A 215,269-nucleotide genomic window follows, 5' to 3' on the forward strand; every position below is an offset into this window, starting at 1 on the left:
GATGGTAGGGCATGAAATACCGCCTCGACCTTATGACCAGTCGACCTTCCTCATGTCGACATTTATGCAAATTCGACCTTAAGTCATGTCGACCTTGGCCCATGTCGACCTTAAGTCAGGTCGACCTTCCTGCCAGTCGACCTAGTGGGGTCGACCTAATGACTGCAGACCTAAGTTCATTCTAATAGATGACCGCTTCCCCTAGAAAGCGCTCCTTCCCATTTTTCTCCTGTTCTAGCCATATATATATTTATTTATATATATATATATATATATATATATATTTATTATATTGGTGCATTTAATGAATACATTGGTGGCAGTGGGCTGAATAATATAAATAATATAAACATTGGTGGCCAGCAGGGTGTTTGTAGGGAGCAGTGTTGTCTGCTCCGTGCTTAGCAAGGCTGGGGGCGGGGCGAGCTGGGTGTTTAGCCTGGCCGGGGAGCAGCGCTCTACAGCAGCAGCCAGACGGAGCACAGGGTGAGTATGACAGGCGAGGGGGCGGTCCGTCGGGCTGAAAGTGGTTAATCTTTCAGCCCGGTAGGCGTACACACATGGCGATGATGTCCATCCATCATCGCCACATCTGCTGGTAAAACCAGCAGATGAACCACTTTCCTAGCGATGATGCAGGAGCGTGCATCATCGCTAGTCGGCAATCTCCGGGGAATACACACTGGGCGATTTTCAGCCAAAAATCGCTCAAAACGGCTGTTTTGACCGATTTTCAGCTGAAAATCGTCAAGTGTGTATGGGCCTTAAGTCAGATAATGTTGTTGTCGTATTTGTGTGCAAACTATAGAAAAACATTGAATAAAACAAATTGCTTTCCCTAACAACCTTCCCAGCTTAACAAAATCCCTACAGTCACTGGGCCAGATGCACTAAGCTTCAAAAGTGATAAAATGGAGAGTGGTAAACAGCCAGCCAATCAGCTCCTGCCTGACATTTTTCAAACACAGTCTGTGACATGGCAGGTAGGAGCTGTTTGGCTGGTGGTTTATCACTCTCTATTTTATCACTTTTGAAGCTTAATGTATCTGACCCGCTGTATGTTACACTCACGTGTTTCACACGAGGATCTATTGTAAGCCTGCAAGCAGGGCCTTCCTGCCTCTCAGGGCGACATTCAATCTCCCGCTGTCATTCCCGACGGGAAAAATGGCAGCAGGGTCCTATTCAATGCTGTCTTCCCCAACAGCATTGAACAGGGATCTCTGCAAAATGTGCTCGACCTTACACGCAGGCCGGGAATTGACAAGCTCTTAGCCGCAGCTTGCCGATTTCCGTCGGCTTCTTGCGGCCACGCCCCTTATCGGTGCTCGGCAGGCAGAACCTTAAATCCTGCCTGCAAAATCACAGTCGAGCCGGACGACAATGGGACAGGGTCACGGCTGTCGGGCCAGCACGACAGTCGTGACCCTACATTGAATGCCTCACTAAGGGCCTTATTTTGGTTTATTCTTTCTGACAAAATCCTTCTTAGATGGACAAAACCATGGGCCTTATTTTGGTTTATTCTTTCTGACAAAATCCTTCTTAGATGGACAAAACCATGGGCCTTATTTTGGTTCATTCTTTCTGACAAAATCCTTCTTAGATGGGCAAAACCATGTGCACTGCAGGTGGGGCAGATGTAACATGTGCAGAGAGAATTAGATTTGGGTGAGTAATTTTGTTTCTGTGCAGGGAAAATACTGACTGCTTTATTTTTACACTGCAATATAGATCTCACTTTGAAGTAAAACCCCACCCAAATCTAATTCTCTCTGCACATGTTACATCTGCCCCACCTACAGTGCACATGGTTTTGCCCATCTAAGAAGAATTTTGTCAGAAAGAATGAACCAAAATAAGGCCCTAATCTGTCTGTTATTACCTGGTTCTGTTTTGTCACTGTTGTTTCCAATTGTAAAGCACAAGAGAATTTGCTGCTCTATAGAAGAAACTTAATAATAATCACGCACAACATATTTGTTCTCTGAAATAACTTGAAAGTAATCAGCATTGTTTATTCCATAACAGAAATTCAAAGCAAAAAGAGACTAACTATGTGCTGAAAATCGGTTGGCTCTCCTAGATGGGTAGACAAGTCTCCGGGCCGAGAGGGTGAACACCGCAAACAATAGAATAGACATTTATATTTTGAAAAACTCACAAACCTTAATGTTTGATGGCTAGGTTGCCAACATTTAACAATAAAAATATTAAATTGGAATTTCAATAATAAAAAACTAAAACTTTAACGTCAAATCTAAACTCAATTTTTTTTTTTTTTATATAGGTCGACACACACTAGGTCAAAATGGCACTTGGCACGCTGCACTAATGGGTGGTGGGGGGGGGGATGGAGCTCAGGTGTAGACATTGACAAATAAAGTGTAAAAACTGATGTGAAAATTTCTTGATGTCTTTGGAGGGTACGTGCTAAGGATGATTCCAACAGGGAAGCAGACACGGAACGGGTGAAGAAAAAAAACCTACGCACAATCTTCTTAAAAGAACGCTAGAAATGTAGGAAAGCCAAGAGATCTGTTGCAGAAGCAGATGAATATTATGGTAGTGTAACTTGCTCAATTCCACCCTGAATGAAGGTGAACAGAACTTTAAACTCCAATGACCTAGTGGACAGGGATGATGAAGCCGAGCGGTAGGAAGTAGCGGTATGGAGATACAGTAGGCCATTACGCAAATACAAAAGAAACAGATTTTTTTAGAAAAGAATAATCTTAGATTATTTGATTAAGTCCTCCTGCCATAGCACTTCCCCCTCACCACTGAAATAAGCCATGTACTCCTCTCGGGTCTGCTCAGCATCTGCATTGAGCGTTTGCACATCACTTTCAGCAAGCGGTGTCCACCAAACTCTCTCCTCCGCATGCCGCACTTCATCTGGCCTAATTGTGCCAATAGGCTTTTTATCCTGGGTTTTGGAGAGCAGAAAGTTGTGCAAAGAACAGCAAGCCATCACCACTGATAAAATCGACTCCACAGGCAGATTGATTGCTGTATGAAAGATGCGTAATCTATTACTCAACATTCCCAGAGCACTCTCCACAACCCGATAAGCTCTTGAGAGTCTATGATTGAAGATCCTCCTCCCTTTGTTAGATGCCCTTTCCGGGTATGGCGTCAGAATTTGTTCATGCAAAGCAAAAGACTCACCAGCCACAAATACAAACGGTAGCCCATGCTCATTTTCTTCATCAGATGGTAAATGCAGAGTGTTGGCTAGGAGTCGTTTGTAGAATATGGTATCTTCAAAGGAGCCATCGTCTGAGGCTCTGCCATTCTTCCCGACGTCCAGATAAACAAATTCATATTTAGCGTTGACTACAACGAACAGTACAATGCTAAAGAAGCCTTTGTCGTTATAGTAGAAGGAATCGCTGCCGATAGGAGGGGTTATGCGCACGTGCTTCCCAGCGATGGCGCCTCCACAATTTGGGAAATGCCAACGGTATTCAAATGTATAGCCAATACGTTTCCACTCCTCCGCGGTTGTAGGAACCTAGACAAAAAGAGGAATAAAATTCACTTATCTCATTATACATCATATTAACATATCATTATACTTAATATATCCATGTAATATTTTTCATTTGTTATTTCCGCTATATACTTTTGCCCCCGAGCTTTCACAAGAAAGCAGCTTATAGTCAGCCCCTGGAAAGTCGGCCGGGTCGGTAGCGCCGATCCCACCGTGATGACAAAGGAAGCCACCACCACTACCCTGCACCCCCCTTCCCCACACACTACCACCGCTACCCTGTACCCCCTTCCCCACACACTACCACCGCTACCCTGCACCCCCTTCCCCACACACTACTACCGCTACCCTGCACCCCCTTCCCCACACACTACTACCGCTACCCTGCACCCCCTTCCCCACACACTACCACCACCACACTGCACCCCCTTCCCCAAACACTACCACCACTACACTGCACCCCCCTTCCCCACACACTACCACCGCTACCCTGTACCCCCTTCCCGACACACTACCACCGCTACCCTGCACCCCCTTCCCCACACACTACCACCGCTACCCTGTACCCCCTTCCCCACACACTACCACCACCACACTGCACCCCCTTCCCCAAACACTACCAACACTGCCCTGCACTCCCTTTCCTCTCACACTACCATCAGTGCCCTGCAACCCTTTCCCCTCACACTACCACCGATACCCTGCAACCCCTTCCCCTCACACTACCACCCATACCCTGCAACTCCTTCCCCGCACACTACCACCCATACCCTGCAACTCCTTCCCCGCACACTACCACTGCACTGCTCAGATGCTGCCCGGCATCAGACTGTGCACCCAGGGCTGGGAACTCCATTCCCAGGATTGAAATCCTGGCAATTTTGGGGCCAAATCCCTCTATCTCGATCCTAGGATGCCACCCTAGATGCTCTAATCCGTTTTCCCCTCTCATTTACTAGTACATTCTGTAAAATTATAGGTAGAAGGCGATTGGTTGCTATGGGAAACGTCTCCAATTCTCTGATCTTTGCACTGCTTGATACATCAACCCAATTTTTGAACCATCTCTTTGCATTACATCCCGCCCTATATGCAGTATCAACATACATGAAATGTAATATATGCGCTGAATCGTTCCCCCACAGATCGTCATGCGGCACACAGGAATCAGCATGCTTCACCTACTGCTAAGCCCACTGCTGACTCCCAATGGCTAGTTTTACATGAGTCCAGGGACGTGCTTGATAAGAGAAAAGGGGTTTTAGATAACATGCGCTCACTTCTTTCTAGTGTTTGAGGGGCTGCTGTGCCTGAGCTGTCCAAGCTCACAAAGATAGCGGGTCCAGGAGTAATTGGCTTAGCGCTCACCTTGGAAATGATGGATATGAGACTGTAATGCGTGCAACACTACTTTATTGTGTTAAAGTGCTGTACATCAATATGCAAAAGTCTGCAGGTTGGTGGTGGTGTAGGGGGGTAAGTGGTAATGGGGCGGGGGAAAAAGAATAAACAGTCTCGGATTCAGAGGGTTGCGGGGAGCTGGCGTCCCAGTCACCCGCAGGATACCTTTGTGATCTGAGGATCAGATGGTGTAAGTTCGGTCCCACGGCGTAATAAAGTCTCTGTAGGTGTTCAATGGCTGTAATCCACGATGACTCACGGAGCTGCAGCCCGCGTACAAATACTACCGAGTACCGTCCTCACGTGAGGACGCTGCCCGGAGCAGTGCACACAGACCGGCTCTCGTGCGCTCTCTCAGGAGGGAGGCTTCAGGAATGACGGGGGTTCGAACGGGATAAAGCAGGTAACGGTGTGACACGAAGCCGCAGCAGTGACGACGAGACTTCCGGGTCCGCGTTCTCGCGAGAGGATGTGGCCCGTGAAGCAGTGAGACCGGCGGCGTACGTTCTGTCGCTGGGGGATGCAGGAGTAGAAATGCTGAAGCAGAATGCTGGCTTCAGTGTCTGTATTGGACGACACTGAAGCCAGCATTCTGCTTCAGCATTTCTACTCCTGCATCCCCCAGCGACAGAACGTACGCCGCCGGTCTCACTGCTTCACGGGCCACATCCTCTCGCGAGAACGCGGACCCGGAAGTCTCGTCGTCACTGCTGCGGCTTCGTGTCACACCGTTACCTGCTTTATCCCGTTCGAACCCCCGTCATTCCTGAAGCCTCCCTCCTGAGAGAGCGCACGAGAGCCGGTCTGTGTGCACTGCTCCGGGCAGCGTCCTCACGTGAGGACGGTACTCGGTAGTATTTGTACGCGGGCTGCAGCTCCGTGAGGCATCGTGGATTACAGCCATTGAACACCTACAGAGACTTTATTACGCTGTGGGACCGAACTTACACCATCTGATCCTCAGATCACAAAGGTATCCTGCGGGTGACTGGGACGCCAGCTCCCCGCAACCCTCTGAATCCGAGACTGTTTATTCTTTTTCCCCCGCCCCATTACCACTTACCCCCCTACACCACCACCAACCTGCAGACTTTTGCATATTGATGTACAGCACTTTAACACAATAAAGTAGTGTTGCACGCATTACAGTCTCATATCCATCATTTCCAAGGTGAGCGCTAAGCCAATTACTCCTGGACCCACGTGCTTGATAAGCACAATATTGATATCTTTAACTAAACATGGCGAACACTGGTCAGTGGGCCTTATTCTACTTCACTCTTTCTGACAAAATCCTTCTTAGATGGACAAAACCATGTGCACTGCAGGGGGGCAGATGTAAAATGTGCAGAGAGAATTAGATTTGGGTGAGTTATTTTGTTTCTGTGCAGGGTAAATACTGGCTGCTTTATTTTTACACTGCAATATAGTTATCCCTGAAGTAAAACCCCTCCCAAATCTAACTCTCTGCATAAGTAACATCTGCCCCACCTGCAGTGCACATGATTTTGTCCATCTAAAAAGGAATTTTTCAGAAAGCGTGAACGAGAATAACCCCCAGTGTGTGTATGATCCTTCGACGAAGTGTGTACCCAGCTTTAAAGTACACTGGCATTATGGGAATGCAGGGGGAGGAGCTTAGGTTTAGAGCTACAATTTCATTTTTAAGTGCAAGTGAGTGCATGCAACTCCAGCGGCAGGATTGCATGCGATATATCGCATGGGTCCTTTTGCATATTAGTGTTCCCGCTAGGTTGTTTTAGCGGGGCGCTGCGCCCTGCCCGATTTCAAAAGGGCAAAATGCGCCCTGCCCCTCCAGCAGTGCCCCGCTAAAAGAGCCTGCTGCCTGACTTGCTGCTGTGCCTGGGGAAGCTCCAGGCACCACAATCTCGGCGGTGCTAGGCTTCCCCGGCAGCTCAGGGACTTCGGCGAGACTAGGTCCGCCCCCTTGCATGACGGAGGAAACCCAGGCACGCCCCCTTTAGTGATGCAGCGGCCTGGGCACGCCTCCTTTAGTGACATCGCGGCCCGGGACCGCCTGCAACGATGACGTCAGCGGGCCCGGTCCGCCCCCATTGCGCTGCCCCCGTGCAGCGGCGTTCTTCCTCCAAAAATTCATAGAGGGAACACCACATATGATATATCGCATTCAATCCCATTCCCTGCACACAGGACCGCGGATCAGGTCAGATGTCAAACACATGTGATTTGGCCACTTTTCACCCAATTTGTGGCCCAATCCTTTGGAAACGAGTTTAAAGTGGCCAAACCGGACTAGTGTATGGCCAGCTTTACAGAACTTTGCTCATTTGTCCTAACCTTGAGGTACTGCGGATTCAGCACAAGGCTGATGGCTTTACAGGTCTCAGGGATGAAGCGTCCCAACGCTCGCACAGACATGATGGAGTCGGCCAGATCAGCCAGGGACTTGCCGGTGCCTAGATAGCGCAGGGTGGCCGCCAGCCTGGTTTCGGCGGGTATGGTCCTCCAGAAAGTGCCATCTTTCCTCGTTATGTGCGGGGTCACCATGTGCAGCAGCTCCCGGAAAGTGGCATCATCCATGAGCAACGCGTTCCTGTAGTCATTGGGATTGTTCTCTCGGATCTCCGGGAGCAGGGACACTGGGGGGAGGGAGCATCTCAGCTGCAGCGGACGCTCCTGGGCCCGGCGGGCCCTAACTCGGGCTCTCCTGTCTGAAGCTTTCCGGATAGCAAAGATAGAGGCCACGCTCACTGTGTAGGGGTCCATCACTACCAGAGCAAAGAGGCACTGTGCAGATCACAGCAAGAGGCACTATACAGAGCAGATCAATGAGGCACTGTTCAGAGCAGTGCAGAGCAATGAGGCACTGCACAGAACAGATCAGTGAGGCACTGTACAGAGCAGTGCAGAGCAATGAGGCACTGCACAGAACAGATCAATGAGGCATTGTACAGAGCAGTGCAGAGCAATGAGGCACTGTGCAGAGCAAGGAGGCACTGTGCAGAACAGGGAAAACTGTGGAGAGCAGATCATGTACTCCAGAACGTTCCGCAAGAACACCACAACGTGCCTGCACTCTTGCACTGGGAGAAAATGGCGCCGTCCTCAGGCTCTCCCTCTTGTAGCACTGCACAATGTGAGGACCGCCCTGAGATCGTTCCAAAACAGTGTGTACCTGACCAACGATATCGCTCACGAACGCGCGTCACCACAGTGGAGAGCAGGAGAGCGCCGAGCGATCGATCCGCTCGGCTCGGCGCTCGATGGCTCCGGCCTGCCCCGGTTACATAGCGCATGCGCGCAGCTCCTTCTTCCTTTCTGCCATCTGAAGTCGCCATGGCGCCCGTGGTCAGTATCGGGCTCCTCACATTGCGCCTTACAGGGGCCCCGCACCCGCCCCACCGCCCAACTCCACGCTTATCACCTGCCTTACTGGGTGACGCTGCTGTCTCCGGTCGGCCAGAGCCGGCCTGGCCTGGGGAGCGTGCGGCACGCTGAGCGTGGAGAGCCGCGGCCTAAACAGGCGCTGGGGTGGAGTGTGGTGCTGCCGGGGCGCACGGCGCGGCTGCCGCGGGAGGGGGTGGTGTTGGTGGCCGGGCAGGGTGTTGCCGTGTGTGGGTGAGAGGGCGCTTGGGTGTCCCAGGCCTCGCCCGCTGTACCTAGGAGGCAGCTAGGGCCTAGAGTCAGTTCTGCCCGGAGTGGCAGTACGTTACCAGGGACCGTTCCGGCTGTTCGGAAAAGGGGTCGGCGAGGATCCATGTATAGCAATGTTAGGGGGTTCTTGCGATGAGTGTGGGGCCCTCAATAATAGCTTACATTATGATCCCTTAAGCAGACACCATGTATAGCAATGTTGGGATGGGAATAACCCCAATCAGCTGCAGCTCAAACACCATGTATAGCAATGTTGGGGTTCATTGAGATGAGGGGGGATAATCTATTACGTTATAACACGCCCCCCCCCCCCCCCTTTTACCCCCACCTCAGCTGTAGATCTTCAGGCACCATGGATAGTAATGTTGGGGGGCACTGGGATTAGTAGGGGGCTTGGAAGAAGGGTGGAATACAATTGTAAAGTGCAACGACTCTGCTGCGCTATATAAGAAACTGTAAATAAATAATGATATATTACATTATGCCCCCTCCATCATCTGCAGATCAGACACATGTATAGTAATGTGATGGTCCCTGTGATGAGAGGGGGGTGAATATATCTGATCTGACACCCTGTATAGAGATACAAGGGGATCTGGGGGGGGTAAAATATATCACATTAATCCCTCTCCCATGTTTAAGATGCATTTCAGGCTCTATGTATAGTAATGTTGTGAGTCCCTGGGATGAGGAGGGGATGCAGTAAAATATTAGTCCCCCCTCACCTGCAGCTCACTCAATGTATAGAGATGTTGGGGGTCCCTGCGATGAGCAGGGGGTTTAGACTTTGCCCAGTCAGGTCTCATTGTTATTGTGGGTAACATGGCAGTGGTTTTATGATTGGCGTGTACCCCAGCATAGACGTGTATTTATAGTTATCTGTCTGTGTTGGGGAGAACGGGGGGGGGGGGGGAGCAGGGAAAGTGGGATCCTCTGTACAATTTACAGCAGCTTTCATGGGAAGAACATCATGGTTCCTGTCATTTAAGCCTTGGGTGCTGCAGTGGTTTTACCAAGGCTGCTTCTGTCTCTGTAAAGTAGCATCAGCAAATAATTGTAGTTCTATATTTTAAAGTTGCCCCAGGGATGGGTGCAAGTGGCAGGATTAATAAAAAGCTGAAATCTTCATGCTTGCAGCAACTGTAGTTTTATTATTTTTATGGGTTATCCATTACTCCTTTCACAACGTATTTCAGACCCGGGTAGTTGCTGTGTTGAATCGGGTTGATGTGCCGTGTGAAGCTCCAAAGCTTATAACCCAGGTCGACCAACCCGGCAACTTGACCTGTGTTGCCCTCTGTATAATTGGCTACCTAGGTTTAATCTGAAAGGGTTGGACCCAGGACCGAGATCCCAGGTCTGACCCAGCATAGCAGTAGGTAAGGGTTGGACTGTAGTGTCTTTTTTTGCAATCTTACTCAGTGTACTGTATGTAATTCAAGAAAAGTGAATTGGCAAATAGGTTGCAAGGGTATGGGTTTACTTACCATTAACTCTTTGACACAACTGTGGTATACAAAAATAAGCGTGATTAGTGATTGCTCCCACCTCTTTGGTGTGACAGCACATGTAGGTCAGTTACCACAAATTCTGCCATCAGGATATACATCAGCCAGGAGTTGTTTAAGTGAATGCAGAATATTGACACTTGGAAGGGGCCACTGAGCCATAGCACCACCTATTCCATGCAAACGCCGCAAATAGTGTAGTCTAAGTCAAAGACTGGCAAGGGGGCTGGAAATGTACATCATCTCTACAGAAAATTGATGTACTGATATTCTGGCTTTTATATATAGTATTGCTGCTCCAGATGTATTGACATGTCTGATATACTCTGTGTATAGACTCGATCCCTGCTTTTAACCTCAGTAGACCTGCAGATGGCTATACAGCTAGACTTGTCTGCAGCGTTTATAGATGTGCAAAATCTCATTGGTACTTATGGCCAAACCGGTCTTCGAGATCTACCAACATGTCATGTTTTCCAGGCCACCTGTGGATCTGTAGAATGTCAGTTAGGAATGAATGTAGCACATGTTTGACAGTGTGACAGTAATGACTGCATCTGTGCACCAGCTATGTGGTCTAAGCAATGTGACAATTGGTAATGACTGCAGCTAGGTGGTCTTAGAAGTTTGGATTGTTGGTAGATCTTGAGGACTGGCTTGGCCACCCCTGGTGTAGAGGGAATGTGAAAGCTGGGTACACACAAGGCTTTTTTAAAATAAATATATAACTATTTGTGTGTGCACTATGTGCGCTCCCGCCAGTTTTTGGTCATTCTTCTGTTTGTACAAACGGGAATATCTAATTATATCATTAAGGACTGCATACTCCTGAACTCAAGATTGCACTGTGTATGCACTATATAGTTTGACTGGGAGTTCAAGGGAAATCCATTAGATAGCTAGTATTGTAAAAAATCTAGGAGCCAGAATGAAAGTGTAGGAGCCAGCAAAAAAAATAGTGACAGTGTGTGCCAAAAAGTAACACCATAATGCCTATTACATGTTACACACCCATTACATATTACACCACATGCCACAATGCCCATTATGCCACACACCATAAAACCTATTGCATACTATGCCACAAACAATAATGCCCATTACATATACCACACTGTAATGCCCAGTACAGGGCAAACCAAACACAGTAATGCCCATTACACATTATCCCACACACAACAATGCCCATTACATATACCACACACCGTAATGCCCAGTACAGAGTAAACCAAACACTGTAATGCCCATTACACATTATGCCACACACTGTAATGCCCATTACATATAATACCACACGCCATAATGCCCATGACATATTATGCCACATATGGGTTTCTGACATGATGCCAGGCAGGGGAAGATCGAGAAAAAAAATGACAAAGGGGGTGGGCACCATTGCAGGATCATGGATGAGGACCCAGGAGGTAGAGATTGGCAGGGAGAGCTGGCAGCAGCCTCTGCGTAAGCAGCCGGTTCCGTGGCTGGTTATCCTTTCAGGAGCACTTACAGCAGCCTCGGGTGCCCCATTTAGCAGGCACGTAAGCAGATGGCCCACGGTGGGTTATACGGTTCAATGTAACAGCCAGCAGACTGGTGCATAACTCTCCCGGCTGCCGCTGTATCAGAAGGTCCGCAGCGCGATAAGATGCCCCCGGTAGTGCCCTGCACAAGATGCCCCCAGTGGTTCCCTGATGCCAGCAGTACAACACATACAGTATAATACCCCCCAGCAGCACTAATACTCACCACCACTGCCTGGCCTCTTCTTTTGCTGCCTCCTTACTTATTGAGGGGAGAAGTCAAGGTCGCTCTTCTCCCGCCACACTGGGTGACCCCAGCAGGCGTTTGAAATCTGGCGCCAGCTCTTGAGCCAGGCAGCCAATCACTGACCCCGGCTTCAGGCACCGCGCTCCAATTGGCGCCACATTAAAAATATAGAATATACCTCCCGAGTCCCTACAGCCAGGCTGTGATGCCCTGCAAACATTTTGGCCAGGTCTCCCTGCGGCTAGTTAAAGCACATACTAGTGCGTCCCTGCTGAGCTGATCACAGCAGCAGAGGGGATCGCACAGCGCTGACACGCCGCTGCGCTGAGAGAGAGGAGGCGGGGTGAGCAGGTACATGGGAGAGCTGCGGCGTGGCAGGGGGGGGGACAGATGCATTTTACAGCTGACATCCGCTCACACCAGAGAAGGTGAGTAGCCTGTCAGCATGGCATGGGTAGCTGGAAGCGCTTACACGCTGCTCTGAGTTTAGCAGCGTGTCAGCTCTTCCAGCCACATCCCGCCCCCTGCTACGCTGAGACGCGTCCTGACCTATTGATGAGCGCGGCTGTCAGCCTATCGGCGGCCGGGCACAAGGCAGAGTAAGTAGCAGGAGAAAAAAAAAAAACGGGCAGGACGCAGCGCCCCGCAAAAGGAAGCTAGCGGGAACGCTAATTATAACCTACTGCGGGGCCTGCTGCTGTCCATAAGTCAAGCCAGCACTCTGCCCGGGGTTCTGCTTCCTGGCAAATCTGGTCGCCAGGAAGCAGAATCTGGTTGCCATGGTGACCTGGCCCCCGGGTTTTGTCGAGCCCTGTTTTAAATGAATACTTTTTGCCTTTTACCATCTTTTTTAGATTTTTTCTATGTAATTGTTTCACTATTTGTATCATTAAGCTCTTACGTTGTGCTAATGTGCACACCTTTTTAAAATAAATATATATTTCATACACTTCTTTCAGTATTAGTCGCTGAACCCCTATTCTGTGTTTTTAAAATATATATATATCTATCTTTCACTCACGTTACTTACTCTTGGTTCCCTCGCAGAAAAAGACTGCGACGAAGGGCAGCAAAAAAAAGAAGCAGCTCCTGAAGTTCACCTTGGACTGCACACACCCTGTGGAAGATGGCATCATGGATGCTGCTAACTTTGTAAGTAAAATTGTGCTCTGCCTCTTGTGTGACCCATAGGAGAATGATCTGCCTGGTTTCCATGGTTATATTTAGTCTACTGTGCTGGGGTTCGTGTTGCTGCAGCTGCCAACAGGAGAATTCTTGCTCAGGTCTAATACAAACAAGCCTTAATACTAACAAAGTAATCTTAAAGGTTCTGTATGCCCATTACTACTGTGGTGCAGGTTATTGGACATTAAGGCCCATACACACTGGGCGACTGAGCTGAAAGCCGCTCAAAACAGCAAGTTTGAGTGGCTTTCAGCTCAAAGCCGGCCAGTGTGTATGGCCCAGTGGTGAGCACTGCTGCGCGCTCCTGCATCATTGCCGCGACAGCCGAGCGGCTTTGAGGACGACTTTGCATAGCGCAGCGCTATGCTAAGCTCCCCCCCAGTGTGCATGCACTGAGCGGCTCCCCCCCCCCCCCCCAGCGGTGATAGCGATCATCGCTGTCCATACACGCTGTGTGTATGGACCTTTTAGAGACAGTGATTGAATAGAGCTGCAGTTGTGTAACAACTCTGTTGCTCCTTTTTGCTCTCTTATGCCCCTCTACCTGATTTGTTATTTTCCACTATTCTTTGCTGTATTGTTTTTTTGTTTGTTTGTTTCCTTGCTGCTATTTATGCTGGAGGCTGCATGCCACACAAAGTAAACACTCAACCCAAAATGTGAAAAACCCACCAATTGCCCTTCAAGAAGTAGGGGGCCACATGCTATAGATAATGCAGATCACTCTCCAGTTGGTTATGGTGTAGAGATGCCGAGGTTAGTATGACAGCCTGTGTAGGCAATTACAGCAAGCCCTGTCATTCCTGCAGTAAATTGAACATGTAGCTGTCTATTAACAACTAAAGGGAACAGTTCTGTATTTAACAGGGTAATGAGGGTGTCACACGGGGCGCCCAAACATAGCTACACTAGGGTACTAGAGTGTTTTTAAACATTTTATTGTGGAACTGCAAATATAGATACAGGGCCAGAATAAAAATTAAATACAACCTAAATAGACATGCGGATAACAGATAAATGTCAAAAATATATAGGCAACAGTTTTTCTAAATCTAAATATTTTGTTAAATATAAACACCGTTACTACAGCAAGTATTCTTTAAACCACAAACCTATAAATCAACCACATTGACCGAGAATATGATCAGGAGGGGCGAGAACCTCGATATTACACCAGGTGGTTAATGTTACTGCAGCTCTTAATGACGTTTCTATGGATGGAGAGAAATGTAACATTAGGCAACCATACATTAAATAATTTTTTTTTCCGTGTGTGTCCTTATCAAGAGACGTTTCTAGCCAATCAGGAATAGATGGGAGGGAAACTTGGCAAAAATAAAGACACTGTTAATGTGTCAGATGAAATCCATTGCAATAAGATTGTTTTCTCCTTCATACTTCATGGCAGCCATTACATTGGGTTCATCCCTCTCTCCTCTCCAATTAGACAGGTAGTTTTTCCCCTTAGGATCCAGCCCCTCCTCTATATAATCTGGCACCTCCCCATAGACCATAGTCTTTTTCCTGTCTCCTTCTGTCTGTGACAGGTAGTCAGTTAGTTTATCTTTATTTATTTTTTTCTTTATATATACCCGGTAGGCTGGTTATGCTATCGGAGACCTGGGCGGTCAGGCTGGCGGTGCCTCAAGCCTAAGTATGTCCGGGGCCGGTGGCAAGGACATTAACCGGTAACCCTCAGCGTCCCTCCCCGCTGGTGCGTGTAAGTATCACCTGAGTCAGGTATCCGGCGTCTCCTACGTCTCCCGGTGTCCGTATGCAGGCCCGACTCGCATGGTGAGTGCGCTGGGCTCCCTCGGCAGTCCGGTCTCAGGCTGCGCCTGGAGACGCGCGTCACTTCCGGCGGATGCACGCGGCGTGCGGGTCACGGCCACGTGCGTTCCAGCTACGCGGAAGTACGCGCCAGGCTGACTGGCGCCGGCGGGAAGGAGGGGGACGCTGGCTGCTCGGGCAGCATGTATTTAAAAGGCGCCTGGTCGGTGTTACAGGCGCGGGGCTGTGTTTTGTGGACACAGGACGTTTTGGTCTGGTAGAAGCCAGGAACTGTTACCATGGAGGATGCCTCTCAGAAAAATGTTACACCGCCGCCCAGGTAAGTCCTCTCATAGAGGACACGCTATTCATGCCAGTTGTCAGTCAGATAGTTAGTATCTTTCTCTTGTTTTGTAGTGTGCCTTCAGTGCCCAGAAAGAAAGTGGCTAAGACTAAATACTAAAGTCTGTCCAGGATGTGATAGAGCTTTTGTCGGAGAGACAGTGCTGTGTTTAGAGTGCCTGACAAAGAGATGTTGGAATGAATATATCGGCCCAATTAGCTGAGATGAGAGACTGGATGAAGAAAAATTTTATTTCCAAGGAGGAATATGCAGGGAATAAAAGGTCCAGGTCCCAGACTAGCCTTGATAAGGATGACGGGGATGTGTCTGTGCATGATGATGTGGACAAGGAGGAGTCTGGTGGCTCATCAGCTGAATCAGGCGAAGTGTTGGAGGATGAGCGTCTGTTTAATGTGGAGTTGGTAGAAGCAGTGCTAAAAAATCTTTATAGGACACTTAACTATAAACAGCCTGCAAAGTCTGAGTTTGATGCATTGTTTGAGGATCGATCCAAAAAAGGGAGATCTTTTCCAGTACATAAAGTTGTGAAGGATATCCTAGCTAAAGAGTGGCAGGGTGTCGACAAGAGAGTGGGGTCGACTAAGAGAATTCAAAAAATGTTTCCCATTGAGGATGAAGAATTCATTAAATGGTGTAATATACCCAAAGTCGACGCAGCAGTGTCAGAAGTGACGACTCGTACTACCATTCCCCTTGAGGATGGGGCGTCACTCAAGGACGCAATGGATAAGAAAATGGAGAGTGCTCTGAAAAGATTACACATCTCCGCCTCAGTCTCGCTAAAATCAGGAGTGGCCTTGGCCTCCCTCTCTCGGGCTCTCAGGATCTGGTGTTCTGCCTTACAGGAGGACATACGGGAAAAGGTTTCCCGTGATCAGATCTGCAAGAGTCTTACCCAGATTCAGCTAGCGGTGGACTATATGTGTGAGGCCTCTCTAGATGGTCTTGATTTTGCAGCAAAATCCCTGACATCAGGGTTGGTGGCCCGCAGGGCTTTATGGCTTAAGTCATGGGCGGCAGATTCCCATTCAAAGAACAAGCTAGCGACATTGCCTTACGAGGGTACTTTCCTTTTTGGCAGTCATTTGGATCAGATGATTCAAAGAATGTCAGGTGGTAAATCAGTCAGATTACCACAGGATAGAAGAGGGAGGTTTTCCTCATATTCTTCCAGACAAGCGTATAGACAGGCCAAATCCTACAGGCCAGGCAGGTCTGTCCGGGACAGATACGCGCAGGGGACGTCTAGAGCCTTTTTTCGGCAGTACGTCAAGAAAAGAGGCGAAAGTTCTGGAGCCACACAGAAGCAGTGACGGTGGTCCCATGGTGGAGCAGGCCCAGGTAGCTGGAAGGCTGTTGGGTTTCACTCGCATCTGGGAACAAACCGTCCGAGACAGATGGGTTCTGGAGGTAGTCAAGACGGGCTATCGGCTGGAATTCATGTCAAGGCCAAGAATGGCAAAATTTTGTGTTTCAGAGATCCCAGTTTCGAAGATAGAAAGGGAAGCTTTAAGTTTAAAGGGACTCATCGCGTCAGGAGCAGTGGTGGAAGTCCCGGAGGAAGAGAAAGGGGCCGGTTTTTATTCTCGTCTTTTCATAGTCAGCAAGAGTTCTGGAGGTTACAGAACTATATTAGATTTAAGAAAATTAAACTTGCGCATAAAGAAGAGAAGTTTCCACATGGAGACCACAAAGTCTATCCTGATGGGGTTGAGAAGAAACGATTATATGGTCTCTATCGACCTAAAAGACGCCTACTTCCATATTCCCATTTTCCCAGGCGACAGAAAATATCTGCGATTCTGCATAGGTCACGATCATTACCAGTTCACCTGTCTACCCTTCGGCCTCACCTCTTCACCGAGGGTCTTTACCAAGGTTCTAGTGGTGTTGATAGAAGAACTGAGAAAAAAGAAAGTCATGATATGGGCATATCTAGACGATCTGTTGATTGTGGCACCGTCAGAAGGAGAGGTGATCACAGCAAGGGACTACACCATTCAGTTTCTTCAAGAACACGGGTGGCTATTGAATTGGGAGAAGAGTTGTCTGAGGCCAACACAGAGTCTTCAGTTTCTGGGGGTGTTGGTGGATACCGTAAGGTTCCAAATGTCCTTATCCACAAAGAGATGCGAGAAAATCCAACAACTAATCTCGACGATCTACGAGGAGGATCGCATACCACTCAGATCAGCAATGAGCCTTTTAGGGATGATGGCGTCTATGGTGGACATAATCCCATGGGCCAGATGGAGGATGAGGCCTCTCCAGTGGTCCCTCCTAGGTTACTCGAGAAGACTGGTGCCGCTGGAAAGCAAGATAAAAATCTCAGAGGCAGTCAAAGAATCCCTAATATGGTGGGAGGCCGATCAGCTAGTACCAAGAAAGTCTTCACTGGCAAGCCCCCGTTACAGGGTGATCACCACAGACGCCAGTGCCATGGGTTGGGGGGCTCATGGTCTGGGCAGGACATGCCAAGGTCTGTGGTCCCTTCGAGAGTCAAGAGTTTTCCTCCAATCACAGGGAACTAAGAGCCGTCTGGAAGGCAATAGAATTCTTCAGCGACGATATCAGAGGTGCGCACCTGCGCATTTTTTCGGACAACGCCACTACCGTCTCCTATGTCAACAGACAAGGAGGTACACGGAGTCACGTGCTCTTAGAAGAGGTTCGAAACATCATGTGTTGGGCCGAGGAGAATCTGCTGTCAATATCAGCGCTCCATGTGCTGGGGGAAGACAATCAGCTCGCAGACTATTTGAGCCGCACAAGCGTGGTTCCGGGCGAATGGGAACTGAAGGATTCAGTTTTTCAGAGAATAGTGGAGCAGTTCGGTCAACCGGAGGTGGATCTCATGGCTTCAGCGGCCAACAAGAAGCTGCCACAATTCTACTCCAGATACCCAACTTGGGGGTCAAGCGGAGTGGACGCCCTATCTCAGAGTTGGGAGTTTCACCTGGGGTATGTGTTTCCTCCAATTTCCCTCATTCACAGGACATTGTGGAAGGTCAGAACAGAAGGGATCCAAGTCATAGCCATTCTACCCTACTGGCCCAGGAGGGCTTGGTTCCCCATGTTAGAGAGCATGGCGATTGCGGGTCCAGTGTTTCTTCCAGTGACTCAAGATTTGCTCAAGCAGGGCCCAGTCAATTGTCAAGAGCCTCACAAATTGAATTTAGCGGCCTGGAAATTGAAAGGCGGCAGCTGAGAGACAAAAATTTATCCCCGGAAGTCATTGAGGTACTTCTCCAAGCAAGGAAGAAGATATCGTCAGAAATCTATTATAGAATATGGCGGGTGTTCGCAGCATGGTCCAAGGACAAGTTCAGTTTTCCTAAAGCAAACATTCCCCAAGTGTTACAGTTCCTTTGTGATGGGCTTAACAAAGGGCTTTCGGCTTCGACACTCAAGGTCCAGATATCGGCACTGAGTGTGCTGCTGGACAGGAAACTAGCGGAGCATAGTTTAATTAAAAGATTTTGCCAAGCTATCAAGAAAATCCGGCCTAGGATTAGGTCAATAATCCCCCAGTGGGATCTTAATTTAGTCTTGAATGGACTAATGGAGGCTCCGTTTGAGCCGTTGGACAGAGCGAAGTTAAAGTTTCTAACATGGAAGATGTTATTTTTAGTTGCAATAACCTCAGCAAAAAGAGTGGGAGAGATTCGTGCTCTGTGCATTAAAGAACAGTATTTGAAGATTTTCCCGGATCGGGTAGTATTGAGGACTAGACCGGCCTTTCTACCCAAGGTGGTTTCCTCATTTAATTTAAATCAAGAGATTGTTTTGCCTTGTTTTTTCCAAAATCCTCTGACGAAGAAAGAGGAAAAGTTGCATACATTAGATGTCTTGAGAGCTATCAAGATATATCTACACAGGACAATGGGGTTCAGGAAGTCAGAAGCACTATTCGTGATTCCCCAGGGGGCAAAGAAAGGGTTGGCTCCGTCAAAACAATCAATGTCAAGGTGGCTAAAAGAGGTAATTGCCTTCACTTACAGAAAAGTTGGTCGTGAAGTTCCTGAGGGTATTAAGGCTCACTCAACAAGGGCAATGGCGGTTACTTGGGCGAGAGAGGCCAAAGTTTCGGCTAAGGAAATCTGTCAAGCAGCCACCTGGTCTTCCTTGCATACCTTCTCTAAGCATTATGCATTGGATGTCGCGAGCCCTAGTTTTGGAAGTGAAGTTCTTAAGCAAGTCTTGGCTTGAGGTATAGTATAACCCACCCTACTGCTTTGGTACATCCCAATGTAATGGCTGCCATGAAGTATGAAGGAGAAAGCAAGGATTATACTCACGATAATACCTTTTCTTCGGAATACTTCATGGCAGCCCAAAAATTTGTTGGCCCTCCCTATTTGTGTTTTTCCCTAGGATCAGGACGGAGACAGTCAAAGACTATGGTCTATGGGGAGGTGCCAGATTATATAGAGGAGGGGCTGGATCCTAAGGGAAAAAACTACCTGTCTAATTGGAGAGGAGAGAGGGATGAACCCAATGTAATGGCTGCCATGAAGTATTCCGAAGAAAAGGTATTATCGTGAGTATAATCCTTGCTTTCTCTGCTGCTGTTTTTAATTTAGGAAAGAACAATATCTGCCCCAATGGAAGTCTCTTAACACCCATTTCAATGAAAAGCGCTTGCAAGCTGGGTACAAAATCTTGGGTGCGACCTGGCTTGTAAGCGCTTTCACACTAGCCGCCCAACCCGGCTTAAAGTTGGGTGGGTGACCTAACCGGGAGGCGAGCCGGGGCGGTGCTGGAAGATGTCGGCATCTCTCAGCAACGTCTTTACAGTGCAGTGAATGGGACTTTGTTGCGCATTCATGTGCAGTAACCCGGGAAATATTTGTCAATGTGAAAGGGGTATAAGTTAGATGCTGTATGGATTGGGACGTCCCCATTCAGGTGTGGGGCAGATAGTGATGTTATGTGTGTTTATTATATTGGCCTATTTACTAGCCAGAAATGATGTAACTCAGGGCAGCTCCACATGCAGTGCTGTAAGTCCGCATCTGGTGCTGCACATTCAAAACAATTTGAATCTGGAGTTACCGGTGAACAGGCTTTGTACTGGCATATAATACGCTCTGTGCCACAATTTACATTGTTTCCCTATATGAAGCAGCAACTAAGTTTTTGTTAATGTGATTAAATAATGAGAGAAGATTTAGGTACTAGTGTTAAACGCAGGGTTGCCTACCTGACCCTCTCCCTCAGGGAGAAAATGCTCTGTTCCTGGACTTCCCTGGTAATGTAGGATTGCCAGCACCTGTGGGGAGCTAGGTAATTGATAACAAAGGTGTTTCACCACAGGTGATGCCAATCCTACATTACCAGGGAAGTCCAGGAACAGAGCTTTTTCTCCCTCATGGAGAGGGTCAGGTAGACAACCCTGGTTTAACGCCTTTAGTGCTGGGTGGCTTTTGTGGGCCCTAGGACCATATAATTGTGATCTATATGTATAGGTTTTTATTTATCAGTCTTAATGGCTTTCTACATTAAGTTAATACGTGTGAATATTGATGATCCATTACAGGAGCAGTTCTTGCACGACCGAATCAAGGTCAATGGAAAAGTTGGCAACCTCGGTGGTGGAGCTGTCACTATCGAGAGGAGCAAGAGTAAAATCACTGTATCGTCAGAAGTGCCGTTTTCCAAGAGGTGAGTGAGCTCCCATCTATGGTCAGTTTATCACAGATATCGGATTTAATGCAGAGTTTGGCTCATGGCACACATTGAATAGCAGTATGTCTGCCAATTAATTTGTCCCCCCCTTCCTCTGCCAGCCCCCTGCAGCTTCCTGGGAGTTTCATATGATTTCATGCAATTTATTATATGCAAGACTTGGCGCATCAAGTTTTACATATCGTGACAGAGCTCTTCTTGGGAGCTGCCGGAGAAATCGGGTCCAAGTTGTCCTTGGGGCAAGTTGGACTAATGTATGGGGGTCTTTAGTCCTCAGTATCTTGGCACATGGCAACTGGTGCATTATCTCCTTCCACTTTATCTTCAATTTATCTTTTTGCCATGCGTGATACATATGCCCCATTATCTTGTATTCACCTACCCAAGTAGGGTAAGATCTGTCTGATTAAATATCTATATTGCAATCTTAATTTGGTTTGAAGCCAAGTGCTACATACCGTATATTTACCCAGTGAAATGAGTGCTAAGTTGGCTATATGATCCAAGCAGACAGTGTTGGTCTGGAGTTTGGTTTTGAACAGAAACACCTGTATGTTTTGTGTCTACTGTGTAGAAGGGTGGTAATCGGCTACACTGTTTTAGGGAGTTAAGGAGCATGCTTTGGGAATTTGCTATTTCAGGGCGCAATTGACAGAGGTAGCAGTGAAGTCTTGTGGGGTGTAGCCTGATGAGGAAATTGAAGTAAAGGTTCTCTGTATCACTTATCAGAAATGCTCGGGACAGGAACATTTTGGGTAAGGGATAATTTACAGCTACAGGGGTGTTTAAACAAAAAATACTTTGGTTTTCGGCTATACGGACGAGAGAGACTGGACCTTTAATGTAAATACAGGATATTATGAGTGGGTCTGTGTAACACAAATGTTACCAAACTTATTTTTGAATAGCAGGGCCCTAAATCAGATTACTTTTTCACGGCACGCTCAGGCCAAATGTTTCTTAAAGTAAAATTTTTTTATTTTTTTTTTACTGTTATTTCAATTCAAAATTTGAGACTTGAAATGACCTCTATATATTGTGTATATAGTTGTACAAAAACAAAATGGGGGAAAACATAACCTGTGTGGTTTGTGGATAACGAAATATGACACTTTCCTGTTAAGAACTAAATGGAGCCCATGCACTTAGCATTTCCATGTTATACTATTTTGGAGAATGAAAACTTTTTCATAAGGCTTCTTTGACCAATGTTGATAGTCATATATCAGAAGCCATATATCAAAATGATTTTCTTTTCGTAACGTAGTGTTCGTCCAATCCATACAAAAAAGTGAGATTCTAGGGTGGTGTAGCGAAATTGGGACACGGTCTGGGGATATCCATTGGGAATATAATATATAATATGATTCCCTCTAGTTAAGTTACTGGAGGGGAGTTTTGGGTAAATGCCCACGTTTTATCTATTTCAAACGTAATGGAATCGTTAAGACGGCAAGTGGTTTTGGTTTTATCCTGTGGGGCCGGGGCCAGTGTGTTTTTACCCATGTGAGACTGATGGTGCGCTTTGGAAATGTTTAAATATTGTTCAGTGTGCCGCAAGTTGAAGTGCAGACCATATACTTGCCAATTGTTGGCTGGAAACTGGGGCATTCTGTGTTGGCAGCACTGCCACCTATGTCAAACACGCGGACCCTGACTGTGGATGCAGGCAGTCTGCTCTGTCACTATTTCTGCCGAGAACTGTGCCCATCTTTTTATACTAGAAGAAGGGATCTCCTCTGCCCTCTATTCTGATGCTGCTCAGCACTGTGAGCCATTAAGTCGTGTTGACTCTTATATATGGAACATCAGTGCAGTGTGACATCCGGAGTTGTCACATGGCAGGGGAATATTTCCGGGCGAAGTGCATAAGCCAAAGAGGACATGTTAGGGAGTATTTAATAGTGTTTGAGTTTGCTGAAGGTGTGAGAAGGCCAATGTCTGTTTTTTTTTTTTAAAAGCACCAATATCCCTGTCTTGTAAATGATTGGTGCTTTAAATAAACTACGTTTGGCTGGCAAATACACTTACATATGCCCCGTTTGCTGTTCTTGATGAAGTAATGTTGTGGCTGCTTCTATGTTAGTCAGCGTATGACCTTTGTAATCAGGTTGTTGTGTAATCAAAATTGTCAAATCTAAAGTATACACCTAGTGCGTTACAGGTGTACTATTCCTCAGGTGAAGGGATATGGACGTAGTTAGCTCCTCCCATTATGGAGGACCAGTAAACGTTTGATGCACCAAGGAGTTCGGATGTAATGTTTGGCATCTGTCTGTCTTGCAGGTACTTGAAATATCTGACTAAAAAATATCTGAAGAAGAATAATCTGCGTGATTGGCTGCGTGTGGTTGCTAACAGTAAGGAGAGCTATGAATTACGATACTTCCAGATCAACCAAGATGAAGAGGAGGAGGAAGATGAGGATTAAATGGTCGGTCTGGATCGCTTTTGTATTTCCAAAAATAAAGATATAAACACTCTGGTTTGTTTTCAGTACTTTCTCCTGCACATTTTAATATATACTTTGTCTTAATACAATATTAGGCTACAGTAGTCCGCTCAAAGTACCGTAGTCTAAAGCTACATTCTGGAATGGTGACCACCAACTTACTGGGGACCAGTAATATTACTACAGATGGAGTGCCTTCATTAGAGCGGGTCCTGTCGTTCCGTTGGTGCCAGCACACACCCCCTAACCCTGCCTGTCTCCCTGAAGCAGAGACTGGCAGGGATTCCGCTACCCGCCACTGAGAAACGGGATGTGTGAGACGCTCGCACGTCCCCGTCGGATGTATCGCCTCTCTGCCAGCGGAGGGGATTTGGCGAGAGCTGGTTCTGAACAAGAGGATCTATAGCTCCTTATATACTGGTCAGAATGGCACAATAGTTATCCACTGTGTGGATCCAACTGATCCTTAAATTAATTCATACTTGCTCCCACATACAGAAATAACCCCCCCAAAATGTTGCGTTCATGGATTAACCCAGGGGTTCCCAATCTTTTTCTAATCACAGCACCCTAGAGTATCAGAATTTTTCCATAGCACCCCTAGGCCCCAAAAAATATATATATTAAGTAGATTGTGTTTATATGTGATTCTTAGGTTCAGTTATGTGGTAAAGGGCAGGATTTGGTTCTGATTGTACACATTTTAGGATTGGCAGCCACCAGCACTGGTTTTGTCCAGAAATAATTGATCATAAATAATTTTAATTGGTCCTGGATCACTAACCTGTGGCACCCCTGCAAGTGTCCCGAGGCACCCCAGGGAGCCTAGTCGCACAGTTTGGGAACCACTGGATTAACCCCTTGGGTGGTATGCTCAGAAATTTTCCAGGCTCAGGTGCACGGCAGTGTTGTCCAGATGTGCAATGTGCACCACCTCTAGAGCCCCCATCACCTTTGCTCCAGCGATTTGTACGCCGTGACTCCCTCTTCCCCAGCCGGCATGCAGTTTCAAGCAATGACGTAGGCGGCAGGCTCGGATGTTTGGGGGGAATCGGGAGAGTTCAGGCGCCCGAGTCCTGCCGAGCCGCTGTGAAACATCCCTCAGCCTGCTGCCCGTGTGATGACTGACAGGTGGCTGGGGCAGGGGAGCTCTGGCGTACTAACGCCGGAGCCAAGGTGAGGGGGCCGGCGGCTTCCTATGATCTGTGGTTGGTTTTGCTGGGGCAGGACAAACCTGCTCTGGTAGGTTTGTCCTGCCCCAGCAAAACCCACCACTCAAGGGTTTAAAGAACCGCTTTTCACACGGAGTAATATCAAAGATTTATGTCAAGAAAGAACGTGACGGCATCTTGTACCGTGGGTTCATAAAGGCATTTCCAATTTTGAGATAACACCCTTAATAATCTGACTTGCATTATCTAAATATATAAAAGGCTAACTACTCCTCTGAGGTGAAGTACTGCTGGTGACCACTAGAGGCCAATCAACAGACCGAATGACTCCTTTTGTGTTAAGATATAACAAAGTGAACGCAATTTTTGGAGGAACACTGATCAGTTTCAAACTTGCGAGAGCTGTGAAGACAGATGGGGACCAGGGGAGGGGTGGAAAGATTTTAATGCTTACCATGCCTGTTCATCTCCATGGCCTGATGCCAATAATCTCAAAACTTCACCAGAGAGGAAATAGTCCGATTTTGGGTTTTAAACCCAAAATATGACCCCCTTTAGTAAAGTCCCTCATTAGCAATCTGAAATTCACAATTTGATGATTTTGTAGTTTGTTCCATGATTGTATGAATTCCCAATCTTGCAATATGCTCTCATACACTACAGCAGGGGTGGCCAAACTGGTCCTTGAGATCTACCAACGGTCCATGTTTCCCAGATCACCTAGCTGGTGCACAGCTGTAGTCATTACTGTCACATTTTCAAACCTGCTGCATTCATTCCTACTATAGATATACAGGTGGCCTGAAATACGTCAGCTGTTGGTTCTTCTTGAGGAGCAGTTTGGCCACCTCTGCCCATCAGATATTTACCAGTGATTTGCTGTCAACTCCCATTGCAGTGTGTCCCAACATTTTGGACATTGTGATCACTCTGATTGTAATCATCAATTGAAGAAGCCCGTACATCAGCAATGATTTATTGCAGTGGTGCTCAAACTCTGTCCACAGGACCCCACACAGTTCATGGTTTCCAAGTCACCCACTGTCACATCTTAAAAGATCCACAAATGGCGCTAATTATTTTGCTTGTGATTCTGTGAGGAGACCTGCAAAACATCCACTGTGTGGTGTCCTGAGGACTGAGTTTGAGATCCTGTGTGTTAGCACAATCATCCTAAAAATTGTCAAAATACCTCGATCCATCTCTGATGGATGGGCTTCCGCAATTGATTGGGATCAAAAAATGATCACCATGCCATTGCAGATTGTCCTGCATATTGGACTAGCTGGGGTATGGGCATTTTCAGATTTGACGGGCAAATATATTTGCAAATCGCTGGTAAACATCTGTAGAAATGACAAAAACTTGGATTGTTGTTGTATGACCAGCTTATGCCCTATATACACACAGGGCGATGTGGCGGCATGTGCTAAGGCTAAGCGATGTAGTTATCACATCGGTTACAAGTGGAGAAAGTATCCATTGATCCAAATCCTTATATGCCCTGGAGGTGAGCTGGTGTTACGTATAATATACAGGGATAATCAGGAACATGGAGTATATCCAAGAAGCATAAATGCAATACAATAAAACCGGCATAATGTTACATGCTATAAGCAAGTTACAAAACAAACATGTTATGGGTCCTCATCCTATCCTTTGTGCTGCATAGTGCAAGTTGTGTGGTGTGACTAAAGCTGGCCATACACACACAGATTTATCTGTCCAATCTATCTGGTGGGACAAAAGACCTGGAAATATATGGGAGAAAATGATAATCAAAAATTTGCTCCCAAATGCTGGAAAACAGACAAAAACAATTGCTTGGATAATTTTTTTTGTGTCATATTGATTTAATAGCATTGTCTGTTTTCCAGCAAATCTTTGATTGTCGTTTTCTCATAAATTTAAAGGTTTTGTTGTTCCAGATTGGACAGATCAATCTGTGTGTGTGGCCAGTTTTAGATTGCCATCCAATCCGACAAAGCTCTAGGTGGAGTTCTACGCACAATTTGTGTTTGTGTCTCAGTCTACATGAGCTATAAGATGCTGGGGGGTGCCCTGCTCTCTGTGTCTTCCTTTCCTGCTGGATCTGGGACTCTACCTAAGGCTGGAAATCTGGATGGCTGACTGACGATGTCTAGGTTGGCAATCAATAGGTCGACATGCATAGTGTCAACCTTGACAAAAGTCAACGTGGACAAGATCTGTGAGCTGCACCACACCCAGGCGGGACTGCACTCGCTGTCACAGCTCGACATCCAGCCAAGTGTGACCGCTGTCTATGGCCCGTTTGCTTGTCTCCTCCCTCCGTCTTCCGTTTTTTTAGATGGGATGTGCCCTGTGCATCTTACTGCCTTATACAGTGGCGGTACCAGTGCTACTGCATCACCACCCAACAGCCACCACTCAATGCATAATACAAGTGTTTACTACACTAATGCTTCCATTAACCCTTATAAATCTCTGGCTAAATCTGTGTACTTGTTATGCACCTGTATACCTGTATTAACTCAGCGTTACTCTGCATCATGTTATCTGCCGGGTAACCCTTTCAGTGACAAGTACATTTGTCAAAATAGATGTGAAAATTGACAAGCAAACAATGTTACCATAATGATCTGTAATGTTTACCATATATAGGAAATCTAGTATATATATATATATAATTTTTTTTTTTTACACAGCATTTTTTATTTGAATTTATACGGGCAAATATATTAGTGACATTGGGGCAGATGTACTAATCTGCCTATAACGTTTTGAGAATAACGAGTCCCGCTTCTCCAGCATAACGTGGAGAAGCGGGCAAACGTTATAGGCAGATGTATTAACCCCCCCAAAGCCGATAAGGAGAGCCGTTATCCCCAGCATTAACGGCTCTCCTTATCGGCTCCCTCGCCGCCCCGCACATGCGCAGTCGCAGTCGCCCCCCCCTGCCCGGCTTACTGGGCATGTGCGAGATCTCCAGCGCAGCTCAAGCCAGACGCAGGGCTAGCGTTGTCCCCATAGTGGGGGATAGGACAACGCTAGCCCTGAGCTGGCGAAGCGGCCAGGGTGAATTAACGCCTTGAAGGCTGTTAATACATCACCCCGGCCGTTAATCCCTGGGGGGGATTGCAGGGACAGCCCCGCCGAGTTACGAGGTGCGCTAGTAATACATTAGGACAGACGTAATCCCCCCCAGTTAACCAGCGTTAAGTGCATTTTTGCACTTAACGCTGGTTAATACATCTGCCCCATTTTTAGCAGATTTTTTTACACTTCTCTTGTTGGCAGTCAAAGGGCTAATAAACCAATACTCCTGGTTCATGTGTATGGAGTGACATCCATTGCACACTGCTAACACCTATTAACACCATAATAATAATAATAATAATAACCCCCCCCCCTTACTAACACCTATTAACACCATAATAATTGACAAAAGGTTGACCTGAGGTTTTTTTTTTTTCTTTCATACTTTAAAATCCATCCAATCTCCAATTGGAAATGGTACTAATGCACTAATACAGTAATTGAGGATCCATGTTGACAGGTGTCACCCAAATCTTACAAACCTCATGATGACCTTCTGCTTGTGTTGATCTTTTGTCAATGTCAGCCTTTTTCAGGTCAACCTTTTGTCAAAGTGGACGTTTGCATGTCCACCTTACAGTATTGACCTATTAGCTGTGGACTTTTCCATCCATACCCGGTCTCCCAAGTGTGTCTTATGGGTACATTTAATAAAGTTTCTAAAAAAAAATAATAATAATAATTTGCTATAGAAACCAATACGAGTCGTTTCTATTTTGCATTCTAGAAAATTATAGACAGAATCTGATTGGTTGCTATGGGCAATATCACCTCTTCTTTTTATTTTATTTTTTTTAACCTTTAGTACATTTACCCCCTGAGTTTTTATGATGTGTATGAATAGGTTATATTGTTGTCTTATTCATTTTTTTTTGCACCCGTCTCTAAAATTGGCTTTCGACGATGCTACATTTTGAATCCCAAAATGAACAGTAAGACGCTGCAGGAGCCTGAGACACCGGCTAAGATGCCATTAAGGTGCACAGCATGGCTGGTATTAATCTGCCACTAGGAAATCGAATATCATTTATATAAATGTGTTTGTTCCATTTCTATTTAAATGGGGAAAAAATGACCTTAATTTAGGCAACTGACTTAAGTGCAGTCTGATAGGTTCCCGAGTGCTGGACAGCGCTGACTCCATGTTATTACACATGCATTGCATTAGAACACCCGCTTCAGGCGTTTTCCAGGACGTCGCTGAGGTTAAAAACATGTCACTGCATAGATAAACACAATGAGAAATGTCGGAGAACTATTCCGGAAGCAATTTAATGAAAGCTCTGGATTGGAAGAAAATGTTTCAATTTTCTTCTGCGAACGTTTTTATATCCCTTTGATTTAGAATTATTCAATATCCCCCGTCCTTTGCAGAGCTAATGAGATTTAAGCTTGGAAGTGGTTTGAATTTGAAGTTATTTCTCAGCAAACAGTGATCTCGTGGTGCAACCGCCGAGGGCCCATTTCCTTACTGACATTCACAGCAATCAATTTATAGGCAAAGATAAACAAATTGTTGCAGAGGTGCTAAAATCTAATTTATTTCCTTTTTACCAATAACATAGGAGTGGGCTGGTGGGAGCATTGTTACATAGTGTGCTCTACCTAATGTACAGTATCTGAGGGATGAGCATGAATCCCATTTATTCAAGGTCACTAAGCTGATACAACGTTAATAGAACTGTAATAAGGACACCTCGTAGCTGAATGTGATATTGTGAGGGGATACTGTACAATGGGATCTGGAAAATGTTTTATTTATTCAAAGGGGAAGTCACCTGCTATTCTAAAGCTAGAATATGAGGTGACTTATATAAAGGATATAGAAATGGAATAAGGGGCGCTGGTCTACTTCCAAAAAAAACCACTGCACATAGATCTTAACCCCTTTGCTCTCCTCTCTTTAAATTCTCTTTAATGAATTTCATTATCTAAATAATAGAATTATTTTAATTAAAAACTCCATTTGCTCCAAAGTGTGTGTATGTATGTATATATATATATATATATATATATATATATATACTGGTAAACCTGCTCGAAGATAATGTTTCAAAAGCTAGAAGATGTAGTTTCACTTGCTGCCAACAGATGGCAGTGTTTCAGAATCGCATGGACACTAGACATATATAGAGAGAGAGCTGTATCAGCGGCACTCAGGTCTTTTAAAGAATGACTCGGTCAACTGTGAAGTGGTCAACGTTTCAGTGCCTGAAAGTTACGCCTTACCCTATCCCATTAACGTTGTTCCGTGGCTCTTCCACCTCCCTAGTTTCTGCTGGAAAGCTGCTCGGAAACTTCCCTCTCTCTCCTCCCTCTCTCTCCTCGCTATCATCCCCTTATATGGCCTTCCTTTACGACAAACTTTTTTCCCCAGGTTCCGAGGCCAGTACTTTTCGATCATGGTACAACCAGGGTCTCTTTCGCATAGGGCAGCTGGTAAACGAGAAAGGAGTAATCCCTTCGGAGGGAATGGAATTTGCCCGCAAGTGATTTTTGGTGCTACTTACAAGCTCAACCCTTCATGCTATGTCTAGGCCCTCGGTCTTCCACTCTAACTCCTTTCAAACTTCTTTGTGCGGCAACAGACCCCCCTTCACGTCCTGTGTCCACGATTTATAATTTTTTGTTAGAGGATACTAGTCGGAATCTCCCATTTTACTAAAAAGCGGAATAAAGACTTGAGGGTGGATTTAACATCTGCTAAATGGGAAAAAAATTCCAGCTTGCGCATGCTTGCTCCCCCAGCACACTAGTGGGGGAGACGCAATATAAACTAATGACGCGGTCGTACAGATGTCCTGATGTTATATCTAAAATGGGGCTAGGTTTACCTAATGTGTGTTGGCACTGCTCCTCGGGCCCGGGGAACCCTTTCCATATTTGGTGGGATTGTTCCTCCTTACAACCATACTGGAATAGTATCATCTCTGGAATCGGTACATCTATTAGACCACACTTAGGTCGACATGGACCAAGGTTGACAGGGTTATAGGTCAACTTGGGTCAAGGTCGACAGTCATTAGGTCGACATGAGTTTTTCACTGTTTTGTTCATTATGTCCTAAAAAAATTTCAATAAACACATTTTGCTCTAAAAGGGACTCTCTTGTTAGTGCTTTATATTTCATACTGTTCAGCAGTTTGACATTGTAGCCCCTCATCACAAACTTATTGTACATGGACTCCAGTTGTGTTACTGCCTCATCACGTGGCCGATTATATGTAAACTGCGCATGCATACAGTTTGTAGTATGCACACGTACGTTTCGCAGTATGCATGCGCAAGGCCATGCAGTGATGAAGTCCGCAAGGTGATTGACAGGAAATAGGCGGCTGGGGCTGGTATAGACAAAATTTTATTAAAAAAAGAATACGGGACTCTTTACCTAGAACGGCGCCCATCGTGACCATCGTATGCACTAAAAAACGGGTGCGATGCGATGCCCGCGATGGCTGCGATTTCCCATAGGGATCAATGTTAAAAGTGAGATTGGACGCGATTTTAGTGTTCAATGCCTCAATGCCCGCGATTTTTCCATAGGAAACAATGTTAAATGGGCCACAGAGCCCAAATAGTCACCCTAAAGTCTGAAATGGCCCCCACAATTGTTAACGCCACCCCACGATCAACGTCAACCCGAAGCGTGGCGAGCGCAGCGAGCCCGCGAGGGGCGGCGGTATGCGTCCTCCGACCTTTTCATACCCCCACTATCCACGTCGGCGTGGAGTTGAGAATAGAATAGTGTGGCGAGCGCAGCGAGCCACTGAGCCCGAAGCGTGGCGAGCGCAGCGAGCGGACGCGGATACCTTCACAGGTAAACGCGTCCCTTCGCGGGCTTCACAGGTATCCGCGTCCCCTCGCGGGGCTCGCTGCGCTCGCCACGCTTCGGGCTCGGTGGCTCGCTGCGCTCGCCACACTATTCTATTCTCAACTCCACGCCGACGTGGATAGTGGGGGTATGAAAAGGTCGGAGGACGCGTACCGCCGCCCCTCGCGGGCTTGCTGCGCTCGCCACGCTTCGGGTTCACGTTGATCGTGGGGTGGCGTTAAAAATTGTGGGGGCCATTTAAGACTTCAGGGGGACTATTAGGGCTCTGTGGCCCATTTAACATTGTTTCCTATGTAAAAATCGCGGGCATTGAGGCATTTAACACTAAAATCGCGTCCAATCTCACTTTTAACATTGATCCCTATGGGAAAATCGCGGGCATCGCGTCGCACCCGTTTTTTATGTGCATGCGATGCCCGCGATTTTTTACCCCTGACGCCCGCGATGCCAATCGCGGGCGCAGTTCTAGGTAAAGAGTACCAAGAATACATTCAGGCGCCTGTGATATCGACTGGTTCCCAATGAGCAGCTGCTAGGGGTTAGGGGTAGTCAATCGCTACAAGGAAATGTTAACAAGGAAAAAAATAGAATTTTAGCAGCGCTACTACCACAATAAAGAACACTTACTTAATTAATTTAATTAATTTACTTAATAGACAAAAAAATGCCACTTAAAATTGTTAGATAAACAATTATAAATAAAACGTTTCTTTATTGTAGTAGTAGCGCCTGGGGTTGGTAACCAGTGTTAAGAAAAACTCAGGCGTGCCTAGAAAATGCTAGGAGTGTCTGGGAAAACGATAGTAGTGCCTGAGCATTTTAGAGGAGGGTGTGTGATGTCAGCTCCAGGCCAGATATGCCTTTTTCCATCGCACCGCTGAGTAAGTCCAGGGCTACTCTGAGCCTGCAATGAGTTGTGGCCAGTGTAAAAATCATTAGATGGTGAGTCTGTTCCGATGGGTTCTGGACATATTCCTACGGCTGCAAATGGATGTGTAGCCGTATACATCCATCTGCACAGCGAGTACATTTATTTGCAAGGTGGGATTTTATTATTATTATTATAAAAACTTTATTTATAAGGCGCCACAAGTGTTTTGCAGCACCGTACAAAGGAACAATACAGGGAGAGAGGGGTGGTGGCTTAACTGCAATCAGATCTGAATTACCCCTATAGGACAATCAGGGGGAAATTTACTAAGATGTGAATTCTACTTCACATGTGATGTTGCTATGGGCAACCAATCTGAATCTACTTTTTATTTATTTATTTAGCACCCTCTAGTAAACAGGATCTGATTGGTTGCCCATAGCAACATCACATGTGAAGAAGAATTCACATCTTAGTAAATTTCATACTCAGTGCATACCCTCCAACATCTGGAGGGCAGAAATCGGTGCACATTCGGAATGGGGGCGTGGCCAAATGGGCGCGGTCAGTGGAAAAGTGGGTGTGGACAAGTCCCCTTTCCGAATGTGTATTGGCCTCAATTCACATCATGTACCCGGGGCCCCAGGATGACCCGGGTATCATGTTAGCAGCACTCCCCGGCTTCCTGTGCCCTCCTCAGCTGCCCATCAGCTCTAATCCCTTTGCTCTGTGGTGTGTGCTCATTTTGCCCTCCCCTGGGAACGGAGAAGTGGTGCAGGGGTCCCGGTGAGAAATCACTAAGCAAGGGGAGGACGGCCATCCCGCTGAGTCCCCCTGCAGTGCAACCCGGGAAATGTAGTCTTGGCAGGCCACTTACACCCAAAGAGCAGCCAGCAGTGTAATTAGGGTTGCCACCTCAGGCATCTTTGATTCCTGGAGATCCCCCCCCCACCACCACCACCACCACCACCTTCATGTGCGCACGCGCTCATGGAAAAGAGGGCATGGCCTCTCATACAGACATGTATTGAAGTCCCTATTGTTACATTTAATAACACATTTCCCATACTGACAACTCCTACACAGAGATACCTCATACATCCTCCTCTCATCCTGACTCTAGTGACAACAACATCACAGCAAAAACCCCCCCCACACTTCTCTAACATGCATATCTGCCCCAAACACTGACCGCCCACACACATAAATCCCCCCCTCCACACTGGCCTCACCATTTCCTCAGCTGACAGCACAGACGGCTCTGCCCTGGGATTGATACACAGTAGCAGCCGTCTTATCTCTCCTCGGAGGCTCAGTTTGGGAGGAAGCACTGCTGCAGCATTCTCAGCTGTTGGCTGCACAGTGCTCCTCTCTCCTCTCCTGCGGGCCAGTTTAAATATTTCTGGAGGTAGAGGGAGTTGTGGGGCGGGCAGCAACTCGCAAGTGCTGGAGAAACACTGTGCATGCCCTGTGGCCTTTCTGGCACCCGGAGCTCGCGCTCCACTTGAACCACCCTCCCTATGCCCCTGACAGTGTGCACACTCAGTTGGGTGGCTGTAGAGGCTTTCAAAGTCACCCGGATTCCAGGAGAATCCCAGAATCCGGGGGACTGCAAAAACATCCTGGAGGGTTGCCACCAAATCAGGTGGAATCCAGGAAATCCAGGAGAGGTGGCAACCCTAAGTGTAATAGAAGAAAACTACAATTCCCAGAGACAGAGGAGCTGCCTATCAAAAATCGGTACAATCGGTACAGTCTGATTTCGCCGGTACAGACCATTAAAAAACAGTACTGTACCGGCTAAATCGGTACAGTTGGAGGGTATGCCAGTGTTTCCACAGGGCCTGTTCTATAGCGGGAATAAGCTAAGCTTTCCATCCCCAAACAGTGGGCACCACAAAAACCATCTACACCCTAGTTATTTAAACTCAAACTTATGCAATAGGGCATCATCATTAACAATCAGAGATAGGCATAACCTAATATGACAGGCAGATGGACAAGCTTAAAGGACTGAAACAGCAATCCTGCCAATACATTTTCTACACTTACTACAGCGATGTAACAATGGCACTGCAGCACAAGCTGGGGTGCGGTGTCAGATTTTATGCGGTTTGACTGACCGCATAGAATCTGCATAAAATGGCCCTCCAAAAATGGCCACTGCCTTGGAGGGGACAGATGCTACTAGCGTCTGTCAGGGGAGTGCGTACAATGCTATCTGCAAGTTCCAGATTCCAGGAGCGCTGGTGCACTGTAAACATCTTCTTCCTAGCATGTAAATCCCTGGCACTGACTATGTAATCCCTGGCAACGAGCCTGAAACACCTGGCAACGAGCATGTGACCAATGGCAATGAGCAAGAAACCCCTGACGACCTGCATGTATTCGCATGGCAATGAGCATGTAACTCCCTGCCATTCCCTATGTAACCCCTGGCAATGAGCATGTAACCAATGGCAATGAGATAGAAACCTCTTGCAACGTGCATGTATCCCCTGGTAACGAGCATGTGACCCCTGGCAATGAGCATTAAAGCACCTGGCAGTGAGCAAGAAAACACTGTATGCAAGCAGGAAACCCTTGGAAAGAAAACAGTGTCAATCAGCATGTAGTTAAAAATAAATAAAAAATAACTAATGTATCGTGGGGGGAGGCAGAATGTTTTTGGCATGGGGGGGGGGGCAACATTTCTAGTCGAACCACTGTTATACCAAACATATGTATAGCAGGGAAATGCCATAGGGGTATGGATTGGTTGGTTGACCTAAAGATGGTCAACAGTTTTTAGGTCGACACAGGTTGACACAGTCAACATAGACACAGTGTTAAGTGTACCGCGTCCCCTCGCATGGCTCGCTGCGCTTGGCACTTTTTTTTATTTTATTTTTTTATATTTTTATTATGCTTTCACCGTACAATACATTTGTCAATAACAGCGTGATTTGTACAATATGAATGTGACATGACGAAGGGCACAAATATGCTGACATGTATAACATTAGCTTGAATCATAATAAAAAGAAAATCATTATTTCCAATAAACTTATGCCCACATCAGTCATTACTCGACAATTGTTATCTGTGTCGTTCGTTTGTCTCAGATCAGGTAGAGTTAATATAGTCTATCAGCGTAGAGACCAAGGCCCCCAGGATCTTCCCGTGTTCCCCATCCCAGACCCCCTTTCCCCTAGCTGCCCAGTAAAATTGGTGGATCTCCCTGTACCATACATGTTTCAAAATATTCTGTGTTCTGGAGTGTTTGTTTGATCCTGCCTTGGAAGTCTCTGGGTAATATGTTAATATAACAATCCCAGGTACTTAAATAATTTTTTGTGAGTTTTTTTTTGTGTAGTGTGGTCTCCAACCAATCCATCAAAAACAAGTGGTGAAGTTTTTCTTTAAATAACTCCAGGGGGGGGGGGGGGGGTTTCGTTTAGTTTAGTATTGTAGTTCAATAGGTGTTCTTGGGCATAGGATTTTACCTGTAGCCAGAAATTGAGAATAAAAGGGCATGTCCACAGGCATGGAATTGGTCGCGCTTGGCACATTATTTTATTCTCCCACCACGCCCTAGTGGATGGAAGGGCATGAAATACCTCCTGTCGGAAACATGTTGGCTCGAAAAACAGTGAAAAACCCCATGTCAACCTTTTGACTGTTGAGCTAGACCTTGTCGACCTAATGCTTGTGTCGACCTAATGATTTGTCAACCTTGTCCCATGTTGACCTAGACTTAAGGTGGCCATACATCAGAAAGATATTGTACCCAATCATACAATCTCAATTGATTGTAAGATGGATTGTATGCAGATTGTGCGCACATCTTGTATACACAATCATACAGCAGATGGATTGTATGACTGATTGTAAGATGGATTGTGTGTAGATTGTGTGTCCAAAAACCACCAAGGACTGCCGGGGATTTCAAGGGAAATTGTACACAATCATGAGCGCAATCGATCTTAAGATCGATCTTTCTGATGTATGGCCAGCTATAGAAACATAGAATTTGACGGCAGATAAGAACCATCTAGACACCTTGCAGTATGTCGACCTAGTGGTGTCGACCTAATGAATGTCAATCATCTTCAGGTCGACCGACCAACCGTATCCCGTGCCATAGAAGGAGCCAAAAGTTACATTGGTAAGTGCATGATTTCTACAGAATAAGAATATTGTATTTGCTGTAATCTCACAGACATCTGGGTACATTTACTAAAACTTCTACAAATGAAAAGATTCTGTCTATCATTATTCTATAAAATCCTAGGAAGTGATGGACAGAATCTGATTGGTTGCTATGGGCAACATCACCTCTTTATTTTGTATAAGCTTTAGGAATTGTCCTATAAATCTCTGCAGGGTGCAACCATTATAGATTCCGAAGCTTTCGTGTATAATGTGGCCATGTCCAGCTCGCGCTGGGCTTGTAATTGCAGGAAATCTCCGCCCTGCAGACTATACAAGAGATGAGTTATGTCCCCTGTTGGTACTCCTACGCAGCACACACCAAGGGCCTGAAAAGGGGGTATGGCCTTGCAGGAATATGCGTGTCCGTGAAGCCACGCCCCCATTTTCGCCACTGTCTCTTTGCCTCCCATGCAGGGCCGGCGCCACCACTAGGCAAACCTAGGCATTTGCCTAGGGCGCCGGCCACTGGAGGGCGGAAAATGCCGCCCGGGTACCTGTCCTACCGGCGCTGTCTATTTCAATCTGGCGGCGGAGGCAGCGGGGGTCCCTGCAGTCTATTAAAAATCACGAGCGCTATCCGCCGGGCTATGCGGAAGCGCTTCTAGTGTGAAAACTCTGGCAGCACGGCGCACGCTGATCTCAGCCAATCAGCGTGCTGCCAGAGTTTTCACACTAGAAGCGCTTCCGCATAGCCCGGCGGATAGCGCTCGTGATTTTTAATAGACTGCAGGGACCCCCGCTGCCTCCGCCGCCAGATTGAAATAGACAGCGCCGGTAGGACAGGTCAGAGCCGGATTAACAATGGGGCTGATGGAGCTACAGCTCCAGGCCCACTCTCTAAATAGGCCCATTTTATAGCTGAGGGTCAGGGCTTTCCAACAAGCCTGGCCCCGCGTTGCTAGCCCCCCGGGAACCGGAGATACCGCCAGGCAAAGCTGGGACGTTTTCCCCATAGGATAACATGAGACCTGCTAATTCCGACCCCCACCTGGTTCCAACGGCATCACAGAAGCTCGAGGTTGATCTCAGTCTAACTCAATCTGATACCAGGTTGGTCCATATGGGTTCATTGGTTCTAGAGATATTGCGGGTAAACCGATTTTTTCATGTTTGAAATGTCATTTCATGGCTGTTCATGTTGTTTGAGGACAGATTTCTCTGGAACCAAATGGCCCAGTTTCACAGGACCAAAATCATTTGAAAATCATTTGAAGCCCACATGTAAATGGGTCAGTTGGTTCCGAAGATAATGCTGGTTAACTACCCCTAAAGTTTAAGGGGGGGGGGTGGGTAGTTTTCTCTCCTCACACCAGAAAATGCAGGAACTAGGCTGGTGTAATAGGGGCCAGCCCGGGTAAATCCCTGCATTTTCTGGTGTGAAAGGGGTATTATTTCAAATAGCCGGGACCTGCATTGCTCTGAATACAGCGGGGCAGCCCCCTGCTCTCTGCCTGGCTGTCAATGGCTGTCATTTCTGCCCTGCGGCGGCTGTCCCCCAGTTACCGCAAGCGTGTGTTCCCCCTTGGCAATGAGCATGCAATCCCACATGGCAATGAGCATGTAACCCCTGGCAATGAGCATATAGGTAAGCAGCACTTATGTAGCATAATTTTTAATAGGCATTAAGGTGTTTGGCATAATACTTAATGGACATTATGGTGTGTGGCTTAACATGTTATGGGCATTATGGTGTAATTTTTAATGCGCACCTTTGGCGCGCAATGCCCGTTTATGAAGCATATTGTGCATTATTGCTTAATCTGTTTGGTATAGTGTGTATTTTGGCTCAATCCATGTGGCAAAATTTTGCCTTAATCTGTGTGGCATAACGTGAATTTTGGCTCAGTCGGTGTGAATTTTTGCTCATTCCATGTGGCATAATGTCTAAGAGGCAAGTACAATATAAAGGGGTTAGTCTTTTGTTGCATGATTTGTATAAGGGGTATATGGGGTCCGGTATGATATGCTGGTGGTCGGAATCCCGGCGGTCAAAATACTGACGCCGGAATCCCGACCTCCGCAATGCCGACAAGGGGGGCTGTGGATCGCTCCCCCTTGCGGGGGACACCCATAAAGGGACAAAGTGCATTGCAGTGGTCGGGATTCTGGCATCGGTATTTTGAGCGCTGGGATTCCGACCACCGGCATATTGACCGCATCCTGGTATATGGTGTGCTAAACTTAGATGACCACATAAAAGGTGCTAAAATGTTGTCTATCAAGTTTTGTCTTTCAGTATTCTTTTTATGACTGGAGTGCCGCCTCACCCCGCAAGTATCTTAGGATTTTAGGACATCGGCATCCTGCGGGTGCACCTTTTGGAGGGCACCCGCCAATATATCTCCCTGCATTTTTCTTATGCCAGCCTCCTGCTTTTTCCAGGCATATATAATTAGTTGAAAGTATTTACACAAATAGAGACCCACCCATGAGCAGACCACCCAACCAGAACACTGGTCACGCCCCCCACATTATTAGGTGCTGGCCACAAACCCTATCATTGCGCATAATAGGCCCTTGATGATTTTCAGCTCCAGGCCCATTTAGACCTTAATCTGGCTCTGGGACAGGTACCACCCCACACCTCACACACACACACCACCCACCCCCCCCCCGGCACCGGGGCGCCCCCAGCCCGACTCGCCTGGGGCGCTCCGGTGCCTTGCACCGGCCCTGCTCCCATGAATAGACAATGGGCGGTATTCAATGAGCCTGATTCGCCATGTTTTTATGGCGAATTTGTGCTGTTTGGCGAATTTTTTACTAAAACGGTGAATCACCCTATTCAATGACCAGATGGCGAATACATTTGAAGGTTTTTTTCACCATGATTCACCGAGTAGCAATCGCTATCTTTTTATGGTGAAGTGTAAGGTGAACTTTTAAAATAAAGTGTTTTGTTTTTTACAATTGGTGTAAAAAAATCTGGAATTTTATTCTGAGGAGGGGCATGCTATTTTTATTCATGTGCTGTAAGCACATGAATATATATTTAATTTAAAAAAAAATATATATATATTTTTTTTTTACACAGACCAGCCAGCAGGGGGCCGGAGCCGAGCCGCTCATTAGATATTCATATATTCACTTCACCCGATCATTACATATTCATGATCGGGTGTAGTGAATATGCCCGGTCCCCTGCTGGCACCCCCGGGGGCCAGCCTGTGCTGCCTGGCACCCGGGGAGCCCACCTCATCCCCACAAACGTTGTGGGGCAGGCAGGGAGACTTCCATCTCCCTGCCTGCCACCGTCCTCAGGCACCCTGCGGCGTTCGCCGCAGGAGCTCATATTCGCCGGTCAGGGGCAGCGAGCCCCTGACTCGTTGGGCGGTATTCAATGAGGCTGATTCGCCAGGTTTTTATGGCGATTTTGTGCTGTAAGGCGAATTTCTGACTAAAACGGTGAATCACCCTAATTCGTGCTGTAAGGCGAATTTCTGACTAAAACGGTGAATCACCGTATTTAATGACCAGATAGCGAATACATTTCAAGGTTTTTTTCGCCATGATTCATCGAGTAGCAATCGCTATCTTTTTATGGTGAAGTGGAAGGTGTAACTTTTTACAATTGGTGTAAAACAATCTGGAATTTTATTCTGAGGAGGGGCATGCTATTTTTATTCTGTAAGCACATGAATATATATTTAATAAAAAAATAATTTATTTTTTATTTTATTTTTATTTTTACACAGAGCAGCCAGCAGGGGGCCGGAGTCGAGCCGCTCATTAGATATTAATTATTTATTTAATTATTTACAGTTTTTTTATATAGCGCAGCAGATTCCGTTGCGCTTTATATATTCACTTCACCCGATCATTACATATTCATGATCGGGTGTAGTGAATATACCCGGTCCCCTGCTGGCACCCCCGGGGGGCAGCCTGTGCTGCCTGGCTCCCGGGGAGCCCACCTCCCCCCCACAAACGTTCTGGGGCAGGCAGGGAGACTTCCATCTCCCTGCCTGCCACCGTCCTCAGGCTCCCTGCGGCGTTCGCCGCAGGAGCTCATACTCGCCAGTCAGGGGCAGCGAGCCCCTGACTCGTTGAATACCGGAGCCGGCGAGGCTCCGGAACGCGGCGACCAGTGGCTAATGTGCAGCGAATCCTTAACAGGATTCGCTGCACGTCGCCGGTATTCACATTGAATACCGCCCGTTGAATACCGAACGAGGCGACCCATGGCGAATGTGCAGCGAATCCTAAACAGGATTCGCTGCACGTCGCCGGTATTCACATTGAATACCGCCCAATGTCTATTCTAGCAGAGAAGCAAGCGTGTGGCAGGGTGGAGTCCCAACTCCCCCCACTGCGGGACACTGCCAGCCGTGGGAGGGACAAAGGACCATCCCCCAAAAAATGGGATAGTTGAGAAGTATGGTTAAGAGTAGCACAGAGGGACCATGCTGCCTGAGCCTGGGGATTTTATTTTTATTTTTAAAGGGGGAACTGTGGGCTCTGGAATCAGCTTGGCCGTATAGCAGCTACACCCCCTGCACTCATGGAAGTGGGTATGACTATCTCCTGTAGCCCTCAAGTACTCTGTCTTGGAGTTATCCTTGGTTCTTCCCTCTCCTTTAAAACATTAACCACCTCTCGTAGTCCTGCCATTTCCATCTCAATCAGGATCAGACCCAGGATGCTACTAAGACCCTCATCCTCATCCACTCACTGGTCATCTCCAGGCTGGACTACTGGTATCTCCTCCTATCTGGCCTGCCTGACAAATGCCTGTCTCCACAGTGTTTTCACAATGCAGGTATTTATTGAACACACACCGAAGGTGCCGTACATAAGTAAAACTGGCAAACATGCAAAACGCACCGACAACAGATATCTGACAGAAGAAACAAAAGGGAGGGTTCAAAAGACCCTGCAGGTACAATATGGATTCCCTGTGATAATAGAAAATTAACAAAGTGCATGAATGGACTGTAGAATGGACCCAGCCTTCTCCCCTTGGTTACGTCGCATAGTGTATGAGGACCTATAGGGTTAGGCTGTAGGAGGGTTAAGTTCAGGGCCATCTTAATGCATGGGCAACTGCCCAAGAGCCTCTCAAGAGCGGGGGCCATGCTGCAGAATATACATTCACAGACGTCAGAGGCGGTTAGTGACCCGCGGGAGCATACATCGGCCGTTAGGCAGGGTATACACTCTGGGTGATATACTGGGGCAGATGTATTAAGCCTGGAGAAGAGATAAACTGGAGATAAAGTGGAAGGAGATAACGCACCAGCCAATCAGCTGTGTTTGAAATATGACAGTTGGGAGTTGATTGGCTGCTGCGTTATCTCCTTTCACTTTATCTCCACTTTATCTCTTCTCCATTCTTAATACATCTGCCCCAATGAGCCACATCGTTCAAAAGGACTAAAATTAGTGACATCGCAAAATGATATCGGCCCGTGTGTGCGGGACTTGAGCGATATTACAAGCAATATCAGTCAGAAGGGCCAACATGAGCGACATCGGATAAAATATCGCTTAGTCACAGTGTGTATACAGTAGGTCTTAAGAGGTCAGAATCTACCACTACATACAAGTACTAATAGCAAGTTTACCCACAGACTATGGCCCTTATTCAGATCTGATGGCAGTACAAATTTGTTCTCAAAATGGGCAAAACCATGTGCACTGCAGGTGGGGCAGATGTAACCTGTATATAGAGAGAGTATGTATACAATTTAGACTATCTGCATTCAATTTAGACTATATAGTGCAGATCTGCACTATATAGTCTATGCAGCCAAGACTTTCGGGATCGCAAGGGTTAAAACCCATACAATCTGCATGAGATCCAGATGAGATTTTGACTATATAGTCAAAATCTCATTCACATTGTACAAGTGTGTACACATCATTAGATTTGTGTGAGTTATTTTGTTTCTGTGCAGGGTAAATACTGGCTGCATTATTTGTACACTGCAATTTAGATTTCAGTTTCAACACACCCCACCCAAATGTAACTCTCTCTGCACATGTTACATCTGCCCCACCTGCAGTGCATATGGTTTTGCCCATTTTGAGAACAAATTTGTACTGCGATCAGATCTGAATAAGGGCCAATGCCCAGTGTATTTATACTGTATATAGTATACATACGCATGCATTATGAGGATAGCAGGGACAAGTCTGCAGGTGGGGATGATCGGAGTTGTAGTGCTGATGTTGTTAGGACATGTATTGATTACATTCAGCATGCTGTTCCCCCCATACAGCGCAGGACAGGAGCAGGAAGGGTACCAGGTGTCAGTCTGCTGTCAGTGTAGCTCTGCACAAGTTGCCTCTAGCCATGCACCTACATATATTATTATTATGATCACTGTGCATTGCACAGGGTTCTGGGTGCAGATAATCTACCTATATGCCTGCATGCAGAATGCAGAATAAATAATAATACATCTATTGTCCCCATCAGAGGGGCTGGGTGGATGGATCAGCCTCCTGCTCCTTCTCTTGCTAACTAGTCCTGCTGAACTTGGTCATCCCTGGCATCACTAGTACTAACTAGTCCTGCCAGGATGATGGGATGTGGTTGCCACGGCAACCAGACTGGACGTCACAATCTGGGCATGTGTTCCATTTCTGTCTCTTTTCTCTCTCCCTCTCTTATTTCCAGGCTGAGGGATCTGGGCAGAGGGAGAGAGAGGGAGAGAGTGAGGGAGAGAGGGGGGATAGTTTTCCCTTAAATATATAACCCCCCCACCCCCCCAGAAGGCTAGAGAGCAATAGGCAGCCATCTTCCCTGCTAACCTCACCCTGCTCACAGCCAGCCCACCCCACTGGCACCTTATGGGTTAATACTTGGAGCGCTTTGGGGGGCACAGAAAGGATCCAGGTTGCAAAAATAAAGCTGCAGAATCCGGGGGAGTGAGAGGCAGCAATGAGAGGGCCACTGGGGAATGAAGAGGACCCGATGGAGGAGATGGACAATGAAGACATGTCAGGTAAGGGGAGGTTTCCTTTTTCCTTGGGCACTGCGTGCAAACAAATGGGGGTTAATGGAGAGGGCAGCGGGCAAGGTGGGTGGTGGTGGTGAGGGCAGCCGCTTGCAAAGAACGAGAAGGGAGGGCGCGGAAAGCACACTCTCTCAGGATTGTTCTCCAGTTTTAAAGTTTTGCGCGGCGAAAAAAAATCCCCGTGCAGGAGGGCGCCTGGGAGAAAAGCTGAGACTCACAGCATTTTTATAAATCATTTGTTAGTATTCATAGCCCTGGGGGGACAAGTCAGCAGGGTGCATGTGCACATGCATGCAGATTGCAGAGTGGGGAGCATTGCATGCATATTCCTGCACACTTTTCCTCCTTGCTGGGATTTCTTTTGTGTCTGTGATGGACTTTATTATTTATTGTTGGCAGGGTTGCACCCTTTGCATAGATCAACAGATAGACAGAGGAGGGTGGGGGTGTAATGGCTATGATCTGCTTTGTATTATACTGTATGCACCTAATTTATGCACATGGTGGAGAGCTAGGGCTGTCAGTGGGCTATTACTGTGTGTGTGTTGGTCTCAGCATCCTGCTAATTAGCACTGGTGCAGCCTGTCAGACCAGCTTCCCTTCTGCCTCTAACCCAAGTGTCATTACTGGGGCTGGAAATTACATTATTGGATTAAAATGCTCTGATACCAAGTACAGAACCAGCTGTGGTTGGCACTGATCTGGCTGGGCAAGCGTGCAATGGGAGGAATCATCGGTGCATTGTTATGCCATGTTGATTTTTTTTTTTTTTGCATAAACTGCGACATCTTTGCTCTTGAATAAACACGGTTATTTATCTATTTGCAACCGGTTATTTCTAGAGCGCACGCCTATTCCGCAGCACTTTACATTTTTTTTTAAATATAAATTAATTTTATATTATTATTATTGTTATAATATATTATTTTTATAATATATATTTATTATAATTATTATTATTTTTATAATAATATATGTATTATTTTTATTTGTATAATATATTATATATTTATTATTTTTTATATTATTATTTTTTTATTATTGCAATAATATATATATTTAATATTATTATGCATTTATTATTCCATGTAAATAATAGAAGCAAGGCCTTGACTTGACCCTTTATTGCCAATGGGCAATTTTTTTTATTTATTTACAATATTTGTGATAAAAGCTGACCCTCCTGGACACCCCTATGTTTCCTTCCCTCTCCAATACAATAATGCCGGATTCCCTGACATAACCACGCCTGAGTTACTCCATGTGCGTAGAATTGTTAAAAAAAGACAAGGAACAACGCAATCAGTGTGCAATCACACAAGAGCAGGACCTAGCGTCTTCCTTCGCTCTCAGGAAATACAGAGTACATTGATTTTTTTTTTTTTTAATGATCCTTAGAGAAAATAAAAAAAAGATTTGTAACTTGAGAAACCTCTCCTGCAATGTGATAAAAGTAATAAAAATGTTCGGGGTTCATGGAGGTGAGCAGTATAAGTTTTACAGATAAACTGTTCACATTTACAAATGAGGCAATTTAACCATTTATTACAACTGTGTTTTATACAACTTTATTTTTTTAAATATTATAGAATTATGTCCAAATTAAAGTAGGGGATCACAGTTGCTGCATCATGGGCCTCTCCCAATTCATGTTTGTGTTACAGCTATGGCATAGCAATTCCATTGTGACGTAACAATGCCAGGAGGTGGGATCCTGTTTGTGGTCACGTAATGTCTGTCTGATTTGGTTTTCTGTTTTTTTCTGCTTTAAAAAAAAAAAAGGATTTCTTGTATTGAAATAATGGGTCTTTTGGCTGAAAAAAAAAATGAGTTTGTTCAGTGTACAAATCTAGTTCCTGCCGTTATACAATTTTTTTACCTGGCAGAAAAAACAAAAACATATTTTAGTGATTTTATTTTTGTTGTGTATGTAACTTTGTAAGTTATATAGTTGTATAGTTTTGAAACTTTCATGTGCTACTGCTGTATCGGTGAGTTATACTCGTGTCAACGTTGGATTATGTAGCTTGTCCTCGAAAAGTGAAAGGGAGGCCTTAATAACGTCATTAAACCCTTCGGTGGCACTCCCGAGAATTTTCCGGGTTATGCTCCGGTGCCCAGACTGGCAAACCCATGCCAGTGCCACTGCCTGCACTCCCTCCCACCAGGCAGAGCAGCTGAACTGAGCGCTGAGATCAGCGCTGCGCTCAGTTTCAGCGGCTACCCAGACTGGCAAACCCGTGCCAGTGCCACTGCCTGCACTCCCTCCCACCAGGCAGCGCAGCTGAACTGAGCGCTGAGATCAGCGCTGCGCTCAGTTTCAGCGGCTACCCAGCTCCTGCTGCCCAGCCCTGCCTCCTGCCCCCGGCTGGGTGCTGGGTTGCCGGGGACAGGGCCAGGCAGCGGCTGATGGACTTTTCGTTGCCCGGACCCGGGGGTTACAGTTGTGGGCTTTTTTTTTTGAGGGAGCGCTCCCCAGAAAAAAACTCGCCCAGTGGGGAGCGCTCCATAAAAAAACCCCACCACTGAAGGGGTTAAAAATTGTGCCCCTGTACCACTATTAAATCATTGGGCCCACACAGCCGTGAATTTGCAGCAGCCAGCGTTCAGTTAATCCACCGCCCGCGAGCGCGAAATCTTGCATTGCTATTTAATGCGATCGCTGTGTGAATGTATGTGTACGGATACAGATCCATTCACAGCTATGCAAATATGTCCAAAACCCATTGTAGCAGGCTCACCATCGAATGATTCTTACACTTGGCACAAGTCATCGCTGCCCTGGACTTACTCGGCGGTGCGATGGAAAAAGGTTTATCCGGCCAGGTGCCGACGGGACACACCCTCCCCTAAAACGCTCAGGCACGCCTGCATCTTCCCGGACACTCCCAGCATTTTCCTAGACACACCTGCGTTTTTCTTAGCGCTCCCACTAAACGGCCGGTTACCACCCCCGACGCCTGCTTCCTGTCAATCGCTTTGCGATCGTCATGCGTATAGAAAAACTTGCAGAACTTCGTCACAGGACGGCCTCGCGCATGCGTACAGCTGCCCATATACATGCGCAGTGGATCAATAATCGCCCGCTGTGCAGATTCAGAGCTGTGCAATCAGGTCTGAATCGGTGGAGCGCTTTATTGCACCGCGAGTACGGGTACGCTACCCACATTTAAAGATACCGTTACATGTGTCATTGTACTTTATACCGTGTAAGTTAGGTACACATTTGTTTGCTACGTACCTTAACTTAACAGGAGGAGAGAAAATGAGCAGATATACACATTGTCATTCTTTTGCCTTTGTTTTATCCACATATATCGGGAACCGAGAATCTACCAGCGGAAATTAAAAAGAGTGCAGCATTACACCTTCTTCAAAGGAAGTATTATACCACTAATTAAATTACACTTGGTGTCCACACAAGGGAGGCGCTAAGCCTGGTTTACCACTCCCCTAGGTCTGAATCGGGCCCATTCAATTTTTTTTTTTTACAAAACTAAGTGCCTGATTCAGACCTGTTTGCCCTCCTCAACCCGTGTGATACTCGCGGAAGGCGTTTGGGTCTGAATTCGGCCCTGCCCTATGGGTATGAATTAGGTCCTTAGGACTTTTTCCTGATTACTTAGTATTTTTAGTTGCAGTAGAATTGCGGGAAAGTAGCATATTTTAAGAAAAAGTCCCACAATGCGGCTAAGTAATGCCACCGCCAGTACCCAGGGTCCTGTGCGCTGTACTTGTGCCCCAATAGCAATGTGCAAAAGATGCATGGGTTGGGAAATAATGGGAATGACTCAGTCCTGATCGCCGCTCTGTGAAATTGAGCTCTGCGATCAGATAGTCGCCGCCTCCCCGCCTACTGAAATCTCTCCCTTCGCAAGTCTATGAATGGCCCGCTACAATTATTTATTTATATAGCGCACACATATAATCCGCAGCGCTTTACAGAGAATATTTGTACATTCACATCCGCCCCAGTGGAGTTTACAATATATAGTTCTTACCACATGTAGACACACACACAGACATTCTAGGGATAATATTTGTTGGGAGCCATCTAACCTACCAGTATATTTCTGAAGTTTGGGAGGGAACCGGACTACCTGAAATAACCCACCCAAGCACGGGGAGAACGTACAAACTCTGCACAGTTAGGGCCATGGTAGGAATTGAAACCATGACGCTGTGAGGCAGTAATGCTAACCATTACACCATCCGTCCTGCCCAATTAACAGATATCAGGGCACATAGATAAAATAAATATACTGGAAAGTCAAAGATAGTAAGAATACATCCCTTGAGTTGGATATGGGTATTCCAGATGATCTTGAGTGGAGTAGGGTAGACAACTTTCGGGTGTCGGAGTTCTTGTGTGGGATGACTCAGACAAAACCAGTTTTTACTGCGTGATGACTGATGTAATTACAATAATGTGAAAAGAAAGAGCTTACAACACTCACAACAGATGGTGGGGTAAAATGCTCATCAAGGTATCTTTACTTTTCCCGGGGGATTGGTGACAAGTGTAGAGGTGAGGTGTGTATATGTGCTGCGTAACAGACTTACAACTTCTGCCATCAGTAATGTACCCGTAAAGGTTTCTTTGGTGTACTTTAGTGGTTTCTTTGATCTGGATGGTCATGCTATGTTGACACACTCTAGAATCGTGGACCAAAGAAAGCAAAAGAAACAAAAATACAAACAAAAAGTAATCACTTATAGTAGTGTAAAATAAAAAAGGGTTATAGCACCGTGCTGGGAAAGTGAACATTTGTGACACAGGGGCGTACCCTGGCTCACAGCTCTGAATACCCCTCAATGTGCTGTGGGTTGTGAAGTGCGGTCCATGGCTTTCCAAGGGAGGCTTTTTGGTGCAGGGTTAGGGTTAGGCAATAGATGTAGGGTTTAGATCTGGAGCAGGGAGGGTTAAGGTGGGGGCTTTAGGGGGAGAAGGTTAGGTTACTGACGGAGCCCCATTCCGGATTTTGTGGTCTATCTTTTCACCGCTGTGATCCCGATTTCCAGGATATCGGATGTATCCCAGGACAATGCTGTAATGATATAAATTTACAGCAGATATCTGCTGCTTCTCGATTAGGGGCGGATGTGCTAAGTCTTGGAGAGAGATAAAGCAAGCGGAGATAAACTACCAACCAAACAGCTCCTAACTGTCACTTTTCAAACAAGTCCTGCAACACATTGGGGGAAATTTAATAAAATGGGAGTTCTATTTCAGGTGGGATGTTGCTATGGGCAACCAATCAGATACTATCTATTATCTTCTAGAAGGTGTTAAGTAAATAAGGAGTAGATTCTGATTTAGAGATCTCGCTGTGGGATGTTAAGGCCCCCATACATTAGGCCGACTTGTCCTTAGGACAAGTCGGACCCAATTCTCCTGTGAGCCGCCCGGCAGCTCCCCGGGAGGCTCACATAAAATTTGGCACTTGATGAGCCAGATTTTACATGTGATAAATCGCTTGCGATTTATCACATGTAAATCAAATGGGGAGCTGCAGGGCGGTGAGGAGCAGTGGGGCGGGCAGCGGCAGTAGTTGGGGCCGGCGGCGGCAGTAGTGGGGACGGGCGGCGGCAGTAGTGGGGACGGGCAGCGGCAGTAGTGGGGATGGGCAGCGGCAGTAGTGCCTGGCCGGCATGCTGTGGTCACAAATAGTAGCGCTGCCGCTGCGGGACGGGACGCACAGTGGCGGCTATTAGATTTTCAAAATAGCTGCCAAATGACCGGCCGTTCTGTGATTGGCTGAGAGAGCTCTCAGCCAATCACAGAACGGCCGGTCATTTGACAGCTATTTTGAAAATCTAATAGCCGCCACTGTGCGTCCCGCAGCGGCAGCGCTGCTATTTGTGACCACAGCATGCCGGCCAGGTCAGCATCACCCGCCGGGAACTTATTTGTGAGCTGCCGCCCGCCCCCACTACTGCCGCCGCCCGCCCCCACTACTGCCGCTGCTATTTGTGATCACAGCCGGCCAGGTCAGTGTGTCTGCCCGCCGTGCACCCCCGCCCCCCGGTGTCTGCATGCATATGCCTGACAGGTGGGCAGGCATATGCATAGCATACAGGGAGGTCGGATGATCTTATGTGCTGACCGTCCGACCTCCCTGATCCGGTCCGATGCGCACGGGACCGCGCATCGGATCGGATCATATATCACACACCTGCGATTTTGGGGCGATTTCATCCGGTTATCGTCCCAAAGTGCCGAAATCGGATGAAATCGTCCCAAAATCGTATAGTGTATGGGGGCCTTTAGACTGCTATGTATATGTCAGGCATTGTATCTGCAAGTGTGTGCCCAGATTTATGTGTATCTGCTACTGTAATTCCCCATCCCACCACCAGGGCTGAGAACGATGGGGAGTGATTGTTGGAAGCGCGACACTCATTTGTGTGTAATGACAAAGCTTTATATCTCCACTGAATGGCTCGGTGCTCCTCAGCTGGAGAAGAAGAGGCAATGTGCTGATTTCTCTGTGAGGAGAGTGTAGTAGATTAATACCCAGACTTGATTGTGAAGAGCCGTCATTACATGTAACTGGTGAGAGTTCTATTCTAACATGGTTAGTTCCTGATTGGACTAATTCCTGAAATCATGGCCAACACGTCTCCAAATTGAACTTCCCAACTATTACTATATATGTTATATGCGCTGAGAGCCGGCCATTCACTCTGTGCCTGTCACGTGGCATAGACTTTAATGTTGTAGCAGGGTGCCAAGCCCTGTCCTATATATAACGTGGTAAAATGTGCCCTGTCCTAACCGGGGTGTCTAAAACAGCCTGGTTGGTGCCATCCTCACCCGCAGGTCGCTATTTAAGATGGCCGCCGGGTGAATACATTCCGTGTGCATGTAAGCGCTTGCCATCTTTTCAGATTGGGATGACTTTGGGGAAGCCAGGGGAAATGTGGGTACACATTACATGACTTGCAAACAATGGGATGTTTCCCAATTTCCCAGGAGCTCCCAGACACACAATAGTGTGCATACACACTGAGCAATATTACAAACATATATGTGTTCCGTTGACGATTGCCAAATCATTAGATCGATAGTGATGATATATATGGTTTGCTTTACCAAAACACTGGCTTACAACCATCTTAAAGATTTCTGCAAAATGTAAATAATGGGCTGTACTATGTAGAAGGTATATAAAGCAGGAGCTGTTTTAGCTTTATAATAACATTAGTGGTCAGTGGAATAATATTAGTGGTCAGTGGAATAACATTAGTGGTCAGTGGAATAACATTAGTGGTCAGTAGCATATAATAAAATTAGTGGTCAGTGGAATAACATTAGTGGTCAGTGGCATATAATAACATTAGTGGTCAGTGGAATAACATTAGTGGTCATTGGCATATAATAACATGGTACTTATGTATTAGCAGGGCGCCCATTACGTAGTTTGCGTAGTGGTGTATTGAGAATACCAATACACCACTATGCTGGCTTATTAAACTACGTAAGTTACGTAGTTGGAGCTGTGCTAATACAGAATGGTTCATATCCTCACTATCGCCGTCATACCCCCATTATCCAAGTGGGCGTGGAGTTAATTTTCTAAAATGCGGCGAGTGCAGCGAGCCACCGAGCCCAAAGCGTGGCGAGTGCAGGGAGCCCCGCGAGGGGACGCGGATACGTGTCCCCTCGCAGGGCTCGCTACGCTTCAGGCTCAGTGGCTCGCTACGCTCGCCACACTTTATAAAATTAACTCCACGCCCACATGGATAATGGGGGGTATGACGTGGATAGTGGGGATATGATTGTGTTAGTGGGTGTTGTGTGTGCGTGTGTAGTGCAATATACTTACCTCAATGATGTCCCCGGCGCCAGCGTTCCCCTCCTCTGGCACTCGGCTCCCTGCACTGGCATCCGACATGACAGTCCCCTCCGGCAGCAATGTGATGCTCCCCCAGCAGCAGTAAGTGACATATTAGCAGGGCGCCCGGCAATGTCTACGCTGACATAATTCAGGGCGCCCTTCTAATACATAAGTACCATTAACATTAGTGGTCAGTGGAATAACATTAGGTGTCATTGGAATGACATTGGGGGGAGGGGGGGGGTGTCAGTGGAATATTATAACATTAGTGGTGAGTGGAATGTAATAAGATTAGTGCTCAGTGGAATAACATTGGGGGTCAATGGCATATGATAACATTAGTGGTCAGTGGAATAACATTAGTGGGCATTGGAATAACATTGGGGGTTAGTGGAATAACATTAGTGGTGAGTGGAATATAATAACATTAGTGGTCAGTGGTCGACACGGAAATGATTGACACATGAATAGGTAAAAAAAAAAGGACAATCTCATGTGGAACTTTTTATGTGTTCACCATTACCATGACAACCTTTTTTTTATGTCAACCTATTGTCTAATGTTATATGCTGACTCAGTCTGGGTCTAGATATGAGAAGTCAAAATGATGAACATATTGTCAGAGGTGGGAAGGTCGTCACTGAGCGATGCTTTCAGGATGGTGCAGACATCTATATGGGAAATCACAGTCCACTGAGACTAGGAACAGTACCTACATGATGTTCACATCTTCCTCCAGCCACCTGGAGTGATGATGCATGCGGAAGGAGCAGCAGCTTCTGGCACAGATCGTGTCGTTAGTTACATGTCTAAAGGGGCATACACACGGAACGATTTTGTGCTATTTTCTAATCTGACTAGATTGCTTAGAAAGTAAGCACAGATCTCTCCATGTGTATGCTCCGAGAGATTAAATATCTTTTGCTAACTAAGTCAGTGCGTGCAGTCAAAATCTAGTCAAATTGCTTAGCAAGTGACTGCAAATCTCTGTGTGTACAGAATCAGAGATAGTGATCACAATCTCTCATTCTGAACCACTACCCGGCTTTTTTTTTTTTTTTTTTGCTTAAGCAAAATTGCTTAGCAAAATGGCTTAGCACAAATCTCTGCATGTGTATGTGCTCCGCATGCGAGATCTTAACACCAGGGAAATTGCCTACCCTAAATAGCTTAGCAAAATTGCTTAGCACACATCTCTACATGTGTATGCCCCTTTACAATACACAGCGATTGCTGGAGAGGAACATTGCATTGTAAATTGTTCTATACTCCCAATAAGTAGAACCTAGAATTATACATTGACACAGATGGCTTATTAGCCTGATGGAAGTCCCTCAGTGAATTGGGTTTTGTGAGAGTAAATGAGCGCTCTCACCTAGAACCGTGTGATGTGACTGATATGTGTACCTAAAGAAACACTTATCCTGAATTAGTACTAATGAGGTTTTGCAGGTTGTTGTGGTTGGCAGTGAGTGAGAAAGTGGTGTGTGGGCAGTGGGTCTGGGATTGTGTTCAGTCATTCACACCCTCCTGAGCTGGTCTACAGTCTACAGCACTAATGGAGAACCTTGGCACTCTAGCAGCATGCCCTACAACACTGTTGCTAGTTGACCATGCTAAAACTGTTGCAGGGCATGCTGGGATGTGTAGTTCAACAACAGCTGGAGTGGCAAGGTTCTCCATCTCACGTTTTTTAAAGGAGGAGACCCGTGTGCAGCCCCCTCCAGCCAGGCCCCTCCTCTCTGCCCGCCACAGCACTGCATCACCCAGCATAGCAGAGGGTGAGCACTAGAGTGCATGGCGGCCATTTTTCTGGCAAATCTGGCAGTGCTACTGCCTTCACTGCGGGACTCCGGAGGGTAAGTATTAAGAAAATGGGTGCGATATGGGCCCCCCGAGACTCTGGCCTGTGTGCACAATGCACCCATTATAAATACGCCACTGCACCATTACTTGAATACAGTATCTATATAGGCAGTCGGTAGGCTGACACCAAAAGCTCTACACGCAGAAGGTCAACAGTGGCAAATGGTCGGCATACAAAGGTTGACATGTAAAAAGGTCAACATGTGTTTTCCAGGGTTTTTTAAGGTAAATGTCGACATGAGCACGAGGAACTTTAATCATGTTGATGTTAAAGTATGAAAAAGTAGCCACCAATGAAAAACGGTACTTGTGAGTTATCTGGACGCCCGATTTTTTGATTGTATGCCTTAAGTTAAGGCATACAATCAGATGCGATGCGATGCGATATCGCATCGCATCGCATCGCATGCGACCATCGGATGCGATGACCCGATTTTTCCATAGGAATCAATGTTAAAATGATTCCTATGGAAAAAGGGGTCCTTTTCATACCCCTACTATCCAAGTGGGCATGGAGTTGGATATAAACCTGTGGCGAGCGTAGCGAGCCACCGAGCCCGAAGCGTGGCGAGCGAAGCGAGCCCCGCGAGGGGACGGTATTCCGTGTCCCCTCGCGGGGCTCGCTACGCTCGCCACGCTTCGGGCTCGGTGGCTCGCTACGCTCGCCACAGGTTTATATCCAACTCCATGCCCACTTGGATAGTAGGGGTATGAAAAGGACCCCTTTTTCCCATTGAATTCCATGTTAAAATGGACTCAGTCCATTTTAACATTGATTCCTATGGAAAAATCGGGTCATCGCATCGCATCGCATCCGATGGTCGCATGCGATGCGATGCGATGTGCCCGATCCGACCCGATTTTGAAATCGGGCGTCCGGATAACTCACATGTACCTGAAAAACAAATCATGTTGAATGTTTCATGCGTCAACTATTGTCATGTCAACCTTTTGTTTGTGTCCATCTTTTGTCAATGTTGACCTAGTGTACATCAACCTTTTGCTGAGATTGACATTGTACATGTCGATCTGTTGGTGTCGACCTATTGACACTGTCAACCTGCCATCCGGGTACCACAGAGCTTACTATCCTTTCCAAAGGCATGCAGAAGGCAGAAGTCATAACGGACCGGTATGTCTTTGGGTAGCACCAGAGCATGTTCACAGCATCAGTGCCATTGCTGGGAAAGCTTTGGAGAAACAATGGGAATAAAAGATCTGTAACCTTTTGTGTAGAAATAAGTTCTGCCCATTGCCCACCGCACCAACCACCTCTCCTAATGGTCATGTCTTCCCTCAAGCGCTTCTGCGGATTGGTTGCAGTTTGTGAGAATGTGTCACTGAGAAAGAATTTGGGAGTTCAGAACTGAAGTGAATATTGCACTGTGGTATGATCCCTGAAATAACCAGTTAGTGAATTGGGAAATTTAATTTGGGATATGCAGAAATTAGTTTTTTTCTTTGTAAATAGAACAGATCACTTACTATGATATGATTGTGTTAATGTCAGGGGTCAGGGAACTTTTTTACCTTTTACCCCAAAATATATTGAATTGACTGTAGCGCCATAACCCCTGAAATTAATTGTAATACAAACTGTACCCCCAAAAATTGATGATATATCCAGCTGATACGGTACACAGCCTGGCAACCAGTGATGATGATGATTACCATGTATGGCTGTGAGTGGTATAGCCATTTATAATGTGAGGTCCAGGTAACTATCAGTGTCAGTATTTTAAGATGATATAATGACAGTCTGCAGAAACTCAGCACCGCAGCTGCATTACAGACTGAGACGGAGCAGCAACTAGTTGACGCTACTGTTGCAGCGGGCGGACTTAAAGCAGAGAAGTGTGTTATATACAAGGACTGCACTGTATCAGGTCCTTGTACAGGATTCGGTATGATTTACCTACAATCAAAATCCAGACGGTCAAAATACCGACAACCATTAACCGACGGTCAAAATACAGACAAGGTCAAAATACCGACATTTAAGATGTAGACAGGTCAAAAAGTAGACACAAGTTTTTCATATTTTTTGGTCTGTATGTTGTGTACCACGTCCCCTCGCTGCATTCGCCATGCTTTGGGCATGGTGCCTCGCTACGCTTGGCAAACTCTTTTATTCCCCCTCCATGTCCACTGGTATGGTAAAGTATGAACAAGTTGGTATCAATGATAAAAAATCATGTTGACTTTTTGACCTGTCTACATCCTAAATGTCGGTATTTTGACCGTGTCCATATTTTGACCTTGTCGGTATTTTGACCGTCGGTTAATGGTTGTCGGTATTTTGACCGCCGGGATTTTGATTGTAGATATATTGACTGCAGCCCCTTGTACATTACCCCCAGGAATTTCATTTTTACTCCATTCAGGGTAATTTACCACCTATTCCCTAACCACTGGTTTATATGAACCGTTATTTGTATGAGTATGTACAAAATTTTTTTGCATCAGTAAAATCGGACCACATGATATGTTGGGTCTGCTTCCGAACCCGCTGTAATGACCCTCTGCCAGCACTGCTGTGTACTTTCCAGGGTCTTTCCTGGGGGGGGGGGAAATTCAGTAGAATGCAATGTTTTGGGATGGGTGCCGGGAGCAATAGAACTGTCAGCATTTCTCCCATCACCTGTGTCAGGATGTAGTGTAACGTGCCTAACTTGTGTCAATGTTTTGACGGTTGACCTTGACACACACCCATACACCCATTTACCTATACCATACTGCAGGTGTTACCGTGGCAATATACGATGTCTCGCAGCAGTGTACGGCCAGCTGTCGTTGTTGTGATGGACCACATGCGACCCTGCACCCGGACCGCCAGCGGGAGGGAGGTCCGAGGTCGGGTAGTCATACGGCCAGCAGGTCCGACCACCGGCTCAGGTCTGATGCGCATCGGACCTGAGGGGACAACAAACTCACCCAATTTGGGCCAATTACCATTATTATTTACAGCCTGATTCAGGCTTGATCAGACGGGGCCAAATTTTGATGGTCGAGGTATTCACACTGGTGCCCCATGAAAACGCAGGGCGTTCCTCTGGAAATGCAGATGTGGCATGCCTGCTCTGGGCAGGCTGCTGATGTCACATGACACATTATACAGTACCAACCAATCAGTTTTTGTAATTTTCAAACACAGCCTGCAAAAATAACAGAAGCTCATTGGCTGGTACTTCATCTCTCTCCACCTATCTCCTCAAGGTTTGTTACATCTCTCCCTAGCACATTCTCCACATCCTATAGATGATAGCACTTCAGTTCCTGGGACACGTTAAGGTACAACACGAACAAATAACAACTTTATTAAGAAGCCACATACAAACGTTCTATTATATTTACTATTTTCATCACGGAGCCGCATAACTTTATTAGTAAGTGACGTGCTTTCCAGTGTTTAATACTGGGATGTATGGTAAGCAGAGATTTGTTAGTATTTTGCGTATTTTTAATCCTGATAACGTTTAAAATGTTAAATACAAAGATCCTCAAACTCAGGGGTATTCAATGTATGCTGCTGTAGAACTACATGTACCAGCATGTCCAGCCACAGTTTTAATATGCTCTAATAGCAAACCTGTGAGAATGCATGCTGTGGTCTGTAGTTCCACAGCAGCTGGAGGGCCACATGTTGAATACCCCTGTGGGACTACTTATTTACATTGCCTCCACTTATATCTCTTGTAGTAGCAGATTGCCTGTCACATGCCATCTCTACCAAGCCCCGCTTCCGCCCTGCAAATCAGCTTAACGTTTTCCAGATTCCTATTGCTATAAGATGCAGCGACCGGGTATTACTGTCACCAGGAGTGACAATAGGAGGTAGATTTACTTCAGCTTCTAAAAATGGCGGTGTTGCCCATAGCAACCAATCATTTTAGGCTGCAATAGAGAAATAAGTCGGATGGGTTGCTTTGGAGATCACCATGACTTAGTTTGTAGGAGCTATACCCTAGGTTTCTTTTGTGCTTTGAGGGGGAGATTCTGTTGCCACTAGAGGACACCCACCGGCAGCTGTCCAACTGTTCAGCCACTCAGGTGCAAGTGCAGATGACGCTGACATTTCTAATGGCAGTCTCTCAAGGTGGTGAGCAGTAACGTATTATAGTGTACTATAATGGGCTCCAAATTCCCCCCTGAATGGCTACTGCCTTACCCTACTGTGACAAGGATCACAAACACGGGGACTCAGATGAAGACTTTGATGTTTATTTTCAACAGCAGGTCACAGCATGACAGGTTGTTCCATATGCAAACATAATTACAGGCAATCTCAGCATAACAGACTCTTGACAGGCTCCAATGGTCCCTACAATAGCCCATGCCCGGCCTATTGCTTGGATGGCTAATCCACCATCAAGAGACGGCCGACTCTGCTCTGGAAATCCTTATATCAGGAAATCCCAGGTGCTACTGATTACATACCTGGGATTCTGCTACTGCTCCCATAACCTGGTCTGGATCCTCCGCAGTAATCTCAAGTGGTGAGATGCTGTCTGCAACACTACATAATAAAAGCGTTATACTCTTCCTTAGCACTTTGGGTGGAATTCAAGTGTTTTGCACACCAGTAGCCACTAAATGGTGCCCAAGGAAGCAGTTCAAGTGTTGCGTCATTCAGACTCACACAGCTGCTGCCACTGACAGAGCCTTATAGAGAACTAGCACAATGGCAATAATATTTTTTTAAATATTGGACAAAAAGTTTATTATAGACCCAGTCAATGGAGATAAAAACGCACATTTATCTCAATGTGAGCGTATTGTAAATGCATTAAAATGTGGTTTAAAGACATTTACAAATGAAACAAGATAGCTTTTTGTTTGTCACAGGTGCATGTTTTTAAAAAATAGATTAAACGCACATGCAAATGCATCTGAATGCATGTACTGTACATAGGTCGAAACTGACAAATACAATTGAATATTTTATAATGACATTTGTGCTTTGCATTCCTACAGCTGCAGTGTTACGCCACATGCAGCATTTGTAATCTCGACTCGTAACCTTGAGCCCATGCAAGGACTGCCGCAGCCATTTCCATGTAGATATTGAGTGATTTTCCATCTCCCGTGCATGTCACTTATTTTCCTGTTTTTGGAAAGAGTCATGTTCATAACGTCAAGAGAGTCAATAACTGTTCAAATAAATCTTTAAAGCGAGAGATTGTTATACGTTGCAATAAAGGATTTCTGACACCTAAACACTGGAGGCGGCCATATTGTTGGCTGCATCAATCAAAATGAATGCAGCCAATCAGCTAATGAGATACTGCCTCAGTGATGTCACTGATTTATCATTCATTGTGAGGCTCAAGCATTGGGCTCACATGGTCCAATTCTAGGTAACCACACATGGCCCAATACTAAGTAACCACTCATGGCCTAATACTAGGTAACCACACATGTCCCAATGTTAGGTAACCACACATGGCCTAATGCTAGGTAACCACACATGGCCTAATGCTAGGTCCCCACACATGGCCTAATGCTAGTTAACCACATATGACCAAATACTAGTTAACCACACATGGCCTAATGCTAGGTAACCACACATGGCCTAATGCTAGGTAACCACACATTGTCTAATGCTAGGTAACCACACATGGCCTAATGCTAGGTTACCACACATGGCCTAATGCTAGGTAAACACACATGGTCTAATGCTAGGTAACCACACATGGCCTAATGTTAGATAACCACACATGGCCTAATGCTAGGAAACCACACATGGCGTATATACTAGGTAACCACACATGGCCTAATGCTAGGTAACCACACATGACCTTATGCTAGGTAACCACACATGGTCCAATGCTAGGGAACCACACATGGCGTAATGCTAGGTAACCACACATGGCCTCATACTAGGAAACCACACATGGCCTCATACTAGGTAACCACACATGGCCTAATACTAGATAACCACACATGGCCTAATACTAAGTAACCACACATGGCCTAATACTAGGTAACCACGCATGGATTATAGTACTAAGTAACCACACATGGCCCAATGTTAGGTAACCACACATGGCCTAATGCTAGGTAACCACATGTGGCATAATGCTAGGTAACCACACATGGCGTATTGCTAGATAACCACACATGGCCTAATGCTAGATAACCACACATGGCCTAATGCTAGGTTACCACACATGGCCTAATACTAGGTAACCACACATGGCCTAATGCTAAGTTAGCACACATGGCCTAACTTTAAGTTACCACACATGGCCTAATACTATGTAAGCACACATGGCCTAATATTAGGTAACCACGCATGGCCTCATACTAGGTAACCGCGCATGGCCTAGTACTAGGTAACCACACATGGCCTAATACTAAGTTACCACACATGGCCTAATGCTAGGTAAGCACACATGGCCTAATATTAGATAACCACGCATGGCCTAGTACTAGGTAACCACACATGGCCTAATACTAAGTTACCACACATGGCCTAGTACTAGGTAACCACACATGGCCTAATGCTAGGTAACCACAAATGGCCTAATGCTAGTTAACCACACATGGCCTAATGCTAGTTAACCACACATGGCCTAATACTAGTTAACCACACATGGCCTAATACTAGGTAACCACACATTTCTTAATGCTAGGTAACCACACATGGCCTAATACTAGGTAACCACACATGGCCTAATACTAGGTAAGCACACATGGCCTAATATTAGGTAACCACGCATGGCCTAGTACTAGGTAACCACACATGGCCTAATATACCACACATGGCCTAATACTGAGTTACCACACATGGCCTAGTACTAGGTAACCACATATGGCCTAATGCTAGTTAACCACACATGGTCTAATTCTAGGTAACCACACATGGCCTAACACTAAGTTACCACACATGGCCTAATACTAGGTAACCATACATGGCCTAACACTAAGTTACCACACATGGCCTAATACTAGGTAACCACACATGGCCTAACACTAAGTTACCACACATGGCCTAATAATAGGTAACCACACATGGCCTAACACTAAGTTACCACACATGGCCTAATACTAGGTAACCACACATGGCCTAACACTAAGTTACCACACATGGCCTAATACTAGGTAACCACACATGGCCTAACACTAAGGGCGAAATGTAATAGAGTGCGATTTTTTAGACATGTGCGATTTTTGGTCAAAAACGGCCGAAATCGCACATTTTCCGAAAATCGCACATTTAATAGGTTGAAAATCGCGGTAAAAAACTTTTAGAAGTGCGATTTTTAGTCACATTTCAATTCGCATCCAGATGTTTTCCCATTATAAAGTATACAACTCGCAAATGTAATAGGGTGCGATTTTTGGTCAATGTTACCAAAAATCGCAAAAAAAATAGACCAGGTTCTGACAGGCGAATTTGACAGAACCATGCACAGATCATTGAGATCTGTGCATGGTTCTGTTAATAAAAATGTGTAAAAGTGTTTTTATAAAAAAAAAAACGGCGTGGGGTCCCCCCTCCTAAGCATAACCAGCCCCGGGCTCATTGAGCCGGACCTGGTTCCAAAAATACGGGGGGACAAAAAGCATAGGGGTCCCCCAAATTTCTGAAACCAGCCCCGGACTCTTGGACCGGTCCTGGTTCCAAAAATACGGGGGACAAAAAATCTGGGGGTCCCCCGTATTTTGAAACCAGCACCGGGCTCCAACAGCCCGCGGTGTCATGCCACAGCCGGGGGACACTTTTTATACAAGGTCCCCCGGCCAAAACATGAGCACCGTGGCTGGTCAGCCTTGGACGGGGTACCTGGAGGAGTGGGGACCCCCCCAATAAAGGGGTCCCCCCCCCCAGGCTTCACCCGTCCAGGGCTGAAGCCCGGGGCTGTCACCGGCGTCCGTGGCCAGTGGACGCCGGCCTGATAGGGTTAAATCCATCATACATATCATTACATTGCTTTTTACCGGCGAACTACAAGTGCCAGCAGACCTCCCCCGCATGCTGGGACTTGGAGAACCACAAGTCCCAGCATGCAGGGCATTAATGGGCCCGCTGGGACTTGTAGTCCACCTGTAAAAAGAATGTTTATAAAAAACACACACACAGAGAAGTACAAGTTTATTACACACACACACCTCAATTTTACACCAGCGTTACTTACCATTCCTGGATCCAGCGCTGGTCTGGCTGCTTTACAGCCGGCTCCCCCCGCACTGACAGGCAGCGGGGAGAACCGCTTTCTCCGTTGCCTGTCACCGGCTTTCTCCGTAGCTTCTGTAGCTCTGTCCCAGTGCTACAGAGGCTGAGAGCGTGATTGGCTGAGCTACAGTATGCGTCTCCATGGAGACGCATAGCTCAGTCCTGATTGGCTGAGCTATGCGTCTCCATGGAGACGCATACTGTAGCTCAGCCAATCACGCTCTCAGCCTCTGTAGCACTGGGACAGAGCTACAGAAGCTACGGAGAAAGCCGGTGACAGGCAACGGAAAAAGCGGTTCTCCCCGCTGCCTGTCAGTGCGGGGGGAGCCGGCTGTAAAGCAGCCAGACCAGCGCTGGATCCAGGAATGGTAAGTAACGCTGGTGTAAAATTGAGGTGTGTGTGTGTAATAAACTTGTACTTCTCTGTGTGTGTGTTTTTTATAAACATTCTTTTTACAGGTGGATTACAAGTCCCAGCGGGCCCATTAATGCCCTGCATGCTGGGACTTGTGGTTCTCCAAGTCCCAGCATGCGGGGGAGGTCTGCTGGCACTTGTAGTTCGCCGGTAAAAAGCAATGTAATGATATGTATGATGGATTTAACCCTATCAGGCCGGCGTCCACTGGCCACGGACGCCGGTGACAGCCCCGGGCTTCAGCCCTGGACGGGTGAAGCCTGGGGGGGGGGGACCCCTTTATTGGGGGGGTCCCCACTCCTCCAGGTACCCCGTCCAAGGCTGACCAGCCACGGTGCTCATGTTTTGGCCGGGGGACCTTGTATAAAAAGTGTCCCCCGGCTGTGGCATGACACCGCGGGCTGTTGGAGCCCGGTGCTGGTTTCAAAATACGGGGGACCCCCAGATTTTTTGTCCCCCGTATTTTTGGAACCAGGACCGGTCCAAGAGTCCGGGGCTGGTTTCAGAAATACGGGGGACCCCTATGCTTTTTGTCCCCCCGTATTTTTGGAACCAGGTCCGGCTCAATGAGCCCGGGGCTGGTTATGCTTAGGAGGGGGGACCCCACGCCATTTTTTTTTTTACTTTTTTTTTTTAGCACAAAATCGCATTTATGAAAATGCGCACATTTTCATGACTGAAAATGCGCACATTTTCATGACTAAAAATCGCGGCAAATCGCGGCAAATCGCATTTTTTGCCGCTAATTCGCATCTCATTACATATGCGAATTCGCGGCAAAAAACTCGATTTTTAAAGGTGCGATTTGGTGCGATTTTTTTTTAGTCTAAAAAAACGCACCCTATTACATTTCGCCCTAAGTTACTACAAGTGGCCTAATACTAGGTAACCACACATGGCCTAACACTAAGTTACCACACATGGCCTAACACTAAGTTACCACACATGGCATAATACTAGGTAACCACACATGGCCTAACACTAAGTTACTACAAGTGGCCTAATACTAGGTAACCACACATGGCCTAACACTAAGTTACTACAAGTGGCCTAATACTAGGTAACCACACATGGCCTAATAATAGGTAACCACACATGGCCTAACACTAAGTTACCACACATGGCCTAATACTAGGTAACCACACATGGCCTAACACTAAGTTACCACACATGGCCTAATACTAGGTAACCACACATGGCCTAACACTAAGTTACTACAAGTGGCCTAATACTAGGTAACCACACATGGCCTAACACTAAGTTACTACAAGTGGCCTAATACTAGGTAACCACACATGGCCTAATACTAAGTTACCACAAGTGGCCTAATACTAGGTAACCACACATGGCCTAACACTAAGGCCCTTATTCTGATCGGTGCGGCCGGAGCCGATTATGCGGCCAGGACCGTTCGTGCGAAACCCCGCCTTCCATACGGATCGCCAACTCCGTCCGTACGCGGTAAGAAGCTGTCCGAACGGACCGCACGTGTATTTTTCAAGGAATACGCCTCCTCCATCTAAGGGAACCTCCCCCATCATTCGATGGTCGCAGACCATCGAATGCAGGACCGTGTGCTCCACCAGCACCCGCAACCTCAGACCACACGGACATTTTTCCGTGCAAAAGCAGGGGTCTGGGCGGGCAGCTGACATCCGGCGATGTCATATGTCCGCCCCCTACACGTGCATCACGGCCGCATTACCATACGTACGCACAGCGTTTGCATGGGAACGCCCATGAAACGCGGGGCGTATGCATATGGTAATGAGCCCAAATAGCCCTTCACGCCCCTCTCCACCCCCTGTTCGGAGTGTTCACATATCATGCGGGATTTGGCCGTACGCCCCGCTCGCACATGCGCAGAGACGCCTCTGCACATGCGCAGACACAAAACATCGGCGGCCCGAACGCATGCGGATATATCCGCACCGATCAGAATAAGGGCCTAAGTTACCACACATGGCCTAATACTAGGTAACCACACATGGCCTGACACTAAGTTACCACACATGGCCTAATACTAGGTAACCACACATGGCCTAACACTAAGTTACCACAAGTGGCCTAATACTAGGTAACCACACATGGCCTAACACTAAGTTACTACAAGTGGCCTAATACTAGGTAACCACACATGGCCTAACACTAAGTTACTACAAGTGGCCTATGTTATGTTGAGAATTGCACCCAGTATTATGGTTATACGGTTATTAGGTTGACACTATTAAGGTAGACATGCATTGGGTCAACCACTGAAGGTTGACAGGGCTTAGGTTGACACATGAAAAAGTTCAGCATGAGTTTTTCACTTTTATTTTGAGCCGGCATGTGCTGAAGGCAGTATTCATGCCCTACAATCTACTAGGGCCAAAAAAATTAAATTAAAAACTCATGTCAACCCTTTAACTGTCGACCTTCGCATTGTTGACCTAATGATTGTGTTGATCTTTTGACCCTGTCGACCTTAGCCATGTCTTTTCATGTCGACCTTCAGCGGTTGACCCAATGCATGTCGACCTTAATTTGGACGATCCAATGACCCATACATGTATTATGACTTGGAGTCTAGTTGTATAAATTACATTCACTAATCCAAACATGCATTATCTGTCTGTCTGCCTGCCTGTCTGTCTATCTGTCTGCCTGCCTGTCTGTCTATCTATCTAGCCTACATATATACATACATGCATATGATAATAAGAGCGTGTGGTGTTGCGATGACAATGGCATGTATTCAATGCTTTGGCGAATCCGGCTCACTGTTCGCTGTTGTGGTCTCGCCGTGATCTCGCCATAGCGCTCGTCATTTTTCTTCTTCTTGTCATTTGTTGTCATCGCCTTATTCAATGCATGACCAGCTTGCCGCCCCCCTCTGAGCGAAGTTTGTGTAATTGGGTGAGCGTAATTGAGCGTGCGTGCAGCCGGAGAGATCTCTTTCGCATAGCGAACACAGTGACCTTCGCTAGATATTTATGGCGAACCCGTGGAGTTGAATAGAGCGAGGACCATATTAAGCGAGATAAGTTCACTTCTCGCAGAAAAAACAGCATACTTGTCATTAAAAATGCGAACTAGGAGCATTCAATACCTGCCAATGAATGCGGATGAATACAGAAGGTCTTGTCGTCATCAGTCCTGGATGGTGAGGTGTACACTCCTGTGTAGCTGCTAGGGTAATACGGCTTTGTATTCAGTCTAGTCTGTGTCCCGGTAGATCATTTTAGTGCCATAAAATCAAAATGTGGGGTATATATATATATATATATATATATATAACAACAAAATCCCCAAAGATTGCGCTATTTAAAATGTACTCCTAGGCGGTCGCTGCTGACACTCTATCCCCTACTAGTTGGGATAGACAACACCTCACTACACCAACAATAGTGTCCTCAGCGCCCTTACTTAATGATGTCCCTTAAACATTCCAATATATGAAAAAATAAATATTTTTAAAATAATAACAATACAGTTGTAATAGTTCTTTTTGTGAGAAGTTTTTTCTCTTTTTATTTTCAGTACAAGTGACCAATACCCAACGCGTTTCGTCTCGTTAGAGACTTCTTCAGGGGTTCATGATCTTAAAAATAAATATACAGGGTGTATTAGGCCCTTCTGGGTCCACAAGCATAAATACCGAGAATTGAATAAGGACCGTGGTTGGGGTCCAAAAAACGACACCTCACAAGATGATTGGTGTGATAGGAGCCTTCTTATAATATTAAAATGATAAGTTGCTTTATCTATTCCGATGTCATTGACATTCACAGTATATAGATATGCTTGAACCTATTAGGGCAAAATTCTTCTCTTATCCCAATGTATTATTTCCAATAGTACAGGATTCAATTCCATGTGCCTGTGGGAGATGTGTGCTCATTGGGATCCAAACTGCAATATATATAGTAAGAGAAGTACATGATGAGAGAGTGCGCTTGCAATCTAAAGGCTATAGATTGCCATCGATGATCCAGTGTGAAGCAGAACAGTTATTGATAAATAGCCAATAATGCATTTTGTGTATGAAGACAAACTTATTTTAACTAGACTTTTAAGAGTTAATGGTCATATGTATCTTGGACGAAGTCGCGGACCTCTGACTTCTTGCACGCAATTGCATTTACCCCACTGGCATGAAAACAGTAAGCTTTAATTAAGGCTGATAACAGCCACAGTGATTTCTCTACTGCACAGGTTGTCAAACTCAGTCCTCAGGACCCCACACAGTGCATGTTTTCTATGTCTCCTCACAGAATCACAAGTGAAATAATTAGCTCCACCTGTAGTTTTTTTTTAAACCCTTTAAGGTCCAACGTCTTGTCAGACTCAACAGCCCTAGTGCTAGTAGCAGATCCAAGGGTGAGCCACTTTAAAATAAGAACATTAACATTGTTCAACATTCAATGTAGACCATTTTTTGAATAAAAAAATAAAATTATTTAAACATTTAAAAAGGACTGTAAAGGGTTAAAAATGTGTCAGTAATGAATGCACCTTTGCACCTGCCGGTTGAACTAGAAAAATGTGATCTATCTGGTTTGAGAACCACCGCTCTATGAAAAACTAGAGTCAAATTGTGCCGGAACTACCACATTTGATTTTTCTTTACTTCTGATACTTCCCGTGGCGTATAAATGGCCATCGCAAGGTGTGGTGGGGTAGCTGGCACCGCAAGGTTGACAGGTCTCTGAAGATGCGATGCAGACGTCAAAAATGGCCTTCCAAAAATGGGCGCCACCTTCTACTAGACAGATGCTTGATGTCCTTCTACACCTCTAGCGTCTGTCAGTGGAAAGCAGCGCATACAGCTCAACCTGGAAGTGTGAATTATGGGAGCGCTAGTTCGCTCTGATCAATAACCCCCTGGCAACAATTATATGTTATTGCTGGCAAAGAGCATGTCACCCCCTGGCAACAAGCAAGAATATCCTGGCAACGAGCAGTAACCCTTTGGCAATGAGCATATAGGTATGAAAAATATAATTAATGGGAGGGGCGCCAAAAACTTTTTTGATAGGTTTGCTAACAATGCTAAATCAGGCTGATAATTTTTATTTTTTAATATATGCATGATTTCTTCTATGCTTCATGCTGAAGCTAAATCGAATAGAAAATTGAATGGGCATAGAATGGTTTTTCTACATCCGATGCAGATTCGATCCCAATGCGCTCTCCCGTGTAGTGTAAATTGAATAGAAAAATAGTCTTGTCAGGCAAGAATATATAATACAAATCTGTACTATATAGTCAAATCGAATGCATTTTGCATACCATTCGATTCGATCCCTATCGAATCGCAAGCAAAATCGCATGGTGTGTACCCACTATATGACTGCCCCCTTGGTTATACCACATGCTTCGATAATGGTTATAGTATTTAGTGAATTTATCAATTGCATTCTAATTATTGGGGTTCGGCTTGCAGACGTCTGTCCCCACTATGGACTTTATTCAGGTTGACTCGCAAGGCCTTACGAGTCCCCCAGACGATGCCCCCCCCTCTCGCACGCTACGATCCCCCGCACATCTGCGAATGGATGATTTGCGTAATCATCAATTCGCAGCCGTGGGTGCGGGGGGATTCATTTGATGGTTGGCGACCATCAAATGATGTCTCCAGCGCTCGCAGATCTGAGACACCTCTGTGGTGTCTCAGATCTCCGAGCGCCCTGTATGCTGTATGCTGGCGTCAGCTGCCTGCCCCCTGCACAGCGTCACCAGGCCATTACCATGGGAGTCCCAGCGTTTTCATGGGCTGTGCCGTTCCCATGGGCTGTGCCCCATGCCGCCACCCCCTGCACTGCTAGGCGCAAGCGGGACAGCTAACATGCAGTTCACTGTGCCCGCTCGCACCAAGTGTCTGCACATGCGCAGATGCGAACGTGTGGGGGAACAATTAAATCAGAATAGCCCCCTCTGTGTAGGTGACAGGTGCTATGAATAGTAGATGTAGGACTGTTCCTAACCTGTTTGTTCCTGATGTGATATTGCTCTGACTGTAGCATAAAATCTCATAATGATAAGAGGTGAGCACTGGCATACAGAATATAACAAGGCAGCGTCTACCCTTCCTTCTGCATTATGTGACTGTCTGATGGCATTGACCTTTATTTGGACTATAGCATGTGTGAAGTCATTTATGTTATAATTCAAAGAGGAAAGAGTGGAGGTGGGGGGGTGGGGGTGGAGAGAATCATTAAAATACACCGGCACCAACCTACTCTACCCACAGCTGCAATTCCAATAAGTGGCTGTAACGCAGGGTTACAGTACAGGACAGATGCACTGATATTCTGACCGCTTCTATTTGTTTAGAGGAAGAAGACCGGACGATGGAAGCATTAGATGAATTCTTCTCTGAAGAACAACTCATTACACAGAAGAAGAAGAAATCCAAAAAATCGAAAGAGAACAAGGCGACCAAGACAAAGAGGAGGAAAAATGAGGTAAGAGTCACCTTATTGTGTCTGTGGAATTTCAGCATTGATGTGTTGGTTGCAGGTTTGTAGCCATGAATAATACTTGATGTCCGTCATATATATATATGCTTGAGATCTGGCCCTCAGCCGAGTGTAGACCAGGCATATCCAACCTGCGGCCCTCCAGCTGTTGTGAAACTACACATCCCAGAATGCCTTGTCATCATTTTGCTATTAGAGAATGCTAAAACTATGGCAAGACATGCTGGGATGTGTAGTTTCACAACAGCTGGAGGGCCGCAGGTTGGATATGTCTGGTGTAGACTGTGTGCTGGGTCCACATCTGTTAGCTCTGACCTTCCCGCATTAATTTATGCAGTTACTTTCGGTGCATGTTCTGCATCTACCAAGCGCCTGATTATCCTGCGGGGCCAGAGGAGTGTTATTCTGTCCAATTTATGTGGTTTGCAGATCATTTAGGGACCCATTTATCATATAATATTTGAGGTTAATTTCCTGAAAACACCCATTTTCGGGGGTTTGCTTCAAATATTAAGTATCCCCCATAATGTATGTAGGAGGGACCGCAGCAGGATACTGCTTCGATTCCTCCTGCCCCAACTGCAGCTGCATTCCCCATAAGTGTCTATGGGGGATGCGATGCTGCCTGATGTATCAACATCGGGCAGCATCACATTAGGTCCCGGGGCTACCGCCATTCTGAGATGGGGTAGCCCATTTCAGCCTGAACTACAGACCACACTCTGGCGGGGCAATGCGGTCAGCACAGGTCAGTGCTAACCGCGCATGTGCAGCCCCGCCCGACACCCGGCGAAGCAGATAACAGGGACGGACTATATCGGAGCCTCATACAATTGGCTGAAAGGATCACATATTGCAATGTGATCCTGGGTGGTAGATTCCGCCCAGTTTGCATTACATATGCGATCCTATAGTAAATAGACCCTTTAGTGAATTTGTGGACCCTATATTGCAGCATGTAACAGGTCAACGGTGCTTAAGGTGCAACAGGTCAACAGGTCAAACGGTCGACATGATAATGGTCAACGCAAGTTTTTTTTTCACATCCATTGATTTCCCCCTTCCTGTTGGTAAAGAATGACATTGCAAGGAACATTTCTGAATTATACATAATGCATTTTCATATTGATCAGCTTTGCATAACACTTGGATTAATTCATTAATTTGGATACATTAACGCTAATTGCTGCATTCATTAAAAGTTCCCTGGATGCCGGTATTGAGGGCCAGCGATCGCATGTTGCCTGTATGGGTGCTCAGTGCTTGGGAACCTCATTGGAAAGCAGCATCAGGATGCCGTACACTCTGCAACGCATAGTTATACTCTGGGCCTGATTCGGGGCTGTACACTAACGCATACGCAGCTACGATCGCATACACTGCGTTTGTGTGTAAAAATATGCTTATGCCATAGCTACCTGAAATTGTCACATGTCCCTGCAGATCCAAGTATGGGACGGTGGTCGCTGATCCTTTGTTACATAGTTACATAGTAGGTAAGGCTGAAAAAAGACTTGCATCCATCTAGTTCAACCTGGTATAGATATCCATTGCTGATTTGGTAGGTTCTGGTATTTTACAGACAAATTACATTTCTTATTTGTACCCATGGATGTTTTTCTACAGTAAATGTTTGTCCAACTTTGCATTGAACGCATTTAATGAGCCAGCCGTTACCACCTCTCTGGGAAGAGAGTTCCAGAGTTTGACTGTTCTGACCGTAAAGAAATTCTTTCTACTAGCTGAATGAAATCTTTTTTCTTCTAATCTATACTCATGCCCTCGTGTCCTAGATTCCTTTCTAGTAGAAAAGAGGGTGTGTGACAGTTCCTTATATTGGCCCTTGATATACTTGTACATGTTGAGCATGTCCCCCCTTAAACGTCTCTTTTCTAATGTAAATAGTCCCAAATTGCTTAATCTCTCCCCGTAGCTTAAATTCTCCATTCCCCTAATAAGCTTTGTTGCTCGCCTTTGGACTTTTTCTAATTCTATGATGTCCTTTTTATAGTGTGGGGCCCAGAACTGTACTCCGTACTCGAGGTGAGGTCTCACCAATGCTTTATATAGTGGCATAATTACCCTTGAGTCCCTAGTTTCCATTCACCTCTTAATACATGCCAGAATTTTGTTGGCCTTTTTTGTAGCTACATTACAATGGGCACTACATCCCAGTTTGCTGTCTATTTGGACTCCTAGATCCTTTTCAAGTATGGAATTACCCAGTTCCTCTCCGCTAAGGTTGTAACTTGCACACTGGTTGTGTCTCCCAAGGTGCATAACCTTACATTTATCTACATTGAACCTCATCTTCCAATTTTTTGCCCACTCATCTAGAATTGCAAGATCATTTTGAAGCATGGTGACATCTTCTGATGATTTGATGACTTTGCTAAGTTTTGTATCGTCCGCAAAGATGGATACATTGCTGAGTAACCCTATCCCAATATCGTTAATAAAAATGTTAAACAAAATGGGCCCCAAAACCGAACCCTGGGGCACTCCACTTAGTACCGGTATCATATCTGATACGGCACCATTCACAACCACTCTTTGTTCTCTATTACATAGCCAATTCCCTACCCATCTGCAGATATTTTCACCCAATCCTAGGTTCTCCATTTTATTAATCAATCTCTTGTGTGGGACAGTATCAAATGCTTTAGCGAAATCTAGGAAAATCACATCTACAGCATTTCCATTATCGAGGTTTTTGCTAACCTCTTCATAGAACCCTAGTAGATTAGTTTGGCATGAACGATTTTTCACGAACCCATGTTGGTTAGTACTGAGTAGACGGTGATGATCTAAATATTCCTGGATACCATCCCTTAAAAATCCTTCAAATAGTTTACCCACAATTGATGTTAAACTAACGGGTCTGTAATTAGCGGGATCTTCCTTTTTTCCTTTTTTGAATATTGGCACTACCTCTGCTATTCTCCAATCTTTTGGTACTATACCTGACGATAGTGACTTGCTAAAGATATAAGGTAGGGGGGTAGCTAGTTCATCCCTTAATTCCATTAATACCCTCGGATGAATCCCATCTGGCCCTGGTGATTTATTTGTTTTGAGTTTGCTTAGCCTCAGTATTATTTCCTTCGGCGTGAAATCCACAATGAGATCTGGCTTATTTGTCCCGTTTGTGGTAAATGTTCGTTCCACAGTCTGCTCTCCCTTAGTAAATACTGATGAGAAGAACTCATTTAACAGTTTTGCTTTTCCCTTGTCCTCAGTAACACTTTTTCCACTAGTATCAGTTAGTGGGCCTATGTTTTCCTTAATTAAACGTTTACTATTTATGTATTTAAAAAACTTCTTTGGGTTGGTTTTGCTTTCAGTGGCTATGCACTCTTCATATAATATTTTAGCTGCTTTGATTACCCATTTACAAGTTCTAGATTCCCTGATTAACCCATTGCAAATAAATCCTGACTATGGCCCTTATTCTGATTGACGCGTACTTTACCGCATACTTTCGGATCGCGTCTTTACGGCGTCTGCGCATGCGTGGAGAACGCTACGCGCATGTGCCACGCCTTGACTCCGTACCTGTTCGGGCAAATCCCGTACAAAACTGGTCACCGCAATCATTCGGGAAATATGGGCGTATTATGGGCGTCATGCGGAATGACACATGGGCGTAGTTTCAAAGTGGGCAAAACGGGGCGGAAACATGGGCGGACACGGGGGAGTACACTTATGTTGGGGGGCGTGCATTCGGATACCACTCCGAATGCACGCGAACAAAAAGGGAAGAAATGTGCGGTGTCCAAAAGGCCACTATTGCTTTGCGGACACCACTCGTTCCTGCGGGAGGCGAACGGACCGCCTAATGACTACAAGCATTAACACCTGAACCCAATAAAATCGACTCCTTTACTCATTACTCACTAATAGGACGCTTGTCAGTGCTTTAATTGAAACCATTGCACTTCAATTGCTGTAAGGGTTAATGTGTGCAATGCATGTGTTAGGCATGCTTGTAAGGATATATTGGAATCTAATTGATTCCAATTCCAAATAAGCATTTTTTTTATGAGGATAGGTAATTGAATAAGTGGGTCATGTGATGTATTGCAGAATTGACATAATAGTGGGTTGTTTGGCGTAAATACACCGCTTACGGGCGGTAGCACCGCTTGGCTCCCGTTCGGATGCGGTATTCCCGAGCATACTCTGTAATACTCTGTAATACCGTGCAGAATCGGAGTGTTTCTCCCGCACACGCATGGTTTGTATGTCGTCCGTAAACACGCCCTGTTCTTAAAGAGTGAGTCCGTCCGAATGCGGAGGACACGTGGGCGTTTCTACGGACGATGGCCGCACGCGGCAGAACACCGTGGCGTGCGGACCGCTCCGCAAGAATGCGGGAATATCCGCACCGATCAGAATAAGGGCCCATGAGTGGAGTCGTAAGGTACTGTACCTTAGTGTGTGCAGTGTGACCAGGGCCGGTGTAAGGCTTCTTAGCACCCTAGGTAAAACTTCAGCCTACTGCCCCCCCATACTAGCACCAATAACCACTTTCCAACCGCTTAAGGCATACTTGCCTAACATTCCAGAATGGCAGGGAGGCTCCCAAAAATCGGGTGGTCTTCCCAGCCCCCCGGGAAGTTGGCAAGTCCCCTGCTTTCCCTGGAGACCCCTAGCACCCTCCCCTTTACCACCAACAACAGAGTACAAGGAAGAGGGGGCACCAAAGTAGGGATATATGCCTCAAGGGTATGGCGGTGAGGTCTTAGACGTTCCACAGCCGCCACCTGCATTAAGTACAACAGGGATCCTTATAGACATCCTTGATTTTTTGATAGGCAGACTTGGTGGTGCCCCCCCAGATCCCGGCGCCCTAGGCAGCTGCCTAATGGTAGAGCCGGCCCTGAATGTGACCAGGGTGTGTGTTGTCAGGTGGAAATCATTCAACTCCACAAATGGTTTTGCTGTGTGTGTATTTAGATAACACACAGATCTAAATTGCTGAAATGACAAAGAATTAATTTGAGAATTTCCCATCATTTTAGTACATGAAGCATAGAATTACTAAGCATGGTCTGGGGGATTGGTAGCATGGTGGGGTGTCTGTACTGTCACAGCTTGTAACAACGTAATGGGGTTTATTAGTGAGCATTGCTTATATTATCCAGAAAGATGACAAACAATCTGATTTTTCTCTAGAAAGGGGATGCACACACACCATATAAGAATGGTTTCCCCACAGTGGGTGGGAGGATGGAATAACACAGATGGAGTAATAATCAGTGTTGCTGTGTGAAATACCGACAGTGGTTTCGGTCATTTTGTCCAACACAGTATTAATATATAATTAGGAAGGAACTGCTATGTTGCACAGAGCCAGTGGAGGATTCAGGGAGTGAGGGACAAGGTATATGTTCCCCCCTGTCATTTAATTTTTTTTTTTTTTTGACAGCTATTTTATTCTGCAATTAGAGCACTAGATTGCTGACCCACAGTATGCCTCTCGCGGGAGCCCGGGGTCTGCTCATTCTCACGGGAGCCGGGGACAGTAGTGCGGCTGTACCTTAGTTTATTGCACAAGCTCCAGACATCTTTTGTGCTGTAAAAATGTCTTGTAATTCATAAATTTCTAACACCTTCAAATATACATATCGTATAAAGCTCGAACCATAAAAGGAATTCAGTGAGTCATCAAACAAATGATGGTAATTTCTTCTCTCTCTCTCTCTCTCTCTCTCTCTCTCTGCATCTTCTCTCTCTCTCAGGGTGCTAAAAATAAATACAAGTAAATAAAATAAAATCTTAAGAGATAAATAAAGTATCAGGTTCTAAGCTGGCACGGCGGACCAATGTTTTGCGTCTGTGCATGGGCAGGCGCATTTCTGCACATGTGCAGATGCAGGGCACAAGCGGGCACGGCAACCTACATGTTCGCTGGCGCGGCGGGGGGGCACAGCCCATGGGATCGCCCAGCGTTTCATGGGCGTTCCCATGAAAACGCTGGGCGTTCCCATGGTAAACGGCCGGTGACCCGTTTGCCGGGGGGGGCGGGCAGCTGACTTCAGCGGATGTCAGCAGCCCGCCTGCTTCCTGCAGGGTGCTCACAGATCAGAGACACCATAGAGATGTCTCTGATCTGCATGCACTGGAGAACATTCAATGGTCGCCGACTTTCAAAAAATTTCTCCCCAGCTGCGAATGGCTGATTATGCAAATCATCCATTCACAGCCGTGCGGGATCGGCCCATGCGAGGGGAAGGGCCGACCTTCCGACCCTGTTGACCTTAACCATGTCACCTTATTTTAGGTGTCACACTAAGCCCTGTCGACCTTCAATGGTGACCATTTCGCCATGTTTGCATGTTCCCAGGTAGCACTGGCTTACACACTTCCCTGACACTCCCATGACATTATCACCAGACACTCTGCATGATAACACCCATTTGCCACCCAGAAACACCCATTTTACACAGCAAGAGATCAGTCACTGGACAGATCAATGTTTCCACCCTTTAAACCCGTGTGTTCAGTTGCCTTATGTAGCACGTGCAATGTTTGCAGATGTCGGCAGGATCCATCCGTATTTGAACTTGCGAACTATGGATGTATTTAATTACAGGAGGCGACAACCACGCTGTAACTTAAAGCAGCAACCAGATTGTATTTCTTCTACTGGAATATTTAAAAAGTAATCGGTGCCGCCTGATTGGCCGCCGTACGTTGCCGAATGGTTATCCTGGGCACCAATACCAGTAAATGCCCACTTGGTGCTTAGGAAATGTGTAACCTGTTTATGATGGCTTCCTACACTTCTCTCATCTCCCCGGTAGTAATAATTATGTGTATTACTACAGTATTATTCATTGTGCAACACAAATATTATAAGTGAGAGATTTGGAATTCTGGCTCTTGAGCTAAAAAGAGTAAATAAAGATACTTTTTGAAACGATTCATTTATCCTTTATCACTAATTTGTCTATGACTACAGTTTGGGTTATCTCATATAGTATGTGATTATGTGATGGGAGGAAGAATGCACTGACTGCAATGCAGTATCTCATCTACAATGACTCCCTTGTGGTGAGACACAGCATCCCAACACTGACTACAGATGCTTCACCTGTGCTAATGTCTTCTGGTATAAAGTACAACTTAGAGGGTGATTCACATCTGCTCGCTAGGCTGCGTATATTCACGTATATTCTAGTCTGGGTATAATAGGATGAGCCCGTTGTTATGGTATTCTGAGCAGCGCTGAGTATAATATAGTCTGGGTATAATAGGATGAGCCCGTTGTTATGGTATGCTGGGCAGTGCTGAGTATAATATAGTCTGGGTATAATAGGATGAGCCTGTTGTTATGGTATGCTGGGCAGCGCTGAGTATCATATAGTCTGGGTATAATAGGATGAGCCCGTTGGTATGGTATGCTGAGCAGCGCTGAGTATAATAGTCTGGGTATAATAGGATGAGCCCGTTGTTATGGTATGCTGGGCAGCGCTGAGTATAATATAGTCTGGGTGTAATAGGATGAGCCCGTTGCTATGGTATGCTGGGCAGCGCTGAGTATAATATAGTCTGGGTATAATAGGATGAGCCCGTTGCTATGGTATGCTGGGCAGCGCTGAGTATAATATAGTCTGGGTATAATAGGATGAGCCCCATGTTATGATATGCTGGGCAGCGCTGAGTATAATATAGTCTGGGTGTAATAGGATGAGCCCCATGTTATGGTATGCTGAGCAGCGCTGAGTATAATATAGTCTGGGTATAATAGGATGAGCCCGTTGCTATGGTATGCTGGGCAGCGCTGAGTATAATATAGTCTGGGTATAATAGGATGAGCCCGTTGCTATGGTATGCTGGGCAGTGCTGAGTATAATATAGTCTGGGTATAATAGGATGAGCCCCATGTAATGGTATGCTGGGCAGCGCTGAGTATAATATAGTCTGGGTGTAATAGGATGAGCCCGTTGTTATGGTATGCTGGGCAGCGCTGAGTATAATATAGTCTGGGTATAATAGGATGAGCCTGTTGTTATGGTATGCTGGGCAGCGCTGAGTATAATATAGTCTGGGTGTAATAGGATGAGCCCGTTGCTATGGTATGCTGGGCAGCGCTGAGTATAATATAGTCTGGGTATAATAGGATGAGCCCGTTGGTATGGTATGCTGAGCAGCGCTGAGTATAATATAGTCTGGGTATAATAGGATGAGCCCGTTGCTATGGTATGCTGGGCAGCGCTGAGTATAATATAGTCTGGGTGTAATAGGATGAGCCCCATGTTATGGTATGCTGAGCAGCGCTGAGTATAATATAGTCTGGGTATAATAGGATGAGCCCGTTGCTATGGTATGCTGGGCAGCGCTGAGTATAATATAGTCTGGGTATAATAGGATGAGCCCGTTGTTATGATATGCTGGGCAGTGCTGAGTATAATATAGTCTGGGTATAATAGGATGAGCCCCATGTAATGGTATGCTGGGCAGCGCTGAGTATAATATAGTCTGGGTGTAATAGGATGAGCCCGTTGTTATGGTATGCTGGGCAGCGCTGAGTATAATATAGTCTGGGTGTAATAGGATGAGCCCGTTGTTATGGTATGCTGGACAGCGCTGAGTATAATATAGTCTGGGTACAATAGGATGAGCCCCATGTTATAGTATGCTGGGCAGCGCTGAGTATAATATAGTCGCATACCCTCCAACATGACCCATTCCATTAGGTAAAAATGGATTACAGAGGTTACAGAGCGCTGAGAATATTCGAGTCTGGGTATAATAGGATGAGCCCCATGTTATGATATGCTGGGCAGCGCTGAGTATAATATAGTCTGGGTGTAATAGGATGAGCCCGTTGTTATGGTATGCTGGGCAGCGCTGAGTATAATATAGTCTGGGTATAATAGGATGAGCCCCATGTTATGATATGCTGGGCAGCGCTGAGTATAATATAGTCTGGGTGTAATAGGATGAGCCCCATGTTATGGTATGCTGGGCAGCGCTGAGTATAATATAGTCTGGGTGTAATAGGATGAGCCCCATGTTATGGTATGCTGGGCAGCGCTGAGTATAATATAGTCTGGGTGTAATAGGATGAGCCCCATGTTATGGTATGCTGGGCAGCGCTGAGTATAATATAGTCTGGGTATAATAGGATGAGCCCGTTGTTATGATATGCTGGGCAGCGCTGAGTATAATATAGTCTGGGTATAATACCAGTTTTGCCCTCACAGTTTGCTTAAACTGTTTTCCTGACAAGGCCACACCCACTTATTTGCATAACCACACCTCTATTTAACTGCACATCTCCCCCTGTTAATAGTATAGTCCATAGATTCTCAAACGTGGTCCTCAGAATCCCACACAGTGCATGTTTGGCTGGGCTCCTAACAGAATCAAGAGAAAAATGTGTCAGTGAGAAATAAATGCACCTGTGCATCCACACATACAGTAAGGCCGGGATGTATCAATATTCGCGAGTTAAAAATTCCCCTTTTTTTTTTTGTTTCGGGGCTGTTTCGCAGACATTTCCCGAAACTTTCTGCGACATGTATCATTATTATCTTGTTTTGTTCCTGTTGCGTACAGTGTGCTATCCAGCGGTATTTTATTGGCTTCTTTTGTTCAGTGTTGTGCATGCGCAGTTATGGTCTCATCTTTCCTGACATGCACAATCATTATTCCCAGCTGCTTATTCCTCCACCAAAACTGCCTCCCCCATCCCACTATCATAAGTGCCTCCCACCTTGCCCTCTGGTGCTTTCCACCTCCACCAAAACTGCCTCTCCCATCCCACCATTATAAGTGCCTCCCATCCCACCATCTTGCGCCTCCCACCTAGGGTTGCCACCTCACCCATCATCGATTCCTGGAGATCTTCCCTCCTTGCTGTAATGCGCGCTCCCGGAAAAGTAGGCGTGGTCTATTCAAAATGGGCGTTGGGGCATGGGGGGTCCACCTGCGCTGCTCCTCTCTGCGGCTGGGGGGCATGGGGGGTCCACCTGCGCTGCTCCTCTCTACGGCTGCCGGGTAGGGGGGGGGGGCCTGCCTGCGGTGCTCCTCTGTGGCTGCCGGGCAGGAGGGTCCATCCGCGCTGCTCCTCTCTGCGGCTTACGGGCAGGAGGGTCGCGGTTCCCCGCTGGGTCAGTCCGAGCCAGGGGGCGGCGGGGACAGGCCTGCAGGCTGCTCGCGAGATGATGATGACATCATCATCTCGCGTGAGCATGGAGCTCTGCAGCCAGATAGTTCTGCAGCTGCATGATAACCTCCTCGCATCCACCAATGACCCCCCCACCGCGAGTCTGCTTGCCCGTCGCAGTAGCACGCAGGCCAGGCAGCGGTTTCATTGCAGTGACTGAGGCTTTTCCAGTCACCCGGATTCCGGGAGAATCCCAGAATCCGGGTGACTGGAAAAGTCTCCTGGAGGGTTGCCACTGAATCAGGGAGAATCCCGGAAATCCGGGAGAGGTGGCAACCCTACTCCCACCTCACCCTCTGGTGCCTCCCAACTCCTCCGACCCAACAATATATTATATGGGACAAAACAATACAATGACCTTACATATTTAATTTTAATATGCCACAAGAGTGTATAACGCCACAAAGACTTGGCGAACAAAACCAGGGCTGATCAACGCGCTACGAATGTTAATACATTCCACAGAGCATCACCTTGCATTGAACACAATGCTAATGTTAGCCGCACCGGAAACTGCGATACTTGAAACCGGCGGAGTTTTTTTTTCTTCAAAACTGCGAAACTTTATTAATACATTAAGCGAGGGCACTCACAATGCGGAAACGGGATGTCAGTGCAACGGTAAGCATTGATACATCCCGGCCTCTATATGGTAGAAGAAGCTGGTACACTAGGCATGCGCAGCAGCTCTGCTCTGTCCCTTACACTGCATGATGTGGTGGCAGCTCTAGTGATCATATTATATACCAGTGCTATTGTTGTCATCTTTTAAGGCACTTGCCAAGAGGAGGGGGGTTTCTGGCCAACCCAACTGGGTTTGCCTATGGGTTTTCAAATGTAATCCAAAATCTCCCACACTGCAGCGCATTGGAGTAAGTACAGGAGTCTGGGGGAGCGGTAACAGCTTCGAAAAAAAATTTTTTATACACTGGATACTGTATGGAATACAATATTAATAATTAACAGTACAGATGGGCTATAGTATAGGCTGTTTCAAACAATGAAATAAGATAAGTGGTCAGGAAAAGGTTAAACATATAATAAATAAATACACAAACATAATAGAACCAGTACTGCACTTTCTAAGCTCCCAATCTCCCACTTCATGGTAAGGCTCCTGTCTCTTCCTCCTGGCAGCTACTCTCTGGTCCAGTGCGATGTTTGAGGGCTCAGACACACACATACAGTAAATATGGTATAAGAAGCTGGTACACTGGGCATGTGCTGCAGCTCTGCTCTGTCCCATACGCTGCATGATGTGGTGGCTGCTCTATTGATCATATTATATACCAGTGCTGTTGTTGCCATAATATAAGGCACTTGCCAAGAGGCGGGGTTTCCATGCACCACCAGACACCCCCCCTCCTGTTGTTTGCCTTTGACTTGTGAAACTTTCTTATCACCTGTTCAAAGTAGGTGATGGCAATCATAAATCAAGAGGGAAGTCCAGGAGCAGAGCATTGTGTCCCTCCTGGGAGGTATGGTATTAGCCCCAGCAATGTTTATATCATACTTGCCTACCTGACCCCTCGCCATGTGGGAGAAAATGCTCTGTTTCTGGACTTCCCTGGTAATGTATGATTGCCATCACCTGTGGGGAGCTAGGCAAAGGTGTTGGCAATCATATATTACCAGGGAAGTCCAGGAACAGAGCATTTTCTCCCGCATGGAGAGGGTCAGGTAGGCAAGTATGGTTTATATACGTCCAGAAGCACTGTTTCAGGAGCAGACACACGTGCTCTTCCTTTATCTGTAACGTCTCACCTTTGCTTTATTTAAATATTAATTGTTTTCCACAGCTCATTATGGCGTGTTAGCAGATGGAAAGCCTCGCAGAGCGTTTGGAAGCATGCTCTGCTGCAAGCAACCAGTCATTACTTAATGAGTCCTTTGCTGATCTCTCTGCAGTTGATTTATTTTTAGTCTGTTCCTTTCCTATGGCCCAGACAATGGGAGTTTGTAAGGCTGGAATGTGAGGAGCTGAGCTGCAGTTTGTTACTGGAGTCTGGTGCCAGGTGTGTGAGGAATTCTTACATAACATGACAGAGCTGCAGAGAACAATGTTCAATGGTTTATAGAACCAAGAATGGCACCAGATATAAGTTAACATTACTGCCGGCTCATAGGTCCCTTACCCTTCCCTTTAAAGGAACCAATTAAAAAATTAGAACGTGCCCCGTGCCATCTAGCCACACGTTTCCATACAGTGAATCTGTATTACAGAGTTCTCTCCAGGCTTTTTTGTGTTCTAGTGTGCAATACTGGGATACCATACAGTGTGGTTATATTGTGCAGTACTGGGGCATACAATGTGGTTATAATGTGCAATACTGGGCCATACAGCGTTGTTGTAATGTGCAATACTGGGGCATACAGTGTGGTTATAATGTGCAATACTGGGCCATACAGCGTGGTTATAATGTGCAGTACTGGGCCATACAGCGTTGTTATAATGTGCAGTACTGGAGCATACAGTGTGGTTATAATGTGCAATACTGAGGCATACAGTGTGGTTATAATGTGCAATACTGGAGCATATAGCGTGGTTATAATCATGCGATACTGGACCATACAGTGTAGTTATAATGTGCGATCCTGAGTCATACAGTGTGGTTATAATGTGCGATACTGGGGCATATAGTGTGGTTATAATGTGCGATACTGGGGCATACAGTGTGGTTATAATGTGCGATACTGGTGCATACAGTGTGGTTATAATGTGCGATACTGAGGCATATAGTGTGGTTATAATGTGCGATACTGGGGCATATAGTGTGGTTATAATGTGGATACTGGACCATACAGTGTAGTTATAATGTGCGATATTGGGGCATACAGTGTGGTTATAATGTGCGATACTGGGACATATAGTGTGGTTATAATATGCGATACTGGGGCATATAGTGTGGTTATAATGTGCGATACTGGACCATACAGTGTGGTTATAATGTGCGATACTGGACCATACAGCGTGGTTATAATGTAAGATACAGTGTGGTTATAATGTGCGATACTGGGCCATACAGTGTGGTTATAATGTGCGATACTGGGCCATACAGTGTGGTTATAATGTGCGATACTGGGCCATACAGTGGTGTAGTTATAATGTGCGATACTGGGGCATACAGTGTGGTTATAATGTGCGATACTGGCCCATACAGCGTGGTTATAATGTGCGATACAGGGGCATATAGTGTGGTTATAATGTGCGATACAGGGGCATATAGTGTGGTTATAATGTGCGATACTGGGCCATACAGTGTGGTTATAATGTGCGATACTGGGCCATACAGTGTGGTTATAATGTGCAATACTGGGCTATACAGTGTGGTTATAATGTGCGATACTGGACCATACAGTGTGGTTATAATGTGTGATACTGAGCCATACAGTGTGGATATAATGTGCGATACTGGGGCATACAGTGTGGTTATAATGTGCGATACTGGGGCATACAGTGTGGTTATAATGTGCGATACTGGACCATACAGCGTGGTTATAATGTGCGATACAGGGGCATATAGTGTGGTTATAATGTGTGATACTGAGCCATACAGTGTGGTTATAATGTGCAATACTGGGCTATACAGTGTGGTTATAATGTGCGATACTGGGCCATACAGTGTGGTTATAATGTGCAATACTGGGGCATACAGTGTGGTTATAATGTGTGATACTGAGCCATACAGTGTGGTTATAATGTGCAATACTGGGCTATACAGTGTGGTTATAATGTGCGATACTGGGCCATACAGTGTGGTTATAATGTGCGATACTGGGGCATACAGTGTGGTTATAATGTGCGATACTGGCCCATACAGCGTGGTTATAATGTGCGATACAGGGGCATATAGTGTGGTTATAATGTGCGATACTGGACCATACAGTGTGGTTATAATGTGCGATACTGGGGCATATAGTGTGGTTATAATGTGCGATACTGGGCCATACAGTGTGGTTATAATGTGCGATACTGGGCCATACAGTGTGGTTATAATGTGCAATACTGGGTTATACAGTGTGGTTATAATGTGCGATACTGGACCATACAGTGTGGTTATAATGTGTGATACTGAGCCATACAGTGTGGATATAATGTGCGATACTGGGGCATACAGTGTGGTTATAATGTGCGATACTGGGGCATACAGTGTGGTTATAATGTGCGATACTGGCCCATACAGCGTGGTTATAATGTGCGATACAGGGGCATATAGTGTGGTTATAATGTGCGATACTGGACCATACAGTGTGGTTATAATGTGCGATACTGGACCATACAGTGTGGTTATAATGTGCGATACTGGACCATACAGCGTGGTTATAATGTGCGATACAGGGGCATATAGTGTGGTTATAATGTGTGATACTGAGCCATACAGTGTGGTTATAATGTGCAATACTGGGCTATACAGTGTGGTTATAATGTGCGATACTGGGCCATACAGTGTGGTTATAATGTGCAATACTGGGCTATACAGTGTGGTTATAATGTGCGATACTGGACCATACAGTGTGGTTATAATGTGTGATACTGAGCCATACAGTGTGGATATAATGTGCGATACTGGGGCATACAGTGTGGTTATAATGTGCGATACTGGGGCATACAGTGTGGTTATAATGTGCGATACTGGCCCATACAGCGTGGTTATAATGTGCAATACTGGACCATACAGCGTGGTTATAATGTGCGATACAGGGGCATATAGTGTGGTTATAATGTGTGATACTGAGCCATACAGTGTGGTAATAATGTGCAATACTGGGCTTTGAGGTCTACAAGTCCCCTAAGTGTGGGACCTAATTAAAGGTGTGTACACATGGGGGCGATTATAGCAAATATCGCTGGAAATATGGTTGCTGAGCGACCATATTGCCAGTGATGGGAGTGTGCACCGGCGATACATCGCCAGGTGCGCGCTCCCATTTTCTGCCCGTATTGATCGCTGGTCGCTCCTGCGACTAGCTGATTACCACTGCCGGGCTTCCCCGGCAGTTTCTTTTTCATCAGCAACCATCTCTGGTCACTGATGCAAACAGGACACCAAGCGATATATCGCTCACTGTGAGCGATATATCGCTCGGCATTATATTGCCCCGTGTGTACAGGGCTTTAGACAGATGTGCGCCTTTTCAAGTCATTCCCAATCACCTGAATTTACCACAGGTGGACCCCAATTAAGCTGTAGGAACATCTCAAGAATGATCAATGGAAGCAGCATGTACCTGAGCTCAATTTTCAGCTGCCTATGAAAACTTATGTACATGTGATTTCTTAGTATTTCTTTTAAAATTGCAATAATCTCCAAAAAACTTTTTTTACGTCATCATTATGGGGTATAAGGAATAAATATGTGTACACATGCGGACTTCCGGTGGGCGGGGCATCAAGTATGGCCGCTTTTTAACAGGGCTCCAGGGACGGCAGGCTAAAATCATCATCCATCCTCTCCTACGGGCTGAATTAGGAAGGTGAGCCTACACCATCGCAGAGATCTCATTTTGCTGCGCAGACTGATGCCTCCCTTGCCCGAAAATTCTTATTTTACACCGAAGTCCGGCCACCTTTGCAGATGGCAAGCATGAACGCCTGATTTTGGGCGCGAAAACAGCGTGGGTCTAAGATCCTTCTGGCTATACCTCTACACCTGCCTTGGATCACCCCACAAACATATCTCCACCTTGCCAAGGCCCCCCCTTCCCTTTTTGAGACCCGGGGACTCGGACTCGGCCACCTCGGCGGGAGCATCCAAAGATCAGAGCCCGGACGGTGCTGCTGGGGCTCCTGGCTTCGCCCAGCGGCTGTACTCAGGCTTACCTTGACAGACTGCTGGTACTGCGCCTGGGGCCGCGGCGGCTGTCCTTGCGCGGCTGCTTACCCTGTCGGTGGTCGGAGCAGTTGACGCGGCGCTGCCGCTGGTACTGGTCCAGACAGAGGAGTGCACCGTGTGCCTTTGCGCCGCCCGAGGAGAGACAGCGGCGTTCCGCATCCCTTCGCCCCTGCCGCTGCTGAGCGCTCCGGTCATCTGGCGGCCGGAGGAGGTGGACACAATCAACTGCCCTGGGACATCTGACAGGCTGCTGGTGCTGCGCCCGGGCCGCGGCGGCTGTCCCTGGCCGGCTGCTAACTGTCGGTGGTCGGAGTGGGTGGTGAGGCGCTGCCGTCGGTGCCGATCCTGACGGAGGAGTGCCCCGTGTATCAGCGCATCGCCAAGAGGAAGACAGCGGCGGTCTGCATCCCTTTGCACCTGCCGCGGCTGAGCACTCTGGTCGTCAGGCGGCCGGAGGGAGAGAGCACGATCGACTGCTTTGTGACATCTGCTGGGACGCGCTGCTGGCGGGGACGGGAGCCTCTTTACCACCCGGAGAGCGCTCGGCTGACAGCGCGGTGCCCTAAAGACCTGCCTTTGACGCCCGACCCGGCGACCCCCCTCCTGGACCCAGCGAGGTGGAATCCCCGCGGAGACGCCTGGCTCCACAGAAAAATCTGCTGCCTGGAAGCGGTAACGTGCACTACTTGCACAGCTCACACATTTTACATAAAGAAGTAAGGGCACACGGGTCACTTAGTATTTAATTGACTGACTTTGCCCCTACTTGCCCCTTACAATGCGGGGTGTGTGACAGAGTGAAAGGGGACTCCCCTGATCGCTCTTATAAATCATAAGCCCCTGGGTCACCCGTTGCACCTATAGTTGCACTGCCTGCAGCACTTCTATCCCACCAAGTCCTAGCCTCTCCTATAGAAGGGCTCCCCTAAGAGCTCATTTACAACTTTGTGGGTGATTCAAACAGGACTCTCCCTTTTTTTTTTTTTTTTTTTTTTTGCTGTAAGACCCACTGGACTGTCAGAAGATCCTACAGGATATACGAGAGGGAAACCACCTGGTACAATCATTGATGATCTGTGCGCCCCCCTTTCCCCTGAAGTCTCTCATATATTCTTCTACAAGCGCTGCCCCCACATTGATGAACGGTATATGGTATCCTCCTGTTAAACATGTACTCTGATATACCCAGCCAATTGTATGCCACAGCTTCCATTGCTAACATTTGATCTCTCTGGGCTTTGCTGCCATCTACTGGTGTACTAAACAATTACACATTGCCAGTTGTAGACAGCAAATCCATTATTGTGTATTTCATTCTTTTTTTACCCTAGGGCACTGCTTAAAATCTTGCGACACCCAACTACCTGTACTGTCGCGCCCTACACGTGTACACGGGAGGGGGAAGGGGGTTAAGGTGGGGAAGAAATTTAGCATGGTCAAAACTGTCCTTATAGCGGACAATATGTAACCTTACAATGTTGAACTAGGGGTATTGTCCTGTACTTTATCTAGTAACCCTTCTAGAACTTAATTGTTCCGCACTCATCGTAGTTGGCAAAGAGAGGTGAGAGAGAAAAAAATATATATATATAAAAAAAAAATAAAAAAAGCAAGAAAATAGAAAAAGAGCATACACTTAAACTACCCGACTTAGAGGTGGCTTCAGGCCCTCGGGGCATGGACAGATATCTGGCTAAGGCCTCTACGTCTGACTCCTCTGATAGCTCTTCTACCGACACAATGGTTAAAAATAAACACCCATCTGGCAAACCTGCCCCCCTCTCCTCCCAGGGGCCCGCAAATAACCAGACACCCCCAACATCAGAGACTCCAAATACGATTCCCATTTCCTCCCTACCCATACATGAAATGGCGGAAGCTATCTCTAAGGTGCTTATGCCACAATTCGATAAAAGGTTAGAAAGCACCGAAATGAAGATAGATGCGGCCCTAACCAGAATAGACGCACATGCTGCGCGTCTAACCACATTAGAGTCGAGAGTTAGTGACGCAGAGGATAGGGTTCAGTCCATCCACGATGACACATCTTCCCACTCTGCTACTATCCAGTCCCTCTTGGAAAAGGTCGACGACCTGGAAAATCGTCATAGAAGGAATAACCTTCGATTTATAGGTATTCCCGAATCCTTCAAGGGACAGCAACTCCTTGACTTCCTAGCCAAGGACCTACCCCTAGCCTTAGACATCGCGGATGTGCTCGGTACTCCTCAAATAGAAAGGGCTCATCGGTTAGGACCTGAACGTCAGGAAAACAATACCAGACCTCGCCCGGTCATAGCCAAGTTTCTAGATTATAGGGCCAAAGAACAGATTCTAGCTGCCTTTCGTAAGTCACCCTCAGTTGTGGTCCAATCCCACAAAGTTATGATCTTTCAAGATTTCTCGACACTAGTTGCCAAAAAACGTAAAGCCTTCTCCGAGGTCTGCAATTATCTTCACTCTCACAACCGCAGGTTTGCTCTCCTCTATCCGGCGAAGCTAAGAATCTTCGAGGATGGTCGCCCACTATTCTTCGATGACCCTGAACAGGCAAAACATCATATTTTGCCTACTGAATCGCCGCCTCGCTCACCCAACCCCCCATAGAATGGAAGAGAGAGAGATATAAAATGACCTTACATAAGGGGAACAACTATCTTTAATTTCTTTTTCTCTGCTGTTAAGTTCATAATAGATAGTTATAATCTATTACAAGTTTGAAATAATATAGCTTTATAGACTATGACGATTCTAAAAGCCAAACTGGGTTACTTAGTGTTGCTTTGTTCCCTTGTCCTCACGGTCAATACCCCTGGTAAATGGCAATACCCTGTCTAATGTTCTATTTGTTTTATTGGTTAAATATTTGGATACGTGTCGCCTACTTTAGACGGCACCTGTCCTCTTTTCCTGTTAGGAGGAAAATTGAAAATAGGTGTTATTTGAAGCAGAATATTGTATACCTTTTCGTACTTATATGTAACATACTTTTGAGATTCTCTGTATTGTTTGTCTGGCGCTCACCTGTGGAGATACTCTCCACCCCCTTTTTAGTATTCATGATGGCCATCAAAATCCTTTACCCTAATAAATGTCACAGGCAACGAGTACCTCCCCAACTGGTGTAGATCCTATGCCTACTAACAGCCCTGTCCAACTACGCCTTGCCTCTTGGAACGTCGGGGGTCTAAATTCACCTATTAAACGGAAAAAAGTCCTAACTCACTTGAAGAAATTGCGACCCGATATAATGTTTCTACAGGAGACCCACTGGCGCACGGGTGATACTGCCACCATTCACGCGCCATGGATTGATACATGCATTGCAGCAACATTTCATAACAAGTCCAGAGGTGTTGCCATTCTATTCAGACGAGGTCTACCATACACGATATTAAACCAACAGACAGACCGTCAGGGCAGATATCTTATACTTGATGTGGAAATCTTACAATCTCGCTTCACATTAGTCAACGTCTATGCACCTAATGCAGACTCCCTGATTTTTTTTCAGCTATCTCACTAAGATATTACAGCAAAGAGAGAACTATCCACTGATTTTGGGTGGAGACCTTAATACGGTGCTAGATCCCCATCTCGATAAGACTCCCTTACCTTCTAGGATATCCCCCACTCTATGGCGCTCTCTACCGTCATTGCTAACCTCCCTACAATTGTCAGACCCGTGGCGCCTCCTTAACCCCACTGAACGTTCATACACACACCTTTCGGCAGCACACGGCTCTTTATCGCGCATTGATTATTTGCTACTATCTGATTCTCTAATGTCACGCCTACACAATGCACGCCTACATGATATTCTGATATCAGACCATGCCCCATTAACTGTAACCCTCACATTTCCCCCAAACATTTATCGGGACAACCTATGGCGTTTCCCCACTCAATTAGCCACCTCAGCAGACTTTCAACTGTTTCTTAAATCACAATGGTCCAACTTCGTAGATGACAACTTAGAGCATTGGGATAACCCTGGGCTTCTATGGGAAACCTCCAAAGCTGTCATGCGTGGGCACATTATCAGCTACATGAGCAAGAAAAAGCGCGAAGCAGAAGCCACTTGCTTGTCATTACGTAATAGTGTCACTGAAACATTCACCAATTACACATCTGACCCAACCCCTGAGAACTTAAACACATATAAACAAGCACGCCATACACTGGAAGACTTTCTTCTTACCAGAGCTAAACATAGCCTGGAGATCTCTAAACATAAATATTACCGTTGGGGCAACAAAGCCGGACGCCTATTAGCCTCTATAGCCAAGTCACGGAAACATAAAAGCCATATCACGACAATCCTTAACCCAACCACGAAATCCCCAGCCTCAGACCCACAAATTATTCTATCCTTATTCGACACTTATTACTCTACACTTTATTCCTCCCAATCTGTTGACACTGACAAACAGAAATCATTGCTGGACGAGGCGCGTTTACCCAAACTTACCCAGGAACAACGTGACTTTTTAGACTCCGAAATTACAGAACAAGAACTTCTCGACACTATTAAGAACCTCCCCTCCCATAAGGCCCCTGGCCCTGATGGGTTTTCGGGAGAGTATTACAAAATTCTCCAAAGAGACCATTCTTCACTTCTGTTAGACTTATTTAGGCATATTCACCGTACCTCCCCCTCACTCCCATTTTTCAACTCTTCACATACAATCCTCCTACCCAAACCAGGTAAAGACCCCCTACTCTTAGGTTCATACCGCCCTATCACTCTGTTAAACACAGATTTTAAAATCTTAGCAAAGATTATGGCTACTCGCTTGCAACAGATCTTACCCACGCTCTTGACAGAGCACCAGCTAGGATTTGTTGCAGGGAGACACTCCGTGAAAGGCATACGCACGGCCTTAGCCGCCATAATTGCCTCCTCCAAAGATCCCCAGGCCCATAACATGCTACTTAGCTTGGATACGCACAAGGCATTTGATACCATCCTATGGTCCCATTTGTTTGAGGTCCTTTCCCGCAGAGAATTTGCCCCGGACTTTACTAGATTATTACATTTCTTTTACCACTCCCCCACTACATCCCTATTGATTAATGGTATGCGCGGCCAACCTATAAATCTGAAGAGAGGCACACGGCAGGGATGCCCCCTTTCTCCCCTCCTTTTCAACCTCGCCATAGACCCACTTCTTCGCATACTACACCAGTGGCCTTCCTTTCAGGGAGTTAAGGTAGGAACACGTCACATTAAACTCACTGTATATGCAGATGACATTCTTTTATACATAAGCGACCCTCAAAACACATTACCCCTGATACTGGAGAAATTTGAGAGCTTTGGCAGTATCTCCGGACTACACATAAATGCAGACAAATCAAGGGCAATGTATCTCCACCCTACAATTAATACCCCCTACTGGAGTTCATCCTTTCCATTTACCTGGGCTCCCTCACATTTAGAATATCTGGGCATTCTTCTGCCTAGAAACCCAGCTCTCTTATATGATATAAATGTCTCACGGATCATTAAATCAATCGGAGAGGAGCTCAGGGGATGGAAACATATGACTCTCTCATACTTAGGCAGAGCTGCTCTTATTAAAATGATGACCTTTCCACGTCTCCTATATATTTTGCAGGCACTACCCATCCTTCTTACTAAGAAAGACGTACAACAGATAAACAAGTTGTTCCGGTCATTCCTCTGGAAGGGTGGCAGAGCCCGTATTAGCCTTAGAAAATTGTGTCAACTCAGATCTAATGGGGGTGTAAACTTTCCTAATATTACTGACTATAACCACGCTTCTCTAATGAGATTTTTATCTGACTGGTTGCAGAACCAAGGAGTTTACGCCAACATTCCCATTGAATCACAATTTTTACCCTCAATGGCTCTTACGTCCTTCCTCCACATTCATGACCAAGAGGTCCCAGAGGAGGTCCGGGACAATCCTTTGCTTATGACAACTAGGCGTCTCTGGCACATCTTGCGGCATAAAAACTGTCTTAATGCACATAAATCGATTCACCTTCCATTCATACGGAACCCGGAATTCCAAAATGGATTGGCAACTTACCCCTTTGATGTGTGGAGGGTGGGAGGTATACACGACATACGTCACCTGATTGACTTCGTCGCAAGACGGCCCCTGACGTTCCTTGAGGCAACTGCTAAATTTGAGACTATACAGGCATACCCTTTGGCTTTCTTACAGGCCCAACATTACATTTCCTCAGTAATAAGAACCTTTTCTGAAAAGGACTGGGATAATCCTCTTGACCGTTGTCTCTCTAAACCAACCCCCCAAAGTAAAGCTATGTCCGTGTACCATAACTTTTTACATGAGAACATAGACCATGACCTTATTAGTCAGGGAATGCGCCAATGGTTGACTCAATTTCCATCCCTCACTACACCTGATTTGTTAAAAGGTTTATTAAGATCTCGTACTTTACTAACGGCTAGTACATATAACGAACTCTTCTTAAATATTTACCACAGGACCTACCTATCCCCCCATAGGCGATTCAGAATGGGCCTATCTGATAGCCACATATGCCCCAGATGTGCCGGGGAAGAGGCGGATCTCTTCCATTGCCTCTGGGAATGCCCGGTGGTCCAAGGGTTCTGGAGACTGGTTAAGAGAGACGCTGAAGCCCACCTGACCAATTTTGTGCCATTAACTCCCGAATGGGCAATACTGGGCATCCTCCCGAGGGGACAGAGAGTCACCCCTGGCTGCAGAAAACTGCTGCTAGCAATTAGCGCTGCAGCTAAAAAAACCATCCTGCAAGACTGGATCCAACCAACCCCTGTAAACTTCCGTCTATATAAAGAAAAACTCAACTTTATCTTCCGCATGGATTGGGTGGAAACCATGTTTGATAAGGAAAAGAAGGCTGCCTCCTTTTTTAATACATGGGAAAGTTTCATTGCAACTTTACCTACTCCAATCCAGTCTCAGATTCATAATTCTATGCGATTAACACAATGGTACGAGCACCGTGTCCTAATCGGCGACCCGCCAATCGAATTGCCCAATAGGTGAGCGCCAGACACTTTTCTTTCCTTTTAATTACTACGTTATTGTTATTATATTTCCTGAGCATAGCTTCTTATGGTACTTTCTGTATGCCAAATATACAACCCGTATCTATGTAATTGATGTAAATTTAAAGAACAGACATTATTTTGTATCACAACTTTATTCTGTCAAAATTGTGCGGAAACCTTATGGTTATTTGTGCTGTGCTCAATTCACTTGTGCATTCTGTATGTCTATACCTCTGCTTCAATAAATAAAATATATAAAAAAAAAAAAAAAAATATGTGTACACATGCTTTGATTTGCTGTGGATTCGATGTGGCATTAGATCTGTACTTTTGCATTCGATTCGATACTGATTTCACAGTGTACACATTTGATTTACTAGATTGTATTTGATGTAGTCTTGCCTGCACACACTACCATTTTCTTCAGCGACCAGCGATTTTGGCTGAAACTTGCAAGCTATTCTGTCTCATTCTATCTCTAGCTTATTTTGACTAGAAATCTCTGCATTGTGCACCAGCGACCAGCGATGTTTAGCCATAATCTCAGCGACCATAATGCCAGTGATATGTGCGGAAATCGCCCCCGTGTGTACACAGCTTTACCTTGCTTTCTTTTTTTCTGTGGCTATCATTGATGAATATTATTACTAGGGTTTCATTCATGTTTTAAAGCAGTGGTTCTCAAACTCGGTCCTCAGGACCCCACAAAGTACACATTGTCCAGGTCACCAGACAGGTGCAATCATTACTGACTGACACATTTAGTAAAGATCCACAGGTGGAGCTAATTATCTCACTTGATTAAGGGCGGGATGTATTAATATACATCGCTGCCCTTCGCCTGCCAGCCGCCGCGATGCTACCGCATATGTACTAACATATGCGGCTAGCATCGGGTTGCGGTGACGGAGACCCCCACGATACCTGTAATGTGATACCCGATGGCTGTCAGTGTCCCCCTGCGTCTCCTCCTCCCCCCTGCAGCCGGATGTCCTCCCAGCTGTGACACCTGGTGGGGGAGGAGGAGATCGATGAAGGACGGGAGGGGGGGTCGCGCGGATGGCGGGTGGTGATAGAAGCCTATAGGCTTCTATAGGGTATTGCCACCCAGAGGGTGGCGATACCCTGCCAGGCGGAGATGGGGCGGACGGCTAACGGTACATAGGAAAATGCGGTAAAACCCCCGTTTTACCGCATTTTCCCTTTAGTACATCCCGCCCTCTGTGAGGATATCTGCAAACATGCACTGTGTGGGGGTCGTGAGGACCGACTTTGAGAACTAAGGACTGACATGCCCGGCGTCCATAGTGGGGCAACACCACTCCACTTTGTGGAACAGTCCTGTTCATGGCTCCCCAAGCAATGCAGCATGTAATAATTCTGCGGTGATGGGGGGTCGGAGCAGTGAGCCATCACACAGGACCCGTTCTGTTCATGCACAGACCCCAACCATCACATTTGTACAAAAACCAATGGATTAGCGCACCGTTCCAAATCAGGCCCGTTTTAAGTGAGACAGCTTAAGGGGTAATTCAGACCTACTTGCTATGCTGCGTATATTCACTGCCCAGTGAGCAGGTAAATGGCTAACGCGTGCTCCACCACCACCCAAATTCTTCTGTGCGAGAGGATGTGTACACTTACACATCTGCTCGCATGTGGCCCCACTTGTCCTTGCTTGTTCTGAAAAGTAAAGGTGCGTACACACGGGCAAGAATCACCGGCAATATGGTCGCTGAGCGACCATATTGCCAGCGATTGGAGTGTGCACCGGCGATAAATTGCTGGGCGCGCGCTCCTGTTTTCAGCCCCCTAATGGTTACTGGTCAGAGGAGCTTGCTCTTCCGACCAGAGACTTCCCCTGCCTCTTCTCCCGGCAGTGTGATATTTTCATCAGCGACCATCTCTGGTCGCTGATGAAAACGGAACACTGAGCAATATATTTCCAGCGATCACATTGCTCCGTGTGTACACAGCTTTAGCCAGGACTTACTTTTCAGATGAACGCTTTCAGAGAAATTTGGGGGTGGGCGCTGATGTCATGTGATGGGCCCGCCCAGCGTTTTTGTGGGCAGGCCCATGAAACACTGGGCGGGCCCATCGGAACGCCCCCTCCCTTTCACTCAGGCAATGATTGCGCCGGTGAATGAAAAATTTGCAGAAGGTGCTCGCTGTGGGGGTCTGCTCATAATCGCGCAAACCCCCACCATCGAGGACGGGGACAAATTCGGACCTGTGTGAACAAGGTGGTGCGTAGTAAAACTAATAACAGTATTTGTACAGACAAATTTAATTTCCATTGATTATGACTGCAACGTGATTGCTATCTCACAGCTAGTAAAGATTAACGTCAAATCCGTCTGTGTCTCTGATAGGGACAAAAAGGGATCTGCCCCTTAGCGGCTGGGTTTTCTCCCCTCTCTTCAGTCCATTGTCTAGTTGGTCTTCGGTTCCTACCAGACTCATTAGTAAGATGATGGTTTTCTACTTTCCTAGAAAAAAAAAAAATGACGGCTTCAGCAATCCAGAATTGAAAAAAAAAAAGTAATAGCATCAGATCTAATTATTCCTCAGTATAATAAAATGGAAAATATCTAAGAATACAGTGCGGATAATTAGTGTATGCTGCACAGCAGCGACAATTACTGCTGCGGTATCCTGGTATAAGTGGAATCGTTTCTTTCCATATCATTTTTTGGATGCTGTATTTATTCACATAAATGTATTGTCATCTTACCTTGCATGAAGTGAATAATTACATTCTGACAGAGCCCTGGAGTAGGATGCAAGTGGAAATAAAAGATTGCACAGAACTATGCGCGGGCTAGGCTCCCACGTGCGGTCACATGCACAGCCTTGTACCCACATGAAAACTCCACACAGTGATACTGAGCGCTGATTGTGTATTCAGTGCTGCTGCTGAGCCAATAGGGGGATTACCACAAACCCCTAATTATAGTATAGAACCAAAAAGAAAGATAGGAACAGCGCTGTACTGAATATATGAAATATTTAATACAATTTTACACAATAAAATACAATATTAAGGTCAATTAGACATACAAGACACACAAACATTAAACAAGAACTCCCCCCTAGGTATTAGAACTGGTTAGTATTGTTAAGCCTGCAATTGCATATATTCATTACTCCATTTCAGAGCCAGTTAGTAGGTTTAGATAGGTCAGAGTTCAAGTCCCCACAAAAAATGTGCACATTGAATTTGTGGCAATACTTATTGTAATCCAGGGGTATTGGTGGCTTGTAGCTTCAGCAACGAATTTCTCCGACCACCCACACTGCAGTCATATCCGAGATGAATCCGATTTGCTGGATATAATAACAGCCTGGTAGTCCCCTCAACGCGTTTCTCCGCCTATGTCCTTCAGCGGCTTTCCCTTTCACACAGCCGGGAACACATGTAAGACACAGGAAAAACCCAGGTAAATACCTGAGTCGAAGTTCTGGGAATTTAGACACGTGTTGACCCTATCAGACAGAAAAAAAACCCAGATCGACACAGCAAGAGCTGGGAAATTAGCGGGTCTTTTTTCGTCTTAAAGGGGTATTACTGAGTTTCAAAGCCCTACAAGGCCCAAGGTACCTGAAGCAGCTTCTGATTCCATACTGTCCCAGCCGATTACTGTGATCTGTAGATGAAGGACTTTTAACAGTAACTAGGATCTCCCGTAATTCATCTGGGGGTTGAGTTTATAGCCAGCCGGCTCTGAACCTATGGATATCACTTCTCCCATACATTTTGAGAGACCCCCACTCTAGAATCCTGCAAAAACAGACTCAAGACTTTCCTGCTCACTCATGCATTCCTTTCAGTATTGTTTTTGAAAATCTTTTCTGTACTTCATTGTTCCTTTACTGTTTTACATTCATTCTATCTGTTCAGCACCTTGAGTCCTATTTTAGAATAAGCACTATATAAATAAAATTATTATTATTACATGACATTCTGGGCCTGATTCAGGGATGTATGCATCTTTTACTGCAGCAATGTCTGTGTAACCAGCGGGGCACATGTGCAGCGTGACTCAGATGCGTGTCCAGTACTGCAAGCCCAGTCCACTGGCGCACACCTTTACCTCTGAGTCAGGCGTGTACCATGAATTAGGTTTAGGTGGGTTCAGCTCCTCTCAGCATTTTTGAAAATCCTGTTACAAGAGGGGGGGGGGGGGGGGGGGCTGGAGTGGAAAATGAATAATGTGAAACATATGTGATGTTAGGTTGAATAGTAAATACAGATCCTGTCGAAACAATGAATTCTGCGCGCCGGCGGGAACATGTAAGGGGCGTCCTCTTTCTTGCAGCGTTCTATGTTAATTGGTTTAGCGGAATGTGACATGTTACTTTCATTATCTGGGGCTGATTGTTACAGAATAATAGCACACAATTCCTGATCCAATAGAAATGCTCCCTCTAAGTTCAACAGTTTTTAAGACCTTTGAATTGTCGGTAATAAGAGTTGCCTCCTAGCGCTCACTCAAATGTGTTTTACGGTAATAATGTTATTTAATCTACGGTAACCGAAGAGATTATTATTGTTAGAAGTGTCTCATTCATATATTGGTGGCAGCAAGTGGAGAAATGGGAACGGTGTCTGGGATGAATGTCAGTATAGCAGTTATTAACCCTTTGAGTGCAACATCATTGTGATCGATGTGCAAAATATCCGCTAAAAGTGCCAGCATCGCTCACATTTGTTATATAAATTCAAATAAAAAAATGTTGTGAAAAAAAAAGATATTTCCTTTATAAGGGAAACATTACAGGTCACTATGATGAATAAAAATGTAGAAATGTTTGCTTGCCAATTTTCACACCTATTTTGACAAAGTCACTTGGCACTCAAAGGGTTAAGGTGACGCTAAGGGGTACATTTACTAATAGTGTTCATTCTAGCAATCGCTATCTTTGAAAACCCATGCAGTTCCTCTTTCCTGCCTGGGGTGTCACTGTCTGCTGTAGTGCTTCAAACATAGTGTGGTCTGTATATCTGCGCTGATATGCAAACTAGACCTGTGCTAGAAACACCACAGCAGACAGCGACACCCCAGGCAGGGAAGAGGAACTGCATGGGTTTTCAAAGATAGCGGGTGCTAGAATGAACACTAACACTAACTAAAGATGGGAGTTCTATTGAAGATGGGATGTTCCCCATAGCAACTAATTAGTACATTTAACCTGATGTGTGTTGCAGTATGTGCCCATGGCTGTATCCTGTACCCTCCCTGCCAGTCTGACCTTCCGCAAAGCACTGCAGCAGTCGCTGGGTGCCCGGCGTTGGAGGGATGGAGCTGGAGTTGGCATTACAATGTCGTCATGTGGAGGGGTGAAAATTGCTCCCTTGGCTGCACAGTCACAGTTTCTGCTATCCGGATTTGCCGACAGACAATGTCCAGGTGGACAGTTAAAAGGTCATTATTGACAAAATGTCGACACAAGCAGTAGGTCGACAGATAAAAAAAGGTTGACATGAGTTTTTAACAATTTTTTGGACTTTTCATTCAGAGAAAGTCACCTGACCTGAGGTACACTAATCATGAGTCCGTGTGCTAGGGTGGCGGCACAGTAAAATAACGTGAAAAACTCATGTCAACCTTGTATGTGTCAACCTTTTCAATGATGACCTTTTGTCAGTGTCGACCCAACCTAATGACTGTCGACTTAGACCACACAGTATGCCTGCTATGGTATGTATGTAATACCCCTTTTCACATTGCACCTTGTACCCGTTGGTGATATATAGACCCTGATCAAGATGCGACGTGAAAGCGCCACAGCTTATAAACCGGGTCAAACAACCCAGCACTTCGACACGGGTTATAAGAAGGGTTAAACCCGGAATCCCGGGTCCGACCCAGCTTAGCGGTGTGAATATTTTATGATGATGTACTCAGTTTAAGCACAGAGGAGGAAACGTATAGTGCTGGTGAATGTGTACACTGACTTTGTGAGTGATTGGTTACATAAATGTCAGTAGGTATTAAATGGTAATTAACATATTTGAGTCGCTGTTGTCTCTTTAAGGTTAGCAAATAAGTATTTGATGTTTCAGTACTTTTTTTCCAAAATGTGTCCTAGGGGACGGCTCTCAATGGCAGCACCTAATATTTATAACTCCTGCATCACAGAAGCTGAACCCTATCGTTCCAGTGGAGATATAGCGTCAGGCTCTCCCTTGGAGATGAACAAAATTGAATTTCACTGTGTAAAAGGGCGTGTTGCAGGATCCTGATGATAGGATCTTCCACTTACTCCATTGCTTCACCTTTCTGCCATATGTAGGACAGAGCTCTGTTTGTAAATGCGCAGTCTATGAATAGGACTGGGCTGACATATGTCAGTGTGTTCAGCTGTGTGTGTGTGTGAGTGTTTGGCTAGGGCAGGACTGGGAGCACTTAAGGCCATTTCAGTTCATTTTTCAAACAAGCTCGTTCAGGGCTCCTCTTTGAAAGGTGTGAGCAGTGCTGAATTCTTACTGGAGACCACCAGGCTAACTGCTCATACTTACTGGAGACAACCTGGCTGACTGCCCATAGTTACTGGAGACTACCTTGGTGATTGCCTATACTTACCAGAGACCACTTGGCCGACTGCCTATATTTATCGGAGACCACCTGGCTGACTACCCATACTTACCGGAGACCACCTGGCTGACTGCCCATAGTTACCGGAGACCACCTGGCTGACTGCTCATAGTTACCAGAGACCACCTGGCTGACTACACATACTTACCAGAGACCACCTGGCCGACTGCCTATATTTACCTGAGACCACCTGGCCAACTGCCCATACTTACTGGAGACCACCTGGCTGACTGCCTATACTTGCTGGAGACCACCTGGCTGACTACCCATACTTACTGAAGACCACCTGGCCGACTGCCCATACTTACTGGAGACCACCTGGCCGACTGCCCATACTTACTGGAGACCACCTGGTTGACTACACATACTTACTGGAAACCACCTGGTTGACTACCCATACTTACTGGAAACCACCTGGCCAACTGCCTATACTTACTGGAGACCACCAGGCCGGCTGCCTATACTTACTGGAGACCACCTGGCTGACTACCCATACTAACTGGAGACCACCAGGCCAACTGCCTATATTTACTGGAGACCACCAGACCTACTGCCTATACTTACCGGAGACAACCTGGCTAACTGCCTATACTTACCGGAGATCTATTTTTTCAATCCCAGACCTCTGGTTCTTCCAAAGAACCTTCAAAAAAAGTTGTGTTTTCGGAATTCTCTGAATACTAGGTTGCCGTGGGGACCCTAATATTGAATGGGCCTTTTACATAGAACATGTGGAAGCTGGCATTTCCGCATGCATAAAGGACTCTTTAACCCTTTTCAGTGCCAACCTCTCTGTGAAATATTTGCTAAAAATGCCAGCGTCGCTCACATTTGTTGTATAAATTCAGGGGCGTGACGGGGAATTGGTTGTGGAGCGTCTCATGCACGTGCGCGCCTTCTTCTGTCTGATGGGGTCTGATGCAATAATGCCAGACACTCCATCTGTACCTCTTGCTTTACTAAAGTCACAGTTCCAGTTTCAGGCTCAGATCCGGGATTCACTGCATTTACACTGCAGTTCTGACCCAGAATATTCCCGGGTCAGCACTGATCACATTGCACACGGGTGCAGTGTCTTGAATGCCGACGCTTGGAGATGACGTCCAAGCACCAGGAAATCTGCTGGCCATGACCCCAGCGCACCTATACAACATTTACTGTGTTGGATTGCCAGGTCTTTGGATCCGAGTTATGCTGATTCTGATTGGTTCCTATGTGCAAATATATTTTTTGAAGCTTTAGTAATTTTGTCCCCTAGTCTCCACTTTCAGAAATTGCCCCCATGGTGTAGAATGTCCCATAACACCTGCAAATTAAAGTGAAAATACAATGTTTCCTTTTATACCTATTCAATCATCAGAAATGCATTCCTTACTAATGCTAAGTTATACCCCATTCACATCGCAGCTGTAAGCCCCTCTAGCATGCCGTGAGATGTGAGTCCCGATGCGATCTGATCGCGCCGGGACTCGCATCTCATGGCAGGATCTTCCGTGTGTACACACCATTAGAAACCAACCAAGTGAAACAAACAAAAAAAAAAAAAAAAAAAAAGAAGGTACTTGTGTAGTTTCACGGTGCCAGCATGGCGCCGTGCTACTTCCGGGTTGTACGCTCGCCACAACTATCTAAAATAAACTAACCTAACTTAACTCCATGCCAACATGGATAGTTCATACTCCCACTATCCATATTGGCATGGAGTTGATTTTAGATAGCGTAGCGAGCCAGCAAGCCCGCAGCGTGGGCGAGCGAAGCGAGCCCCGCAAGGGGACTCAGACGAGCTGGCGCCGTGAAACTACACAAGTACCAAAAAGAATAACAAGTTTTAATGCATCAATTTCCTTACAAAATACCTGTCATCAAACCTTAACATATAAAAAAATTCTAAAAATAGGCTAAAAATTGCTATTAATATAGTTAGAACAAATACTCTCGCTTAGTATTTAACCCTTTAACCCTTTGGGTGCCAACGTTACTGTGAACGAGCCTTAAAATATCCGCTAAAAATGCCAACGTCGCTCAAAGCGATTGTTCTTTTAGTATAAATTGATTCGAATACAGCCAAGTCAATGAACTGAAGTCTAGTTACATACTGCACCCAAAAAAAGAACAGTCGCTGTGAGTGGCGCTGGCATCTTTACCGGATATTTTGAGGAACTCTCACAGCAACGTCGGCACTCAAAGGGTTCATATAAAAAAAAGTTTGCTTGGCATTTTTCACACCTATTTTTAACCAATTCCCTTGGCACTCAAAGGGTTAATGTATATATTGTGTCTTTTATTATCGTTTACAATTTTTCTTTTTATATTGTAAAATAACCACACACAAAAAAAAAAACATGCAGGAAAAAAAAAAGCAATTGCAGATTTGAAATACAATTTCTACTGCGACGTAGACCTGCAAGCATTTTATAGCCTGGACCAGCAATAAATAATGATGGTTTATTAGCAGTAATCACACTCACGCGCAGTATCATGCAATGTCCTATAATTGAAGAATTTTCTAAAAAAATAATAATAATAAATTGCAACATTTTTACCACTAGTGGTAAAAATGTTGTAATTTTTTTTTTTTTTTTAAATACATAATATAATTTAAAAAAATTCACTGTGGTCTGCGGCAGAAGTAGTTATGTTGTTTCAAGCTAATCAACTGGGGGAAAAATAGACATTACCCATATTTCCTACAGCAGTGAAAGGAATGGCCTTAATGCTCTCTCCTCCTTTTCCATTTTCTTAATGACTTCCTCTTTTCATTTTAATCTTAGATTCATGTAACTGAAAGCTCTTGTTATTCAGCAGTATAATGCTCACTGGTAGGTGGGGGTTGGGGAGCAGAGTGGAATGATTTCAACCTGTACTGAATCTGTTACTATAGAAACCAATTATTCAATGGCCAAATTATATACAGTTTATTACAATAATCGCAGGGAGAGCCATGCTCCGGCATCACAATGACCTCCAAAATAGAATTATTTTTTTTCCTGGATAATATTTTAATATATTTTGGATAAAAAAAAAAAAGTGTACAGACAAAAATAAATATAAATAGAAATCACTGTTTGGAGCAGAAACAGAATTTCCGTTGGGGATATTGGGTTATTGTGCAGTTTTGCTGGTCAGCATCTAAAACGCACAAGAAATATAGGAATCTGTGAGTGTGAGCTGGGAATTATTTTATATATATATATAGTTCAATGGCATCAAAAAGAATGACCTATTTGTTCAAAATAATGATCATGATCAATTAGATTATGGCCGTTAGATCATGGGGACGTATTGGAAGTGCGCTTTCAAAATGTTTTCTGAATACACCACCCAGCTCCAAACCTATCTAGCTTTTGCTATTGGCTGTAAATATAGGCGCTCTGGTTCCTTATCCACACTTGCCTTGTGCGATTCTTGATTTGCCCATTTTCCTACCATTTTGAGCCCAGCAGATGTAGGTAATGTTACTCAGAAATATATGCACTTTATCATAGAAACAAGGGTACTCTTTACCTAGATGGGCGCCCGTCGTGGTGATCGCGGGTACATTTATGTCTGGCCGCGACCGACGCGATGCCCGCGATTTCCCATTGAAACCCATGTTAAACATGGAAATCGTGTCGGTCGCGTCGCGGCCGGCCATAAATGTACCCGCGATGCCCGCGACGCGATGCTCCCGATTTGCCATAGGAATCAATGTTAAAAGGCCCGATGGACACGATTTTACTGTTCAATGCCTCAATGGACCCGATTTGGCCATAGGAATCAATGTTAAATGGGCCACAGAGCCCAAATAAGCACAATTAACCCTTAAATGTCCCCCCAAATTTTTAACGCCACACCACGATCCACGCCAACCCGAAGCGTGGCGAGCGGCGGCGGTACGCGTCCTCCGACCTTTTCATGCCCTACTATCCACTAGGGCGTGGAGTGAGAATAGAATAGTGTGGCGAGCGCAGCGAGCCACCGAGCCCGAAGCGTGGCGAGCGGACGCGGATACCTTCACAGTTATACGCGTCCCCTCGCGGGCTTCACAGGTGTCGGTGGCGACGCGGACACCTGTGAAGCCCGCGAGGGGACGCGTTTACCTGTGAAGGTATCCGCGTCCCCTCACGGGGCTCGCTGCGCTCGCCACGCTTCGGGCTCGGTGGCTCGCTGCGCTCGCCACACTATTCTATTCTCACTCCACGCCCTAGTGGATAGTAGGGCATGAAAAGGTCGGAGGACGCGTACCGCCGCCCCTCGCGGGCTCGCTGCGCTCGCCACGCTTCGGGTTGGCGTGGATCGTGGGGTGGCGTAAAAAATTTGGGGGGACATTTTAAGGGTTAATTGTGCCTATTTGGGCTCTGTGGCCCATTTAACATTGATTCCTATGGCCAAATCGCGGGCATTGAGGCATTTTCCATGAAAATCGCGCTCAATCAGCCTTTTTAACATTGTTCCCTATGGGAATATCGCGGTCATCGCGGGTAGCAGATTTTTATGTACCCGCGATTTACCCGCGATGGCCGCAATGCCCGCGATGACCGCGATTTTTACCCCCGACGCCCGCGATTTCAATCGCGGGCGCCCATCTAGGTAAAGAGTACCGAAACAAGTATACAGTGTATACAAAAGTATATGTGTCATACGTGCCAACTCTCCCTGATTGTAGGGGAGGCTCCCTGAATAGTAACAATCTCCCTAACTCCCTAAATAATATTAATGATCTCCCTTATTGCATCTTACACCCATTATGTAGCTCTTATATTCTTGGGAAACAAAAGGCAATCTTCTTGAAATACTCTTTGAAAGGTAGACCAGTATGGTAGGTGTATATGCACAACATTGTGATGTAGGATCTCACTTTTTTGGAATCTAACCTTGTTGCCAATGCACAGGGCACATCAGTAATGAGAGAAGAATTAGTATGGACTCTGCCTGGAGTAGCAGAGTTTATAAGAAACAAATAAGCCATGCGAATGTCTCCTTGGGATTTATGTAAGTTATACACTCCCAGACTGTTCTGCTCCCTCTGACACGACCAGACTCCCCATTAGTCTTGCAAGCCTTCTCTTAAAGCCCTCCTCCTCCTCACTCTAACCCGTGCTTTTGTTCAATGAAAAAAGTTGCCGCTCCTCGCCTCTGGCTTGCTGGAGGGCCTGTGGAGAGGTAATTGTCTCCCTAGTGTCTGAAGGAGTCTGTTGTTACAAGATGCAGGAAGGAGCGTAATAAGGCAGAATAGCGTACTGCTCCCAGAAAATATAAGTGCAGACACTGAATTTTACTTACAATACCCCCCACCTGATACAACTCCTTTTGTACTAACAGCAGCCCCAGGGTTGGATGTACAGTATCAGGCATTGCATTCTGAATGCAATTAACGCCGTATGCTTGGAGATTAGCAATTAGCAGAAGGGCAGCCCTTACGATAAGTGCTGTACTTTGTGGTGTGAGTGAGGACTTTGGGTTTATAACCCGGGAGTCCTCCTGCGCATGAGCGGCCCTCGGCCAGCGCATGTGTGAGCTGCTGGGGACACTGGAAGGATCCTATTGGTTCCCTCTTGAGGATTTATGCAAATGAAGGTTCATAGGTTTGTTGCATCTTGGGTTGCATCTGAAGCTTAATACAAATGGGGAGAGCAGTAAAATGGTTTTACTGCATTTTGCCATTTTTAAATCCCACACCCAGTCTTCAGTATAAGACCACCAGCTCTAATTGTCTCTGCAGTGTGCGCTCCTATAAAATCCCTTTTAACCCTTTGAGTGCCAACGTTGATGTGAGCGATCCTCAAAATATCCACTAGAAATGCCCGCATCATTCACAGCGACTGTGCTTTTAGTATAAATATCTACAAATACAGCCAAGCCAATTAATGGAAGTCTAGTTAAATAATGTACCCAATACAAAAAGAACAGTCTCTAAAGGTAAATCGATAAATCGGGCCAAATCGGTTCTTCATGACATGGGGTCGGGTCCGATGCGCGGTCCCGTGCGTATCGGACCCGGCCCCAGGGGTCGGACCGGCGGAACATGCGATGTAGGTCAGTCGGGGCGGTGAGGAGCAGTGGGGGCGGGCGGCTGGGGAGGAAGAAGCAGTGGGGCAGCAGCGCGTTACCAGATTGGGGCGGGCGGCGGTGACCATCAGTGACAGTGTCACTTTCCACTGTCCAGCGCTAGCGGGCAGGCAGCCGCTGCTATTACATCTTTAAAATAACGTGTCAAATGACTGCCCGGCTAATGATTGGCTGAGATAGAGCACTCTCAGCCAATCAGTGGCCTCCCTTCGCGGCCGCTGATTGGCTGAGAGTGGTCTATCTCAGCCAATCAAAAGCCGGAGAGTCATTTGACACGTTATTTTAAAGATGTAATAGCCGTGGCTGCCCGCCCGCTAGCGCTGGACAGTGGAGAGTGACACTGTCACTGATGGTCACCGCCGCCCGCCCCAATCTGGTAATGCGCTGCTGCCCCACTGCTTCTTCCTCCCCAGCCGCCCGCCCCCACTGCTCCTCACCGCCCTGCAGCTCCCTGATATTTTTTTTACACGTGATAAATCGCATGCGATTTATCACATGTAAAAAATGGCACATCAAAGTCCTCATCGTAGGTGAGCCTCCCGGGGAGCTGCCGGGCGGCTCGGAGGAGAATAGGGTCCAACTTGTCCTTAGGACAAGTCGGCTCTATGTATGGGGGCCTTAAGAGCACCGCAGGCATTTTTAATGGATATTTTGAGGATCTCTCACAGCAACGTTGGCTGGCAAAGGATTAATCTCATGAGCAGGGTCCTCTGTACACCGGCTACTCCTCACCTGCGCAGTCTATATGTCTTATGGCTGCTTGTACAGGCTGTTAGGCCTTATATATTAGTAAGGAATGATGATAATGATGATGAATACATAGGTTAACTTGCAAGTTTAATGCAAATATGTGCTTTATTCAGTCCAATGTTATGGTTGACCACGCTCAGTCAAACGCGTCTAGTTAGACACCCAAGGAATGTCAATAGTAACGGAAGTTAGAAGCAAGCGCTAGGTCGCCGGGAGCATGGTCGACTGCCACATGGACGAGATGAGTTTTTCACGGTTTTTTTTTGCTGCATGTCGACTTGCTTCATACTTTACTATCCAAGTGGACATAGAGTTAGATTATAATAGTGAAGCATGGCGAGCGGACACTGTGCACTTATACATTGTCCACGTTGACTTATGTCGACATAGCCACGAAAAAATAATAATTGAAAAACTCATGTCCACCATGTGACCGTCGATCTAACACTTGGGTCTAACTTTGGTTACTGACGATCTAGACACGGTCGACTATCTTCAGGCTTCTAACTAGATGGTTCGACTAAGGGTGTCTGACCAAACCATGGTCGATTTTAGACTATGTTGATCCACTATACCATAACCATTCTGTCTGCCTGATCTATATGGCTGCGGCTCCTTCATACAGCCACTTGTACCAGCCCTACCCTGGGTGTATGAGATCCATCTGGAGTGGGTAAATCTTCGCTCACTCTTATCTCCGAATAGGGGGCAATTTCGTCTACACGTCTCTTTCACTCCCATGTTAACCTTAAGCTAAGTGCGGAGGACCTCTGCCGCTCGGGTGACCCCATTTAGCTGTATATGGAAACCTGGCTGACGTGCAGCTCTGAATCACCCACAGATCCACTGTAGTGGCACGCGCATCGCTAAATAGCGCCGATCCGGCCATGTTGCCGCAACTGCGTATGAGCCCCTGTATATTTAAAGACAAGTGATGGGTTTTTGTGCATTTGGACATCTAATATTGTTTATTTGATACTATAATTTATATCATTATTAGGTGCCAATCCGATTCTTTGTGATGGGTGTGATGAGTCATAGCCGCAGCGTTTTAATGCTGGCAACGGCACTCAAGTTTTCACCATTTGTGGGCTGAAATTGGTATACGGTCGTTGGGAAGACCCAGTGAGGGTCAACATGCATTGGGTTGACCACTAAAGGTCGACATGGCTTAGGTCGACACATTAAATAGGTCAACATGCCTAAGGTCCATATGGTTGGAACGTCAACACAAGCATTAGGTTGACAATGGCTATGTCGACAGTCAAAAGGTCAACATGGGTTTTTCATTTTTTTATCTGAGCCAACATGTATCGACTGGCGTTATTTCATGCCCTACCATCCATAAGCGAGCGCAGCAAGCCATTCGAGGGGAACGGGTGGCACCGATATGGTGTCCATGTTGACATTTGTGACAAAAAAAACCCATGTCGACCTTTTGACTGTCAACGTAGCCATTGCCGACCTAATGCTTGTGTTGACCTTCCATGTTGACCTTAGGCATGTTGACCTAGTCCATGTTTCTACCTAAGCCATGTTGACCTTCAGTGGTCTATTCAATAATGACCCATACCCCTGAAGTGAGCCCAACTTTGCACAAATGGGGCAGTGAGCACTTTTGTGCACGCGCAAGATCATCACGGGCAATAGGATTGACCCCTTAGAATGTTTTCTACAGATTATTACTGGCATACTTCCGCTGGTACTGTTATCAGCCAGTATCGGGTTGTTTATTGTTGTATTGTGTTCTGTAGTCACAAACCCCCCACTTACAGTAGATTAAGCTGACGCTCATGGCAAAATATTAGGATTTCAGAATTATGTCTAGTAACAAAAGAAGTAAGTGGCAGGTGTAACGAAGTATCATTTATTTCCCTACTTCTATAAGGTTTCAGGTTACAGTTTTGTATCCATTAGAAATATATACAATGTGTTTCATTTTAAGGTTTAACAATAGTCTCTTATACTGAAACATTAATAATATCATTATTATAATAATAATGGTAAAAATCTAATAAAAAAAAAATGTTGCAAAATAGAACTATGTAAAACGAAAAAGACAATTTTCCAACATAATACATTCTAACAGCTAATTAAAAAGGATAGAAAATGCTATTCATTACATAATACATAATCTAAAATGGAATACAGTTTATTTTCAGTTGGTTTTTAGAGGACTCCCGCAACTCGTAAGAGATGAGACGACTGCATAGCGGACACCGCAGGGCGCTAGAGGTGGGGCTGCAGCACAGTTTAAAATTTAAATATTGGAGCCACACCGCTGCCACCAACTGCCGTTTCAAACTGACTCACTGGCAGTGGGGGTGCCTCCCCTTTTTGAATTTTGAACTGTGCTGCTTCCACTCCTCTGGAGCCAACCCTGGTTATATCTATGAAACCCTATGCGTTATTCTGAATGGGAGTGGTGCTTTCAATTTTCAGCTACATCCTAATACAGTTCTAGGGGAGCACATTTCCCAAAAATGACCTTGACACCCGCACATCAGTCCCCCCCTCACTTGCTCCAAGGTTCTGCTATATTCCACTTACACCTTGTGGTACTTGTTTAGTTTCACGGCGGCAGATATATCGCATGCGATTTATCTGCCGCCATGAAACTTAACAAGTACCCACCTTGTATATGCACCCACATTCCATTCTATGCCAGTCACACTTATTTGCATACCACTTCCATACCAGAACCTCAAATGCCACCTCCGCGTCTCCACCCCACATGCCAGCCAGACCTCCCCACGTGCCACTGAAACTTCCCCACATGGCCCCATTCACTGGCTACTCTAGTAAAATTGACTGAAGCTATGGTGCAGACAGCACTTCCTCCTGCACTGATTGGCCGTGCTGTATGACCTCTCTGCGGATGGCTGCTCCTTTTTTAGTCTTATGTGTTTCATAAGACAGCAAAGAGTAATGCTGGGTACACACCAGGACGACTAGGGCCCGATCCCCACAATCTAGATCCAATTCCGATCAATTGGATGTAGATTGTGTGCTGATTGGGCCCTTTTCTGACCTGGTGTGGACCGATCCGATGCGTGGTCCCGCGGGTCGGTCGTTATTGAGATCCTACCTGCTGCAGGTAGGATCTCAATGACGACCATACAGCCGGGTGCGGGTCACCATCGGATCGGACCCACTCACGGTGCACATCGTGAGCGGGTCGTGCCCCCCGCGTCACCGTGAGCGGGTCGGACGAGACACTGACGACCCGCTCACGATGTGCATCGTGAGCGGGTCGTCCTGGTGTATACCCTACATAAGAAGCAGACCGCTTTCACACCACTGGCCAATCCCCACCTCTGTTCTAAGATCTAATTTCTTTTTGTAATGCTTTACATAAATCCAAAAACCAAATCACTTTGTTTATTTTTAACATTTGCAATATTGAACCTGAGAATGTAATGCAAAAAATATTATCTTGTTCTAGTTTTGTGCACACATTTGTGCCAGTTCTAGGTTTTACAAACTACATTGAACATCGTGTGAGTGGCTCATTAAATAGGGATCCTTAAATCCCTTTGCAGAACCTCTTGCTAGTCGTCACTAGAGTTGTGTGCAGTTTCGGGTACTGATAAATATGGCGCACCCAACCTACACACCTAGCGATATACAGGCATTTTCAGAGTGTTCTTACTTCATTTAACTAGATCGCTCAGCACATATTGCTCTCACCAGTGGTGCCCTGACTGATCACTCAGCACATATTGCTGTGCATTCTACAGTATGTGCTGAGCATTCTGAGCGATCTTGCATTGATCAGAACTCTCATCTACACGCATTGCTACAGGTGTAGGACCCATTAGAGTAGAGTACCAACTCTAAACCTGGCCCACCGTGTTCCTGCCTTCAGCATCCATCCTAGGTAATGACTTATACCACAGGCAGGCAGAAATCACCCAGATGTATGCAGCCTAAACCACCGTGCCATGCCCCAACAGCTTCTGCTGTCAGGGAATGCTGGGACTTATAGTGCCACCACAGCTGGAGAGCATCAGTTGGCCTAGTTTTGATTTAGCCAGTAAATAGCCGGTTCCTCAGTCTAGATTATTTGGCGCTAGCAGGTTACCATATGCAGGGACACGAAATGATGAGCGTGCATAGCAAGATGGAGTTGTGGGCAGCTTGACGTGTTGGAATCTCTAGTACAAGGGCGATAGACATCTATGAGGCTGTAGTCTGCGTCTTAAGTTTAAAGAGCAATTCCAGACTTAATAATGACATTACTTCATTGTGCACGCTGACATTTCCCCTGTATGCTTTGCTGTGGAGTGGTTTGTGGCAGAGCTGTTTGTTCTTGACATTAAATGACTCTTAATACCTGTAATTGTGGCTGTGATGGACTCTGTATCTCACAGTACAGGAACATAGCAATTTGCTAGAGAGAGGAATATTGTGCAGTTCTATATTTCATGCATCCAGCTCTGGATGTAACACCCTCCACCGCCCTTCTCATCCTTACTTCCATCCAATACTCATGTAGGAAGGTGCAGACAGAGCTGGGAATTGTGTATGTCCTACCGATATCCGGACTGATCATAGGCTGACTCATGATAGACAGTCATATGGTCGAGCACTAATGGTCGACAGTCAAAAGGTCGACCCACAATAGGCCTAAAGTACGACAGGGTTTAAAGGTCGACGGGCAATATGTCTACATGGACAAAAGGTTGACATAGAAAAAGGTCGACATGAAAAAGGTCTTTACTAAATTTTCAGCCGACATGTGCCGACAGGCGGTATTTTATGCCCTGCCATCCACTAGGGCGTGGAGGGAGTATAAAATAGTGTGCCGAGCCTAGCGAGGCACCAAGCCTGAAGCATGGCGAGTGCAGCGAGGGGACGGGGTACACTTAGACAGTGTCCATGTCGACCTATGCCGACATAGACACCCTAAAAACATTTAAAATTCAAGTCAACCTTTTTCCATGTTGAGCTTTTGGATTTCGACCTTTTGACCATGTCGACCCTTTTCCATGTTGACGTTTTACCGGTCGACCTTTAGACCCTGTCAACCTTTTGACCCTGTTGACCTTGTGACTGTCGACCATTAATAGTCGACCATATGTCAGTCTATGATTTATACCATAAGCCTCCTACCTAACTCAACTATAAATCATGGTGAGAGTAAAGCTGACTGGCATTTGTGGGCTATGTGTCCAGATTTTCCTGCAGAAAGGAAATAACAGGCATTTATAGACTGTGTATCCCATGTGCTCCCATACGGGTGTGTGATCATATACTAATGATGCAGCCAACACAAACTGTATTGCTCCTGTACAGAATATCAGTGTCCGCCTGGAGACACACCCTGAAAATGCTCATAATGCGCCTCCCATTTTGCCGCAACTCCCAGTAACTGCCACCAAAACAGTCACTTCCTGTCAATCACTTGAGAATGAATCCTCAATGTGAGCGACTACGTTAAAACTCGCGATTGAAATGCATGCACATGTCAAACGATAATCGCCTTGAAAAGTGTTCAAATGGACTGATAAACCACCAACCAATCAGCCCCTAACTTTCATTTTTAAAGCACAGCCTGTAGCATGGCAGTTAGGCGCTGATTGGCTGATGGTTTATCCCTCTCCATTATATCACTTTTCAAGCTTAGTACATCTGGCCTTAAATGAGGCGAACCTGTCTTAGGCCTAGTTTGCCTATATCATACCGTGCTGCTATAAATCCTGGTGCCATCATAATAACTGGAATAACTTATTGAGCAGGTGGTAGCACAGTGACAGATTAGGAGAAGCCTTTCACATATTGATAAAGGAGGTTGATAGGCAGATGTCAATATAGGTATAGCCATCAGAAACCCACGGTTGTCATGATGTTCCTTAACTGATGGAAATCCAGGGTGAGATTTAATAGGATGAGAGATTCAGAAAGTGAGCGATTTGGTGAGAAATCTCCAGTTTTTTTTTTTTTTTAAAGCGGTAATCATTTGCACTTCAAAATCAAACTGGTTTTGCCGTATAAATGATTGCCGCTTTAAAAAAACTGGAGATTTCTCACCAAATCTCTCACTTTCTCATTCTCTCATCCTATTAAATCTCACCCCCATTCTCCATTTGGTTTCAGGATTGTGATGGCTGCCACCATATCATGATATTTTTCAATGGCTGTGCGCATTAGCATTCCATTGTGCATATGTGCCACTATACCATCAATGGTAAAACCACCAACTGGTTGCCATGCCGTGGGTGTCTGCCATAGCAAGACATGTTTTGATTGCATTGGTGAAGATGCTATTTTATGGGCCCCTCCCGATGGCCGCCCTTAGTACAGTGCGACAGTTAGCATGCATTTGTATGTATGCCGGGCCTTGATGATGTGATTCTACCCACATGGTGTTGTCTCCTGGGCACCCACCAGGTTAGTGGGCAGGTCCCTGCAGGCTTTTCCGCTCTCCTGGGGCCATAGTCTTGGAGAGAGGCAAGGATCTAGCATCTGTTTATCATTGATGTTTCTTTATCCCATGAGATTTGTTTCTTATTCATTGAAGTGCCTGTTATTCCTGCCAGCATTATTGCTTTCCGCTCCTTGCTTTTGTTAGCTGTAAAGAAGGGAACTTGTGTTGCTATTTACATTGTGCATGGTAAAAGAACCCAGATTATCCATGCGTGTTCCTAAAAGTGGCCCCATAGTTAAGAGACATGTTGCTTTACTTTATAACCCGGCATCTAGAGACATGTTTGTAAATCGTCCTATATCATACAACTTGAATTATCTGACATTCTGTACCCATATTCAGGCCTGACTAAACTGTGGCTTATGTAGATACGTTTTTCCATCGACGAGGGAAAACCAGCTGGTTTCCCTACATCGATGGGACAGCATAGCCGAATACTTATTTATTTGTTTTCCCCCAAAGGTGCTGGGACACAGACCTGACAACTGTGCAACCCTGCCCCCAGGTTCTGATTGGCCCATGGGTCAGTCAGTCAAAGAAAATGGATGACCATCGAAAGATAAAACCATCAATGGTCACCGATCACATAGTATGCTACCATTGATGGACAGTTACACTATTGTCATCGATGACGACCGCACTGATGGCCATCCCTAGCCTGTGGCTCTCCAGCTGTTGTGAAACTACAAGTCCCAGCATGCCTTGCCACAGTTTTGGTATTAGAGAATGCTAAAACTGTGGCAAGGCATGCTGGGATGTGTAGTTCCAAAACAGCTGTAGAGTCACAGGTTGGCATGGCCTGTCCATATTGCTGAGAATCTGAGTAAAAGCTATTGTTCTCTGCAATCAATCATTTTCTGAAAAGGTGGGTGGGAATCTATTCCTTGGCCCAATCACAATCTGCATCTAAAATACATGATAAACTCATGAAACGATTACATTTAAGTTTGTACATGTTATTCCTGTCTCCTGTATGCAAACGTGGATATGTTCAGCTTACTGGTCCGTCCGCTGCTTGAGCATTAGATTCTTATGCCGGCCAGGTTATGGTAGGTTCCCCATGACCTTAACACCTGCCTTACCTAACCTTTGTGTCCTAGGGAAGTGATGAGGATATGTCCGATAATGAGGAGGAGATGGAAGCAGAAAAGTCGGAAAGTGAAGGAAGTGACTACGCTCCCAATAAGAAGAAGAAGAAAAAACTTAAGGAGAAAAAAGAGAAAAAAACTAAACGGAAAAAGAAAGATGGTGACGAGGAAGACAATGATGAAGGATGTGTGAAGGTAACGCAGAGTGCATGAGACATTGCCAATGAAGGGGGAATATAGGTATTTGGTTGGATGAGGACGTGTGGAACATTTAGAAAGATAGTGACATCAGATTATGGAATCACGTGAGTGAATTCCAGTGTTGTGAACGGACTTCTGTGCAGGCATTTTATTTACTACCAAAGTTGACCTCTCGGAGGCGCCTGTACTCCATTACACCTTGCAGGCTTAAGACTTGCCGGTATGGGCAGAGCAAGCATCCCAAAGCTCCATACTGTGACCATTTTAACAATCTGCACACGCCATAGACATGACAGGTTTAGACAGGTCATCTCGCGCCAAGTTGCTGAGGTTAGTTGCTCTTCCTTGCCATATTTGGGGAAAATTTATTTTTCGAAGAAAGACCATTTCTGGTTAGATCCCCATCTGACCGTTTATTCAGCCAATCACAGGATGCTTGAAATTCGGAATTTAAAAGGCAGCTGAGTGTCAAAACAGGAATCCTCAGCTATTAGGGGGTTATTCTGGTTCACTTGGAAAGGCACAATTACTCTCTAATGGACCAAACCATGTGCACTGCAGGTGGGGCTGATGTAACATGTGCAGAGAGAGTTAGATTTGGGTGTTTTATTGTTTCTGTGCAGGGTAAATACTGTAGTGGCTGCTTTATTTTTACACTGCAATATAGGTATCAGTTTGAAGTACAAACTCCACCCAAATCTAACTCACTCTGCACACACGTTACATCAGACCCACCTGCAGTGCATATGGTTTTGTCCATTAGAGAGTGATTGTGCCTTTGCGAGTGAACCAGAATAACCCCCTTAGTCCTGAAGGTATAACTAGTTTTACCCTGAGTCTGTATTGCAGCAGCATAGGAAGGTATTCCACATCTTCTGCATTATAGACAGCCAGTGCGCCTCACATATTAAGGAAAGTACGCAGTATATGGACAGGATCTGAAGCAGGTAGGGATACGCTCATTAGGTCAACAAGCACTGGATCAACATGCAGAAAGGTCGACATGTCTTTAGGTTGACACATGCATTAGATCGATATGGGCAAGGTCGACAGTCAAAAGGTGTTTCACTGTTTTTGGAGCCACATGTGCCGACAGGCGGGATTTCATGCCCTACCATCCACAAGGGTGTGGTGGGAGAATAAAATATTGCTGAGCGTAGCGAGGCACCATGCTCGAAGCATGGCAAGCGCAGCGACCCATGGGAGGGGTTGGAGTGGGGGGAGGGGGGGTGGGCGCGGTGCTATGTTTCAGTGTCCATGTTGACTGTGTCGACATTTGGATCAAAAACAGTGAAAAACCCCATGTCGACCTTTTGACTGTCGACCTAATGGTGTCGACCCAACTGCTGGAGACCTGATGATCCATACCCAAAGCAGTTAAAAGGAGATGTACAGTTATTTCAGCTGCTGTGACATCACTACCATGCCATTGTCTAAACCAGCCAATCAGAGCAATTCAGCAACAGCTGCCAGGCTGTTAGTCTAATCCAGAGGCTGACTCTGAGCCAACTGTGCATTTCTGTGTGTCTGCTGCTGCCTGCTTACTAGCTTATGCCAATGTGAGAATCTGCCCGTATGTGCGGAATGCCACTTCGCCTGATGTTTTTCTGCCCACCATCACAATCATCACCAGTGGTGTCTAAACATGCCTCTACCCCATGCTGACTGCAAAACAGGTGGCCCATCTCCATCTGCATGCTTCTGGGTTTGGCTTATATGCCAACAATGCTCCCACTAGACATGATCGGTGCCCTGTTACCACCCCAAAAATGGCAATTTCACATAAAGAAGCTTGCGATCTCCACCCGTGTGCGTTCCCCTGATCTGGCGATTGGACTATCACCCATTTCTTTCTGCGCTTTGCGGTCAGCTCAATGACAGTGTTCTCAACCTCTGGGGTTGGTGCAAAAACTCAACAGCGTTCCACCGAGTTACTTGTGAAGTTAGCATGGTTTGTACCTATCTGTTATGGAAATCCATATAAGATGTTCTTCAGTTCACACCCAGTTATTGGCAGTTTACTGGCAAGCAGTTGGCTCCCTGTATGTATTTGTAATGCAATGTAATTCTTTCCACAGGAACCCAAGAGTTCAGCGCAGTTGATGGAGGAGTGGGGTCTGGACAATGTGGATTACACTTTCTCAGAAGAAGATTATCACACGCTGACTAATTACAAGGCCTTCAGTCAGTTTCTCAGGTAACTCTCCGAGGATTGATCCACTAATCCGCTCTGTTCTTAGGAAATGAAAATTCTGTTGTTTGTGCATGGTAATCGAACACACACACACACACATACACACAGCAACAACACACACACACCACACTGTACAGTTACACAAATACCACACAGCCCAGTATGCAGCACAAAACATCATTCCACGCCACACACATTAACCCATACACAACCATGAAAAATGTTAATGCCACTGGCATTAGTATGCAAATGAGAGGGAGATAAATGATTTTGGAAGATACAATGAAAGATGGCTGCTGTGTATTTTACACCCATTTCCTACCATCGTCACATACTGAAATTGACTATTCCTATGTTAAGTTAAGCAATCAGTGTTTTATTACGAGGCAAGCCAGGGTTGCTTATTGGCGTCCTGCTTGGCCACTGCTTGCTGAGGTAAAAATGGCGACCTCCATCATGTTTTTTACAGGGAGCGTGCAAACATAGGAATTCGTACTCCATATTGTACTACGCACACATAAATGTATGTGCTGTAGCATCTTTATTCTTCTTGCAAAAGGAAATAGGTAATGTACAGTATGGCTATACTTATGCCCAATGTCCCTACATAATGGATATTCCATTAGTACACTGAAAATCGCTCGTTATCCACAACAGTTTCTGGTTTGCAAACCAGCTGTCTCCCCAATTATACCAGAAATACCTAGTTTAATGGGTTATTCTCTTTTCCTGTAGGGTAGATAAGTGGAAGGTGATTATACTGAAAGATGACTTTATGTGGCTTAAAGGGGACTTGCATCCTATTTTTCTATAGATCTTTAATAATAGAAGTTATTCTGCATACAGTGGGCCGGATAGAGTGCATTTACACAACATAAACCTGCCCTTAGTGCTAAACTACAGTTCTACCTAATAGCTGCACTTTGTGCTTGGGGGGATGTTATGGTCCATTTGATTTGAGAGCGTGTCATTTTGCATTATATAACTCTTAAGATATGTTAGTAACTGAGGGGTTGATGTACTAAGATTTGGATAGTGATAAAGTGGAGAGAAGTAAAGTACCAACCAATCAGCTACTAACTGCCATTTTACAGGCTGTGCTTGACAAATGACAATTAAGACCTCATTGGTTGGTTGTTTGGGGTCTATGGCAGAGTGATGCAATGGAAAAAATAAAGTAGCAGCTGCTAACTGCCATGTTACAGGCTTTGTTTGAAAAATAACTGTTGAGAAGCTGATTGGCTGGGTGAAAAAGGACAGTTGAGAAGCTGGCTGTGTGAAAAATGACAGTTGAGAAGCTGGCTGGGTGAAAAATAACAGTTGAGAAGCTGATTGGCTGGGTGAAAAATAACAGTTGAGAAGCTGATTGGCTGGGTGAAAAATAACAGTTGAGAAGCTGATTGGCTGGGTGAAAAATAACAGTTGAGAAGCTGATTGCCTGGGTGAAAAATAACAGTTGAGAAGCTGATTGCCTGGGTTAAAAATGGTAGTTGAGAAGCTGATTGACTGAGTGAAAAATGACAGTTGAGAAGCTGATTGGCTGAGTGAAAGATGACAGTTGTGTCCATAGACCCAGCATTTGCCCGTCTGCATAAGGTGAAATAAGTCAGTCTTGGTCACTGCCCCAGCTCTGCCCCCAAATGCATTAGCATGTGGATTATGCTGTGTCTAATTGGGGGACTGTGAGCAATCCCATAGGGCCCGATTGCACATGCTTAGACCCCCAAATATCGGATTTGTAACTCAATGATAAGTTGTACCTACAAAACGCAAATTAGGCGCAGTGATGGTCAGCATAATACTGTGGATTTATCAGCAGGTCAGGTTTACGGTTGCATTATATTTCATTATAAATTACAAATATGTTCACGTGTCCCCTTTCATACTCGATTTATAGGGTAATATATATATTCACATTGCCCTCCTTATAGGCCTTTAATTGCCAAGAAGAATCCTAAGATCCCAATGTCCAAAATGATGACCGTGCTTGGTGCCAAATGGCGAGAGTTCAGTGCCAACAACCCACTGAAGGGCAGCTCGGCGGCGGCAGCTGCTGCCGCGGTGGCCGCCGCTGTGGAAACTGTGGCAGTCGCTCCACCGCTCTTGGTTGCCCCCTTGCCAACTCTTCAACCTGCTCCTATAAGAAAGGCCAAAACCAAGGAAGGGAAAGGTATGTGGTAGACGTCATGACAGTGAAGACTAAGCTCTAGTGCTCTCCTTTATCAGTTTGTGTTTGCAATTACTATTATTATTTTTAGGAGTTTCTTTTTTTTTTGAGTAAGTTTATGTCGGATCATATGTTGAGCATTCAGGAAAGATGGTGATTGGGCAATCCTCAGTTTCTCTCCTGTGTAACCAGCGCTATGTTGTGCGACGCGACCCGGCGGGGTGCTGGCGTCGCATACACACTTGCCAATGCCGACCATGACGAGAGACTTCGGAAGGGGGAGGCGGGGTTGTCGAGGTCCATGGTGCATCCCGCAGGATAGCTCTTGCCAATGATACCCTCTTTTGACCTGCATGTACAGACAATGGAGGTCATTGCTAATGACCCCCGGAGGCACGCATCCTTAGCAATATTGGGCCTGATTCAGACACAAATTTCCAAAAATCAGTGATCGCGATTTCCAGATCTGCACGGGTGCACCAGTTTAAGTAGTGACTGGTGGTGATGCCGCAGGGACGGCGATGGGTTGGCGTTGCTGGGGTGGGTCTCAGCAGTATGTGGCTTGGACAACGCAGGTATGTCCGGACTGCTCGGGGGAAGGGGGGACGGCCATGGCATTTGTGTGATGTCACAAGCAGCCGCTGCGACACAGAACATGACCGGCCTGCTCCTGCCTTTGCTGCTAGGCTGTGCACTCAGGGAGCAACTGGTGATGTCCGCGTGTTTCTCGTGGCAAGTCCAGGTGACCAGGGCGGCTTTGCAATGTGCTGGACACCCCCCGCAGTAAGGCAACCGGGAGTTTCAGCTTTGAGAAATTTTGCAACTATACAGTAGGTCTGAATCAGGCCTTTAGGACCAGATATATCAAGCTTTAAAAAGTGATAAAATGGAGAGCGATAAACAGCCAGCCAATCAGCTCCTACCTGTCATGTTATATGCAGGGTTCGAAAAATGACAGGTAGGAGCGGATTGGCTGGCTGTTTATCCATTTTATCACTTTTTAAAGCTTTATACATCAGGCCTTTAGTGTGTACACAATAATGGTATGATATGTTGTTATCGAGCATATTGTTTAAAGTATTGTCTAGTGCAGGGGTTCTCAAACTCAGGACCCCACACAGTTCACGTTTTCCAGGTCACCCGGCAGCTGCACAGGTGCACTCATTACTCACTGACACATTTAAAAGATCCACAGGTGGAGCTAATTATTTCACTTGTGATTCTGTGAGCAGATCTGGAAAACATGCACTGTGTGGGGTCCTGAGGACCGAGTTTGAGAACCTGTGGTGTAGTGTATACTTTGTATGTCTTTAATTGTAAAGCTGTGAAGGGTCCATTAGGATTTCTCTTGTGATCATCGTAGTGAAATATTATCATGCTGTACTTGGCTGAGGCACAGCTGGATTGTGTAAATACAGACATCTTATAGCAGGTCGCCTTATTAGCAATAGTCTGGGAGGATCTTTCTTTATATGTTATGTTGTCTCAGCTGCCAAATGGGTAGATCCTATTAGCGGTGATAACTCAGCCCAAGATTGTGGTTATCGCACTTATTGCCCGAAAAAGCCGTTTATCACCGGTATTTGCTCTCATCTTTGATAATAGCAAAAACGGGTGATATGTGATGTGTAGTTGCTAAGCAGCGAATCTATGCAGACTAGTGAGCAGGTGTGAATCGGCCCCCAAGTCGCGACATTTCTTACCCAAACATAGGGATACTCTCCAGCTCAGGGAAATTCCCAATAAACCCTATGGAGCATTATAGAGTGTGAATAATAGAATCTCTAATAGGATATCCCCAATGTATTGTTACTGTAACATGATGATGTTTTCATACCCAGGGCCGGGCGTAAGGAAAAAATCTAAGTCATCCAAGGATGCAAAGAAGAAAGGTAAAGGGAAGAAAGTGGCGAGTCTGAAGTTTAAATTTGGAGGAATGGCAAGCAAAAGGAAAAAACGATCTTCGGTAAGCGAAGTTATTCCCCTTACACATAGCAAATGTTGGGTCGCTGATGGGGGGGAGGCCTCGCCTGGAGCGGATGCTTCCTCCTTCCTATAGTGTAAACTGGACCTGGTTCGCTCAACCCGGGTTACCCGTTCACACTGCCCAGCAACTCGGTTCTGGAATGGGATCATTGGATAGACAAGCATTGGGTCGACATGACTGAAGATCAACATGGGTTAGGTCGACAGGGTCATTAGGTCGACACAAGCATTGGGTCAACATGGGGAAGGTCGACAGTCAAAAGTTTCGACATGGGGTTTTTCAAGTTTTTTGTCCCGAATGTCGACGAAGTCAACATGGACACTGAAACATAGCACCGCGTCCCCTCACATGGCTTGCTATGCGCAACACACTTTTATTCTCCCACCACACCCTAGTGGATGGTGGGGTATGAAATACTGCCTGTCGGCTCAAAAAAATGTGAAAAACCACATGTCGACCTTTTGACTGTCGACCTAACCCATGTTGACCTGATGACCCTGTTGACCTAACACATGTCGACCTAATGACTGTCGACCAACATGTGACCAAATGACCGTATCCTGGATTGTAAGGGGTGGATTCTCCCAAACAGTTGTTATGAAAGAGGGAACCAAAGAGAAGATACAAAAATTGGGCGAGCCAAATCAGACCCATCCGTTATGGGACAATTTTGTCCCCGTCCCCGATCCATGATGTTGGTGTTTTGCGTATGTGCAAGCTCTGGGAGCAAACGGCTTCAGCAAGTTTCACACTCACTGAGCCGTCAGGGCCGTATTTAAGTGCCATACTGCCCCTAGGCACCACATTTTTTGCCCCCCCCCCCCCACCTTATATAGGGAGAGATGAGAGAAGAGGGGGGTACCTTCAGCCCCTTTTTCTCGCATTGCAGGGCAGCATCTCCCCCACGCCAGCTTCACTCAATCCCACTCGACATTACAGGACTGGCTTTCCCCTGGCGGCGGGTGTTCAGCAGCAGCACTCGATCCCCAGCGCTGGAAGCGCTACGCTCCTGCCACTGACATGACAGGGCTGCATCTTTCCAGCACTTTTTTTTAAAGTGTCAAAAGAAAATCACACCACTGCTTGCCGCCCCCAGCACACCCATAGGCCCGTGCCTCGTGGGCCTGGTGGGAAATCTGGCCCTGTGAGCCGTTAGCTCCGGGTAAGCAGGGTGATTGAACAGTGGCCCAGTGTTTTATAGGCGTTCCCCTGAGAACCCAGGCGTAGCGGTGCCTGCTCAGGACGGGTGGCTAAGGTCACATGATGTCAGTGCCCGCTCCGAATTCAGTGCATGGTCAGCGACCATTGAATGATTTCTCTCCCGTTCCGCCGCATGCGAAGGAACATGTTCAGGTACACATTCCCTTGCATGCTAGTGAGGGGATTCGGGTGCCGGGGGGGGGAGGGTGGGCGGGGCTACGATTACACGCATCCTATCGAACAGGCCTGAATCATACCCTCTGTTCTTAGAGCATATGGCTGTGGGTTACACTATGTGTCCCGGGTTCAGGTGGATTATAACTGCTGTTAGTGGGAGTTGGTGCTGTATAAGGAATACCTGTGATCATCGACCACACAGCCGGCACTGATTTCAGGTCACTGCTTCATTGTGAATCAATAAGATGTGTTCTCAGTGCATGCGTATATGATGAGCCCACAAGTGATCTGGCCACACTGTACATGGGCCTGATTCAGGCATGCTGGCTGGGCTGCGAGTGTTCACAGCCCAGCGAGCAGGTAAAAGCTGAGATGAGCACCCCTGCCCCCCCCCCCATGCACACAGGGGGGAAATCATTCACCATCAAATGATTTCTCCCTGTTTGCAGCGCTAAGCAAGTCTAGACCCTCTCTGCGCAGCGAAGTTCCTGGGAAGGAGTACGCTGCTGGTGTCGCAGCCCAGCGAATGGGTCTGAATCGGACCCATAGTCAGCACGTGCACTTATATAATTGTCTGCTTTGTGCTGTAGTAAATCCTGATAGGAAATGAGAATTATTAGCAGATACTTGGTACTGATTTGTAATAATCTCAGAGATTCCTTTTTTTCCGGCCATAGAGTGAGGAGGACGAGAGAGAGGAATCCGACTTTGACAGCGCCAGTATAAACAGCTCCTCCGTCCGGTCGGATATCTCCAGTAGTCTGGGGAAGAGAATAAAACGTGGGAGAAAAAAGAAGCGAGGTAACAATTGCCTTTGACATGCTTCTGATGGCAGCATGCTTGTGTTCCTGTCCTGCGCTGAGTAAAGCTGTGTACACACAGGGGGGGATAGGGGCTGAAATCGCTGGAAATATAGTCGCAGGCGACCATATTGCAAGTGATGGGAGTGTGCCCCTGCGATAAATCACCGGGTGCGCGCTCCCATTTCCAGCCCCGTTCTAATCGCTTGCTCCTGCGACCAGCTGATTACCTCTGCGGCACCACCCGGCAGAGGTTCCCTTTCATCAGCGACCATCTCTGGTCGCTGATGAAAAGGAGAAAATGAGCAATATATAGCTCAGCCATATATTGCTAGCAATATATGGCTGAGCAATATATCTCCCCCGTGTGTGCGGGGCTTTATGCTGTGTACACACGGGGCCGATAGGGGCTATAATCGCTGGGAATATGGTCGCTGGCGACCATATTGCCAGTGATTGGGAGTGTGCCCCAGCGATAAATCGCCGGGTGCGCGCTCCCGTTTTCAGCCCCTTTCTAATCGCTGGTCGCAGGAGCTTGCTAATTACCTCTGCGGCACCGCCAGCAGAGGTTCCTTTTCATCAGCGACCATCTCTGGTCGCTGATGCAAAGGAGACACTGGGCAATATATTGCTCAGGAATATATTGCTGAGCAATATATCTCCCCCCGTGTGTACGGGGCTTAAGCCTTGCGAAGTGAAAGGTGAGAATGCAGCAGCCAATTAGCTCATAATTTGAAACCCAGCTTGTAACAGTTAAGAGCTGATTGGCTGCTGCATTTCACCTTCCACCACTTTATCACTGCACCAGACTAAGGGCCTTATTCTGGTTGGTGCGGCCGGGCCGTACGCGAACGTTCCGGGGTTTTTCATGATCTGCGCATGCGTACAATCGCCAATGCGCAGGCGCGAACACCCCACAACGCTTACGGACGGGTCTCTCCGTGCGAAAAAACCTGTACTCGAGACTACGGGCATTGGGGGCGGCATAGGGGCGTGTTGAGGGGAGCGGCCGAAATAATGAGGGAAAATGGGCGTAAATATGGGTGTACACGGGGGTGTGCACCAAAAATGAACGGTGCTACTACCGCACGATCGCCTAAAGCACCGTTCATTTCGGACACAAAACAGGCGGCCGCCAACCGCCAGCTCAGACCACCCCTACAGATACCGCATGCCAGCGTGCGCCTGGGTTTGCTAATATACGCTGATTACTACTCAAACACATACACCTGAATGTAATAAGCAATGCTTCATTCTATTAAGTCAAAACCATGATTTCACTACCTGCAAGCCACACACAGCACTCAAACACATTGGAAGCTTATCTTTCTATACTTCTCTACATTTAAAGGTTTGTTTAATTTAAGGTACGAATCTTTTTAGGACCTGCTTATATATGCTAAGGTAGGTATTTGTTAAACAGTTATACACATTCACTACGTGCTTTCATAGACTTTACACAGTAGCACACTCAATCTACACAAGTCGACATGTGTCAACGTGTTCACTCTAATACAAACATAGGTTTTGTATTTATGATACAATAACATAAACCACATCTAACACCTACAAAGGATGTTTCAGCAATGTTTTAAGCCCATGCCCACTATTTTGCACACAATCCTCAATTGAGATAATAGAAAACAATAATTGAATAACAATTAGAATAATTAATTAATTTTCAGAATTGTAGTTGAAAGGCAAGATTTGCAGGTCCATATATGTGAAGGGTATGTCAGCGTACACGGACGTACGCTCACTCTCACGAGCGGGGACATAAGCTGAGTTTTCTATTGAAAACAATAGGGACCCGTCCGTGCAAGCTGGCGTACGCTCAGATAGCCGCAAGAAGTCGGTGGGAAGACGGACGAGAGACGTCCGTAAACGGTGGCGTACGCTCTGTTGTACGCTAGTTGTCGGAGTTTAAGGGCTGGTCCGTCCGTGTACGTTGGCGTACGCTCAATTGTACGCCACTCCCCTTCGACGTTGTTTCTGGCCGTACGTATGCGGCTGATTTGTGGGTGGACTTAACCCCAACGGCCGCGTACGGAGAGCGTACGCTAATATGGAACGTACGCACGTTTGGCCGCACCGATCAGAATAACCTCCTTAGGCTGGTTTCACACACTCCGGCTCCTGCCAGAAGGTGAAATCCTGCACGGCCAGGGAGCCGTGCCGCACACACTAGTTTATCATGGAAGGGATGGCCACAGCCCGGCAGCCGTCCCTTCCAGTGGCGGGATCCGGCTGCAACCGTGCGGCCGGGTCGTGGCCGTCCCGTGTGAATGGACACAATAGTGTCCATTCACAACTAATGTGTGCGGCACGGCTCCCTGGTCGTGCGGGATTTCACCGTCCGGCAGGAGCCGGAGTGTGTGAAACCAGCCTTACTCTGCCCCCCCCCCCATCTCCCCTGTTACTAATGATATTGAAGCTGCTGTTGGTGGTGGTGGTGGTGTATGGAGTAACTGGTAGAAGGTGCAGGTGGTGTATGGAGTAACTGATAGAAGGTGCAGCCAAACATAAAGATTATATATTATACTAGTATTGATCACACCTGTCCCTGTCCAATTGATCCCAGTGATTAACTACAAGCTACACATCTTTTTTTATTTAATTTTTTTGTTTCATCTTCATTCCTTTTTTGGAATAAGGAAAGAGCGAGCTTACGGCTCTACTTTGGGGTTAAATTTCCCCTGCAGTCATTATGCAGCTCATTACCTGAAATGGAATAATCACCAATTCTCCATCTGCCTGTCTGCATTGTCTGCTATGTGCAGGGAGATTGCTAGAATGATCTCTGAGAGTGTACGGAATCCTGCCAGAGCCGCCAGTGACTCTTGTCCTTCTGTAGTTCTGCCCAACTGATGATAAATAAATGCATTCTGACCTATAAGAACCATCCATACTGGACTTTAAACGTGTGTGATGTTTTCTCCTTGTAGTTGACGTTGGGGAAGGAGACGGATATGAAACGGACCATCAGGATTACTGCGAAGTTTGTCAGCAGGGAGGAGAGATAATACTATGCGACACGTGCCCCCGTGCCTATCACCTTGTCTGCCTGGATCCAGAACTGGAGAAAGCCCCTGAGGGCAAGTGGAGCTGTCCGCACTGTGTAAGACGCTTGCTTGATGGGTTGTCAGCATTGTAAGCGAGCTCTGTGTATGGGAAGCACTGTACTAAACCTCTCACACACAACACCATGTCAGTGTCCAATGTAGGTCACTTTATAATGCACTCTGCATATATAGAGAGTTATAATGGCAGCTATTAAACTATTAGGCATAGAGGCATAGATATTATTGAATAATTTATGTTTTTTTTGTCCAAATCTCCATTTTACTAAGTTAAACGGAGACCATATACATTAAAATTTGCCTTAGTTTTACTTGTCATGTTCCTTAGCTGGAAATCACCATATAGTTCTGTACATCAGAACTAGAAATCCCCCCCTTCCCCATACAGTAATCATAATTTCTTTATGTACATGCTCATTGCCAGTGGTTTATTGCTCGTTGCCAGGGGTTTCAAGCTCCTGGCCAGAGGTTTCATGCTCGTTGCCAGGGGATTACATGCTCAATGCCAGTGTTTCCTTGCTCCTTTGCAAGAGGTTACTTGCACATTGCCATTGGTTACATGCTTGTTGCTAGGGGTTTCTTGCTCACTGCCAGGGTGGGTTTAGTGCTGACAGACGTGCCAGTGCTCCCGAAACTATGCACTTCCTGGTAGCATTGTATCCGGTAGGAGCTGCGAGCATCTGTCTCCTCCAAGGTGGCGGTTTATTTTTGAAGGGCCGTTTTCAGCAGATTCCATACAGACAGCCAGGCCGCATGGAATCTGGCTCCCCCCGCCGTCACTTGGATTGTAGATGCATTGTTACGCCGCTGTTCCCAACTTAAGGGGCACTAACAGTCCAGGTCCAAGTATAGCCATACTTAAGCACAGTTATTTTTGTATATCTGAGCTACTAGATTGTAAGCTCCTCAGAGCAGGGCCCTCTTCCCTCCTGTTGTCAAAGCCCTCTTCTCTTCACATGTCACTCACAGCTCTCCTATACTCAAACACTCAGTGACCATCTTCGTCCGCATACTCATCTCCATCATTGGCCTTAAGCCTCTTGTAGTATGTTTATTAAGTCCTCACTACTTATATTTAAGCTGTAATGTGTATTGAACTGTGGCGCTCTTTATTTGTACTCTATTTTTGTCTCCCTGTACTGTTCCTTTGTACGGCGCTGCGATACACCTGTGGAGCCTTATAAATAAAATAATATTAAGCAGGGTATCACTAAAACCTGGGCTTTTAGAGTGCCTTGAGGGCCGAGGTCGGGAAACACTGTTGTACATCGCTGTTACATAGGAGACTGCAAGTCATTAAATGTAATTTTCAACATTAGTTATACTCTAAGCATAACGCTAGTGTGTTGCAGAGATATTTCTGTACTTATACCTATATATAGTATTAATATAATGGTAAATGTTTCTGTGTATGGTAATAATGGTCATCCTTCATTGTCCTAATACCAACATATTCCTCTCTGCTTCCTCACTAATTGCTTATCTGTTCACATATAGGCTCCTATGTATATGTGTACATTGTGAGGAGAAGGTAGGGGTGCCCTCTCCTGGGGTAGATTGGCAGGGTGTGGTACAGGGGTCCGACAGTCGGGATCCTGACAGTCATTAGCCCGACGTCGGGATTCCGACTGGCCGGACCCAGACAGCATGGTGAGCGCAACTAAGCCCCTTGCGGGCTCGCTGCGCTCGCCACCTATTCTATTCTCCCTCTATGGGGGTCGTGGACTCCCACGAGGGAAAATAGCAGGTGGCCGTCGTGAATCCAGCTGTCTGTGTTTTGACAGTCGGGATCCCGACGTCGGGTAAATGCCTGTCGGGATCCCGACTGTCGGGACCCCATCAAGCACCCGATTGGCACCTCCAGGCACATGGCAGCCAGGATAAAGCTCGGCAGTCCAGGGTTTCTGTGCAGTTTACATACGCTTGTTTATTGTGCAGTAATAGTAAACCATAAAACTAAATCCTAGCCCACCTGGGCTCTAACTAACCACACAGGTTGTCCCACCCAACAATGGTAGTGACTTACTGACGGTAATAATGCTTGTTATAGAGGCTATCACAATCCGAGGCAGTCTTACCGTCAGTAAGTCACAGTGGGGTAATTACGTTATACCCACACTATACGAGATGAAGCAGGAGCCTGCAGTGCCGATTTGTATTAACATCTCGGATCAATTAGCCTTGGTAAATTACTGCAGCTCATTGAATATCCCCTTATGGCAAATTATATTCATATTATAGCGATTAACAGTGCTTTATCAGTGAAATGCTGGCATAGAACATTTTGCAGCAGAGGCATTTATATGTGGTAGGTAAACTGTGGTCCTACTTATCCTGCTGCTACAATTCCCACATCTAGGGTGGGATGCTCTAAACCGAAAATGCGGTGAAAACCCTGTTATTGTTGTTAGAACATCCCGCCCCTAGTTTCAAAAATATGTGCAGTCTTTGATACACATGATCAGGGTTGCCTACTTTTATAGTCTCCTCTCTGGGAGAAGCCTGAAGAGGAGACTTTCAGCAGCATTTTGTGGGGCGGGGCTTGATTGCAACATTATCAAGCCCCAACTAACCCGATTCGCAGATCTCCATGGAGGGGGCGGGCATAAAGATATGTGATTCTGTCATTTTAGCCCCTCCCCTCCTCAGAGACCCGCGTATTTGCAGTATTTAAACGCCACAGTCGGGAGGCTTCCGTGATCGAGGGGAGGAGGGGGCTGGGAGCTGGGGTCGTTCAAAACCAGGGAGGGTTGCCCACATTTCCAGGGGGCTGCGAGGGGGACACGATTTTCAGGAGCCTCCTGGCCATTATTGATTTTGAGCCTTTTGCATCCATGAGCGTGGCTGGTCTGCCCAACGCCACAAGGGGGTGGGCTTATATTTTACCCATGGTGACTCCTCCCACTTACACAAGTGGGTAGGTTTTTGGCTTATTGCTGTACCTGAGAAATGTATATTTTTATCCCGCAACTGGTTCTGTAAATGAGTTATGTAATTAAGTAAATTAAATTTTTCAGTCTATTAATGCCAATTGTGCCATAGCAGAGGCGTCCTAGAACGTGGTAACATGACAATGAGTTTGTGTCTGTAGGAAAAAGAAGGAATCCAGTGGGAGCCAAAAGACGACGAGGAAGAGGAAGAGGATGGGGTAGAAGAGGAGGATGAGGAAGATGACCACATGGAGTTTTGTCGTGTCTGTAAAGATGGGGGAGAGCTCTTGTGCTGTGACACTTGCCCTTCCTCATACCATTTGCACTGTCTTAACCCACCTTTGCCTGAAATACCAAATGGTGAATGGTTATGTCCACGTTGCACAGTAAGCTGCTTTTATCTACCGTGAATATGTCTTCAGTCTCTATGTCACCCAGTTATCCCGAGTGTCACCCTTTAGTTACAACCCCAGATTTGCTTTCCTTAAATTTCAGCTTCCCTTGATCTCTGTTCACTTCCCTCCTATGTTACCAGGACGGATCTGGTTATTTCGCACTTGGAATTTACTATGTAATCTGACACACAGCGGCAGAGTGACTGTGTGTGTGTGTGCGTGTTTACTATGTGATTTGGCTGAGTCATTTTCAGGCAGCTGTCGGATAAGCACAGTATTCTGATAACTTCGCTCCAATTTGATCAAATTTGCTGGATTATCAGCCTTATTCAGACGTGCTTGTAGGTAGCCAGTAAGCAGCAGCGGAACACAGAAATGGTAACACAGCAGCAGGCATCTGGTATATGTAGATGCCGGCAAAAGAAGGGGGGTTTGTAGGTGCATTATCCAATCATTACTGCTAAAATATATATTCCTTTTATATTTAATAATGAGGTTGTTCGCATACATTTGGCCAAAGATATGTACCGTCCCACTGCATTAGGGCCACTTCTATCGAGCAGGTCCGTAACACTGTGGTTCATATTTGGAGTGCAAGGCACTCCCCAAACCAGTCCAGCAATACCACCCCAGGGCATCACATAAATAAAATGAAGTGTAATAGAGTGTAAGGTGTCATAGAATGTAGGGTATGTGGAAGCAACTAATACTGGTAAAGGGTGTGTCAGAAGTTATAAAATATGTGTGAAAAAATACATGCATGCATTTGTGATCCAGTGCTGCCACACCATTGGCTGGCTGAGTGACCAATGAGGAAATGTGGAATGACCGACTCAGCTACTTCCAAGAGGACAGGAAATCTCAATCCTGGCCTTAGCACCCACCAAACAGAGGTGCAGAGCCGGCCCTAGCCTAAATGATGCCCTAGGCAAGATTTTGGCTGGTGCCCCCTAGCACCGCCACTAGTTCCGCCTCTTGACACTGCTCCCCTTTCCCAGCACCATCAACCCTCATCATAGCAGTCATTTTGGTGCTCCTACCTGCAATATTTTAAATAGAAACAGTGCACACATTTGGTGCGCAGCCCAAATAGGGGTGCGTTCTTGCTGGGAAGGGGCATGGCCACACAATTTTACCCCAAATTCAAATTATGCCACACAGTAGTGCAACTTTATTCACATTATATCATGTGATAGTGTCCCTTATTCATGTTACATCACATTGTAGTACCACTTTACCTTATATACATTACTCATCACATTATACCCTTAGAAAAAAATCCTGAGAAAATATTGTATTTTAACCACCTCCATGGCCACACTGCAACCCAGCACAAAGCAGTGTGTGCTGGGCAGAGGAGAAGAGCTGCAGCTGCTGCTGTCACTTAAGGGGACGGGGCCCAGGGCCCCCACAGGGCCCTCCCATCAGACTTTGGCCTGGGTAATTTGTACCCCCTACCCCTTTCTCTCGGCACCCCTGATAATACCACACAGTAATGCCCCTTACACATGACACACATTATTTATGTCCTTATAACCATAATGCCCCTTACACATTATGCCAACCTTTATTAATGCCCTTCATACACATGACACACATAATGCCCCTTACACATATGTTGCACATTATTAATGCCCTTATACACATGACACACATAATGCTTGTTACACATATGTCGCACATTATTAATGCATTTATACATGACACACATAATGCCCCTTACACATATGCCGAACACTATTGCACAACCAACCCACCCGCAGACAGCACTCGCACAGCCGCTAATACTGTGACCTCTGCCTCTGCTTGGATTCAGATGTTTCCTCATACATCTTGTCTCAATAGGCCATGGAGCTCCTGGCCAGTTCTGCTAACGTTGGGTGCCTTTTTTGCTGAAAATTCGTCTTATTTGCATTGTTATGACCAGCACACACAAGGAGCTTCCAATAATTAAAATGATATGCGGCATGCCTATATTTTGTGTGCGACTGTGGCTGTACCTGCATACGGAATGCTATGTTACAGTGATTTCCATGAATACACTATTTCATATGCAGATACAGCCTCACTCACACAGAATATAGGCATGCTACATATCATTTTAATCAGCAGATTAAAATCTGCTGATGCCCCTAGGAATTCCAAATGCCCTAGGCAATTGCCTAGTGTGCCTATGCCTAAGGCCGGCCCTGCAGAGGTGACACGCCTCCGCTGCTGCCGCCGCCCCCTCACCGCTTCTAAATGGCCATAGACTGTCAGGGGCAGATTTATTAAGTGATAAAGTGTCTGGTTTTTATCACTGACCAATCAGCTCCTAACTGTGAAGTTACAGGCTTGGTTCGAAAAATGACAGGTAGGAGCTGATTGGCCGGTGATAAAAAAACAGACATTTTATCACTTCACCGAGCTTAATAAATCTACCCCTGAGTCACTTGACATCTGCACCATCAGAACCTGTACTGTACATCAGTACTGTGCATCTGCCACCAGACCTCTGAATCAGGCCCGTGTGTGTCATTACTGTTATTTAAATTCAGACTTCTGATGCATATTATTGTACAAATAGGTATCTATGGGATATTGTTGCATTTGTCATGCAGAAATGTTGTAAAATCCACGTTGCTTCTTCCTCTGTGTCTTCTTTCTCAGAAATATATATTATTTATATTCCTCCCATTCCCTCACAGATTTCATTATCCGTTCGTTAATCATTATGCCTCATTTAATGCCGCTGTACCTTTGAAAATGTTCTTTGCCTAATTGAGCCTAGCAGAGCAATGTATGTAGAAGACATATTTCATGTTATCCCACTGCGCTGTCTGTGAGCAAACGTAGGCAGCTGTGTGTGCCAGCTCATTGCCGGATCTGCGTCTCGTCAGTGTCTCTGTGTCCTGGCCATGCACCCGGTGAAGTCACACACACATTCCCTGCCAGTAATCCGGGCTCCTGAGCGGGGGGTGCTGCTGTGAGAGGCTTCGCACCTCGGTAACAATGACAGAACAGCTCAGGAAGGAAATAAAGAGATTATGGTGAGAATAAATCTAATCACGGAACAGTACTGAATGACCAGCTGACTCCGTAGCATCATCGCAGGAAGCCGTAGAATGACTTTTATACATTCATCTCTTATTGTTTATATTACAGAAATATAATGGGAAATCTAGGGTTCCGCATGTGCCGAGGCGTTCGAGGGTGGATAGGGGAGGGACAGGGCGGACAGCATTTTATTGGCTTCCCCATGAAGACGCTGGGCGCTCCCCTAGGCGGACTGATACCGACTCAGGGCGGGCGGCGGCTGGCTTCACAGTACGTCAGCGGCCACCCTATCTTCGGCGATTAAGTTCAGACTGACTTTTATTTCCGAAGGCGAGAGTAATCATTGGATGGTCGGTGACCATTGAATTATTTCTCCTGCTAGCAGCCTAATGCGAGGGGATGTGCCGGATGACTGCCCTACGGGGGATCCCATCAGTCAGTATCCTGATTGCTGGTGCTCCGACAGGGGGTTTCCCAGCTCACAGGGACTTTTCTCCCTTGTGGGGTCCACGACCCCCATAGAGGGAGAATAGAACCTGTGGCAAAACAAGCCACCGAGCCCACAAGGATCTTCTTTGCTCTCGCCCCCCTGTCGTAGCACCAGCAGTCGGGATTCTGACCGTCGGGATTCCCCCCCATCTCGGACCGCAATACCACACCATTCAGATCATGCCGACATTCTACTGTACAATGTGATGATAAAGTGAGGTACCATGTCTAACTCATACACGGCTATGTACAAAGTGATATGGTATGCTGTTTGACCGTGTCTAGGTCGACATTCATTAGGTCGACACCCTATGGTTGACAGTAAGTAAGTCGACACCTATGAATGGTCGGCATATCCATGGTCGACAGGGTCTAAATGTCGACACAATCTTCAGATTGACCATGGGAAGGTTGACAGTCAAAAGGTTGACACAAGGTTTTCACTTTTTTGTCCTGACACAAAAAAAACTGAATCCCTTCGCTAAAAAACTGAATCGCTATTTTATTCACCCACCATGCCCTAGTGCAGGGCTGGGCAACACCGGCCCTCCAGATGTTAATGAACTACACATCCCAGCATACCTTGCATCAGTTTCAGCATGGCCACATAGCAAAACTAATGCAAAGCATCCTGGGATGTGTAGTTCATTAACATCTGGAGGGCCGGTGTTGCCCAGCCCTGCCCTAGTGGATGGTAGGGCATGAAATACCGCCTGTCGGCTCTATAAGAAAAGTGAAAAACTTGCGTCGACCTTTTGACTGTTGACCGTCTCATGGTCGACCTAATGCTTGTGTTGCCCTTTAGACCCTGTCGACCATGGCTATATCGACTATTCACAGGTGTCGACCCAGGGTCCGGATAGTGTACAAAGACACGGTCTCTGTGCTATACATGTCCCCCGTTGAATCCGTCCCTCTGTGGGTGAAGGGGTTATTTACGTGCTAAGGTGCCTTACCAGCACACACACCACTTTGATGGATCTATGAATGTTTAGCGATTAGGAAACGCTGGCTACAAATACACATGGTCAAATATTTCATGGCTTAATGATTGTTCCTATCTCAATTCCATATATGTACACAACAAGCATAGCGACTTCTACATGAGTGGTAGAGAGAGGTGTTTGGTGTGAATAGCTTTGGTCAGATGTAAGGATTTAAAATGAATGATGTAGAATAGTTTTTTCATCAACGGGGGGAGAACCAGATGGTTTCCCTCCGTCGATGGCAAAGCATAACCTAATAGTTTTTTTTTCTTATCCAAAGGGCTGTGACACTGAGCACAGTTCCGCCCCCAAAACCCATAAAGCCATGCCCCCAAGGGCCTGATTGGCCCACGAGCCAGTCAGCCAAATAAAACGGATGTCCATTGATGATCATACAACACATCATACGCTACTATTGATAGTCATTTGCACATCAACATCGATGGCAACGATGTCGATAGCATAGAGTTCATCCCTGATATGTGCCCACACTTCCTCCATACATTACACCCAATTGTATTGTATCCAAGCTGCTGAGAACACTTGCATTAGTGTCTAGATTTATACTTTTACTGTTGAACAAACAAGATCTTCTTATTCACAGTGTCTGCCCTTAAAGGGAAAAGTACAAAGAATCCTGCACTGGGTGTGGAGAGAACCTCCTTCACATATATTAGGGCCACCCTGTGAGATTGACCCCCTCATGCCACCCCCAAAGCCTGTGGAAGGCATTCCGGAGCGCGAGTTCTTTGTCAAGTGGGCTGGGCTCTCCTACTGGCACTGCTCATGGGTGAAAGAGTTACAGGTAAGAAAGCTGTCCTTGTCCATCTGGAGCTCAGACATAATTTGATAAAGTTGTTTAGTACAAAGGTTTATTTGCTGCGCTAGCGTATCGGCAACCATTTCTGGAAAATTTAGTGGGTAACAATGTAAAACAGCGTGTGTTGCTCTTGGCAATCAATTAGATGTTTGCTTTCATTTTCAAATGGCTGTAGACCAGTAATAAATGGAATGTGATAGGTTGCTAAGGGCAACACCACCTTTTCTACGCAGTTCTTTGTAGACCGTTTGCCAGAAATAGCTTCCATTAATTCTGCGAACCGATGTACTACGCCTCTGAGAAAGATAAAGCAGAGAGAGAGAGAGAAACTATTAGCTAACCAGTTCATAACTGCCATTTTTCTTATACATAGTGTAAAATGGCAGTTATGATCCAATTGGTAGTTTATCACTCCCCACTCTATCTCTCTCAGAGGCTTAGTACAACTGCTGTCATGTCTGTTTACATCTGGCTGTCAAGCCCAGCTCCGAAATCTTGTTTCCTCTGAATACGCATTCTCCTTAAAGAAGCTTATATACTTAAATTGCTTTATTTAAAAAAAAAAATTAAAATTTTACTGTTTTCAACATGTTACTTTTAGTATACTTAGCATGTGGCGGCTCCAGAGGCGGGGCTGCAGCACAGTTCAAAATTCAAATAGGGGAGCCACGCCCACTGCCAGTGAGTCAGTTAGGAATGGCAGTTTGTGGGTGTGGCTCCCCTACTTGAAGTTTGAATTGTGCCACAGCCCCTCCACCGGAGCCTCCCCTGTTAACCTAGCCATGACCTTATGCGGTTCATTGCTGAGAAACCAGAGAAATTCAGTTGGATTCATGAAAACATGAATTGAACGTGGTCGGACCTATTAGACTTTAGCTTGGTTAGTTTTTTTTTATACATAAAATTTTAGGGAAACTTTTTCAAGTATTCAAAATGTTGTATTAAGTTAGTTCCTGTAATAATATTGCCCAGTGTATATATTTACTGATTATGGTTTATTACGTTCTAGCTGGAGCTTTACCACACAGTGATGTTCCGGAATTACCAAAGAAAGAATGACATGGATGACCCACCACCATACGACTATGGTTCTGGGGATGAGGACACCAAGAGTGAGAAAAGGAAATCTAAAGACCCTCATTATGCAAAAATGGAGGAGATGTTCTATCGTTATGGCATTAAGCCGGAATGGATGATGATACATCGGATAATGAATCACAGGTAGGAGAATCGGAACGTTTCAAATATGAAATCAACAGCTTTGTAATGTATGAACGTAAGTGTTTATGGTAAAAGGGGTACTTCAGTGGTGACTGTTACATAGGGCAAATTCAGAAGTCAAGTGGACAAACAGCATCTCAGTACTGATCTGCTGGATCTGTGTTGTAAGTTACGATTGGTGGCAGTTAGTTTGGTTGGTCAACGCCAAATACACTTGGCCATACATTGCTCTGCGAGCCATAGGACACTTTTTACCTGGATGATTTTTAATTTGAAATTTGGTGTAAGACCATAGACTATGGATGTTGCCATAAAAAGTTGTTGGACATAGCGGAATGCAGTGGTTCTCAGGGGTTACAGCCACGCTCAACATTTCTCAGCCACAAGAGCGCTACAGCAGTGTAAATTATCAAACATTGGGGTCGATACTTCTTGCCACGATTAATTCACATTTGAGCATCATTGCGGTAGCGGCCGCACTTTATGGCGGCCCAAATACGCAGAAAAGTAATCCTGCCCCAGCTTGCGTGCAGGTGCGAAATCATTTGATGGTCGCCGACCATCAAATGATTTCGCCAGCGCTCCGCAGATCTAAGTCAGTCTCTGCTGACCTTTGATCTGCGGCGCCCTGTACGGGAAGAGGATGGGCAGCTGACGTCAGCTACCCGCTCCCGCGTCACATGGGAAAGTTCATGAAACGTTGGGCATTACCATTGGTGCAACCATGGCACACCACCCCAGGCACCCCATCCGCACTGCTGTGTGGGAGTGTCCAATGAATAATCAATGTGCGTAGTGTCTAAAAGTCTCTTTCCTTTGCGATCGTCCACCTGGTGACCAATTTTGCTCCCTAGCATGCGAGTGGATGCGTTGGCATACACATCGCTCGCGTGCGGCCGAAAGAAAGTCAAATCATCCGATAGTTGCTCACCATGAAATCATTTTTTCCTCATTTGCTAATAAAAGTCAGTCTAGACTGACTCTTATGCTGTCCGCAGGTGTCGGGGAGGGTGACGCGTCAGCCGGGCATCCCAAGCAGGCATCGATGCACCTGCGTTCGCAGAGGTATGCCCAGCAATTCAATGGGCACACCCAACATTTTTGGGGGCACGCCCCCTCCTGGGGCGAACACCCCAACAAGTGCGATACTCACAGAAGGCGATCACTCTGGGGGTTTGCACATATGCATATTTGCGCATACGCAAACTCCAAATATCGCCCATGGGGGCACACTCGCTCTTTCATGTTACGTGGATGATCATAGGAAATCGATATAACTGGGGGTGTAATATATCTTTCTCTGAATCTTTGGGGTACATTTACTAAGATGGGATGTTGCCCATAGCAACCAATCAGATTCTACATCTTATTTATTTAGCACCTTCTAGAACAGGGATGGGGAACCTTTGGCCCTCCAGCTGTTGTTGAACTACATATCCCAGCATGCCCTGCAACAGTTTTGTAGTTTGGCCATGCTAAAACTGTAGCAAGGCATGCTGGGATGTGTAGTTCAACAACAACTGGAGGGCCGAAAGTTCCCCATCCCTGTTCTGGAAGGTAAGTAATAGAATCAATAGAACTCTCATCTTAGTAAATTGACCCCTTTCAGTGCTATTGCTGCCCACTTGGATGTAGTTTAGTAGCTTAGAAGCAAAGATCCTCGCGATATACATTATTAACAACCACTGAGCGGAATCTGACCTTGGCAGTAACATGCTGCCTATATCGCACATAAAAGTACTTTACGGTCAGTGGGTTTTCAGAATTTGTTTTGTGGAAATACCATGAAGACATCATTTGTAATTTTGACACGCTCACACTCGTGTTCCGCGCTGGCATCAATTACCCTGCTTTATATAAGCAATGCTGCAGCTGAGTAGCAAATACATTTATCCTGAAAACGTCAAAGCCATTTCCCGTCTTTTCCTGCAGCAATGAGAAAGTGTCTGCCCTCCTCCTTACAGACGCGGAGGGTGCAAGAAGGACAATGAGTGCTCTGTCTTTCTGCCACTGATGCCCACACCTGGTTGTAGCCCCATCCGGGTTACACGCCAGATACAGATAATCTCAAAAACATTCTCCCAATACGCCCATAATGTTTACATGTATATGGTGTGTGGTTGTGACTAGCAGCTCTTTTTGGCCTTAGCATACCTCCCAACTGTCCCTATTTTCACGGGACTGTCCCTCTGTCCCACCTAGCAGACAGAGGGGTTTCATGGTATGGCCAGCAGCTTCCATATCGTGGAGCATGCACCCACATTGATGAAAATGGGAGGTGTGGCTCGTCATAGCGACCTTCCCACTAAGCCACGCCCCCCATTACCCGGACAGTAGTCCCGAGTCAGCCAGCTGCTAAGTTGAGGTATGCTTCAGAGCAGGTATGTCCAAACTATGGCCCTCCAGCTGTTGTGAAACTACAAGTCCCATCATTCCTATTAGTGAATGCTAAAATTATGGCAAGGCATGCTGGGATGTGTAGTTTCACAACAGCTGGAGGGCCACAGTTTAGACATGCCTGCTTTAGAGATATTCCTCATGGGTCTAATGGGTCTGTGTGCTGTCATTGAATAGAAGAAGTAGTGACAGTAGTTGACTTGAGATAGTTGATCCCTTTAAAAGGCGTACAACTGGCGTATACAGGCTTCTTCACATGAGACATGCAAGTGCAAATCACAACTTTCGTTGATGTAACAATAATAGTGATGTCCAAATGGAGAAACACTTAAATTGCTCAGTCAGGCACCATCTAGTGGCAGTCGGCGCTCAAAACACTTGAATTCCTCCCATAGAGGTGAGGAGTAGCGTTCGCCCTTTATTATATGGGATCATAAACCATCCATGTACATCTAGACATGGACTACACAAGATGGAGGAAGCCAGTGTATGAACTGAACCAATATTCTTCCCACCTATTGCCTCGCGCTTCAGCGCAGTGTAGTGATGGGCTGCATTCTCATACATATTGGTTCCTCTTTCAAAATATGACACGCCGGTGGAATTCTGGCTTTGAAGTAACTGTTATAGCCCAGTTTGGCATGCACAAACCCATCACCTCATAGACCATGAATTAGTTTATCATGGCTGCCAGAGATGACATCACGATCTGGTGACTGCAGCGTCCTGTCATGAAGCAATGCACATCTCATCGCTGGACCTGCTTGTGCACTTACTGCTAATGGGCTCTGAGATTTGCATTTCAAATGCTGCATTTTGATTACAGTACGTCTGACTTAATATTGCATACGTATCTCTTGGCTTAAAAGCAGCTTTTTCTGACCTTGGCGTCTGTTTACTGATGATCTCATCCCCTGACTAAGATGTACAACCGCTGCTATACGGTATAGAAATAGTTTTTAGTTCCCTTGTCATTGGGAGGCAGAAAAATAAAAATATGCACCAAATTATTTTGGTTGAGTATTCAATGAAGCACCTGCCTAGGGATTTTACATCTGCGATCATCGTCATGGCAACACACATTTCCAGCAAATTGATGTTGTGACTGCTATGAGCCGGAGTGATGGAATAAAATATATTTTTCTTTTACAACAGTGTAATTGCAATGATATTAAACATATGATTAAAATCAGAGAATTGAAACTGTAATTAAGAGTGTAAGATACATCAATTCAATCTGCATGAACTCTTTAAAAATAAACGCTCTTCAGAATCTCATTGTTAAACGTATTAACGCTGTAGGGCTTTTAATTACTATTTGATGTGTGAGAACTTGTACATTCTATAGTTCCGGCTATTTATATAACTGGGGTAATGCTCTATTGTCCATACCGGCAAATAAATGGTACATTGTACGTCCTATCTTCTAGTGACTCCTCCTGCCATAAGTCTCCCCTCCCCTTGTCCGCCTGCATCCCTTTCATTGGCTCTCAGTTTGCCAGAGCATCCCTGCCCTCCACAACCTGTCAACACCCTGTACCTCCTATGACCTTCAACCATACTATCCGGCCTCATGCCTCACTCCATGTCTCACCAACTTACCACCTTCGGTATGAAAAAAAGTCTATACTTTTCAGATGGCCGCTTTTTGCCGAATTGGGGGCAGGCGCTGAAGTCATGTGTCAAAAAAGTTAGATTTTTCTTCATTATTTTATTTTTTATGCTATAAATTTTTATTAAATGAAAGGTACAAAGCAACATCAATACAGCATTTTTCATTATTTTAGCCTAACCCTTAGTGCCTAACCTTCTCCCCTCTCAATAGTGCCTAACCTTCTCCCCTCTCAATAGTGCCTAACCTTCTCCCCTCTCAATAGTGCCTAACCTTCTCCCCTCTCAATAGTGCCTAACTTGTACCCTCTCTCTAGTGCCTAACCTGTACCCTCTCTCTAGTGCCTAACCTGTACCCTCTCTCTAGTGCCTAACCTGTACCCTCTCTCTAGTGCCTAACCCTTACCCTCCCCCTAGTGCCTAACCCTTACCCTCTCCCTAGTGCCAACCCTTATTCTCCCCTAGTGCCTTACCCTCTACCTAGTACCTAACCTTTACCCTCACCCTAGTGCCTACCCTTTACCCACTCCCTAGTGCATAACCCTTACCCTCTCCCTGGTGCCTAACCCTTACCCTCTCCCTAGTGCATAACCCTATCCCTCTCCCTAGTGCCTAACACTAACCCTGCACCTAGTGCCGAACCCTTATCCTCTACCTAGTGCCTGACCCTATCCCTCTGGTGCCCAACCCATACACTTTTCTTAGTGTCTAACCCTTAACTTCTCCCTTGTGCCTAACCCTTACCCTCTCCCTAGTGTATAACCCTTACCAACTCCCTAGTGCCTAACCCTTACCCTCTACCTAGTGCCTAAACCTATCCCTCTCCCTAGTGCCTAACCCTGCCCCTAGTGCCTAACCTTCTCCCTAGTGCCTAACCCATACCCTCTCCCTAGTGCCTGACCCTTACCTTCTGGTGTCTAACCCTTACCCTCTCCCTCATGCCTAACCCTTACCCTAGTGCCTAACCCTCTCCCTAGTGCCTGACCCTTACCCTCTCCCTATTGCCTAATCCTTACCCTTTTTTTAGTGCCTAACCCTTACCTTCTCCCTAGTGCCTAACCCGTATCATCTCCCTGGTGCCTCTCCTTATTGCCTAACCCGTACCCTCTCCCTAGTGCCTAACCCTTACCCTCTCCCTAGTGCCTAACCTGTACCCATTTTCTAGTGCCTAACCCTTACCCTCCTCCTAGTTTTTAACCTTTACCCTCCCCCTAGTGCCTAACCCTTACCCTCCCCCCTAGTTCCTAACCCTTACCCTAGTGTCTAACCTTTACCCTCTAACTAGTATCTAACCCTCTCCCTAGTGTCTAGCCCTTACCCGCTCCCTAGTGCCTAACCCTTACCCTCTCCATAGTGCCTAATCATTATTCTCCCCCTAGTCCCTAACCCTCCCCCTAGTGTCTAACCTTTACCCTCTCCCTAGTGTCTAACCCTCTCCCTGGTGTCTAGCCCTTACCCTCTCCATAGTGCCTAATCATTATTCTCCCCCTAGTCCCTAACCCTTCCCCTAGTGTATAACCTTTACCCTCTCCCTAGTGTCTAACCCTTACCCTCTCCCTAGTGCCTAACCTGTACCCATTTTCTAGTGCCTAACCCTTACCCTCCTCCTAGTTTTTAACCTTTACCCTCCCCCTAGTGCCTAACCCTTACCCTCCCCCCTAGTTCCTAACCCTTACCCTAGTGTCTAACCTTTACCCTCTCACTAGTATCTAACCCTCTCCCTAGTGTCTAGCCCTTACCCTCTCCCTAGTGCCTAACCCTTACCCTCTCCATATTGCCTAATCATTATTCTCCCCCTAGTCCCTAACCCTTCCCCTAGTGTCTAACCTTTACCCTCTCCCTAGTGTCTAACCCTCTCCCTGGTGTCTAACCCTCTCCCTGGTGTCTAGCCCTTACCCTCTCCATAGTGCCTAATCATTATTCTCCCCCTAGTCCCTAACCCTTACCCTCTGCCTAGTGCCTAACCTTTACCCTCTACCTAGTGCCTAACGCTATCCCTCTCCCTAGTGCCTAACCCTGCCCCTAGTGCCTAACCCTTACCCTCTCCCTAATTCCTAACCCTTACCCTCTCCCTAGTGCCTGACTCTTACCCTTTAGTGGCTTACCCTTATCCTTTTCCTAGTGTCTAACCCTCTCCCTCGTGCCTAACCCTTACCTCACTAATGCCTAACTCTTACCCTCTCCCTAATACCCTAACCCTTACCCTCTCCCTTTTACCTAACCCTTAATCTTTTCCTTGTGCCTAACCCGTAACCTCTCCCTATTGCCTAACCCTTACCCTCTTCCTAGTGCTTAACCTTTACCCTTTTCCTAGTGCATCACCCTTACCCTCTCCATAGTGCATAGCCCTTACCCTCTCCCTAGTGCCTAACTCTTATCCTCTCCCTAGTGCCTAACCCTTATCCTCTCCCTAGTGCCTAACCCTTATCCCCTCCCTAGTGCCTAACCCTTATCCTCTCCCTAGTGCCTAACCCTTATCCTCTTCCTAGTGCCTAACCCTTATCCTCTCCCTAGTGCCTAACCCTTATCCTCTCCCTAGTGCCTAACCCTTATCCTCTCCCTAGTGCCTAACCCTTATCCTCTCCCTAGTGCCTAACCCTTATCCTCTGCCTAGTGCCTGACTCTTATCCTCTCCCTAGTGCCTAGCTCTTACTGCCTAAGGCTGGTGCAGAAACCACCAATCATTGAGCTGGTGCATAGAGCACCAATTATACAGCTGTGCATAGAGCACAAATCATAGAGATGGTGCAAAGAGCTGTGAGTGACGTTGGCATTTTTAGCGGATATCTTGATGATTTCTCACAGCAATGTTGGCACTCAAAGGGTTAAACAGAGGATACTGCACTATTGCTTGTTATCATACAGTACGTATAGTGCTTACAGTTCTCTAACAGTATGTAGCTGCAAATGTTTATTAAGGGATAAAGTGCAGACAATAAGCCATTCATTGCCTGGATATATCCTGGAGAATCACTTCTGTGACCCCTCCGGGGCTCCTGCTTCATCTCTGCAGACTGCACTCTTTGTTTGATTAGTTGGCTGTCCCTCCTTCTCCACCTATCATAAACCTTATTCCGGTGCCAATGTGCTTTCCTGGCGGCCATTCATTTTATTGTGTGAAATCTGAGTTGGGCCCACAGCAGCAGTATTCAGTTTACGTAAATACCCATCTCCCGTTCTTGCCCTGTTTACGTGGAAAAAGATGAGACGTGAGAATATTGTCCGTCAAAATGACGCACACCGTGGCCGGATTATAGGTGGGCGGTTGCTACCCACAGAGGCTTCAGAAAGGGATTGGGGGGCCTGTCTCTCTTCACTGATACATTACTGGGAGGAGGTGTTGCTGTGGACCCAGCCCGCTCAGCATGGCCATGCCCCCTTCCACTAATTCATCGGTGAAGACAAAGATCCTGCATATATTCACTAGCTAGCGAGCAGGTGAACATTGGCCCGCCGAATGCACGCGCCCCCCACGAGTGAATCCCCTCGCTACCATGGGGGCGAATGTGTACCCTTACACTGTGCCTCAAAAGGAAGTTGTTGGCCACGATGCCCACGTGTTGCTAGCCACCACCTTTTTTATCAATTGGAACTGCCTACTAAAATTGCGTCACTCTCTGCTTTAATTCGGCTCTGCATCCCAACAATAGGGAACTCACATTTTAGTAACACCCCCCCCCCCCCCCCATCTTCAATAGAATTCCCATCATCGTAAATAAACCCCCCTGTGTAATAAATGTAATGGACATGTAAGCCAAGACGTTTCTTCCATAAGCATTATACTTCCATACGCCTTCCTCTCCAGCTCCCCCCTCGCTAGGTCTGATTCATAGGTGAAGGCAGTGGCGATGCCCAATGGAAACAGACAATGTTTCAGCCTCCTATGTGTTGCAATGGTTACCATTCAAAGATGCAGAGCGAAAGTATAAGCAGAGAACGACGTAATTTTGGTAGGCATTGCCAAGTGGTAAAAAGGAGTTGGCTCTGGGCAATCAATCAGATTCTATCCATCATCTTCTAGAATGTGCTAAATAAATAAGAAGTTCTGAATGGTTGCTATGGGCAACATCCATCTTCATTAGAACTCCTATCTTAGTAAATTTCCGCCAATGAATCCTGTCACCTGGTAATGATAATTATTGTGTACGAAGCACTTGCAACGGCAGTAACAGTAATATGTGTTTGTTTGTCTGCAGCTTTGACAAGAAGGGAGATGTCCATTATCTGATTAAGTGGAAGGACCTTCCCTATGACCAGTGCACGTGGGAGATTGATGACATCGACATTCCAGATTATGAAAGTCTCAAACAAGCTTACTGGAATCACAGGTATTGATCTGAGGCAGGAAATGCAGACACCTGAGCCAGTGTTCATGGCTTCTGAGTACTCGGCCAGCCCTACTTACTGGTACATTTACTAAAGCTTCCAAAAATGAAAAGAGGAGATGTTTCCCATAGCAACCAATTAGATTCTGTCTCTCATTTCTCTAATGCATCCTAGAAAATGATAGTCAGAATCTGATTGGTTAGATATGGGCAACATCAGCCTTTTGTTTTTTGCTGGATCTCTCTTTTTGCTGGAATTCCTTTCATATACAAATAAATCCTAGATTTTTTTTGGTTCTAGAGGATCTACAACATATGGAAGACAATGTCCACAGACACAAAGGAAATATTAATTTAAAACCCAATAACTGTCAGATGGGGAGATATTTTGGACATGCGAAGTTAGAGGGACATTCACCCCCTGGTGCCACTGTGACGCCTCATTCTACTTCTGTTGGAACATATTTTTAGTTTCACTGTTTCCGTGGCAACTGTGAAAATCTGTGTTTAATTTGTAATCAACAGTAACATTTTCGGAGTGTTCTGGCTGTCCAGTGTATACATCCATGACAAGGTTACATGTATTTTATCTTATTCTGTCACATTATAGACAGAGATTAATCCGCACCTACTTCTAACGCACTACTCAAGCCCATATATATGATGGATATGAAACCAATTTTTACCTTCCGGCAATAGAAAATATGTAGCTTCTAACATGCAGGCGGGATTCAATGTCCCGCCTGCAGCGGGGCGAGAAGGGGGCGTGGCCGCGAGTTGCGGCCGGGAAGTGACGAGCTGCAGCCGGCAGCTCGTCACTTCCCGGCTGTTCTCGGCAGAACGAGCCCGACAGCTAGAGATGTCGGGCTCGTTCTGACAGGAAACCCTGTTCAATGCTGTCGGGGAAGACAGCATTGAATAGGGCCCGTCGAGCATCTCCCCCACGGGAGATGCTCGACGGCGATTGAATCTCCCCCTAAGTCTGTTGTTTAGTATTACCTTATGCCAAGCCAATTGCTCCTTTAACAAAACGTCTGAGTTTAGCCGTGGAACTCAGACTTCATTACATCCGTCCTGGACAGACATGATGGACAATCCGGAATGCCCAAGTGATCACTGCACCGTTATCTGGGCGATCTCCCGATCTAGGGGTGACCGGACAGATGATTTTAGCATGTGCCCAGCATTACACACCTCATTGTACCTTAATAAGCACTTAGTTATGTACGGCAGTTCATATCTGCACCCTGTACCATCTGTTTCAGAGAGTTAATGTTGGGAGAAGAAGCGAGAACGCCGTGTAGATTTAAGAAAAGCAGGAAACTAAAGGATGAAAAACTCGAAAAACCTCCTTTAACACCGATTGTCGATGTGAGTATTCCTATTGTTTAACGATTATGGGGGAGGTGTATCAGATATTCTAAGGAGGACAAGGGGAGATGTTGTTGATAGCATCCAATCAGATCCTAGCTACCATTTTATAGAATGTACTAGAAATGATGGCTAGTATCTGGTTGGTTAAAATGGGTAACATCTCCACTTATCCTCTTTAGAAGGTTTGATAAATCTCCCCCTAAATGATCCAATATATTTTCAAATATTAAAGGTCATTAATATGTTTTTTTCAGTGTAATTACTATAGCCGTAATAATAAATAAAATGTATGGCTGGTGTAAATGTAAAGGCCCCAGTGATCGCATGCATCGATACTGCTGTAACTACCCACTGTACTCCCCGGCAGCTAGGATCACATACATCGTATGCTGTCCTTTTAGATACGATGTATCTAACGATGATACGATGTATCCTATGCAATCCCATTCACTGCCCCAGGATACGATGACGCAGAAGTGACAATCTCCCGATCTGATACACACGGGACCACGCAACAGAGTAAATGACATACAATATGACACTTTTCAGACGATTTATCGGCCAATGGGTCAAAATCGTGTGGAAAAGGGCAAAGTCATAGTAGTGTATGGGGGCCTTAAGTGTTTGCAACAATTCATAAAGTCTTCTGCAGTAGTAGCAGTGGCTGTAGAGGGTGTCAAGAATTAAATTATTTGTGGTATTTTTCCCTGATTTTTTGAGACTTCAATTGCCCCCCATTTTAGCCAATAACATATCCGTTTTCTTGTGTAAAAAACCCCCCAGATATCTGGGAACTTATCTGGAATTTTACAATTGCGCCACTAAAATTGGCACTTATCTGTGATTTTGTTTTGCCTGCCTTCTGGAACGTGAAACAAAATCCCCAATAATGCCGGCTACCGGGATTAATTGAATTACCCCCTAAGTATTATTTTGCCGTGGTGATTTACCGCAGCTAATAAAATTCCCTTACTTAGAGATCAAAAGGAAATTTTGTGCAATACTATTGTGTCAGATGCATTCTAGAGGGCCAGGAATTTAGGAGGATTGTCCTGCCGTCCCATACTTAGGACGCATGCCCTGATTGTAGGGGTTGGGAGTTGTTCCACAGCCACACCCCATTGGAGGCCTCCTATGTTTTGAGGGTACTTGTGTATTATCATGGCGACCATTACGTAGTTAGCGTAGCAGCGCTGTCAGAATCAACGTAGTGTTCACACGCCCAGAGTAGTCAGCGTATCTGTCAGATTCGGCGTAGTGTTCCCGCTGCCAGCATAGTCTGCGTCCCTGTCAGATTTGGCGTACTGTTCCCACGGCCAGCGTAGTCAGTCAGCGTTACACAGTTACCGTAGTCAGTCAGAGGTGAAGGTGAAGTGACTGAGTAATGGCTGCAGAGCCTGTCACAATGTTTAACCTGCCGCAGACAGAGGAGGACTCAGTGTTTTTTTTTCAGCAGCACCATTCCCGACTTGTTCATACCCCCACTATCCACGTCAGCGTGGAGTTGATTTTATAAAGTGTGGCGAGCGGACGCAGATTACTTCACATGTATTCCGCGTCCCCTCGTGGGGCTCGCTGCGCTCGCCATGCTTCGGGCTCGGTGGCTCGCTGCGCTCGCCACACTTTGTAAAATCAACTCCACGCCGACGTGAATAGTGGATGTATGAACAGGTTGGGAGGACGCGTAACACGTCCCCTCGCGGGGCTCGCTCCGCTCGCCACAGTTCGGGCTGGCATGGATAGTGGGGGTTTGAAAACGAGGCATTTGACAGTATGTAACATGGAGCACTGGCAAATGCCCTCTTTATTGTGCATAAGACGCACTTGTGCCTGCATACCCCCTTTGTGCAGGAGACGCACGTGCGAACGAACCCCCTAACCCCATCTCCCTGAAGCGGACACGGGCAGGGTTGCCGTACCCTGCCACAATAATTACCTGCGTCTCAGACAACTGGAGCGCATCTCTCCGCCGGCTCCCGCATGATCCACTCTCCTCCGGCATCCGCCAGCGCTGGGGATTTGGCGGTTACCGGCCCTGTGTGAGAGACGCTCAATAGGCTTGCCATGGATGCCGGGGACAGAGCCAGGCTGCCGCAGAGTCTCTACGCTAACGACGCTAGGCAGCTGTTGGGCTGCCACAGAGTCACTATGCTAACTACGCTAGGCAGCCGTTGGGCTACGCTGACAGCGTAGCTTATGCTACGCTAACGTAGCGTAGCCAGGCGCTGTGCTATTACACAAGTACCGGTTTGAGTTATGGATACTTGACAATCGGTTCCCAATTGGTTGAGCATTGGAACTACTCAGTACAGATACTACAGTCTTCAGCTGATTGAAACTTTCTGCTGATGAATGTCTTCACCACAAAATCAGTGGGTGTTTCCTTAGGTTACACCCATATGTCTGCCACCACCCCAATAGATGCTAATGCCTCTTTAACCCTTTGTAGTCCAAATTTTTTTTTTGCAATTAAAACAGTCTGCTTTAAATGTTTAAATTAATTGTCATATTTTTTTTTTATTATTAAAAAATGTTCTACACTGAATGTTGAACAATGTTAATGTTCTTATTTTAAAGTGGCTCACCATTTGAATCTGCTACTAGCACTAGGGCTATTGAGCATGACTAGACATTGGACCTGAATGGGTTAACAAGGACAGTTTTTATTTTGCTTTTGTACAAATTGTTCAACACAGAATCCCTGATGAACCGATTCACATGTAAATTATTTTCCTAATGTCACAATGCAATTCTTCTTCTTCCTTTACAGCCTACAGTTAAGTTTGATAAACAGCCATGGTACATCAATGAGACCGGTGGCACATTACACCCGTACCAGCTGGAAGGATTAAACTGGCTAAGGTTTTCTTGGGCACAGGGAACGGACACTATCCTTGCTGATGAGATGGGTCTAGGGAAGACTGTCCAAACTATCGTATTCCTCTACTCCCTGTACAAAGAGGTATGCATTCCTCAGCACATAGGGTATACCGTAAACAAAAATAGAAAATCCGCGCTACCACTTGGATGCAGCAGAGTGCCCTGTAGTACCACCTCCTAGAAGTACAATAGACAAAAAAACAAGTGGGAACCCGCGCTTCCTATTGGGGTGCTGAATGATCAATTGCAAGAAAAATTTCTATGTTGAAGTTCTCTCCTCTTTGAAGTCTCCGTCCAAAAAGTAACACCTCAAAGATAAAGCAGATAAGAATCTTTCATGGTGTAGATTTCACATTCAAGTTCAGACAAATATAACAGCCTCAAAACAATATGCGCATACCATGTATAGGCCTCTATCTAGGCCAAGGGTTATAGCATAGATTGGGGGTCACTTCAGAGAATCCAGAACCTCAGGGATTCACGCTTCAGTTTCTCTCCTTTTTGTCCCTCAAAGATACAAAGTTGCGGGGGACAAGGCTCATAGCGTAAAAAGCTAAATTTATTCACACACAAAACAATTCAAAGGAACATATAGATAAAAAGCCTGGTACCGTATCTGGCCTTTCACAAAAGGCTAGTCAAGAAGCAGTTATGGGGTCTGATGTTAAAACCCGGGTGGACCTCCGCATAAATACTCCAAGTGGTAGTCCCAGTGTTAGGTTCCAGACAAGGATCCCAGGTACCTCCAAACCACCAACGCGTTTCGACTTTCTTAGTCTTCCTCAGGGTGTGTGGAGGTAACATACTGCTATCTCTATTTATACCAACATGAGCACCACCCCTCCATTTCCTTTTCCTGTGTGGGCGGGTTTAACTCATTTTCTTTTACTATCCTTTTTAAACTTCTTACTCCATAGCCTTCCTAAGTAGCACATTCCTTCACTAGGAATTAACCAAGCAATGGACCAGTGATTTTCTACCTTTAGTACGCTACGCTAGAAAACCTATTCCACGTGCAGACAGGGGACGGAAGTGCACATGCGTTCCAGACATTTGGAACGCATGACGCATCCGCCCAGAACATCCGGAGGATGGCATTCGTTCTGAGGACCTATTACTCCGCTCCCTGTACTTCCGCGTTCCACGCCATCTGTACCTCACGTCGTCTGCAGAAATGACTCATGCGTTCCACCTCCCCCACGTATGTGGAACGCAGAGGGCTGATCGTCCTATTCAGCAAAGGAAAACCTCCTCTTATGTTTTTACATGACGCTGTACCCGGAATTTACGTTTGCGCTCCACCTAGACCTATGTGTGGAACGCAACGGGACCTGCCTAATATTGGGGCACATCGAGTAACCCCGGAGCTATTATATACTTTCCTTATATCTCCTTGTTGTATAGACTAAAGTGCAGTGCATCACAAATATTACATAGCAAATTACAGTGATAAAAACATAATAAAAAATACATATAAAAATACATTATAATGACAGTTATGCTTAAATTGATTAAAGGAGGATAAAAGGTAGAATAAAGGATAAATATATATATATATATATATATATATATAAATATATATACTGTAGGTCGTGGGATAATATTTGATAGGAACCACTTTATTTCAAAATCGGCATTTAAGCCATTAGGTTCCATAGTGCCCACGTCATAGATTAATTTAATTTCACTTTTCGCCAATAAGTGTTCACTACCTTTTATCCGCCAATTTCCTTCTATTTTTTTAATCCCCATTATACTTTTCAATCCATCAATTGAACATTTAGGTTTTTCTTTGAAATGTTTTGATACTGAATGGTTCTCATAGCCCTTTTTAATGTTTCTAAGGTGTTCAACCCATCTTTCTTTTAATTTTCTGCTAGTACGACCTATATATTGTAAATTACAGGTACATTCGAGGATATATATACAATTCGTGCTGTTACATGTAATGAACTCGTTCATTTTAAATGTCTGATTATTCGAGTTTGACTGAAAATCTTTGACCTTAGATGGAGTTTTGTTATGAGAGCGGCACACCAAACAATCCGCACATCTGTGAAAACCCTTAGTTTTAATTCTCTCTGATTTTTTTTTCCATCACCGCACTTTTAACTAATCTATTTTTTAGATTTCCAGATTTTCTATATACAAAAGTTGGTTTTTCTGGTATAACATCCCTCAGAATGGGGTCTTCCCTTAGTAGATACCAATGCTTTCTAAAAAAGTTCTCAACTGTTTTGTATTCACTATTAAAAGTTGATATAAAAGGTAAAAGACAGGGAATATTTGCCCCTAAATAACATTAACGTCATTAAATCTTTTCAGGATGTGTCAATAAATGATCTCTGTATTCCTAATTTGTATTTTTAAAAGCCATGATTTATTTAATGTAGGTCTTTAATCTAAAAAGAAAAAAAAAAGTTTATTTTGCTAATGCACTACACAGACCCCTCCCATAGCGCTTAGCCATGTCAGTTTTGCAGCCATTTTACTGGCAAGATAGTGGGTTTAAATCAGTGTTTGTTTCCAAAACAGCATAGAATCCGATGCCTGATAAAACCTGTATTTTTCACCAGGGACGCCATTGTATTCTAAATGGTAGGCAACCCGCTGCTTAGAAAACTTACCCCAAGGGCTTGTTTGCAAATATAATATTTACTGTCACTTCATCTGTCTATTGCAAGTGTCTGATTGGATTCTATGGTATATGCAAATGCATCATTTATTTTCTATGTCAGTAAATGAGCCCTACAGATGTGTCCGCATACATCTATCCACCATGCGCTACAAGTGAGCTCCATGTGACTTTTGCATTAAAATGTATCATATTAGCAAAACAAAGCAATTATAATGCACAAGCATAATTTTAATCAGCAGAAGCTACTTGTGTGTCCTGTTCTCACTCGGTACCGTTCACCTTAAAAAGGCATTTTTATTTATTTCGGACAGCTGGGGGGGTTGTTTGGCGGGGTGGTGTTAAACTGCTCGCTGGGCCCAATGAACTGGGCTGAATTGGGCCCATAGTCACGCCTGAATCTGCACATGAGCGGGACTGCCGACTGCAGGAAATGGATGGAATTGTGACTGGTAGTCAGGCCCAAAATATGTCAATGCTCTCCAGGTAGCCTGTAATACACTGCATATACTGTATAGCTAAATACAAAGAGTGTGATACTTTAATAAAAGCTGTGACAAAATCATTGCACTTTGTCTGATTGATAGAAGTTGTTATTTTCACCACCCCAGTGTGAGCGACATTACTGCAGCAGCTGCTTCTAACATTGGGCTTTTTTCTTTAATTCACATTACACAGGAAGATGTCTTTATAGCAGATGGTGTTTTCCTTAAACATAGACTGTAGGGACAGGGTTTCTTTGGGGACCGTGCAGGCCATGAATATTGCAACAAGACGGAACCAGACAGACAGCCAAACAATCATGGAGTATACAGCAGCTTTTTAAAACATATGGGGGGAGAATTGTATTTCACATGGGATGTTGCTACGGGCAACCTATCAGATACTATCTATTATCCTCTAGAAGGTGCTAAATAAATAAGTAGATTCTGATTGGTTGCCCAAAGAAAATCCCATGTGAAACTCCCATCCTAGTCAATTTCCCCATGGCCTCATCTAGGGTTGTGATCACGTCCATTTTTGTGGTGTGAATATGTTTGTTTTCTGTGCTGTGGAATCAACCACAATACATCCATATCTAGATTTCTCCAGGGCCTTATTCAGCCTTTGTGGGGCCCTGGGCTACTAAGGCAGGGGAGGGTGCACCCCCACTCTTCTGCCCCCCCCCCCCCTATCTTGTCAGCACAGCCCACAGCGGCGGATCCAATGGGGGGGGGGGGGGGGGTAGTACACATCTTACCTGTGCACTACCGCTGGCCTCCTCTCTCCCTGCATTGTAGCCCGCTGCAGTATATTACACCGGCCAGTGGTAGTGTATGACACTTGTCCTATGACCTCACCCTAACGTCAGTGACTTTTATGTGATATAATAGTTTTACTTCCTTACTGTTCTCTGTCTCCACAGGGTCATTCTAAAGGCCCATATCTGGTCAGCGCCCCCTTATCCACCATCATCAACTGGGAGCGTGAATTTGAGATGTGGGCGCCAGAGTTCTACGTTGTGACATACACTGGGGATAAGGACAGCCGAGCAGTAATCCGGGAAAATGAATTTTCTTTCGAGGATAATGCCATCAAGAGTGGCAAGAAGGTGTTTAGAATGAAAGTAAGGACATGTTTGTGGTCTACATGCCAAATTTATATACCAAATCCAATACCAAAAGGGCACTCATCATTTTATATTGATATACTGCACTAAGGGGGGGTGTTTAAACCCGGCGAAACTAGCATCCTCCTCCTATTCACTGCTGACTTTACCTACTGCTTTGAAGGCAGTTTCCGACACAACAGATCTGACAAGTCGGATCTGTTGTGCCGGAAACGGCCACCAAATGTCACATTCACAGCTGATGTTCGACAATCTTCGGCTGTTTTCGCTGATCCACAGAGTTTCCGACACTCGACAGTCGGAACATTGAATTCCGGCTGTCAAGTTACAGTCGAACAGAATAAAAACGGCCCGGGACTTGGACTGCCGGGACTTCCAAAAGGGGGAATTCCGGATTGAATGCCCCCCTTGATCAGTACCGTCACAGATTGATACAAATAGCAGTTTTAGATAAAATTCATAAACAAAATCCCACTTTTTTTTTTCTTTTCTTTCAAGAGCGCGTATAACCCAACTGGGGCCTCAACTGAAAATAGAATTCTTCTCCCAGGCAGTATCTTCCTTATAAGGGGAAGGTGGGGATGAAAGTCCTCACTTAAAAATTTATAACAGTTCCTAGTGTGTGAATCTCATACCTGAACACCCAAAAGAAAGGACAATGGCCCCCCTTTATATACTGTATATAACATTTATACATTTTTATTTCAAATAATTTCTATAATATGTGCTTACATAACACTCCTAAGGATGCAGTTTTGACTCCACTAAGGGATTAATGTCTACAGCATGGGTCTTCAAACTGTGGCCCTCCAGATGTTATGAAACTACAAATCCCAGCATGCCTTGCCACTGTTTTAACACTCCCTTATAGCAAAACTGTGGCAAGGCATGCTGGGATTTGTAGTTTCACAACATCTGGAGGGCCACAGTTTGAAGACCCATGGTCTACAGCCTCCTGTCTCACCCAAAAAGTTCTCAAGCACTTAACAAAATGGTCCTCAGGTGAAGTCAATCATGCACCTTTTACCTACGTGTAACGTCTTTAGCAAGACTTCATCATGTGTACTTCAGAAGGTGTATGAAATCATATTGTACGGATTGTCTTACTGGTGTAAAACAGGACTGATGGGATTGTAACGTATCTTAATGATCCCAAAAGTATCTCTCCATTATGGATTACTGTGCTCTGTCCTCTCAATACAGCAAATGTCACATTCAAGTAGGAAAAAACAATGAAGCTCTGTGGGACTTGAACTTGTAACCTCGTGTAACGTCGATAGTCCAGCCAGTTAAGCTACTGGTGCTTTGCTGCTATTTTACCCATAGCTTCCAGGATCCTCTTTCATAATACCATGTTGAAGCATATGTTGTAGCAGCCCATGAGGGAAATGCTCGTAGCATCTATGGTCTCGCAAATATATTTGGGTATGATTTAGTAAATGTGGACACAAGGACAGACACCTATGTATTAGCATTCTTATGTAGTGTAGTTTACATTATGGGGTACTTATGTAGTAGCCAGGCGGCCAATTAGCATACGTACGGCACTGTAGGGGAATCGCATCACATGCAATTTTTTGCATGCGATGCGATCCGATTTTCCTATATAATTTATTCACTGCTCTCTGGCCTTGAGCAGTAAGATCAGATTGCATCGGATCGCACCGCACTTAAAATCGCATGCGATCACATGCGATTTTATAGGGTGCCATGCCATTTAATTTAGTATACACTTATATGACATACAATGTGATTTAGGGCCCCCCCCCCCACTATCCACGCCACCCCGAAGCATGGCGAGCGGCGGCAGAAAGCGTCCTCCCGACCTTTTCATACCCCCACTATCCATGTCGGCGTGGAGTTGATTTTATATAGTGTGGTGAGCGCAGTGAGCCACCGAGCCCGAAGCGTGGCGAGGGGACGTGGAATACATGTAACGTAATACGCGTCCCCTCGCGGGGCTCGCTGCGCTCGCCACACTTTGGGCTCGGTGGCTTGCTGCGCTCGCCACACTATGTAAAGTCAACTCCACGCCGACGTGGATAGTGGGGGTATGAAAAGGTCGGGAGAACGCGTTCCGCCGCCCCTCGCGGGGCTCGCCACGCTTCGGGGTGGCGTGGATATTGGGGGGGTGCATAAATCACATTGTATGTCATATAAGTGTATATTAAATAAATGGCATGGCACCCTATAAAATTGCATGCGATCGCATGCAATTTCAAATGCGGGGCGATACGATGCTATTTTCTTATGCAGAATAGCCCACTAAGCTATTTGCTTTGTGTGCACCTGGCTACTACATAAGTACCCATTATGGTTCTCATTCATTTAACCCTATTACAAACATAGGGCCTTATTTTGGTTCACTCTTTCTGACAGAATCCTTCTTAGATGGACAAAACCATGTGCACTGCAGGGGGGCACATGTTACTTGTGCAGAGAGAGATAGATTTGGGTGGGGTTTTACTTCAAAGTGAGATCTATATTGCAGTGTAAAAATAAAGCAGTCTGTATTTACCCTGAACAGAAACAAAATAACTCACCCAAATCTAATTCTCTATGCACATTTTACATTTGCCCCCCTGCAGTGCACATAATTTTGTCCATCTAAGAAGGATTTTGTCAGAGAGTGAACCAAAATAAGGCCCATAGTCATCTCTTATTGTTTAATGTATTGACGTCATGTTCAACATTTTAAATGTTTTTATCTAGAAAGAAGCGCAAATAAAATTCCATGTGCTACTCACATCGTACGAACTTATCACCATTGACCACGCCATCCTGGGCTCCATTGAGTGGGCGTGCCTTGTGGTTGATGAAGCTCACCGTCTAAAAAACAACCAATCAAAAGTAAGTCCATGTTGAAGCTGTACAGGCTGAACTGCTCAATTAACTGAATAGAACTAAAAATGACAGCATCCGCCCAACCTTAAACCACACCTCCCACAAAATAGTGAGCTGGCTTCCCAGAAACCACCTGATGCCAGGAACCAGATCAGCCAGCCATGAAGTGCTCCTTGTGCTATGTTATAAGGGGAATTTTAGTTTGCTAAAAGGGTATTTTTTTTACCACGAAAGGCAGACCAGCAAAGTCTTTCTGATGCATGAAGATATTTTTGAAGTAGGGACACAATTTCCCAACTCTTCAGGTTATAGATATTTGTAAAGCTTGACCAAAGCTTGACCAATTACTAAAATCTAGTTATTGAAAGGGGTGAGTTCTAAACATTCCTTTGTATTTCCAAAACAATTAATAGCACATAGAGTTGACCACATGGATTAGGAATTAGATTTGGACTTCTAAAATGAACATACATGGTGTTATATGTATACGTAAACGTTTACGTTTTTGGAATGTTTCCCAAGATTTATGCATTTGGCAATTTTGTTTCAGTTATTATGTAAAGTATTAACGCTTATGGTATGACCTGCCACCACATAACATTCTGTTACAAGTTCTTTAGGGTATTGAATAGCTACAAAATTGACTACAAATTGCTGCTAACTGGAACTCCTCTCCAAAATAACCTAGAAGAGCTGTTTCATCTTCTCAACTTCCTAACACCTGAAAGATTCAAGTAAGTCTTCCTTCATGTCCCAAGGCTTTTGTCAATGTGAAACCAGATTCTCAACATTTTTGTATTTGGCAATCTTAACTTTGGCATAATAACTTTACATGTTATATTGTACAAATTGTTAACGTCTTGGTATTTCCTTAACCATTCATGAGAACATACCGAGCTTAAATTGTGCTACCATGACCAGGTTCTGGCTGGTTTGCCCAAATAACTTCATATATACATTGGGATCAGTTAGAACTCTAATTTACAATAAGGAAGGTGAAATCCTGCTACAAGGAAGTTTAACGTTTTACTTTGATGATTTTCGGTGAGTGGGTAATTCCCTTACACTAACATATTGATATTTGCCTCCGCAAAGAGTAACTATAGTTCCGATTGAGTGGTTTCTGTTCCATCTGTTGTGTTTCATTTTACTGTCTCTTTGTTTTCCTCTACGTTTATAGAATAAAATAATTTACTTCATTCCACCCAAATTCCAAGAACTCGGCCATGGAACTTCAATGAATATTTATTGAAGTATGAGTGGTTCTACTTATTGAAGTATGGACGTTTCTTCTTACTAAAGTATGGGGTGTTTCTTCTTACAGAAGTATGGGAGGTTCTTTTTACTAGACTATATGATGGCTCTTCTTACTGAAGTATTGAGTGGTTCTTCTTACTGAAGTATGGTGCGGTTCTTACTGAAGTACAGATGTGACCACTTACATCTAGCCTCCTTTTGCGTTAAACAACCGTTCTGTTTTGGTAATTTTTTTTTGTGGCTTTTTTCCATTAAAATGCATTTTATTCACAAAAGAGAGTGAACTTTGGGTTGGTTCTTAGACCAGTATTAGGTGGTTCTTTTGTAAGTATGTTGTGGTTCTTCTTAATTAATTATGGAGTGGTAATTATTGCATAAGTATGGGATGGTTTTTATGTATATATGTAGGGATTTTTCTTCTTTAAGAATGAGATGGTTCTTGCTGAATTATGGGATATTTTTTATTATGGAAGTATAAGGTTGTTCTTCTTACGGAAGTATGGGGTGATGTTCTTCTTACGGAAGTATGGCACGGTTCTTTAGTAGTATGTGCAGTGCTTCTTCCTGAAGAAAGTGGTATTGCTTCAAGGGTCTGACAGGAAGCCTGGAATATTATCTGATGGGACAAGCGACACTGGAGCATCTTTTCACAATGTTGTCACTTGCAGATATATAAAAAAAAACATTAATTATTTTGGTTCAAATTATATTTGATCCCAAGGGATGAAATTGATTTATAGCTCCATCGTACCACTTATTATTGAGCTTAAGAAATACCTACTGCAACTGTGAAATAGGGAACCAGATTCTGTTTGCTAAGAATATTATACAACAACTTCTTCAAGGGACATCCCGTCGTTTTGTGAACCCTTAACTTTTTTATATCAGCCTAACACGAGCACTGTGCTAAAACGGAAACAATTCTTTTTTTTTTGTAAGGTTCTAAATAATTACGTCAGTCTTTAAACTATAAGTAATATTGGGGCAGATGTATTAAGCTTGGCAAAGAGATAAACTGGAGTTAACGTGGAAGGAGATAAAGCACCAGCCAATCAGCTGTGTTTGAAATATGACAGTTGGGAGTTGATTGGCTGGTGCGTTATCTCCTTCCACTTTATCTCCAGTTTATCTCTTCACCAGGCTTAATACATCTGCCCCATAGATACTACATGACCCCATTTTTTTTTTCATGCTGTATCTTCTACATCCCCAATCCCCCAAATAAGAGAATTCCCATCGAGTTAATTTGCCGGATTCTCCCTATACAAAAAGTTAAATAATGCTGCCTTGACTGATATCACTCTGCATCACCTATCAATCCACCAGCAGGGCCCCTTACTGCTGCTTTGGAGGCGTAGCGAAAAATATATTGTGTAGACATATTTATGCGCAGCATGATTTATTTATTTTAAGCCAGTTTTTATATTGAAAGATAAAGCCAAGGTTATTTGTATATATATTTTATGCAAGATGTATATATTTATATATATTTTTAAATGACACATTATGAAGACCTATTAGAACAATAGTTTCCCCAGCTATGAGATATGACTGCCTGCAACGTTGGGCCAAGCTGATGGCCTGTGATTCTCAGCTACATTTGGCACGGTTATATTTTATGGCTGGCTGCCGTTATATCGTCTCCAATCTTATCAACATCATTAAGATCAGTTGTTTTCAACTGTGGAAAAATATAAATCATGAATAATTCATAAGTGGGAGGTTTTTATGTTCTCTCACAGATTGCATATTGATTATAGTGTTCTTGCAAGTGTTTTTTACTTCCTTTTTTACATAAATGCATTTTTTGGATGGCTTAAACATTTTCCGCGAGCTTCATACTGAGAGCTTCATAAATACTATTTTAATCTGGGCTGGAATAATTTCTTCAAATGTGAATATATCGCTTGGCAGTTATGCAAAATATGTGTTCATTGTGCTCAAAAGGATGTAAAGCTGTTGCAAGAAATTAGCATATAAATCACATTTTACATTCAGCCGCCAATGTACAACATTAATCTGTGGTTCTCCCTGGCTGCTGTTCTTTACTGTTCTAGGTGCATTTAAATGGGAACTAATGGGGTACATATAATATGCTTTAGGTTTCTATTTATGTTTCTAGAATTAATTTAAAAGTAATATAGAGAGTGTAGTGATGTCATCAGCCATTGTCTAAGAGTAGTGATGTCATTCCTGCAAACTATATTTTTTATCTGGAGAGCAGTAATGTCCCATGTCACATGACAAGGTTCAAATGTTCTCCCTTAGAACAGAACCTTGAGGTGCACCACTTAAAACTGTAGCCCACGTTGTGAAAATGTTCCATTTACCGAAACTCTGGGCCTGATTCAGACCAGAGTGCTAGCACAGTGATCAGTTAGCCATCTCCCCACAAATGTGATCGCAGCCATGCGAATAGGGGGAAATCCATTCACAATCACTCACCATCTAATGGAACTCGACAGTCAGAATTCATTGTAGCGACTGTCTGTGTACGAAAGTCGGACACTTGGCTTGGCTTTTAACCCACAGTCCAACACTCCGCCGGTGGAAATCTCAGCCGGGATTGAAAACTGCCCTGTTAATTGCCTGAAAACTACCCTTGGGAGGAGGGTGTTTTATTGCCTGTGTGTAATATAGTGTAGGGGTTATTCGGTGTCAGTAGTTTTTCTTTTTTCTTTAATTCGTATTTATTTACATTTTTCTTACTACATTTGTCAAATTAGCATTCAGCTCGTTCCCTCGCACATTGCCATCGGGTAATCTAAACTTTAGTGTATGCTTTCTGTTTTCTTTTTTCACTCGCATTTTAATCATTTTCCCGAATCATTTTACTCCCCGACTTATAAACGCTGGAGCTATGCCACTGAAACAGAAACAGCTTCCTTTCCGCAAACATTTTACAAGCTTTCTATGTAATTCTTCCCTCCCAGCAATCTGGACGGCTTCCTGGAAGAATTCGCTGACATCTCTAAGGAAGACCAAATTAAAAAACTTCATGACTTATTAGGGCCTCACATGCTGCGGAGGCTGAAAGCAGATGTTTTTAAGAACATGCCAGCCAAAACAGAATTAATAGTACGCGTGGAGCTCAGCCAAATGCAAAAGTAAGTGAAATCCCGCGAGACACTAAACTGTTGTCACTTTGCCTCAAATGTTCTCCATAATATATGTAATAGTATAAAGAAAATCAAAATCATTCAACTGAATTAAGCTCTGCACCTAATAAAACAAAATTTTATAATACCATGTAAAGTTTTTAGTTTCTTTTGATTATTTAAATGAGAAGATTGTTTCATTGTAGCCAATTCCCTTTAAAAAAAAAACTTTAAACTAAAACATGACGGATTTTAAAAACATGTTGGCTTTGATGAATAAGAAACAAAGCAATTAGTAACACAAATAGGGTCCGATTCAGCAAGGCTCACTAAGCATTGCTTAGCGAGCCCTTAAACGCCTCTCGGCTGCCCATCGTTGACCATCAAATGATTTCTTTCCCCTTCGGCAATGAAAGTCAGATTGAACTAACTTTTATTTCCTTTGGTGTCTACCGAAGAGGAGGCGGGAGCTGACGTCATTTGACATTAGTCGCCCGCCCCCGGCAGGCATCGGGCCACATGTGTTCCCAGGGGAACATCCAGTGTTTTCATGGAGACGCCCATAAAACACTGTGCGTTCCCATGGTCCAGCCCCGTCTCCGCCCCAGGCCTTTGCTCCCCGCAACGAATGGCCCAATGATTGTGTAGCTCGCCGAAGCCTTTCGGTGCTGGGTTTTTGCACATGTGCAGAAATACGCATGGGCAAACCCTGACAATCGGGGCTGGGGAGGAATTTGGATCGTTTTTGAATCGGTCCCATAATGTAATATATATGTATTATATGCATTGTTTTTCTGTTTTACTAATTTACATTATGGACTTTTATTCCAGGAAGTATTATAAATTCATTTTAACCCGAAATTTTGAAGCCTTGAATTCCAAAGGTGGCGGAAACCAGGTGTCGCTGCTCAATATCATGATGGACTTGAAGAAGTGCTGCAACCACCCCTACCTGTTCCCTGTCGCTGCTGTGGTAAGATCTGGGGGGAGTTGCCTGTATAGGTATAATTGGGGTGATTTATCAAACATTGGAGACAGATAAAGTGCCAATCAAACAGCCTCTAACGGCCGCGTTACAGTCTGCATTTAAAAATGGCAGGAACTGGTTGGTTGGCTCTGTACCTCTTTCCTCTCCATGGTTTGAAACATCTACCGCAGTGTTTGGTACAATGACTTACCCACAGATTCCTTCATACTGGATCTGTTTGTTGAGTGATTTTGATGGTCATTCATGCGTAAACCGCATAAATTGAAGGCGATCTTTTGTGGTTAGTATATACTGTACTGCCAACCTTTAGTTTCCGGACCTGTTTCCACTCTCTTGTGTGTGTGTGTGTGTGTGTGTGTGTGTGTGTGTGTGTGTGTGTGTATATGTATATATATATATATATATATATATATATATATATATATATATATATATATATATACACTCCAATAGATTGATGGCACTCACGGATAATAACAGACTCGGACGCAAGTAGTTAGCTTAACGTTTCAATTCCAACATAGAATTTTCCTCAGAAGCAGTTAACAGGACAACATACATGTATACACACTTAAATACCTGAGACCCGGGAGGTGATCAGCTGCACGTTCATTGCTCCCGCCTCTCACAGCGATGAACGTGCAGCTGATCACCTCCCGGGTCTCAGGTATTTAAGTGTGTATACATGTATGTTGTCCTGTTAACTGCTTCTGAGGAAAATTCTATGTTGGAATTGAAACGTTAAGCTAACTACTTGCGTCCGAGTCTGTTCTTATCCGTGAGTGCCATCAATCTATTGGAGTCTACACATTTGCATCTACAGAGAGGCACCCGGAGCTATAATTCCGTTTGGAGAGAGTGCCGATATTTTTGGACTTATATATATATATATATATATATATATATAAGACCTTGAATCTGTGATGGCTAATGTATAGTAGACCTCCAGTCTCTTGTGGTTAGTGTATAGGAGACATCCAATCTGTAATGGCTAATGCATAGTAGACCTCCCCAGTCCCTCATCGCTATTGTATAGGAGACGTCTGGTGGCTAGTGTTTTGGAGACCTCCAATCTGTGATAGCTAATGTATAGTAGACCTTCAGTCTCTTGTGACTAGTGTATAGGAGACTTCTGGAGGCTAGTGTTTAGGAGTGTGATGGCTAATATATAGTAGACTTCCAGATCTGGTGGCTAGTGTATAGGAGACATTCAATCTGTAATGGCTAATGTAGGAGACCTCCAGATATGCTGGCTAGTATATAGGAGACCTCCAATATGTGAAGGTTAGTGCACACAAGACCTCCAGTTTCTGGTGGCTAGTGTATATGGGAGACATCCAGTGTCTGGTGCCTAGTGTTTAGGAGACCTACAATCTGTGATGACTAATCTGTAGGAAACCTCAAGTTTCTGGTGGCAGGCATATAAGAGATCTCCAGTATGTGAAGGTTAGTGATCTCCAGTCTCTGGTGGCTAGTTTACAGGAGACCTCCTGTCTTTGGTGGCTAGTGTGTAGGAGACCTCCACTCTCTGATGGCTAATGTATAGGAGATGTCCAGTCTCTGTGGGCTATTGTGTAGGAGACCTCTACTCTCTGATGGCTTGTGTATATGAGACCTCCAATCTCTGGTGGTTAATATATAGGAGACCTCCAGGATCTGTTGCTAGCATGTAGAAATACCATTTCTGCTGGCAAGTGTATAAGAAACCTCCACTATCTGATGGCTAGTATATAGGAGGCCTCTTGTGTCAGTCTTTATATGTTACTCCTGGGTGTTCCTCCCTGATGGAGGTCCTGTTGGAAAGTTTAGCTAGCAGCTACAATTGCTAGCAACCAATATATTTTTTCTTACAAAATGAGGGAAAATTGGAAACCACCTGGTGGAGACAAACTGCAGGACAGTAATGCCCTGTAGAGACAGAGTTTCTGTATTTGCTCCTACAGGCAGGTCAGGTGGTGTCAGGCCTAATATGTTAGTAATTTCATAATATAAAACTGAAGGGTGACAGAAATTAGTGACGAGACAGACCGGTCCTCAAGGAGAGGACTGGCAACAGGGAAGTAAAATGGTACGGGGGCGGCTTAACTGTACGTGAATATTGTGTCAGTCAAGGCATTTCAGGTGCTTCCTAATATATTCTTAGTTTTTTTTTCAGCTCTTAATAAAATATACAGTTAAGGTGAAATCCTCGATTAAAAAAACTAAAACTTCAGCTTGTTCATCATCTTAATTACACTTAATTATGTTAATGTTTCCTTTCAGGAGGCACCAGTTCTGCCAAACGGTTCCTATGACGGGAGCTCCTTAGTAAAATCTTCTGGAAAGTTGATGCTGCTACAGAAAATGCTAAAAAAGTTAAAAGACGGCGGGCACAGAGTTCTCATCTTCTCTCAGGTGCGTCATCTGGAAAGCCTGGTCATCGTCCACAAAATGGCTTTAGATGGTCAGAAATATTAAGGGGAGTTCCAAACCAAAGCCACAGTATTAACACTATAAACAATGTGAAAAGGTGAAGCATACAGTATACAGTATGAAGAAATCAGTAATGGTACAGTAAAGGTGTGTACACACGGTGCAATTTGGTCGCTAAGTGATTTTGGCTTAATATCTTTCAGAGATATATCGCTCAGGGACCAAATTGCTCAGTGAACCGTTTTCACCAGTGAGCAGCAATTTTTAGCCATAATTGAAGGAGCTTACTCCTGCAACCAGCAACCATTAAGGGCTGGTGCGGGAGCACGATCCTAGCGCTTTATCGCCCTGTACACACTAAGGCCCTGATTCTAGTTTGATCGCGTGTTCGCACAAGGGACAGATGTTGAAGCTTTCCGCATGCACATATTCTAATATATGCGCGCCTGCAGGGCTTCTGTGCGAGCGCCTTCACCAACCTGCACAGTCGGTGTGGCACTCGGGGGGGGGGGGGGGGGCGGTAGTGGCGCTGGGACATGAGAACGTCCAGCATTTCATGCCGGGGGCGGGCGGCTGGCATCACATGACTTCTTTGGCCTGTGTGCAAGCCTGGCAAGAATGATGCTATTGTTGATGATACCATTATTGGTCTCTTTGTTGCAGTCCGTAACCACAGAAGCAGTTTTTTCTCTCTTAACCTTTTGTAGTCCAAATTTTTTTTTGCAATTCAAAAAATTACAATTGTCATTTTTATTTTTATTAAAAAATTGTCTACATTGAATGATGTGCGATGTTATTGTTCTTATTTGAAAGTGTCTCACCATTGGATCTGCTACTAGGGCTGCTGAGGCTGACTAGATGTTGGACCTGAAAGGGTTAAGGTTTCAACATGTCTGTGGATGACATAGCAATGGTTATATAGTTATAACTATAGTTGTACATGGCCATGACGTCACCGATACATTTGTCATAGGGAACGGGTAATACATGTACTAGGACAGATGCTAATTATGGTTCTAAAGAAATGAAAAGTACTAAATACAGTAGCTTTAAAGGACACTTTTATAAATGCACCTAACTACATGTTCAGCTCCCGATTAATATGGACCATTAATTTCACTTTCTAGATGACGAAGATGCTGGATTTACTTGAAGACTTCCTGGAGTATGAAGGGTATAAGTACGAGCGGATAGATGGAGGAATCACCGGGGGGCTGCGCCAAGAGGCAATTGACAGGTTTAATGGTACTACTTTGTTGCTGAAATACAGTCTGTGTTATCATTACTCCCAGGTGATGTTGGGTTATTGTAACTTCATTGCACCTGTCGCCTACACACAGCAATTCCCCAAAGTCCAGATTTGTAAATAAAAATTCAAGCATCACAATTCTCATTCTCCCCTGCGCTGCGCCGGTTGCACTCCCTTACTTTCTCTGGATGCCTCCAATGGACCGTGCTGCTCTCCACTGTGCAACGCTGCCTCTACTCTCCCATCCTTGTATTGGCTACTTGGGCTTCTGTATGTTCTTTGTTCCTGCTTACTATGGTATTTCCTCCTCACAAAATAATTGGGGATGACTCCCCTTTCCAACAATTTAGGTTGTGGGTTACCCCGTGATAAGTATGTCCACTGAACAGGCATCCAAAATGTTATCTACCCTTGATGGCATAAAGGGGGTGTGATATTTATATTCTGCCTTGGTGTGGGGGTACAGAGCCCCGCCCTCTTTCCTGATTGTGCACTTGAGTCCCACCTCCCAGATGCTGCTGGCACTAGGATAGAAGTGGTTATTAATAGTGCACACCAACTTTGGTTTCCAGCCATCACTGTAAAACACTGATGGCACCATCAATGGTAGGCCCTGTATTCTCAGTGACAGGAATCCCCACAAAATGCATTCAAATCTATGACTCTTTCTCCTACAGGACAGATCAGTCAGAGTTATATCACTCCACCTCTGTATGCTCACTGACAGATCATACATTGAGCTCTATGAAGTCTATGTAAAGTACTAAGTCTTGGAGTGCGAAAAAGTATCAGCCACTCAGCTCCTAAATGTCATGCTACAGGCTGGGTTTGATAAATTAAAGTTAGAGGTAAACTCACTAAGATGGGAGTGGTATTGAAAATGGGATGTTGCCCAAAGCAACCAATCAGCTCTCTGGACTGCGACTGTTGCTGAATGCTCAGAAAGTAGGTAGCCGCCGCCCCTCCGAACGCACCCCCCACCGCACTTCCCTGTGCAAGGCTAGCCTTGGCTCACTGCCTTCGGGCGGACGGCTCACGCATGCGCACAGAATACCTTGCACATGTGCGGTTGATTTGATAATGGGATGGGCTGTGATTGGCCACATAGACCCATGTAACTCTCTGCCTTCAGTCTCAAGAGGTTGTAGAAATAATATCTGCGTGATAATATCTATACATGGCTGAAAGGCTCAGAGAAAGCTGCAGATTATTCATCTGTGATATATTCTCCACTTATTTTTTTTTGTTTGTTTTGTGTATATATATATAACAAAATATCAAAAAAGACCAAACAAAAATAAAAATTGATGTATATAAAATGCTAAATGCACTTCATCTCCTTATCAATGGATGTTGACTAAGGAGAGTATTCTGGTTCTCTTGCAAAGGCAAATTCACTCTCAGAATGACAAAACCTTGTGCAATGCAGGTGGGACTGTAACATGTGCAGAGAGAGTTAGATTTGGGTGAGTTATTTTGTTTCTGTGCAGGGTAAATACTGACTGCTTTATTTTTACACTGCAATATAGATATCAGTTTGAAGTACACACCGCACCCAAATCTAACTCTCTCTGCACATGTTACATCTCGCCCCACCTGCAGTGCACCTGGTTTTGTCCATTAGAGGGTGAATTTGCCTTTGCGGGTGAACCAGAATAACCCCTCAAAATGAAACAAAGGTTTATAAATAGATATAAGGAAAACTATGAACCTCAGGTACAGCTACAGCTGCTGTATAAAGGAGTGTGATAGGCTCCTTGAATGATCAATGACAAGAAAAAACAAAGGAATACAGCGCTTGGGTTTTCTTGAAGAAATGATTACCTACATTAGGCTATAAAAAACATTTATTACATGCAAAGCAATACATACAACAACATTTAGAGAATTATCTAAGAAAAAAAGGGGGAATGTGATGGGGGTATATTGTAAAAAATGATGAGAAAAAGATAAAAATAGGTATTTTTAAAAATCATTCATTGTGTGCAATCATGCTCCAGTGTGGAATAGTTTCTGGATGCCCACGTGGTTGTTATAGTTACCAACGGTGATGTTCCACGTGATTGTGGCAATTACCAAAGGTGATAATCAGCTGAAAGTCTCCTGCTAGAGGGATGTGTTTCATATGGTCCCGGTTGAGTGTCCGATTTTTGGATCCAATTTGGCTGAACAACAGCTGGCGGATTGAAATGTAGAAGGCTGCCTTGGACCGTTAGTAGGCAGAAGCTGGGATGTTAGAATCAAGTGAGCGGTGAAGGCAGGTCCGGGAATGCTGATATACCGTGGTACAAGGCTGGAGCAAGGTGTGGGTAAGAGCTCTACGCGTTTCGACGTATCAACACGTCTTCATAAGGAGCAGAATGACAAAACCATGTGCACTGCAGGTGGGACTGTAACATGTGCAGAGAGAGTTAGATTTGGGTGAATTATTTTGTTTCTGTGCAGGGTAAATACTGACTGCTTTATTTTTACACTGCAATATAGATATCAGTTTGAAGTACACACCGCACCCAAATCTAACTCTCTCTGCACATGTTACATCTGCCCCACCTGCAGTGCACCTGGTTTTGTCCATTAGAGGGTGAATTTGCCTTTGCGAGTGAACCAGAATAACCCCTCAAATGAAACAAAGGTTTATAAATAGACAGACACAGAACAAAGAGAATAAAGAATTGAAGCTGCAAGCATTGTCATGTTAGATACAGCATACAGTAGGATAGAGTATAACGCAACAGTAGGACAGAGTATAACACAGTATACTGTACATTCTCTCCACTGTAATGTGCTGACATCTCTGTATCCTCTATAGCTCCAGGTGCCCAGCAGTTCTGCTTCCTACTCTCCACCCGAGCCGGAGGATTGGGAATAAACCTGGCCACTGCTGACACAGTCATTATTTATGACTCTGACTGGAACCCACACAATGACATACAGGTCCATCAATTATTTATTATCGATTTTCTGGAGTAAAAAAACTGGCCCTTCTTGTCTGTTTCCAAGAACTTCTTCTGTCTGCTCTATTAGAGTGTGTTCTAAGTAGAACATGTTTATGTCAGCAGTTCCAGCAATCTATTATTTATATACCTTATTCATTGTTATTATTAAAATAACTTATGTATTACTAGCGCTTTACCTTTAGTAGAGAGTTTGATAAATTATTACTGACTAGGAATAACTTGACAATGGATACCAATTGCCAAATTATATATATATATATATTGCCAGGCTTTGAGTGTGGTCAAGTATAAAGCAAGGTTGGTTGCAGACACCTGTCAGTTGGTTTTAAATTGCTTTCATAGAAAAGAGAAAGCACTCCTGATGCTGGACAAGCTGGCCAGGTGATAGGCATGATAGGGGTCTTGTAATTTACTAGTCTTTGAAGGAATTCACACCCTATCGGTAAAAGATCTGCTGTAACAGGTTGGCGTACTGCTGATTTCTGCCAAGAGATGCCTGTCTGTGACACCTGTGTAGAAATAAACCTTTTTCATTTAAAATGTATTCCGGTGTATGTGAATTCTAGTCAATAAATATATATATATATAGATAGATAGATAGATAGTTAGAATATATATGTATTATTCCGGGTCTGAGACAGACTTCTGGGTCTGAGACAGAGTGATTGCCGCGGGGCATGCTGGGAGGAATCCGTGACTGATTCCTCACACAGCTCTGCGGAGAGAAGCCCATACGCTTCTATGGAGTATCACGATTCCCTCTGCAGCGCTGCCCCGACTGAGGGGCATTAGAGAATACAAAAATGCGGTACAATAATGGGGTTTTTACTTCATTTTCGATTTAAAGAATCCGCCAACTATCTTAGTGAGGAGTTTGTGAGGGCAGGGCTTCAAGTGACAGGGGCAGTGACATGATGTGAGGAGTGGAACAGGGACAGCGGGAAGCCACAGACTGCAAGGTATATAGTTGAAGGAGCAGGGTCCCCCAACAGCACAGAGTATATCAGGAGATGAGTCATGTGTTAGTTAGGACAGGGCTGCAAGTGACAGGGGCAGTGACATGATGTGAGGGGGGAATGGAGACCGCAAACCTAAGACTGAGAGGTGTATAGTAGAAGGATCAGGGTCCCTCAGCAACGTAAAGTTGTGATATGATGTGTGTGACACATAATGGATGAAAATGCTACTTTTATGAAGTATTGATGAAAATTAGAACCATTGAGCTGCAGACCTGCATTGCTTATTGGCTGCCAATCCTTGCAGGCATTCAGCCGAGCTCACCGGATTGGGCAGAACAAGAAAGTGATGATCTACCGATTTGTCACACGTGCATCAGTAGAGGAGAGAATCACCCAGGTGGCAAAAAGGAAAATGATGCTGACTCACCTGGTTGTGCGCCCAGGACTTGGATCCAAATCCGGCTCAATGACCAAGCAGGAACTGGATGATATTTTAAAATTTGGGACTGAGGAGCTGTTCAAGGATGATGTTGAAGGTGAGAACAACATGTCACTGTTTCTTTAAGGAGCATATATTGGTTACTGTTCCACAATGTTACTGTTTTTGTAAATTCTTATATGCGTATTTGAGAGTTCCATGGCGACACAATGCTTGCTCTTATTCAGTATTTACCATTGCTTTAAGTGGGCCTGTTACCTACACAGAGAGAAATCCATTTTGTAGGCTGAACCAATCAAGCTCCTAGGTACCAATCACATCATTTACATAATGACTGTGTTTCTAGGTCTAATAAAGTTCTAAGCACTAATTAGTATAACTCTGTGTGGGCATGGGATGGGCTGCACACACCCTACTGATACCTCTTTCAGACCGCACCTCGGGGTCCCGGGTTATTGCTGTATTGACCCAGGTGGAGCAGCGGTGTGAAAGTGCTACTAGCAAAATTCCCAGGTTGAGCAACCCGGCATTTCAACCCAGGTCACTACCAGTGTTGAACATGGCTCTGACATGGGTTGTTGCGCGGTATGAACGGGTAACCGGAGTCAGCTCCAAGTATTGCCTCCTCGCCCCCCCATGATGCAGCACCTCCCCGCCCCCGTTGGCAATATGAGAGATCGCTGTGGGGAGCTTAAACCTCGCAAATGCCAGGTGGCTCCTGGGATGGACCCCTATCAAAATTCTGGCTTTTGCGGTCTGAAAAGGGTGGGAGTGTTATCACCTTAGTGGCAATTATGGAAACAAAATATACAATAGGATGTGGTGCCCCATAGTGGAGGTATATACAAAGACAGAATCATATAACATATGTGAATTAGCAAATATTTCCTAATAACATACATACGACCTATGTTATAAAGACATATTACCTAATTAGTCTACGGTATATTGGTTGCTTTCCTTTATAATAGAGACCAACCACGTCTGTTCGTCCTGTAGGTGACGAGTCTATTTCAAGTTTACAAACAGGCCGTCACGCTATCACGTTACCATGACATATCCAGTCAGCTGGACACTGATTTGACTTGTGATAACACAAGGAAAGTACATGACTAATAATGGTCTTTTCAGACAAGTTCACAATTTATGAGGTAAATTGACTTAAACTTCTAAAAATAAAAAGAGGTGACGTTGTCCATAGCAACCAATCAGATTCTGTCTGCCATTTTCTAGGATGCAGTAAAGAAATGATAGAATCTGGTTGCTATGGGTAACATCACATCCTTTCATTTTAAAAGCTTTAGTAAATTTACCCTTATTTATTCCATCCTCTGGGTTTATGTCTACATAAATTATCCAAAATGATTTCTTAAAAATTGGAATGATCTTGTTTGACATATATATGATGGATATATTTATTTCTCTGCAAATTGAGCCATACTTAAAGGCATGTGGAGAGCAGAGAGGCACCATGGATAAAACGATAACTGAATTATTATTGTCCGCACTGTTTGCGCCACAGTGATGTCACTGATTCCTTTTAAAGCGATAGGCTGCAATCGCATTAAGACGGCTTCAGCCTACAAAATGGTCGCCTCTACAAAATGCCTTAGTGACATCACTGATTGCTCCTGACCGTTGGTGAAAGCCACAGAATGGGTCGGTGACAGGTAAACCTTAATATTGCTGCCTATTTTATGTACTCTGCCGGCTTTTAAAACAACTGCATCGTGTTGCTCATATTTAAAGGATTGTTTAACTTTCCCCCTTCTTTATTGATGTTTTTGTGTCTTCCCTCCTTTTTACTGCAGACCATCATTGTGGCAACTTAACAGTATACAAGAAACCTGGTGAGCAGCTCTGTGATTGGATGGCACAAATGCAACCAGCGCAGTGGCTAGTCTTAAGCGTGATCCTTCCCCTGTAATACAGGAATGATAAATGATAAAAAAAAAAGCTAAATTTCACATAGAGGCAAAGTGGCAATCGAAACCTAATCATTATAAAATTCCCTCAAAACTTGTACAAATGTGTCAGGGGCTGACTATGTCAACCTATAAAACTCCCCGGTGACAGCTGTCCACAAGCAACCAACTGTATGGAACCCCCCCATCACCACCACCAGAAAGTGGCTGCTCTGCTCCACCCACTATTCAGGGGACATACGGCACTTTGAGATGACATCATCTCCAAGCACCAGCACTGCACTAGTGTACAGTGTGAACGGTGCCAAGATATTTGTGGAAGTACAGGATTCATCTTTTTCTCACACTGCAGATTTCCAGTAACAGCCTTAGGCGTTTTAGTGTAATTAGTTCATGTTAGTGTAATTATATCATTCACTAGTATGCACTATGAAAATCCAGCTCTTATTGGACCAGATGTACTAAGCTTCAAAAAGTGATAAGACAGAGTTATAAACTCCCAGCCAATCAGCGCCTAACAGCCATGTCACAGACTGTGTTTGAAAAAATGACAAATAGGAGCTGATTGGCTGGGGGTTTATCACTCTTCACTCTCTCACTTTTTGAAGCTTAGTACATCTAGCCCATGGTTCCCACATAGTACGATTATCACGTGTGATTTCTTTTGAGTTCAAATCGCACCATGTTTAGTTGCCTTTGCGATGCAATGAGCGCTCCCACAAAGTCAATATTGCAAGGCAAAATAGTATGTGCATGCAGGTATGTTTAAGCTAAATAGCATGCATTACTGTTGTAGTGTAAGTAAAATAGTGTGTGGTTCAAATAAAATTAAACCACAATGTGTGTATAGTCTTAATCGCATAGCGCACACTGTATGGCTCAAATCGCACCTAGCACAAATCTCACCATGTATTGGCACCATTACTTTGCCCTATGTGAATTTTAAATGTCTTCATATTTTCCATGGCTTGGCAAATAAGCTGTCCACACACCTGCAAACGTAACCCAATCTCTGACGCTTCCTTCCCCGTCATGTCTCTCCTTATTCCCCGTGCTCACTCATTAGCATCTCCAGTGTGTTGCTTATTAATTTTGGCTGCAGTTGTATATCTCACCCTATTGCTGTTTATGTATAATGCTATTGTTATGATAAAAAGGGGGATGCCCATCTTGTATAACTATGTTACCTAATCACTAACCATCTTTGTTAAACACTTTTGAAATATCTTAATAAAAAGAATGAGTGTAAATGATACAGCTCCCTATACAGTAGATGTAGTATTCTCTCCAACAGCTCACCGGCGCCTTGACAACTTCCTGTACGGTGCAGTTGTCAGTGACCCTCCTTCTTTCCTTACAGTGTTCTGATTTGCTATCTCAACATAGAAGTTAAAAGTGGTTGGAATTTAATTTGTTAAAGATAAAAGACCCTTAGACGATGCCAGGAACAAGCGCACGATGGGTGGGCATCCCCTCATGTGTGTTGCTGTTTTATTGTTTATTTGGTTTCCCTGAAGTTGACAGCGTTTCCCAGAATTTCAAATAATGGAGTTGACTGTTTTATTGAGCTCTAACTACTGGTAAACTACATCTACCATTATCATTTCCTAGTAGATGAATGGTTGATGATGAGGGTTGTAGTTAAAAAATAAATAAATAGAAAAGTGTTTGGAAATGTCTGTTAATTAAGACTACCGTTGAACAGGTGACAATAAGGATGTTGAAGACAGCAGTGTCATCCACTACGATGATGCTGCCATCTCAAAGCTCCTGGACCGGAACCAAGATGCCACGGAGGACACTGAGATCCAGAACATGAACGAATATCTGAGTTCTTTCAAAGTGGCGCAGTATGTTGTGCGAGAAGAAGATGGAGTGGTAACGCATAGTTTAATAAGAACTGTCCTGCTTTATTGCAATGACTCCAGGAGGGGAAACACAACCTGTACATACATTAATCATGCTTAGTACAAGTACTGTGCAAGTTGCCCAGACAATTTATAACTGGCAAAGGGGAACATAAAAGAGTTGCCATTCACTACAAGGGCAAACAATGGGATTTTACTGTTAATCATTTTTCTAATAGTCCATTGGTGGACAAAGGGGTGGGTGCCAGGGTAATGCATACATCACTGCATAACAGTGAATGCACACATTTATTATGTGCACCCAATGTGTGTGTTTGGGCTGTGTTTGCCTTATTTCCATCAAGCAACACAACATAGATGTCCACATTACATCTGACAAACTCCAGCAGGGGCGAGGGGGGTGCGTGGGCTGCTCTACAATGCTTTTGGGCAGTGTAATGTAGGAAAGAGGCCCAAGATGACGCCATAGAGTGCATCATAAAGCCTCCTGGACCACCTAGGTCATTTGGAAGGTTTCCAGGGTGGTCATCTGTTACAGGCAGTTACAGGAGAGCCACCCGAGATATATGTATTCTCTTGGATGTTCCGGGAATGTAGGCAGGTGCAGGGCCGGGCTGGCCATCTGGCAAATGCCAGAAGGGCCGATGGCCTTGTTGGCCGATTTTGTGCAGCCATTTGTTAAGGAGATTTAGCGCTTACAGCACTGCCTCCTATGCTGAGCACCGGTCAGCAGCGTCATGACGCGACCGCCGCACATTTGATCATTTGAGCAGCGCGTGTGGGGGGAGCTGAGGGGCTGGCGCCGGGGATTGCCGTGGCCGACCTCTTCTCTCCTCTCAGCTCCGGCCGCATACTGCCTCCAGCTGTGGCCTCTCTGCTGTGCTGCTTACGCAGCGGTCAGAGGCTCTTCCGTGCCACAAGCTGCTGTTGTTTATGAGAGGAGTGGACAGGGAGCCCTGTGTGCCTGCGCATTGCGGGCGGCTCCTGCTGTGATGGAGTCATAGCCGGTGGGCGGGCATATGGCTCCGTGGTCCCGGACTGTTTGGGGTAACATTATGATGAACATTGTGTGTTGTTGTGTCGATGATTCTCACTGTAGATAGTCTATTTTTGTTTACATAACCAAATTGTATTTGATATTGTAAACTTCAGGAGGAAGTGGAACGTGAGATTATAAAACAGGAAGAGAACGTAGATCCAGATTATTGGGAGAAGCTGCTACGCCATCACTATGAACAGCAGCAGGAAGATCTTGCCAGGAATTTGGGAAAAGGGAAACGAATTCGCAAGCAAGTCAACTACAATGATGCCTCGCAGGAAGATCAAGGTTCTGTCTCTTGTGCTAGTTATTCCATTCTAATAACGTTCATAGCAGTGGTCTTGCTGTGCCTGACTGAGACACTAACTGCCACTGCCAGATGGGTCCCTCCCCCCTAAGAACCTATTAAGTGCAATTTACTCCAGTCTATACTGACATACCAAAGTGGACTTGCCATAAATTTCCATAATGGTGTTTGTAAATGCATGTGCTGTCCGTACCTTTTGAATTATTAGCCCATAAAGTCCAACTGAAAATAAATAAATAAATAAAAAACTTGCAGAATAACAAGCAAACTGTTGTAGACTATCAATCAATTGATTTCTGCAGCCATAGGGCTTCCAACCACACACAGGACCCGTTCGCCGTTCCAAAAATCGTCGCCGTTCCAAAAATCAGGGCCGCGTAGTTAAAGTGAAGGTGGCAGGTAGAGATGACAGTCCCAATTTTCATTCACTGTCTTTAACATCTTATACGATTTGTACATTCTAATAGAATGGCAAGACGAGCTTTCTGACAACCAATCAGAATATTCCATTGGCTCTGAAGATGAAGACGAAGACTTTGAAGAGAAGCCTGAGGGTCAGAGTGAGTTAAACTTCTTTCCTACTGCATATGGGTCACTTAAAGGACAATAATTCCAAAGAGAAACTCTGCGCAAAGGAACGGTTACACCCGACAGTCAGCTGCAGCTTTGTTAAAGTGAATCTTGCTGCGAACAGGCCTCTGCCCCTTCCCTGCAGACAGCAATATATTCCTCTAACCTTTTGTAGTTAGTGACTAAGCGTCTTCTGATGTAGGGTAAGTTGAAGACAACACATTCTTCTTCAGCCTGCAGAGGAATGAATCCACGCATCTATGCAGATCATTTTAGTTACCTAGAAGACTGCGAGCCAATCGGAGCCTGTTTAGGTTTCAGTGCGATACTTTTCAACATATGATTCCCTGTCATTCCTGTTCTATGACTAGGGACGCCCTAACGTCTGTAAATATTTAGTAAGACCATTTTTTATGTCTTTAAATGTTTCCTAAGTGATTACCTGAATGAGTTCTGTCAAAGATAGGATGTTACTATGGGCAGCAAATCAGGTTTTACCTATTCTCTAGATCAGCGTTTTTCAACCACTGGGGCAGATGTATTAAGCCTTAACAAGAGATAAATTCAAGTGTGATAAGGAGAGATAAACATCCAGCCAATCAGCTCCTTAATGACTTTTTTTCAAACACAGCCTGTAACATGGCAGTTAGCAGGTGATTGGCTGGGCATTTATCTCTTCTTATCACACTTGCATTTATCGGTACTCTTTACCTAGCACGGCGCCCATCGTGGTCATCGCGGGCATTGAATGCACTAAAAAATCGGGTGCGACGCGATGCCCGCGATTTCCCATAGGGAACAATGTTAAATTTCTCAATTGACCCGATTTTACTGTTCAATGCCTCAATTGACACGATTTTTCCATAGGAAACAATGTTAAATGGCCCAGAGAGGGCAAATACCCACCCTGAAGTGTGAAATGGCCCCCACAATTGTTAACGCCACCCCACGATCAACGTCAACCCGAAGCGTGGCGAGCGCAGCGGTACGCGTCCTACGACCTTTTCATACCCCCACTATCCACGTCGGCGTGGAGTTGAGAATATAATAGTGTGGTGAGCGCAGCGAGCCACCGAGCCCGAAGCGTGGCGAGCGGACACGGATACCTGTGAAGCCCGCGAAGGGACGCGTTTACCTGTGAAGGTATCCGCGTCCGCTCGCCACGCTTCGGGCTCGGTGGCTCGCTACGCTCGCCACACTATTCTATTCTCAACTCCACGCCGACGTGGATAGTGGGGGTATGAAAAGGTCGTAGGACGCGTACCTCCGCCCCTCGCGGGCTCGCTGCACTCGCCACGCTTCGGGTTGACGTTGATCGTGGGGTGGCGTTAACAATTGTGGGGGCCATTTCACACTTCAGGGTGGCTATTTGGCCTCTGTGGGCCATTTAACATTGTTTCCTATGGAAAAATCGTGTCAATTGAGGCATTGAACAGTAAAATCGGGTCAATTGAGAAATTTAACATTGTTCCCTATGGGAAATCGCGGGCATCGCGTCGGTCGCGTCGCACCCGATTTTAAGTGCATTCAATGGCCGCGATGCCCGCGATTTTTTTACCTGCGATGCCCACGATCAAAATCGTGGGCGCCGTGCTAGGTAAAGAGTACCCATTTATCTCTTGTTAAGGCTTAATACATCTGCCCCAATGTGCCTTGAGATGTTCTCAAGTGTGCGCCAGAGCTAGAAATGTCAATACCAGTTTACAGCCACCACCGCCAGTTCACTGGTCTCATTTTCATGTGTGGACCAATGTATTTTATTTTTGTTACCTGTGGGGACCAATGTGATTGTTTTTTCATATGGGTGCCAATGGGTTTGTTTTTATTTCTGTGGGGGCCAATATGTTTTTCCCTGTGTGGGTCTCATGGTATGCTGTGGCGATTTAAAAATGTTGTTTGATGTGCCGCAAGAGGAAAAAGGTTGAAAATAACTGTTCTAGAAGGTGCTAACTAAATAAGAAGTACTGTAGATTCTGATTGGTTGCCCATAGCAACATCACAACTTCAATAGAACTCCCATCTTAGTAAATAAAACCCTTTGTGTTCTGTTTGTAAATGTGCATACTGAATTAATCTTAGATTTGCCCCCATGGAAGCACATACACATCTGCCTTATACGTCACTATTTTCTTACTTCTTTGCATGGTGTTTTAGGCAAACTCGGGATCCCGGTGCAGCATGAATTCTACTTTGTAACTCTCATGTCTGTTTCATAATGAAATATATCTTGAATTCTCTTAGGTGGGAGGAGACAGTCCCGTAGGCAGCTGAAGAGTGACAGAGATAAGCCCCTGCCGCCTCTGCTGGCGCGGGTTGGTGGGAATATTGAGGTACGTCTATTGTGCAATAAATCTTCCATTGCTGGGGAAGTAGCTCTGTAATACTAAGAATGTGAGGGTTAGATGTCTTGGGGGAGGTATATCAAGCCTTGGAGTGGAGAAGTTTTCCAGAGCAACCAGTCATCTTTTGTAATTTCAAAGACTAGATCAATCTGTTTGGTTACATTGAGCAACTTCTCCGTTGCTCAAAGTAACCAATGACCCTGGACGCACTGGTCACCTACTGATGTAGCCAGCTTCATAAAGTGGAGAGTGATGAACAACCAGCCAATCAGCGCTCCTTCCTGCCATGTTACAGGCTGGGTTTGAAAAATGACAGTTTATTGGCTAGTTGTGTATCACTCTCCACTTTATTATTTTTTGAAGCTTGATACATATGGCCTAATATATATATTTATATATATATATATATATATATATTATATATATATATATATAAATAATTTTTTTTTTTTACTTTTATAGTAGTAAGATGTTTAAACATTTTTTTTTTTTTTTTGCTTTAAGGTTCTTGGATTTAATGCTCGGCAACGTAAGGCCTTCTTAAATGCTATAATGAGATGGGGAATGCCTCCACAGGATGCCTTTAATTCACACTGGCTTGTGCGAGACCTCCGAGGAAAGAGCGAGAAAGAATTTAGGTACGGTAATGTTCCTTTATTCCTGTCTGTTTGCTTAGCAGCTGTTTCCCACTAGGTGGCAGCAAAGTTCCCTCAGTCTGTGATGTCATAAATTATTTATTTATTAACAGTTTCTTATATAGCGCACACATATTACGCAGCGCTTTACAGAGCATAGTTATGAGCAAAAACACATACCGAATTACAGTACAAGACAGTTTAGGACAAGTACATGGTAAATATGGATGGTTGCATCAGGGACAGGACACTGAAGCAATTATCAGGGTGGCAGAGGTTTATATATTCTAAGAAAGGCACATGGGGAGAGAGGGCCCTGCTCGTGAGAGCTTACATTCTAAAGGGGAGGGCTAGACAGACAGGGGTGACACAGAAGGGAAAGAAGTGGGCATAAACAGTAGTTTAGGATGAGAGATGGTCAGGTTTTATGCTGGAGGGTGGAAAGAGGTCAGCTTAGTCTTTGATATTTTAAGTCTAAAAAAGCACTGGGTCATCCAAGAGTAGACAGCAGAGAGACAGTTGGATATATGAGTGAGGATAGGGGGAGAGAGATCAGGAAAGGAGCAGTAGATTTTAGTATTATCCAGCATAGAGGTGATAGTGGAAGTCGAGTGAGCAAATAAGCTCACCCAGTGAGGACGTGTACAGATAGAGAAGAAGAGGGGCAAGAATAAAATGTTGGGGGACAGCTACTATCAATGCAAGAGCAGGAGAGGTGAAGTCATTAGAGGTACAGCTGGGCATTTTCAAAACAGTGCACATACAAGCATACATAGTGATGTTCACAGTTTTAGCAGTTGTAGAAATAAATGACACGATACGGGAGCAGAGTGAACTGTCGTTATCTTTCATGGTGTATTGGTTCCTCCTTAATTATTATTTGAGGTTTTATGTTATTTAATGCAGTTCAGTTTCAATTAATCTTGTACCACAGTAGATACAGCCTGGAGGTGCTGTATACATAGGCAGAGGCGAGGAGAGAGGCAGGATAGAGTATCAGGGTCTTTGGCAGACTCTGGTGGTGATGTGCACCAACACAGGTCACTTTGCACATTATAAGCTAATGCATTTTGCAGGGCCTATGTCTCGTTATTCATGAGGCATCTCTGTGAGCCTGGTGCGGATGGAGCAGAGACCTTTGCTGATGGCGTTCCCAGGGAAGGACTTTCACGGCAACATGTTCTGACCAGAATTGGAGTCATGTCACTGGTTCGAAAGAAGGTGGGTGAGTAAATGTTTACACTAGCAACCCAGGTACACCATGCTGATTATTTGATAGGGAGAAGGGGATGGGAGGGGGTTTTGGAGAGGGATGACCTGAGCACAAGTGACAGTAGAAATGTCTGTTTGTAGTGTAATAGCAAATATTACAAAAGTAAGATATAACAGATGTAATTACCACTATAAAGTAGTGAACCGCTGGTACGGTGAGTGATGACGTGGCGGTGCTCCCCTGATAGTAACATTAAGTACCAAAGTAGGAGAAGAAAAAAAGTACTCTCTTTTGTTTGGGGGCACTCTTTAAATTGTCAATAAGATAGTGTTTCAAAGAATAATTATAAAATGTAACTTTTATTGATCATTTAAAAATAAGGATTTTTAGACTGACAGACACACAACATCAAACATATATGTCATAAGTAAAGTAAAAATAACCTTATAGAATAATGGGATACAATCTTATGAGAGTAGTAGACTCCTGAGATTTGTCAAGTGGGGGGAGCAGTGGTATAGGTAGGGTATACTGCTATTTTATTGATTTTTCAATATTTTAATCCCAAACCTGACAATGAGGGAAGTTTAGTAGCGAAATATGTTGTACTTAGAATATTGTCACCAAAGAGGAATTGTCCTGCTCTGGTACAGTCCGGAACACTGTAAATTACATTACACAATTATGTATATAACAATAGTTTCTGTTTCAATTATTTATGTAATTTTTAGGTCTGGAGATGAGTACCAAGGTAGGGTATTTGTAATGCGACGGTAACCACTCACATAGGGATACAATTAAGTAGATCAAGAAAGGTCAGTGAGTGACACTCACAGTAGTAAAGATCCCTGAGGCTGCTGCTGACTATCGCAACCGTCCAGGTTTCTATGACAATCAGTGAGCGATCAGGGATATTATATCTGTATGTAAAAAGTGTCAGAAGAAGAGAAATTAGGGCATCTGCTGTCTCTCTAGGTTTGATCAAAAACCCTGATATATCGTGGTCAGTGCAGGGTTTAAATGATTATAATACCTTTCAGAGTTGAGAGTGCCCTTACTGACAGATGTATAGATGTGCTTACAAAAGTGTCAGATAACGTCTTACTGTTGGGGGTAGGTGTGCTGCTTTCCGCTATGTGTTTATATACCAAACATTGATAGCGGATGAGCGACACCTGCCACAAGTCAGCGTGAGGGATAGAAAACCCCTGGTAGTGGGGAGAAAAGAAAAAGAGTGCGCTGAGCTGTTAGTAATTATTAATAGTAAACTTATGAAAACCAGTGCGCATTTGTAGAAGGTGTGAAGGCACTGAGGAAGCTCCACCCAGCGAAATGGCCGTCTGATCCTGACCGCAGCCACACGAGTGGCTCACCCCTACACCCTGCCGCACTTAGCGGCTTATAGCAGTCCCGGCATTCAGGCGAACGAGACCAAGACATCTCAGGGTAAGCGGCGGTAACCGCCACCTTCTACAAATGCGCACTGGTTTTCATAAGTTTACTATTAATAATTACTAACAGCTCAGCGCACTCTTTTTCTTTTCTCCCCACTACCAGGGGTTTTCTATCCCTCACGCTGACTTGTGGCAGGTGTCGCTCATCCGCTATCAATGTTTGGTATATAAACACATAGCGGAAAGCAGCACACCTACCCCCAACAGTAAGACGTTATCTGACACTTTTGTAAGCACATCTATACACCTGTCAGTAAGGGCACTCTCAACTCTGAAAGGTATTATAATCATTTAAACCCTGCACTGACCATGATATATCAGGGTTTTTGATCAAACCTAGAGAGACAGCAGATGCCCTAATTTCTCTTCTTCTGACACTTTTTACATACAGATATAATATCCCTGATCGCTCACTGATTGTCATAGAAACCTGGACGGTTGCGATAATCAGCAGCAGCCTCAGGGATCTTTACTACTGTGAGTGTCACTCACTGACCTTTCTTGATCTACTTAATTGTATCCCTATGTGAGTGGTTACCGTCGCATTACAAATACCCTACCTTGGTACTCATCTCCAGACCTAAAAATTACATAAATAATTGAAACAGAAACTATTGTTATATACATAATTGTGTAATGTAATTTACAGTGTTCCGGACTGTACCAGAGCAGGACAATTCCTCTTTGGTGACAATATTCTAAGTACAACATATTTCGCTACTAAACTTCCCTCATTGTCAAGTTTGGGATTAAAATATTGAAAAATCAATAAAATAGCAGTATACCCTACCTATACCACTGCTCCCCCCACTTGACAAATCTCAGGAGTCTACTACTCTCATAAGATTGTATCCAATTATTCTATAAGGTTATTTTTACTTTATTTTTGACATATATGTTTGATGTTGTGTGTCTGTCAGTCTAAAAATCCTTATTTTTAAATGATCAATAAAAGTTACATTTTATAATTATTCTTTGAAACACTATCTTATTGACAATTTAAAGAGTGCCCCCAAACAAAAGAGAGTACTTTTTTTCTTCTCCTACTTTGACACCATGCTGATTCTCAGACATAACGCCAGCTTACTGTATACCTACGGTAACTTCTATGTGGTTATGTAACGTCTTACATATTCTTTAGAGGATTAAACCTATTTACATAAGATACAGGGTTTGGAGAAAAGTATGTCTATATGCGGTGCACTCAGAAGAAGAAACATTATTAAATATAACTTTTAATTGTCAAGTTAAGAAATGTGAAGATTTAAAAGCATACATAAAACAATAAGACACTAATGGGCAATTTAAGAAGGATAAAACAATCCTGACGTGGCGGGGGTAAATGTGCCAATAATTCCTTTATTATGTTTCAATAGAGAATGTTAGTGCGCAATAGACACTGGTATGAACATTGATGCTTAATGATACTTGGTGTTATATCTATACTTGGTAATATGGTACAATATTTCCAGTCTGTGATTTATACTAGAATGTATTTTAATTGACACAATGTATCATCACCAGTGACTGGGGACCAGTAGCGGGCAGCGTCCCGGCCGCTCTGTCTCCTGTATAGATGGTATTTGGTAAGTATCAATAACAAGTTAGAGTGTGAGGTTCAATCTCCTCACATAAAACGAAACAGGAAGGTCCTGTCTTGCTCTAGTCTGCCGCTATCTTGTCACACACTCTGTGCGTAGTGCTGTACGGGGTGAAATCAATCCCGCAGCGTCGCTGGTCTTACTTCCTCAGTGAGTCACAGCCGGCGCCGGCTGAATACCAGATGCTCAGCCGCCGTAGGCATAAAAGTCTAAATCTTAGAGGCTAACATATTCAAAATCACATTTCAATATAGATTAAAGGTCTGACAACAATGCTCCCGCTCACGTGAAACGCCGACGCGTGTTTCGCAGTGAGCTTTCTCAAGGCCTTACCAAGTATAGATATACTGTAACACCAAGTATCATTAAGTATCAATATTCATACCAGTGTCTATTGCGCACTAACCTTCTCTATTGAAACATAATAACATAATAAAGGTATTATTGGCACATTTACCCCCGCCACGTCAGGATTGTTTTATCCTTCTTAAATTGCCCATTAGTGTCTTATTGTTGTATGTGTGCTTTTAAATCTTCGCAGTTCTTAATTTGACAATTAAAAGTTATATTTTAATAATTTTTCTTCTTCTGAGTGCACCGCATATAGACATACTTTTCTCCAAACCCTGTATCTTATGTCATGTTTGTGTCGAGCAGTAGCACGCCTCTACCTCATTCAGATTTGTATTTATATGATAAATTAGGAGGCTAATTACACAAGTTAGTCTTCTTTTTTCCAGTGCGATTGACACCCCCCTTTTCTTTGACGTTTAAACCTATATACTCCATTTCTCCTTCATCCACCAGGGGACACTGCAGTCTTCATACATTGGGAATAGAGTGGTGATAGAAGGAGTCGGCACTTTAGAAATCTTACAGTGTGGCAAGCTCCTCCCCCTCTATTCTCCTCCCAGACCTCAGGGAGTCATAGGGGTAAATTTACTAAAATGGGAGTTCAATTGAGGATGGAATGTTGCCCCTTAGCGACCAATCTGATTATACGTCTTGTTTATTTAGCACCTTCTAGAAGATAATCAATATTATTGGTTGCTATGGGCCACATCCCATCTGCAGTAGAACTCCCATCTTAGTAAAGGTCCATTCATCTACAGCCCTGATTCACCAATCTGACCCCCCAATTGACTATCTGATCCTCCAATCAACAGACATTGATTATTGATCTGTTAGTTCAGTGATTTTAAACCTTTTTCAGGTCGCGGCACACCGGACAAGACTTTAAAAATCGCCAAGGCACACCAACAGCCCCATTGTAATTGCACACACCTGCCCGCACAGCATAATAATTATACACACATGTCCCCATTGTAATTCCTCACACCTGCCTCCCCCCCTTAGTTATACCACATACCTGCCCCTCCTTAGATATTCCAAGCACCAGCTCCCCCTTCCCCCTTACACATGACACACACAAATGCCCCTGCTTTGTTATTGCACGCACCAGCTCCCCCTTACAAATAACACACACAAATAACCCCTGCTTTGTTATTGCACGCACCTGCCCCCTCAGGTATTCCAAAAAAGTTGCCCACTTGCAAGATGGCTCCGACCGGAATCCTCAGTCTCCCACTGGAGGCCTTCTGCGCATGCGCCGGGACGCGCCTGGTTCCTGGAACGCATAGGATGATCTAATGTTCCCGGCGCCTGATACGCACAGGCACGTCCCGGCGTCACCTCCATAGGACAGAGCTGCGTGTGCACACACAGCGCCGAGGCCAAGCCGCCCGCCCCGCATGTCAAAGTAGTGCTGGTGAGTTGCCATGACCCGTGGCCTGGCGGCACACCTGCCAACTGGCCGCGGCACACCTGTTTAAAATGTATGTGTTAGTTAATCGGATTTGCTGGTCCTCATCCAGTTCTGTTAGGAATTGCAAATTGAGGATTTCTCCGACCCTCTGAGCCAGGCACAGGTAGAGTGATACATTGCCCAGATACTCCCCGAATGTATGGGTCCCATAACAGTGGCGTGTCATGTGATGAGAGTCACTATGTAGGAGAAGTCAGTCACAGACACTTGGGGTTTAGCACATGCCCTGCACAGAGAGATAATGTCAAATGTTGTCTGACATATGGATCATGTCCAGATATGTTGAGAACATGGAGTTAGCTGAGTACTGATTGGCTGTGGTAGCTCGCACCGTTGTGGTCATTTTTATGTTTTGTTCTGTTCCAAAGACATTTAGGCTAATTAAGTTCTGAATTAATTCGGCCTACAATAGTCCATGCATAAAAAACGGGGGTTGGCAGTCTTCGCGCTTTACTCGGAGCAGCTATATTCCGGCAGTATCACCACCTGCCTAAATACAGTATAAACAGAAAGAAAATGGAAATGCGCTTCCTACTGGGACAATGGTGAGAAAGTGGCACTGCAATGTTTTTTTTTAGGTTCCAAGAATGTCCACAACTTTATATTGTTGTGTTTAAAGCCCCGTACTGTCTGTTCACCACAAAAACAAAAGGGAAAAATGTATGGTGCAGTAAACTCTTCAATCTGCAAATATTGACAAAAAAACACCACCAGATATTAACCGTACCGTCTGTAGGCCTCAACTAGGCCTGTTTTCACATGTATAGACTAAATGGTTCACTGCATGTCTCTCCTCAGAATATCCCACTGATAATATTTCTTCAATTCCTCAAAGATATAGATAAAAACTCCACATATAGGAGGTTATTCTGATCGGAGCGGCCAAACGTGCGTACGTTCACAATTACCGCACGCTAGCCGTACGCGGCCGTTAGGGTTAAGTCCACCCACAAATCAGCCGCTTACGTACGGCCAGAAATACCGTAGAAGGGGAGTGGTGTACAAATGAGCGTACGGCAACGTACGCGGACGGGCCAGCCCTTGCACTCCGACAACAGGCGTACAACTGAGCGTACGGCGCCGTCTACGGCCGTCTTTCCTCCGTCTCCCCACCGCCTTCTTGCGGCGATCTGAGCGTACGCCAGCTTGCACGGACGGGTCCCTATTGTTTTCAATGGAAAACTCAGCTTATGTCACCGCTCGTGAGAGTGAGCGTACGTCCGTGCACGCTGGCATACCCTTCACATATATGGACCTGCAAATCTTGCCTCTCAACTACTAATCTGACAATTGATTAATTAATCTATTTGTTATTCAATTATTGTTTTCTATTAACTCAATTGTCTACCTTAATAAAGACCCTAATAAAACAATATTTTAACCCTCATTACATGTATATTTGTTATGTTCTAATGTGGCATTTTAATCACTATCTATGTGTCCCCATATTGCTGTTACTTTTAAATCAAGTTATGTTGGTGTTTCTGTATATGTACTAAATTATGTCCATAATTAGTTTGTCCAAAATGTGTAACATGTATACCTACCCTGATGTTATGTGTGATGTTTTAATCTAACAACATTAAACATTCATGCATTTTCACTATGTGTTATTTTACTCAAAAACACACACATTTACACATCAATCATTACCCCTCACCTCAAATTACTAATATAACTTACATTACACATCTGTATGTACCTACCCTTACAAGCCCTCTAACATATTTATTATTAAAAACACACGCAATTTATAACACAATATTAACTTTTATTTATAACAAACATAATAAGGGGGGGGGGATAAAAATAAATTAAATGCGGGCCTCCAGTAGGCCAAAAAGAAGTTGCAAATAAAAAAGGGTCAGGAAGATCTCCCGAATAAGGGCTGCCACCTCCTCCTGCTGCTGTTCAGTGTCTGTAGTGAAGGGATAAAAAAAAAAATTAATATACTGTATAACATACACAAATGTTTGTTGTATTTGTACATAATAAAAAGTTGTGAGTTATGTGTGAAGGCCACATACATTTTTAAACTACATTGAAGATGGGTCTGCTGTAAACACAGTACTAAAAAAAAATATGTTAACACACACATACTGTACATAGTAAATAACATTAATTCAATTACTCCTTCATCAATGAATGTATGCTGTATCCCAATTGGTACTTTGTTTTTGGGGGACTGTCCTCTAACCTCACAATTAGCCTGTGCTATTTAAGGGTTATGACATTGTTGTGGCTTAAGCACTCCTTACTATTTTAAATTTAGGACATTGCTGTACAAATTATAGGCCTACAGCTATGTTTGTAAAGCATGCATCCGCATGGCCTCACACACTATTACCAAAACAATCTCTACATTTAAGTTGCACCAGTGGCAGATTAAGCCTTTGGGGGGCCCGGGGTACTTTAGAGCGGGGGGCCCCCTTGCACTTGTCATTACTGGCCGCACACTGCATGGCCGAATATTATACTGTCAAAACATAGAGTAAAGGCAGAATAAACTTGGTCAATGGTTACCTGCAGGGGATATATATATATATATATATATATATATAGACAGGGGGTTGGCGGCACTCGGAATAATAATAGACACCATATATATATATATATACACACACCACATGAAAAGCCTGTGTTTGTCCCTCTGCCCCTTACTCTGGAGGAGGCCTCACAGTCCTAGTGCTGCCTCTGATTAAAAACCCTCCTATGACTAAGCTGCTGCTGCTGTTCTCCATGGACCTGAGAAGTATGTAATGAGCTCCACCAATCAGAGCTCAGCACAAACTTCTCAGCCTCTGTCCTCTGGTGCAAAGTGTCATGGGACTTAGTCAACTCCCAGAAATGCACTGCACACTTGTGCAATCAGTGTGCCTTGCCTCCCGATGCTCAGCACCATAAATCATTGTCACATTGGCAGATAGGTGAAGCTGCAGCACTACCCCACCCATGCACAAAACATTTAGCTAAAAAAAAAAACCATAACTTAAACATTGTCTTTTTAAAAAAAAAAAAATGACAACCACAGGGGGCCCCTAGCTAGAGGGGGTCCCAGGGGCACTGACCCCTTGCGCCTCCATTATAATCTGGCCCTGTGTTGCACATCATGCTGGGAACTGGAGTTACCCAACACCTGGAGCCACATAACTACCACACCACTAATGTCGGATATCTCATTGGATGTACTGTTATGTCAATTATTCAAGGGGTGAGGCATGGCCACACTCAAAAAAACCACCAAGGGGACCCTTGTTCCTGGAGAAGGACAGGACACACCTCATGGTCGCCCTGCAGTGATATGTTGCAACTAATGTTGATGTTGGATACACATATGTGGTTGTTGTGATTGTTTATGTGTAGAAATGTGTAGGTCAACATTAGACACATTATTTACTTACGGCTACTTGAGCCATCCTGGGCGCCGCTGGTTGGCTGTGGAGTGGTTGGGGAAGGCAGGAGCAAGGAGGATGGTCCTGGTGTTTGGCCCGAGGTACTGGGTGTTACTGGGGAGTGGAGAGGTTTGGGGGTGGGTGGTGGAGAGGTGTAGGGGGGTGGGGAGGGGGGGGGGTGGGGGTTGTGGAGGGGGTGGGGGTTGTGGAGGGGGTGGGGGATGGGGAAATTGTGTGGGTGAAAACTGCACCCTGGGTCTCCTCTTCTTCCTCCTCCTCTTCTTCCTCCTCCTCTTCTTCCTCCTCCTCCTCTTCCTCCTCCTCCTCTTCCTCCTCCTCTTTCTTCTCCTCTTCCTCCTCCTCCTCTTCCTCCTCCTCCTCTTCCTCTTCCTCTTCTTCCTCCTCCTCTTCCTCCTCCTCCTCGGCTGCCTGGTCCCGGGCTGCCTGCTCCCGGGCTTCAATGCGTGCCCTTGCCCGTGCTGAAATGTTCATGTTGATGGCATAGAAATCGAAGATTGGGTTTCATAAAAAAGGGGGAAAGAAAAATTCACATTAGTCATGCTCATAACCTTCAAAATTATCATTGCTGTGAAATTTCAGACATTTATCATGCAAACTATTTGATATCCTACACCCAAAAACTGATCAACTACTTAAACCCCCCCTATACACCCCCATATACACCCCCTATACACCCATATACACCCCCTATACACCCATATACACCCCCTATACACCCATATACACCCCCATATACACCCATATACACCCCCTATACACCCATATACACCCCCATATACACCCATATACACCCGCTATACACCCCTATACACCCCCATATACACCCATATACACCCCCTATACACCCCTATACACCCCCATATACACCCATATACACCCCCTATACACCCCCATATACACCCATATACACCCCCATATACACCCATATACACCCCCATATACACCCACATACTCAGGGACACATTTATAAAAAGTACAGAAAACATTTGCAAAATAACGCAGGCATACTAGTAAATAAAAACTTACATCGGGCAATATGGCGGCGAAGTGTGCTGAGCAACACTGGCTGCCGCCGGCGCAGGTCGGACCAGCGCCGCTCAACTTGCCCCAGGCTCCTGCGGACGCCGGTCGTCGAGTATATTAGGCGGCGGGCTGCAGTATGTTGCTGACATATGGGCCCCTGGGCCCCAGGTGACGGTCCATTACATCAACCAGGGCCAACAGCTCCTGGGTCGTAAACGGCCTAGCCCTGGTAGTAGTCATAGTGCCAATGGCGCAGTTAATAATTGCAGGTACATATATCACTTTTGGTGCTTGCTGATTGGTGTAAAAAATTGTTTGTTTGGTATTAACTTTATTAATCCTTCTTACATTAACAAACTGGATGCGAATAGAAACTTACGCGGACCGTTCCGATATACACACCACAACCAACAGCATGCATTCAATGAAGAGAGAAGTACTGTATTTACAGTGTGCGGAAAATAATACACGCACCCCGTCTACTCCTAACTACGCTGCTTAAAGGGGGCTCAATACACCGATTGCCATGAAGAGAAGTACTGTATATATAGTATGCGGAAATTAATACACGCAACCGTCTACTTATAACTACGCTGCTTAAAGGGGGCACGATACAGCGATATGCATGGGGAGGAGTACTGTATATACAGTAGGCGGAAAATAATACACGCAACCCTCTACTTAGAACTACGCTGCCTAAAGGGCCACAATGCAACATGTTGCTGTATGACAATTTCATACACATTACATATGTAAGGAAAGCATTATAACGTGATGTTTTGAAATGTGACTCACAAAGCATACACGAACTCCAACAGATACCAGCTGACAACACTCATCATTGGAATGACAGGTGCACACATTTCACGATGTAGCCCACAATGCTCCACAACCTGTGTATATACATATACGGGTGATTGATCAGGTGCATTGAGACCTGCGTAATTTAAGCGGGACTTATCGGCGGGAAATATCGGCGTAAATTTGCATCTACCTTGCGGGGAAAAATATACGCCCCCTTGTTCGTGGCGGGAGATTAACATATAAATATTCAGTCAGATGCAGCCCACAATTGCTGCAAACATGTCTGACTCTGACGATTCAGCAGCAGAGGACGCTCTGCAGAGAGCACAAGCCGAATCCCTGCTTCAAGCATTACTGAAGAGGGAAGAGGAGCGGAGAAGGAGGGCCCAAGAGAGGAGTCGCCTGCAAGATCAAGCGGGCCCCTCAGTAACAGGCCCTGGTGAACCTCCACCAGCTCCACAAGGGCCAAGCAACCAGCCAGAACAAGAGGTTGCATCTCTCCAAACAGGTGTGACCCAGCAGGTGCATGGTGAGAGAGCTGGGGCCACCAGAAAACGTGCTGCAACATCTAGGGTGATGACTGAGCAGGATACCACCACCAGAAGGAGAAACCCTGCATTTGTAGAGGCCGAAATGCGAATTCTCGTGCCCAGGGCACGCGAATGGATTGAATTGGCAACCAGGAAGCCAGGTGCCAGTGCAAGGAGAAACCTTTGGGACAAGATCACAGAGGAAGTGAACCAGGTGTCACCAGTGGTCAGAACTTGGGACGCGGTAAAGAAAAGGTTAGTGTGTTTGTCAGGGCAATTTTTCAGCAGTCTCCAGCAGGAACTGAGGCCCTTATTCTAGTTCACTCTTTCTGGCCAAATATTTCTTAGATGGACAAAACCATGTGCACTGCAGGTGAGGCAGGTGTTACTTGTGCAGAGATAATCAGATTTGGGTGGGGTTTTACACCTGCCTCACCTGCAGTGCACATGGTTTTGTCCATCAAAGAATTATTTGGCCACACATGGCAAAAAAACATAAGATCACCCACACTAGGAAATGTCACGTAGCTAGGGGTACCACCTAGTCCCTTTAATTCCGGACACATATTAATTACACAGGTTCTGTGGCTGGCTGACTTCAAGACTCCACTTCACCTAATTTTAAACTGCCACAGAACCTGTGTAAGTAACATGTGTCCGGAATTAAAGGGACTAGGTGGTAACCCTACACGTAGCACAGTGGTGCACATATCTCATGGTGATATTTGTATTTTTAAACTTGTAGGTGGACTGACTTCAAAAGTGCCCTGAAGAGGAAGATGACTGACCGGTACAACCACAGCATGTCCACCGGGAGCGGTCCTATGCCTGACCATTTGGAGTTTACCCCCCTGGAGCTGGACTCCTGTGACGTGATCGATGTGGGGGAGATCAGGGGGATCTCCAATATGGACAGTGAGCTCCCGGTGGAGGTCTTTGCTGCTGCTTTTGATGGTAAGTCACAGTAATGCATTGTATTTAGAAAGATATTTTTTATTGCGTATGTGATGGTGACATTGTTTTCAATTCTTATCCTAGCAGAAGCAGAAAGTCAGGATGTACCGGCAGCATCGGCCTCTGCAGAGCCACAGGTGGAGCAGGTGGTCCAGCCTCCACCAAGACGTCGCCCCCAGCCCCAGCCTCAGGAGACATTGAGTGAGAGCCTGTTGGTGACGCTGGAGAGGATCGAGCAGCAAGGGGTGGATGCTGCGATCCGTCAGCAGCAGGTGGGGGATTTTCTGGCGGAGTGGAAGGCCACAAACCAGCTGCAGGTTGAGGCGTTGAACCGCATTAATGAAACTCTGGCGGCTGGCATGCTAAGCATTGGCCAACACCTCAGCCGCCAGAATGAACTTATTGCGGAGCAGCTGTCCACCGCCAGGTCCCTAAGGGACAATCCCCCATCTGCTGCCCCACCCCAAGCTGCTCCCCAACCTTCCACCTCGGCTGACCCTCCTGTGGCGACTAGGGGAAGACGCCGAAAGCCAGCTGACCCAAAGGCCCCTGTCCCCAAGGCCCCATCTAAAAGGGGCAAAAAAGGGCCCAAATGAGACCTGGTTCACTTCCTCTGTGGTTGGAGGCCAAAGGTTTAAATTGCACTGGACATCCGCTTCCTGAGTTGCCCATCGATCCATTTGCGTGCCATGGGCATGAAAGTTCGTATTTTGACCTCTACAAATGCAGGATATTTTTTTTGGTGGTGTGTATCTTGCTTAGTATTCACCCTGGTTGTTGCAGTACGTATTCTGGTGTCCCCATTTCTTTCACCATTGCATTTGCAGGGTAACACATGTTTGGAGATATGCAACCTCTTGTTCTGGCTGTTTTATTATTTGTGTGTCTATTTTATTTGTTTTTTTGATTTCTCACATTAAAGTGTCAAGCTGTGATGCTGAACAGCAAATAAATTTATTTTACAAATTAAATCAAAATTGTGGTATGTGTAATTTCTTGTGTGAAACAAATACTAGATTTATGTGTACTTACTGACCAGGGTATTTTTGAACATTTGTTGAAGTGTGGTGGAAGTTTCCCATGTGTAACCCTCTCCATGGCCATTCCCATGTTCCTATCCAACTTTTCCCTGCTAATTAGTTTGTGTCAGCACATGTGCAGAGCAACTTAATAGGTGAGAAAGCAGTTTGTGTGCAGGTGAGGTAGCTCCTACAGTAGTAGGTAAAAGCAGGTCCAGAACAATGCTTTCCTCATGGAGTGGGTGAGGCAGACAAACAAGGGTGAAAAGGTACATTTGTGTAGGAATTCATATGTGTCCTCCCTAAAAAAAGATGTGTGAATGGGCCAAACATGATAAATTAGCTTGTGAACAAACATGCATAACTTTTAAAATATATATGATTTGACAGTGTCATAAGCAGATGTAGGAATCCTTTGTTAGAGAGATGAGAGTGCAATAATGTGATTGGTGGCATCTTACATCCAGAGTGTAGTGAAATCCAAATCATAGCAGATGAGATAGTGGTACAGGTCATAATTTGGGGTACTATACAAAGATTGTGTGGAAAATAGTGGTCATGGGCTTCAAACATTGCAGAAACATCGTTTGTAGGTGTTAGATGTGGTTTATGTTAGTGTATCCTAAATACAAAACCTATGTTAGTATTAGAGTGAAGCCGTTGACACATGTCGACTTGTGTAGATTGAGTGTGCTACTGCGTAAAGTCTATGAAAGCAGGTAGTGAATGTGTCTGTTTATCAAATACCTACCTTAGCGTATAAAAAGATGCTTACCTTAAATTAAACAAACCTTTAAATGTGGAGAAGTATAGAAACATAAGCTTCCAATGTGTTTGCGTGCTGCATGTGTGGCTTGCAGGCAGTGAAATCATGGTTTGTAGTTAATAGACTGCAGCATTGCTTATTACATTCAGGTGTATGTGTTTGAGTAGTAATCAGCGTTAATTAGCCAACTCAGACGCACGCTGGCAAGCGGTATCTGTAGGGGTGGTTTTAGCTGGCGGCTGGCGGCCGCCTGTTTGGCGTCCGAAACGAACGGTGCCTTAGTCGATCGTGCGGTAGTAGCACCGCTCATTTTGGGTGCACACCCCCGTGTACGCCCATATTTACGCCCATTTTCCCTCATTATTTCGGCCGCTCCCATCAACACGCCCCTATGCCGCCCCATTACCCGTACGCTCGCGTACAGGTTTTTTCGCACGTTGAGAGCCCGGCCGTAAGCGTTGTGGAGTGTTCGCGCCGGCGCATTAGCGTATCTGCACATGCGCAGATCGTAAAAAACCCCGGGACGTACGCGTACGGGCCGGACGCTCCAAGCAGAATAAGGCCCATAGTGTAATACTTATACAATTTATTAGATCAATGATAAGAACAATGAGACTTTGTGGCCTTATACATAAGGCCTGTCTGTGAGCATAGAGATGGATCTTATCCCAGGTTCACCTCAGCAGTATCTCCAAACAGTCCAAAGAGACAAGACCTCAATCCACAAACAAGACCCACCACAGCAGAAACACACCTACGCGTTTCAACCTATTACTAGGCCTTCCTCAGGTTCCTTCTGGTTATATAGTAGTCCATGTGTGCTTGGGGAAGGACATTTACTAAGATGGGAGTTCTATTTCACATGGCATGTTGCTATGGGCAACCAATCAGATACTATTATCTTCTAGAAGTTGCTAAATAAGAAGTACTGTACATTGATTGGCAGCAAATGCTTTTATTTGGAAAGAAATGTAACTCCCAGAAATACAAACTAAAAGCCTACAATTGTACTCCTCTATAAATGAGAGGTCTTCTGGGTTAGGTAACACAAATGAAAGATTCCTACTGTTGCTATCACAGTGAGGGGCTCGATGTATTAAGCCAGGTGAAGTGATAAAGCGGTGATAGAGTGGAAGGTGATAATGCATCAGCCAATCAGCTATGTTTGGAAAATGACAGTCAGGCATTGATTGGCTGGTGAGTTATCACCTTCACTTCTTCACCGCTTTGTCACTTCACTAGGCTTAATACATCTGCCTCTGAGTGACATACAATAATCATACTTTTCTAATTAAGCCTATGACCTGTTATATGTCCTAAGGTCCAGGAGTTTGAACAAGTGAACGGCAAGTACAGCACCCCAGATATGATCCCCGAGGGTGCAGAGAATAAGAAATGTTTTGACATTGTTTCATCGGATCCGACCACGCCGGTTCCAGCGAGTCCTGCTCCTATACAGCCAGGAGCAGTTACAGTACCAGGTGCACTATATTACTAATATATCCTGAACAGGAGAGCAGTGGTTCCTAAACTGTGTGCTGTGACGCCCCGGGGTGCCTTGGGACACTTGCAGGGGTGCCTCGTGTATGACATAAACCTTTATTTGTCTTAACAGGAGGACTCTTAGGGCTAGATGTATCAATCTTCAAAAAGGGATAAAGTGGAGAGTGATTTACAGCCAGCCAATCAGCTCCTACCTGTCATTTTTCAAACACAGCCTGTAACTCGGCAGTTAGGAGCCGATTTGCTGGTTTTTTATCACTCTCCACTTTATCACTTTTTGAAGCTTGATTCATCTGGCGCTTAATCACATAAAAAAGTTCCTAGTGAAATCAGTTAAGACTCAGGAGATGCTGCTGAGGCTATGTTACTAGGTGTTAGTGCAACATTATGGAACGGGGAGATGATTGTGTGTGTAAGTCCTGAGTGAGTGTATAAATTAAAGGTGAAATCAAATAGTAATAAAAATCTGGAATGAAATACTGTAATAAAAGGTTGAAGTGAAAGCTTTGATTAGTATAGCTTTGTTTTGTATAAAGGTTTCTGAGAAATCTGTTATTCTCTTATAGAAAAATGTGAAACGCAATGTGCGCTATCCGAGGAGACTGATAATGGTGATCAGAAGCCCAAACCTCAGTCTGAGGCCCAGGTGAGGGAATCTTTGTCTTCCCCCAACCTCATAGCACCATAGGCTGCGTCTATCTTACCCGGGCAGTATTAAACGCATCCAGCCTGTCTCTTTTACTGATATTTCTGGACTTGTGCTGAGTTTACTAACATAATATCAAAAGGGATCGGGTAAAATAACCATTGTACATACAGATGCGTCCTCATACATCAATACGTCATGCAGCGGAGGATACCTGGTGTGTGTGAGCCGCCAGGTCCTCTCCAACTATGAAAAAGAGTATTCACCAACTGGTGAATGGTAGGCGCCGGAGGTGGGATGTATGTGTTAAGCAGCTCACACAAAGGAATAGTCAATTCCTAAAATAAGATATATACAAGAAAAAAGAAAAAGTGGAGCGCTATCACTATGAATTATTAACCAATTTGTTTAAAAACATCGTAAACACAACACCAATAACCCAGTCAGGTTCTATGGACACCCACCATTATAATTTCCAGTGCTGATGAGATAACAAGGGGGATCAAGTAAACCTCAGGATCTATTAACAGACACAAGCGGGAGACCACCATAAGTATATATTGCTCAGTCCAAAATGTATTATTCATTATATTCTTTTAAGTACACAGTTTTTGGTCAATAATTAGCAATTTTATTGATAAATTTAGAATGTTTAATACGTTTCTTAGCATTTTGTGATACCCAATTGATCTACTTTTTTAACAAAGTGGTTAATAATTCATAGTGATAGCGCTCCGCTGTTTCTTTTTTCCTGTACAACCATGTTAACGTCAAACGTGTGTTTTACCGAAATTGCTTCTTAAGCTGGCCACACTAGTGTGATTTTGCCCGATTGCACCCGATTCCGATGCATCGGTCAAATCGCATGTGTTTTAGATCTGATTTGATGCGGTGGGGACTGGCAACGGCGGGTGGGGAGGCGGTGGACGGCACCGGAAATCTCATTGCGGCGGTCGGGATTCCGCCGCAATGCCGGCACTTTGTCCCTCTATGAGTGTCCACAACACCCATAGAGGGAGAATAAAATGGTGTGGCAAGCGTAGCGAGGCATTGGGCCCGCTGTGTGGCGAGTGCAGCGAGCCTGCAAGGGGGGGGGGGGGGGGGGGGGCGAACCACGGTCCCCTCTTGTCAGCATTGCGGCGGTCAGGATTCCAGCAGGGGTTTTTCGACTGTCGGGATTTGATACTGATCCCTATAGAACATACCCAGAACAGCTACTGTATAATGAAAGTTGTATTGTATAAAAAATGTTCCTATGTTACCTTTCCTAGAACTGATGGTATTAGGGTGGGGAATCACGGTTGGTGTTGTGCTTGTATTAAATATGTTTCTCTTAGCTTCCAACCAAGCCGGAGAAAGACGAACTTGAAGAAAAACCAGAATGTCTTGAAAACAAAGAAAATAGGAAAAAAGATTCTGGAGACGATGAGGAGGATGAGAAAGAGACATTGATTCAGGATCAAAAAGGTCCAAAATCTCCCTCTATGAAAGCCATAATGAATACTGCTGTGATTTATTAACAGAATGACAACATATAGATCATATTTTTTCACGTTTAGCAGCAGAAGTTCTACAAGAGGAAACAGCCTTAGAAAAACCCGGACTGAACAATGCACCAAATAAACTGGAAGACAAGGAACCTAAATCAGGTATAAAAACAGCTGCAGCGCAGTCACTAGACACTAGCAATCCTTGTGTCCTGGCCTGTTGGTATGTGGGCTATGGGCAGGAGGGGTAGGTGGCTTCTTCTCACCACCTATGCTGCCTTGTTACCCATGCTGATGCCTTCTAGAGCACTTTAACGTTCCCATTATGTGTGGGTCTTATAGACACTGCTAATACTGTTGTCAATAAAAAAAAATCTTTATGTCCTGCCCTCTCTCCCCCTTATAGCGTATGGAGGGGGCTTCCTGGCTGTTGCTGCAGACTGGATTGCCATGTTTATGTGAAGGCAGTTACTGCATCTCTACAAAAACACACAAGTGGTGGACAAAGTTGCGCTGTCTTTCTAATAAAGGTGTATAATTCACTCCTCTCTTATTGTAGTAAAGATCCTTCACGGGTATCCATTCATAGAGACGGGATGAGAAATAAGAAAGAAAAAAAGGTTGATGAGTAGTTGATACAGTGTAGAAAATCAACAAGCTCAATTGGAATTCCTTCTTACTGACCTGTATCACAGGCCCTATATAAAGGTATCTTTGTGTAGATCTCAATTCCTTATCTGGTTAACTCTGTATAGCACCAATATTTCCAAGCCCCTCAAAGTGTATGCTCACCTTAGGGAAGTGCCCTATTTTCATCAAAAGGTATCTTTTGGTCCCAACTCGCCACTCGGATAATAGTTCAAACTCAAACTTTGTTGGTAGAAACAAGTAAATTTATTCCAAAGTCCATCCACCATACAGAAGTTTAAAAATACAGCAAAAAAAGACACGTTTCCAGGCGGTACTTCACCTCTATCACCACCACTCGCCCGGGTTTTCTAAATGAAAAAAACTTGAGAGGACAGAAGAGGGTCCGCAATGCTGGTCACCTGGCTCCACAAACACTGACGCGTTTCAGACCCGTAGTGGTCCTTTTTCAAGACACCTTGAAAAAGGACCACTACAGGTACAAAACGGATACCCGTGAAGGATCTTTACAACAATAAGAGAGCAGTGAATTATACACCTTTATTAGAAAGACAGCGCAACTTTGTCCACCACTTGTGTATTTTTTGTATATTTGGATTTTGGGGGTTGGTATCCGCAGGTGTGACATATTGCTGCAGTCAGGTTTGGCGCAGATATATCTCTACTACAGTTTCTGTTAAGTTACTGCATCTCATTTCCCATCCAGGACCAGATATGCTTAATGAACTTCCATCCAGCTCCTAATTGGCCTTTTTTCAAACCTGGTATGCAGCATGACAGTTAGGAGCTGATTGGCTGGTACTTTATCGCACTCCACTTTATCACTTTTTAAGGCTTAGTACATCTCACAACTACTCTGTAGAGGAGAATAGTGTAAATCTGTGTTGATCTGATTCCTGAGCCCTTAAACAGCCGCTGCATTTGCACAACCTCCACTTTCACCTATTTACTGTACATAAATGAGCCAGGTCATAACTTAAAGGAGCTTATTGGCTGGCTCAGGAGATGTCATCTCCCAAGTCGTCCAGTCTGAAAAGCGATGAACCTGGACCATTTGGCAGGGTGAAAAGTGGGTCTGTGACACCTGGTGCGGCCAAGAGATCCCTGTCTGAAAATGAGCATGGGGGCATGGACTAGTGGAAAGCCCCACTGAGGTCATCATACAGTATGTTTGCAGTGGAAACATAGAAACATAGAAGCCAGGGATAATCTCACTTTGGTGGCGAGCAGACTGCTCCCAGAGACTCTCCAGCACTGCTGGTTTCCTCTCAGTAATGGGAGCCAGATGCTGCAGATTAATATTACACTTCAGCATTTGAATCCTGTTACTATTGAGGAGTGTTCATTTTGGTGTCACTCCCTGGAAGGACCACCACTGATCTGAATCCAGGTTTCAACCCATGTTCAGTATCCTGGGTCGTACATGGATTTAAGCCGTTTCAGTGTGAAAGTGGTATAAATAATAGAGCCACAAGGGGGCACTAGTTACCTAGTGACTGCCCAAAGAGTTTTCATCATCACAGAGTTGTACTTATCTACAGATACAACATGACATTGGCACACCCTGATGAATCAGATTTTTGTAATGTAGTTCATTATGAGCTAAACATAAACTTTAGTTGTCTGAGCAAATCTGCATGTTTGGTTATTTTAAGATGTTTGTATTAAGGGAGTTAGATGTATTACAGCACTTTACTGAGGGGAAGCAGGAAAGTACACCGAAAGGAAGGTGATGCAGGTTGACTCTCCTGCTACCTAGGCTTTGGAATAGCTACTCTTCTGCTAGCTGAGCTGAGGGACATCTACCCTTCTACTAGCTGGGCTGAGGGACATCTACCCTTCTACTAGCTGGGCTGAGGGACATCTACTCTTCTACTAGCTGGGCTGAGGGACATCTACTTTTCTGCTAGCTGGGTTGAGGGACATCTACTTTTCTGCTAGCTGGGTTGAGGGACATCTACTCTTCTGCTAGCTGGGCTGAGGGACATCTACTCTTCTGCTAGCTGTGCTGAGGGACATCTACTCTTCTGCTAGCTGGGCTGAGGGACAGCTACTCGTCTCCTAGCTGGGCTGAGGGATAGCTACTCTTCTGCTAGCTGGGTTGAGGGACAACTACTCTTCTAGCTGGGCTGAGAGACAGCTACTCTTCTACCAGCTGGGCTGAGGGACATCTACTCTTCTACTAGCTGGGCTGAGGGACATCTTCTCTTCTGCTAGCTGGGATGAAGGACAGTCACTCTTCTCCTAGCTGACCTGAGGGACATCTACACTTCTACTAGCTGGGCTGATGGACGTCTACTCTTCTGCTAGCTGGTCTGAGGGACAACTTCTCTTCTCCTAGCTGGGCTGAGGAACATCTACTCTTCTAGCTGAGCTGAGGGACAACTTCTCTTCTGCTAGCTGTGCTGAGGGACTTCTACTCTTCCCCTAGCTGGGCTGAGGGACATCTACTTTACTACTTGCTTGTATTAAGGCAGGGCTGGGCAATTGCGGCCCTTCAGATGTTGATGAACTACACATACCAGCATGCCTTGCATTAGTTTCAACATGGCCACATAGCAAAACTAATGCAAAGCTTCCTGGGATGTGTAGTTCATCAACATCTGGAGGGCCGCAATTGCCCAGCCCTGTATTAAGGGAAACTACTCTTCTACTAACTGGGCTAAGGGATATCTGCTATTCTGCAAATCAAATCTTTTCATATTTGTACCATAAACATGTTTCTGGCCCCCTATCCTGTAAAATGTGATATTCCCAAATACTATTGCACTCCCATTTGCCGGGGTTCTTTCTCCACTGGAGACAATAACATGGGGATTAGATGTGATAGTCATTTATACGCATTTTGGTTGTAGGAACATGCTGACTCGTTCTCTTTTTGCAGAGGAGGACAGCAAAGTAGATGAGAAAGATGAGTGTGTGAACCAACAGAACGGGGAAAACTGCATAAAACAAGAAGATGAAGAAGGAAAAAGAGACGATAGTGGGAAATATAAATTTATGTTTAATATTGCGGATGGTGGTTTTACAGGTAAAAGTGTTAAATTATGGATCTCAATATTACACACAGTCTGTTTGCAAAATGACAGTCAGGAGCTGATTTGTTGGTACTTAGGCCCTCATTCAGGTTGGCTCAGTAAACTGCGACCATTGCAGCTTACCGAGCGCCTGAGATGCCGCCCGGCCGAATACACCCCCCTCCCCTGCCGCCGAATCCCCTTGGTACCATGCCAGGGGATGTGTACGAGAACACATCCCCTTGCATGAGCCGCTAGCAGGAGAAATCAGTCGATGGTTGCCGACCATCGAATGATTTGTCCTGCCTTCGCAAATAAAAGTCAATCTCAACTAACTAATGTTTGTGAGCGCCGGGACAAAGAAGGGGCGGGCGGCTGACGTCATGTGACGCCATCGGCCCGTCTGCATACCCATGGGAACGCCCAGTGTTTTCATGGGGATGCCCATAAAACACTGGGCATTCCCATAATCTGCCCCTGTGTCCGCCCCTGGCCCTCCCTCCCCAAAGCGTAACTCCGTGGCCGTTCGCTGCCGGGGTTTGCATATGCACAGAAATGTGCAAGTGCAAACCCCGACCTTTAGGGCAGGGTGCGTATTCGGATCACATCGATTGAATTTTTGGCCCCTTTATCCCTCTCACTCTTCTGAGGCCAGCAGAACACCAGCCGTGTCGGTTGGTGGTTTCTAAGCTTTTTCTGTAGCATTAACATAATCTGCATTGGATACACTTTGGCCTGTGCAGCATCACAGCACTGCTTAGAGTGTGTAGAGTGTGTAGTTGCGGTTGTTTGTTTACGTGTTTCTGTTCCTCTATTTCAGAGCTTCATACGCTGTGGCAAAACGAGGAACGAGCCGCAGTTTCTTCTAGCAAAATCTATGAAATATGGCACAGGAGACATGACTATTGGCTGCTTGCCGGAATTGTCACGTATCCTTCAGTCACATGGGGATGCACCGCAGGATGGTGATATGTCTTCACTTAGCAAAGACGGCACTGCATGCTCCGGACATCATACAAGGCCGGGACATATCGGTATAAATGAGATAAGCTTCGACCACTGACACACGAGAGCCCTTTCCCGGGTTACTATAAATGGTGTAGACTGTAAGCTCTCACTGTTTTGTCACTATGTGGATGGGCTAGGGGTCATTGGGTTGACCTAATTTTGGTCGACATGCATTGCGTCAACCACTGAAGGTCGACAGGGCTTAGGGCGACACCTGAAATAGGTTGACGTGGCTATGGTCGACATGAGCAAGGGCGACAGTCAAAAGGTTGACATGAGTTTTCATGTTTTTTTGTCCCGGATGTCGATATAGTCCACATGGACACCGTCAAAGTGACCGTATACCATGTGAATGATGCAGAGATGGATGACAAAAGGCGTAAATTACAGCAAAGAGGCTTGCACAGAGACGTAGCGTATTTATATACATGTTCAGGGCTGTGCGTATTTATATACATCCTTCAGGGCTGTGCGTATTTATATACATGTTCAGGGCTGTGCGTATTACTGGAAGGTGTACGAGTAGTCCTCATCATCATCTTGGGCCGTATTGCGTGAACATCACAGAACTTTGCCCACGAGAGCCCACGTCCCACCACTGCGGGCATACGTGCAGATATCCTCATTCTCGTGCAAACTGATAATCCGGGATACGTATAACTCTGCAGCAGACCCTACTGTGCATGTACAAAGCCCAGGAAAGTTATTGATACAGCCATAAAACACTGACCAAGAGGCTACACAATCATACAACCCATCAATGACCGATTAGTATCATACTAAGACACGATTGGTTTAAGGTGCATACAAAGTGGACAATATAATTAAGTCTTCTGAGCGATATCGTTCATAATATTGCCCAGAGTGTAGGCAACGAACAGTGCGCGCTCCCACTGGTTGTTAATGACTTCTCCCCTGTTGTCTATACATGCAGGTCAATTCCTGCATGTACGGAGCTGGGACCCGGTGATAATGATATAGTCTGCTGTGGCCAGAACCGCCCAGTGTGTAAGGAGCTGCAGAGTAGCGGGAGTGGGTTACAGATTTGTCTTGGGTCCTCTTACCCTTAGTTACCAGCCATTGCTGTTCACTCCTACTGGTTGTACTCACCCACCACAATCACTGATACTAACCATCTCTGTACCGTGCCGCCAGTTGTAGGTAACTACGCACTGCATACATCACTCACCCTTGTGAGTTGCTCATTGTAGATTTCTAAATGCAGAAAGCAGGAACACAAATATCTGTAATTTGCAACTATTTTAATCTAGTAAAATACATTTTTCAAATAATCTAGCTAAATTACAAAGTTGATGTGTCTGGTATACTGGTATCCGGCCGCCCGTCTGCACATTATCATTCACCCCATCAGAGAGCCACTCTCCCGCTCCCATTCCCGACTCTGACGATGACCTTTTCTGTATTGTCATTGTGAGCCTTGTATGTGCTTCATTACTTATTTGTGTAGCCTCCTGTGCCGCCTGCCGTGTGCACCCAGGGCGATCCTTATTGATTGGTAATTAAAGGTTATGACACCCTGGGAGGTAACACAGAACTATATTTTTTCTGCCTCTCCTCCTAATGATCCATTTGTATGAGATGATTTTTCTCCCTTGCAGCCACGATCCATTGTCTGACTAATGATCTGTCTGTCTCCCTGTTCCGTTCCTTAATTCCTAACCTCAGACATGGCTATGCCCGCTGGCAGGATATCCAGAATGACCCCCGGTATTTAATTTTAAATGAGCCCTTTAAGTCAGAGATTCACAAGGGGAACTACTTGGAAATGAAAAACAAATTTCTTGCACGAAGATTTAAGGTTTATTTTTTTTTTTTATATTATATTTCTATAGCAGTTGGTATTCCAATGACTATATTACAATTATATGATGTATTCTTGTAAGGTCTGTTTTGTTAGTACATATGAATGTAAATCTTGGCGACGCCATTGCGCCCCAGATGGGCGGCGTGATCGGATCTGTATGGACTTTGAGTTGCTCAATAACGAGTGGTGCGTTTGGGTTTCCAAATTTAGGATAAAATATATAATTTACTATATCATAGATGTTTATCTCAGGGGTTTATTTACTAAGATGGGAGTTTTATGGGGATGGGATAGCAACCAATCAGAATCTACTTCTTATTTATTTACTTCATAGATCTGGTTGGTTGCTCATAGCAACACAGCTTCTTCAATAGAACTCCCATCTTAGTAATAAACCACTCAGTGTTTCCATTGCACTTACAGTCAATACAGGAACCGCAAAATAAGATGAAAGGGGGGCACACTCATCCTGTGAGATACTCTGTGCTGCTGTGAGCATTCCATTGATCTGATTGGCTACAGGTGGTATCATAATTGGTATCATAATTTCCACAGAGGATGCTGGATGTGCTGGACAGTATGGGGTAAATTTACTAAGAAGTGTTTGGTCCTAGTTTAAACACACAGGGGTTTGCTGGGACACGTAAGAGTTTTTCAAGATCAAACACTGAAATTTACTAAGAATCCTCTATAACCATGGGCCTTATTCTAGTTCACTCTTTCTGACAAAATCATTCTTAGATGGACAAAACCATGTGCACTGCAGGGGGGCAGCTGTAACATGTGCAGAGAGAATTCGATTTGGGTGGGGTTTTACTTCAAAGTGAGATCTATATTGCAGTGTAAAAATAAAACAGCCGGTATTTACCCTGCACAGAAACAAAATAACTCACCCAAATCAAATTATCTCTGCACATTTACAGCTGCCCCCCCCTGCAGTGCACATGGTTTTGTCCATCTAAGAAGGATTTTGTCAGAAAGAGTGAACTAGAATAAGGCCCCAAGTGTGAGTTCAGTTGTGTTTGTGTCTCAATTTTATAGACATGCCTGTGAGCCACATACTTTGCATACACCAGCACACATCAGTGTGATCTGTGCATTTCTTCTCTGTGTAAATAAAACCATCAACACTGAGCTCATTGAGCTGGCCGTGGTCCTGAAAGTTCTGGAAAAATATTGCATAGGGATTCCCCCGTATTTAACCCTTTGAGTGCCAAGTGAATTTGTCGAAACATTTTTATTGTTTCATCATAATGACAATCATGCAATGTTTCCTTATATAGGAAATGTAATCTTTTTTTACACAACCCTTTTTTATTTGAATTTATATAACAAATGTGAGCGACGCTGGCGTTTTTAGTGGAAATTTTTGAACATCTCTCACAGAGGTGTTGGCACTCAAAGGGTTAAAGATCCAGCACCGGGCCAGGGGGGTAATGTCACATCCAAAGGCAAACACTTCACGGTGTTACATTTACACATGTTGCAGATTTTCAAAGCTCCACAACAAACCTCAAGGGCTAGTAAATCTATTGACACAATCACAATTCTAGTCTTTGTTTTGCTTGGTCAGTGGCATAAAATAATTATTAAAATGTGTTCACTAAACGATAACTTGCATATTTCCCCGCAGCTACTGGAACAGGCACTAGTGATTGAAGAACAGCTCAGACGAGCAGCGTATCTCAACATGACCCAGGATCCGAACCACCCAGCCATGGCACTCAATGCCCGACTGGCAGAAGTGGAGTGCCTCGCTGAGAGCCACCAGCATCTCTCCAAAGAGTCCCTGGCAGGGAACAAGCCTGCTAATGCTGTGCTACACAAAGGTTTGTGACCGTTACTAACCCGCTCCTACCACTAGATGGCGCACGTACCCTGGACTGCCACCATGTAAATGTGCTGTAATTGTGCAGATTGTAAAATAAATATGTTTACGAAAATGACTAGTTTTCACTGAGTGTTAAGTGTAGATTGCGTCAATGATGTTACTAATTAGTAACAATCTATGTTATATGGTACGGTGCTATTGGCCAAATGTAATTGCCTCCGAGTTTGGTGGCCGAGCAGAATACCGGTTGAACTCAGAGGTTTTTTAAAGGGGCAATCATTTAAGCACCATGGTTTAGTCTTGAAAATGATTGCCCCTTTAAAAAAACACTCTGAGTTCATCCGGGATTTCACAAGGCCGCTGAACTCTGAGGCTATGAGATTTGGCTAGATCTCTCTATATGACCACATACAACACAGACCAAAGTAGAACAGATAGTGAGGTGTTATAAAGAGGGTTTCCTTAGAATTTAGGGAAGGGGAGTATAGTCGGCGAGGATTCCTTACTCCACCCCCAAGTCTGATCTCCCCTCCCACAAACAGTTTTGCCATTGGTCAGTGATGAATTGTCTGGATTTGATTTGCTAAACCACTATATATAATATCAGCTGTGGCTCATCGGCCTGATAAATACACAACCCATTTATAACCATTCTATAGGACTGCTATGCGGCTTGGTTTTGGCACTCCCACCCCTCTCTCAGGAAACATTGGGTCAAATTCAGTAAAGCAAAAAAAAAAAAAAAGTAATTTTGAGTCTGCAACCAACAGGGAGCAAATATATTTATATTGTTTCTATGCAGGGTAAATACTGGCTGCTTTTGCATGTAGCCCACAGATGTTAGAGCTTTATTTTTACACAGTAATTTAGGTTTCAGTTTGAACATACCCCACCCAAATCTAACTCTCTCTGTACCTGTTACATCTGCCCCGCTTGCAGTTCAGCAGGGTTTTGTCCATTTGCATGCGTTTTTATATGAATCAGGACCATTACAGGCAGGATCGCTTAGCTTGTTGCTGACTCAGAGGTGGGCAGAAAGTCTAGGCAGCTTGTGTCCGATTTGAAGGCAGGACATATAGGACAAACCCCAGTCACAAGCTGAGATCCAAGATTAGCTTGCGTAGTTGACCAATGGAAGTGGAGGCTGCAACGCCAGAAAGTCTGCATGGTGACATGCCTCTCGCCCCAGGAAAGGGGACATCCTCTTCCTCCCAAGCGTCCACACATATGTAAGTACCTTATACGCATATATGCATGTACCTTCGCCATCATTTGATGGTTGCCGACCATCGAATGATATGAGTGGATTCCCCTAGGCTGCAAATGGATGTTACACATTCACAAGTCCTGCGAGGGAAACGCTCTTGCACCATTGCAAAGGCAAAGTTTGGTGGACTCGAAACGCTACAAATTCGCAGCTTTGCAAATGAACCATAATTAATTAACCATAATAACCCCCCATAGAGTACGTGTTCATGAACGAGTTATTTTAGCCTTCCTTGGAGACACTTGTCGGTATTATTTGTACATTAACTAATCAAGTCAAGGCCCCCATTCCCACCAGTGTGAACTAGAATCTGGCACCCCCTGATGCTTTGCACTGTAGCCTGTTGCTGCTACACCAGTTTTTGTATTTGCCGGTCTCAAGAGCCGTACTGGAACCAGGAGATGGGAATCCATCCACAGACTTCCAATCACAAAGAGTGTCACACAGACAACGTGTACAGCGGAAACAGTGACTGTGTTATCACTAAGGTCCTCATGTAGGAGAGATAGGTCTCTGTTCTAATAAGACCAAGGTAGGAAGTATTAACATGGATAGAACATTAGATCATGAGCATAATTAAAACATAATTTAAAAAAGAGTATATTTAATAAAAAGATGCCCCATGGGCAACATAAAAAATACAGAAACACATTCAATGCAACATGTAATAAATGTTTCTCAAAGCTTCGGTCTTTCCAACAGTATAATAGGCCCAACGCGTTTCCTCAGAAAGGTGACTTCATCAGGGGCTTAGAAAGCTTAGAATTTTGAAAACTGATTGGCACTTTTTATACATGAGAAAATCTCATACACACGGTCATGGTGAGGTCCGTGTTTCATAAGAGATCGTAGTGTATATGAACATGCCGCCAAATTATGGAATGAAAAAATAAACACTGCCCGGACACACTCTGTCTCTGGGACCAGATGAGTGGGGGGTTTATCAGCCCCAAACCAGTATAACACCAATAGTAGAATAACAGCCCATATATATCAGGACCACAGGATGTGTGCTCACTGGAATCCAAAAGCTGATTGCCAGCTTTACTTTTCAGGATGTGTACAGAAGAACGTTCTGTGTAAGTTTAGTGTCATCTCAGATGACTCATCTGTGTGTTACATGTAAGGAATCCTTTAGGGTGTAGTTAGAAATATTTCTGTCTATGATTGTGCCTGCAGCTGATATTAGCCAGAAACTGCTGGATAAGATCAGAAATAATAAGCGTTTACTGCAGTAAATATGCTGTTACTGAGATCAGGAAGTATGCTAAAAACCATCTGTAGCAATCATTCCCATACATACTGTAGGCAGGAACTTCTCACCCGGGAGGGGTGTCATTGCTATGGGGCCCAGAGGCTTAGGCGGTCTGGACCCAGATTATAAAGATGAATACCAACTTCCCCGCTTTGTCTGCTAAGCATTTGGGCTTGATCCGTCTCCCAGCCTGAATTATGGGACATTTTGTTTTCAGTGAGAGGTGTGTGTGTGTGTGTGTGTGTAGTGGATGTTGTAAGGGGGCACTGTGATGTAACTTAAACCTAAGGGCACTATAATGTGCCATCTGATCTGGAGGGCACTATAATGTGCCATCTGATCTGCTCATTGTAATGTGGAGGGCACTATAATGTTACATAATAAGAACTGGGGCTCTGTAATGTAGCATCATTTAAACTGGGGGCACAGTATGAACAGGGAGCATTATAGTGTGGCATAACATGAACTGGGGGCACTGTCATAATGTGATTTGGGGACACTCTGTAGCATTATGTTACTGGCAGCCCTACATCATGTGAACTAAGGAATTACTATGGTTAATAAAATAAACTAGGACAATAGTATGGGGCATAATATTAACTAGGGCACTGCTATGGGGCACGGTATTAATAATTTCTGCGGGAAGGTGGCTCAGAAGTAGCATTGGAATAGGGGTCCCTTTAATAGGTTGTTATGGGGCCCACGCTCTTTGTACAACACTTCGTTATTACTGTCTTACCCGCCAGACCACGCCCGCACACCACAAGAATTTTAAGGATCTATGGGGCCCGGTACAAATTAAACCTATTATATATATATATATATATATATATATATATATATATATATATATATATATATATATATATATATATATATTTAAAATAAACAATAATGCGCAAGTCCTTATCTGTAGTCTTTTTTAAGGAAACAATAGTCCCAGATGGTGAACACGTTCAATGAGCACTAATCACACTTCAGCGATCGGCAGCTTCCCCAACTTCACTTGGATAGGTGAACAATGGATTTCTCTAGAACAAAAGGGAGCACTCCATAGTGCGTGCATCAGTAGGAAAAACTTTCTTTATTCCATAAAACCACTCACAAAGATAATCAATGGGTCACGTGCCATAAAAAGCGTTTTGAGACGACCGCAGCTTTCAGCGTATAAACCTCAGACTCGGCGGTCTGGTTAGAGCGGCTGCACCGTCACCTTCGTCCGACGCTAGGCCACGCCCCTACGCATTTCGTCACTAGGACTTTGTGATGAAGGGGCGTGGCCTAGCGTCGGACGAAGGTGACGGTGCAGCCGCTCTAACCAGACCGCCGAGTCTGAGGTTTATACGTTGAAAGCTGCGCTTGTCTCAAACCGCTTTTTATGGTACGTGACCCATTGATTATCTTTGTGAGTGGTTTTATGGAATAAAGAAAGTTTTTCCTACTGATGCACGCACTATGGAGTGCTCCCTTTTGATCTAGAGAAAATATATATATATATATATATATATATATATATATATATATATATATATATATATATAAGCTTTAGAATGTGACTTGGTTTTCTCCAGTAAATACTATGCTTTCACACATGGTGTCTTGCAGTTCTTAACCAACTGGAGGAGCTGCTAAGTGACATGAAAGCCGACGTGACCCGGTTGCCCTCTATGCTGTCTAGGATACCACCCGTGGCTGCCCGCCTACAGATGTCTGAGCGCAGTATCCTAAGCCGGCTGACCAACCGAGGAGGTGACACCACAGTCCAGGTCAGATGATGCATTGCTTTATCATTTAACCATTGACATTCACATACAATGTGAGCTTCTCCAATGACAAGAACCTAGTGACATCACTGCTACATCTTACATCGATCTCACTGTATAGCCCCACTCAGAGCACCAGATCCCAGGTGACTCAGCTGTTCCAAGCACCTTTTTTTTGCCCATGAATTATGCATCTTATTTGTATAATTAAATCATCTGGAATTGACAGAACTACATTAGCATACACAGACCACTGGGGCTCGTTGCATTTGTACATTAAACAGTGGAGACAGATAAAGGGTGACATTTAATAGGATGCGATTTTGCATTTTTGGCGATAATTAGGCAACAAAATGGCGTTATCGCATTTTTTGACGAAATCGCCAATTTAATAGGGTGCGCTAAGTCTCGTAAATCGCACTTTCTCACTTGGCAGTAAAAATTCTCATTTTTATAGCATCCAGATGTTTTCGCATAGAAAAGTATACAAATCGCTTATTTAATGGCATGCGCAAATGGAATTCGCACTTTTGAGGTGTCTAAAAATCGCACTTTTTTCAGACCAGGTTCTTATGGGCGAATTTGTCAGAGACATGCACAGATCATTGCGATCTGTGCATGGTTCTGGTGTAAAAAAAAAAGAGTTAAAACAACATTTAAAAAAAAAAAAAAAATGGCGTGGGGTCCCCCCTCCTGAGCATAACCAGCCCCGGGCTCAAAGAGCCGGTCCTGATTTCATAAAATCACGGGGCAAAACAAATAGGGGTCCCCAGTATTTTATGAAACCAGCATCAGGCTCAAGGGCCGGTCCTGGTTCCCAAAATAGGGGGGGACAAAATGACTAGGGGTCCCCCGTATTTCAAGTACCAGCACCGGGCCCAACCAGCCAGCAGGGTAATGCCACAGCCGAGGGGAGACTTTTTATACATGTCCCCCCAGCCAAAGCATTCACTCCCTGACCGGTCAGCATGGGCAGGGGTCCTGGGGAAGTGGGGACCCCCCCCCCCAAAGAAGGGGTCCCCCCCCTCCAGAACTTACCTGCCCATGCTGAAGCCCGGGGCTGTCCTCAATGCCCTTGGGCGTTGGGCATTGAGCTGATTATATTGTAAAAAAAAGGATAAACCATTGTGTATTCCTGTGGCACTACAAGTCCCAGCAAGCCACCACCTCATGCAGGGACTTGGAGAACCACAAGTCCCAGCATGCAGGGCAATAAAGGGCCCGCTTGAACTAGTAGTGCCCCAGCAGTACAAATAGTTAAAAAAAAACAACACACAAACACACTTACAGTATAACTTTATTACACGGAGCCCATACATTCCAACTCACCTGACTTGATAGAAGATCAGTCCCCTTCTCCAGTAGAATCCATACTGAGGTACCTGTGGAAGCAAATTATACTCACCATGCTGATCTTCGGGGCTTCTCCGGACCCTCTGCAATACTCTCTGGTATCTGGGGGCGGGTTTGTTTACATCTGGAACTCCGCCCCCAGACCGGGCCTTAGCCCCGCCCGCCAGCCAATCATGGTCCGGCATTTGGGTTTTCCTGGACCATGATTGGCTGGTGGGCGGGGCTCAGTCCTGGTCTGGGGGTGGAGTTCTGCCTGTCAAGTTGCAGACGTGTTAGCCAAAACCGGCCCAGCATTCTGACTGTTGGGACATTCTAACAGTCTGAACCCCACATTGTCATTACCCCCTACATCTACGACTATAGCTGTGTCGGCGAGTCTCACACACCACGGCACGACTGAGGACACATCGACACGTTGTTGCTTTTGGTTTAATTTAAAACAATAGTTCAATAAATAAAACTTTTTTTAGGGAACCTTTGGATCATCGCAGATGTACAATAACTTTGGCCCAAATTTCCGTGGGCCTGGACCGGGCGGTATAGTCAACTACAGCCAGATGCCCCTGGGACCTTATGTAACAGGTAGGAGAGCTGTTGCTAACGGACTTTTCATGAATTGTGCAAATGAAATGGGATGTTTTCAGTAGACAGCCGGTAAGCTCAGAGGACACTCGGCAAGCCAGATGTTTTCTCTCTTATCAATAGATTTTTAGCCGTTTACGAGATTTTCCTCTGTGGCAGTCCCTATTTCCAAAGGAGGTAAGCCGACTCTCTGTGCTCCATACCATCTGTGTCATCCTTACTAGTGGTACCTTATGCCAGACATGGTGTTTCCATTGACAGCAATGCCCTAGGAGGATCATTCATTTATATGTGCCTATATAAACTGTCATAGTTGTGGATGGTACATTGGCTTTCAGCATGCTGAGCAGACACTTGTCCTGTCACATGCTACACAACATGTCTGTCTGCAGCCCCACATCCAGCATTGGAGGAGAAATAGTAACCTTTTTTTGTTGTCTACAGAGCCCTCAGTGATCCTTAAGATCCTCCAATCATTACTGACTTAAAAAATGGGGGACGGAATTAACCACACCCATGATCCGCACAAGCCACTTATATTCTTGATCATTCCCCCTCTTCAGGAACCACACCAGTGGAGGCTCCAGAGGGTGGCTGCAGCAAAATTCCAATAGGGAAGCCACACCCACTGCCATTCCAAACCGAATCACTGGCAGTGGGTGTGGCTAACCTATTTGAATTTTGAACTGTGGTACAGCTTCAAAAAAATGTACCCCTTTCACACACAGGAAGTCAGGACCATGAAACGATAAATTGGACTGTTGCTCGTATGATAAGCAGAAGCCCTTATCTTTAATGACATTGTATACAGCGTTTAGGTTAAGCATCAGCCTTAGGAGGGAGGGTTAGTGTAGAATGCAAATGTTCTAATTCGTAGGTGGGAGTGGCACTAACATTTTCACAGTTGAGACTATTTTTTTGCACTGTCGTACTGTGCGGAGGCTGCGATTCATCAGAGAGGATTTATGCACAAGGTGAGTGATAGGTAGTGAGCATATGGGAAAAGTAACATGGGGGCTTAAAATAAGCCGGGCTTGTTTCAGAGGTGCGTCTGAGCCTGCCACTTCAAATCCGTACTATTTTGTAAAGGCTCCAGCGGCTTTCTTGCAATGGACATTCTAAGCAACACAAGGTTGCTCAATGGTCCGATGCTGCAGTCAATGTGTGAGCAATGGTGTTTCTGTACAGATCATAGACCCCGTCAGTTGCAAATGAAGCTGCAGCCACTTCTGAATCAGTCCCAGTGTCCCCACTTCCTCCCCTCTAGATACAGGGGAGCCATGATTGTCTACTGTGCTTGCTCGAAAAGTCTTGGAAGCCCCTAAGGCGCATGTGTATCCCTGGACTGTACACCTCCGTATGCTCTTGTGTATAGGGCCACTGGCATTCGGAATGGTGAGGCAAAACTATGGGTGTTCCTGGGCGGTGAATGGGAGTTGGGCTGAAAGGAAAACAAAAAAATCTTAAATGTGTCCGTGCGCGCCGCTGTACTCTGAAATGCAAAAGCGCAGCCACAAAGGCCACTTTTAGAGTCCAGAAGACATTCTAATGGTATCGATGGTAAGAGCGATCACGCGTCGATGCTGATGACATGTTTACATCCAACGGGATATTTACACCATACACGGCCAATGAAAGTGGGCAGGGCTTACACATTCCATCGCACACAAGTACACATATAAACTAAAGCACTGAATGCCCCCATTTTTTAAAGGTTACTGACTATTACTGCCGTTCTGATCCAGCTGTTATCTATCTCATCGCAAGGCTTGGGATCCACACTTGACCCCTGTTGTGTATCATTTGCATCTGCATCCCCGGCATGACTATTTTGTCTACATTGTATATACCATGGCAAATACTGCACTTTGTTCTAATTGTGGACATAAACGTGTATACGTATCTGTGCGGGAATCGCTCAGATCATATCGTCCCCCTTACAGCTGACAGCAGAATCGTCTTAATGATAAACTATGAGCCACATATACCCAGCATCATATCGGCCTTCTGCTTATTTCGCTTGGTCTCCGTCTAGTAAATGTAAAAGGCAGGGAATGGGCACATCCGCTCTTGTGGCATAATCAATATTCAGCTTTCTAAATAATTAATATTGACAGAATTTGACATTATAGAGGAATACTGTATGCCGTGAGTGCATTGTAGATGAAGATGGTAAATTATTTATATTTTCCTGTTCCTGACCACTCAGAGTGATAGTAAGTATAGTTACCGATGGTTCTTCTTTGTTGCTGTCATTAAAAGTTGATGCATAGCTGGAAAAAATGCCAACGTGGCTGCATTTTATCCCCGAGTCCTTCTCCGTTCCAATAAAGAGGATGTAACCGTAGTACAAAGGTGTCTGTGCAAATATAGGCCATGTAAGGAAGGATCTGTGTCCTACACACACAGGGCCGGATTCAGACCTGACCGCTAGACTGTGAACAAATGCCCGTCCCCCACCACGCGGATCCCCACAATAGCATTCCAATGGATATGTACGCTTACACCTCCACACGCATGCGGCCGCATGAGAGACAAATCATTATATGATCGCTCATCATCGAATAAAGGACTTTTAGCATGGCTGAAGTTGGGGTGGGCGCTGACGTCATGTGATGTCAGCCGTCTGCCCCTAGCAGGGGTACGCCCAGCACTTCTATGGGCGTGCCCATAAAACGCTGGGGGTTCCCCAGCTTACGCCTCCGGCCCTACCATACTGGAGCAAACGCCCCGGCGAGTGTGAAACTCGCCAGAAGCGAGCCTTCACTGTGTGTATAACTTTCACACATTAAGGTAGACAGAAGTGATCTCTATGTAAGAAACCACAATATGTGAGATGTGTTTATATTGCAGTAATAAAACATAAGAAGATCTTATAATTAGAATAGTAAACAGTAAAACATGAAATATCAGTGGGACAGTAAGTGCAAGTTAACACAAGAACAATGAAGAGCAAGTCGAGAGTGAGGCTTGGGTTTTTCACGTCTTGATAGGCAAGTGTAGGCGAGGCACTCGGCGGGACAATAGTTCAGAACTTGGTGCACCATTGAGCAGAGTCAGAGTCACCCAAAGGAGCACTGTAAGCAAGGACAGCTATAGGGATGAACACGAGGAAGGAGGGCCCTGTCTGTGAGCGCTTACACACTCGAATGTGGCAAGATTGTCAGACTTAGCAAAGGAATTGGTTCCAGCAAAAGGGTGGATCAGGAGAATACTTGGCAACGAGCAGGGCAGACTGGAGACAGCAATGAGTAGGACCAGAGGGAGTAGGTGGGATTTAGGCATAAATTATTTTGGAGATGTGGTAGGGTGATTAAGCTTAATAACTAGAGGTGGAACTTTATACAGAAGTGCACATGTGAGCTGAGGACACACATGCACACTGCTTGAAGGCACGCAGGAGGGGACAGATGGATCCAAACATATACATCTTCTCCTCCCTGACCTCCTTTCCATTGGAAAGAGCGGGGTCCCTGGAACCAACGCTATCTGAAGATGATGTTGGGTCCCACTGGCAAACTCTGAAATCACTCAGTTTTTTGGGGTCAACTGAATATTAGGCATCATCATCCAGCTACTTGCAATAGCAAATGTCTGTTAATTGTAAACACAGATTAAACACCTAGGTAGGCTTTAAATTAGATTTGTTGATTAAAAGTAATCTTAAAAAGAACTTTCAGTGGCCTTTTGGGAACAAAATTGGGTTGCTGGGTGGTCAGCGGTCACTCACCCTCCATATAAGCACTCTGACTATACCCGCTGAAAGCACATCCTCCGCTGTGAATGATAGCAGCCAGAGGAGAAGTCGGGTGTTTCTATAGCTGGCCCTTAGTGACGATAAATATCATATTATCTCTCATTCTCTCCCTTGCAGCACCGAATGGGGCGCACTCCTGTTTCCCGGACAGGAAATCGGTAGAGTCAATGATGGACGCTGCATCTATGGAGCGAAAGGGAAGATCCCATGACATCATTTTTATCGAAGATTAAAGTCTCAGAAGCCAGGAGTGTGCAGAGACAGCCATATCTAGTGTCCTACAAAACACAGAACCACCTAAAGAACTTGTTTGAGAAAAAAGGAGAAAAAAAAATACAAAAAAAAAAAAAAGGATTTAATTTCCTTGTACATTTTTTGCACTTTCTTATTGAGGACTTGAAGAGTTTGTCTTGTTACCAGTTGAAACACACCTGAAGGTATTAATGGTACTATTTATGTTTCTTTTATTATCAGAGAAAACCGGTTTGTTGTCAAGGAACCAACTTAATATGCAGCTTTTTTGGACTTTGTTAAATCTTTTATGCCTTTTCGTTTTGTTCTGTTCTAGAAGCTGCATGCACTTATTTGGCCCTTCGGATAACATTAGCTGGTCACGGCAAAACACATTCCCTTGCAGCCATCTTCATGACTGGAGTGATGGACAGCCGGTAATTGCTACCACAAGTACAGATTACTAATAATACAAGTTTCTAGGTGTATTTTGCCAAAAGCAAGAACTGCCTATTGTGCTTGTCTGTCTGTTCACATATACTCAATAAACAAACTCCGCCCGCTTGTGTGACCTTATTCTTTTTGAAAGCACTCGGGGTCAATGACGATCATACATGTTTCATGTGGTCATGGGGGGCTGATGCAGATTTGAACAGATGTTCACATTTGGTTCCAAAGACACAATGTGCCCACCCACACCTGCCTAGTTTTCCGCAATTAGCATGGCCGTTCATGCACCTGCAATACTTCATGCTATAGCGGGTGCTACTATTTGCACACAAAGATGACCCAGATATGTCAGCATACATCATTACTGCAGTCGTGTACTTGTCATACCAGGTCGGGCATATATATATATATTTTTTTACAGAACATATGTCATAGTTGCAACACATTGTGGCTAGGGGGCACTGGTAAATTTGCTGATAAATTTGATACATGCCACTTGCATATCTGTATGTGGCATTTGGTACAAAAAAAGGGAGACCCTCAATGCTAGAGGAGTGGCACAGCACCTGGTGGCATATTGAGGCTAGCTGTATAAGGAAATATCTACTGTATACACTATTGTGTGTAAAGGTGCCCATACACGTGCCGATTCCGGCGCCGCAATGTGTGCTTTGAGATGCGCGATTTTGAGTCTGTGTTCTTTCAGTTCCTTTTGAGTTGATTTATGGTCCAATACATTTAGAACATCAAATTGAACTTCAAATGGAAACCAATGCACCATTGAAGGCAGAACCAACCCTTTGTAAATTAGCTATTTGGAATAGAATCGCTGTAATTGACTTTGTGGGATGTTAGTTCTATACTGGTTAATTTTAAAGGCACCGAAAATCAACCTTTAACAAATTCACCCCAAGGTCTCATTGTGCTGGACTCCCGATTGTTGCAACAAGGATTAGAATATTGCTGGGTTCTTTGACTGGTGCTGATTGGATGCTACAGCACTTAGAAGTCCTCTCAGTGGATAATATGCTGTGGGTTGATATCATTCTGATTAGGTCTTGTCCTGATGCACACGGTCATAGTATTATAATGTACTGTATGTGATACTTTGAAAACATAACGGGTGCTAGAATGAATGAATGAATATATATACACACACACACACACACACACACACACGACTGTACATGTGCGATTCAGACTTTCTATTAGATTTGGACTATATGTACAAGACCCTATGTCACCAGGAGTACTTCTGTCTCCTACATTTAGACCTTCCTGTATGGTATTATATGTTTCCAGGTTTAGATTGTACTCTCTTCATACAGATGGCCTCAATTGTTTATCTAGCTCCTGAACATCAGCATTCATAGGCTAGGTCTCATCAATGTATTTCAATAAGCTAAAAATATTATTTACATTAAAAAAAAAAAACACTTTTTTATGTTGTTTTTGTTATATATTTTGGGCCAAATGTACGAAGCTTAAAAAGTGATAAAATGGAGAGTGATAAAGTGCCAGCCCATTGGCTCCTAACTGCCATGGCACAGGCTGTCTTTGAGAAATGACAGGAACTGATTTTCAAGGCTTAGTACATCTCCCCTCTTAGATTAGATATCTTTTCAATTGACAGATTTTCATCTGCCACAAGATGACATACCCTCATTATTAAATTTGGAAACCAGAAAAAAAAAAACCCACACAGAAAAATCAGAGACACCATCATGAATGTCAAAAACAAAAGGTTGATACTATATTAGAAACGGTCACCAGAAAAGAACGCACATGAAAAAAGTCCATAAGAAAACTGCACATGGAAAAAACCCCACTGTCATAATGCAATTTTCCTTTGGCCTCTTTCCATGTGTGTGTTTTCTTCTAGAACCCTTTAGATTTGTGGATATTAGTGATTGCTTCCATATGTTTATCTGCCAAATATCTACTTCGGTACTCTTTACCTATCACGGCGCCCATCGCGGGTACATTTATGTCTGGCCGCGACGCGACCGACGTGATGCCCGCGATTTCCCATTGAAACCCATGTTAAACATGGAAATCGCGTCGGTCGCGTCGCGGCCGGCCATAAATGTACCCGCGACGCGATGCACCCGATTTCACATAGCAATCAATGTTAAATGGCCCGACCGACGCGATTTTACTGTTAAATGCCTCAATGGACCCGATGTGGCCATAGGAAACAATGTTAAATGGGCCACAGAGGCCAAATAGGCAACCTTGACTGGGAAATGGCCCCCCCAATTGTTACCGCCACCCCACGATCAACGTCAACCCGAAGCGTGGCGAGCGGCGGCGGTACGCGTCCTCCGACCTTTTCATACCCCCACTATCCACGTCGGCGTGGAGTTGAGAATAGAATAGTCCCGAGCCCGAAGCGTGGCGAGCGCAGCGAGCCCCGCGTGGGGACGCGGATACCTTCACAGCTATACGCGTCCCCTCGCGGGCTTCACAGGTATCCGCGTCCCCTCGCGGGGCTCGCCACGCTTCGGGCTCGGTGGCTCGCCACACTATTCT

The 215,269-nt window shown here is 45.1% G+C and overlaps 2 protein-coding genes across 4 annotated transcripts; both read left to right on the forward strand.

Annotated features, from left to right (window-relative positions):
* The first annotated feature begins 8,101 nt into the window (after positions 1-8,101).
* RPL22 (ribosomal protein L22) lies at positions 8,102-23,298 on the forward strand. The gene is made up of 4 exons (XM_083162993.1): positions 8,102-8,227; positions 12,856-12,960; positions 20,667-20,791; positions 23,102-23,298. The coding sequence occupies exons 1-4, from the start codon at positions 8,174-8,176 to the stop codon at positions 23,244-23,246; spliced, it is 429 nt and encodes a 142-aa protein (XP_083019119.1). The 5' UTR covers positions 8,102-8,173; the 3' UTR covers positions 23,247-23,298.
* Positions 23,299-43,034: 19,736 nt separating this feature from the next.
* On the forward strand, positions 43,035-212,851 carry CHD5 (chromodomain helicase DNA binding protein 5). Of its 3 annotated transcripts, XM_083162996.1 has the most exons (42): positions 43,037-43,364; positions 67,996-68,126; positions 112,122-112,304; positions 114,389-114,507; positions 116,436-116,674; positions 118,513-118,637; positions 120,713-120,836; positions 123,781-123,953; positions 127,007-127,231; positions 132,356-132,556; positions 133,581-133,792; positions 141,997-142,128; positions 143,391-143,496; positions 146,270-146,461; positions 150,420-150,620; positions 153,336-153,473; positions 154,080-154,201; positions 157,658-157,831; positions 158,654-158,795; positions 161,073-161,204; positions 162,350-162,467; positions 165,281-165,405; positions 166,692-166,923; positions 168,638-168,676; positions 170,457-170,629; positions 171,772-171,946; positions 172,433-172,525; positions 174,777-174,865; positions 175,382-175,515; positions 176,589-176,733; positions 191,436-191,595; positions 192,184-192,263; positions 193,601-193,730; positions 193,823-193,912; positions 197,283-197,429; positions 198,236-198,344; positions 200,110-200,242; positions 201,882-202,077; positions 206,207-206,367; positions 208,188-208,299; positions 208,423-208,476; positions 212,174-212,851. In XM_083162996.1, the coding sequence occupies exons 1-41, from the start codon at positions 43,301-43,303 to the stop codon at positions 208,428-208,430; spliced, it is 5,784 nt and encodes a 1,927-aa protein (XP_083019122.1). In that variant the 5' UTR covers positions 43,037-43,300; the 3' UTR covers positions 208,431-208,476; positions 212,174-212,851. The 3 variants fall into 3 exon arrangements, with proteins under 3 accessions (XP_083019121.1, XP_083019120.1, XP_083019122.1); XM_083162995.1 differs by lacking the exon at positions 208,423-208,476 and having other exon boundaries at positions 43,035-43,364; positions 193,826-193,912; XM_083162994.1 differs by lacking the exon at positions 208,423-208,476 and having other exon boundaries at positions 43,036-43,364.
* The last annotated feature ends 2,418 nt before the right edge of the window (positions 212,852-215,269 follow it).

Source organism: Crinia signifera, chromosome 19 (genome assembly GCF_055691185.1).
Source record: "Crinia signifera chromosome 19, ASM5569118v1, whole genome shotgun sequence".
NCBI classification, from domain to species: Eukaryota; Metazoa; Chordata; class Amphibia; order Anura; family Myobatrachidae; genus Crinia; species Crinia signifera.

Bases quoted from the DNA above. Each gene is read 5' to 3' on its own strand.
- RPL22 (XM_083162993.1), top strand. From the start codon at position 8,174: ATGCGCGCAGCTCCTTCTTCCTTTCTGCCATCTGAAGTCGCCATGGCG. The intron at 12,961-20,666 runs GTAAGTAAAATT...GATCCATTACAG, and splicing joins TCATGGATGCTGCTAACTTT to GAGCAGTTCTTGCACGACCG. The intron at 20,792-23,101 runs GTGAGTGAGCTC...TCTGTCTTGCAG, and splicing joins GAAGTGCCGTTTTCCAAGAG to GTACTTGAAATATCTGACTA.
- CHD5 (XM_083162994.1), top strand. From the start codon at position 43,301: ATGAGAGGGCCACTGGGGAATGAAGAGGACCCGATGGAGGAGATGGAC. The intron at 132,557-133,580 runs GTAAGAAAGCTG...ATTACGTTCTAG, and splicing joins CATGGGTGAAAGAGTTACAG to CTGGAGCTTTACCACACAGT. The intron at 191,596-192,183 runs GTGCACTATATT...ATTCTCTTATAG, and splicing joins AGGAGCAGTTACAGTACCAG to AAAAATGTGAAACGCAATGT.